This window comes from Pseudophryne corroboree, chromosome 4 (assembly GCF_028390025.1).
Source record: "Pseudophryne corroboree isolate aPseCor3 chromosome 4, aPseCor3.hap2, whole genome shotgun sequence".
In the NCBI taxonomy this organism is placed as follows: domain Eukaryota; kingdom Metazoa; phylum Chordata; class Amphibia; order Anura; family Myobatrachidae; genus Pseudophryne; species Pseudophryne corroboree.
The window spans coordinates 294,332,065-294,620,422 of NC_086447.1; the positions used below are offsets into that span (position 1 = coordinate 294,332,065).

The following is a 288,358-nucleotide window of genomic DNA, read 5'->3' on the forward strand; positions in this document are numbered from 1 at the left end:
GAAATTATTGTGGAAATTGTAAATAAAGTTCATTTTCAAACATGCAATACATGCACTTTACAGTTCATATGCTACTTGTTCCTAAGGGTGTGATATGTGTGACTGACGGTTAGAATGCTGATAGGGCTAGAGACACAGAAGGTGGAGGCTATGGCTGTTCTCACAGGCCTCTTCTCTTGCACCTCAATTACAGCTCTCTCCTACTCAGTGACTGTCTATACCTGCATTTCCTCTTGCTCGTGACTGTTCATCTCTTCCAACGGTTGCCCACTCCCAGTAGTACGCCGATTACGTCTTTGCTTCCTGACATCTCAGCTGTATGGTGTACTGAGAACTGTGGTGCTAATTGTTACCTGTGCTCTGTTTTAGTTTTCTGTGATGTTAAGTTCTGTAAACCCTGTATTGTTCTAATAAGTGTTGTATGTACGGCGCTGCGAAACACTTGTGGCGCCTTATAAATAAATTGTAATAATAAAAAAGAAGGCACATATAGAATTACATTTTAGCGATGGGATGCAAATCTTGTTTGTATGTGCAAAATGACTTCAAGTTTACAAGCCTATACTTTCAATAGGATGAATTTTGCACGCAGTTGCCCTTTATTTGGGAATGTGCAATTTTAGGTGTCATATAAAGAAAAAAATGACCAGATATTCAAACGGAAAAAAAGAACTTGCCCAATATATACAGCATGAGCAAATGTTTCCGTCGAAGGCTCTGAGAATCCTGCTAAAGGCTAGTACATTAATTTACATACTTGCAAATAATTTCAAATCATCCACTATAGTAAAAGTGTTAAAATATTTTATTACAGAACTCTGCAGTTAAACAAATATTCAGGGTTATGTGAAATGTATGATACAATACGTGCTCACTTTAATAATCATTTGTTATTGTGAGACTGGAATTGCAGACAGGGTCATCTGCAAAACCTTTACTTGGAGTCCAGTAATAATGTTTCTTCAGTCCATGAAAAAGTTCTGCAAGATAAATATGTCCATCTACGGTATATGGCCGAACATCTGTCAAGGAGGCACTGAGACGACCAATAGAAAGAAGGTTTGAAAATGCCTGAAGTAGTACATAGAAACCAAGTTAGTGCTTTCTCTGTTTATGCCACACTGCACAAAATAAAATATAAAACATCCAGGTATCCATAATTAGGGTAAAGTCGGAAAAGAAGCCCAGGCATCTACAAATAGGGGCAATTTTACTAAAAAGTGTGAGATTTTAAAAGTGGAGATATTGCCCATAGCAACCAATCAGATTCTATCTATTATCTTCAAAATAGTGCTAGATGAACTATAAGTAGAATCTGATTGGTTGCTATGGGCAACATTTCCACTTCTAAAAAAAACCTCACACTTTAGTAAATTTACCCCTTAGGGTAAAACAGAAATGGAATATATTAATAGTGTAAATGGAATATATTAATAGTGTAAATAGGTAGAAAACATTATGGCATTTATAATTAGGGTAAAATTAGCAGAAAAAGTCCAGGCATCTACAATTAGTAAAATAGATAGAAACTTACAACCAGCTAGAATTAGGGTAGGGTTGACCTGACCAGCTACCAGCTCTGTCTCCCTTCTCTAACACGGACCAATTCAATGGTGCAAGGTGGTACATGTGGGCCTTGTATGTGTGTGCTTCCTTTCTTTCGATTGGTTTAAATAAATATTTTTTTATGTCTATGGATAAAGTTTATAGCTCCTCTTACTTGAAACCAGCAGCAAAGAAACATAGAATTTGACGGCAGATAAGAACCACTTGGCCCATCTAGTCTGCCCTGAAATTGATTCCTCTCCGTGCCCTGGTCAGTGACATGAATTGGAAAATTATAGAGGCGAGGCATTGACATCTAGTGTGCCTGTTTCACAGATTCAGAGTAGAAGACAGGGCCAATTGTAATAATCCGCAATTTGCAGGAACCGGCGGGATACTCCCCAGATTTAAAGAGGCGATTAGTTCACAGGCTGTTACATTTGGTCCTTAAAGAGGATTATAGCGTGGAACGACTGAGTACCACAGCAACTGCCACATTGGGGTACATTTACTAAGGTGGGAGTTTTTTAGAACTAGTGATGTTCCTCACAGCAACCAATCAGATTCTACTTAACATTTATCTAGCTGCTTCTAAAAAAAATAATATATACAATCTGGTTGCTATGGGCAACATCACCAGATTCTAAAAAAACTCCCACCTTAGTAAATTTACCTCATCCGATGTTATTATGCTTTATTTTTCTATATTAACTCCTTCAACTATACCCAAAACATATATTTGGAATGAGGTTTTTTTTTTATAATTTATTATAATTGCACATTTTTAAAATTTACAATATAGTATTTAGCAATAGTATACATACCATGCAAGCGTCTTCATCAAGTACATTTCCCCAAATGTAGATGTACAGTAGGCTATTATTTGCTTTAATTGCATCTGCCAGGACCTTGAGACCTTGTCCAGTGATATTATTGCTCACAATTGCTAATCTAATGAAGGGACAAAAGGAGGGATACTGTTGAATAAAAAAAATAATAATACGGGTTGAGTATCCCTTATCCAAAATGCTTGGGACCAGATGTACTGTATTTTGGATATCGGATTTTTCCGTATTTTGGAATAATTGCATACCAAAATGAGATATCATGTTGATGGGACCCAAGTCTAAGCACAGAATGCATTTATGTTTCATATACACCTTATACACACAGCCTGAAGGTTATTTTAGATAATATTTCTCATACGTCCTAGAGGATGCTGGGGACTCCAAAAGGACCATGGGGTATAGACGGATCCGCAGGAACTTGGGCACACTATAAAGACTTAAACTGGGTGTGAACTGGCTCCTCTATGCCCCTCCTCCAGACCTCAGTTAGACTTTGTGCCCAGGAGTGATGGGTCACACACTAGGGGAGCTCTACTGAGTTTCTCTAAAAGACTTTATGTTAGGTTTATTATTTTCAGGAAGACCTGCTGGCTACAGGCTCCCTGCAGCGTGGGAGTGAGGGGAGAGAAGCAGACCTACTTCTGTGAGTTTCAAGGCTCTGCTTCTCGGCTACTGGACACCATTAGCTCCAGAGGGTTCGATCACTTGGTGCGCCTAGCTGCTTGTTCCCGGAGCCACGCCGTCACCCCCCTCACAGAAGCCAGAAGAAAGAAGCCGGGTGAGTATGTGAACAGAAGACTTCAGTGACGGCAGAAGACTTCAGTAACGGAGGTACAGCGGTCGCGCTGCGCTCCATGCTCCCACACACCAACGCACTCACAGGGTGCAGGGCGCTGGGGGGGAGCGCCCTCGGCAGCAGGTTGCTGATTTCTTTTTGTGGCTGGCAGAAAAGCATTTGGGTGCCTGAGCACCGTGTCCCATACCCCCGCCAGCATATACTGCTCGCTGCGCGCCATTACTCCCCCGCTGCCGGCTTCCACGGGTGCAGGGCGCTGGGGAGGGAGCGCCCTGGGCAGACATTTAACAGTTTTCTGTGTGACACTCTGGCGGTGCCGGGGCTCCGTGTCCCGGACACCCGCCAGTATGTGTAGCGCACAAGGCGCCATCTCTCCACCGGCTCCATGGGTGCAGGGCGCTGGGGGGAGCGTCCTGGGCAGCATGTCTTGATTCTTCCCGGGCGGGGGAACATACCCGGACTCCGGGTGTCTTCACCCCGCCAGGGCACTGCGCTCCATCGCTCCCACACACCAACGGTTTCCGTGGGTGCAGGACGCGGGGGGGCGCCCTGGGCTGCGTTTTGGATATATAGGGGTATATACAGGGGATTAATCCCTGTATATAGGTCCCCAGCTCAATTTAAGATATATGTTTGGGCGGGCTTAAGCGCGCGGGGGGGGGGGGGGGGCGGAGCTTAGCCCTTACACAGGAGTCGGCGCCATTTTTCCTCAGGTACCCGCCAAGATTTACTGTATGGTAAGAAGGAGGGGGGACACAGTGTTTTTTAATGCTATATGGGTGTAATATAGCATTATGTTAAATAATGGACGCATAATCCTTGTTGTGTTACATAAATTCACTGTTTCCCTGTTTATTTACCCACTATTGGTAAGTCGACATGTGTCGACAGGTGTGAGGGCTTTGTCAAAAGCTCCTGTGGGGATAACTGTCGGTTTCGCCGACGCTTGGCGGTACTTGATTCAAACAACTAAGTATTAGCAGGTTGCTTTTGTGTGCTTAAAAACAAGTAAACACGCTAGGGGAGACACGGTGGTCTGTCTATGCCCTGTCGGTATCAACGGTATTTCCTGGGTAAAAGAATTAACAGGCTGTTATTGCCTTGTACCTGTATTTGTATATATATTTATATATATATATATATGTGGGGGGAGTGTTATTACAATTGTATATGTATGCTTCCCTCAGACCCCTTGGGGTTCCAAGATTATTATTATTTTTGCCCGCTTACTATTCCGTGCTGTCGACATTTACTCAGTTTCTGTCGGCCGTAACGTTCCTGGTAGATCCACATCGGGGGCACGTCAGTACATGGTCATACACATTCACAACACATTACTGTCTATAGGGACCTGATAGGTCTGGACAATCCACTTGCGTATACGTTATATCTATATGTATATATATATGTAGATATAACTTTATATATGCATGGTTAGGATATGGGTGTTTTATTGTGTATTACATTATGTATATCCATGAATGCTGAAATAATGGTATTCTTCTCATGTGCTGGTCGCTCTGTTGATTAAGCTCTAGATTGGCCGGGACGAGTTGGTTTCGATCCTCTCAGGGAGTACGAATATTATTTTCTTCACAACGCGGAGAGAAAATTATGACAGTCAACTCCTGGTCGACGCAGAGCCCGGTCGTAAAGGATCATACACAGGCAGCTAAGTGAAATTTTATTTCTATACTTTGACCTTATGTGCACTGTATGCACTTGAGGGAGTGTTGTGGTCGGGTAGGCATCCGATAGAATTATCCTACCCAGAGTGGGTAGGCTTGCCTATGTTTATTCTTCCTTATAACATTACAGCAGGCTGCCACGTGACAGCAGATGGTGTGACCGGTAAAATGCGGAGGAGGTCTCCGGGAGTTTGCTGGTGGGAGGTATACAGCTGTTTGGTGTGGCCTCTGTTCAGTCAATCTCGGCGGTTTCCACTGGTAAGTCTGAATTCGCGAGTTAGCCTCTTTCACAACGGTTGGTGACGCATTCTTTTGTGGGATGCAGTCGTTTTTACCAGTTCAATACCGTTCTTTTTTCCTTTTCTGTGTAGACAGTGGAAGGTGAAAAGGTAAGTGTTCTGCAGCCTGGTTAGGTTCGCAGAAGTGGACGTAGTTTTCTGTTTCCACTACATACACCACTTGTCGCTGAGTCTATATGGCTGGTCCCCACTCCGGTGACCACTTATCTACTAATTTTCAGTTAGTCCAGGAATAGACTAGGACCTGTGAGTTATTTATAGAAGCCAAAGGGGAACATTCTGAGTTACGGTTGTTTCCCCTTACTGTTTTTTCTAATAGATCTTGCCTTTCCCCTATGGAAGGGGAGGTAGTACGCGACGCCATACAGAGGTGCGTCACGTTCAGGACATTGTCTGGTTGTCCCTGTATGAAGGTGCATATCGTTGTTTATCTCTGACTGTTCTTCGGCGCAGGGATTGGCTGTTGTTCCCAACGACGCAGATGTCAGAAGTGGGTTTCAGAGTAGATACTGACCGGTTAAGGTTCGGTGTTTTTCCTGTGGAAAGAGGTCTGAGGATCCAGAGTTGGATCGGCTTTGAGGTGACACCTCATCAATAGGTTCCGTTAATAAGACAGATGGGTGCGGCCTAAGAGGCCTTTTTCGGTGAGCAGGTCTAATACCAGAGTGGTTTTCATGGGACCAGTTGGAAATGGGGTCCGGGTCTGACCTGCGCATGCACCGGAATATAATCAAAACGGCCAGGACATCGCTCCTGTGGTGTCTGCTCGGTTCTTTCCTTCTAGAGGAATGAAGGTTAGGGATCCGGGTTTAGATCCTGGTGTCCGTGCATACAGATCTCCGAAGCTGGGGAGCAGTCCTTTGCAAGGGACGTATTTCCAGTGGATGAGGTCAAGTTGGGAAAGTTGTCTGCTGTAAGCTTTCTTGAATTAAGAGCTATTTTAGACGAACGTATTCTTCGTGTTCTGCCCGTGTTAATTCTGCCAGACGACTTGTCAGCAATGGCGTAAGTAAACCACTAGGGTGGAACAAGGAGCAAAGCGACAATGGCAGAAGATGCACAGTTTGCAGTTGAGTGGGAAGTCTGGTAAACGCTATATTAGCAGTCTTCGTTCCGGAGGTAAACGACGGAGGAATAGATTTCCTCTGCGGACACGATATCCAGCCGGGAAAAATTCTGTCATCATCGAGAAGCTTTCCCAGACGTGACAAGTCTTTGAGGAGTGTCGCAATTGGACATGTTGGCGTCTCGCCTCAACGAGAGGCCTCGAGGAGATTGTTCCAGGTCAAGGGACACTCAAGATATAGCAGTGGACATCCTCGTGACACCGTGGGTGTTTTGAGTCGGTCTAGGTGGCCTCTCCGCTTTCACTTTTCTGACAGTGGTAAGCGTAAGATGATCGAAGGTTCCGATGATCCTCTTAAATCCAGTCTAGCCAGCGAGGGTTGGCTATCCAGTTTTTCATGGTTTACTCATAGAAAATTACTGCCCTCTTCCTTTACGTGAGGTAGTTACAACAAGATCAGGGCGTGTATCAGGACTTACCGCGGCTGCGTCTGACGGCGGAGCGGTTGAATGTCATATCCTAAGCCGAACGGGAGTTCCCAGTGAAGTCGTTTCTTCAATTCTTCAGGCTAGGAAAGAACTAACGGCACTGCGTTACCACCGTTGTTGGAGTAATTATGAGTCTCGTGTGTATCCAGGAAGGCTCCTATGGAGGACTTTCAGCTAGGTCGTGCTTATCCATACTTTACAAGCCGATGTGGAGGCAAGCCTAATAAGTTTCTTTACGAAATTTCTCTCTTGGAAAGTGGTTAGGCTATTGACTTTGACGTCCGCAAGGCGGGTGTCGGAAGTGGTGGTTTTGTCTCACAAGAGCCTTGTTTGTGCTTTCAGGTGGATAGAGAGGAATTGAGTACTCGGTTGGTAGTTCTACCAAGAGTGGTTTCTGGGTTTCGCAGAAATCGGCCTATTTTGATGCCGGGGTTACTTAGGCATTAGCTGGTTCAAATTCCCTTGATCTAGCCAGGGATTTGAGTATGTAGGTCATCAATTTGGCTCAGTTTGGAGAAACAGAGGCCCTGTTTGTCTGGTATGTTCCCAGCTTGGTTTGGGAGACTGCGTTATGCAGTCTGTTACATGCTGAATCTGTGATGCGGTTTGGCATGTTCGTTCTACGGCTGATTTGCCGTCACCGAAGTCGGTGGAGGTTCCTTCTTTTGGGAAGATGGGCTTTTCTTGGGCGGATGCCCGAGGAGTCTCGGCGGTTCAACTTTGCCGAGCGGATTCTTGGTCGGGATCAAACGCTTTTGCTATGCTCTACAACAGGGCTGGCCAAACCAGTCCTCGAGATCTACCAACAGTACACATTTTCCAGACCACCTAGCTGGTGCACAGGTGTAGTCATTACTAATTAAGATGTGCTGCATTCATTCCTAACTGACAATTCTACAGATCTCCAGGAGGCCTGGAAAACATGAACTGTTGGTAGATCTCGAGGACCGGTTTGGCCAGCCCTGCTCTACAAGTTTGATACCCTGATTTTTGGGGACCTTATGTTTGCTCATTCGGTGCTGCAGAGTCGTCCGAACTCTCCCGCCCATTTTGGAGCTTTGGTATAAACCCCATAGTCCTTTTGGAGACCCCAGCATCCTCTAGGACGTATGAGAAAATAGGATTTTAGTACCTACCGGTCAATCCTTTTCTCTTAGTCCGTAGAGGATGCTGGGCGCCCGTCCCAGTGCGTACAGTATCTGCAGTTATTGCTTTTGGTTACACCCTGGTGGTGTGTCTTCTCTGTCTGGCGGTTGCTACCATTGTTCATGACATGGCATGCGGGGTCTTAATTTTGCTTCTGTGGACACACGGGTTGTGTTACATATTTTCTCAGCATGTGGCTGTGTTTTGTTCATGCCGTTGGCTGGTATTCTACTGAATGCCACGTTCTACGGTGTGTTTGAGGTGTGAGCTGGTATGACACTCACCGTGTTTATAACAATAAATTCTTTCCTCAAAATTGTCCATCTCTCCTGGGTACAGTTTTCTAACTGAGGTCTGGAGGAGGGGCATAGAGGGAGGAGCCAGTTCACACCCAGTTTAAGTCTTTATAGTGTGCCCAAGCTCCTGCGGATCCATCTATACCCCATGGTCCTTTTGGAGTCCCCAGCATCCTCTACGGACTAAGAGAAAAGGATTTACCGGTAGGTACTAAAATCCTATTTTTTAATAACTTTGTGCATTAAACAAAGTGTGTGTACATTCATACAATTCATTTATGTTTCATATACACCTTATACACACAGCCTGAAGGTCATTTAATACAATATTTTTAATAACTTGTGTATTAAACAAAGTTTGTGTACATTGAGCCACCAGAAAACAAATGTTTCACTATCTCAGTCTCACTCAAAATATTCCGTAGTTCTGAATATTCCGTATTTCGGAATATTTGGATATGGGATACTCAACCTGTAATAATAATAATTCAAAGACATCGGGAATTTATTTTTTTGAATTTTTTTCCATTGTTATACCATTGGGACTCGGGCATGTAATACTAACGCTTTGAGGCTGCTGTTGGACGAATGAATGGCTTCAGCAAGGTAGATTGCACCTCCATCCTCCATCCTGTTTGATGTCAGGTCTAAGACCTCTAGTGTTGTATTTGTCTTCAGAAGTTTGGCCAAACACTTAACACCATCACACGTTATCTTATTGCTGAAAGAGTAATACAGAAGCATATTTATAGGTGTAATGTAGCAAAAAATAAATAAAAATACCATTTTAAAGTTGTCAGATATCTGTGTATTAAGAGTAAAAGATTAAAATCCTTGTCAGTTTACACTACTATACATCCCCCAGAACCTCACCACGTCCTCTCCTGATGTGGCTGCTTCATTTTGTTGACACTCCTAAATTTCAAAGCCTCTGTGTTCAAGTGGTGAAGGTCTAAGGGTGGGTACACAGTAGATCGATCTCCGCACGATATGTTGTCTCCGGCCAAATCGGGACAACATATCAGCCGGATCAATCATTGCGTATTGTGGGTTGCATGCAACATCTTCTGGTTGGCCATGCTGCATAGCCAACCAGAAGATATCTTGTACAATACCATGCTGCCAATTGCAACATGGCACTGTACTTCGTGCAATCATCCCCAAGTGTGTATACATGTGCAATGCAGAGACCATGACACCCGTCAGATCGGCCAGGAACACATCGCTCTGATGTGTGCCCGGCATGACTGACTGCATGGGATATGCAAATGTAAACTGAAGAAGATTTAGAACAGCATTGGAATACAAGATACAAATCAATATAAAGTGTATCTAACAAAGTAATCAAGATTCACGAGGGACCAGTCAACTTAGCTATACAGTATGTACTGAACTTAAATACAGTGGAGTGGAAGCAGTGAACATTAATGATGTTGCTTTCTTAGCAATTTGTTCTGTTTATGCACTTATAGGTGCATATGTACTAATTATCAGGTTTTAGACCCGATTTTTGTTTGTTTTTTTAAACATATTTTATTGGAATGAACTGACAAGTATATAAAAATAAATTGCAGTGTAAATTAGTTTTGCGAAAAATTTCAGAAATTGCTAGTCTTAATGAAGAACAAAACCAACAACATCTCAGTACAAATATTACTACTAAAATAATTAGAATTTCATATTGGCGTTAATCACGGTAATATGAAATTAACATTCGCCCAAATGTAATAAAAATCACATGAACGCACAGGGGCTCCCAAAAGAGACCATTCCTGCAATGTATAAAAAAGGAGCCAGTCCCTGCGATGAGTAAAGAAAGGAACCAGTCCCTGCGATGAGTAAAGAAAGGAACCAGTCCCTGCAATGTGTAAATAAAGGAGACGGTGGGGGGCGTGGCCTGACCTTGCTGAGGGAGAGACGTGTCCCTTTGTAGCTCATGCATAAGGCAATTATAACAGCTTTTCCCCGCACTCCCAAGAAGCTGTTACTGCCCAGGGAACACCCTGCTCTCACCCCTCGGGCAGCGCTGAGGAGTCAGGGACCATGCTAGGTGATCCCACAGGTTGCAGCCTGCCCATCCACCTGAAGCCGGGACCTAGATTTCTGCCTGCACCTGCCACGAACTTCCGGACCGGAGGAAGCCGCGGTACAGAGACTCCCACCGCCCGCCGAGACTGATGCCCCTGGGGCCACCAGGCACACGCTCTCTGCAGAGGCTGCGGCTCTATTACACCCACCCGGTGCCTCTGACCTCCCGTAGCTGCCGTGGCTGGCGGCCCTGGTTCCCGGTGCAGCGGCGACCATCTTGCGGATCCCACCCACCTGCATCCCGGGACAGCTGGCACCCTCAGGGGCTCTCCATCCGCACTAGCAGTCCCCCCCCCCTGTGGGCCCCAGGCTATTCTCACCTCTGGGGCTGAGTGTCAGTGTGAGATACCTACAAATCACAGCATCTGCTGCTGCCACATTTATATCTCTCCTCCCCCCCTCCGCAAGAGTCTGTGAGTAATCCTTGATGGGTCCCCCATAGTGGTGCCCGGGTCACTGGCTGGTCCATGCCTGACAACCCGCTCTGGTGCACACCACCCGCTTGCTCCAGTGGAAAAGCGACAGCAACAAGGTGTGTTGCTGGTATTCCTGCCAGGTGTCCCCTGTTTGTTTGTGCAGGGACCTTATCCCTGCAATCGATTACAGCCTCCATACACACCCGAGCTCTGCAACAGCCTCAACCTCACGCCAGTCTTCTACGTGTCCTACCCTGATTTGGATGAAGTATGGCGCTCTCTGAAAGGAGCTCAACTGTAATTATGGGCTAACTCCCTTTCCATAAGCTCCGGGTGGTTCTTACCATAGAAAAAATACCTTTCCCCCCTCCCCTCTATATCTGGTAACTCCTTGGGTATACACGACCATTGTTATTTCAGTATCTGTGGTCTTTGTTTCTACTTTAGGTTACTACCCTACGGGAGTCCTTACTCCCCTACATCTCTCTCTGCCCTTCCTAGCCCCCGGCTCCAATATGCCTAAATATAAGAAATCTGGCCCCCAGAATATTGTCTCCTACTTTAAAGCAAACCAAGTGTCTGACCCCACCCTCTACACCCTCTCTGGGCGGTACATCACACGTGGACTCTGACATGGAAGATTCATCACCTCCCTCTACTAAAGCCAACATTGCTGCTATTCTGGCGGATATAAAAGGGTTCCGCCAGGCCATCCAAGATGAGGTTCGCACAACGGTCTCTGGCCTGCAGTCAGAGATAGCCGATGTTGCAACCAGGGTCGACGCCCTCGAAAAGAAACAAGAGGAGATCATCAGCTTCCAACAGATGTTCAAACAAGATAATTTTCAACTTAACCGTGACTTTGTGTTGCTCGCCGACAAGCAAGAAGATCTGGACAACAGGGGGTGCCGAAACAATCTTAGGGTCCGTAACATCCCAGAAACGGTTGAATCCGCCCATCTTGAGGACTACCTGCTCCGCCTCTTTCGCACCCTCGCCGCTTCTATACCTGATGATATGCTACTTTTGGACAGTGCGCATCGAGCCCTCAAGCCCCGCTCCCAGGATCATGCCAGCCTGCGAGATGTGATCCTCTGCTTCCACTATTTCAAGGCAAAAGACCAAGTCTACTCTCAAGCATAACGTTCCCCTGAAATTGCCTTTGAAGGATCAAAATTGCCAATTTTCCAGGATCTCTCTCCTCTTACCTTGGCTAAAAGATGTGAGCTGAAAGATATCACTAAAATACGGAACCATAATATTCTGTATCGCTGGGGCTTCCCTTTTAGCCTGCAAGTGAGCGCCGATGGCAAAACCATCTCGGTGCATTCTCCTGACGAGACCCTACATTTGCTTACCCAACTAAAACTGCTGGCCCCCCGATCTGCCACGACAAGTATATCCAAAGATGCCGGTTCAACACCCTTGCCTCAAAGAGCACCGAGAAAAGAATGGCAAATAGTCAGCCCACGCTCTACTTCTTCAGCGGTGACCTGAGTTTTTGTCTTGTCTCCCTGTCTGGGACTCGGGTCTTCTTAGAAGCCCTGTACACTTCCCAAATGGTGCAATCTTTTTTGGGTAGAGTCCCTAACCGTACCACTATGATATGTTCTCATGCTTCTAATGTGCTCCATGTTATTCTTATTATTCTTGATTCATTTTTTATTCGTATATGTTTTAGGTAGCTCTAGTTATTTGTTGTAGCCTTTCCCTTCGTTTACCGTCATATGTACATGACATATATGATCAATTGTCTCCATGTTATGCCTTATGTTCGTCTCTAGTCCCCCCTCCCCCCCTGGTAACTTCTTCTTAATATGTTGTCTTTTTCTAGCTTTGCTTCATCTTTGTTGCAGCTCCTTTTACACCCGGGGCTTAACCCATATACTATATCCTTACTTTGGTTAGTTCTCCCTTGCTTGGCTCTCTGACCTCGCACCCCACACGGTCGGCATGACCAGCTTCGGACACCCTGGGCTACTTAGCCAAATTTTTCCATGGGTCCGATGATGTGGGCGGGAATTCTCCCAGTCCACACCTTTCCCCTTCCCCTTCTCTCCCTTTCTTCTCTCTTCCTCTTCTATGCACTTCTTTCTCTCCTTCCGCTCCCTTTTTTCTTTTTACGAGGCCGTTGTCCGGGTTCTCTCACATTTTCAGTACATGCTTAATGATCCAAGTACCACTTTATGGCTATTAAATTTTTGACTTTCAACATAAGAGGCTTGAATTCACCTCAGAGGCGTTCCACTCTCTATAGCACCCTCCGTCGCCTTCAAGGTGATGTTATATTCCTCCAGGAAACTCATTTTGCTGGTTCCGGTCATCCTGAACGCAAATCCAAACACTTTCCCCTCACATTCCATGCGTGTGACCCATCCCGTAAAAAGAAAGGGGTGGCTATCCTATTCTCCAAACATCTCACTTTTGTTCCCTCCAGTATATTGGAGGATCCAGAGGGGCATTACCTCATTGTTGTAGGTGAACTTAATGGCACCTTATTCACGTTTCTCTACGTTTACGCTCCTAATTCAGCACAACCTAGCTTTTTACGGGCCCTAAGCTCAACTCTATCTCAACATAGGAAAGGTAGAGTAGTCGTGGCGGGAGACTTTAACACTACGTTGGACTCCCACCTAGATAGGTCTAAACCTGCCCCACGCTCATCATCTAGCTTGATACGCAATAACTCCCTTGCTTACAATCTTTTCTCTCACAACATCTTCTCTTTGACGCCTGACGGGTGAAGGAACCTTCTGCCAAGGACTATACCATCTACTCTCCGGTTCATGACTTCTATACGAGATTGGACATGGTTTTCCTGAGTGCCGAACCTGCGCAATTAATTTTAGATGTTACCATTCATCCTAGTATGTGGTCCGATCACTGTCCATTCACAGTAGACATCAAATCTCCCTATCCTTCCACTCGCTCCTATACCTGGCATTTAGAAGACAAACTACTCTTGAACCCTTCCCTCCGTACTCGAATCGACTCTGATATTAAAACTTATTTTGTCCTTAATGCTGACCCAAGTATTTCACCTCAAATACTTTGGGATGCCCATAAGGCAGTGATCCGTGGATTCCTGATTAAGTCTGCAGCATTCGCCAGGAAAACCAGGTCCAAACGACTTCATGTCCTCATGGATACTGTGGCCCAACTAGAAATGCTCCAAAAAATCTTGGGTTGCGCCGGTGACTATCGCAAGCTCTCGGCAGCCAGAAGGAAACGTAACCTTTTACTAACAGCTAACGCAGAAACCTCCCTTGGATGGCTTAACCAAAAAATTTACGAAAAAAGCGACAAAGCCGATTATTAGCATCCAGACTCCATGCTAAACGGTCACAGAACAACGTCTTATTGATCAATTCGCGATTGGGTAAACCTGTTCACTATCCCACCAGTATTGCGGAGGAGTTCAGGAAGTTCTATGCTCACTTATACAACCTCTCATCTTCTAGTGCTGCTCCCCCCATACTGGTGACGCTTTTTATCTTGTTGCAACCTCCCCAAGCTGTCACCCACCGACCTTGACTCTCTCTATGTTCTAAGATCCTGGTTCAAGAGATTACCACTGTGATTAAGAACTTAAAGCCCCCAGCCCGGTTGGCTTTACTACCAATTATTACAAGACATTTAACTCCATAATCTCCCCTTATCTGCTGAAGGTGTTCAACAATGTAATGTCAGGGTGTTCCTTCTCTAAAGAAGCATTAGAGGCCAGGATTATTGTTATCCCCAAAGATGGCAAGGACCCCTCCGACTGTGCGCATTACAGGCCCATATCGCTCTTAAACACCTACATTAAGATATACGCGAAGATCCTCGCGAACCGCTTGAATAGTGTCTTACCCGATCTGATCCACAAAGATCAGGTAGGCTTCATACCTGGTCGCCAAGCCAGGGACAACACTAGGCGAATAATTAGTCTTATACATTCTCTTAATAGTTCCCGCACGCCTGCTACAGTGTTGTCCCTGGACCCAGAGAAAACCTTCTACCGGATCAGTTGGTCCTTTATGAATTATACTCTGCAGGCCTTCGGTCTAACGGGTAGCTTTCTCTGTGGCGTCCAGGCCTTGTATTCCTCCTCCTCAGCTAGGATCTCTGTGAATGGGATTCTTTCTTCTCCACTCTCCATAACCAACGGCACAATGGGGGTGATTCCGAGTTGTTCGCTCGCTAGCTGCTTTTAGCAGCATTGCACACGCTAAGCCGCCGCCCTCTGGGAGTGTATCTTAGCTTAGCAGAATTGCGAACGAAAGATTAGCAGAATTGCGAATAGAAATTTCTTAGCAGTTTCTGAGTAGCTCGAGACTTACTCACAGATTGCGATCAGCTCAGGCCGTTTCATTCCTGGTTTGACGTCACACACACACCCAGCGTTCACCCAGCCACTCCCCCGTTTCTCCAGACACTCCCGCGTTTTTCCCTGACACACATGCGTTTTTCCGCACACTCACAGAAAACGGCCAGTTTCCGCCCAGAAACACCCAATTCCTGTCAATCACACTCCGATCACTTCAACGATAAAAAATCTTCGTTCGGACGTGAGTAAATCTACTAAGTTTTGAGCTAAAATACTAACCGCATGCGCACTGCGAACCATGCGCATGCGCATTTTTGCCTTAATTGCTCCGTTGCGAAAATCGTCAACGAGCGAACAACTCGGAATGACCCCCAATGCCCTGGTTATCGAGCCTCTAGCTACACATATTCACCTTGCCACAAATATTAACAGAGTTTTTATCGGCAAGGAAGAATATAAAATATCTCTATTTGCGGACAATGTCCTTCTTACTTTAACATCCCCAAATACATCTATCCCTAACCTCTTTAGGTCTCTGGAAGCGTATGATGCTCTGTCTGGATATAAAATAAATCTCTCCAAATCGGAGGCGATGGCCCTCAATTTGTCCCCTCTAACTTGAAAACTGTTACGCCACAAGTATACCATGGCATGGCGAGCTTCCAAAATTAAATACCTGGGAATTTATATAACTAATCACTAATCCGTGTACACTGCCAACTTTGTTCCTCTATTTAAGACTATATAATTAGATTTATTTCGATGGAAAGTCCTCATTATCTCATGGTTAGGCAGGATTGTAACAGTTAAAATGAACATTTTACAGAGGTTACTTTACCTCTTTCAGACTCTCCCTGTCCGGGTGCCTAAAGCATCCTTACTGCAATTGCACAGATGGTTAATTAAATTTGTGTGGCGACTCAAACCACCCCCCGTATCAGCTTTACAAACCTCCGCCTACTTCCAACGGTGGAACGGGGTTCCCTGATATACATTTAGACTACTATGCATCTCACCTCAGCCAAGCAATAGCTTGGTTCACCTTTTCACAGGCTCCACGATGGGTCACACTAGCGGCTAACTCCTGCAAAGTTTTTTCAATGTCCTCTATCATTGGGTTAGCGCCAGGGCCGGTTCTTGCCCTTTCGGCGCCCCGGGTAAAATTTAGGGGTGTGGCTTAACATGGGGCGTGGTCAGTCACGCCCCCCATTTGTAGCGCTGCTGGGAAAAAAAAATAAAAAAAAATTATACTTACTGTACCCCGCTCCTGTTTCCAGACCCTGCAGACCGGCGCCGCTCTTCTCCTCGGATCTATGGGAGAGACGTCAGTCATGACGTCTCTCCCATAGCACAGCATAAGCGCTAGAGGTCAATTATGACCCCTAGCGTCTATGCCACAATGCTGTGCGGTGCGCGATGACGTCATCGCGCACCGCACACCAAAGGTCCTCTCCATGAAGGGAAACTAGACGCTTAGCGTCTGATTCCCTTCAGAGCGGGGGAGGACCAGCGCCACGAAGGGAAACCAGACGCATAGCGTCTGGTTCCCTTCTCACAGCGGGAGGGGGGGCACAGCGGGGGGACACTGCTGGGGCGCACACTGACAGTGGAGGATCTGCCATGGTGCGGCGCCCTCCGGATGGCGCCGGCGCCCTCCGGAAGGCGCCGCCCCGGGCAAAAGTCCTGCTTGCCCGTGGCAAGATCCGCCACTGGTTAGCGCCCTCAGACAGACCTGCTCTAGCTCGTATGCACCCCGTTATAGCTTTTACATGTTCAATATGGGACTTCTTCAAGACTCATTTTGCAACTACTTCCTACTCTGTCACCATCACTCCCCTTTGTCACAACCCGGCATTTCCTCCAGGCTTCAACCACAGACGTTTTCATCCATGGTATGAAGGGGGAATTAGAGTCATTCAAGATCTGTTAGACTCGAACGGCTGCGCCTCTCTGGATCTCTTACAGAATAGGCATACTTTACCTGCCATTAACTGCTTCACATACATCCAAATCCGCCACTTCTTTAATTCACTCCCAATTACCTCGATAAATAGATCTCTGATGGACATTGAGTCCCTGTGTCTAAACTGCCCCCTTCGCAGGGGTATTATCTCAATGCTCTACAACTATTTACTGCAAGTTAACACCCCTGCTACCCTGAACCATGAGATTCAATGGGAAAAAGATCTGGGTCCCCCACCTGATGAAGACACATGGACTACTGTCCGTGAAAGGGTTTCTAAAGCATCCATCTCTTCTCTAATCAAAGAAAACGCCTATAAGGTTTATTACAGATGGTACCTGGTACCTACCCGGTTGCGTAAGATGTATAGCTCTGCTTCGGACCGATGTTGGAGAGTGTGCGGGGAGGAGGGGACATTCTTACACATCTGGTGGACATGCCCCAAGATTGCTAAGTTTTGGGACGAGGTTTCCCACATCTTGTACGGGGTCCTTCAGACCACCCCTATAGTTAAAAATGGGCGTTTCTACTAGGTTGCCCGATAGAGGGCCTTGATAGTCCCGCGGACAAACTCTCTACTCATATTTTAAATGTAGCCTGTTGTCTTGTAGCCAAACAGTGGAAATGTCTTGACCCCCCCTCGTGACAGCAACTTATAAATAAAGTTTGGTTCGTCGCAGTTATGGAGAAAATTTCGGCCTACCTTCACAATTCCTCCCCTAGATTCCTCACACTCTGGAACGACTGGTTATATAACAACATTACTCCACATGGCGCTTTCCCTTCCGGCTTTTCGGGCTTCTTGCTCTGAAATTTCTATCATAATCTTTCACTCTCTGTCTGAGATAGCTACACACACCCCTTTGATTACAGCTCCCTTTTACATTTCGGACCCAGACTAGACCTCTCTTGTTTATTTGTTTGTTTGTTTGTTTGATTGTTTTTTGCTCCTTATTTTCTACTTTTTACTTCCTGTACTCAGCTTTCTTCATCTGCCCTACCTTCCTGTTTTTTCTTTCTGTTATTTTTCCTTCTTACTATTTCCCTTTCCCTCCCTCTTCCGCTTCAACTTCCTGTCTACAAATGTCTATCTTATACGTTCGCACCCCTGCTTTAGGGTTAATTGATGATTTTTACCTGTTTTTGGCTACGTGCTATGAGGGCCAACGCCCTCTCTTTTTCAAGACATGCATACTTGCTTGAAACGATGTGCCAAGATTAACCCATGACCGTACTTATTTTAGTGTTTTGCACTGTTCGGCTTGTTTGAAGGTTATTACCAATCACTACCAGTGTATATTAGTCTCTGCATATGTAATGTATGTTAAAATTACAAATAAACAATAAAATAAAAATAAAGGAGCCGGTCCCTGTGATGTGTAAAGAAAGGAGCCGGTCCCTGCAATGTGTAAAGAAAGGAGCCATTCCCTGTGATGTGTAAAGAAAGGAGATGGTCCCTGCGATGTGTAAAAAAAAAGGAGACGGTCCCTGCGAAGGGTAAAGAAGTGAGCCGGTCCCTGCGATGTGTAAAGAAAGGAGCCGGTCCCTGCAATGTGTAAAGAAAGGAGCCGGTCCCTGTGATGTGTAAAGAAAGGAGATGGTCCCTGCAATGTGCATAGAGGTGAAATGCTGAAAAGCACTCATTTCACTTCTTTATCGGGAACTGGGGCCATTCCGTGCTTCTGCAGTCTTCTGACCATGCATGTGTGGCAGCCATTGCTGGGATGAGTTGCGGAGAAACTCTCTCCCAGTAATTTTTGTGAAATAATAGCCCATAACATACTACAGGACAGCAAAAAATAAATAAACAATAGGGACATCCAAGAACTCTATTAGTAATTTAGTATTGAAGGTCTTCTGTACCCCCAACGACTATGTGTATAAATTCCTATTTTCTTTCTCAAAAATCAAGAGGAAATGGAATATATGGTAAATTCACTAGTAAAGGTAGGGCCATCAGGATTTCCTCCTATGTCCACAGTCTCCTAATAATGGTGAGTAATAAGCAGCAAAAGGTTTTTTTACGTCATCCTTATACCAGTGTTAAGGGCTGATCAGTTTCATGACAATATTTCACACTTGCTTTTTTCAAAGAATAACACCCAAATGTTTGTTTTATTCAGCCATGAAAACGAACACCAGCTAGCAGCCATGATGAATATATCCATAGTAGTCCCCAATATAAGTCCAAAACATGAAAAGTAGAATCAAATTTCAAGGAAGCACTGTACTACAGGATTGTGCCATCTGGAGAAAGCGTTATCCTAACGGGGCCAAACTCTGAAATGCTTCATATTCCGGAGCTTGGTTAAACTGATTGCTTTGCAGCCCCTATAGAAACCTACTGGAGCTGCGGCTGCTGCCGGAAATTGAGGATCCGCAGCAGATATCTCCTCGGGGATTCCTTAATATGGGATGTAGTTACACTGCAGGCAGTTGGGGGCGTCGGTATGCTGACTACCGGGATCCCGACCGCCAGCATCCCATACTCAACGCCTTAATATTTGCAAGTATCCCTGAACATTGGTGTTTTTTTGGGAATATCCTGCAAATAATATTTAATAAATAGGACCATAGAGTTGATGTGTGTTTGGAGTCCATTATTTTTTGTGAATTATTACATGTTTTTTATTGCATGGAAACTGATCATTTTGGTTCACTACATTCAATACTTGTACCTGGGGAATTATTAAGTACGTAGGATAAGGAGGACAGTTTAGGCCACATCATTCAGATCAATACAATGGTTCAATGGTTCAGATGCATACTTCCCCAACACTGTAAGGAAATGAGTAGTAGTCTATGTCACTTCTTAGTTGAGTTGCTAACAGGGGCATAGTAAGAGAGGAGAGTTTCTGTCCGGGCCCACTCCTCTGTAGCTGGCAGCACAGTAGACTCATCACTAGGGTTACTAGGAGACCCTAGCACTGAGCCAAAGTCTAGTGAGCATGCACAGGTCTCCGGAAAAATGGCACTGTGGCCATTTTCCCGGTGGTTTTCTTACTGTGCATGCGTGAAATTTCGGGAAAATGGCAGTAGTGCCATTTTCCCTGTGATTGTGCAGCCCTGCTGCTGCGAGACTCGGGAGGGGTAATTATTCAATGAACAAGTTCAGGGTGTTCAGAGGGGGCTCGTGTACACTGCATACTTTGCACCCATTATAGATACACCACTGTTGCTAAACAAAATACTATATTTAATAATGAGGTTCTGAATTCATCCTTTATATCACTGATATTAGAGATAGCATCTTTCCTAACAATGTCGTGTCAATTACCCTAACATCGCAAAACTCATAGCTGGTGGCCTAGGTTGTGCTTAGAAGAGAATGAGCACTAGAACCTCATGTACATAATTTGGTTTTATCATTTGCATAATATTGAATGGAACGTTACCAGCTTAGGTCAAGATATTTCAGAGTGCCGTTCTCATATAAGCCTTCACACAGACGCTCCACTCCAGAATCTGTCATCTCATGCTTAGAGAGATGGAGCTCCTTCAGAGTATCATTCACTTTCAGCATCAGAGATATATGAATGATTGTGTCTTCCTTAAAGAAAAAGCACAATATTACCCGTGTTAAATATATATATTTTTCTGCAGCAGGGTACATTATGTTCCACAGGGAAACATCAGGGGTGTAGAGTGGATCTTGATCCAGAGGCACCAACAGGCTAAAGCTTTAGGCTGTCCCAGGATGCATTGGGGCCTACTCTATAAACCCCGCCTCCAGGCACTGGAGCTTAGTTTCGAGTTGGTGCCTGCAGCAGCAGGTCACTTAACAGGGGGGCTGCACTGGGCAGCCCTGAAAAGCTTTCTAAGAAGACTTCAGTGTCAGTGCGACATTCTGTGCTGCAGATCCATCACCTCCCAAGCGGCGTCGCCTACTCCCGTGGCCTGTTCCTGGGTACTTGCGGCAGAGACGCTCCGGCTTTAGGCACACGGAGACGCTCTCCTGGGTCATGTGACTGCTACGGGGAGAAGGTAAGAGTGTCCCCAAGGTGGGACCCGCCATTAAATCGCGTTCCTGTCACGGTCTAGGGAGACGGACCGCGACGCTGGCGTGCACACTGTCACTGAGCAGGGACCCCACTAGACCGCCAGAGCATAGGAGTACAGGTCGGGTGTACTAACACCCATTTTAATAAGACTCCGTAGTACTGGCGGTGAGGACCATCATAGGGGAGCTGACGCTTGACCTGAAGCCTCTCCCCAGCCCAGGGCGACATCTACTGCAGATTTTCCCACCCTGGAGCTGCATCACACTCTCCCTCACTCCGTGACTGAGACGCTGGGCGCCATCTTCTAAGCATAGCTGTGGCTGGTCTCCGGGACTGCAGGGCAAGGTCTCCCTTGTAAAGCCGCCTGTATATAGCGCTGTGACTTTACAAACACTTGAGTATTCTACAGGTCTTTATACAGACAGCGTTAGTTAAGAAAGAGTGTACCTATTACAGGATATATTGTACGAGTATTCTGATATATACATCCGGTCTAGGACCGCACTGTGATATATATATCTATATCTGTACATACAGTATACTAGACCAGTGCATTTTTGTTGTCATAATAATTATCTGCATTGCCTGTGACTGTGTGTGCCTGTATCTGCTGTTTGATTTCACTTTCAGTGTTTCCCAGATATATCTATCACTATTTTCTGTACCCTAAGTGACTAGGTGTGTCTGGGTCATATATATAGTGCGTCACAGTATTTACCCATTACATGTATTCTACTGTGTACTCAGTCACATAATACTGGATTTATTTGCAGGTGTTGTGTACTGTGTATTCAGTCACATACTAACGGATTTATTTGCAGGTATTGTACTCTGTCTGGCTTTATCATACTAAACCGCTCTGTTGTTGCATTTGTGTACAATGTCTAACAAGAAGGGCAGTAGATCTGTGGATGCTACTGCATCATGCAGAGCATGCACCAAGGATTTACTAGAGGGGGAAGTTTTGTATGATGTCTGTGTACTGTGTGTCATACATCTCCCAGTGAGTCCGCAGCTCCTGTAAGCAATCAGGAGACATTCTGGGCTGCGTTCACAAACCTACTAGGTACTCTGGTGGATCACCTTACGCCCCCTATGGGACCACCTGTGCCACTACAGCCACAAATTGTTCCTATGGTTAATCCGCCTTGGGCGGAAAATGTGTCCAACTAGTTGCAGCAATTAAATCAATCCTTGGTCAGACAAAAACCTACTCCAGGTAACTCCCATATAGCTGGGTCATCTAAGCAGGCTGCTGCCTCCTCACAAACAAAATAACAGGTGGCGCTTGACAATCAAAAGAATTTAAAAAAACATTTATTTATATACAATGATTAAAGTTACAGCACACTCCCGGGAGGAATGAAATAATATAACAATGTTTCACAATATATAAAACTTCACAATAGTAAAAAACTGTGCACTGTATAGAAACTTCTTATTCAATTCCTCAGGGAACTAATTATAATCTATGAACTTCAATGCACATGTTTATAAAAAATATGTATGTGACTGTGCCTGAAGGATTAACACTATGTTTGATACACTGTATTGCAAAAAACACAATTGAGGTGTATAATTTGTATCTGTAAATAATGAGTAAATGAATATAATGTCATATCATAAGTCACTCACGTCTTGGTGTATCATAAGGTGCTGAATGCGTTTACAGATCCCAAAAGAATGCGGTAATTTCTTTTTTAAAAAGGTGGATAGGTAAATTTCCTCCGCTGGGCAGGAGCCTGTGATTTCCTTGCTCCCTGGTGTCGTCTCGCTAAGCTAACAGAGACACACACCAGAGCCACAGCGTTGAAGGTGATGCTGCACCGTGTAGTATACCTGAGTGGGCCGTGCAGGTAGATCTGTAAACCTCCGGTATCTCCGTCCTTGCAGACAGGAGGCTGTGATGTTGGTTTTCCGGGGTGCACCCGACTACGCTGGGCAGGAGCCTATGTTGACTTTGCTCCGTGTTGTCGTCTTGCTGTTAAATATGTGACGCGCACCAGAGCCTCAGCGGGTGTAACGATGCTGCACCGTGATGTATGCCTAAATGGCCGTGCAGGTGGATTGTATCGCCTCCGGTACCTCCGTGCTTGCAGATGGGAGGCTGTGTAAGCTGGTTTTCCGGAGGTCGCCGGTCTGCGCCGGACTGCAGGGGAACAACACCCGTCAATACCTCTTCCCCAGATGACGTGGTCAGCCGTGGCAACGGGGATATGAGAGGGGGTGCAGATGCAAATGCTCCCGATGATATCACTGTAAAAGTGATCTTATCTGCACAAGTGTTGCGTGGGTGCAGCAGCTGATGAAGGTGTAAGTTCTTGTAAGAACAGCCTGTATCCTCACAATCCACAAATCTCTCAGATGTTTCATCTGAAGAAGAGGGGGAGCATACTGTCCTGTCAGACACTGAATCCAGTGTTTCTGACGAGGATTCTCCATTGCAAATTGATGTCCCTGCCCTAGTGGTTGCTATTAAGCAGATCCTACAAATCACTGATGATGAGGATTCCACTACTGTGGCTAAGAAAACTGATATGTTTAAACAGCAGAAGGTGGTTAAAAATCTATTACCCCATTCTGACTATTTGGTGGACATCAGGCAGGAACCCTGGTCTAAGCCAGGGAAGAAATTCCCTCTGTCGAAACGGGCCTTGGCTCGCTATCCTCTACCTGCAGAGTTATGTAACAAGTGGGAAAAATCCACAGCCGGTGGAGTCTCATGTCACTCGCCTAGTGGTGTCATCAACTCTGCCTGTCACCACTGTCACTTCACTGAAGGAACCGACAGATAAGCGTGTGGAGGAATGCCTGAAATCTATTTACTCCCTTACAGGTGCTGTACATAGACCCACTATTGCAGCCTCTTGGGCTGCAAAAGATATTGAAGCACGGGTTCAGGCATTAGAGGAAGAGCTGCCCGAGCATATATCTGACAATGCCAGACAATTCCTGTCTCACATTACTACCGCCGCCTATTACATTCAGGAGGCGTCCTCTGAGGCGGGTGTGTTGGCAGCCAAGGCATCAACACAGGTCTGGATAAAGACCACTTCAGATGCATGGGTGCGGGAAATTGTCTCTCACGGGTACGCAGTCTCATTCAAGAGACGTCCCCCTTGACAGTTTTGCACCACGGTTATCCCTTTGGATTCCGTAAAGGCGCAAGCTCTGCAAAAGGTTGTGAGTTTCTTCCTGAATACAGTGGTAGTGCTGGTACCTCTGTCCCACATTGCGCTCAATTGTACTGGCTATGGAACCCGGAGACTATATGGTATCCCTGGATATACAGGATGCGTACCTGCATATACCTATTGCCATGTCGCATCAGCAGTATCTGCGGTTTGCTATTGGCGACCTCCATTATCAGTTCCAGGCTCTGCCATTTGGACTGGCTACGGCTTCTTGGTTCTTCAGCAAAGTCACAGCCATAATGATGAAACATCTCCGTCATCAGAGAGCCGTATCTGGATGACTTGCTGATTCTGGCTAACTCCCACGATGTCCTCCTCAGTCATCTGCAACTGACGGTAAGCTTCCTACAAGCCCACGGGTGGCTCATCAACTGGAAGAAATCCTTGCTGGTCCCAGCTCAGAGCATAGTGCACCTCGGGGCACTCCTGGACACACACAGTCAGCGACTGTTTCTGTCTCCATAAAAAGTCCTGAAGCTTCAGGACAGGATAAGATGCCTCCTTTGTCGTCCCAGAGTGGCCGATGCAAGTACTTGACCTGATGGTGTCGGTATTCGACATGGTAGAGTACACTCAATTTCATTCACGCCCTCTACAGAGGCGAATTCTTTCCAAGTGGGACGGCCTACCTCATCGGATCAGATCTCACGTGATCACTTTGACTCTGGAGGTTCCTCTGTCGCTGACCTGGTGGCTACAGGACCAGCAATTGAGCAAGGGCCGTCCCTTCTGGATCCCCGACTCGGTCCTGCTGACAACACTCCTTTCAGGGTCAGTGGACCAAGGAGGAATCACTCCTCCCAATAAACATTCTGGAGTTGTGGGCGGTATTCAATGCATTGACTCGCGCCCTGCCTCTGGTACAGAACAGGCTGGTTCAAGTACGGTCAGACAATGCCACCATGGCGGCATACATAAACCATCAATGCAGCACTCGAAGCCGCATGGCAATGATGGAAGTGTCAAAAATCCTTAGTTAGGCGGAACGCCATCTGCCAGCAATATCGGCAGTGCTTATTCCGGGCATCCTAAACTGGGAAGTGGACTTCCTCAGTCACCAGGACGTGCTCGCCGGAGAGTGGAGTCTTCATCCGGTAGTCTTTCAGTTCATAGTGGACAAGTGGGGCCTACCAGATGTAGACCTGATGACGTCTCGACTCAATCACAAAGTTCTGGTCTTCGGATCAAGGACCAGGGATCCTCAAGCAGCGTTCGTGGATACACTAGCAATTCCATGGAACTTTTGGCTGCCCTACGTGTTCCCTCCAGTGTCACTCCTGCCTAGGGTCCTGCAGAAGTTCAAACAAGAAGGAGGAATACTACTTCTAGTCACTCCAGCGTGGCCCAGACGGAACTGGTTCTCAGATCTGCAGGGTCTATCACAGATCGTCCCCTTCTACTTCCTCAGCGCCCAGACCTCCTTGTACAGGGCCCTTGTCTTTATCCGGACCTGGCCAGACTGGCTTTGACAGCATGGCTCTTGAAGCATCACTCCTGAGGGCCAACGGATTCTCTGAGGTGGTAATCCAAACTATGTTGAAAGCCCGCAAACCGGCATCTGCCCAGATTTATTACAGAGTCTGGAATTCTTACTTCACCTGGTGTGCTGATAAGAATTATGATGCATACAGATTCAGAACTTCCAGAATTCTGGCTTTTCTGCAACACGGCCTGGATTTAGGCCTTCGTCTGGCTGCCTTGTCGGTTTGGTTTCAGAGAAAAATTGGGTCTATACCTGACGTTCATACATTCACTCAGGGTGTCTTACAGATTCAGCCTCCCTATGGTGGTCATTCCGAGTTGCAACAATAAAAAGTGAGTGAATTGGAGAATGGCGCCCTTCTATCTCTATATAAAATGTGATCTTTATAGGTAATAAAGAGTGAGTGAACAATATACGTTCCTTTATGTGGCTTGTATCATCAGCGTATAGTATATCAGGCTCTTCTTCTATCCACACAGCATTCTTTCTTTTGTTCAATTTTCTCTCCAAATACCCAAGGAATAGAGGGAAATGGACAGACAATAGTATAATACTGTTTTATTTATTTAAAAAGACATCAAAATTCCAATTTAAGTAAAATGACACACAGGTGACAAGGAAAATCCCAATTCCTTGTCACCTGTGTGTCATTTTACTTAAATTGGAATTTTGATGTCTTTTTAAATAAATAAAACAGTATTATACTATTGTCTGTCCATTTCCCTCTATTCCTTGGGTATTTGGAGAGAAAATTGAACAAAAGAAAGAATGCTGTGTGGATAGAAGAAGAGCCTGATATACTATACGCTGATGATACAAGCCACATAAAGGAACGTATATTGTTCACTCACTCTTTATTACCTATAAAGATCACATTTTATATAGAGATAGAAGGGCGCCATTCTCCAATTCACTCACTTTTTATTGTTGCACCTATTGTTGGGGGTGGAGGGAATACCCCTGCTGTGTTTTGGATATAGGCTGCTCCTTATGGTATTTTGCGCACTTACCTGGAAGCCAGATCTTCTGTACTAGGGTCATTCCGAGTTGTTCGCTCGTTGCCGTTTTTTGCAACGGAGCGATTAGGGGGAAAATGCGCGTGCGCATGGTACGCAGCACGCATGCGTTCAGTAATTTAACACAAAACTTTGGAGATTTGCACAAGCTCGAGCGACGTTTTTTCATCGCTCGAGTGATCGTAGTGTGATTGACAGGAAGTGGGTGTTTCTGGGCGGAAACTGGCCGTTTTCAGGGAGTGTGCTAAAATACGCAGGCGTGCCAGGTAAAAACGCAGGAGTGGCTGGAGAAACGGGGGAGTGGCTAGCCGAACGCAGGGCGTGTTTGTGACGTCAAAGCAGAAACTAAACGGACTGAGGTGATCGCAATGTAGGAGTAGGTCTGGAGCTACTCAGAAACTGCAATAAATTATTTAGTAGCAATTCTGCTAATCTTTCGTTCGCACTTCTGCTAAGCTAAGATACACTCCCAGAGGGCGGCGGCCTAGCGTTTGCAATGCTGTTAAAAGCAGCTAGCGAGCAAACAACTCGGAATGAGAGCCTATGTCCCTACTGTGGCTCCATGGGATCTGTCTGTTGTCCTGAATGCCCTGCAAGAGTCTCCATTTGAACCTCTTGAGTCAGTGGACCTTAAATGGCTCACAGCTAAGATCTTGTTTTTACTGGCTATTGCCTCTGCTAGAAGGTTGTCGGACTTAGGCGATTTGTCCTGTCGTCCACCCTTTTGTGATATTTCATCGTGACCGAGCAGTTCTTAGAACTCACTCAGGTTATTTACCTAAGGTGGTGTCATCTTTTCACCTTAACCAAGAGATTGTGGTTCCAGCCTTTATCTCTTCTGATTTGTCCTCCAAAGAGCGGTCTTTGGATGTAGTAAGGGCTCTCTGTATATACAGTATGCAGAGAAGACTGCCTCTATCAGGAGGCCAGATTCCCTTTTTGTCTTGTTTGGTTTTCACAAACGTGGCTGGCCAGCGAATAAGCAAACCTTGGCCAGATGGATTAGAATGTGATTGCACAAGCTTAGGCGCAGGCTGGACTCCCAACTCCTGCTGCTATTAAAGCCCATTCTACTTGGTCTCTTTGACCTTCTTGGGCTACCTGCCGTGGCGCGTCCACATAACAATTGTGCAAGGCGGCTACGTAGTCCTCAGTGAACACGTTCATTAGGTTCTATGCCTTTGATACTTCCGCCTCCCAGAATGCTTCCTTTGGAAGCCGGGTTCTCATTACCTACTAAGGCACGTCCCCTCCCTTTAGGAACTGCTTTAGGACATCCATGATGTTTCCCTGTGGAACACAATGTACCCTGCTGCAGAAAAGGAGAGTTATGGTAGACTTACCATGGTTTACTCTCTTTCTGCGATGTACATTGGGTTTCACAGGGCGCCCACCCTGACGCACCTAGCTTCTATGGGTTTGTATGGCATTAGCCGCTGGTCCCTTCTCCTGTCGTGAGAATGTGGTTCTATATGACTAAAATCTGCCTTCTCTCTTGCCTGCTCCTGCATTTGACTGGTTGACGAAACTGAGCTCCAGTGCCTGGAGGTGGGGTTTATACAGGAGGCACCAATGCATCCTGGGACAGCCTAAAGCTTTTAGCCTGTTGGTGCCTCTGGATCAAGATCCACTCTATAGCCCTCGATGTTTCCCTGTGGATCCCAATGTACCTCGCAGAAAGAGAATTAACCATGGTAAGTCTACCATAACTCTCCTTTTAATAGGGTAACAATTTAAATATACCTACAGTACATACCTGCAGCACATAGAATAAAGGGCGGTTTAGATTTATAGACGTTATCGATTTGTTGTATTGTAGAACTGTGGCAAATGCTATTAAACTTTGTATACCCTGTAAGGACACATACATCAAATGAATTAAAAACATGATGATTATTAAAATGTATTAAAAAAAATAAACAGCCAAACTTTAAAACATTTATACAAGCATAAATATGCATTTTTTTTTAAATAAAATGCTATATATAGAAATCTATGTCTAAATAAAAATATAAATGATTTGCATGATTTATCCCAGTATCCTTGTAATGTAGAAGTGTGGTGAAACCAGAGTCCATAAAGGAACATTTTGGAAAAGAGCGATTAGTGCATATGATTATCACAGCCATAACTAGACATTTTGGTGCACAGTGCCAGAAAGAGAATTGGTGCTACCGAACTAAAAGGACAGTGCGCCAAAGGTGCGTGGCAAAAATATATAAGATGCAGCACGGCCCGGCTACCTATGTGAGAAGTAGCCGGGCGCTGCAGCTACCTAGTGATGCTTGGAGAAAGGAGAACACTGCATTCCAGCATAAAAACCTCATATCATCTGAAACGGGTGTAGTATGTCTGACCAGCAGTCAGGAGACCGCCGGTCAGCATACCGACGCCGGGATCCCGGCGGGGAGGGGCGTGTGCAGCAAGCCCCTTGCGGGCTCGCTGCGCTCACCACGCTGCGGGCTCGGTGGCGACCTGAGGTTGCCACGGGTTCTATTCCCACTCTATGGGTGTCGTGGACAGCCACGAGTGGAAATAGTCCCTGTTGGTCGGCATGCCAACCATCTGGATAGTGAGGGGGCGGGATGTCGGTGGAGGTCATGTGACCGTCGGTCTCATGTCGGTGGAGGTCATGTGAGCGTCGGTCTCCCGACCGCCGGTCACATGAATACCACCCTTTGAAACATGGTAGTGGTCGGCAGAGGCGTAACTAGGGTTTTTGGAGCCCAGGGCAAGATGTAAAATGGCGCCCCCCCCCAAAAAAAAAATAAAAAAATAAAAATAAAACATAGCAAAAGAAGCATGTGCGCCGCTTGTTCTATGTGAGGGGAGGAGAGCGCCTCTCCTTCCCCTCACCGCTCCAGGACAGGTCTCCGGCGGCTGTGTGGCGCCGGTTCGCTAGCCAATCAGAGCTCGCGGACCGGCAGCCAATCAGGAGCCGGTCCGCAAGCTCTGATTGGCTAACGCCGCCGGAGGCCGGACACAGCAGCGCTGCTGGCAGCGCTGCTAGGGCTGTCAGCGGCGGTGAGGGGAGGGAGAGACGGTGCGCTCTCCTCCCCTCACATTTCGGCGTGACGGGGGCGAGTGGGGCATGATGCCCTGGCCGCCGGCGGCGCCCCCCTCTCATGGGCCTGCCAAGGCGCCCAGGGCACGTGCCCCACTCGCCCTACCCTAGATACGCCTCTGGTGGTGGGGGTGGTGTCATGGTTTGGGCATGTTTTGCTGCATCTGGCTCAGGACAACTTGCCATCATTGGGGTAAATTTACTAAGATGGGAGTTCTATTTAAGATGGGATGTTGCCCATAGTAACCAATCAAATTCCAGGTATTATCTTCTAGAAGGTGCTAGATAAATGAGGAGAATGTGATTGGTTGCTATGGGCAACATCCCATCTAAAATAGAACTCCCATTTTAGTAAATTTACCCCATTGATTCGACAATTAATTCTGAATTATACCAAAATATTCTAAAGGAAAATGTCAGGACATCTGTTCATGAGCTACAACTCAATAGAACGTAGGTCATGCAGCATGACAACGACTCAAAGCACACAAGTCATTCCTCCAAAGAATGGTTAAGGAAGAATAAATGCAAAGCAAAGGTTCACATACTTTTGCCACTCACAGATATGTGATATTGGATAGTTTTCCTCAATAAAGTTTTAGGCCAAATTTCAGCAGAAATATAGAAAATTCTAAAGGGTTCACAAACTTTCAAGCACATATATAACTATATATACAGTATATATATATATATATATATATATATAGTAGTTAAAATACTGGCTGTCGGGATCTCGACATTCAGGAATCCTGACCTATGCAGGATATTCCCAATACCCCCACTCAATGCCTCGCTGCCCAGATTCCGACACACGAGATGTCGCTGTCGGTATACTGACATCCTGTCTGTCGGTAAAATATACTGATTCCATATTTATTATAATATATATATATATATATATACAGTATATATACAAAGACCAATTGCGCTCAGTAAAGCCTTGTTGTATACTTGAATTCAGTACTTCCTGATTTTCATATATGTTCAATGAACATTCCTCCAAAGTGTGGGTTTCTACACACAGAATCACCTGTAAATATACCCTCACACCAAAGATACGCCCCAAAAAATGGCCAAAGGCCTAATTAGATATGATACCAATTACTTTTCTTAAAAAGTACATAAAATTTCACATGTTCACATGAACATCATAAAACAATACATTGAGATACAGCCAGAATATTCCTTGTCATTTCCAACAGATGGAAGATGGAAATCAACACCCTCACCTTTTCAGGTGTGAGCTCAGGGGGTGTGATGACATTGAAAAACTGCAAAACCTTACCAAATCTCTCACTTTCCGAAACTCTCACTATATTACATTTGGCCCTTATTGCTTAAATGTATAAATGTAGTATCATAAATAAATAAATATATATATATATATATATATATATATATACACATACAATCCAAGGTTAAGGTCAATGTACAGAAGGGGTACTTGTTCTTTCCCCAGGACCATACATTACAGGTAACCATGTTTACCTGCAATATGTGGTCCCGAGGAAAGGGCAATTAATGACGGCATTAGGTCTGATGTTACAAGGTCTGCAGGCATGGCACTAGCTGCCGTGAGTGGTGCAGTTATCAGACAGATGACCAGGTGAATACAGGTTATTATAAGCAGTGAGTGGGATATTCAAAATGCAGAGGATTCCAGCCAGGCAATCTATGATATGTGAGTTGTTGTTAATTCAAAGAATATTCATTTCTATTGTTCATTAAATTTAATGTAATCGTACTTCACTACTGTGTGTCCCCTTGTTTATATTCTTATATGCAGAGACTGTTGTTACATTGAGGGCTGGAGAATGGAGGGGTGCTGCGTGAAAGATGATTCTACTAACACGCATATTGAATTACCTTTGCACATGGTAATATAACTGTTTTGTGCTAGTATATAATATAAGGGGGACGTACACACATATATATCCCATATAATGTTATAATGTTGGCAGCTGTTACGACAGAGGCCACAGAGATAGCCAATGGAGGAGTAGGGATGGCAGCAGCTATGGCAGATGAACTCAATGGGTCCAGCAGCAGAACTGAGATAATTTCAGTAGATGCCCAAAATCACCCCGTTCTTAGTGTAATGACTCCTCAGCACTAACATGTCATTTTCCACTGATTTCCCACATGTATCACTGTGTAATATTAGTGGGAAGATGCTGTTGATGTGAAGCACGGCCATCACCAACTGCCATTACCAACTGCCGCCCGTATGCTACATTTGAATGCTCCATGGCATAAACCCCCAGTGCACAGCAATATCACTGGCATTTCTTGAGTTGAAGCTGCTGCTGACGCATGAGAAAAAGCCTCCCAAGAGAGATCACGTTTGCTCATTAATATCTGCAGCCAGCGATTCACCAGTAACTGGATCTCAGCGCACAATCATATCTGTGTTTTTTCTTACTCTCACTTTTTTTTTTTTACATTCTCCAGCTACGGTCACCAGCTACAATGAGCCGGAGGGAGTTAGCCCAGTTGCTTGTCCTTGGAAATGGAGGAACAAACTATAACATCAGTGAGACATAGCTGAAGTCAGGACGCCGTAGACCAACTAATGGTGGGCCATCATCTGGAGGAGGAACAGCTGGACCATCATCTGGAAGAACGGCACCATCATCAGGAAGAGAAAGTGCTGGACTATCATTGGGAAGAGAAAGAGCTGGACCATCATCAAAAAGAGGAAGAAATTAGCCCAGTGCCAGTGAAAATCGCGCAACTACACTGAAGGCAACACTCCTGAGGCTGAAGAATATCCTGAGGCCCATTTTGCCCAGTATTCCCACCTACAGCAGAAGGAGGAGGACGTAGAGTACTGTACCATATGCATGTCTGACACTGAAGTTGGAATGGAAATGGCTATAAAATCCTGCCACCATACCTTCCATGTCCCTTGCCTGACACAATGGCTACAGATGAACAGCTACGACCTGGACATTTTTCCCATCTTATCTGAAGGGAGGGCACCAATCAGAAGCAGGAGCAGAGAACCCAATGTAAACATCAGAAGTATATAGTGGTGAGCTTGTTCCCTTTCTTTCTTTGCTTCAAGATCAATTATATATATAGACGTATATATAAACAATCCAAACACCGGCACTCATTGACTCAAAAGAATATACTTAGCCAGGTGCCTTCCCATAGTTGAACCAATTCATAATTCCACTCCATTGTGCTTTTTTTTTAACTGGCGCAAAAAAGCACAATAAATAGTGCTTAAACATTGGCTAAAGAAGCTATGGTCTAAAGTTGTTTATTTGAATCCAGAGTGCCGCTGTTTGGAAATACTATACATTTTATATATATATATATATACAATTTGTACAGTGTCCGGCTCTCACTTAATGCTGCCCATCTGCGCCGGGTGCCCGCATGCAGGGAAAAGTAGATACACAAATAGTAATATGCAGCACTCCTGGCGTCTTGAGAAATCAATCATATAATGCACATTCGTTTGGCAACGTTTCAGTGACGTTTATTGTGGCACTTTCGTCAGATTTAACAACAAACAAGGACAAACACTTACCTATATACCCCTGTGCACCAGTGTGAAAGCGCTGCTCCGTTGGCGGGACCAGTTCCCGGGCGGGTGGCGCGTAACGTGTGACGTCATCAGCCGATGCGTCATCACTGTGCTCCCCATCACCATAGCTACCAGGATACAACAACAACAGATCATAGCGTATATTGGAGAATGCCAGTTTACATGACGCAGTCACTATACAGTAAATGGTCACCATTTGCATTAAGTTGATATATACAGCACAATAGCAATCAAACTACCTGATGTTAGTGAACAATCTTAGAGTAGCATGTTATTTTAATATTTTAAAAAAGATAGTCACAATGGGGGGGTTTAACTACTAACACACAGCATAATACGTAGTCTAATGCTTGCCCCAAGGTACTGGGTAGTTTAATCAAATGCCCTACTATGCACACTGATAATTTACAAAAAACAATTTAATCCCAAGTGCTCGTTAAGCCCCTTGGAATGCAATGTACCCAACTGATGGATCCAACGTGTCTCCAGTCGTAATAATCTAAGACCTCGATTCCCTCCCCTCATGGACTGGGGGACATGATCTATCATGCGGTACCTCAAAGATACCAAAGAGTGTCTAGCTGTTAGGAAATGTCTAGCAACCGGTTGGTCACTATGGCCAGTGGTAATAGCAGCCTTGATGGCCGATCTGTGGGCTGCCATACGTTCCTTGAACATTCGTTCGGTCTTCCCCACGTATGACAGCCCACAGGGGCCCACCAGCTGGTAAACCACATATCTGGATGAGCATGTGAGACGGTACTTGATGGAGATGGATCTACCAGTAAGGGGGTGTTGAAATTGGTCACCAGGGATAAGGAATTGACATGTAGTGCAGGTACACCTAATGCATCCCTTTCTACTGCTGAGGAAGGTAGTGGTATCACGAGTATTGGTTATATCAGCCTTCACCAGTATATCTCGTAGATTACGATTTCTAGAGTAACAACACATAATTCTAGTATCCTGTAAGGGGAGATCAGTATCAGACTGCACTACTGGCCACAGTTTTTTTACTTTCTGCTGAATGGCTCGGCTTTGATAGCTATATCGATTGACCCATGGTAAGAACTTATCTGATCTAGTTTTATTACTAGATATCAGTAGTTGCTGGCGGTCCTTGCTAAGGGCCTTAGCTTTCGCTGCATATAGGTCTTGCCTCGGGTATCCCCTTGCTACAAATTTATCTAGCATGATATTCATTTGGGATTCCGCTAATGTGATATCAGATGTAATACGTCTGATGCGGATAAATTGTGAGTACGGGAGCCCCCGTTTTAGCGGTCCAGGGTGACAGCTCTCAAAGTGCAACAGATTGTTTCTATCGGTAGGTTTTGTATACAGGGAGGTGGTAATCTGGCCCTCATTAATTATAATTTCTACGTCTAAGAAATTAATTGATTTGTTACTAATGTTGTATGTAAATTTAACCGCATGGTTCTTACAATTATGTTGCTCAATCATTGCTATGAATGCCTCCTCTGTGCCTCGCCAAAAGATTAATAAATCATCAATAAAGCGATAATATAATACAATATTACCACTGATCACTGGGTCACTAAAAAATATGTCCTCCTCAATCTCGAACATATACATGTTACTGTACGACGGGGCCACACTGGACCCCATCGCACAACCCCTCAGTTGCAGATAAAATTTTCCATCATATAGGAAAAAGTTTTTTGTAAGAACCATTTCCAACAACCCCATACAGAACTCCAATTGAGGACCATTATACAAACTGCTATTCATCAAGAAATTTTTAGCCGCCGCAATACCCTCGCTATGCGGTATAATAGTGTAGAGACTCTGTACATCTACACTACAAAGCAGTATTGGTTCTGTAAAGACTGATAATTGGTCAATCTTTCTGAGTAGCGTACTGGTATCTAATAGATATCTAGGATGATTCTGTATGCTTGGTTGGAATAATGCATCAAGATACACAGAGATAGGTTGGAACAGGGACTGTCTCGCAGAAATGATTGGGCGGCCTGGTGGCCTTACCAATGATTTATGGATTTTGGGGGTTGTATATAATAATGGAACCATTGAATGGCTAGGTGTTAAAGCTTTACTCAACTCATCACTGATAATGCCCTGCTCAACTGCAGCATTAAGGAAAACATTAAGCTCATGCGTATAGTTAGGTGTAGGGTCTCTTGGCAGTGGAAGATACGTCTCACTATCACAAAGCTGCGTATCAATCTCTGCTTTGTAGTCATCGATATTTTGTATGACCAGAGCACCACCTTTGTCCGCTGGCCTGAAGATCAAATCCTTGTTATTTGCAAGGTCATTTAATGGTGACCATTTACTGTATAGTGACTGCGTCATGTAAACTGGCATTCTCCAATATACGCTATGATCTGTTGTTGTTGTATCCTGGTAGCTATGGTGATGGGGAGCACAGTGATGACGCATCGGCTGATGACGTCACACGTTACGCGCCACCCGCCCGGGAACTGGTCCCGCCAACGGAGCAGCGCTTTCACACTGGTGCACAGGGGTATATAGGTAAGTGTTTGTCCTTGTTTGTTGTTAAACCTGAGGAAAGTGCCACAATAAACGGCACTGAAACGTTGCCAAACGAATGTGCATTATATGATTGATTTCTCAAGACGCCAGGAGTGCTGCATATTACTATTTGTGTATATATATATATATATATATATATATAGAGAGAGAGAGAGAGAGAGAGAGAATCATATAGCCCGGCACTCCCCTGGTGAAATCCGTGCCCCGGTGCCCTCAGTAAAACAGCTGACAATAGAGAGGACAAAATGCTGCAGCACTCAGGGTCTTATGAAGATGCAGTGTATTGTTCAGAAATCACATCAGTTTACACCAACGTTTTGGGGAGTTCAACCCCTATGTCAAGGTGTGAGTGTGCATATATACACAGTATATATATAAGGTTCAAACATAGTTTGTTTTCTGAACAATAAATAAGAACATAATTTATATTTTTTTCTTTTCTTTAAATCTGTAAATTTACACTTACAGAACATATACAGGTTGAGTATCCCTTATCCAAAATGCTTGGGACCAGAGGTATTTTGGATATGGGATTTTTCCGTATTTTGGAATAATTGCATACCATAATGAGATATCAAGGTGATGGGACCTAAGTCTAAGCACAGAATGCATTTATGTTACATATACACCTTATACACACAGCCTGAAGGTCATTTTAGCCAATTTTAGCCAATATTTTTTATAACTTTGTGCATTAAACAAAGTGTGTTTACATTCACACAGTTCATTTATGTTTCATATACACCTTATACACACAGCCTGAAGGTCATTTAATACAATATTTTTAATAACTTTGTGTATTAAACAAAATTTGTGTACATTGAGCCATCAGAAAACAAAGGTTTCACTCTCTCACTCTCACTCAAAAAAGTCCGTATTTCGGAATATTCCGTATTTCGGAATATTTGGATATGGGATACTCAACCTGTAGTACAATGGCCCTCATTCCGAGTTGTTCGCTCGCAAGCTGCTTTTAGCAGCTTTGCACACGCTAAGCCGCCGCCTACTGGGAGTGAATCTTAGCTTATCAAAATTGCGAACGAAAGATTAGCAAAATTGCGAATAGACACTTCTTAGCAGTTTCTGAGTAGCTCCACACTTACTCGGCAACTGCGATCAGTTCAGTCAGTTTCGTTCCTGGTTTGACGTCACAAACACTCCCAGCGTTCGGCCAGACACTCCTCCGTTTCTCCAGCCACTCCCGCGTTTTTCCCAGAAACGGTAGCGTTTTTTCGCACACACCCATAAAACGGCCAGTTACCGCCCAGAAACACCCACTTCCTGTCAATCACATTACGATCACCAGAACGAAGAAAAAACCACGTAATGCCGTGAGTAAAATACCTAACGGCATAGCAAATTTACTTGGCGCAGTCGCACTGCGGACATTGCGCATGCGCATTAGCGACTAATCGCTCCGTTGCGAGAAAAATATATCGAATGAACAACTCGGAATGACCCCCAATATTGGGGGAGATGTACTAAGCTTTGAAAAGTGATAAATTTCACGGTGATAAAGTGCCAGCCAATCAGCTCCTAACTGCCATGTCAGTTTGAAAAATGACAGGAGCTGGTTGGTTGGTACTTTATCACCATGCAATTTATCACTTTTCAAGGCTCAGTACATCTGGCCCAACATTACAGTTACTGCTTTCTATCCTTCTCTGAGGTGACACGCATCAGAACTGGCAAGATTACAGTCAGCACTTTTGGTGCAGGCCCTTTATGGGAGTACACAAAGGGCCTGATTCATGTTTGTAAGTAAAGCAATTAAGCAAACAACTGGGCTAAACCATGTTGCTTTGCAAGTGGAGCAGATGTAACATGTTCAGACAGATTTAGATTTGGGTAGGGTGTGTTCAAACTGAAATCTAAATTGCAGTGTAAAAATAAAGCTAACATTTGTGGGTTACAGCAAAAGCAGCTTGTATTTACCCTGCACAGAAAAATACTGTATAATCCAATATAACTAAACAGAAAGGAAAGCTGGGGATTAGGGCTACTGGCGACACCCTATTAAAAAAAAATGACATTAGGGAGCCACCTCGTGGGTGTGTTGGAAGAGCTGCTAGGCTGCTAATTACTTTTTCAAATGTTGACAGTTACATTCAACTCATTGATAACTTAAGTATTGCAGTGTAAAAATAAAGCAGCCTGTATTTACCCTGCACAGAAACAAAATAACCCACCCAAATCTAACTCTCTCTGCACATGTTACATCTGCCACACCTGCAGTGCACATGGTTTTGCCCATTAGCTAACAAATTTGCTGCTGCGATCAGATCTGAATTAGGCCCTGACTACTAAAACACCCAGCCTCAAACTCATCTTTCGAAGCTTCATAGGGAATTAATGGCATTCCTGGCTCTGATATGTCTTTGTTTTCAGTTATTAGACTCACAAATATGGCAACAAACATTGCATAACTAATGAGTTTAAAAAAATAAAATAAAAAAAAGGCTCAGCCATCTACAGTATCAGATTAACTACAGGGCACCCGGGACAGTCACTGGGGGTCCCCACACATAGGGGTCCCCTAGATAAAGCAGCATCACCAATATGGTGAGCACTATGGTATATGTGGACTGAGGGTTTGTGTGCATAATGTGAACTGGGGACACTACAGTGGTGCTTGGAGTATTTACTCATTAAAACATCGCCAGCATATCATATTGACAGTTTTATTGGTAGGGGACCCACAATTTATTTGCTGTGGGGCTAACACAAGCCTTAATCTTGCCCAATACCACAAATGTAATAGGCTTTTATTATGGATGGACTACACAAACAGTTTGTTCAAAATCAATAGTCTCTTCAATGGGTTGTGTGTTTTGTTGTTTTTTTATTTAACCCTAATAGGAACTGAAATATCAGTGACTGGAAAAGAGAACCCTAAAAGAGGAGAAGACATGTATTATACTAAAATGTCAAGTTGCTGATTTTCTTTATTTATATTTCTGTTTGCTCTTACCTTTGCCTTTACTTTTTCCCTTTTCCTTCACCGTTTTTCTAAAGTCTTCTTTGATTTACCTGTCTTATCTTAATTTTGCAGCTTTATATAACCTTTCCTCTCTCTCTCTCTCTCTCTCTCTCTCTCTCTGTGGCTGTCTTTTGGAGTCAATATTAGGGCCAGAGCATGCTGCATTTGCTGCAGCTGTGGCAAAGCCTGAATGGACCTTGGGTGAAGAAGCGTCACAACCTTTGGTGACACCCAGTGCGACAGTATCATAGTGTGTGCATGTGTGGAGGCGCACATGCTCGTGAGACTGGGTATGGCCTCACTTTGCAAAGCCATGCCTAATTGAGTGATGATTTGATCCCAATCTGGGCAGCCCCCAGCCTCTCTCCTGGCACTCTTGTCATGATGGACAGACCCTAGCCTCTCTCCCACCAGTCTTGTTATGATAAGCAGCCCCTAGCCTCCCTCCAAGTTCCGGCACAAGAAAACAGTGTGGGTGCTGTTCGTTGACACCATCCGAGGAGGTGACATTAACTTAGCCGAGCAGCTCTGCTATTTTGGTGTCACACCATGTGGACCGCACCTCCGGGTGTCTAATCGGCATAATAATTAAACTGATAATGGCGTTATTTAATACAACCCATGGGTTATTTTTGTATTTACATCTATTTTACCACCTACCTCCCCATCTATCGGGGGTATCCAAATAGAGTTGAAGAAACATAAGGCGTGAAAAACTGGCGTTTTCACGATTTTTCTCAATGTTTCACCCTTATGTGCACACAGAGGGAGACCCGCGGAAATGATGTTACGGGGAAACTTGCAACCACAGCGCACACAGAGGGAGACCCGCGGTGTGATGCTGTCAGTCACCTCAGGCACCCGGAAGTGAGGTAGCGGGTAGAGCGCTGTCCTCACCGTGACAGTGTTTGGCTTCCACGTTGCCCAGGACAACCGGGGGGGGGGGGGGGGGGGGGCGGTGCACTGGGAGTTCTTCAGCTGTGCATTGTGATTGCGGTTCGCCCGGATTGGACAAGGGGAGTTTAAATAATTACCTGTGTGTTTGAGATTATTCTGCTTTATTCTACCTTGAGAAAGACCCAAGGCAAAAGGGTCGAAATGCGTTGGAAGTTGAGAGAGAGGGTGACCACAACACCTGCTGGATTAGACTGAAATACTGAATGATGGCCAGGAGGAAATCCCAGATTATCTGCCCGGGAATCCTGGTGATTATAATTGAAAGAGCTTTATTGAGAACTGATTACCACTAGTTCTCTACTCTTCTGGTGATTGTTCTGTATTATTCACAGCAGCAGGATTAAGGGGTCTCCTAAACCTATGCATTTTAAATGTGCTTTTTGCTTTTTAAAATATTTGTGTTGTGCTGTGTGTATTAAATTAACTTTACTACACATGTTGCTATTTTTATCTCCTTTCCTCACATGTTGAACTGTGTGAAATCGATGTTACATTGGATGAGGATGTAGTCGCCATACTGAGACACCTGTGTAAGGGATGTATATGTTTGTTATTTTATGATATTATCTGAAGTTGTGCACTGTTATTGTGGGGCCTGGTGGAGCACTTATCCTATATGTCAAATTCTAGTATGTTTGGAGGGGTGTTAGGTCTAGAACAAGAGTGGATGTTGCCTGGAAATAGTAAATACAGTAGCAGTGTAATTTCTTTTTGTCAACAATGGTATTGTAGTGGAACGTGATTTAATTCATAAGGATGCCAAAACATATTGGTCTGATGTTTCATCTGAGTTTTAATGGTATTTAGGTGTATTGGAGAATTAGTTTCAGAGCCGTACCTAGACTTTCTGGTGCCCATCCTTCTTTTCCAGTAGTGACACAAGGCACATGTCGCCATGGGGAAGGGGCATGACAAAATTGATCCCAAAGAAAGCCCATGCTATGATGCCCCTTCCTATATATATATATATATATATATATATATATATATATATATACACTGCTTAAAAAAATAAAGGGAACACTGAAATAACACATCCTAGATCTGAATGAATGAAATATTCTTATTAAATACTTTGTTCTTTACCTAGTTGAATGTGCTGACAACAAAATCACACAAAAATTATCAATGGAAATCACATTTATTAACCCATGGAGGTCTGGATTTGGAGTCACACTCAAAATTAAAAAGTGGAAAAACACACTACAGGCTGATCCAACTTTGATGTAATGTCCTTAAAACAAGTCAAAATGAGGTTCAGTAGTGTGTGTGGCCTCCACGTGCCTGTATGACCTCCCTACAATGCCTGGACATGCTCCTGATGAGGTGGCGGATGGTCTCCTGAGGGATCTCCTCCCAGACCTGGACTAAAGCATCCGCCAACTCCTGGACAGTCTGTGGTGCAACGTGGCGTTGGTGGATGGAGCGAGACATGATGTCCCAGATGTGCTCAGTTGGATTCAGGTCTGGGGAACGGGCGGGCCAGTCCATAGCATCAATGCCTTCGTCTTGCAGGAACTGCTGACACACTCCAGCCACATGAGGTCTAGCATTGTCTTGCATTAGGAGGAACCCAGGGCCAACCTCACCAGCATATGGTCTCACAAGGGGTCTGAGGATCTCATCTCGGTACCTAATGGCAGTCAGGCTACCTCTGGCGAGCACATGGAGGGCTGTGCGGCCCCCCAAAGAAATGTCACCCCACACCATTACAGACCCACTGCCAAACCGGTCATGCTGGAGGATGTTGCAGGAAGCAGAACGTTCTCCTTGGCGTCTCCAGACTATGTCACGTCTGTCACATGTGCTCAGTGAGAACCTGCTTTCATCTGTGAAGAGCACAGGGCCCCAGTGGCGAATTTGCCAATCTTGGTGTTCTCTGGCAAATGCCAAACGTCCTGCACGGTGTTGGGCTGTAAGCACAACCCCCACCTGTGGACGTCGGGCCCTCATACCACCCTCATGGAGTCTGTTTCTGATTGTTTGAGTAGACACATGCACATTTGTGGCTTGCTGGAGGTCATTTTGCAGGGCTCTGGCAGTGCTCCTCCTGTTCTTACTTGCACAAAGGCGGAGGTAGCGGTCCTGCTGCTGGATTGTTGCCCTCCTATGGCCTCCTCCACATCTCCTGATGTACTGGCCTGTCTCCTGGTAGCGCCTCCATGCTCTGGACACTACGCTGACAGACACAGCAAACCTTCCTGCCACAGCTCGCATTGATGTGCCATCCTGGATGAGCTGCACTACGTGAGCCACTTGTGTGGGTTGTAGACTCCGTCTCATGCTACCACTAGAGTGAAAGCACCGCCAGCTTTCAAAAGTGACCAAAACATCAGCCAGAAAGCATAGGAGCTGAGAAGTGGTCTGTGGTCACCACCTGCAGAACAACTCCTTTATTGGGGGTGTCTTGCTAATTGCCTATAATTTCCACCTGTTGTCTATTCCATTTGCACAACAGCATGTGAAATTGATTGTCAATCAGTGTTGCTTCCTAAGTGGACAGTTTGATTTCACAGAAGTGTGATTGACTTGGAGTTACATTGTGTTGTTTAAGTGTTCCCTTTATTTTTTTGAGCAGTGTATATATATATATATATATATGTGTGTGTGTTATACAAACACATTTATAGAACACTGCAAGACAATGGATTTGGACACAAATCCTCTTTATACCACAGTCATGCAATTAACTTAAGAGCTCGCTGTCATTCAGATAAAATACCCTTTATTAAACTACACATTTCAATATACTGCCAACCAAGGAATGAAACCTATAACATGTTGCATTCCAGTCAAACACACTACTCATTGAGATATTTGATCTTTCATAAGAACTATGAGGTTTCTAACTACAGTATATGAAGCTACTTGCACTTTGTATAAAAATCATCAGCATTGCTATTGAGCGTAACCACACATCCAATCCCTTGCAGCCACACATTACACAGATATGCGCAGCTGCAATGCTGATCATTTTTTCATAAAGTACATGGTACGTTTAAAATAGTTAGAATTCTCTAGCTTTCTAGGTAAGCTCAGATAGCTCAGTGAACAGAGTGTGTGACTGCATGGCCACATCCAGGGCTGCCATCAGAAATTGTAGGACTAACAAAATAGGTCGGGACTCCCCCTGGCCGGTATGAGGGCAGGGCAAGAGGAAATGTGTTTGTGAAGGGCACAAGGGACAGGTGGGTGGTGAGGATACAGGAGATGCAGGCAGAGGAAGGAAGTAAAAGAAAGGCCAGACACACACAGAAAACAATAAAAAATAAATATAACACAGGTGACGGATGGGGCAGGTGGGGGGGGGGGGAGGCATGGAGACATACACTGTTGGAGGAAGCACATGGAGACATTATATACTGGGGAGGATAATAGCCTGAGGGGGACATGGAGACAGTGTGTGTGTGTGTGTGTGTGTGTGTGTGTGTGTGTGTGTGTGTGTGTGTGTGTGTGTGTGTGTGTGTGTGTTAGAGCCTGTGTTGGACACTGAGACAGGGTGATTGAGCTGAGTTGCAGCTCACCTGCTTCAAGCAGATCTTGCAGCCCGCTGTGTCTCTGCTCCGAGTGCTGTAGCTGCTCCTGTTGTCCTGGAAAGAGGTGGTTGCCTGACACTGCCTTCTTCTCATCCTCATCCTCCTCCTCCCCGGGGGCCCCTGGAACGCGTGGAAGTAGTATAATTTGGTGCAGGCAGCCATGCAGAGATAGCAGTGCAGCGCAGATCGGTAGCCAATTAGCATGTGGCCGCTCCTGATTGGCTGCCGGTCGGCGAGCTCTGAATGGCTTGCAGCCAGCTCCTAATGTGAAATGTGACTGGCGCTGCATCACTATCTCTGCATGGCTGCCTTCACCAATTTATACTGCTGCAACCCGGGCCCCCTCTCTGTCAGAGCCCAGGACGCCAGACCTTGCAGTACCCCCCTGATGGCGGCCCTGGCCACATGCATTGGGTATGAATCTTGGGTATGCCAGTTTCTTGAAATGTAATAAAGAACAGTGTGACTGAATAACAAAGAGCTCTCAATTTAGGTTCATGAATGTTGTATACAGAAGGGGTAGAGGAAGGAGACATGGGCGGTCGGGAGATGATGGATTTCAAAAAGGGGGTAAGCTACAAGTGAAAGTAATTTAAACAGATAATGGACAAGTGCTGCCAACAGCGCCCCCTATCCTGCAGCGCTATATACAGTGGCACACTCTACACACACCTAGTTACGGCCCTGATGATTATAAATGCTGGTTTATTAATAATACGGTGGGGTTGCAAACAGATTAGTGTAAAGGGGCCCATACACTACAACTATAATACCCGATTTCATCCGATTTCGACCTTTCGGGTCGATAAATCGTATGGAAAGTACCAAATCGGATGTGTTTTACATCCAATCCGATGCGCGCTCCTGTGAGCATCGGATCAGAGCCCCTAGGTCGTTAGTGCTGCACTTGTGATTTCACGGATCCCACCGGCATGGCTGGGATCGCATAAGGTACATCATAAGCAAAAGGACCACATACGATATATCCTTTGCGATCCTGCCATCCGGGAGGCTGCCGGGCGATTCAAGGGAAATCTTATGCGACATGAGGGTCCGACATGTCGCTGTAGTGTATGGGGCCCTTTAGTTCAGTTATACTTAGAAAAATAAATAAGAGTACAGTGGCTGCTGATACTGAAAACTTAAATACACATCATCATCATCATCATCTGTATTAAAAGTGTTAAAAAGCAATCAGATGTATAAACATTTTTTCAATGGTTTTTGGATAATTTATGATATGATACTAGTTGAAAGTCCATGGGACACAGAAAGCCCCACACCTTCCAGTGGCAGCAAAAAGTGCCCCTTCACACCCCACTGGCTAGGAAGGAGTGCAGCTTACTACTACTTTTTCCAATCTTTGTAATGAAACAATAATAGAAGTGTTACTCTATACATAACATTGTTATAGCGTTGATAAAGGAGAAGTAAAGAATTGAATACATATGTCACCATCCCAGAACAGCATAATGATATGGTCAGGTTTTGTTTCACTCGCACACTTGTTTATGATGAGTGCCACAACGTAAAGGCTGAAAGACTTTTAAATTGAATGCAAGCTGTATTTTTAGTGAATATAGATGATCTATCAGTCTGGCCCATAACTCTGTTATGTGTGAATGACCTAAGGATTGGCATATTTGGGGTGTCTTCTTGAGGAGCATATTATAGTAGACATGGAGCTGCCATTCGTGGGAGGTGTTCTATGAATAAATAATACTACTAAACAATAAATAATATTGATTATAAGTGATCCTAAGTGAGCTGAGGGTATCTACTAGAGATATGCGGGTTCAGATTTACTCTGTTCTTAACGACAGAATTAACGCAAGTTCTGATTTACCCGGATTTTTCTTATTGGCTATCCAAAACACGTGACATCCGAAAGCCAATAAGATGCCGTTTTGAGATCCGGGTAAATCTGAGTAAATCCAAACCCGCGCATCTCTAGTACCAACTGATGATCCTAACTGAGGGATGTAAGAATACCAGGTTCTTGGACATACCAAGTCACAGTCTCCAAGGTCCAGCTGCTCAAGAGTGGAATTAATTTGCAGCATGGATGCAAAGAACATCCCGCCCTTGTTTCCAATTTTGTTGCCTGTCATTCTTAAGCTTCAAAGTGTGTCATTCCTCTGAAAGAAAACAAATGTCACAAACATGAAACAAAGCAATATCTATTTTACTAAGCTTTATTATAGCATTTTTAGACTTTAATATGCACTTTTATTTTTGTGAAGGACTCCTGCATTTATAATAATTTTTGCTGTATACCAGTAGGAAGGCAATTGAAGGTTATCTGGCTTACTTACAGCACTGCTAGATAAGGATTAATGTAAAGTTTGCTGTATGTTTTACAGGTGGAATTGTTGTGTGGAACATAACCCTCTGAGGTGGTATATGTTTCTGTTTGGCATTCAGGGCTGCCCAGACATCCAGAGGGCCCTAGGACTAGTGGTCTATAGCCACATGCCTGGGTGTGCTTGCTCACAGCCCATCAGACCCTCTGCAACAGCAAAACGGCACTGTGAGGGTCATTCAGGTGCGGTTGCTCTTCCTATTCTTGTTGCAATGATTTGCTGTATGCAATAATATGCTAATATGGGCAGAAGCTAACCCGTGCAAAAGGACGCACATTGCAATTGCATCTTTTGCATACGGCACTGCATGACTGCAGAAATATCAGTAACATTGTCACACATCGGGTCGTCATGCAGAGCTTGAGTCCCTCTGTACATGCGCAGGCTGATCTGCTCTTCCACAATGCACAGACCTCTCCATTAGCAAGTGTGATCGCAGCTGCTAATATATGCATGCCCACAAAATGCCATCTGAATGGTCATGACACGCCTGCATTCGCATGACCACTCCCCGTTACCATCCCCAAACGCTGACGTCCCATCACTCACTTTCCGACTAAAATCTTTCTGTGTCCTTACTCGCAAATCACTCGCTGCGTGTGCACACTGCGGCTCATATGCATGTGCAGTGTGAAAACACTGATATACTTACAACCGCCGCTTTGCGTCCACACCTGAATGACCCCCTGTGTGTTGAGGGGGGCGTGGCTATGCCTTCTTGGGGGAGCTACACCTCTTCCACTCCCGTGCTCCCAAAAGATCCTGAGACCCTGTTGTACTTTGCACCCACACCCCAACTCTTGGCATCCCCTTAGTAACATAGCAGGGCCGGCTCTAGGGGGGGGGGGGCGAAGGGGGCGACCGCCCCCCCCTAACACAGTCATAGCCACGCCCACTTTTGAGCAGAAGAGAGCTCTCCTGGGAGAGCCTGAGGCAGAACGATGTGCTGCAGCGTATACCACAGCAGCTCAGAGGAGCCAGGAGAGCAAGGGTTACAAAGCATTTGCCCCTCACTTGCTGGTGTGTGGGTACTAGGGCTAATAAATACAATTACCCCATAGCACAGTCACATGTACATAGAACAATCACAAGGCTCTATCTCAGTCTCACTCAAAAAGTTCAGTCAGAATTGAGAGAGGAGGAGTTAGGAGTGCAGATGGGAGGAGTTGGGACTGTAGAGGGAGGAGTCAAGATTAAACCGTAAACCGCCCCCCTAAAGAAAAGTCTAGATCCGTCCCTGTAACATAGTGAATCTTTGTCCTATATGGCTGATAAAGCTAAATATTTATCGTATATAAAACACTTTAAGAGGTCTAAGAACACTGTACGCTATCTACGTAAGAAGTACCGTAAGGGTACGCAAGTTGCGTAACGATCGCTCAACCGTAGTCGAGACGCTCAAGCGTCACGTTCGCTTACGGCCCAGAGATCACAGGCAGGCACGCTATTGGCTGCCGACTAACGTAATGATTCGCTATAGCGTAGCGGACGCTCGGGACCACGAGGAGATCACCAGCGGTGCAGACGCTTATAACGTTAAACCTTTATATCTATACCTTTAACAACGAAATATACAGTAAACCTTAGTGTGGTGACAGAGTGTAAGTGCAACCTGGTGTAACCTGATTAACTACAAGGCTGCTTGAGCGTCACCGACGCTCAGGGAATACTTAACACTATAAGAAATACACAGATACCTGGGCTTAGGGTCCAAAACCTATTATATGTATTATGACTATTATACTTGCAAAAGAATCACAGTACAAAGCATACACTACAATATAACATAGACTAACTAACCAGATAACTACACAGGAAATACAATACAATACAATTAAGGGAAAAATACGGGAGAAATAGAAGAGAGAGAGAGAGAGAGAAATGGCTCACAATAACATCAAGACAATATGATTGCGGAGAAACACTTACGCACAAGGGGAAACGATCGCATGCGCCTCGATATCCAGCTCCCGATTATCAGCAATGAGAACCGTTGAAGAGAGAGAGCACTGGATATGGTCGGCCTGCCTATTTATGCCCCACACACAATGCAATTCAATGGTCCCTACAATCTTATTGTTCATTGGACACAGGAATTCGGCTTCGCATTATAACAAAAGGTCATAGGTTGATTCATACAGGTGGGCTGTGACTATTTCCAACAGCTCAGGTGGGAGGGAAACTGGGTTTCCCGCCGCATGGGTAATAAAGTGCAAATAAAGTAAATGTTCATAAACTTCTTATGTCCATAACTATTCGCACGAGCGATTGATCTGCTTCAAACCAACACCGGAATATTTCTAATTAAATATTCTTCCGATGGATACTAAACACCACTGTATTACTCCTGTCTGACCCTTCGTATCAAACAAAGAGGGATTTCTCTGTTCATGAACATTCTATATTAAATCTATCAAAGGGACCATGATCTACAAAATACATTATATAGTGAAAATATGTAATGATTGAGTCGCACGCTACGATCGCATAAACTCTACCGTAAATACGCATACCATGCGCCTGCGGGTGCCCGCGACTGTGAGTATGCGCACGTACGGGAGAGCGTACGCATGCGCAGCACGGACCTGTGTGAGGTGCAAATATGGTAGTGTGCATAGAGATATTTTTCTGACTTTGACAGTGCCCACACTATAGTAAGCAGATGGGTATACATTTTTTTAACTTTGTGTTAAGTTTGTGGTGTTATCACTGTTTCATTGTACACCTATTACAGTTAATGGATAAATCTACATTGCTATTGGGACATGGGTGGTCATTCCGAGTTGTTCGCTCGGTAATTTTCTTCGCATCGCAGCGATTTTCCACTATTTGCGCATGCGCAATGTTCGCACTGCGACTGCGCCAAGTAAATTTGCTATGAAGACTGGTATTTTACTCACGGCATTACAAGGTTTTTTCTTCGTTCTGGAGATCGGAGTGTGATTGACAGGAAGTGGGTGTTTCTGGGCGGAAACTAGCCGTTTTATGGGAGTGTTTGAAAAAACGCTACCGTTTCTGGGAAAAACGCGGGAGTGGCTGGAGAAACGGAGGAGTGTCTGGGCGAACGCTGGGTGTGCTTGTGACGTCAAACCAGGAACGACAAGCACTGAACTGATCGCACTGGAAGAGTAAGTCTCGAGCTACTCAGAAACTGCACAGAGAAGTCTTTTCGCAATATTGCGAATCTTTCGTTCGCAATTTTGATAAGCTAAGATTTACTCCCAGTAGGCGGCGGCTTAGCATGTGCAAAGCTGCTAAAAGCAGCTTGCGAGCGAACAACTCGGAATGAGGGCCATTGTTATTTCCTAATCACCAATGTCATAACACTTTCCTCTGAGGAGGAAGTGACATGGACAGTATTTTAGATTTCAACCAGAATGGTATGACGTTAAGGCAAATAAAAGTGTATAAACTTTCATTTTATGATAAAACTGAAGACATTGTAGGATACAGAAAAGATGTTAGGAGAAACATCACAACTGTTATTTACTTACGTGTAAGGCTTTAGCAATTTGTTCAGCACCTTCTGTTTCAATGTCATTTCCCATAAGATTTAAATGATAGAGAGAAGAATCATCCTAACAAAAAAGAAATATGTTCTTCTTTTCTTGCAATAACATTGCAATGGCAATAACGTATTCCAATAATAGCACATTTATATTTTAATGCACTTTTTACAACATACCTGAAGAAATTTTGCAATGTGTACAGCACCACTATCCGTCAATTTGTTGAACCTCAAATCAAGATCTAAAAAAAAAAAAACAATTTTATTTAATGGTGCTTAAGATTGTAAGATCACAATATAATACATAGATATGCTATACTATACCATACCTCCCAACTTCTTGTTCCCAAAATCAGGGGGCATGGCCTCACAGGGTATGGCCTTGTGGCTATGGGGTGTGGCCTCATGGCAAGTGCCCGACCGCAAGCCATGTCCCGTTTTTGTCACTTTGGGGGCATGAACAGCGCTCAGTGAGCTGCTGGCCATGCCCCCTGTCCCTCTCTGCCAGGGAATAGATGCTGTGTGCACAGCATCTATTCACAGCTGCTCTGCTCAGAGCTGAGAGTGACAGTCGGGGGATCTCCCAACTGCCCCCTCCCCACACCACCACCATCGCTAGACACTGTGACACACGGGCGGGACAGACTGTGAAAAACGGGACTGTCCCGCCAAAGTTCTGAACAGTTGGGAGCAGTGCCGTAACTAGGCATTTTAGCGCTGTGTGCAAGAAACGATAGTGGCGCCCCCCCCAATGTAAGATAGGGGCAGTGCGCGCCGTAGGTGCGCAAAAAAAATTATATAGGGGCGTGGCTTAACGGGGAAGGGGCGTGGCCACAAAATAATAGCAATTCATACTACGGTGCACAGTAGTCTACATTATTCAAATTACGCTGCACAGTAGCGCCCCTTTTATACATTACAATAGACAGCGTCCCCCTTTTTACACATTGCGGCATCCAGGCCCCCTTTTTACACATTACGGCAGCCAGTCCCCCTTTTTACACATTGCGGCAGCTAGTCCCCCTTTTTACACATTGCGGCAGCCAGGCCCCCTTTTTACACATTGCGGCATCCAGGCCCCCTTTTTACACATAACGGCAGCCAGTCCACCTTTTTACACATTGCGGCATCCAGGCCCCCTTTTTACACATTACGGCAGCCAGTCCCCCTTTTTACACATTGCGGCAGCCAGTCCCCCTTTTTACACATTGCGGCAGACGGGACCCCATTTTACACATTGCGGCATCCAGGCCCCCTTTTTACACATTACGGCAGCCAGTCCCCATTTTTACACATTGCGGCAGCCAGTCCCCCTCTTTACACATTGCGGCATCCAGTCCCCCTTTTTACACATTGCGGCAGCCAGTCCCCATTTTTACACATTGCGGCATCCAGGACCCCTTTTTACACATTGCGGCAGACGGGACCCCATTTTACACATTGCGGCAGCCGGGACCCCATTTTACACATTGCGGCAGCCGGGACCCCTTTTTACACATTGCGGCAGCCGGGACCCCATTTTACACATTGCGGCAGACGAGACCCCATTTTACACATTGCGGCAGCCGGGACCCCATTTTACACATTGCGGCAGACGAGACCCCATTTTACACATTGCGGCAGACGAGACCCCATTTTACACATTGCGGCAGACGGTGTCCGAGAGAGAGAGAGAGAGAGAGAGAGAGAGGGGGGGGATATGCTTACCTCCTCCCCGCTGACAGGCTCCTCGTGCAGCTTCCTCTCGGTGCAGGCTGTGTGAGGTGAGAAGGAGGAGGAGGGAGGGGGAGCAGCAGCAGCGCTATTTGATTGGTAGTAAGCGCCGCTGCAGCATCCCCCTCTCCTCTTGTATTGGTTGCCTGGCGCTGCTGTGGATGCTGGGGAACCGCATCCCAGCATCCTTAGCAGCGCCGGGCAGCCAATACAGGAGGAGAGGGGGATGCTGCAGCGGCGCTTACTACCAATCAAATAGCGCTGCTGCGGCTCCCTGCTCCCCCTCCCTCCGACTCCTTCTCTCCGCTGCCCGGCGCTGGTCCTCTTCTCCCTACACAGCGGGGCGCACGGCGCAGACTTCGGCGGCATGTAATGAGTCAATTTGACTCATTACATGCCGCTGGCCGTTGCGCCCTCAGGGCAACTGCGCTGTGTGCCAAGCCCCCTTGGCACACACGTAGTTACGGCCCTGGTTGGGAGGTATGCTATACTACATTATACTAAGGTGTGAGTTTTTTTTAGAACTGGTGATGTTTCTCATAGCAACCAATCAGAATCTACTTAACATTTATCTAGCTGCTTGTAGAAGATAATAGATAGAATCTGATTGGTTGCTACTGTATGTACAACATCACCAGTTCTAAAAAAAACTCCCACCTTAGTAAATTTACCCTATTATCTCCTAGAGAAAATCTCTTTTGACATCACTAGTGCATGGTGTCCTCTTGTTTGGATGTCTACCAAACTTAAAGGTATGCCACCTAGTGGCAGCTTTTCATTTCTACAAAAATAAAAAGGTCAAAGTAAAATGGCTGAGAAACGTTCACTAGCCCCAAGCACTTCTGGGATTTCTGTAAGACATTTTTACTCAAAGATAGCAGAGCAGGTCAAAAAAATTTATAAATTCAAGAAAAGTAACATTTAGGGCATAGTATGGTAGATGTTTTGATCAAACACTCAATTTATTTTTTTCACAGTTGATGTAATACCATATACTCATACACTTCGCGGTTGCATCTCACTTGCGGCTGAATGGGTGTATGCAAGTGGCAATGGCACACATGAACAAAAGCTTTACTGGAGCCATGTTGTCAGACCTGAGAGCTACACCACACTGTGCGTACGCAGAGATCTGCCTGACTCTAAACGGATTACTTGCAGCAGCCATAATGGCCACATAATGCATGTAACTATGCATATGGGCAAATATATGCTTTTATTTCCATGCACTGCAATGTGAATGCAAGAGTGTCACCTTTAATAAATACATTGTATTGTCTGTGATTTATTTTACATAGATCATAAAAGACGTACTTGTTATATAACAGCTTTGTTTCAATATGTGAGAAATGACAAGGAAATCTTCATCTGTAATTCGCTTGCCCGACAGCATTTGATTATTTCCACAGATATTTAGGGAAGAAATATGTTGTCTAGAAAAAGGGCAAACTACAATTCAATATCCAGCAGAAGTACCTTTATATTAAAAAATGTGAAACAATAATAGACAAATATATCTATATCATATGGAAAGACACAATTTTTGCATGCACTTTTTTTTTTAATCTGACCCCCGCGTCCCGATAAGAGCCTCACCTATTCATCCTCGGTTCCTTAGGGCTGTGATGCAGTGTATAAATGGGCAACCAGTGCAGGACTACAAGGAGACCAGCATACCAACTTTCCTTTCTGCCACCATCCTCCCACACATGGCGCCCGGAAGCAGGTGCCTCCTTTCACACCACTATCCATGATACCTATAACTCTTGATTACTACTATACTTTTCTACGTTTGGCTAATGTAATATCGTTATGTTCTGCTCCATGATCTTGCAATAACTGACCTTGCCCCCTCTTCCATAAGGCTAAGCTCTTAACCTGAGTGGTAAGTGGTAAACACCTAAATATGTGCAGGGTAAGTGAGCATATTTAGCTGTAAGGGGAAAGGGGCTGCTATAGATGAAATTCACCAGTAGTGTGCTTTTTGCTGTTTACAGAACGGATTCAGGGGAAACCTGACTTTACAAGAACACATATTGATGCAGAAGTACCCTGGTAATATCAATTTCTATGACTTAATCATAAGATACCTACCCAGGTTGCTCTGCTTGTAGAAGCATTTCCGCAATAACAGGATTAACAGCTTGGTTTAGTTCAGTACATGCCTTGTGATACTGCTGGCTCAGACCTGTTGACATGGCTAAACAACATATTAATGAGAATATTTTTGTTAGACATGTTTTATATCATTCAATGGGGATAATCCAATTCTCTGCAAAGGGTGTGAATTGCCGTTGCAGTGACTGTAAACGCCAGCAACAGCACCCAAACTTGCACCCCCTGCGGCCCCTTCAGGCGCCGGACTTGCACATGTTTCGCTTGTAGCCCTATGGGCCTGCACACGTCCACAAATCGGTGGTACCATAAGTGCAGCATTCAGCGAAAACGATGTGGGTGCGGGCCAGGTCATAATGTTGTAAAACAAGAAACTAAACTGATATAATCTATGTAAAGGCCTCATTTACAGTTTCTGATTCATTTTGTGCCTGAAACGTATGTGTAAAACTGATGATGCATAAAAAAGCATACTCACCTTTCTATGTTAAGTCACACTTATGTCAAGATATGTTCAACTTCTAAACAGTAGGCTTTCTGCAGCAGGTGTACAAATGTGTATACTTGCGTCCCACGACACTGTAGAGGCGTTGCTTTACAACCTTAATAGAAGTACATGCAAAAATGGCATTATTCTAGTCATACACAATATGATGTGATAAGTGTCATACACATGAGAAAATAGTATCTTTATAGAGTCATTGATACATGTAAAAGCTGTTTTATGTATGGTTTTGTGGATTGCACTGCGCTTCCTCAGGAAGATCTACCAAATGCATCACTTTTGAATGCACTACAGTGAGATTATTATTCATTTGTTCTTATATTTGTTTTATTTTTGTTTTTATTTCTTATTGTTTTAAGTCTATAAGTTATTTGATCATTCAATTACTATTTTTAATATGATTACACCAGGTACGTGCAGTCAGGGGAGGTCTCATTAATGATTAAAATAATACAAAGAAGTTACTTATGACACATATTCTGTGTCATAAGTATGTCCTTTATATTAATCTAATCATTATTACTGTGTTAATGTGTTTGGGAGGCACCGATCGTGGTGCCTCCCGTAGTGAATCAGAAAGGTGTTGGAGCGAAGGGCAGTCGCGAGTGGGGCCATGCCATGGGCAGTAAAAGCCCATTGAAAATACATAGGAAAGCGGCACCATTAGAAGTGCCGCTTTCATACAGAGACGTGCTTTCAACACATGAAAGCACGCCCCTGTCAGTGAGGCCACAGTGATTGGTAATCGGATCCATCATCCGTCATCACTGTGTGGGCGCAACGGAGGTGCGGTCGTCGGTGGCGGCGGGATGCGGCGGAGGTGCGGGCGGCGGAGGTGCGGGCAGCGGTGGCGGCGGAGGTGAGAGTATTGGTGGCAGGCAGGGATCTGAGATCCCTGCTTGCCATTCTGTAGAGTTTGGCAGCGGAGTGGTACCAATTTCAAAAATTGCGCCTCAGCGTCATTTTTGAAATTCAAGATGGCCACCGTGAGCCAATTACGGCTTGCTGCGTTATCGCCCCGCCCCCTCTGGCTGACTTATATAATTCAGCGCGAGGCAGCGATGCGAGGCAGCGATGCAAGGCAGCGGCGTCAGTCCAACGGCGGAGGAGGAGCAGTGAAGAGCTCCTGAAGAAAGAAGACGCTGTGGCAATCCTGGAGGGGTAGCGGCTATGCAAAAGAGCTTAACAGCCGCCGCCCACAAGGTGAAGACGCCGGAAGCCCTGGGGAGGCGGCGGCCATGCAAAAGAGCTTAAAGGCCGCCGCCTCCCAGGTGAAGACGCCGGAGGAAGGCGCCACCGGAAGCCCTGGGAAGGCGGCGTCCTCCCAAGTGAAGACGCCGGAAGCCCTGGGAAGGCGGCAGCCATGCAAAATACCTTAAGGGCCACCGCCTCCAAGGTGAAGACCTTGACTAATAAAACTTTTTTTCTTTAAGACTGTGTGGTGTTTTATTTTAATATTTTCCAGCGAGCCCTTTGTGTCCTGGCATGCTGGCAATTGTGGTTCTCCAAGTGCCAGCATGATGGAGTAGGCTTGCTGGGACCTGTAGGCCACCTGTAAAGAACAATATTAACAGACATCGAACTTAGCACCCACCGCCACCAGGGGCGCGGGGCATAGCACTGGGCTATCATGCCGGTGCTGGTTATTTTTCGGGAGGGCGGACCCCATTTTTGTTTTTTGGGGTCCCCAATTTCCATGGAATTCCAGCTCTGAGCTGACTGGCTTGGGGGGCAGATTAATGTTATGGCAAGGGGACCCCACACTGAGTGTCTTCCCTGCTATGGCATTATCCCCCCTGGCTGGTTCTGCCTGGTGCTGGTTTTAGTGATGTGTGGGGGACTACACTTATTTTTTTCCACTCTATGGGGGGGTTGGGGGTAGTTAGCTGCCACTGCCTCCCCAGCCACTGACCTCACCGCACGTCACTGGATTACACTATGAAGATTTTAGTGTATGTTATTTATTTATTAGCAGTTTCTTATATAGCGCAGCATATTCCGTTGCGGTTTACAATTAGAACAGTTATAGAACAAAACTGGGCGAAAACAGACAGACATAGAGATAGGACGGCCCTGCTCGCAAACTTACAATCTATAGGGAAATAGGCGTAGATACACAAGAATAGATGCTACCTATTGCATAATGGTCCACCAGATTGCTAGGTTCTTAATGGGTTCTTTCTGCGTGAGGCTATCAAAGGATAACAGATGATCTGAAAAATCAATGGGAAGGCCTCATCCCATAATTATTGAATCCAAAGAGACTGGATTAGTTTGTTTTGTTTATTTCCCTATTCTTTTTAAATTTTATTTGAAACTGTATTTACGTGTGTGACTATTTGACTTTTCAACTATTACATTCTTGTAACTTTCTTTTTTCTGTAACAGCGCTGTATTCAAAATACATTTACTCATCTTAAGGATTCATCTACACTGCTTAGACATCTGGCCGATCTACAAACGGTCCCCACTAGTGTCACCATGGCAACCCTTGATGTCTCCAGCCTCTACACGTGCATTCCGCACCAAGCGCGAGTGGAGGCTGTGAGACATCTTTTGGTTAACAATCCATTATACAAACATAGATTTTTTTCTGACATAATTTATGTTTACACTTAAGCATAATTATTTTTTGTTTGACGGTTTGTTTTACCGTCAGAACACAGGGTGTGCCATGGGATCGGTGGTGGCTCCGTCATTTGCAAATGCCTACATGTGGGAGGTGGAACGTGTTTTATTTTTTTTAAATGTCAGTATTTCTGATAGTATATTTTTATACTATCGTTATATTGATGATCTGCTAACTTTTTTGGGATGGTGATATCTTGGCCCTTAAGCCAGTGGTAGATGAACATAATGGGGGAGATTCAAATGTTTGAAAAGTCCTGTCTATTAGATAGGAAAAAACAGACACCCAACTGACTTTTCAAACATTTGAATCTCCCCCAATGACTCAATAAGTCCTATTAAATGAATGTATAATTTTAGAACTGATGCCATGAATTATTTGGATATCAACATTTTAATTAAAAATCAACAAATTCAGACCGCTTTATATACCAAACCTACGGACAGGAACAATTTGTTGAGATATACCGTATATACTCGAGTATAAGTCGACCCGAATATAAGCCGAGGCACCTAATTTTACCACAAAAACCTGGGAAAACTCATTGACTCGAGTATAAGCCTAGGGTGGGAAATGCAGCTCTAGCTGTACACAGCCCTCAGTGCCAGATATGCCCTCATACTGCCAGATATGCCCCACAGTGCCAGATATGCCCTCATGCTGCCAGATATGCTCCACAGTGCCAGATATGCCCTCATGCTGCCAGATATGCCCCACAGTGCCAGATATGCCCTCATGCTGCCAGATATGCCCCACAGTGCCAGATATGCCCTCATGCTGCCAGATATGCCCCACAGTGCCAGATATGCCCCACAGTGCCAGATATGCCCTCATGCTGCCAGATATGCCCCACAGTGCCAGATGTGCCAGATATGCCCTCATGCTGCCAGATATGCCAGATGTGCCCTCATGCTGCCAGATATGCCCCACAGTGCCAGATATGCCCTCATGCTGCCAGATATGCCCCACAGTGCCAGATATGCCCTCATGCTGCCAGATATGCCCCAGTGCCAGATGTGCCCTCATGCTGCCAGATATGCCCCACAGTGCCAGATGTGCCCTCATGCTGCCAGATATGCCCCAGTGCCAGATGTGCCCTCATGCTGCCATATATGCCCCACAGTGCCAGATGTGCCCTTATGCTGCCAGATATGCCAGATATGCCCCAGTGCCAGATGTGCCCTCATGCTGCCAGATATGCCCCACAGTGCCAGGAAGGGTACTTACCCTCCATCGCTCCTGCGTTGTCTTCTGAAGGAGAGACACGGAGGGCACAGCGCGCGGCTCTCCTGTGTCCCTCCTGCGTCTCCGTCTCCGGCGGCATGTGTGTATTAAATGAAGTGCCGGTACGTGAGCCAATCAGAGCTCACAAACGGGCAGTTCATTTAACACACACAAGCCGCCGGAGACGGAGACGCAGGAGGGACACAGGAGAGCCGCGCGCTGTGCCCTCAGTGTCCCTCCTTCCACTGACTCGAGTATAAGCCGAGGGGGGCTTTTTCAGCACAAAAAAACGTGCTGAAAAAGTCGGCTTATACTCGAGTATATACGGTAATAGTTTTCACCCTCGGTCCACTGTTAAAAGTTTACCGTATTCTCAATTTGTGCGGGTGTGTCGGATCACTAGTGATCCGTGGGATACCGTTAAACAACTCGACATTATGTTCAATAGGTTTTTGGAAAAAGGGTACCCTTGCAATGTATTAAGACAAGCGAGAGCCAAAGCACTTGGGCATGCACGACATACCCTGTTGGTAGAAAAATAGAAAAAGGCAGCATTGGATACTATTCCATGGATCACTGAGTATAACACCCATAGTGGGGCCATTAAAAAACAGGTCAAGGGTTGGTGGCCATTGGTGGCCTCGGACACGGATTTAACTACTTGACAGGGTACCAGATTAATGGCAGGATATACTAGAAGCAGGAACATCTGTGATGTTGTTGTTAAGACAGACATCACTGGGTTTGGGAAGGCGAGTAAACAACATTTCTTTAGTCGAAAGAACGGGCGTTACCGATGTCTGGGGTGCACAACATGTGGGGACACGATTGTACATGCCCATTCAGGCAAAAGGTTTAGGATCAAATGGCCACTTACTTGTTCATCTAGGTTCATTGTGTATGTTTTAATCTGTCCTTGAGGGCTTCAATATGTGGGTAAAACCACTTGCCAGTTTTAGGAGAGAATGGCGCAACATAGAACAGCCATTAGATCTGCACTCTCCACTGGGTATAGTAAACAGCCGGTGGCACGCCATTTTGTAGCGATGGGACATGGTGTTGCCACTATTCGCTATAAAATTATTGATCATGTGCTGCTCACGTTAAGAAGAGGGAATACACATAGAAGGCTTTTACAGCTAGAGGCCAATTGGATTTTTCGTTTAGACACTCTTACCCCAAAGGGGTTGAATGAGTCCTTGGGGCTCACCTGCTTTCTATGAGGCATTTTTTGTTAAGTCCTTAGTGAGGCATTCATGCTCAGAGGTTTATTATGTAGTCATAATGAATGTTATTTGAACTGCACGGTAGGGAGGTCTCTAGATGGTCTCGTAGCCCTGGTGTAGGCATACTGTGGCAAATTTGCTAATGTATTATTCAATCACTGTTACTGTATGTCAATAGTGCTGGTAATTATCTCCTGTATATCTTTATTTTTATTTTTATGCATTTAAACTACACATTGTGCAGCATTTATGAAATTTCCCCAATAATGTCAATGTTGTTATGAATGCACAGTTATTATTATTTTTATTATTTTTTTGTAGTGTAATATAAATGTTTTTATTATTTTATGATGGTGTGGTTGGATAGATTGGAGAAATGATACCGCTCAAGATGCGTCTTATGTCAATTTGATAAATGTAGTTCTGGTTGTTTAACTGTGCTGCATGCACTTAAACGTTACACTCTGTTTACAATGAGTAACCACGGTTACCCAGGACGCGCTGTGCTTTGAGCGCTGACAGGTCTCCATGGCAACTCTATGACGCTGGTCGGGTTGCCCGCATCACTTCCGCTTCCGGTAATTGCCGTAGTGGGAGTGTGGCGGCCGGGTCCCGGGCATGCGGGCGGGAGAAGCCACTGATCGGATTGGTGATGGTAAGGTATAATTGTTGTTTATGTGTTTTGTTTGTTGTCCTGATGAAGGGGGTGACCCCGAAACGTTGAACAATAAAGGCTTGACTGCTGTTTTGCACTGATTGGAGACTCCGAGTGCCGATTCATTCTTTGTTGCTATATGTACACATATATATATATATATATATAGAAGATAATAACAGGCGGCACTCACAGCTTGATAGACACTGGTAAATAAACGGCCAGACTCCGTGAAGATAGATCAACGTTTCAATTTATAAAATTGTCGTCAGGATACATGTAAATACAAAAAATCTCACCTTATATCCCCACCGATGTGAACATTTCTCCCACCCGCCGGAGCGCCAGCGCAGGACGCCGAGGCGGGACGCTATCTGATGACGTAGCGGCTGACAGCCGTTACGTCCACACCAAACCCATCACCATGGTGACCATCTAAACAAAGTAAAACGCTGCAATCAATTGCGGTACTTAGCAATGAAGCCTCCGTGTAATAATAATGAGATCTAATCAGAACACATATAAGCTTGTTCGAATATTTTAACAAGGATTATCCTTTCTTAGAAACATGTAAGATATAACCTCTATATAAAAGACATCACATTAAAGGAATCTCATAAAAGAAAACCACCAGTATTAATGACATTATTTCCAAAAGAGGATCATTATGATCATATGATATACCGAATCAAAACAGATATAATCGATCATATAATAAACAAAAAATATTAAGCATAAACCAACATTTGCAATAATGAATATGCATGAACAAAAAAGAAAGGAGACCAACTCCTAGAAACAGGACAAGGGAAGAGTTTCATTGAGGCCCCGTGGGACCAAGACATCCAATTTAGAAATCCACCTGGCCTCACATCTCAGAAGGGCAGCCCCTCTGTCACCTCCCCGTAAAGATAACGGAATATGATCAATCATGCGGTACTTGATGCTGGCAACACTATGTTTGAATTCGGCAAAGTGTCTGGCCACTGGCTGATCACTCATGCCTGTGGACAACGCCTGTCTAATAGCTGATCTATGTGCCGTCATCCTCTCTTTGAACTTTCTAATAGTTTTACCTATATAGGAGAGTCCGCATGGACATATAATCTGATATACGACGTAGGTACTCTCACATGTTGAGCGATGGTGGATTTTAAGCTTGGTACCTAAATGGGGGTGACAAAAAGTGTCCCCACTAATCAAATACTTACAAGTAGTGCAAGGACATTTGTAACATCCCATTTTGCCTGAAGATAAGAAATTCTTTGGAGATGGTTTCCCTTTACCTGTGATGTCAGTTTTGACCAAAATGTCCCGCAAATTGCTAGACCTAGAGAAACACGGCATTAAATCAACTCCACCCAATTTCAGTTGGTCATCTGACTTTATAAGATGCCAATGTTTTTTGGCAATTTTACATACCGTCTCAGAGCGTGAGTGGTACTGATTCACCCAAGGGAGTTTAGAGTCCTGTGTTGTCCTGATCTTTTTGACTAATAAATCCTTTCTATCCATGGCCAGTACTTTTTCTTTATCAAGAAGTAATTTACGGAGTTGATAACCCCTAGCTACAAATTTAGATATAAGATCATCAATTTGAGTCGATGCTATAGATGCATCATCGTTAATCCTTTTGATTCTGATCATCTGTGAATATGGTAAGCCATATTTCAGGCTTCTGGGGTGACAACTATTCCAATGCAGGAATGTATTCCGGTCGGTGGGTTTAGTAAAGACCGTGGTTGATATCCTACCTTCAAGAAGGGAAATTCTAACGTCAAGGAAATCTATCACCTGTCTATCCATCTTAAAGGTCAATTTAACTGGACTGGCAGAGTTGTTATGGGTTTCCATGATCAATTTAAATTTTTCTTCCGTGCCCCTCCAAATCAACAAAAGATCATCTATAAATCTTGTATAGAAAACAATATCTGTTGCTACATCTGGATCTCTAAAGAATAAGTCATTCTCTACTGCAAACATAAAAATGTTAGCGTACGTCGGAGCGACTGCGGAACCCATCGCACACCCTTTGGTCTGTAGATAAAAATCACCATCAAAAAGAAAATAATTCTTGGTGAGGATGAGTTCCAACAGTCGCCCCGCAATTTCAACATGTATTGCATTCAAGGAGCTAAACTCCAGTAAGAATTTCTGCACTGCTTCTAAGCCCTCAGCGTGGGGAATAACTGTATATAAACTGCACACGTCTGCAGTAATAAGCCACACATCACTGGGAACAGTCCCCAAATCAATCAATTTATTGAGGAGTGCTGTAGTGTCCAACAAATAATTGGGTTGTATCTGCACCAAAGGTTGCAGAATGGTATCAAGAAAAGTAGATGTGGGCTGAAATAGGGAGCCCCGTGCCGCAATAATGGGCCTCCCCGGTGGAGGGTTGAGGCCCTTATGAATCTTGGGCAGACTATAAAGTAGCGGTACAATAGGGAACTCTGGAATAAGGACCTCAAAGCACTCCTCAGAAATAAGAGAAGAATCTAATGCAATTAATAAGGTTTCTCTAAGACATTTAGAAAAGCCAGTAGTAGGGTCTCCCCGGAGTTTTGAATAAACACCAGGTTCCGCTAGCTGACGTTGTAATTCAGATCTATAATCTTGAAGATCCTGAAGCACCACCGCACCCCCCTTGTCTGCGGGGCGGATGACCAGATTCTCGTTGCTTGATAAAGACTTCAAGGCTTTAAGTTCTTGTGGGTTCAAGTTAGATCTTGAAGGAGCTGGATCTTTCATGGTATTCACCACCTGCTGATCAATAACACGCATGAAAGTTTTGATACTGGGATTGTTGGACAGAGGGTCAAAGGAAGACGGTTTCTTAAATTGAAGTAAACTGGGAGGAATAGGACCTTTATCACTCCTGATAGAATCAGGTTGTTTCTGTGAAAAAAATTCTTTTAATTTGAGCTTGCGTTGTAATTGGTGCTTCTCGATATTCCATCTCAGATGGTCAAAATCTTTGGAAGGCACAAAGGAAAAACCCTTTGAGAGGACACTTTTCTCACTATCTGTGAGTTCCACACTAGACAAGTTGAAAATTATTTGCTCTTGTTGGCTACGGGTGGCTTTTTTCCACGTTTGGCTGCGTCTGCATTGTCCGCCTCGTCGAGTAGGGCGTCTTTGCGGGCACCGGTACGTGTTGTCACTCCTAAAGGGATATTAGGACCTCTGCGACGATTGCGATTACGATTCCGGCGGGGTTCAGAATCGCTAGCCGTGCTGTTATTTTCGGTGGAAGTTTCGGTATAAGTGCTGTTCTCGGGTAGCGTTGTCTGCGAAAGAAAGGGCGTTTGATCTCGCCTTCCTTGTTACCTGACAACCACCTATACACCTGATGATTCTCATAGTCTTTCTCGACTTTCAGGAATTTTTCACGCTTGTATTTAATCAAGTCGCGTTTGTAGGTGGCAAGCTGGCTGGCCAATTTATCCAACCACTCATTGTCTTTGTCAGCCTCCAGTAGTGGTATATGTGTCCCTTCCAGCACTGAGATTTTTGTTTTAACCGATTCCACTTCCTTATTAGAATGCTCGATGGCCAGTAGCATTAAGTCAGCTGAGCATTTATTCAAGATGGAGACCCATTTACGACAAAAAGCAGGGTCCCATCTTCCTATCGTAGGACAATTGCGTACTCTGAACCCCCTGGGTATTTTCTTTGAACGATAATAATCGCTGAGTGTAATCGCATGATAGGTGAAGTCAATCTCCTTTTTCTTTAAGCGTAATAGGTCACGAAAAATCACTTCCGTGGAAAGTGCCTCAATTTGGTCAAAGAGTTGTTCTTTGTGCAAAATAATGTCAGTCTCTGATTCAGAGTAACTAAAATGTTCTTGCAATGGAATTAACAAGGGGTTAAAGATTTCCTTTTCTCCCATGTTGGACTCAGCCATATTGCAAAGGATATGCAAAACTCAATAATGTACTAATCAATGGTTTATCTTATTTGCAAACAACAAGCTCAATTAAAAATCAGCAGCTAAAACAAAGTGAAATGAAAAAATCACCCTGTGTAAAGAAAAAAGAAAAAATGTCCAACAAATCCTGAGAGACAGACGAGAATCAGAATTTCCAAAGAATATCTAATCAATGGTTGCCGTGACCTGGATAACACCAGTCGCCTGGTAAATCATGAATATATACACGATGTCCGGCACTCCAATACTAACTTGAAACACGCCCGGTGCCCTCACAGCCAAATAAGGATGAATAGAAGATAATAACAGGCGGCACTCACAGCTTGATAGACACTGGTAAATAAACGGCCAGACTCCGTGAAGATAGATCAACGTTTCAATTTATAAAATTGTCGTCAGGATACATGTAAATACAAAAATCTCACCTTATATCCCCACCGATGTGAACATTTCTCCCGCCCGCCGGAGCGCCAGCGCAGGACGCCGAGGCGGGACGCTATCTGATGACGTAGCGGCTGACAGCCGTTACGTCCACACCAAACCCATCACCATGGTGACCATCTAAACAAAGTAAAACGCTGCAATCAATTGCGGTACTTAGCAATGAAGCCTCCGTGTAATAATAATGAGATCTAATCAGAACACATATATGTGTTCTGATTATTACACGGAGGCTTATTACACGGAGGCTTATTACACGGAGGCTTCATTGCTAAGATTTGTTGGACATTTTTTCTTTTTTCTTTTTTCTTTACACAGGGTGATTTTTTCATTTCACTTTGTTTTAGCTGCTGATTTTTTATTGAGCTTGTTGTTTGCAAATAAGATAAACCATTGATTAGTACATTATTGAGTTTTGCATATCCTTTGCAATATGGCTGAGTCCAACATGGGAGAAAAGGAAATCTTTAACCCCTTGTTAATTCCATTGCAAGAACATTTTAGTTACTCTGAATCAGAGACTGACATTATTTTGCACAAAGAACAACTCTTTGACCAAATTGAGGCACTTTCCACGGAAGTGATTTTTCGTGACCTATTACGCTTAAAGAAAAAGGAGATTGACTTCACCTATCATGCGATTACACTCAGCGATTATTATCGTTCAAAGAAAATACCCAGGGGGTTCAGAGTACGCAATTGTCCTACGATAGGAAGATGGGACCCTGCTTTTTGTCGTAAATGGGTCTCCATCTTGAATAAATGCTCAGCTGACTTAATGCTACTGGTCATCGAGCATTCTAATAAGGAAGTGGAATCGGTTAAAACAAAAATCTCAGTGCTGGAAGGGACACATATACCACTACTAGAGGCTGACAAAGACAATGAGTGGTTGGATAAATTGGCCAGCCAGCTTGCCACCTACAAACGCGACTTGATTAAATACAAGCGTGAAAAATTCCTGAAAGTCGAGAAAGACTATGAGAATCATCAGGTGTATAGGTGGTTGTCAGGTAACAAGGAAGGCGAGATCAAACGCCCTTTCTTTCGCAGACAACGCTACCCGAGAACAGCACTTGATACCGAAACTTCCACCGAAAATAACAGCACGGCTAGCGATTCTGAACCCTGCCGGAATCGTAATCGCAATCGTCACAGAGGTCCTAATATCCCTTTAGGAGTGACAACACGTACCGGTGCCCGCAAAGACGCCCTACTCGACGAGGCGGACAATACAGACGCAGCCAAACGTGGAAAAAAGCCACCCGTAGCCAACAAGAGCAAATAATTTTCAACTTGTCTAGTGTGGAACTCACAGATAGTGAGAAAAGTGTCCTCTCAAAGGGTTTTTCCTTTGTGCCTTCCAAAGATTTTGACCATCTGAGATGGAATATCGAGAAGCACCAATTACAACGCAAGCTCAAATTAAAAGAATTTTTTTCACAGAAACAACCTGATTCTATCAGGAGTGATAAAGGTCCTATTCCTCCCAGTTTACTTCAATTTAAGAAACTGTCTTCCTTTGACCCTCTGTCCAACAATCCCAGTATCAAAACTTTCATGCGTGTTATTGATCAGCAGGTGGTGAATACCATGAAAGATCCAGCTCCTTCAAGATCTAACTTGAACCCACAAGAACTTAAAGCCTTGAAGTCTTTATCAAGCAACGAGAATCTGGTCATCCGCCCCGCAGACAAGGGGGGTGCGGTGGTGCTTCAGGATCTTCAAGATTATAGATCTGAATTACAACGTCAGCTAGCGGAACCTGGTGTTTATTCAAAACTCCGGGGAGACCCTACTACTGGCTTTTCTAAATGTCTTAGAGAAACCTTATTAATTGCATTAGATTCTTCTCTTATTTCTGAGGAGTGCTTTGAGGTCCTTATTCCAGAGTTCCCTATTGTACCGCTACTTTATAGTCTGCCCAAGATTCATAAGGGCCTCAACCCTCCACCGGGGAGGCCCATTATTGCGGCACGGGGCTCTCTATTTCAGCCCACATCTACTTTTCTTGATACCATTCTGCAACCTTTGGTGCAGATACAACCCAATTATTTGTTGGACACTACAGCACTCCTCAATAAATTGATTGATTTGGGGACTGTTCCCAGTGATGTGTGGCTTATTACTGCAGACGTGTGCAGTTTATATACAGTTATTCCCCACGCTGAGGGCTTAGAAGCAGTGCAGAAATTCTTACTGGAGTTTAGCTCCTTGAATGCAATACATGTTGAAATTGCGGGGCGACTGTTGGAACTCATCCTCACCAAGAATTATTTTCTTTTTGATGGTGATTTTTATCTACAGACCAAAGGGTGTGCGATGGGTTCCGCAGTCGCTCCGACGTACGCTAACATTTTTATGTTTGCAGTAGAGAATGACTTATTCTTTAGAGATCCAGATGTAGCAACAGATATTGTTTTCTATACAAGATTTATAGATGATCATTTGTTGATTTGGAGGGGCACGGAAGAAAAATTTAAATTGATCATGGAAACCCATAACAACTCTGCCAGTCCAGTTAAATTGACCTTTAAGATGGATAGACAGGTGATAGATTTCCTTGACGTTAGAATTTCCCTTCTTGAAGGTAGGATATCAACCACGGTCTTTACTAAACCCACCGACCGGAATACATTCCTGCATTGGAATAGTTGTCACCCCAGAAGCCTGAAATATGGCTTACCATATTCACAGATGATCAGAATCAGAAGGATTAACGATGATGCATCTATAGCATCGACTCAAATTGATGATCTTATATCTAAATTTGTAGCTAGGGGTTATCAACTCCGTAAATTACTTCTTGATAAAGAAAAAGTACTGGCCATGGATAGAAAGGATTTATTAGTCAAAAAGATCAGGACAACACAGGACTCTAAACTCCCTTGGGTGAATCAGTACCACTCACGCTCTGAGACGGTATGTAAAATTGCCAAAAAACATTGGCATCTTATAAAGTCAGATGACCAACTGAAATTGGGTGGAGTTGATTTAATGCCGTGTTTCTCTAGGTCTAGCAATTTGCGGGACATTTTGGTCAAAACTGACATCACAGGTAAAGGGAAACCATCTCCAAAGAATTTCTTATCTTCAGGCAAAATGGGATGTTACAAATGTCCTTGCACTACTTGTAAGTATTTGATTAGTGGGGACACTTTTTGTCACCCCCATTTAGGTACCAAGCTTAAAATCCACCATCGCTTAACATGTGAGAGTACCTACGTCGTATATCAGATTATATGTCCATGCGGACTCTCCTATATAGGTAAAACTATTAGAAAGTTCAAAGAGAGGATGACGGCACATAGATCAGCTATTAGACTGGCGTTGTCCACAGGCATGAGTGATCAGCCAGTGGCCAGACACTTTGCCGAATTCAAACATAGTGTTGCCAGCATCAAGTACCGCATGATTGATCATATTCCGTTATCTTTACGGGGAGGTGACAGAGGGGCTGCCCTTCTGAGATGTGAGGCCAGGTGGATTTCTAAATTGGATGTCTTGGTCCCACGGGGCCTCAATGAAACTCTTCCCTTGTCCTGTTTTTAGGAGTTGGTCTCCTTTCTTTTTTGTTCATGCATATTCATTATTGCAAATGTTGGTTTATGCTTAATATTTTTTGTTTATTATATGATCGATTATATCTGTTTTGATTCGGTATATCATATGATCATAATGATCCTCTTTTGGAAATAATGTCATTAATACTGGTGGTTTTCTTTTATGAGATTCCTTTAATGTGATGTCTTTTATATAGAGGTTATATCTTACATGTTTCTAAGAAAGGATAATCCTTGTTAAAATATTCGAACAAGCTTATATGTGTTCTGATTAGATCTCATTATTATTACACGGAGGCTTCATTGCTAAGTACCGCAATTGATTGCAGCGTTTTACTTTGTTTAGATGGTCACCATGGTGATGGGTTTGGTGTGGACGTAACGGCTGTCAGCCGCTACGTCATCAGATAGCGTCCCGCCTCGGCGTCCTGCGCTGGCGCTCTGGCGGGCGGGAGAAATGTTCACATCGGTGGGGATATAAGGTGAGATTTTTGTATTTACATGTATCCTGACGACAATTTTATAAATTGAAACGTTGATCTATCTTCACGGAGTCTGGCCGTTTATTTACCAGTGTCTATCAAGTTGTGAGTGCCGCCTGTTATTATCTTCTATTCATCCTTATTTGGCTGTGAGGGCACCGGGCGTGTTTCAAGTTAGTATTGGAGTGCCGGACATCGTGTATATATATATATATATATATATATATATATATATATAAGACACAAACTCCTTTAAATAATTAAAATTTATTCTACAGAACCACACATTAGCTCAGATTAACAGCAGATTTTACATTGATGTATTGATTGATCCAACATGAACAGGCTTTTGCCAGATATTCATTCACATGGTGGTAAATGAAAAACAAAAAGTGATCCAATCACATCCATACTTATTTTTTAATATATTGCTGTTTGTATATATTAAGCGCCAATTGGGTTTACATTGTTTTTTTCTTTGTTAACCCTTGAGAGGCTGGCATACCTCTTCCGCAGTTTGCTGCTGATATACATTTTGGTAATTTAAGCATCATTTAGTATAGCGCCTAAAAGCTATTTGTCCTCCTTGCTAGTACATGGCACTGAAATGTCTAGTTGCGGCACTGCTACCTGGTGTAATGTGTGACAGAAGCTCTACCTGGCGTAATGTGTAAAAAGGGCCCTACCTGGTGCAATGTGCTTGTAAATTATGCTACTGTGTGGGGTAATTTGAATAATGGAGATTACTGTGCAGCGTAATATGAATTGGTATTATTTAGTGACTACACCCCTTCCCCATGAAGTCACGCCCCTATATTTTTACCCCTGGCACTGGCCCTATTTTACATATGCACGCAGCGCTAAAATGTCTAGTTACAGCACTGGTTTATACTGCTGCACCTGTATATAAATCCCACATGAACCATTTGGCTCATATATTGTGTGTAAATCTGGCTCTGGTACTAACCAGTGCCTCCTGAGAAATTTACCTCACCACACGTCTCTGTATTTAACAAGGCTAATAGCGCTGCTAACTAGCAGCGCTATTGGCCCTTAATATTCCCCATACTGCGGCACTCTAAACTGTATTTAAGAACGAGCGATATTTCTGAAAGAGCGCTCGCTTACCTGTAATGGCCTCATCTGCTCCGGGCAGACGTTAGGACACCGCTGCAGCGGAGTCCATCCTGCGCTCCGGCTCCCCCCTCCCGCAGCAATCCCGGCATGCATCACGCCTGCCGGGTTACTATAGAGACAGGAAGCCTGAGGAGTCCCAAATGGCGGTCGAGTCCGGAAATCACTACTGCGCATGTGCCGGAAATTACCATATTCCGGCACATGTGCAGACTCTCCATACACAGATCATTCGTCAGCGCTGATGTAAGGTAAACATCAGCACTGACGCGGCAAATACCGCATTCGCTCGCCATGGCATAGGCTCTTCTTAAATAGAAGAGCTCGATGCCACTAAACCATGGCGGGGGGAAACAATATTTTGCAATTCAAAATTTTCAGCATGATAAATGAGGGTCAAGAAGAGATAAAAAAAAACCACAAGGGCAATAAAGGGCGGTCCCGTTACCAGCAAAGTACCCAAAGTGTGCGTCAGGACGCATGGTATATACTATTCGGCGTGATCTGAGTATAGATGTACAGTATGTGGATGGACTGTAATGGTGCCCATACACTTGTGAGATAATTGGTGCTAACCTTCGATTTCGATCGCATCTGTGAGAGAAATCGGGGGATTGTATGCACATTTTAGGTACCTTTCGACGCGATGCGCGGGCACGCCGGTCGAATCTCACATCTCAAGATAGTATGTGCTGCCCTTAATATTTATCGCATCGCAGTGCGATCGCATGTGTTTTTAAAACCGCATGCTATATATCGCGATGTGCGATGGGCACCCGCCGGGAGCGGCCAGAAGCCACTCCCACTCGGTGGTGACGTGCCCATCATGTGATTACTATGCGATCATGCGATAGATCGCATGGTAATCACTTTGGCAGTTCAGGTGCGAGCCCCGCAATGTCGCGCTGCGGGGCATCGCACAAGTGAATGGGCACCATAACTGTTAAGGGCCCCATACACTACCGCGACATGTTCGTCTGACATGTCGTGGGCGATCACCCCGGCAGCCTCCTAGGGGGCAGGATCGCACAAGATACATCGTATGCTGTCCTTTAGCATACGATGTATCTTGGGCAATCCCAGCCATGCCTGTGGGGTCGGACCAGACTGAATGTGCAGCACAGGCCCGGCGCTAGCCGCTCAGCAAGGGATGCAGTGCAGGTAGGCGCCGGGCAGGAGAGGCGCCTTCACTGCTCTGCGTCCCAGCTGAAGCGCCGTCCTGTCCCCCCTGCTGCTGCTGCGCCTGCCCTGTCACACTGACAGGCAGCCGCAGCAGCGCCGGCAGCATGACTCCTTCTCCTCTGTCCCCTGTGACAGGGAGAGGAGTGTTTTCTGTCTGACGAAAGGGGGTGGAGCTACACGGACCAAGAGGCGGGGCTACACGGACAAAGGGGGCGGAGCTACACGGACCAGGCTAGCAGACTGTGGAAGATCTGGCCAGCAAGATTGTGGTAAGGGTATGTAAAGAGTGTGAGAGAGAAAGTGTGTGTGTGTGTGTGTGTGTGTGTGTGTGTGTGTGTGTGTGTGTGTGTGTATTTAAAAAGTGGACGCTGTCTGCCGTAATGTGTAAAAAGGGGGGCGCTGTCCGCCGTAATGTGTATAAAGGGGAGCGCTGTCCGCCGTAATGTGTAAAAAGGGGACTCTGTCCGCCGTAATGTGTAAAAAGTGAGGCGCTGTCCGCCGTAATGTGCAAAAAGTGGACGCTGTCCGCCGTAATGTGTAAAAAGGGGTGCGCTGTCCGCCGTAATGTGTAAAAAGGGGGACGCTGTCCGCCGTAATGTGTAAAAAGGGGACTCTGTCCGCCGTAATGTGTAAAAAGGGGAGCGCTGTCCGCCGTAATGTGTAAAAAGGGGAGCGCTGTCCGCCGTAATGTGTAAAAAGGGGGACGCTGGCTGCCGTAATGTGTAAAAAGGGAGGCGCTGTCCGCCGTAATGTGCAAAAAGTGGACGCTGTCCGCCGTAATGTGTAAAAAGGGCTGCGCTGTCCGCCGTAATGTGTAAAAAGGGGACGCTGTCTGCCGTAATGTGTAAAAGGGGGACGCTGTCTGCCGTAATGTGTAAAAAGGGGGACGCTGTCTGCCGTAATGTGTAAAAAGCGGAATCTGTCGGCCGTAATGTGTAAAAGGGGCTCTACCTGGTGTAGTGGCGCTACTGTGCGGCATAGTTTGAATAATGGAGACTACTATAATATGTAATGTGAATTGGTATTATTTTGTGGCCACACCCCTTCCCCGCAAAGCCACGCCCCTATATTTTTTGTGCGCGCCTGCGGCGCGCACTGCCCCTATTTTACGTGCAGGTGTGTGTGTGTGGGGGGGGGGGGGCATTCCCTCTCTTGCACACAGCGGTAAAATGTCTAGTTACGGCACTGTCTGTGTGCAGGGCCGTAACTAGCGCTGCACAGAGTGAGTGTGGGCAGAGAGTTCACATCCATAGGCTTACACGGATCTCCTGCAGCTCAGGGGCCCAAGAGGCCATGGTAACCCCCCCGGCCCTACATGTAAAGTATGGGAGGGCGCAAATTTATATTTTGCAGGAGGGCGCCGAACACCCTAGCACCGGCCCTGGTGCAGCACATTCAATCTGGAGGATCCGAGGCTCACGGGAACGCGGATCGCAAACGCCTCCAAAATGCCCGATTTCATCCAATATATCGGGCCGAGTGCCCGAAATATCGGATGAAATCGGGCATTATCGTCCTAGTGTATGGGGCCCGGCCCGCCCTTAAGGTTATAGCACACAGGGCATACATGAGTACAACTGCCACACATACAGAAAGCTGCAGCGTGCACGGATAGTACATAGCCGGGAATTACTGCACAGATTACTACAGGTATAGCACAGGTAACAGACATACAGGTATTACCTGGCTGTGTAGTCACGGGGAATGCTGTGTCTCTCTGCCTGAGCCCGGTCACCGGCGGGGAGTGTTTGTCTCCCGGTTGTCATAACCACGGCGCAGCCGCCGCTCAGCTGTCACCCTCTGCTGCCCAGACGGGATAAGTTACCGGGGCCGCCGCAGCCTCTGGCAGACATTGCTCCGTGCGGCGCTGGGGAACGGGGAGGCCGCTGTGCAGGTAGGAGGACGGTCAGGAACCGATTGTGCAGGTAACATCACAGACCCGCTCCCACCGTGTGTGGGACTACACTCACCGCCCTGGCAGTCCTGGTAATTCTGTGCCAGCATATTGTATGGGCCAGGTCCCAGTATTACACTACAGGTTGCCATGCTGCTACAGTGACACAGGGGATGCAGGGCACATTTAGCAACTTCTTCTTTCTTGGAAAGTTTGGTACATCTCTCCCTTAGCAACCAAGGGCGTTATATGGAGTTTTGTTTTGTTAAACCAAATTTCCCTCACAAATTTAATGGAGCATTTGATGAGATGTGTAATGAGAACACATGGGGTACTTATACGTCACTATTAATATGTGTAATTCACTAACAATGTAGGAAAACCTTTTATATATTAGTACCGCACGTCACTGTAAAACTAAACATAAACTGATGGGGCACACATGGTGAGTGCGTTTTACTTTAATAAAGATTAGGGGCCTATACATCAAGCTTTTTTTTCCATAAAATGATGTATAAACTTAAGTATTGTCCCCCGTAGCTACCACAATCTTCTAATTGCGGAAGCCTTTTGTAACGGGATGTAGGTTATGTGACCGGCACCTCCGTCCTGCACCCTGAAAATGCCGACAGTCGGCATGCCAACTAACATGGACTAATCCCACTCATTGAACTCGCCCCCACCCCCCTAAACACACACACACACACACACACACACACACCCCGTGGCCGGGATCCCGGCATCGGGATGCTGACCGCGGGGATTCCAGTCACCGGCAAAAGAGCCCCAACCCATTGTAACCTATAGGCAACAGGTTGCGGTATGTAGTTCCGGCAGTGTTCCTCAGAAACCCTCTGCTGAATTGGCCCCTGTGCATGACGGTGAGCACAGAGGCCCAGACACAGCACTCAGCGCATTGCAGGGACGGGCTTCTTTTGAAGTCTCTTTCCCTGCCTGTGCCGGGTGATAAATCCACCCAATAGGATCACTAGGTGGTAAGATGCCGTCCAGATCACATTGAATATGCAATCCTTGATAATTGCCCCCCTAAGGGGGGCATTTATCAATCATTGCATTTGTAATGCATTCTTGGTGCGGGTTTAGTGCCCAAGATCGCATTGAAGGATGCGCATACATCGGACAGATTTATGAAGTGGCGCATGCAGGTACAGGGGCTCCGAAAGGAATCCGTCCCTGTTACGTGCTCGCATCAATGCCAGCACTCTGCTGACCACACATGTGCAGAGCCCATTGCCGGGGAGGGTCCGGGGAACCCTCTCCTGGTGATTTTTGAGATCTGTAGCCCATAGGCTACAACAGGTTAATGTCATCCGTTGCCAGTTGTATCCAGTCTCCTGAATGCTTTGCATTCTGGATCTTGGTAAATCTCACAGCATCGCATCCCCCATAGAAACCTATGGGGGCTGTAGCTGCTGTGATACATTTAGGTACTACTAAATATTAACGTCTTCCTCCCAGAAATTGGTGTTTTCGGGGAATAAGCTGCAAATATTTATTGATAAATGGGCCACCAAACTCCAAAAAGCATTGACCTTTGGAGTTATGCCCCGATGGTTTACGTGATTCTCAGATGGTATAAACCGCTTTATGCCTATGCAGGTATTCTCACAGGACAGGGATCTTACAATCTCTCTCCTGCAGCCTCTGCCCGCCTGTGGAATCTGCTAAGGACGAGTCTTTCAAAAATGTGAATGACTCCTCTGATATCCCGAAGATGAAACTCGCAGGGACAGCAGTTCTTGCAACCATTGTCCCTGCGAGTTAGATTTAGTACATATCAGGGATATTTGTGTGAAAAATGAAAATGTCTGTTGCTAATCGTGACACTGCTATGATTATTAATACATATATACCCCTAAAAGTACGTAAATCCATTATAGGATTCTTATTAATTAAAACTCATCCCTTTAGAATCTGCTTACTATGTAGAACTTGCATCTACTGCGTCTTCTGATTGCTTTATCTTTTTATACAGACTAAAATCAGATGGATCTGTCATATGCAAAACTTAGTGTAACCCACAATTCTATGTATACACCCTTGACACTCCCTTACTAAACTAGATCTTAGTCGTGGTTACGCCATCAAATGCATAGCCAGTTACTCCATCAAAGCTTAAGTAGACTTATGATTTACTGTAGATGCGTACAGCTCCGAACAGTCCATAGATGGGTACACTCGTCTATAGAACATGCATAGTACTAATATTGCAAGATCCATCTGCAAAATATACTTGCATGCAATTCCGGATCATGTATAGTCCTATGGCATTGTTAGGGAAATGTAGGTATTTGGTTAAAACCCAATGGTTAAGGGGTGTCAAAATTATTTTCTCTAACGTCCTAAGTGGATGCTGGGGACTCCGTAAGGACCATGGAATAGCGGCTCCGCAGGAGACTGGGCACATCTAAAGAAAGCTTTAGGACTATCTGGTGTGCACTGGCTCCTCCCCCTATGACCCTCCTCCAAGCCTCAGTTGGATCTCTGTGCCCGAACGAGAAGGGTGCACACTAGGGGCTCTCCTGAGCTTCTTAGTGAAAGTTTTAGTTTAGGTTTTTTATTTTCAGTGAGACCTGCTGGCAACAGGCTCACTGCATCGAGGGACTAAGGGGAGAAGAAGCGAACTCACCTGCGTGCAGAGTGGATTGGGCTTCTTAGGCTACTGGACATTAGCTCCAGACGGACGAACACAGGCCCAGCTTGGATGGGTCCCAGAGCCGCGCCGCCGGCCCCCTTACAGAGCCAGAAGGCAGAAGACGTCCTGTCTTCAACAAGGTAGCGCACAGCACTGCAGCTGTGCGCCATTGCTCTCAGCACACTTCGGTCACTGAGGGTGCAGGGCGCTGGGGGGGAGCGCCCTGAGACGCAATAAAAACACCTTATATGGCAAAAAAAAAAAAATGCATCACATATAGCTCCTGGGCTATATGGAGGCATTTAACCCCTGCCAGAATACATAGAAAAACAGGAGATAAGGCCGCCGATAAGAAGCTCCCTGGCTCTCCCCTGCAGTCACTACACTACAGAAAGGGTTAAAAAAGAGAGGGGGGCACTAATTAGGCGCAGTATTAACTATACAGCAGCTATAAGGGGAAAAACACTTATATAAGGTTATCCCTGTATATATATAGCGCTCTGGTGTGTGCTGGCAAACTCTCCCTCTGTCTCCCCAAAGGGCTAGTGGGGTCCTGTCCTCTATCAGAGCATTCCCTGTGTGTGTGCTGTATGTCGGTACTTTTGTGTCGACATGTATGAGGAGAAAAATAATGTGGAGACGGAGCAGATTGCCTGTAATAGTGATGTCACCCCCTAGGGGGTCGACTCCTGAGTGGAAGAAATTACGTGACAGTGTCAGCTCTGTATAAAAGACAGTGGTTGACATGAGACAGCCGGCTACTCAGCTTGTGCCTGTCCAGACGTCTCATAGGCCGTCAGGGGCTCTAAAGCGCCCGTTACCTCAGATGGCAGATATAGATGCCGACACGGATACTGACTCCAGTGTCGACGGTGAAGAGACAAATGTGACTTCCAGTAGGGCCACAAGTTACATGATTGAGGCAATGAAAAATGTTTTACACATTTCTGATAATACGAGTACCACCAAAAAGGGGTATTATGTTCGGTGAGGAAAAACTACCTGTAGTTTTCCTGAATCTGAGAAATCAAATGAGGTGTGTGATGATGCGTGGGTTTCCCCCGATAACAACTGATAATTTCTAAAATGTTATTGGCATTATATCCTTTCCCGCCAGAGGTTAGGGTGCGTTGGGAAACACCCCCTAGGGTGGATAAAGCGCTCACACGCTTGTAAGGGCTCTACCCTCGCCTGAGATGGCCGCCCTTAAGGATCCTGCTGATAGAAAGCAGGAGGGTATCCTAAAAGGTATTTACACACATACTGGTGTTATACTGCGACCAGCAATCGCCTCAGCCTGGATGTGCAGTGCTGGGTTGGCGTGGTCGGATTCCCTGACTGAAAATATTGATACCCTAGATAGGAACAGTATATTTTTGCCTATAGAGCATTTAAAAGATGCATTTCTATATATGCGTGATGCACAGCGGAATATTTGCCGACTGGCATCAAGTCTAAGTGCGTTGTCCATTTCTACCAGTAGAGGGTTATGGACACATCAGTGGTCAGGTGATGCGTATTCCAAACGGTATTTGGAAGTATTGCTTTATTAAGGGGAGGAGTTATTTGGGGTCGGTCTTTCAGACCTGGTGGCCACGGCAACAGCTTGGAAATCCACGTTTGTACCCCAGGTCGCCTCTCAACATGAGAAGACGCCGTATTATCAGGCGCAGTCTTTTCGTGGACAAGCGGGCAAAAGGTTCCTCATTTCTGCCCCGTGACAGAGGGAGAGGAAAAAGGCTGCAGAAATCAGTCAGTTCCCAGGAACAGAAACCCTCTCCCGCCTCTGCCAAGCCCTCAGTATACGCGGGGGCTTTACAAGCAGAATCAGGCACGGTGGGGGGCCCGTCTCAATGAATTTTAGCGCGCAGTGGGCTCACTCGCAAGTAGACCCCTGGATCCTTCAGGTGATATCTCAGGGGTACAAATTAGAATTTGAGGCGTCTCCCCCTCGCCGTTTCCTAAAGTCGGCTTTACCGATGTCTCCTTCTGACAGGGAGACAGTTTTGGAAGCCATTCACAAGCTGTATTCCCAGCAGGTGATAATCAAGATACCCCTCCTGCAACAGGGAACGGGGTATTATTCCACACTGTTGTGGTACCGAAGCCGGACGGCTCGGTGAGACCGATTCTAAATCTAAAATCTTTGAACACTTACATACAGAGGTTCAAATTCAAGATTGAGTCACTCAGAGCAGTGATTGCGAACCTGGAAGAAGGGGACTACATGATGTCTCGGGACATCAAGGATGCTTACCTTCATGTCAAAATTTACCCTTCTCACCAAGGGTACCTCAGGTTTATGGTACAGAACTGTCACTATCAGTTCAGACGCTGCCGTATGGATGGTCCACGGCACCCCGGGTCTTTACCAAGGTAATGGCCGAAATGATGATATTCCTTCGAAGGAAGGGAATTTTAGTTATCCCTTACTTGGACAATTCCCTGATAAGGGTTAGATCCAGGGAACAGTTGGAGGTCGGTGTAGCACTATCTCAGGTAGTGTTGCGGAAGCACGATTGGATTTTCAATTTCTCTAACGTCCTAAGTGGATGCTGGGACTCCGTAAGGACCATGGGGAATAGCGGCTCCGCAGGAGACAGGGCACAAAATAAAAGCTTGAGATATCAGGTGGTGTGCACTGGCTCCTCCCCCTATGACCCTCCTCCAAGCCAGTTAGATTTTTGTGCCCGGCCGAGAAGGGTGCAAACTAGGTAGCTCTCTAGAGCTGCTTAGAATAAAAGTTTAGTTAGGTTTTTTTATTTTCAGTGAGTCCTGCTGGCAACAGGCTCACTGCATCGTGGGACTAAGGGGAGAAGAAGCGAACTCACCTGAGTGCAGAGTGGATTGGGCTTCTTAGGCTACTGGACGTTAGCTCCAGAGGGACGATCACAGGTTCAGCCTGGATGGGTCACCGGAGCCGCGCCGCCGTCCCCCTTACAGAGCCAGAAGAGACGAAGGTCCGGTGAAAGCGGCGGCAGAAGACATCCTGTCTTCAAGACTAAGGTAGCGCACAGCACCGCAGCTGTGCGCCATTGCTCTCAGCACACTTCACACTCCGGTCACTGAGGGTGCAGGGCGCTGGGGGGGAGCGCCCTGAGACGCAATATAACACACATATACCTTAGCTGGCAAAAGGAATACATCACATATAGCCCCAGGGCTATATGGATGTATTTTTTCCCCTGCCATTTTACACAAAAAAGCGGGAGTTAAGGACGTCGTGAAGGGGCGGGGCCTATCTCCTCAGCACACTGGCGCCATTATTCCCTCACAGCTCCGCTGGAAGGACGGCTCCCTGATTCTCCCCTGCAGTACTGCATCTGATTCAGGGTAAAAAAGAGAAGGGGGGCATTTTGGCAGCAAATAACTAGATTAACAGCAGCTATAAGGGATTAACACTTATATAAGGTTATCCCTGTATATATATAGCGCTGGGTGTGTGCTGGCAGACTCTCCCTCTGTCTCTCCAAAGGGCTAAGTAGGGTCCTGTCCTCTATCAGAGCATTCCCGGTGTGTGTGCTGTGTGTCGGTACGCGTGTGTCGACATGTATGAGGAGGAAAATGAGGTGGAGGCGGAGCAGTTGCCTGTGTTAGTGATGTCACCCCCTAGGGAGTCTACACCTGACTGGATGATTGTGTTTAAGCAATTAAGTGATAATGTCAGCAATTTACAAAAAACTGTTGACGACATGAGAAAGCCGGCAAATCAATTAGTGCCTGTTCAGGCGTCTCAGACACCCTCAGGGGCCCTAAAACGGCCGCTACCTCAGTGGGTCGACACGGATCCAGATACAGATACTGAATCTAGTGTCGACGGTGACGAGACAAACGTAATGTCCAGTAGGGCCACACGTTACATGATCACGGCAATGAAAGAGGCATTGAACCTTTCTGACACTACAAATACCTCAAAGGCGGGTATTATGTGGGGTGTGAAAAAACTGCCAATAGTTTTTCCTGAGTCTGAGGAAATAAATGAGGTGTGTGATAAAGCGTGGGTTTCCCCCGATAAAAAACAGCTAATTTCTAATAAGTTATTAGCACTATACCCTTTCCCGCCAGAGGTTAGGGCACGGTGGGAAACACCCCCTAGGGTAGATAAGGCGCTCACACGTTTATCTAAACAAGTAGCGTTACCGTCCCCTGATACGGCCACCCTCAAAGAACCAGCTGATAGGAGGCTGGAAAATATCCTGAAAAGTATATACACACATACTGGTGTTATACTGCGACCAGCAATCGCATCAGCCTGGATGTGCAGTGCTGGAGTCGCATGGGCGGATTCCCTGACTGAGAATATTGATACCCTGGATAGGGACAATATTCTGTTAACTATAGAACATTTAAAGGATGCATTGCTATATATGCGTGATGCGCAGAGGGATATTTGTACCCTGGCATCAAGAGTAAGCGCAATGTCCATCTCTGCCAGAAGAGCATTATGGACCAGACAGTGGTCAGGGGACGCAGATTCCAAACGGCACATGGAAGTATTGCCGTATAAGGGGGAGGAGTTATTTGGGGCTGGTCTAACAGACCTGGTGGCCACGGCAACGGCTGGAAAATCCACCTTTTTACCCCAGGTTACTTCACATCAACAGAAAAAGACACAGTCTTTTCAAACTCAGTCCTTTCGTTCCCATAAGTACAAGCGAGCAAAAGGTCACTCTTTTCTGCCCAAGGGCAGAGGAAGAGGAAAAAGGCAGCACCATGCAGCCGCTTCCCAGGAGCAGAAGCCCTCCCCTGCTTCTGCCAAGTCTTCAGCATGACGCTGGGGCTTTACAAGCAGACTCAGACAAAACCAAAGTCTCCCTCCGACAGGGAGGCAGTTCTGGAAGCCATTCACAAGCTGTACTCCCAGCAGGTGATAATCAAGGTACCCCTCTTACAACAGGGGAAGGGGTATTATTCCACACTATTTGTGGTACCGAAGCCGGACGGCTCGGTGAGACCAATATTAAATCTAAAATCTTTGAACACTTACATAAAAAGGTTCAAATTCAAGATGGAGTCACTCAGAGCGGTGATAGCGAACCTGGAAGAGGGGGACTATATGGTGTCGCTGGACATCAAGGATGCGTATCTCCACGTCCCAATATATCCTTCTCACCAAGGGTACCTCAGGTTTGTAGTACAAAACTGTCATTATCAGTTTCAGACGCTGCCGTTTGGATTGTCCACGGCGCCTCGGGTCTTTACCAAGGTAATGGCCGAAATGATGATTCTTCTACGAAGAAAAGGCATCTTAATTATCCCTTACTTGGACGATCTCCTGATAAGGGCAAGAACCAAGGAACAGTTAGAAGTCGGAGTGGCACTATCTCAGGTAGTGCTAAGTCAGCACGGATGGATTCTAAATATTCCGAAATCGCAGCTGATTCCAACGACACGTCTACTGTTCTTAGGAATGATTCTGGACACTGTCCAGAAGAAGGTGTTTCTCCCGGAGGAGAAGGCCAGGGAGTTATCCGAGCTAGTCAGGAACCTCCTAAAACCAGGACAGGTCTCAGTGCATCAGTGCACAAGGGTCCTGGGAAAAATGGTGGCTTCTTACGAAGCGATTCCATTCGGAAGATTCCATGCAAGAACTTTTCAGTGGGATCTACTGGGAAAATGGTCCGGATCGCATCTTCAGATGCATCAACGGATAACCCTGTCGCCAAGGACAAGGGTGTCTCTCCTGTGGTGGCTTCAGAGGGCTCATCTACTAGAGGGCCGCAGATTTGGCATTCAGGATTGGATCCTGGTAACCACGGATGCCAGCCTGAGAGGCTGGGGAGCAGTCACACAGGGAAGGAATTTCCAGGGCTTGTGGTCAAGCATGGAAACATCTCTTCATATAAACATTCTAGAACTAAGGGCCATTTACGATGCCTTAATTCAAGCAAAACCTCTGCTTCAGGGTCAGGCGGTGTTGATCCAGTCGGACAACATCACGTCAGTCGCCCACATAAACAGACAGGGCGGCACGAGAAGCAGGAGGGCAATGGCAGAAACTGCAAGGATTCTTCGCTGGGCGGAAAATCATGTGATAGCACTGTCAGCAGTGTTCATTCCGGGAGTGGACAACTGGGAAGCAGACTTCCTCAGCAGACACGACCTTCACCCGGGAGAGTGGGGACTTCACCCAGAAGTCTTCCACCAAATTGTAAACCGTTGGGAAAGACCAAAGGTGGACATGATGGCGTCACGTCTAAACAAAAAACTGGACAGATATTGCGCCAGGTCAAGGGACCCTCAGGCAATAGCAGTGGACGCTCTGGTAACGCCGTGGGTGTACCAGTCAGTGTATGTATTCCCTCCTCTGCCCCTCATACCGAAAGTATTGAGAATCATAAGAAGGAGAGGAGTAAGAACTATACTCGTGGTTCCGGATTGGCCAAGAAGGTCTTGGTACCCGGAACTTCAAGAGATGCTCACGGACGAACCGTGGCCTCTACCTCTAAGACAGGACCTGCTACTGCAGGGGCCTTGTCTGTTCCAAGACTTACCGCGGCTGCGTTTGACGGCATGGCGGTTGAACGCCGGATCCTGAAGGACAAGGGCATTCCAGAAGAAGTCATCCCTACTCTGGTAAAAGCCAGAAAGGAAGTAACCGCAAAACATTATCACCGCATTTGGCGTAAATATGTTGCGTGGTGTGAGGCCAAGAAGGCCCCTACACAGGAATTTCAACTGGGTCGTTTCTTGCATTTCCTGCAAACAGGACTGTCTATGGGCCTAAAATTAGGGTCCATTAAGGTTCAAATTTCGGCCCTGTCGATATTCTTCCAGAAAGAACTGGCTTCAGTACCTGAAGTTCAGACATTGTGAAAGGGGTGCTGCACATACAGCCTCCTTTTGTGCCTCCAGTGGCACCTTGGGATCTCAATGTTGTGTTGAGATTTCTAAAATCACACTGGTTTGAACCATTGTCTACGGTAGATTTAAAATATCTCACGTGGAAGGTGTCGATGCTGTTGGCCTTGGCTTCAGCTAGGCGTGTGTCAGAATTGGCGGCTTTATCATGTAAAAGCCCTTACCTAAATTTTCATTCTGACAGGGCGGAATTGAGGACTCGTCCTCAATTTCTACCTAAGGTGGTTTCTGCATTTCACATGAACCAACCTATTGTGGTACCTGCGGCTACTAGGGACTTAGAGGACTCTAAGTTGCTGGACGTTGTCAGGGCCTTGAAAATATATGTTTCCAGGACGGCTGGAGTCAGGAAAACTGACTCGCTGTTTATCCTGTATGCACCCAACAAGCTGGGTGCTCCTGCTTCAAAGCAGACGATTGCTCGTTGGATTTGTAGTACAATTCAGCTTGCACATTCCGTGGCAGGATTGCCACAGCCAAAATCAGTAAAAGCCCATTCCACAAGGAAAGTGGGCTCATCTTGGGCGGCTGCCCGAGGGGTCTCGGCTTTACAACTTTGCCGAGCAGCTACTTGGTCAGGGGCAAACACGTTTGCTAAATTCTACAAATTTGATACCCTGGCTGAGGAGGACCTGGAGTTCTCTCATTCGGTGCTGCAGAGTCATCCGCACTCTCCCGCCCGTTTGGGAGCTTTGGTATAATCCCCATGGTCCTTACGGAGTCCCAGCATCCACTTAGGACGTTAGAGAAAATAAGATTTTACTTACCGATAAATCTATTTCTCGTAGTCCGTAGTGGATGCTGGGCGCCCATCCCAAGTGCGGATTGTCTGCAATACTTGTATATAGTTATTGTTACAAAAAATTCGGGTTATTATTGTTGAGCCATCTTTTCAGAGGCTCCTTTAAAATTATCATACTGTTAACTGGGTTCAGATCACGAGTTGTACGGTGTGATTGGTGTGGCTGGTATGAGTCTTACCCGGGATTCAATATCCTTCCTTATTATGTACGCTCGTCCGGGCACAGTATCCTAACTGGCTTGGAGGAGGGTCATAGGGGGAGGAGCCAGTGCACACCACCTGATATCTCAAGCTTTTATTTTGTGCCCTGTCTCCTGCGGAGCCGCTATTCCCCATGGTCCTTACGGAGTCCCAGCATCCACTACGGACTACGAGAAATAGATTTATCGGTAAGTAAAATCTTATTATTCCAAAATCGCAGCTGGTTCCGACGACGTGTCTTCTGTTCCTAGGGATGATCCTGGACACAGTCCAGAAAAAGGTGTTTCTCCCGGAGGAGAAAGCCAGGGAGTTATCCGAGCTAGTCAGGAACCTCCTAAAACCGAGCCAAGTCTCAGTGCATCAGTGCACAAGGGTTCTGGGTAAAAGGGTGGCTTCCTACGAAGCAATCCCATTCGACAGATTCCACGCAAGAACTTTCCAGTGGGACCTGCTGGACAAATGGTCCGGGTCGCATCTTCAGATGCATCAGCGGATAACCCTGTCACCAAGGACAAGGGTGTCCCTCCTGTGGTGGTTGCAGAGTGCTCATCTTCCAGAGGGCCGCAGATTAGGCATTCAGGACTGGGTCCTGGTGACCACGGATGCCAGCCTGCGAGGCTGGAGAGCAGTCACACAGGGAAGGAATATCCAGGGCTTATGGTCAAGCCTGGAGACATCACTTCACATAAATATCCTGAAGCTAAGGGACATTTACAATGCTCTAAGCTTAGCAAGACCTCTGCTTCAAGGTCAGCCGGTGTTGATCCAGTAGGACAACATCACGGCAGTCACCCACGTAAACAGACAGGGTGACACAAGAAGCAAGAGGGCAATGGCAGAAGCTGCAAGGATTCTTCGCTGGGCGGAAAATCATGTGATAGCACTGTCAGCAGTATTCATTCCGGGAGTGGACAACTGGGAAGCAGACTTCCTCAGCACGACCTCCACCCGGGAGAGTGGGGACTTCACCCAGAAGTCTTCCACATGATTATAAACCGTTGGGAAAAACTCGACAGGTATTGCGCCAGGTCAAGGGACCCTCAGGCAATAGCTGTAGACGCTCTGGTAACACCGTGGGTGTACCAGTCAGTGTATGTGTTCCCTCCTCTGCCTCTCATACCCAAGGTACTGAGATTGATAAGATGGAGAGGAGTAAGCACTATATTCGTGGCTCCGGATTGGCCAAGAAGGACTTGGTAACCGGAACTTCAAGAGATGCTCACGGAGGATCCGTGGCCTCTACCTCTAAGAAGGGACCTGCTCCAGCAAGGACCCTGTCTGTTCCAAGACTTACCGCGGCTGCGTTTGACGGCATGGCGGTTTTGAACGCCGGATCCTGAAGGAAAAAAGGCATTCCGGATGAAGTCATCCCTATCCTGATCAAAGCCAGGAAGGATGTAACCGCAAAACATTATCACCGCATTTGGCGAAAATATGTTGCGTGGTGCGAGGCCAGTAAGGCCCGACGGAGGAAATTGAACTGGGTCGATTCCTACATTTCCTGCAAACAGGAGTGTCTATGGGCCTGAAATTGGGGTCCATTAAGGTTCAAATTTCGGCCCTGTCAATTTTCTTCCAAAAAGAACTAGCTTCAGTCCCTGAAGTTCAGACGTTTGTAAAAGGGGTACTGCATATACAGCCTCCTTTTGTGCCTCCAGTGGCACTTTGGGATCTCAATGTAGTTTTTGGGGTTCCAAAAGTCACATTGGTTTGAACCACTTAAATCTGTGGAGTTAAAATATCTCACATGGAAAGTGGTCATGCTGTTGGCCCTGGCCTGGGCCAGGCGTGTGTCAGAATTGGCGGCTTTATCCTGTAAAAGCCCTTATCTGATTTTCCATTCGGACAGGGCGGAATTGAGGACTCGTCCTCAGTTTCTCCCTAAGGTGTTTTCAGCGTTTTCACCTGAACCAACCTATTGTGGTGCCTGCGGCTACTAGGGACTTGGAGGACTCCAAGTTGCTAGACGTTGTCAGGGCCCTGAAAATATATGTTTCCAGGACGGCTGGAGTCAGAAAAACTGACTCGCTGTTTATCCTGTATGCACCCAACAAGCTGGGTGCTCCTGCTTCTAAGCAGACTATTGCTCGTTGGATTTGTAGTACAATTCAGCTTGCACATTCTGTGGCAGGCCTGCCACAGCCAAAAATCTGTAAATGCCCACTCCACAAGGAAGGGGGCTCATCTTGGGCGGCTGCCCGAGGGGTCTCGGCTTTACAACTTTGCCGAGCAGCTACTTGGTCAGGAGCAAATACGTTTGTAAAATTCTACAAAATTGATACCCTGGCTGAGGAGGACCTGGAGTTCTCTCATTTGGTGCTGCAGAGTCATCCGCACTCTCCCGCCCGTTTGGGAGCTTTGGTATAATCCCCATGGTCCTTACGGAGTCCCCAGCATCCACTTAGGACGTTAGAGAAAATAAGAATTTACTTACCGATAATTCTATTTCTCGTAGTCCGTAGTGGATGCTGGGCGCCCATCCCAAGTGCGGATTGTCTGCAATACTGGTACATAGTTATTGTTACCAAAAAATCGGGTTATTGCTGTAGTGAGCCATCTTTTCTAGAGGCTCCTCTGTTATCATGCTGTTAACTGGGTTCAGATCACAAGTTGTACGGTGTGATTGGTGTGGCTGGTATGAGTCTTACCCGGGATTCAAAATCCTTCCTTATTGTGTACGCTCGTCCGGGCACAGTATCCTAACTGAGGCTTGGAGGAGGGTCATAGGGGGAGGAGCCAGTGCACACCAGATAGTCCTAAAGCTTTCTTTAGATGTGCCCAGTCTCCTGCGGAGCCGCTATTCCATGGTCCTTACGGAGTCCCCAGCATCCACTACGGACTACGAGAAATAGAATTATCGGTAAGTAAATTCTTATTTTAATGCCCCCCTCAGTGACCCCAGATAGAGCTCTGGCCACTGTCCTGAAAAAGAAGCAGCCAGCAGCTTTTTACATGTGAAACTGCTGGCTGAAGTGTGTGATGCTGAGATGAGGAATCGGGGATGCCACACCTATTTCCCACCTGGACAGGTAAAATGCAGTAGGGTTTATGTAAGTGACCAGCCCACTCTGCCAACACACTATCCAGTCCTATCTTACATGCACATTAATTCTATTTCTATTTTTTCTATTTGTAGATTATAACATAAGTAAAATAAGACTAAAGAAATGCCTGAATTTAGTCAAGACACACTTGGTAATGTGGCCAATGTTCGCTTTTCAAAAACTGTGACTTCTGTTCTCTTGGACACTAAAGAGCAAACATGGGAGATGGTTCAAGTGAAACAGGAGTCTGAGTTACCCAGTCCTCAGAAATATCGTGTCCTCTTCATGGATTCAGCTGAGCAAAAGTATACTGAAATCCCCCCTCGTGTTCTACATCTGGAAGACCTTGAAGAACTGCACTTAGAGAAGAACCAGATTAAAACCCTTCCAAAAGAAATCTGCCATCTTCATAACATTAAAGTTCTGTACTTAAATGACAATAATATTACTCACATTTGTGACGAGCTCGGAGAGTTGAAGAATCTCTGCAGTTTGGACCTCAGTAGCAATCCGCTCACATGCAACTCTCTGGATGCCATAAGCAAAGTACATCAGCTTCGCAAGCTTAGACTTTATAATGTAAACATGGAAGTATTCCCAGTTCAGATATGCAAAACCCTCCATCATTTGCATCTATTGGGTCTGTCCCACAACAACCTAAAGTCGCTCCCTTCAGAAATAGTTAATTTAATACACCTGAAAGAAATTTATCTGCAGGATAATAAATTTGAGTTATTCCCAACACAGATATGTGCACTGCAGTCTCTAGAAGTTGTTGATTTTGAAAAAAATAAGTTGACCTCTCTACCTGTTGAAATTGGATCTTTAGCCAGTCTTGTTAAATTGTTTGTAAATTACAATAAGTTGTCATTCATTCCAAATAAAAACTTTCAGTGCACAAAGTTAGCTGTTCTGGATGTCTCTGGTAATCGCCTCCACAAGCTTCCTCATGCTCTTAATGAGTTGAAAGAACTTAGTGAACTTGGACTGTCAAATAATGAGTTGAGAACATTCCCATCTAGAGTGTGCGCGTTGCAATCTCTCAGTGTTCTCTATCTGAAAAACACTGGCCTGTCCATCTTACCTGCGGCCTTTGCTAAACTGGAACTTATCAAGATATTAGATCTTAGCCAAAATTATTTCACTGCATTTCCTGATGTGATTTGTGAACTCAAGCAACTGCAAGTACTGTCATTGGATGATAATTTAATTAACACGGTAAGAACACCAAACATCTAGTGTCTTAAAGTAAACTAATTTAGAAAAAAAAGTGATTTTACTGTATCTTACGTAAGGAATCCGATTTAGGGGTATATTCAATTGAAGTCGAAAGCTGCCGTCTGTCGAAAAGACGGCAGTTTTTGACTTTTTTAGGTCGGAAGGGGTTCCGACCTATTCAATATATTCGACAGTTGGGAGAGCCAGTGCGCACGACATCTACCTGTGCAGGGAGTGGAGCCAGGGGGCTGCTCAGGGAGCGCTGGGCACGCCCCCAAAATGACAAAAGCAGGGTCGCCGCACTAGGCCCCGCCCCTCCACTAGAGGCCCCACTCCCTTTCCATCCGCAACCATGCCTCTGGCATGGCTTGTCCCAAACCCCCAACAATCAAAAGTTGGGAGGTATGCATTCAGGATACCAACACTGGAATCCTGACAGTTGGCAGCATCGGCAGCCGGAATACTGGCGGAAAAAGGGCTATTTCCAATGCACATTTGACATGTGTTCTTTTTACTTGCGTTTTATGGTGACTGTAGGCAGTCACAAAGCTTTTACCCATAATTACCATGTGTTGTATAACCAGAGTGCTAGTAAATACTAGAACAGCTGTATTGGGTATGGAAGTATCACTGGATAATGATTTCTGGTGTTGTAACCATTTACATTCATTTATCTAGCATTAAACTGTATTAAAACACAAGTATTTAATGCCAGAATGTATCAGTCTAATGCCCCCTACAGACTCGGCGATCCGCCGCCGAGCTGCCCGACGGTGGATACAGCCGACGGACGACCCAGCGGCGGGGGGGAGGTGATTGGGGAAGTGAAGATTCTTCACTCCCCCCGTCAGCCAGCTCCATAGCATTGCATGCTAATATGGACAAGATTGTCCATATTGGCTTGCATGCATAAGTGACGAGGCACCAACGATGAACGAGCGCGGGGCCACACATCGTTCATCGTTGGTGCCTACACACTGAACGATATGAACGAGTTCTCGTTCATTAATGAGCGAGAACGTTAATTTCTCTAACGTCCTAGAGGATGCTGGGGACTCCGTAAGGACCATGGGGATAGACGGGCTCCGCAGGAGACATGGGCACTTTAAGAAAGACTTTGACTCTGGGTGTGCACTGGCTCCTCCCTCTATGCCCCTCCTCCAGACCTCAGTTTGATACTGTGCCCAGTGGAGACTGGGTGCATTTCAGGAGCTCTCCTGAGTGTCCTGTAAAGAAAGCATTTTAGTTAGGTTTTTTATGTTCAGGGAGCCTGCTGGCAACAGACTCCCTGCATCGAGGGACTGAGGAGAGAGAAACAGACCCACTTCTCTGAGTTTCAGGGCTCTGTTTCTTAGGCTACTGGACACCATTAGCTCCAGAGGGATCGGTACGCAGGTCTCACCCTAGCCGTCCGTCCCAGAGCCGCGCCGCCGTCCTCCTCGCAGAGCCGGAAGATAGAAGCCGGGTGAGTATTGAGGAAAAGACATCAGAGGCGGCAGAAGACACCTTGATCTTCATAGAGGTAACGCACAGCACTGCAGCTGTGCGCCATTGCTCCCATTCACCTCACACACCTCGGTCACTGTAAGGGTGCAGGGCGCAGGGGGGGGCGCCCTGGGCAGCAATATAAACCTCTCCTGTGGCATATGTATATATATACATGTACAGCTGGGCACTGTACATGTATATAAAGAGCCCCCGCCATGTTATTGAGAAATTTGAGCGGGACAGAAGCCCGCCGCAGAGGGGGCGGGGCTTCTCCCTCAGCACTCACCAGCGCCATTTTTCTCCACAGCACCGCTGAGAGGAATCTCCCCGGACTCTCCCCTGCTTAACACACGGTGAAAGAAGGGTTTTAAAGTAGAGGGGGGGCACATAATTGGCGCATATACATAACAAAAGCGTTACTGGGTAAACATACTGTGTTTTTCCCTGGGTCATATAGCGCTGGGGTGTGTGCTGGCATACTCTCTCTCTCTGTCTCTCCAAAGGGCCTGGTGGGGAACCTGTCTTCAGAAAAGACCTTCCCTGTGTGTGTGTGGTGTGTCGGTACACGTGTGTCAACATGTCTGAGATTGAAGGCTCACCTAAGGAGGAGGGGGAGTGTATGAATGTTAGGTCTCCGTCGGCAGTGCCGACAGCTGACTGGATGGATATGTGGAATGTTTTAAGTGCTAATGTTAATTTATTGCACAAAAGATTAGACAAAGCTGAAGCTGGGGTACAGTCAGGGAGTCAACCCATGCCTGTCCCAATGTCGCCTGGACCTTCGGGGTCTCAGAAGCGCCCACTATCCCAAATAGTTGACACAGATACCGACACGGATTCAGACTCCAGTGTCGACTACGATGATGCAAAATTACAGCCAAAGGTGGCTAAATGTATTCGATATATCATTATCGCAATAAAAGATGTTTTGCATATCACTGAGGAACCCCCTGTCCCTGACACGAGGGTACACATGTATAAGGGGAAGAAACCTGAGATCACCTTTCCCTCCTCACATGAGCTGAATGAATTATGCGAAAAAGCGTGGGAAACTCCAGACAAAAAACTGCGGATTCCCAAAAGGATTCTAATAGCGTATCCTTTCCCGTCGCAGGACAGAATACGGTGGGAATCCTCCCCTAGGGTAGACAAAGCTTTGACGCGCTTATCAAAAAAGATAGCGCTGCCATCCCAAGATACGGCTACCCTCAAGGATCCTGCTGACCGCAAGCAGGAAGTTACCTTGAAGTCCATTTACACACATTCTGGTACGTTACTCAGACCGGCTATTGCGTCGGCCTGGGTTTGTAGTGCTGTAGCAGCATGCACAGATTCCTTATCAGCGGATATTGAGACCCTTGATAAGGATACCATTTTAATGACCCTGGGGCATATAAAAGATGCTGTCTTATATATGAGGGATGCTCAAAGAGACATTAGTTTACTGGGTTCCAGGATAAGCGCTATGTCTATTTCTGCTAGGCGTGTCTTATGGACCCGACAGTGGACAGGTGATGCCGACTCCAAGAGGCATATGGAGTTGTTGCCTTACAAGGGTGAGGAATTGTTTGGAGAGGGCCTCTCGGACCTCGTCTCCACGGCTACGGCAGGTAAATCGAATTTTTTGCCATATATTCCCTCACAATCTAAGAAAGCGCCTCATTATCAAATGCAGTCCTTTCGTTCCAATAAAAGCAAGATATTACGTGGATCGTCCTTTCTTGCCAGAGGTAAGGGCAGAGGGAAAAAGCTGCACAACACAGCTAGTTGCCAGGAACAGAAGTCCTCCCCGGCCTCTGCAAAATCCACCGCATGACGCTGGGGCTCCCCTGAGGGAGTCCGCTCCAGTGGGGGTACGTCTTCGACTGTTCAGCCACATCTGGGTTCACTCACAGGTGGATCCCTGGGCAATAGAAATTGTTTCCCAGGGTTACAAGCTGGAATTCGAAGAGGTGCCTCCTCGCCGGTTTTTCAAATCGGCCCTACCGACTTTCCCCCTTGAAAGGGAGATAGTGTTACATGCGATTCGCAAATTGTGTCTTCAACAAGTGGTGGTAGAGGTTCCCCTGCTTCAAAGAGGGAAGGGGTACTACTCAACTCTGTGGTCCTGAAACCGGACGGTTCGGTCAGACCCATTTTGAATTTAACCTGAACCTTTACTTAAAACGGTTCAAGTTCAAGATGGAATCGCTCAGAGCGGTCATCGCCAGCCTGGAAGGGGGAGATTTTATGGTATCTCTGGACATAAAGGATGCATACCTGCATGTTCCCATATATCCTCCTCATCAGGCGTACCTGAGATTTGCGGTACAGGATTGTCATTACCAATTTCAGACGTTGCCGTTTGGGCTTTCCACGGCCCCGAGAATTTTCACCAAGGTAATGTCAGAAATGATGGTGCTCCTGCGCAAGCAGGGTGTCACAATTATCCCGTACTTGGACGATCTCCTCATAAAAGCGAGATCACGGGAGAAGTTGCTGAACAGCGTATCACTTTCACTGAATGTGTTACAGCGACACGGCTGGATTATCAATATTCCAAAGTTGCAGCTGAATCCTACAACTCGTCTGCCCTTCTTGGGCATGATTCTGGACACAGACCAGAAGAGGGTTTTTCTTCCGACAGAAAAAGCGCAGGAACTCATGACTCTAGTCATGAACCTGTTGAAGCCAAAACAAGTGTAAATACGTCATTGCACTCAAGTCCTGGGAAAAATGGTGGCGACATACGAAGCCATTCCCTACGGCAGATTCCATGCAAGGACCTTCCAATGGGACCTATTGGAAAAATGGTCCGGGTCACATCTGCAAATGCATCAGCGGATCACCCTGTCCCCCAGGGCCAGAGTATCTCTCCTGTGGTGGCTGAAAAGTGCTCACCTTCTAGAGGGCCGCAGGTTCGGCATTCAGGACTGGATCCTGGTGACCACGGACGCGAGCCTCCGAGGTTGGGGAGCAGTCACACAGGGAAGAAATTTCCAAGGCCTTTGGTCAAGTCAAGAGACTTGTCTTCACATCAACATCCTGGAACTAAGGGTCATATACAACGCCCTATGTCAAGCGGAGATCTTACTTCGCGATCGACCAGTTCTGATCCAGTCAGACAATGTCACCCCAGCAGCTCATGTAAACCGCCAAGGCGGCACAAGGAGCAGAGTGGCAATGGCGGAAGCCACCAGAATTCTTCGCTGGGCGGAAAATCATGTAAGCGCTCTGGCAGCAGTGTTCATTCCGGGAGTGGACAACTGGGAAGCAGACTTCCTCAGCAGACACGACCTGCATCCGGGAGAGTGGGGACTTCATCAGGAAGTCTTCGCGCAGATTGCAAGTCGGTGGGGACTGCCCCAAATAGACATGATGGCGTCCCGTCTCAACAAAAAGCTACAAAGGTATTGCGCCAGGTCAAGAGACCCTCAGGCGGTAGCTGTGGACGCCCTAGTGACACCGTGGGTGTTCCAGTCGGTCTATGTGTTTCCTCCTCTTCCTCTCATACCCAAGGTGTTGAGGATAATAAGAAAAAGAGGAGTGAGAACAATACTCATTGTTCCGGATTGGCTACGAAGGACCTGGTATCCGGATCTGCAGGAAATGCTCACAGAAGATCCGTGGCCTCTTCCTCTAAGGCAGGACCTGTTACAAGAAGGTCCCTGTCTGTTCCAAGACTTACCGCGGCTGCGTTTGACGGCATGGCGGTTGAACGCCGGATCCTAGCGGAAAAATGTATTCCGGATGAGGTTATTCCTACGCTAATAAAGGCTAGGAAGGATGTGACAGCTAAACATTATCACCGTATATGGCGAAAATATGTTTCTTGGTGTGAGGCCAGGAATGCTCCTACGGAAGAATTCCATCTAGGCCGTTTTCCTCACTTCTTACAAACGAGTGGATTTGGGCCTAAAATTAGGCTCCATTAAAGTTCAGATTTCGGCCTTATCCATTTTCTTTCAAAAGGAATTGGCCTCTTTACCTGAAGTACAGACTTTTGTGAAAGGAGTACTACATATTCAGCCTCCTTTTGTACCTCCGGTGGCGCCTTGGGACCTTAACGTGGTGTTAAGTTTCCTTAAGTCACATTGGTTTGAACCACTTAAAACAGTGGAGTTGAAATATCTCACTTGGAAGGTGGTCATGTTGTTAGCCTTGGCTTCGGCTAGGCGAGTTTCGGAATTGGCAGCTTTATCACATAAAAGCCCCTATCTGGTTTTCCATATGGATAGAGCGGAATTGCGGACCCGTCCTCAATTCCTACCTAAGGTGGTCTCATCCTTTCATATGAACCAACCTATTGTCGTGCCTGTGGCTACACGTGAATTGGAGGATTCCGAGTCCCTTGATGTGGTCAGGGCTTTGAAAATTTACGTGGCCAGAACGTCTAGGATCAGAAAAACAGAAGCACTGTTTGTCCTGTATGCAGCCAACAAGGTTGGCGGCCCTGCTTCAAAGCAGACTGTTGCTCGCTGGATCTGTAACACGATTCAGCAGGCGCACTCTACGGCAGGATTGCCGTTACCAACATCGGTTAAGGCCCATTCCACTAGGAAGGTGGGCTCGTCTTGGGCGGCTGCCCAAGGGGTTTCGGCACTACAGCTGTGCCGAGCTGCTACTTGGTCGGGGTCAAACACCTTTGCAAAGTTCTATAAGTTTGATACCCTGGCTGAGGAGGACCTCCTGTTTGCTCAATCGGTGCTGCAGAGTCATCCGCACTCTCCCGCCCGTTTGGGAGCTTTGGTATTATCCCCATGGTCCTTACGGAGTTCCCAGCATCCTCTAGGACGTTAGAGAAAATAAGATTTTAAACCTACCGGTAAATCTTTTTCTCGTAGTCCGTAGAGGATGCTGGGCGCCCGTCCCAAGTGCGGACTACTTCTGCAAGACTTGTATATAGTTTTGCTTACATAAGGGTTATGTTATAGTTTTCATCGGTCTCCGACTGATGCTATGTTGTTTTTTCATACTGTTAACTGGTTAGTTTATCACAAGTTATATGGTGTGATTGGTGTGGCTGGTATGAATCTTGCCCTTGGATTAACAAAAATCCTTTCCTCGTACTGTCCGTCTCCTCTGGGCACAGTTTCTCTAACTGAGGTCTGGAGGAGGGGCATAGAGGGAGGAGCCAGTGCACACCCAGAGTCAAAGTCTTTCTTAAAGTGCCCATGTCTCCTGCGGAGCCCGTCTATCCCCATGGTCCTTACGGAGTCCCCAGCATCTTCTACGGACTACGAGAAAAAGATTTACCGGTAGGTTTAAAATCTTATTATCGTTCAGTGTTATCTGCCAGTGTGTAGGGCCCTTAAGATATGCACTGATCTTATATAAAGATAAACCGCAAATTATGTTTCTTTTAATTTATTTTCAAATTAACAATACTCAAATCACCGACATAACGCTGATTTCAGAATGTAATGGAATTTGCGCTAACAGTATAATGGGTATTGGATGTCTAAATATGCAGTAATGTCTAACTAATACCCCTTTTACATCGCAATGCTGTGTCGCACCCGGGAATTGGAAACGGGTCCTTCCCTGGTGCAACCCGGCATTGGACCCTTACACACTGGCTTCCTGACCTGGCAATATGCCGGGTCGGATTCCCATCAGAGGCAGGGACCGCAGCCGCATTGGAGGCAGGTGCGGAGGTGGCGCTGGGAGATGGGATCATCTCCACGCCGCCTCTGCCTATACAGTGAACAGGTCCCGGGTTGCATCGACCCGGTAACCCGTTCACACTGCACCTGACCTGGTAATATTCCCGGGTTGAATTACTGGGTCAGTGACCCCTTTCACACCGCACAGCGACCTGCGTTGACACGGCAATATACCAGGTCGATACTGGGATATTTGTGTGGTGTGAAAGGGGTATAATAATGCTGTAGATTCAGAATATTACTGCACAGCATATGGTATAGCCCATACTGGGCAGAGCTGCAAGGAGACAGTTGGCCCATTGTCTCTTTCTCTATTCTTGTTTTCACAGATTGGCAACAGTAGTGACAGATTAATGCCATTACAGCATAGCATGGCATGGTATCATATAGCAATATGGAATATATTTATTCATAATTATTATGTCATCACTAATGTTAACACTCCATATAGCAGCATATGGCAGAGATTTGGAATCCTTTTAGTCAATTCTATAACAATCCAGGACTCCTATTGTAGTTTAATGCTGCCTGCAGTGCAGTGAGACATGACCCGGAAGTGACCTTGCAAAGCATATCCAGCTTTATAGTTATCCCCTAGACGAATATTGGGAAATGCCAGTTATAGATGACAGGTGGTCCCTAGAAGGGTATAGGGTAACGCCAGTTCAAGATAGTAGGTCCCCCCTAGAAGGGTATAGGGTAACACTAATTTAAGATGGCATTAGTGAATCTTTCTCTTACGCCCTAGAGGATGCTGGGGACTCCGTAAGGACCATGGGGTATAGACGGGCTCCGCAGGAGACATGGGCACCTATAAAGAACTTTTAGTATGGGTGTGCACTGGCTCCTCCCTCTATGCCCCTCCTCCAGACCTCAGTTAGATCTTGTGCCCAGAGGAGATAGGGTGCATTACAGGGAGCTATCCTGAGTTTCTCTGTTTAAAGAATTTTGTTATGTTTTTTATTTTCAGGGAGCACTGCTGGCAACAGGCTCCCTGCATCGTGGGACTGAGGAGAGAGAAGCAGACCCACTTAACTGATAGGCTCTGCTTCTTAGGCTACTGAACACCATTAGCTTCAGAGGGAGTCGGAACGCAGGTCTCACCCTGCCGTTCGTCCCAGAGCCGCGCCGCCGTCCTCCTCGCAGAGCCGGAAGATAGAAGCCGGGTGAGTATGAGAAGAAAGAAAACTTCAAAGGCGGCAGAAGACTTAAGATCTACACAGAGGTAAGCGCGCTGCGGTAACGCTGCGCGCCATTGCTCCCAGGACACACACACACAGCAGGCACATATGGGTGCAAGGCGCAGAGGGGGCATTTTTTGTAATTTCTAGCGGGACCGAAGCCCGCCGCTGAAGGGGGCGGAGCTTGTTCCTCAGCACTAACCAGCGCCATTTTCTCCACAGAATTCAGGACAGAGAGCTTAAAAAGAGGAGGAGGGCACAATTCTTGGCGCAGTGAGTTATATTATATCGAAAAGCGCTGTCTGGTATTTCTCCAGTGTCAGTGAGCCCTGGGTGTGTACTGGCATACTCTCTCTCTGTCTCTTCAAAGGGCCTTATTAGGGAATTGTCCCCTTATAGCTATATCCCTGTGTGTGTGTGGGGTGTCGGTACGTGCGTGTCGGCATGTTTGAAGCGGAAGGCTCTTCCAAGGAGGAGGTGGAGCAGATGAGTGGTGAGTCCCCGTCGGTGGTGCCGACTCAAGAGTGGATGGATATGTGGCATATGTTAAATGCAAGTGTGGCATCACTACATAAGAGACTGGACAAAGCAGAGTCCAGGGAGACAACAGGGGGTCAATCCACGGATTGGACCGACTCACATGGCCCTTCGGGGTCTCAGAAACGTCCCTTGTCACAAATAGTAGACACGGATACCGACAAGGACTCTGACTCCAGTGTCGACTACGATGAAGCTAGATTGCACCCTAGGGTGACAAAAAGTATTCAGTGTATGATTATCGCAATAGAAGATGTTTTACATATCACTGATGAACCCTCTGTTCCCGATACGAGGGTACACATGTTTAAGGGGGAAAAAGCAAGTAGTAACCTTTCCCCCATCTCATGAACTTAACGAGTTATTTGAAAAAGCTTGGGAAACTCCAGATAAGAAACTGCGGATTCCCTAAAGGATTCTTATGGCGTACCCTTTCCCTACGCAGGACAGGGTACGTTGGGAATCCTCTCCCACAGTGGACAAGGCTTTAACACGCCTGTCCAAAAAGGTGGCGCTGCCTTCTCCAGACACGGAAGCCCTCAAAGATCCTGCGGACCGCAGGCAGGAGACTGCTTTAAAGTCTATGTATACACATACTGGTGCTTTGCTCAGGCCGGCAATTGCGTCGGCATGGGTATGTAGCGCAGTTGCAGCTTGGACAGATACCTTGTCAGCTGACCTTGATACCCTAGACAGGGATACCATTTTATTAACTTTAGCCCATATTAAGGACGCAGTCTTATATATGAGAGATGCTCAGAGAGACATTGGACTGCTGGGTTCCAGAGCCAATGCCATGGCTATTTCTGCGAGACGAGCCTTATGGACCCGTCAATGGACAGGTGATGCGGACTCGAAAAAGCATATGGAGGTTTTACCGTACAAGGGTGACGTGTTGTTTGGGAAGGGGCTCGCGGATCTGGTTTCCACAGCTACCGCGGGTAAATCTACCTTTTTACCTTTTGTTCCCCAACAGCAAAAGAAAACACAGTATCAGATGCAGTCCTTTCGGTCGCATAAGCCCAGAAGAGGTTGGGGTTCCTCCTTCCTTGCCAGAGGTAAGCGCAGAGGAAAAAGAACACCTGCTTCGGCTAGTTCCCAGGAGCAGAAGTCCTCCCCGGCTTCTGCAAATTCCACCGCATGATGCTGGAGCTCCCCTAAGGGAGTCCGCACCGGTGGGGGCGCGCCTTCGATTATTCAGCCAGGTCTGGGTTCGGTCAGACGTGGATCCTTGGGCGATGGAAATTGTTTCCCAAGGCTACAAGCTGGATTTCGAAGAGGTGCCCCCTCGCCGATTTTTCAAGTCGGCCTTACCAGCTTCTCCCCAAGGGAGGGAAGTAGTGTTAGCTGCAATTCAAACGCTCTACCAACAGCAAGTGATTGTCAAGGTCCCCCTGGCCCAACAGGGAAAAGGGTATTATTCGACCCTGTTTGTGGTTCCAAAGCCGGATGGTTCGGTCAGACCCATTTTAAATCTAAAATTCCTGAACCTGTACATGAAAAAATTCAAATTTAAGATGGAATCGCTCCGAGCTGTAATATCCAGCCTAGAAGGGGGGGATTTTATGGTGTCGCTGGACATAAAGGATGCTTACCTTCATGTTCCCATACATCCCTCTCATCAGGAGTACCTGAGATTCGCTGTACAGGACTGTCATTACCAGTTTCAGACGTTGCCGTTTAAGCTTTCCACGGCCCCGAGGATTTTCACCAAGGTGATGGCGGAAATGATGGTGCTCCTGCGCAAACAAGGAGTCACAATTATCCCATACTTGGACGATCTCCTGATAAAGGCGAGATCAAGAGATCAGTTGCTGAAGAACGTGGCGCTCTCCCTGAGAGTGCTCCAACAGCACGGTTGGATTCTAAATCTGCCAAAGTCTCAATTGGTTCCAACGACTCGACTGTTGTTCCTAGGCATGATTCTGGACACGGAACGAAAGAAGGTTTTTCTCCCGTCGGAAAAAGCCCAGGATCTCCAGACCATGGTCAGACACCTGCTAAAGCTAAAAAGATTGTCAGTTCATCAATGCACTCGAGTACTGGGAAAAATGGTGGCAGCCTACGAGGCCATCCCCTTCGGCAGGTTTCATGCAAGGACTTTTCAGTGGGACCTTCTGGACAAGTGGTCCGGGTCCCATCTACAAATACATCAGACGATAACACTGTCCCCCAGGGCCAGAGTATCTCTCCTGTGGTGGCTGCACAGTGCTCACCTTCTAGAGGGTCGCAGGTTCGGCATTCAGGACTGGGTTCTGGTGACCACGGACGCGAGCCTCCGAGGGTGGGGAGCAGTCACACAAGGAAGACACTTTCAGGGACTGTGGTCAAGCCAGGAGGCTTGTCTGCACATCAACGTCCTGGAATTAAGAGCCATATACAACGGCCTACGACAAGCGGAGGCTCTTCTTCACAACCTACCAGTTCTGATTCAATCAGACAATGTCACAGCAGTGGCTCATGTGAACCGCCAAGGCGGGACAAGGAGCAGAGTCGCGATGGCGGAGGCCACCAGGATTCTTCGCTGGGCGGAAAATCACGTAAGCGCTCTGTCAGCTGTCTTTATTCCGGGAGTGGACAACTGGGAAGCAGACTTCCTCAGCAGACATGATCTCCATCCAGGAGAGTGGGGACTTCATCAAGAAGTCTTTGCAGAGATAACAGGTCTCTGGGGAATTCGTCAAATAGACATGATGGCGTCACGCCTCAACAAAAAGCTTCGGAGGTACTGTGCCAGGTCCAGGGACCCTCAGGCAGTAGCGGTAGACGCCCTGGTGACACCGTGGGTGTTTCAGTCGGTCTATGTGTTTCCTCCTCTTCCTCTCATCGCAAAAGTTTTGAGGATCATAAGACAAAAAAGAGTACAGACCATACTCATTGTTCCAGACTGGCCTCGAAGGGCCTGGTACTCAGATCTTCAGGAAATGATCACAGAAGATCCTTGGCCCCTTCCTCTCAGGAAGGACCTGTTGCAGCAGGGGCCCTGCGTGTTCCAAGACTTACCGCAGTTACGTTTTACGGCATGGCGGTTGAACGCCGAATCCTAGCTGGGAAAGGTATTCCAGAGGAGGTCATACCTACTCTGATAAAGGCTAGGTAGGAGGTGACGGCGAAACATTATCACCGTATCTGGCGGAAGTATGTCTCTTGGTGTGAAACCAAGAATGCTCCTACGGAAGATTTCCATCTGGGCCGTTTACTCCACTTCCTACAGACAGGAGTGGATATGGGCCTGAAGTTAGGCTCTATTAATGTACAGATTTCGGCCCTATCTATGGGGGTCATTCCGAGTTGTTCGCTCGTTATTTTTTTTTCGCAACGGAGCGATTAGTCGCGAATGCGCAATGTCCGCAGTGCGACTGCGCCAAGTAAATTTGCTATGCAGTTAGGAATTTTACTCACGGTTTTTTCTTCGTTCTGGTGATCGTAATGTGATTGACAGGAAGTGGGTGTTTCTGGGCGGAAACTGGCCGTTTTATGGGTGTGTGTGAAAAAACGCTACCGTTTCTGGGAAAAACGCGGGAGTGGCTGAAGAAACGGAGGAGTGTCTGGGCGAACGCTGGGTGTGTTTGTGACGTCAAACCAGGAACGACAAGCACTGAACTGATCGCAGATGCCGAGTAAGTTTGAAGCTACTCAGAAACTGCTAAGAGGTGTGTAATCGCAATTTTGAGAATCTTTGGTTCGCAATTTTACTATGCTAATATTCACTCCCAGTAGGCGGCGGCTTAGCGTGTGCAAAGCTGCTAAAAGCAGCTTGCGAGCGAACAACTCGGAATGAGGGCCTATATTCTTTCAGAAGGAATTGGCTTCTCTACCAGAAGTCCAGACTTTTGTGAAGGGAGTGCTGCACATCCAGTCTCCTTTTGTGCCCCCAGTGGCACCCTGGGACCTTAATGTGGTGTTACAGTTCCTTAAATCTCACTGGTTTGAGCCCCTTCAAACGGTTGAATTGAAATTTCTCACCTGGAAGGTGGTCATGTTATTGGCCTTGGCATCTGCAAGGCGAGTGTCAGAATTGGCGGCCTCGTCTCACAAGAGCCCCTACTTGATTTTTCATGTGGATAGAGCGGAATTGAGGACTCGTCCTCAATTTCTGCCGAAGGTGGTGTCTTAATTTCATATGAACCAACCTATTGTGGTGCCTGTGGCTACGAGTGACTTGGAGGACTCCAAGTCCTTGGATGTAGTCAGGGCCTTAAAAATGTATGTAGCCAGGACGGCTAGGGTTAGGAAAACAGAGGCTCTGTTTGTCCTGTATGCGGCCAACAAGGTTGGCGCACCTGCTTCTAAGCAGACTATTGCTCGCTGGATCTGTAACACGATTCAGCAGGCTCATTCTACGGCTGGATTACCGTTACCAAATTCGGTAAAGGCCCATTCCACTAGGAAGGTGGGCTCTTCTTGGGCGGCTGCCCGAGGCGTCTCGGCATTACAGCTTTGCCGAGCAGCTACTTGGTCGGGTTCAAACACTTTTACTAAATTCTACAAGTTTGATACCCTGGCTGACGAGGACCTTGCATTTGCTCATTCGGCGCTGCAGAGTCATCCGCACTCTCCCGCCCGGTCTGGAGCTTTGGTATAAACCCCATGGTCCTTACGGAGTTCCCAGCATCCTCTACGGACTAGGAGAAAAAGATTTACCGGTAGGTTTAAAATCTTATTTTCTGCCACTTACTAAATAGAACTGATACTGCAATCCCCAGGCTATGGGGACCCGACAAGCACAAAAAAGGGTCCCCGTCTTCTCAAATAGGAGGAAACAGAAATAAACCCTTTCTCCTGCATTAGGTTGAAGAAACGGGTTATCACTGCTTTGTAACTAGCCGTTATGTGGCTGGTAATGGGATGTCATTGACTTACATAAACAATCTACAAGGCTAACTATCCTGTAGGTGAGGACAGACTGCTGTACTATCACGTTTCGCTACCATTGCTCTCCTGTAGCCTATTATTACAAATATATTATTGGTGTTGAAATTACCATTGGAAATTAATTCTCTTTGACCCTTGGGTCAAAAGTTCTTGATGCAGCCATACCCTCAATGGTTCAGTCCAGGTTTTGTGTTATGAGAAGATATATTTAAATGAGCCTCAAAGGGCAGAGTCTGAGAATTTGGGTGGGCAGATATCTTTTACTCTTATCAAATTATGTGGTTTTTAGAGATCCTTGGAGATGCCAGAGATCAGATGTTGGCAGGTACTTTCTATGGAATGCACTTTGCACCATACAAGTACACTATACATGGGAAAATACTCCGTGTACTAGGGGGGTAATTCAGACCTGATCGTAGAAGCAAATTTGTTAGCAGTTGGGCAAAACCATGTGGGGCAGATGTAACATGTGCAGAGTGAGATATATTTGGATGGGTCATATTGTTTCTGTGCAGGGTAAATACTGGCCGCTTTATTTCTACACTGCAATTTAGATTTCAGTTTGAACACACCCCACCCAAATCCAACTCTCTCTGCACGTGTTATATCTGCCAACCCTGCAGTGCACATGGGGGTCATTCCGAGTTGATCGCTCGCTAGCAGTTTTTAGCAGTCGTGCAAACGCTAAGCCGCCGCCCTCTGGGAGTGTATTTTAGCTTAGCAGAAGTGCGAACGAAAGGATCGCAGAGCGGCTGCAATTTTTTTTTTGCAGTTTTAGAGTAGCTCCAGACCTACTCAGCGCTTGCGATCACTTCAGACCATTCAGTTACGGATTTGACATCACAAACACGCCCTGCGTTCGGCCAGCCACACCTGCGTTTTGCTGGCACACCTGCGTTTTTTCGAACACCTTCTGAAAACGGTCAGTTGACACCTAGAAACGCCCCTTTCCTGTCAATCACTCTGCGGCTGCCATTGCGACTGAAAAGCGTCGCTAGACCTTGTGTAAAAATACATCGGCCGTTGTGAAAGTACATCGCGCGTGCGCGTGCGCACTGCGCCACATACGCATGCGCAGAAGTGCCGCTTTTTCACTTAATCGCTGCGCTGCAAACATTTTTCACTAGCGATCAACTCGGAATGACCCCCATGGTATTGACCAACTGCTAACAAATATGCTGCCACGATCAGGTCTGAATTACCCCCTAGAACCCTTAAACTGCACAAATGTTACAAAGAAAATGAAGATAATACCCTCACGAGTTAAGCCTACTTAAAATAAAAAGAGACTCCAGTGATCAGTAAAAGAGAAATGTTTGCAAATAATAATGAGGTGATCCAAGTGTTAGTGGAAAGTGATGCTTTTACCTAGGCTTCTATTTAGGACTGCAAATGGCTGTACAAAGTATTGGTACGGTAGCATTACCCAGTCCATGCTCTTTTACTCGTATGTGCATGGCTATCAAAGGTGTGTTCAGCCACATTTTTCTCTCTCATGAATGCTTACTCATTTTGAGAAAGCAACCAAGAGGCGTAAAGCAGCTATTCAGCTGTTAGTTGGGGTAATACATAAAAAACGTATGTGCATATTAAATGAAGAAATCTCTGTTTATCTGGATTGGTGGGGTGGTCTTCAGGTTGCCGGCGGCCGGGCTCCCGGCGACCAAGATACCGGCGCCGGCATTACCGACATCTTTTCTCCCTCTTGGAGGTCCACGACCCCCCTGGAGGGAGAATAGATAGTGTGGCCCGCAAGGGGCTCATTTGCCCAGCTGTATGTATGTCGGCGGTCGGGATTCCGGCGCCGGTATGCTGGCCGCCGGGAGCCCGACCGCCGGCGTACCATACTATACCCGGATTGGTGAGAGTGTCCAGCTTTGTTTTTATTATATTGCTATAGTCTAAAATAAGTGGACAGGTCACTAAAACTCATTTGAATAGGACATATGTACAGATTACACTTATAGTAAACGTTACCACTATTATTAGATTTTCGATAGTTGTTCTTTGATTTATAAATATATCGTTGTCATTTAATAAAGAGGAACCTTTTGTTTATTTAGATTACGCCAGAGGTGAAGTCGTTAAACAAACTTACTTACTTGGGGATTACTGGGAACAGATTTGCTGCTTTCCCAAAAGAAGTTTTCCTGTTGGAGTCCTTGGAAAAGCTGTATATTGGGCAGGATCAGGGGATGCGACTCGCAACATTACCAGATGACATTTGCATCCTCAAGGTAAAGTTACGCCACATTTCATTTTATTTAATTAACATTGAGTACATTTCCTTATTCCATCATCTGGAGCAGTGCCGTAACTAGGCATTCTAGCGCTGTGTGCAAGAAATTACATTGGCGCCCCCCCCCCCCCCCCCCATATGCAAGATAGGGGCAGTGCGCGCCGTAAAAAATATATAGGGGCGTGGCTTCATGGGGAAGGGGCGTGGCCACAAAATAATAGCAATTCATACTACGGTGCACAGTAGTCTCCATTATTCAAATTACGCTGCACAGTAGCGCCACTACACCAGGCAGAGCCCCTTTTATACATTACAGCAGACAGCGTCCCCCTTTTTACACATTACAGCAGACAGTCCCCCTTTTTACACATTGCGGCAGCCAGTCCACCTGTTTTACACATTGCGGCAGCCAGGCCCCCTTTTTACACATTGCAGCAGCCAGACCCCCTTTTTACACATTGCAGCAGCCAGGACCCCTTTTTACACATTGCGGCAGCCAGCCCCCTTTTTACACATTGCAGCAGACAGTCCCCCTTTTTACACATTGCGGCAGCCAGTCCCCTTTTTACACATTGCAGCAGCCAGGACCCCTTTTTACACATTGCGGCAGCCAGGCCCCCTTTTTACACATTGCAGCAGCCAGGACCCCTTTTTACACATTGCGGCAGCCAGTCCACCTGTTTTACACATTGCGGCAGCCAGGCCCCCTTTTTACACATTGCAGCAGCCAGGCCCCCTTTTTACACATTGCAGCAGCCAGGCCCCCTTTTTACACATTGCGGCAGCCAGGCCCCCTTTTTACACATTGCGGCAGCCAGGCCCCCTTTTTACACATTGCGGCAGCCAGGCCCCCTTTTTACACATTGCAGCAGCCAGGCCCCCTTTTTACACATTGCGGCAGCCAGGCCCCCTTTTTACACATTATGGCAGACGGTGTCCCCGAGAGAGAGAGAGAGAGAGAGAGAGAGAGAGAGAGAGATACTTACCTTCTCCCCGCTGACAGGCTCCTCGTGCTGGCATCTCCCTCTGTGCAGGCAGGTGAGAAGGAGGAGGAGGGAGGGGGACTGGAGCCGCAGCAGCGCTATTTCATTGGTAGTAAGCGCCGCTGCAGCATCCCCCTCTCCTTCCGTATAGGCTGCCTGGCGCTGCTGTGGATGCTGGGATGGAGGAACCGCATCCCAGCATCCACAGCAGCGCCGGGCAGCCTATACGGAAGGAGAGGGGGATGCTGCAGCGGCGCTTACTACCAATGACATAGCGCTGCTGCGGCTCCAGTCCCCCTCCCTCCTCCTCCTTCTCACCTGCCCGGCGCTGTAGTCCTCCTCCCTGCACAACGCGGCTGCGGCGCACGGCGCAGACTTAGAGGCGGCATGTAATGAGTCAATTTGACTAATTACATGCCGCTGGCCGTGCGCCCTCAGGGCAACTGCGCTGTGTGCCAAGCCCACTTGGCACACACGTAGTTACGGCCCTGATCTGGAGGGTAGGTCTACAACATCTGCAAAATACCCTACTGACAGCAGAGGTCATGCAGGATACACATTCAGGAATAGTACTAGATTATAACAGGAAGATGGCTATTACAGTGTAGTTTATGGCACTCGGTATGTGCTCCCTTCCTTATCCATTGATGCTGCTATATGCTGCTCTTCCATGACAGTGATTGGCTGGGAGTTTGCTGCTGTGCAGTGATGTGACAGCACAGCTCCATGCTTCCAATTGCTGGCACAGAGGAGCAGCAGCAGCTAGCAGTGTCACACGGGCTGGCAGTGCCGTAACTAGGCATTTTAGCGCTGTGTGCAAGAAACGACAGTGGCGCCCCCCCCCCCATGTAAGACTGGGGCAGTGCGTGCCGCAGGCGCGCTAAAAAATTCTAGGGGCGTGGCTTCACGGGGAAGGGGCGTGGCCACAAAATAATAGCAATTCATACTACGGTGCACAGTAGTCTCCATTATTCAAATTACGCTGCACAGTAGCGCCACTACACCAGGTAGAGCCCCTTTTATACATTACAGCAGACAGCGTCCCCCTTTTTACACATTACAGCAGACAGTCCCCCTTTTTACACATTGCGGCAGCCAGTCCACCTGTTTTACACATTGCGGCAGCCAGGCCCCCTTTTTACACATTGCGGCAGCCAGGCCCCCTTTTTACACATTGCGGCAGCCAGGCCCCCTTTTTACACATTGCAGCAGCCAGGCCCCCTTTTTACACATTGCGGCAGCCAGCCCCCTTTTTACACATTGCAGCAGACAGTCCCCCTTTTTACACATTGCGGCAGCCAGTCCCCTTTTTACACATTGCAGCAGCCAGGACCCCTTTTTACACATTGCGGCAGCCAGGCCCCCTTTTTACACATTGCAGCAGCCAGGCCCCCTTTTTACACATTGCGGCAGCCAGGCCCCCTTTTTACACATTGCGGCAGCCAGGCCCCCTTTTTACACATTGCGGCAGCCAGGCCCCCTTTTTACACATTGCGGCAGCCAGGCCCCCTTTTTACACATTGCGGCAGCCAGGCCCCCTTTTTACACATTGCAGCAGCCAGGCCTCCTTTTTACACATTGCGGCAGCCAGGCCCCCTTTTTACACATTATGGCAGACGGTGTCCCAGAGAGAGAGAGAGAGAGAGAGAGAGAGAGACTTACCTTCTCCCCGCTGACAGGCTCCTCGTGCTGGAATCTCCCTCTGTGCAGGCAGGTGAGAAGGAGGAGGAGGGAGGGGGACTGGAGCCGCAGCAGCGCTATTTCATTGGTAGTAAGCGCCGCTGCAGCATCCCCCTCTCCTTCCGTATAGGCTGCCTGGCGCTGCTGTGGATGCTGGGATGGAGGAACCGCATCCCAGCATCCACAGCAGCGCCGGGCAGCCTATACGGAAGGAGAGGGGGATGCTGCAGCGGCGCTTACTACCAATGACATAGCGCTGCTGCGGCTCCAGTCCCCCTCCCTCCTCCTCCTTCTCACCTGCCCGGCGCTGTAGCTCTCCTCCCTGCACAGCGCGGCTGCGGCGCACGGCGCAGACTTAGAGGCGGCATGTAATGAGTCAATTTGACTAATTACATGCCGCTGGCCGTGCGCCCTCAGGGCAACTGCGCTGTGTGCCAAGCCCACTTGGCACACACGTAGTTACGGCCCTGATCTGGAGGGTAGGTCTACAACATCTGCAAAATACCCTACTGACAGCAGAGGTCATGCAGGATACACATTCAGGAATAGTACTAGATTATAACAGGAAGATGGCTATTACAGTGTAGTTTATGGCACTCGGTATGTGCTCCCTTCCTTATCCATTGATGCTGCTATATGCTGCTCTTCCATGACAGTGATTGGCTGGGAGTTTGCTGCTGTGCAGTGATGTGACAGCACAGCTCCATGCTTCCAATTGCTGGCACAGAGGAGCAGCAGCAGCTAGCAGTGTCACACGGGCTGGCAGTGCCGTAACTAGGCATTTTAGCGCTGTGTGCAAGAAACGACAGTGGCGCCCCCCCCCCCCCCATGTAAGACTGGGGCAGTGCGTGCCGCAGGCGCGCTAAAAAATTCTAGGGGCGTGGCTTCACGGGGAAGGGGCGTGGCCACAAAATAATAGCAATTCATACTACGGTGCACAGTAGTCCACATTATTCAAATTACGCTGCACAGTAGCGCCACTACACCAGGTAGAGCCCCTTTTATACATTACAGCAGACAGTGTCCCCCTTTTTACACATTGCGGCAGCCAGTCCCCCTTTTTACACATTGCGGCAGCCAGTCTCCCTTTTTACACATTGCGGCAGCCAGGACCCCTTCTTACACATTGCGGCAGCCAGACCCCCTTTTTACACATTGCGGCAGCCAGGCCCCCTTTTTACACATTGTGGCAGATAGACCCTTTTTACACATTGCGGCAGCCAGTCCCCCTTTTTACACATTGCGGCAGATAGACCCTTTTTACACATTGCGGCAGCCAGTCCCCTTTTTACACATTACAGCAGCCAGTCTCCCTTTTAACACATTGCGGCAGCCGGTCCTCCTTTTTACACATTGCGGCAGCCAGGACCCCTTTTTGCACATTGCGGCAGCCAGGCCCCCTTTTTACACATTGCGGCAGCCAGTCCCCCTTTTTACACATTGCAGCAGCCAGTCCCATTTCTTACACATTGCAGCAGCCAGTCCCCCTTTTTACACATTGCAGCAGCCAGTCCCCCTTTTTACACATTGCAGCAGCCAGTCCCATTTTTTACACATTGCGGCAGCCAGTCCCATTTTACACATTGCGGCAGCCAGTCCCATTTTTTACACATTGCGGCAACCAGTCCCATTTTACACATTGCGGCAGCCAGTCCCATTTTACACATTGCGGCAGCCAGTCCCATTTTTTACACATTGCGGCAGCCAGTCCCATTTTACACATTGCGGCAGCCAGTCCCATTTTACACATTGCGGCAGCCAGTCCCATTTTTTACACATTGCGGCAACCAGTCCCATTTTACACATTGCGGCAGCCAGTCCCATTTTACACATTGCGGCAGCCAGTCCCATTTTTTACACATTGCGGCAGCCAGTCCCATTTTACACATTGCGGCAGCCAGTCCCATTTTTTACACATTGCGGCAGCCAGTCCCATTTTTTACACATTGCGGCAGCCAGTCCCATTTTTTACACATTGCGGCAGCTAGTCCCATTTTACACATTGCGGCAGCCAGTCCCATTTTTTACACATTGCGGCAGCCAGTCCCATTTTACACATTGCGGCAGCCAGTCCCATTTTTTACACATTGCGGCAGGCGGTGTCCGAGAGAGAGAGAGAGAGAGGGGGGGGGGGGATATACTTACCTTCTCCCCGCTGACAGGCTCCTCGTGCAGCTCCCTCGGTGCAGGCAGTGAGGTGAGAAGAAGGAGGAGGGAGGTGGAGCAGGGAGCCGCAGCAACGCTATGTTATTGGTAGTAAGCGCCGCTGCAGCATCCCCCTCTCCTTCCGTATTGGCTGCCCGGCAGCCAATACGGAAGGAGAGGGGGATGCTGCAGCGGCGCTTACTACCAATAACATAGCGCTGCTGCGGCTCCCTGCTCCCCCTCCCTCCTCCTTCTCCGCTGCCCGGCGATGATGTCTTCTAGCTTCACAGCGCGGCGCACGGCGCAGAGACTTAGAGGCGGCATGTAATGAGTCAATTTGACTCATTACATGCCGCTGGCCGTGCGACCTCAGGGCAACTGCGCTGTGTGCCAAGCCCACCTGGCACACACGTAGTTACGGCCCTGCGGGCTGGCACTCCCTCCTCTGCGTGCTGCCCATCCACTCCACATAAAGAAGGAAATGGGTCTGGAGGCATGGTATCTAATGGGAATCACCTGGGGGATGGGCAACTAGGGCACCCAGGGGCAGATTTATTAAGCTCGGTGAAGTGATAAAGTGGAAGGTGATAGAGCACCAGCCAGTCAGCTCCTAACTGTCATTTTTCAAACTCAGCCTGTGACATGGTAGTTAGGATCTGATTGGCTGGTCCTTTATCACCTTCCACTTTATCACTTCACCGAACTTAATAAATATGTCCCCCAGTACCCTTTCACTGACACTTGGCTTCATGCTGTGTCTTTAAATTGTATTAATGACAAGCAGCCTGGTGTAAATAGGAAAATATCTCACTCATGACCACAAAGCACTCTAGTTAAAATATGTTGGGTTTTGAAAACCTCCTGAATATTTTACTTTTATTTATAATGCTTTGTGCATGCATTTTCTCAGTAACTCTTCAAAGTATACAGGGAATGGTAAAACTCTTCAAATAAAAGAGTCTTTATGTTGTTTAATGGTCCTTTAATATAGTTTTATGTGAAGGGCACAGCCCCATTTTGAGTAAGTGCTGTATTTAGGTATTATAAAGGACATGCTTTGACTGAACTATGGATCAAGCGCAGTCTTTGTCACTGCATTAGATATATACAGTCACTGCATTAGATATATACAGTATGTATGTATTTATGGATGAACACTGAGATTAAAACTGTTCTTGTTCCATATAGAATCTGAAAGAGTTGTACATTGAAAACAATAATCTTGAATGTCTTCCAACCACATTGAGCCTGATGCAAAATCTTGTAGTCCTGGATTTGCACAATAACCTGCTAAAGAACCTGCCAGATTCCATCTGCCAAATCCAAGGTATTATTCCTTACTGGTACTGATTTGTGCCATCATCTATGAAGCACATATGATGAGTACAGTAAAATGTTTTGGTTCGGTAGCGCCGCACCTGCATTGTCCTCCTAGCCATGGCTGTCAACAGAAATCTTTGGGCCCGGTACAGTGATATATATATATGTAACAAAATTTGCTCTCACACCCCACCAGAAAAGGCAAGTGCAGGGCACAGGAATCCTGGCCAGCGGAGATGCTGCCATGTCCCGTAACTGCCTGCAACAGAGCTGGACCCGGAAGAGCGGGCACACACTTATGCTGCACAGTCACTGTGTGTGAGATGCTTCTGTCACTCTGAGGCTGCGCCCAAACCAAATACAGCTCGCTGACCTATTTGTACAAGACTGCTAACATCCCTGCTGGGCGCTAAGTGGCACACTCTCAAGGGCCTCTCTGATCCTTGGGGCCTTCCACAGGTGTCCCCTTTGCCCCCCCCCCCCCCCATCACTGGCCCTGTTCATAGCACACACTTATTGTCCACTCCCAGCAGAAGTCTCAGTGACATTAATGTGAGCCTTGGAGAGGAAAACAATCCAGTCTCTTACCTCTTTAGTACCACTACAATGAAATAAACATTGTCATTTCCCCCATTCAATACTACTAAACGTATAATTGAGTTCAATGTATGGCTGTTATTGGAGCATATCTTGCATGCTTTCACATTGCGCATGCTCTAGGTTAGGTACAGGTGATTTATAGTCGTGTACATTTCACTTTCATCTGATTATGATGACTAGCAGCAAAGCAGGTGTACACATAGGTGGCCGATGCATGCATACATATTCACATTTCTTTCCATGCATGCAGTCTGGAAGCAATACATGGCCAATTTACTATTGATACAGTTTCTAATACATTTGTTACTTTTGTGTGTATAATACCAAATTAAAATGAGGCATAACCGCACTGTATAGTACAATGTGTATGACTATTGAGTGAAAGAAAAACTGGCATCATAAAATCAACTATTTAATAAGGTAGAAAATAAAAAATTATAAATAAAATACAACATGTTCAAATATTTTAAGGACATAAGCACAATGTACAGTATACTATATAATAATTGAGAATGGCATGTTCTGAAAATGACGTGCATTTGGAGCATGCAGCACACCCCTCTGCTAACAGCTCTTTCCAGTGGGGAAAGAGATAAGGGAGTCACTGATCGATGGGGTATGTAGGGACAGAGGAGAGAGGTGAGACCCTTTGAACCAGCATTCAACGGATCCAACTAGTGTAATATAACCAAAATGTAGTGAAGACACTCAACCGTGTGTCTACTGGGTGAATATGTTTCCCATGTGTAAATAATCATACAAATCCAAACACTAAAGGTCCGTACACATTAGACAATGTCGCTCTGTGAGCGACATCGTCTAATGTTTCCCCTCCCGGGCTGGCCGGTCGGTGGCCGACTGCACACACTGAGTGATATGACCGCTCATATCCCTCTGTGACGTCACGCCTCCGCCAGCCCTGCATGAAGGTCGTGGACGACAGTCCAGATCCTGCATGCATGCAGTGACGACAGCGATGATCATTGCCGACCTGCGGGGCCGCGCATCAGTCGTCGCTGGCGGCATACACACTTGCCGATAAAATGAGCGACGTCTCTCATTTTATCGGCAAGTGTGTTTGGGCCTTAAGGACATCAAAATTGTAATTTGAGTTGAAAATACAGTACAGATATTCTTCACATCTAACAAAACAGCAGTTACAGATAAAACAAATCACAAAAAGAATGATTTATTTTCATATGGAAACATGATCGGCTAATAAACATGGGGTTACAGTTCTCATTTTATTTTTGATAACATTATATATTCAGAATATAAGCTTCCTTATTGGTGTATGTACTGATAATATTTGTACATGTTGTATTTTATTATATTTGATTTCTGATACTTGTCTGCTTTAATAAATTGTTTGATTTTATAATGACAGCCTCACTTTGACTCACCATTCATACACATACTATAGTTTGTATTTGGTATCAAAACACAAAAGTAACAAATGTAATAAAAAATATTAAGTTGCCTGTATGTTGCGCCAAGCTGTATGCACAGAAACAATGTGTACAATAAATACGCCCGTATGCATACGTCTGCCCCATATGTATACTAGGCCTACATCTGCTTTGCTTCTAGTCAGATCAGGTTTATGTGCATATGCTTATGCGTCCAGGTCTACTTCACTCGCAGTTATGTGAACATGCCTTTATTGTACTTGGCCTATGCTTGCTGCTTCTTCTCGCCTTTATTTGTTGTATCCAGGCACAAGGAATCCTACGTACAGTATAGCCAGCCTTCAAGCACATGTATGTATGCACAATTTTGTGTGCATGCACAGTACTAAAATGCATATGTTCTGGAAAAAAAATAAGTATGTCTAATTCTACATGAGCTCTTATATTTCTAATTCCACTAATGTTCCTTATCTATATATATGATGAGCTAAAGTATAGAGTTATTGGATTAGATTTTGTTTTGGTATGTTGAACCCACCCATGCAATACAGTACAATGTTGGTTATTCAGACCATGCATTAAGCTTTAGTTAGGAGGCATACAATTTCCTTAGAGAGAATACTAGAACAGCAACAGCCAAATAAGATGGACCTTAACTTCTGCTCAAAATGTGGCACAGGCAAATTTTCATGTTTTATTAATCGATGTGCCAAAGGCATAATTCGGCAGATTGTTATTTCCCTGCTTTGTGTTCAGGTCTGCAACAATTGCTTCTTCAGAACAATCAGTTGTCCAATCTACCAGGCAATCTGGACATGTTACACAAGCTGGACCTGCTCTTACTAGAAGGGAATCCAATGCAAGATCCGGGGTCAGAGGTGTGCAGCCTAGGGAAATCTGTTGTTTGGGAATACTTAAAAGAAAAAAGACACAGAAATCTGATGGCTACAAAGGTAACAATAATAAGTCCTCTATAAACTATGTCAATAACTTGAATTTGAGGTAATGTGCAATGGCAGATTGGCCATAGGCCTCACTGGGATTTTCCCCGTTATCCTTATATGGGCCACCAGATGCCTTTTCTTTATTTTTTTTTATAAGTATTACATTTTTATTGGGGAAAACAGGACTGGAGGGTGACAGTCTGAGGCAACAAGGATGAAGTTCTTTGTCACTCCCCTTGTAGGGCCAGGTAGCCTATTGCTGCAGTGCATAGACCCTACATATTCTCCAAATCCCCCTCACACTCTGCGGTGGGAGCAGGATTTTGCCTCTGCCATACACACCATGGTGTTGCTGTGTGCTTTATGCAGCAGAATAGGCATGACTCACACAGGAGAGTGCTTTGTTGAGTGACTGTGGATAAATGGAGATCAAGTGAAGGGAACTGGGATACTGGTGCCTAGTTTATGAAGCAGTCCTGTATGAGTTAATTGAAGGAAAGTATATATCAGCTGAGCACCAAAGTTTATTTATTTAAATACGTATTGCAACATAGTACTGTTAGTTTCTCTGACGTCCTAGTGGATGCTGGGGACTCCGTAAGGACCATGGGGAATAGACGGCTCCGCAGGAGACTGGGCACATCTAAAGAAAGATTTAGGTCTATCTGGTGTGCACTGGCTCCTCCCCCTATGACCCTCCTCCAAGCCTCAGTTAGATTTCTGTGCCTGGCCGAGCTGGATGCACACTAGGGGCTCTCCTGAGCTCCTAGAAAGAAAGTATAGTTTAGGTTTTTTATTTTACAGTGAGACCTGCTGGCAACAGGCTCACTGCAGCGAGGGACTAAGGGGAGAAGAAGCGAACCTACCTAAGTGGTGGTAGCTTGGGCTTCTTAGGCTACTGGACACCATTAGCTCCAGAGGGATCGCACACAGGACCCGACCTCGTCGTCCGTTCCCGGAGCCGCGCCGCCGTCCCCCTTACAGAGCCAGAAGCAAGAAGGTCCGGAAAATCGGCGGCTGAAGACTTCTGTCTTCTCCAAGGTAGCGCACAGCACTGCAGCTGTGCGCCATTGCTCCTCATGCACACCACACACTTCGGTCACTGATGGGTGCAGGGCGCTGGGGGGGGGCGCCCTGAGCAGCAATATTAACACCTTGGCTGGCAAAACTGACACCATATATAGCCCCAGAGGCTATATAGGTGTAAATTACCCCTGCCAGAATAACACAAAAAGCGGGAGAAAGCCCGCCGAAAAAGGGGCGGAGCCATCTCCCTCAGCACACTGGCGCCATTTTCCCTCACAGCTCCGCTGGAAGGATCGCTCCCTGGCTCTCCCCTGCAGTCCTGCACTACAGAAAGGGTAAAAAAGAGAGGGGGGGCACAAATTTAGGCGCAGTATAATATATATATGCAGCTATAAGGGAAAACACTCTTTATAGGTGATATCCCTGTGGTATATAGCGCTCTGGTGTGTGCTGGCATACTCTCCCTCTGTCTCCCCAAAGGGCTTTGTGGGGTCCTGTCCTCTGTCAGAGCATTCCCTGTGTGTGTGCTGTGTGTCGGTACCGCTGTGTCGACATGTATGATGAGGAAAATGATGTGGAGGCAGAGCAAATGCCTGTAAATGTGTTGTCACCCCCTGTGGGGTCGACACCTGTGTGGATGGACTTATGGAAGGAATTACGTGACAGTGTCAGCTCCTTACATAAAAGGCTTGACGACATAGGGCAGCCGGCTACTCAGCATGTGACTGTTCCAGCGTCTCAAATGTCATCAGGGGCTTTAAAACGCCCGCTACCTCAGATGGCAGACACAGATGTCGACACGGATACCGACTCCAGTGTCGACGACGATGAGACTAGTGTACCCTCCAATAGGTCCACCCGTTACATGATTGAGGCAATAAAAAATGTATTACACATTTCTGATAGTACCCCAGGTACCACAAAAAAATAAAGGGTATTATGTTCGGTGAGAAAAAACTACCAGTAGTTTTTCCTGCATCTGAGGAATTAAATGAGGTGTGTGAGGAAGCCTGGACTTCCCCCGATAAGAAATTGATAATTTCTAAACGGTTATTGGCAGCGTACCCTTTCCCGCCAGAGGATAGGTCACGTTGGGAAACGTCCCCTAGGGTAGATAAAGCGCTTACACGTTTATCAAAACAGGTGGCACTACCGTCTCCGGATACGGCCGCCCTAAAGGATCCTGCTGATAGAAAGCAGGAGGCTACCCTAAAAGCTATATATACACACACGGGCATTATATTGCGACCAGCGATTGCATCAGCATGGATGTGCAGTGCTGCTGCTGCGTGGTCAGATTCCCTGTCGGATAATATTGATACCCTGGATAGGGACACTATTTTGCTGACAGTGGAGCATATAAAGGACGCTGTCTTATACATGCGTGATGCACAGAGGGATATTTGCCGGCTGGCATCAAAAATAAGCGCAATGTCCATTGCCGCCAGAAGGGGGTTATGGACTCGGCAGTGGTCAGGTGATGCCGATTCAAAAAGGCACATGGAAGTTTTGCCTTATAAGGGGGTGGAACTGTTTGGGGATGGTCTTTCAGACCTCGTTTCCACAGCTACGGCTGGGAAATCGACATTTTTGCCACAGGCTACCCCACAGCAAAAGAAGGCACTGTATTATCAAGTACAGTCCTTTCGGCCCCATAAACACAAGAGGGCGCGAGGCGCATCCTTTCTGCCGAGAGGCAAAGGTAGAGGGAAATTTAGAAAGAATTTATTTAGAAAGAATAATATAAAAGATTTGCAGAAGCCTAATTTCCACACAATAGTAAGTCTATATGAATAAGAGACTGGTTACAGGTGGCAATACATCCTTCAGCCATAACATTAAAACCAGCTACCTAATATTGTGTAGGTCTCGCTCATACAACCAAAACAGCTCTGACCCATTGAGACATGGATTATTATTATTATTATTATTATTATTATTATCCTTTATTTATATGGCACCACAAGGGTGCTGCATCGCCCAATTATAGAGTACATAAACAAATAATCAAAACAGGAAAACATCAACTTACAGTTGAAGACAATATAGGACAAGTAATAATAATAATAATAATAATTTTATTTATATAGCGCTCTTTCTCCAATAGGACTCAAGGCGCTTAACAGATACACAGCATAATATAGTACAGAAAAATAATGAAGTACATTTTTCATAAAATACAGAAGCATGAAGATACTAAAAGAGACACTATGGAAATGCTTGAGTAAACAGGAAAGTCTTGAGTCTACTTTTGAAGGATTCTATAGTTGGGGCCTCTCGCACTGTGCTGGGAAGTGAGTTCCATAGAGTCGGAGCCGCATGACTAAAAGCTCGACCCCCAGATGAATTACGGTAGATTCTAGGTACTGCTAAAAGTCCTTCATCTACAGATCGCAGTAATCGAGTGGGGCAGTATGGGATCAGAAGCTGTTTCAGGTACCTTGGGCCTTGGTCATGTAATGCTTTGAAACTCAGTAAGCCAATCTTGAAGAGGATTCGCCATCTTACAGGCAGCCAGTGAAGGGAGTAGAGGATGGGTGTTATGTGGCTGGAACGGGGCTGGTTGGTTAACAGCCTGGCAGCTGTGTTTTGCACCAGCTGTAAGCGTTGCAATTCTTTTGCTGGTAGACCAAGGTAGAGGGCATTACAGTAGTCTAATCGAGATGATACAAATGCATGTATGACTTTTGGCATATCATCTGAGGGAATTAAGTGCTTGATTCTGGCTATGTTCCTCAGGTGAAAGAATGAGGATTTGATTGTGGCTGATATCTGATGTTTAAGTGTCAAGCCATCATCCAGGACAACGCCAAGATTCCGCACATGATCACTGGTCTGTAATTCTGAATCCCCGAGTGTAAGTCCAGTTGGTTGGCTATGCTGCAGTCTTGTCCTTTGATGTTGCGGTCGTATTATAAGGACCTCTGTTTTATCCAGGTTCAGTCGCAGCCAACTGGCGCTCATCCACTCCTGTAGTTCAGCTAGACAGCCATTCAGGGTTGCTACTGGGTTATCAGTGCCCGGAGCAAAGGACAAGTACAGTTGTGTATCATCTGCATAGCAGTGGTAGACCAGGCCATGGCGCCTGATTATTTCGCCCAATGGGAGCATGTATACTGCAAAAAGCATGGGGGATAGTATAGAACCTTGTGGGACACCACATGGCAATGGCACTGGTGGTGATGAGTATAATCCAGATGATACTCTCTGTGACCTGCCTGTGAGAAATGATTTGAACCAGTTTAGGACTGTGCCATCCAGACTACAGAAGTGTATCAGTCGCTCAATCAGAAGCCCGTGGTCCACGGTATCAAATGCTGCCGAGAGATCCAGAAGGATTAATATTGAACAGTCACCTCTGTCTTTTGCCATCAGAAGATCATTTAACACACACACCAGGGCTGTTTCAGTGCTATGTCTTCTCCTGAATCCTGATTGAAATGGATCATAAATATCATGGGTTGTCAGGCGAGTTTCCAGTTGATTTGCAACCACTTTCTCAATAACCTTTCCTAGGAAAGGAAGGTTTGATACCGGTCTGTAGTTGGACATGCAGTCGGGATCTAAATTAGGTTTTTTAAGAAGTGGTCTAACAATTGCTTCCTTTAGGGGTCCAGGAAAAATGCCTGTCTGCAAAGAGCATTGAACAATTTTTGCAAAGACAGGACCGATTATATCCGTACAACCTATTAGAAGCTTGGTTGAGGCTGGGTCCAGGCCACAGGTGGTGGGACGCAAAATCCGAGCAATTTCAGCAGTGTCATTTACATCCACTGGGTCAAAGCTGGTCCATGAAGGCAGGTAGCTTATATTGGCAGGCTTTGTAGTTTGGCTCTCCTTTGATGGCACTGTGGATATTCCAGCCCGGATGGTGGATATTTTATCTGCAAAGAAGTTTGCAAACTCGTTGCATCTTGCTTGGGAAAGGGTCTCATCAGTCTGCAGGCATGCTGGCTTGCAAAGCATCTCCACTGTGCGGAAAAGTTGAGCTGGCCTATTGTTTGCTGCTGTGATCTCATTTGACAGGAACTGTGATTTCTTGCGAGTGATTGTCGATTGATATTCTTCGTTATGCTTTATTAGTTTTATTTTGTCATCCACTAGGTTAGTCTTCCTCCATCGTCTTTCCAGTCTACGCCCCCTTTTCTTGAGCTCACTAACACTGTTGTCGTACCATGGAGCTTGACGATGTGGTTTACGAGGTCTTATACGCACAGGGGCGATAATATCAATTGCAGCCTTAACATCCCTATTATAATAACGGACTAGGGAACAGGGATCTTCACAGGCACCCAGTATAGCAGAGAGATCCATATTTGCTGCAAGAGCCTGGGGAGTCATACCCCTCCTTGGAGGTCAACTCCACGGGCAGAGATCTTATTTGAGGGGTTGCAACTGAGAACCAGAGGGAGTAGTGGTCTGACCAGATGACTGGGTTTATTTTTAGGTCAGTGACTTCTAATCCAATCTGAAAGACAAGATCAAGAGTGTGACCACTTTTATGTGTGGCAGAGGGAATTATCTGTGTGAAGCCCAGACCATTCATTGTGCACAGGAGGTCTTGGCCAAGGCGTGAGAGCTCATCATCCACCCATGCATTGAAATCCCCGAGGATGAGCCATCTTTGATGTTCCAGAACCAGGCCAGCAACAGTGTCTGCAATTTCTTGTAGAAATATCTTTCCATCTCCAGGTGGCCGGTAGATGAGAAGTACTCTGAAACCTAATCCTGTCGAACTCTGGGCAGCAATGCACTCAAATGAGCGAGTAATTTCAATAGGGTGGACCCTAAGTTTAAGTTCTTTTTTGAAGCAGATAGCCACCCCGCCACCCCTGCGGTCCAGTCTTGGGTTGTGGATGACAGAGTAGTTTGTTGGTACCGCAGCCTCCAATATAGGTGCTGCATTTTCGTCTAGCCAGGTCTCTGTAATACAGGCTAGATCTGCAGATTCAATAAGGTCAGCAATTGTTGCAGTCTTGTTTCTTATAGATCTGGCATTACAAAGGACTGACCTGATTGGGCATACCAGAGGGCCTTCAGTTTTCTTTATGTTAAGTGCAGGAGCTCTGGGTATGGGGGTCACAAAGCGAGAGTTGACAGTTCTGTCCTTCCAAACATAGGGCCGTCTTTTGGGTATTACTTCTATTTGATTGTTCTTTGTGTATGGGGGTGAGCAGGTGGGCAAAGGACGTAGATGGTTACCGGGGGAAATAAGTTTCCTGCCTGCTCGCTTCCCACGAATGCGCCTGTGTTTTCTTTTTAAAATGCCAAGGGATTGGAGAATAGAAGCCTGTGATGGTGTGATAGGAACTGCAGAACGTGGTGGGCGGAGTGAAAGAATGAAGCTGGAGCAATATGTATACATTTGGTCATCAATGACAGATTACTATGAGTTTGAGCTGCATATGATGATGAGAGAGGGAGAGAAAGCAGTGTTTTTTTGTTTTTGTTTTTTTTTTCTTCCTTTTTGTGTTTTGTTTTCCCCCAATCGGTATTTGATCCAAAATTCTAATGGGTTTATGAGCAAAGTTATTGCTATAACCTATTGGGTATATTTGAAGCAAGTGATAAATAAAATAGCTGCTGATTTAATCAATTATCCTAGCATAGGCAGACTTTTGGGAAGGTGTTAGAAGCCAATTCCTACTGTGTAGGTGTGAAAAGTCTCAGTGTGAGAGGCCTTTGAAGTAGGTTTCTTGTGTGTGGGGGGAAGTGATAACATGTCCTGGGAAATGGATCCTGAGTTGAAACAGTGAGCCTTCAGCAATTCAGAGCCTGAATATACTGATATTAGTAGATTAATGCAATAAGTCAGTTATTAGTTGCTCAGAGAACAGAGGTGGATGATGTCTAAGTGAGGGGCTAGATGTAGCCAAAGATAGGTTGTAATCCACAGTACCTTATCTGGGCAATGTCCAATGCAGAGTGCAGCAGCTGCTAAACTGAAGGATTTCTCAGTGGAGGTTTGCAGAGGATTCAGTCCAGGATTCAATCCAGTGTGTATCTCAGCGCAGGAATGCAATCCGTTGGTTTTGATGAGATGCCCGCGTAGAGTAGTACAAGTTAAAGGTAAGTCCTTGGATATTTATGATGATTCATAGGTCAGTTGTGGTGAATTTAAGTACAGGGTAAATAAACATAGCTACATCAGCAGATGACACTGGAATAAGTATCAGGTGTCAGAAGACTGCTGGATTTGGTGCATTTGAAGATTATTAAAGTATGAAAAAGGATAAGCACATGAGGGAAGAGGGCCCTACTCGTGAGAGCTTACATTCTAAAGGGGAGGGGTAGACAGACAAGGGTGACACAGACGGGGTACATAGAGAGCGTGGTTCTATAAGACCTTTAAAGGTGTCATGTGGTAACTTTAGCAGCAGATCCTTTAAGTAGTGTAAATTGCAGGGTGAGGCCTCCAAGGCTCTGACTTGTTTTTCTAGCACATGCCACAGATGCTAGATTGGATTGAGATCTGGGGAATTTGGAGGCCAAGTGAACATCTTGAACCAATACAAGTTGTATTTTAACATTTCAACTATACAGAAGTGCCCCACAAAGGAGTCTTCTTTCTACTGTTGTTTTACATGATTACCGTGAACTCTTTGTCATGTTCCTCAAACATTCCTGAACAATTTTTGCAGTGTGGCAGGGTGCATTATCCTGCTGAAATAAGCCACTGCCATCAGGGAATACAGTTTCCATGTAGGTATTACTTGGTCGTCAACAATGTTTAGGTAGGTGGTACATGTCAAAGCAACATCCACACAAATGTCGGCCCAAGGATTCCCAGTAGAACATTGCCCAGAGCATTACACAGCCTCTGCCGGTTTGTCCTCTTCCCACAGTACTCCATAGTGCCATCTTTTGCCCAGGTAAACGATGCACATTCACCTGGCCAAACGCCATCCACATGATGTTAAAGAAAACATGTTTATCAGACCAGGTAACCTTCTTCAATTGCTTCATGGTCCAGTTCTGACACTCAGGTGCCCATTGAAGGGGACAAGGGTCAGTATGGGCATTCTGACTGGTTTGTTGCTACGCAGCAACACTGTGTGTTCTGACACCTTTCTATCATAACCAGTGTTAACTTTTTCAGCAATTGGTGCTACTGTATCTCTTCTGTGGGATCAAACCAGACGGGCTAGAGTTCACTGCATGCGTGTATCAGTAGGCCCTGGGCGCCCATGGCATTTTCACTAATTGTCCTTCCTTGGACAGCTTTTTGTTTGGTACTAGCCACTGCATACTGGGAACTCCTCACAAGACCTGCCGTTTTGGAGATGCCCTGACCCAGTCGTCTGACCATCATAATTTGGTCCTTGTCAAACTCGCTCAGATCCTTACACTTCCCCATTTTTGCAGCTTCTGAGACATCAACTTCAAGAACTTGCTGCCTATATATCCCACTGGATCCCTGTCAGGTTTCTGATTTTGTCTGTCCCCGGAGGGGGCACTAGTGGGTCAGTGTTGGTACAATATATAAAACGTGGAGGCAAAATAAAAGTCCTGCGCATGTGCGCTGATGTTTAATGCACACAGAGGTCACAGAGTAGAGATGTAACAACAGATGGTACTTTGCATTAGTGATGGCAGAAAAGAAATAGTAACAGTAACTGAATCCAAGGTATAAAGTCTCTGGCAACAGAATATATATGAAAAACACTTGATGACTGAATGCAGAAGATTTGAGCAAATAAAAGTCTCTGATAACAAAGCGTGGAATAACGTGGTGGCTGAAATAGTTGGAAAACAGAACTCCGGAAATATTGATAAAACACACAGTCTCTGTATAGCTTAGTTCTTATTCATACTTGCCTACCTGACCCTCTCCATGAGGGAGAAAATGCTCTGTTCCTGGACTTTCCTGGTAATGTATGATTGCCATCACCTGTGGTGAGCTAGTTAATTGATAAGAAAGGTGTTTCACCACAGGTGATGGTAATCATACATTACCAGGAAAGTCCAGGAACAGAGCATTTTCTCCCTCATGGAGAGGGTCAGGTAGGCAAGTATGTTCTTATTACTGCACAGGTCCCAGGCAGGAGACATTACAACAAGCTTGCATGAGTTGTATGATCTTAACGAGGTGCACAGGTAAAGCAGTGAACAAACACCTGAGGAAAGTCTCTTACAGCTGATGAGCTGCGACTGGCTGTGGCTGAAGTCTGTAGCTGAATGAAGGAAATGCAGTGTGATGAAAAGAAGCTATGAGAAAAATCACAGGGAACCACTGGAGACAGGAACACGGGAACCAGGAGAACATGAGGCACCAATGTGACTCGTTGTCCGAGGCGATGTGTCTGAGCCACGGACCAAACTTTATACCCCTTGCTCTGCGGTGATTGGTTCCTGAATTCTGAGGGTAAGCACAGGACTGGATTGGATGCCTGGATCACTTGAGAACAGGTGTCATGGCGGCATCCACACGGCCGGACACCGGCACACAGCAAGGCATACTTGAGACTTGAATGAGGGGCACTCAGCGACAGGAAAACGACGCTCGCGGTCAGCACCTCCATGCAGCCGCGACTGGAGGTCTGCACACCAGCGCGCTGGTAGGTGAGACATTGCTGAACGCCGATTCCTGACAGTCCCATTGTAATCAATGTTATTCACTTGTTAGTGGTTTTAATGTTATGGCTGATCGGTGTATCTTCTGTACTAAACAAGGCAAATTTTGTTTTGAAAATAACTGCCAGTAAATACAGTGTCCAAAACTGCTGAAGACACAGTTGAAAAGCACTGCATAGTAAATTAGCCCATCTACTTTATAGTTTAACCATCCAACTCTTATTTATTGCATTCCCTGATTATATTTGACTATACCATGATGACATTAGATTTTGTCATCCTAGATTGTTTTGCCTGATTCCTGGTTAAGTTTAACTTTTCTTTGGAGTTTCTCTGTAAACATGAAACCACCAGTTGAATAACACTAGCCTGGAGTACCATTTGTACCAAGATAACCTCTTGCAAATCAGTCCTGTCCACACATCACCCCATGCTTCGACCTTGGTACACTATCTGTATTTTATGGCCATCACTGGGATGCTGTCTGTATTGTATTTTGGTCATGTGGATGCTCTCTGTAGTATATGGCAGTCACTGTCATGCTCTCTATACCATGTGGCCATCACTGGGATATTACCTGTACTGTATGGCAGCCACGTGGATAATCTGTTGTATGGCAGTCACATAAATTCTTGGTGCTGTATTGTGGCTAAGGCTAACGGTTTGCTAATCCCAGCTATGTTTGTATTGGGCTTCGCCCACAGTTTATATGGTTCCGCTTACATCAGGCCATGTTAAGATATTTTCCAGGGCTACTTAAGTTTCTAATCCACCTCTAGTAATTATTCTCTTCTGGTGCTTGCCTTATTTTATGACCTACTGGGCCTTATTCAGAGTCAGACCTAAATGGGATTTTCATGTTTTTGACATTCGTCTATAGCAAACACGTCTTTCCGCAATGCACATCTTTTCTCTTACGTCCTAGAGGATGCTGGGGACTCCGTAAGGACCATGGGGAATAGACGGGCTCCACAGGAGACAATGGCACTAAAAAGAACTTTAGGTATGGGTGTGCACTGGCTCCTCCCTCTATGCCCCTCCTCCAGACCTCAGTTTAATACTGTGCCCAGAGGAGACTGGGTGCACTACAGGGAGCTCTCCTGAGCTTCCTGAAAAGAAAGTATTTTGTTAGGTTTTTTATTTTTAGGGAGACCTGCTGGCAACAGACTCCCTGCATCGTGGGACTGAGGAGAAAGAAGCAGACCTACTTAAATGCTAGGCTCTGCTTCTTAGGCTACTGGACACCATTAGCTCCAGAGGGAGTCAGAACGCAGGTCTCCCCTAGCGGTTCATCCCGGAGCCGCGCCGCCGTCCTCCTCGCAGAGCCGGAAGATAGAAGCCGGGTGAGTATAGGAAGGCAGAAGGCTTCAGAGGCGGCAGAAGACTTAAGATCTTCACTGAGGTATGGCCATTGCTCCCACAGAACACACACAGCGCACACTGTTGGGTGCAGGGCGCAGGGGGGGGGGGGGGGGGCCTGGGCAGCAATGTATTCCTCTAGGACTGACTGTAAGTAAATATACACTTATTTGTGTGTTTTGGTATCCCCGCCAGTTTGTTCAAAGAGCGGGACCGAAGCCCGCCACTGAGGGGCGGGGCTTCTCCCTCAGCACTCACCAGCGCCATTTTCTCCACAAGCACACGCTGAGAAGCTGGCTCCCCGGACTCTCCCCTGCTGATCACCGGTGACAGAGGGTTTTAAAGAAGGGGGGGGACGACATAATTTGGCGCAGTGAATATACAAATAGCGCTGTATCTGGGTAAAAAAAAATTTTCCAGGGTTATTGGCGCTGGGTGTGTGCTGGCATACTCTCTCTCTGTCTCTCCAAAGGGCCTTGTGGGGAAACTGTCTCCAGATAGAGTCTTCCCTGAGTGTGTGGTGTGTCAGTACGTGCGTGTCGGCATGTCTGAAGCGGAAGGCTCTCCTAGGGATGAGGTGGAGCGTATGAGTGTGGTGTCTCCGTCGGCAACGCCGACACATGACTGGATGGAAATGTGGAATATTTTAAATGCAAATGTGAATTTATTGCACAAACGTTTGGACAAAGCAGAGTCCAGGGACAGTACAGAGGGTCATACCCTGCCTTTCCCTATGTCACAGGGGCCGTCAGGGTCTCAAAAACGCCCACTTTCTCCGGTAGTTGACACTGATATCGACACAGATTCTGAATCCAGTATCGATTATGATGATGCGAGGTTGCAGCCAAAATTGGCAAAGAATATTCATTATATGATTATGGCTATAAAGGATGTGCTGCATATTATAGATGACCCCGCGGTGCCTAATCCAAAAATCCACATGTTTAAAGAAAAGAAGCCTGAGGTTACTTTTCCACCCTCTTTTGAATTAAATGAGTTATTTGAAAGTGCTTGGGAAACTCCAGACAAGAAACTGCAGATTCCCAAAAGGATTCTTATGGCGTATCCTTTCCCGATCAAGGACAGGATACGGTGGGACGTTGACGCGCCTTTCCAAAAAGGTGGCGCTGCCGTCTCAGGATACCGCTGCCCTCAGGGATCCTGCGGATCGCAAGCAGGAAACTACCTTGAAGTCAATTTACACTCATACCGGTACCTTACTCAGACCGGCAATAGCGTCGGCCTGGGTTTGTAGCGCTGTTATAGCGTGGACCGATACCTTATCTACTGATATGGATACAATGGATAAGGAAACTATTTTATTGACCCTGGGCCATATTAAGGATGCGGTCCTTTATATGAGAGAGGCTCAGAGGGATGTAGGCATACTGGGGTCCAGAGCGAACGCTATGGCGATTTCTGCCAGGCGAGCACTGTGGACCCGACAGTGGACGGGTGATGCCGATTCAAAACGGCATATGGAGGTTTTACCTTACAAGGGTAAGGAATTGTTTGGGGAAGGTCTCGCAGACCTGGTTTCCACGGCAACTGCAGGTAAATCAACTTTTTTACCTTATGTTTCCTCACAGCCTAAGAAAGCGCCACATTATCAGATGCAGTCCTTTCGGTCGCATAAATCCAAGAGAGCTCAGGGATCTTCCTTTCTTGCCAGAGGTAAGGGCAAGGGGAAAAAGCTGCCAACTACAGCCAGTTCCCAGGAACAAAGGTCCTCCCCGGCTTCTACTAAATCCACCGCATGGCGCTGGGGCTCCGCGGGAGGAGTCCGCTCCTGTGGGGGCACGTCTTCGTCTGTTCAGCCAGGTCTGGGTTCACTCTCAGGTGGATCCCTGGGCAATAGACATTGTTTCCCAGGGGTACAAGCTGGAATTCGAAGAGGTGCCTCCTCGCCGGTTTTTCAAATCGGCACTGCCGACTTCTTCCCCAGAGAGGGAGGTAGTTCTGGCAGCAATTCAAAAGTTGTGCCTTCAACAAGTGGTGGTCAAAGTTCCCACGCTACAGCAGGGGATGGGCTATTACTCAACCCTGTTTGTGGTCCCGAAACCGGACAGTTCGGTCAGACCCATTTTGAATTTAAAATCCTTAAACCTATACTTGAAGAGGTTCAAGTTCAAGATGGAATCGCTCAGAGCGGTCATCGCAAGTCTGGAGGGGGGAGATTATATGGTGTCCCTAGACATAAAGGATGCATACCTTCACGTCCCCATTTATCAACCTCATCAGGCGTTCCTGAGATCTGTGGTGCAGGATTGTCATTACCAATTTCAGACGTTGCCGTTTGGGCTTTCCACGGCCCGAGGATTTTTACCAAATTAATGGCAGAGATGATTGTGCTCCTGCGCAAGCAGGGTGTCACAATTATCCCATACTTGGACGATCTCCTGATAAAAGCGAGATCGAGAGAACGATTGATGGACAGCGTATCACTCTCCCTGAGGGTGTTGCAACAACACGGTTGGATCCTAAACCTACCAAAGTCACAGTTAGTTCCAACGACCTGATTGCCTTTCTTAGGCATGATTCTGGACACGGAACAAAAGAGGGGTTTTCTTCCAAAAGAAAAGGCCCAGGAACTTCAGAGCTTGGTCATGGACCTGTTGAAGCCAGACAGGGTGTCGGTACATCACTGCACTCGAGTGCTGGGGAAAATGGTGGCGTCTTGCGAGGCCATTCCATTCGGCAGGTTCCATGCCAGGACTTTTCAGTGACTTTTCTGGACAAGTGGTCTGGGTCACATCTACAGATTCATCAGATGATCCACCTGTCCCCCAGGGCCAGGGTGTCTCTCCTGTGGTGGCTGCAGAGTACTCACCTTCTAGAGGGTCGCAGGTTCGGCATCCAGGACTGGGCTCTGGTGACCACGGACGCGAGCCTCCGAGGATGGGGAGCAGTCACACAGGGAAGAAACTTCCAAGGTCTGTGGTCAAGCCAGGAGGCTTGTCTACACATCAACATTCTGGAATTAAGGGCCATATACAACGGCCTTCGTCAGGCGCAGACCTTACTTCAAGGTCTACCGGTTCTGATTCAGTCAGACAACATCACAGCAGTGGCTCATGTAAACTGCCAAGGCGGCACAAGGAGCAGAGTGGCAATGGCAGAAGCCTCAAAGATTGTTCGATGGGCGGAGAGTCATGTAAGCGCTCTGACAGCAGTCTTCATTCCGGGAGTGGACAACTGGGAAGCAGACTTCCTCAGCAGACACGATCTGCATCCAGGAGAGTGGGGACTTCATCAGGAAGTCTTCGCAGAGATTGCAAGTCAGTGGGGACTGCCTCAAATAGACATGATGGCTTCACGTCTCAACAAGAAACTTCCGAGATATTGCGCCAGGTCAAGGGACCCTCAGGCGGTTGCAGTGGATGCACTGGTGACACCGTGGGTGTTTCAGTCGGTCTATGTGTTCCATCCTCTTCCTCTCATCTCAAAAATACTGAGAATCATAAGACGAAGAGGGGTTCAGGCAATTCTCATTGTTCCAGATTGGCCTCGAAGGGCCTGGTTTCCGGATCTGCAGGAAATGCTCTCAGAAGATCCGTGGCCTCTTCCTCTCAGGGAAGAGCTGTTACAACAAGGGCCCTGTCTGTTCCAGGACTTACCGTGACTACGTTTGACGGCATGGCGGTTGAACGCAGGATCCTAGCGGAGAAGGGCATTCCGGAGGAGGTCATTCCTACTCTGATTAAGGCTAGGAAGGAGGTGACATCGAAACATTATCACCGTATCTGGAGGAAGTATGTGTCTTGGTGTGAAGCCAAGACTGCTCCTCCGGAAGAATTTCATCTGGGTCGTTTTCTCCACTTCCTGCAAACTGGAGTGAATTTGGGCCTAAAGTTAGGCTCCATTAAGGTTCAGATTTCGGCCCTATCCATTTTCTTTCAAAAGGAATTGGCTTCTCTTCCGGAAGACCAGACTTTTCGTGAAGGGGGTGCTGCATATCCAGCCTCCTTTTGTGCCTCCGGTGGCACCATGGGACCTTAACGTGGTGTTACGGTTTCTTAAGTCTCACTGGTTTGAACCGCTTCAAACAGTTGAGTTGAAGTATCTCACTTGGAAAGTGGTCATGTTATTGGCCTTGGCTTCGGCGCGGCGAGTGTCGGAGTTGGCGGCTTTGTCTCACAAAAGCCCTAATCTGATTGTCCATGTGGATAGAGCTGAGTTGCGGACTCGTCCTCAATTTTTGCCTAAGGTGGTTTCTTCTTTTCATATGAACCAACCTATTGTGGTGCCTGTGGCTACAAGGGACGTGGAGGATTCCGAGTCCCTGGATGTGGTCAGGGCATTGAAAATGTATGTGGCCAGAACGACTCGGGTTAGGAAAACAGAGGCTCTGTTTATCCTGTATGCAGCCAACAAGGTTGGCGCTCCTGCGTCTAAGCAGACTATTGCTTGCTGGATCTGTAACACGATTCAGCAGGCTCATTCTACGGCTGGATTGCTGTTACCGAATTCGGTTAAGGCCCATTCCACTAGGAAGGTGGGCTCTTCTTGGGCGGCTGCCCGGGGCGTCTTGGCATTACAACTTTGCCGAGCAGCAACTTGGTCGGGTTCAAACACTTTTGCAAAATTCTACAAGTTTGATACCCTGGCTGATGAGGACCTAATGTTTGTTCATTCGGTGCTGCAGAGTCATCCGCACTCTCCCGCCCGTTTGGGAGCTTTGGTATAATCCCCATGGTCCTTACGGAGTCCCCAGCATCCTCTAGGACGTAAGAGAAAATAAGATTTTAAACCTACCGGTAAATCTTTTTCTCGTAGTCCGTAGAGGATGCTGGGCGCCCGTCCCAGTGCGGACAACATCCTGCAAGACTTGTATATAGTTGTTGCTTACATAAGGGTTATATTTTTCAGTTGGATCAGTTTTGGACTGATACTGGTTTTGTTTCATACTGTTGACTGGTTCGTATCTCCCATGTTATACGGTGTGAATGGTGTGGCTGGTATGAATCTTGCTCTTGGATTTACAAAATCCTTTCCTGGTACTGTCCGTCTCCTCTGGGCACAGTTTCTCTAACTGAGGTCTGGAGGAGGGGCATAGAGGGAGGAGCCAGTGCACACCCATACCTAAAGTTCTTTTTAGTGCCCATGTCTCCTGTGGAGCCCATCTATTCCCCATGGTCCTTACGGAGTCCCCAGTATCCTGTACGGACTACGAGAAAAAGATTTACCGGTAGGTTTAAAATCTTATTTTTTAAGTCATGCTGGGGATGGGGAAGCATGCAGACATATTTGTAAGTATTACCATAAAGAAAAACCTATTTGAATCTGCTTCGCTTAGCATTTCAGATGCTTCAGTCCACATGGGTATTTCTGTCTGCACAATATGGACATTAGCTGTACAGTGTTTTCATAGTGTGCTGCGATTTTTAGAATTTTCAGTTCTCACTGTGAAACGAAGCCCTCCATTCACACTGTAGCCGCATTAGGGCCAGGTAGAGGGGAGAGAGTCCCAGCTACAAACTTGTGAATGTGACAAGTCCAGGATAGGTCACAAAAAACAATTTTATTTTCAGACACAGGAGATCGGGGGGCGATAACATTTGAATTTCGTGACTCCTAGAGGAATTCTCCCCAGGATATTGCATTCTCACCCCTGGCGCCATATCCCTGCATTTCAGATCACGCAATCCTCAGAGGTCTCTGCCCACCAAGAGAGTTTAAAGAATTTATGGAACATTACATTCTGGATAATTATGCCCCCTCCCCACATAATACTATAAAATGTACCTCTATGGTGCCTCTATAGCAATATATCGATAAAGGAAAGATACTGTTTGGTACAGTGATTCTTTTCATCCATAACCTCAGACGTTGCTCACATCTTTCTGTGTCCTTTATTGCAGATCCAGGCATTGTGGCGTGGGCTGATGGTACGGAAAGGGCTCGGGCCCTTTGCTTCTCTACTTCAGATTGGGAAAAAAGGAAGTAAAACAAAAAAAGATAAGAAAGCAAAGAATAAAGGCAAGAAGTGTGGTGTAAAAGGAAAGAAGAAATAGTGGAAAACTCATCTGATTAAAAATAAGAGATCATTGCACAAGTTCAATGAATGAAATGAGGAAATCCTCCATGATTACCACTGTCTCCAGAAGGAGCAGCTCAGTGTATACATTATCACAAATAAACACATTTCACTCAGTTGCAATTTGAAATTTAGATTTAAACAGGTTTGTCTGGTCAGTAAACATCCTTACGCTACAATAGCGCCTCTGCTCAACAATAACCACAGCCACTTACACTATTTTAAAACTCAAAATTGCAACATAGAAATATACAGTACAATACAATATAGTTGCGAACTCAATCTGTCGTGGGTACTATATGTGTTGGCGCGCATACACTGCTCCTCATATACTATAGGGTGTATTTAATCCTTGTCGGAAACTGCCGTCTTGTCGGAAAGACGGCAGTTTCCAACTTTTTTAGGTCAGAAGGGGTTCCAACCTATTCAATGCCCCCTCAGACTTTTTGGAAAATACGTGGATCGGCGGAATAGCCGTGGATACACGTGTTTTGTCGGAAGCGGCGGCCAAATCCGACAGGTTTTGGCCTCGTTCAGACAGTGTCAATCCGACTTTAATAAAAGTCGGATTGGCATTGTTGTGAGCGGCCAAATCCGCTCATTGAATACTCAGATGTCGGATCCTTTCCGTCGGAAAGGATCCGACATCAATTGAATATACCCCTATGAATGCAACCTGGATACTTTGAATGCACTGTACACTTACTGTATGTGTATTTTAAAATGCTTGGCTTCTATAAACCACTCCTTCAATACTGTCCTCAACTACTAGATATAGCTCTCAGTAGAGATATGTAAATACAATAAAGCCACTTGGTTTGTAAGTAACTTAAAACAGCAACAGTCACGTATGTGTAGATTTTAGATTCCCTCTGTGACATTCATCCAGGACCAGAGTCTTCATCTCAGTCCCGGGACCAGCTTGTAAACACCCAGTTCTGCAAATACTGGCCTGGCTCTTCCAAGGGGGCAGTGTCAACTCCACTCTACTCTCTGCACAGTAGAAATGTGTGCTGTTCCTCACCACAGCCCACTTCCCAGCTAATACAGGGTTTATCTCCCTATTGTCCAGCCTCCCAGCATCTGCTCTTTGACAGCCACACGTCTAGGCAGTTCCGACCTTGTCTGAGCTAGCAGTCGCCTGGCTCCGCTTTCTGTTTGCTACTGCAGGAACTTCCAATTCAGCTCCCATTATCCCGTCTGGGCGCTGTTTCCCACCAAGCTCTCACTGCCCCTCATCAGGCGGCACTGTGGATGAGCCTGTTCACATACAGCTTCTGCATTCCCCTGGACATTACATGCCAGTGGAAACCGGAGACTATATACAGATTTACAAAACTGAGGACAAGAGCTACAACTGTCTTTTTTATGTATATGTATGTATATATATATATATATATATATATACAGTATATATATATATATATATATATATATATCTCTAAATAAAAATAAATATATATATATATATATATATATATATAACAAGGTTGTCTGCACTCACAATTCAATGTAATTTTGCTGGGGTGTCACTCAATATTTCATAGGGTCAAAGACACATTACTTTCTCCATGAATACATATATAGATCCTGTATAGAGTGCACTCACCAGACGAATTCTGTAGCCAACAGGGGTTTAATAAGACATCATGTACAACATCACACCGACGTTTCGGTCCTAATAGGACCGAAACGTTGGTGTGATGTTGTACATGATGTCTTATTAAAACCCTGTTGGCTACAGAATTCGTCTGGTGAGTGCACTCTATACAGGATCTATATATATATATATATATATATATATATATATATTTCTCTGACGTCCTAGTGGATGCTGGGAACTCCGAAAGGACCATGGGGAATAGCGGCTCCGCAGGAGACTGGGCACAAAAGTAAAAGCTTTAAGACTAGCTGGTGTGCACTGGCTCCTCCCCCTATGACCCTCCTCCAAGCCTCAGTTAGATTTTTGTGCCCGAACGAGAAGGGTGCAATCTAGGTGGCTCTCCTGAGCTGCTTAGAGTAAAAGTTTAAATTAGGTTTTTTATTTTCAGTGAGTCCTGCTGGCAACAGGCACACTGCATCGAGGGACTAAGGGGAGAAGAAGCGAACTCACCTGCGTGCAGAGTGGATTGGGCTTCTTAGGCTACTGGACATTAGCTCCAGAGGGACGATCACAGGCCCAGCCATGGATGGGTCCCAGAGCCGCGCCGCCGTCCCCCTTACAGAGCCAGAAGAGCAGAAGAGGTCCGGAAAATCGGCGGCAGAAGACGTCCTGTCTTCAATAAGGTAGCGCACAGCACCGCAGCTGTGCGCCATTGCTCTCAGCACACTTCACACTCCGGTCACTGAGGGTGCAGGGCGCTGGGGGGGGGCGCCCTGAGACGCAATAAAAATACCTTATATGGCAAAAAAAATACATCACATATAGCTCCTGGGCTATATGGATGCATTTAACCCCTGCCAGGATACATAGAAAAACAGGAGATAAGGCCGCCGATAAGGGGGCGGAGCCTATCTCCTCAGAACACTGGCGCCATTTTCCCTCACAGCTCCGTTGGAGGGAAGCTCCCTGGCTCTCCCCTGCAGTCACTACACTACAGAAAGGGTTAAAAAAAGAGAGGGGGGCACTAATTAGGCGCAGTATAAACAATACAGCAGCTATAAGGGGAAAAACACTTATATAAGGTTATCCCTGTATATATATAGCGCTCTGGTGTGTGCTGGCAAACTCTCCCTCTGTCTCCCCAAAGGGCTAGTGGGGTCCTGTCCTCTATCAGAGAATTCCCTGTGTGTGTGCTGTATGTCGGTACGTTTGTGTCGACATGTATGAGGAGAAAAATGATGTGGAGACGGAGCAGATTGCCTGTAATAGTGATGTCACCACCTAGGGGGTCGACACCTGAGTGGATGAACTGTTGGAAGGAATTACGTGACAGTGTCAGCTCTGTATAAAAGACAGTGGTTGACATGAGACAGCCGGCTACTCAGCTTGTGCCTGTCCAGACGTCTCATAGGCCGTCAGGGGCTCTAAAGCGCCCGTTACCTCAGATGGCAGATATAGACGCCGACACGGATACTGACTCCAGTGTCGACGGTGAAGAGACAAATGTGACTTCCAGTAGGGCCACACGTTACATGATGGAGGCAATGAAAAATGTTTTACACATTTCTGATAATACAAGTACCACCAAAAAGGGGTATTATGTTCGGTGAGGAAAAACTACCTGTAGTTTTCCTGAATCTGAGAAATTAAATGAGGTGTGTGATGATGCGTGGGTTTCCCCCGATAACAACTGATAATTTCTAAAATGTTATTGGCATTATATCCTTTCCCGCCAGAGGTTAGGGTGCGTTGGGAAACACCCCCTAGGGTGGATAAAGCGCTCACACGCTTGTAAGGGCTCTACCCTCTCCTGAGATGGCCGCCCTTAAGTATCCTGCTGATAGAAAGCAGGAGGGTATCCTAAAATGTATTTACACACATACTGGTGTTATACTGCGACCAGCAATCGCCTCAGCCTGGATGTGCAGTGCTGGGTTGGCGTGGTCGGATTCCCTGACTGAAAATATTGATACCCTAGATAGGGACAGTATATTATTGCCTATAGAGCATTTAAAAGATGCATTTCTATATATGCGTGATGCACAGCGGAATATTTGCCGACTGGCATCAAGTCTAAGTGCGTTGTCCATTTCTACCAGTAGAGGGTTATGGACACGACAGTGGTCAGGTGATGCGGATTTCAAACGGCATTTGGAAGTATTGCCTTATTAAGGAGAGGAGTTATTTGGGGTCGGTCTTTCAGACCTGGTGGCCACGGCAACAGCTGGGAAATCCACGTTTGTACCCCAGGTCGCCTCTCAACATGAGAAGACGCCGTATTATCAGGCGCAGTCTTTTCGTGGACAAGCGGGCAAAAGGTTCCTCATTTCTGCCCCGTGACAGAGGAAGAGGAAAAAGGCTGCAGAAATCAGCCAGTTCCCAGGAACAGAAACCCTCTCCCGCCTCTGCCAAGCCCTCAGTATGACGCTGGGGCTTTACAAGCAGAATCAGGCACGGTGGGGGGACCCGTCTCAATGAATTTCAGCGCGCAGTGGGCTCACTCGCAAGTAGACCCCTGGATCCTTCAGGTGATATCTCAGGGGTACAAATTGGAATTCGAGACGTCTCCCCCTCGCCGTTTCCTAAAGTCGGCTTTACCGATGTCTCCTTCTGACAGAGAGACAGTTTTGGAAGCCATTCACAAGCTGTATTCCCAGCAGGTGATAATCAAGGTACCCCTCCTGCAACAGGGAACGGGGTATTATTCCACACTGTTGTGGTACCGAAGCCGGACGGCTCGGTGAGACCGATTCTAAATCTAAAATCTTTGAACACTTACATACAGAGGTTCAAATTCAAGATTGAGTCATTTAGAGCAGTGATTGCGAACCTGGAAGAAGGGGACTACATGATGTCTCGGGACATCAAGGATGCTTACCTTCATGTCCAAATTTACCCTTCTCACCAAGGGTACCTCAGGTTTATGGTACAGAACTGTCACTATCAGTTCAGACGCTGCCGTATGGATGGTCCACGGCACCCCGGGTCTTTACCAAGGTAATGGCCGAAATGATGATATTCCTTCGAAGGAAGGGAATTTTAGTTATCCCTTACTTGGACGATTCCCTGATAAGGGTAAGACCCAGGGAACAGTTGGAGGTCGGTGTAGCACTATCTCAGGTAGTGTTGCGGCAGCACGATTGGATTCTCAATATTCCAAAAATCGCAGCTGGTTCCGACGACTCGTCTTCTGTTCCTAGGGATGATCCTGGACACAGTCCAGAAAAAGGTGTTTCTCCCGGAGGAGAAAGCCAGGGAGTTATCCGAGCTAGTCAGGAACCTCCTAAAACCGAGCCAAGTTTCAGTGCATCAATGCACAAGGGTTCTGGGTAAAATGGTGGCTTCCTACGAAGCAATCCCATTCGGCAGATTCCACGCAAGAACTTTCCAGTGGGACCTGCTGGACAAATGGTCCGGGTCGCATCTTCAGATGCATCAGCGGATAACCCTGTCACCAAGAACAAGGGTGTCCCTCCTGTGGTGGTTGCAGAGTGCTCATCTTCTAGAGGGCCGCAGATTCGGCATTCAGGACTAGGTCCTGGTGACCACGGATGCCAGCCTGCGAGGCTGGGGAGCAGTCACACAGGGAAGGAATTTCCAGGGCTTATGGTCAAGCCTGGAGACATCACTTCACATAAATATCCTGAAGCTAAGGGCCATTTACAATGCTCTAAGCTTAGCAAGACCTCTGCTTCAAGGTCAGCCGGTGTTGATCCAGTCGGACAACATCACGGCAGTCACCCACGTAAACAGACAGGGTGGCACAAGAAGCAGGAGGGCAATGGCAGAAGCTGCAAGGATTCTTCGCTGGGCGGAAAATCATGTGATAGCACTGTCAGCAATTCCGGGAGTGGACAACTGGGAAGCAGACTTCCTCAGCAGACACGACCTCCACCCGGGAGAGTGGGGACTTCACCCAGAAATCTTCCACATGATTATAAACCGTTGGGAAAAACTCGACAGGTATTGCGCCAGGTCAAGGGACCCTCAGGCAATAGCTGTAGACGCTCTGGTAACACCGTGGGTGTACCAGTCAGTGTATGTGTTCCCTCATCTGCCTCTCATACCCAAGGTACTGAGATTGATAAGATGGAGAGGAGTAAGCACTATATTCGTGGCTCCGGATTGGCCAAGAAGGACTTGGTAACCGGAACTTCAAAAGATGCTCACGGAGGATCCGTGGCCTCTACCTCTAAGAAGGGACCTGCTTCAGCAAGGACCCTGTCTGTTCCAAGACTTACCGCGACTGCATTTGACGGCATGGCGGTTGAACGCCGGATCCTGAAGGAAAAAAGGCATTCCGGATGAGGTCATCCCTATCCTGATCAAAGCCAGGAAGGATGTAACCGCAAAACATTATCACCGCATTTGGCAAAAATATGTTGCGTGGTGCGAGGCCAGTAAGGCCCGACGGAGGAAATTCAACTGGGTCGATTCCTACATTTCCTGCAAACAGGAGTGTCTATGGGCCTGAAATTGGGGTCCATTAAGGTTCAAATTTCGGCCCTGTCAATTTTCTTCCAAAAAGAACTAGCTTCAGTCCCTGAAGTTCAGACGTTGTAAAAGGGGTACTGCATATACAGCCTCCTTTTGTGCCTCCAGTGGCACCTTGGGATCTCAATGTAGTTTTTGGGTTCCAAAAAGTCACATTGGTTTGAACCACTTAAATCTGTGGAGTTAAAATATCTCACATGGAAAGTGGTCATGCTGTTGGCCCTGGCCTGGGCCAGGCGCGTGTCAGAATTGGCGGCTTTATCCTGTAAAAGCCCTTATCTGATTTTCCATTCGGACAGGGCGGAATTGAGGACTCGTCCTCAGTTTCTCCCTAAGGTGGTTTCAGCGTTTCACCTGAACCAACCTATTGTGGTGCCTGCGGCTACTAGGGACTTGGAGGACTCCAAGTTGCTAGATGTTGTCAGGGCCCTGAAAAAATATGTTTCCAGGACGGCTGGAGTCAGAAAATCTGACTCGCTGTTTATCCTGTATGCACCCAACAAGCTGGGTGCTCCTGCTTCTAAGCAGACTATTGCTCGTTGGAATTGTAGTACAATTCAGCTTGCACATTCTGTGGCAGGCCTGCCACAGCCAAAAATCTGTAAATGCCCACTCCACAAGGAAGATGGGCTCATCTTGGGCGGCTGCCCGAGGGGTCTCGGCTTTACAACTTTGCCGAGCAGCTACTTGGTCAGAAGCAAATACGTTTGTAAAATTCTACAAAATTGATACCCTGGCTGAGGAGGACCTGGAGTTCTCTCATTTGGTGCTGCAGAGTCATCCGCACTCTCCCGCCCGTTTGGGAGCTTTGGTATAATCCCCATGGTCCTTTCGGAGTTCCCAGCATTCACTAGGACGTCAGAGAAAATAAGAATTTACTTACCGATAATTCTATTTCTCATAGTCCGTAGTGGATGCTGGGCGCCCATCCCAAGTGCGGATTGTCTGCAATACTTGTACATAGTTACAAAAATCGGGTTATTATTGTTGTGAGCCATCTTTTCAGAGGCTCCTCTGTTATCATGCTGTTAACTGGGTTCAGATCACAGGTTGTACGGTGTGATTGGTGTGGCTGGTATGAGTCTTACCCGGGATTCAAAATCCTTCCTTATTGTGTACGCTCGTCCGGGCACAGTATCCTAACTGAGGCTTGGAGGAGGGTCATAGGGGGAGGAGCCAGTGCACACCAGCTAGTCTTAAAGCTTTTACTTTTGTGCCCAGTCTCCTGCGGAGCCGCTATTCCCCATGGTCCTTTCGGAGTTCCCAGCATCCACTACGGACTATGAGAAATAGAATTATCGGTAAGTAAATTCTTATTATATATATATATGGTCAGGCTGCTGGTGCTACTAAACCTAGAGGGAGGTAGGTTCAGAGGCAATTTAAGGAAAACTTACTTCACAGAAAGGGTAGTGGATAAGTGGTATAGCTTCCCGTCAGAAATGGTTGAGGCTAAGGCAGTAGAGCAATTTAAACACGCTTGGGATATTATTATTATTATTACTACCAGTTATGTATATAGCGCACACGTATTTGGCCATTCACATCAGTCCCTGCCCCAGTGGAGTTTACAATCTATATACCCTGTCACATTTACATGCATACTAGAGTTAATTTAGTCACAAGCCAGTTAACCTAACAGTATTTCTGCTGCGGGGTACACTGGGCTCCACAAGGATGGACAATGGGGGTGTAGAGTAGGATCTTGATCCGAGGCACCGACAGGCTGAAAGCTTTGACTGTTCCCAGAATGCACAGCGCCGCCTCCTCTATAACCCTGCCTCCCTGCACAGGAGCTCAGTTTTGTAGTTGGTGCTGCAGTAAGCAGGCACATAACAGAGGGGCTACTCCAGGCAGCTTTTTTATGAAGAAAAGTGAAGACTTCAAGGGCTGCAGCAGTGTGTAGATGTCAGGAGACATTAACTGCTGCAGCTCCATCTTTCCCCAGCGGCGCTGTACACTCCCGAGCCCTGGTTGCCGGGTACCTACAACAGGAGGCTCCGGTTTTCTTCACGTCAGGCACACACGACGGGGGCTCTCCGAGATCGCGTGGCCGCGCTTCGGGAGGTGGTGAGTGGGTCCCGCTTGCGGGACCCGGTCTTTATCGCGATCTGGCGCGGTCAGTGGGAGGCGGGCCGCGCACGCTGGCGGTGGACACTGTGGCAGTACAGGCGATCCCACTAGATCACCAGGGCATGGGTGCAGGTCAGGTTTTCTCTATAAACCATTTTCAGTAGCACACAGTACCTGGTGGTTTTGCCAGCAGGGGGATAAGGCTTAGACCTGAAGCCCCTCCCCCAGCCTCAGGGCACCATTTCCCGCAAATGTTCCCGCCCTGGAGCTGCATTCCTCACTCCCTGTCAGTGTCTGGGCGCCATTATCCCTCAGCTTCACTGTTCCTGGGACTGCTTGGGCAAATCCTCCTGTGTAAAGCCGCCTGGTTGTCAGCGCTGTGCCTTTACATGACACTTAAGTATTCTACCTGCCTTTTTAGACAGTTCTAGTTTAGAAAGAGTGCATTTAGTCAGGGTTTTCTAGTACAATTACCCTGTGATATACATCCAGTTCTTACTGTGCAGTGTTATATCTATTGACTATATAGCTATATATATAAGCTAGTCCAGTGCAGTATTATTGTTAGTAATAACCTCTGCATTGTACAGACTGTGACTATTTGTGTGTGCATTTGATAGCTGAGTGGTGACCATTTCGTGTCTTTCACTCAACCTGCTATCCCTATATTCTATAACCTGAGGGGGCTTGGTGCATCAGGTTTGATATTGATATAGGATTTTCACAAATATATACTTTAATACGTATTTTTCTCTGTGATTTAGTCACCATATCTCTCCTTTATCTCTGCTAGTGCTGACTACACTGCGCAGGGGTTTGGGTAAGAGGTATTTCTCTTACGTCCTAGAGGATGCTGGGGACTCCGTAAGGACCATGGGGATAGACGGGCTCCGCAGAAGACATGGGCACTAAAAAAGAACTTTAGGAATGGGTGTGCACTGGCTCCTCCCTCTATGCCCCTCCTCCAGACCTCAGTTTAATACGGTTCCCAGAGGAGACTGGGTGCATTACAGGGAGCTCTCCTGAGTTTCCTGAAAAGAAAGTATTTTGTTAGGTTTTTTATTTTCAGGGAGCCTGCTGGCAACAGACTCCCTGCATCGAGGGACTGAGGGGAGAGAAACAGACCTACTTTAACGTTAGGCTCTGTTTCTTAGGCTACTGGACACCATTAGCTTCAGAGGGAACGGAACGCAGGTCTCACCCTTGCCGTTCGTCCCGCAGCCGTGCCGCCGTCCTCCTCGCAGAGCCGGAAGATAGAAGCCGGGTGAGTATTTGAAGAAAGAAGACTTCAGAGGCGGCAGAAGACTTCAGATCTTCATTGAGGTAACGCGCAGCGGTAACGCTGTGCGCCATAGCTCCCACACAACACACACGGCAGGCACTGTAAGGGTGCAAGGCGCAGGGGGGGCGCCCTGGGCAGCAATAAGAACCTCCATATCTGGCTTAAAATGATATATACAGGCTGGGCACTGTATATAAGAGATACTCCGCCAGTTTTTGAAAATTTTCAGTGGGACCGAAGCCCGCCACTGAGGGGCGGAGATTGTTCCTCAGCACTCATCGGCACCATTTTCTCCACAGCACACCGCTGAGAGGAAGCTCCCCGGACTCTCCCCTGCTTACACGGTGAAAGAGGGTTTTAAAGAAGGGGGGGGGCACATAATTTGGCGCAGATAAGGATAAACAGCGCTATCTGGGTAAACATATTGTGTTTTTTTTTCCTGGGTCATTAGCGCTGGGTGTGTGCTGGCATACTCTCTCTCTCTGTCTCTCCAAAGGGCCTTAGGGGGGAACTGTCTTCAGATAAGAGGATTCCCTGAGTGTGTGGTGTGTCGGTACGCGTGTGTCGGCATGTCTGAGGTAGAAGGCTCTCCTATGTGGAATGTTTTAAGTGCTAATGTGAATTTATTGCACAAAAGGTTGGACAAAGCTGAGTCCAGGGAATGTACAGGGTGTCAAGCCCTGCCTGCCCCTATGTCACAGGGACCTTCGGGGTCTCAAAAGCGCCCACTATCCCAGATAGTAGACACTGATACCGACACGGATTCTGACTCCAGTGTCGACTACAATGATGCAAAGTTACAGCCAAAATTGGCTAAAAGTATTCAATATATGATTATTGCAATAAAAGATGTTTTGCATATCACAGAAGACCCCCCTGTCCCTGACACGAGGGTACACATGTATAAGGAAAAGAAATCTGAGGTAACCTTTCCCCCGTCTCATGAGCTGAACGAGTTATTTGAAAAGGCTTGGGAATCTCAAGACAAAAAGCTGCGGATTCCCAAAAGGATTCTTATGACGCATCCTTTCCCAAATAAGGACAGGATACGGTGGGAATCCTCACCAAGGGTGGACAAAGCGTTGACACGCTTATCCAAAAAGGTAGCGCTGCCATCCCAAGATACGGCTACCCTCAGGGATCCTGCTGATCGCAAGCAGGAGGCTACCTAGAAGTCCATTTACACACATTCTGGTACCTTACTCAGACCGGCGATAGCGTCGGCTTGGGTTTGTAGCGCTGTGATAGCGTGGACAGATACCTTGTCGGTGGAACTTGATACCCTGGATAAGGATACCATTTTATTGACCCTGGGTCATATTAAAGATGCTGTCTTATATATGAGAGATGCTCAAAGGGACATTGGCCTACTGGGTTCTAGAGTCAACGCTATGGCGATTTCTGCTAGACGAGTCCTATGGACCCGGCAATGGACAGGTGATGCCGACTCAAAGAGGCATATGGAGGTTTTACCTTACAGGGGTGAGGAATTGTTTGGGGAAGGTCTCTCGGACCTGGTGTCAGGAATCGACTCACCACAGCCACGTCTGTCCGTCGGTGCGGACTCCGTCCGGGGTCCCTACGTTCTGCTGTCGTCCGCTCCTCTGCCGCCAGACGTCATCCTGGGCCTAGGAGCGCTCCTGTGACAGCGGGCGTGTGAGCACGCCGCGTTCCCGCCGGGCCGCGGCATGGGCGCCGCAATGACAGTCTCCATCGGTCAGAGTACGGCGGCCAATCCGGAGCTTGGCCGCACCTCCTTTTCCCACTCCAACCAATGTCTGCATACCAGGGGGTATATCAGGAGCTGCAGGGTGAGCCTGTGGTTGTCCTGAACTTTGTGTCACTCCTGCAACCCATGTGCCTGGATTCCTCCGTGTTCCTGGTTACCTTCCTGGATCCTCCGTGTTCCTGGTTACCTACCCGTTCCTCTGTGTTCCTGGTTACCTTTCTACATCTCCGTGGAACTACAAGCATCAGCAACCCCTGCATTGGTATTTGGCTCCACACCTAACTACAACCGCAGTGTGCTTCAGCCTCTGCAGTAGAGACTCTCTCCAGGTGCATTCCATCACCTCACCTGTGAAGCAGCTTGCTAGCTGCCTGAGTTTAACGAACTGCTCTGTGAACTTCCACCTGAGTCTCCTGCATCTGCTACCAGGTTTGCTACACATTTAATACCATCTCTGCTGGCTCCACGTTTTAAACCATTCTGGTTCTCACACCAGTGAACTTATCCATCATTACCATTTCCTCCATAGACTCTCAGCTTCCAAGCTGCACCATTTCCATTGCATACTTTTATTTGTTTATTCCTGCACGTTATTCTGCTGCCATATTGTGTGAACTTTTATGTTAATAAAACACTATTGCGCTGATGCGCAGAAACCCAATCCAGCCTCCTCACTTCTTCCATCCTACCTCCACTGACCCACTAGCGCCCCCTCCGGGGACACAAGCAAAACCGAACCTGACAGTAAGTTCAGGACCGATGGACTCGGACGGTGGTCAGAGTGTGGGGTCAGGGGCCTTACAAAATCTGGTCTCCCGCTTGGATGGTCAAGAGGCTGTGCAGCAGCAGATGTTCCAGTTTCTGCAAGGGATGTCCTCCCGGATTGATACACTACAGCAAACCCTGCCTAGTGTACTTGCTACTCCAGTTCCAGTTACCCCAGCACCTGCAAGTGCTGTGAGTTCTTCTACGCCGGCTGCATCAGCTCCAGTGTCACGCTTGCACCTGCCTGTGCCTAGCAAATATGATGGCAGTCCGAAGCTATGTCGCGGGTTCCTTAACCAATGTGAAATCCAGTTTGAATTATTATCACACAATTTCCCCACGTCAAGATCCAAGGTTGCCTACATTATCTCACTGCTCTCTGGTTCTGCCTTGAGTTGGGTGTCTCCTCTGTGGGAACGTGCTGACCCTCTGATGAACAACTACGCTGAATTCGTGTCAACCTTCAGACGTATCTTTGACGAGCCAGGTCGTGCAACATCAGCCTCTGCAGACCTTATTCAGCTTCGTCAAGGTACCCGGAGTATGGGACAATATGTCATCCAGTTCCAGACGTTAGCCGCAGAGATTCAGTGGAATAATCAAGCCCTGGTAGCAGCCTTCTGGCATGGACTTTCAGATCGGATCAAGGATGAACTGGCAACCCGCGATGTCCCTGAGCAATTGCCTGAACTGATTTCTCTATGTATCAAGTTGGACTCTCGCATCCGCGAACGCAACAGTGAGCGTGCTCGTAGTGAGCCGCGCAAGTCAAGAATGGTACCTTCAGTACAATTTCAGCCTCCACCTTTTGATGAGCCTATGCAAATTAATAGGTCCCGCTTAACTCCTGAGGAGCGGTCAAGAAGACTCCGTGAGAGACTGTGTCTTTATTGTGCGGCTGCAGGTCACCAGATCAATTCTTGTACAGTGCGTTCGGGAAACGCCAGATCCTGACTTGTAAAGGAGGAGTCAAGTTGGGATCTTCTAGACAAGCTCCTTCAAACCAAGACCTCATTCTTCCTGTGACTTTAGAGACTACAGATGGTCTTCAGTCTGCATCTGCGTTAGTGGACTGTGGAGCCGCAGGAAACTTCATCACTCAAGCTGCGGTGGATAAGTTTAGTTTGCCTATCTGCGAACTCTCATATCCAGTCTACATCACTGCAATAGATGGGAGCCGAATCTCCAAGGGGAATATATCTCACCAAACCAGACCAGTGGTTCTGGGAGTCGGGTTCCTGCATTCTGAATTAATAAAGTTTTTAGTTATTCCTCAGGCAACCCAGGAGATCGTGTTGGGAATGCCCTGGCTCCAACTACATAATCCGCAGATTGATTGGTCTACGTTACAACTCACTTCCTGGGGTTCACATTGTCGCCAGTCCTGCTTAGCCCAAGTTTGTCCTATCAAGTCTTCTGAAGTCAAAACCCAGTCAGATCTTCCTGCGGCTTACCAAGATTTCTCTGACGTCTTCAGTGAAAAGGCCGCTGATGTTCTGCCGCCCCATAGAGAGTGGGATTGCCCCATTGACCTCATTCCCGGCAAGAAACCACCAAGGGGGCGTACCTATCCGTTATCCGTTCCCGAAACTGAGGCGATGAGCGACTACATCAGGGAGAACTTACAGAAAGGATTTATTCGTCCCTCATCTTCACCCGCTGGTGCGGGCTTCTTCTTTGTTAAAAAAAAGGATGGAGGATTACGTCCATGCATTGACTACCGGGGTCTCAATGACATTACCATCAAAAACAGTTATCCATTACCACTCATCACTGAATTGTTTGATAGAGTTAAGGGAGCCCGCATCTTCACCAAGTTAGATCTCCACGGTGCCTACAACCTCATCAGAATCCGTAGTGGTGACGAATGGAAGACAGCTTTTAATACTCGAGATGGTCATTACGAGTACCTGGTAATGCCATTCGGGTTGAGCAATGCCCCAGCAGTGTTCCAGCACTTTGTTAACGAAATCTTCCGTGACGTTCTGTACAAATACCTCGTAGTTTACCTGGATGATATCCTCATCTTCTCCCAAGATCTCTCTTCTCATCGTCTGCAAGTCCGTGAGGTCCTCCGACGTCTTCGTGAGAACCGTCTCTACGGCAAATTATCCAAGTGTACCTTCGAAGTCCCCTCCATACCCTTCCTGGGGTATATAATTTCCGGATCGGATCTCCAGATGGACCCGACAAAGTTGGAAGCCATTGCCAATTGGTCCATTCCAAGTAGTCTCAAGTCTATTCAGCGATTCCTGGGATTCACCAATTATTATAGGAAGTTTATCCGAGGATTTTCAACTCTCATCGCTCCTATTACCAACTTAACTCGGAAAGGGGCAGATCATTCCAACTGGTCAGAAGAAGCTTTAGCGGCATTTCAAAAGATCAAGCTGACCTTTATGTCTGCTCCAGTTCTGTCTCAACCGGATGTAAACAAGCCATTCGAGTTGGAGGTGGATGCCTCCACAGTAGGAGTTGGAGCTGTTCTCTCCCAGAAGGGAACTGATGGGAAGATTCACCCTTGTGGATTTTATTCTCGTAAATTCCTCCCTGCAGAAGCTAACTATTCCATTGGAGATCAAGAACTACTAGCGATCAAGCTGGCCCTTGAGGAATGGAGGTATCTCCTGGAAGGGGCCAAATTTCCGTTCAACATCTATACGGATCATAAAAATCTGCTTTATTTGAAGGCAGCCCAGTGCCTCAATCCTCGCCAGTCTCGGTGGGCTATGTTCTTCTCTCGTTTTAACTTTAAGCTTCATTTCCGCCCAGGTTCTCAGAATATCAAGGCAGACGCTTTATCCCGATCTATGGAGTCCGAAGAGGAGACGTCTGACTCGGTTCCGCCTTCCATCCTGAGTCCAGTGGTATTTGCTTCGTCTCAAGTTTCTCCTGCTCCACCTCCTGGTAAGACTTTTGTTTCCCCAGAACTCCGTTCCCAATTGCTGTCTTGGGCTCATCAGTCCAAATTCACTGGGCATCCTGGTGTCCTGAAAACTTTCAAGTTCCTCTCTGAGACATACTGGTGGCCGAAGATGAAAGTTGACATCAAAGATTTCGTGGCATCCTGCCCGAAGTGTGCGCAGCACAAGACTCCTCGACAATCTCCAGCAGGTCAGTTACAACCATTATCTGTTCCCAGCCGTCCCTGGTCACACTTGTCCATGGATTTCATCTCTGACCTTCCCTCTTCTCAAGGATTCAATACCATCTGGGTTGTGGTTGACAGGTTTACCAAAATGGCCCATTTTGTACCACTCCAGGGTCATCCTTCCGCACCAAAGCTTGCCCAAATCTTCCTACGGGAGATTTTCCGCTTACATGGACTACCCACTGAAATTATATCTGACCGTGGAGTTCAGTTTGTGGCAAGATTTTGGAGAGCCCTTTGTTCTGCCATGCAAGTCAACCTTAAGTTTTCGTCAGCCTACCACCCTCAGACGAATGGGCAGACGGAGAGGGTAAACCAAGAGTTAGAAACCATTTTAAGACTTTATGTTTCGTTTTCTCAAGATGACTGGTTGGACCTGCTCCCATGGGCTGAATTTGCCCACAATTTCCGCTACCATACTGCTACAGAAACAACTCCGTTCTTTGCTGTATATGGACAACATCCCCGTGTTCCAGATTTTCAAGAACTTCCTCACATTGATGTTCCTGCTGCCACTGCTGTCTTGAGTCAGTTCTCTTCAACCTGGAGGAAGATTCATGCTTCTCTCAAGAAGGCTTCTAGCCGGTATAAGTTCTTTGCTGACCGCAAAAGACGTGCAGTTCCTAGCCTGAAACCTGGTGACAAGGTTTGGCTTTCCACCCGAAACCTTCGTCTTAGAGTCCCCTCGATGAAATTTGCACCACGTTTCATCGGTCCCTTTTCCATCGAAAGAGTCATCAGTCCTGTGGCCTACAAGCTCAAGTTACCACCTTCTCTACGAATACCTAATGCCTTTCATGTCTCTCTCCTCAGACCGTTAGTCCTGAATCGCTTCCAAAGAGCTCTTCCAGTCGGCCCCAAAGTACGAACTCAGCGGGGCGTAGAGTTCGAGATAGAGAAGATTCTGGATTCCCGTTGCCGGTACGGTCGTCTACAATACCTTATCGACTGGTCCGGTTATGGTCCTGAGGAGAGAAGTTGGGTAAATTCGTCAGATGTCCATGCTCCAAGGTTGGTCCGTGTCTTCCACAGAACTCATCCTTCCAAGCCACGTGGGTGTTCAGTGCCCACCCATAAAGGAGGGGGTACTGTCAGGAATCGACTCACCACAGCCACGTCTGTCCATCGGTGCGGACTCCGTCCGGGGTCCCTACGTTCTGCTGTCGTCCGCTCCTCTGCCGCCAGACGTCATCCTGGGCCTAGGAGCGCTCCTGTGACAGCGGGCATGTGAGCACGCCGCGTTCCCGCCGGGCCGCGGCATGGGCGCCGCCATGACAGTCTCCATCGGTCAGAGTACGGCGGCCAATCCGGAGCATGGCCGCACCTCCTTTTCCCACTCCAACCAATGTCTGCATACCAGGGGGTATATCAGGAGCTGCAGGGTGAGCCTGTGGTTGTCCTGAACTTTGTGTCACTCCTGCGACCCATGTGCCTGGATTCCTCCGTGTTCCTGGTTACCTTCCTGGATCCTCCGTGTTCCTGGTTACCTACCCGTTCCTCTGTGTTCCTGGTTACCTTTCTACATCTCCGTGGAACTACAAGCATCAGCAACCCCTGCATTGGTATTTGGCTCCACACCTAACTACAACCGCAGTGTGCTTCAGCCTCTGCAGTAGAGACTCTCTCCAGGTGCATTCCATCACCTCACCTGTGAAGCAGCTTGCTAGCTGCCTGAGTTTAACGAACTGCTCTGTGAACTTCCACCTGAGTCTCCTGCATCTGCTACCAGGTTTGCTACACATTTAATACCATCTCTGCTGGCTCCACGTTTTAAACCATTCCGGTTCTCACACCAGTGAACTTATCCATCATTACCATTTCCTCCATAGACTCTCAGCTTCCAAGCTGCACCATTTCCATTGCATACTTGTATTTGTTTATTCCTGCACGTTATTCTGCTGCCATATTGTGTGAACTTTTATGTTAATAAAACACCATTGCGCTGATGCGCAGAAACCCAATCCAGCCTCCTCACTTCTTCCATCCTACCTCCACTGACCCACTAGCGCCCCCTCCGGGGACACAAGCAAAACCGAACCTGACACCTGGGGGTAAATTTACTAAGGTCCCGATTTTGACCGAGATGCCGTTTTTTCATCAAAGTGTCATCTCGGTAATTTACTAAACGCAAATCACGGCAGTGATGAGGGCATTCGTAATATTTGGAAGTCCTAGGAAAAAAATCACGAATGAATACACCATCGGTCAAAACGCGGCTGTTTAAGTATGAATCTCGGTCATTTACTAAGAAGTGCAAAGCAAAAAAAAACAAAACACTGCCGTGAAAAATTACAACTCGTAAAAAAGTGCTTAAAAAAATCAGACCTGCTTTTTTTATTCGTGATTGGATAGGCATGCACGGATCCATGAGATCCGTGCATGTATATCAGTGGGAAGGGGTGGGAAAGTGATGATTTTTTCAAAAAAAATTGCGTGGGGTCCCCCCTCCTAAGCATAACCAGCCTCGGGCTCTTTGAGCCGATCCTGGTTGCAGAAATATGGGAAAAAAATTGACAGGGGTTCACCCATATTTAAGCAACCAGCATCGGGCTCTGCGCCTGGTCCTGGTTCCAAAAATACGGGGGACAAAAAGAGTAGGGGTCCCCCGTATTTTTAAAACCAGCACCGGGCTCCACTAGCTGGACAGATAATGCCACAGCCGGGGGTCACTTTTATATAGTGCCCTGCGGCCGTGGCATCAAAAATCCAACTAGTCACCCCTGGCCGGGGTACCCTGGGGGAGTGGGGACCCCTTCAATCAAGGGGTCCCCCCCCCCAGCCACCCAAGGGCCAGGGGTGAAGCCCGAGGCTGTCCCCCCCCCATCCAATGGGCTGCGGATGGGGCGGCTGATAGCCTTTGTTGTAAATGAAAAGATATTGTTTTTAGTAGCAGTACTACAAGTCCCAGCAAGCCTCCTCCGCATGCTGGTACTTGGAGAACCACAAGTACCAGCATGCGGCGGAAAAATTGGCCCGCTGGTACCTGTAGTACTATTACTAAAAAAATACCCAAATAAACACAAGACACACACACCTTGAAAGTAAAGATTTATTACATACATGCACACAAACATACATACATACTTACCTTATGTTCACACGCAGGTCGGTCCTCTTCTCCAGTAGAATCCATGGGGTACCTGTAGAAAAAATTATACTCACAAAATCCAGTGTAGATCGGTCCTCTTCAAATCCATTTGTAATCCAGGTACTTGATTAAAATAAAAAAACGGAAAGCCGAGCCACGAACTGAAAGGGGCCCCATGTTTTCACATGGGACTCCTTTCCCCGAATGCCAGAAACCCACTCTGACTTCTGTCTAAGTGGGTTTCCTCAGCCAATCAGGGAGCGCCACGTTGTAGCACTCTCCTGATCGGCTGTGTGCTCCTGTACTGAGTGACAGGCGGCACACGGCAGTGTTACAATGTAGTGCCTATGCGCTCCATTGTAACCAATGGTGGGAACTTTCTGCCCTGCGGTTGACCTAAAGTGACGTCACCGCTGAGCAGAAATTTCCCACCATTGGTTACAATGGAGCGCATAGGCGCTACATTGTAACACTGCCGTGTGCCGCCTGTCACTCAGTACAGGAGCACACAGCCGATCAGGAGGGTGCTACAACGTAGCGCTCCCTGATTGGCTGAAGAAACCCACTTAGACATCAGTCAGAGTGGGTTTCTGGCATTCGGGGAAAGGAGTCCCATGTGAAAACATGGGGCCCCTTTCAGTTCGTGGCTCGGGTGTCCGTTTTGTTATTTTATTCAAGTACCTGGATTACAAATGGTTGCCCAGAGGACCCTGGGACCCGGGATCTGGTGAGTAGAATTTATTCAACAGGTACCCCTTGGATTCTACTGGAGAAGAGGACAGACCCTCGTGTGAACATAAGGTAAGTATGTATGTATGTTTGTGTGCATGTATGTAATAAATCTTTACTTTCACGGTGTGTGTGTCTTGTCTTTTTTTTGGTATTTTTTTAGTAGTAGTACTACAGGTACCAGCGGGCCCGTTTTTCCGCTGCATGCTGGTACTTGTGGTTCTCCAAGTACCTGCATGCGGGGGAGGCTTGCTGGGCCTTGTAGTACTGCTACTAAAAACAATATCTTTTCATTATCACAAAAGGCTATCAGCCTCCCCATCCGCAGCCCATTGGATGGGGGGGACAGCCTCGGGCTTCACCCCTGGCCCTTGGGTGGCTGGGGGGGGGGACCCCTTGATTGAAGGGGTCCCCACTCCCCCAGGGTACCCCGGCCAGGGGTGACTAGTTGGATTTTTGATGCCACGGCCGCAGGGCACTATATCAAAGTGACCCCCGGCTGTGGCATTATCTGTCCAGCTAGTGGAGCCCGGTGCTGGTTTTAGAAATACGGGGGACCCCTACTCTTTTTGTCCCCCGTATTTTTGGAACCAGGACCAGGCGCAGAGCCCGATGCTGGTTGCTTAAATATGGGGGAACCCCTGTCATTTTTTCCCCCATATTTTTGCAACCAGGATCGGCTCAAAGAGCCCGAGGCTGGTTATGCTTAGGAGGGGGGACCCCACGCAATTTTTTTTTTGGATTTTACAGTGTTTAATTTAAAAAAAAAAAAAAAATGAACCCCAGCACGGATCACACAGATCCGGCCGAGATTCATTGTAAAAAAGTCGGCAGTGTTTTGCTAATCACTGCCGTAAAAATAAAAAAAAAAACACGAATGACATCGACATCGGAACAAAAGAAAAACCCGAATACAACAGCTTAGTAAATCCGTCGTAACCAATTCAAAAAGTTGCAGTTTTACACTTTCGATGTCATTCGTGATTGAACTTTGACCTGAAACGGGAAAATACGAATCTTAGTAAATTTACCCCCTGGTTTCCACAGCTACGGCAGGTAAATCAAATTTTTTGCCTTATATTCCCTCATAGCCTAAGAAAGCGCCACATTATCAGATGCAGTCCTTTCGGTCAAATAAAAACAAGAGAGTACGAGGATCGTCCTTTCTTGCCAGAGGTAAGGGCAGAGGGAAAAAGCTGCCTACCACAGCTGGTTCCCAGGAGCAAAAGTCCTCCCCGGCCTCTACAAAATCCACCCCATGACGCTGGGGCTCCGCTGAGGGAGTCCGCCCCAGTGGGGGCACGTCTTCGACTTTTCAGCCACGTCTGGGTTCACTCACAGGTGGATCCCTGGGCAATAGAAATTGTTTCCCAGGGGTAAAAGCTGGAATTCGAAGAGGTGCCTCCTCGCCGGTTTTTCAAATCGGCCCTGCCAGCTTCTCCCCCAGAAAGGGAGATAGTTTTAAATGCGATTCACAAATTGTGTCTTCAACAGGTGGTGGTCAAAGTTCCCCTGCTTCAGCAAGGGAAGGGGTATTACTCAACCCTGTTTGTAGTCCCGAAACCGGACGGTTCGGTCAGACCCATTTTAAATTTAAAATCCTTGAACCTATACTTGAAAAGGTTCAAGTTCAAGATGGAATCGCTCAGAGCGATCATCGCCAGCCTAGAAGGGGGGGATTTTATGGTATCCCTGGACATAAAGGATGCATACCTTCATGTTCCCATTTATCCACCTCATCAGGCGTACCTGAGATTTGCGGTACAGGAGTGTCATTACCAATTTCAGACGTTGCCGTTTGGGCTTTCCACGGCCCCGAGAATTTTCACCAAGGTAATGGCGGAGATGATGGTGCTCCTGCGCAAGCAGGGTGTCACAATTATCCCGTACTTGGACGATCTCCTCATAAAAGCGAGATCACGAGAGCAGTTGTTGAACAGCGTGTCACTTTCACTGAAGGTGTTGCAGCAACACGGCTGGATTCTCAATATCCCAAAGTCACAGTTGGTTCCTATGACTCGTTTGACCTTCTTAGGCATGATTCTGGATACGGACCAGAAAAGGGTTTATCTGCCGATTGAAAAGGCCCAGGAACTCATGTCTCTGGTCAGGGACCTATTGAAGCCAAAACAGGTGTCAGTGCATCACTGCACTTGAGTCCTGGGAAAGATTGTGGCGTCTTACGAGGCCATTCCCTTCGGCAGGTTCCATGCGAGGACTTTCCAATGGGACCTACTGGACAAGTGGTCCGGGTCACATCTATAGATTCATCAGTTGATCACCCTGTCCCCCAGGGCCAGGGTATACTCCTGTGGTGGCTGAAGAGTGCTCACCTTCTAGAGGGTCGCAGGTTCGGCATTCAGGATTGGATTCTGGTAACCACGGACGCGAGCCTCCGAGGTTGGGGAGCAGTCACACAGGGAAGAAACTTCCAAGGTCTTTGGTCAAGCCAGGAGACTTGTCTTCACATCAACGTCCTGGAGCTGAGGGCCATATACAACACCCTTCGTCAAGCGGAGAATTTGCTTCGCGAACGACCGGTTCTGATTCAGTCAGACAACATCACCGCAGTGGCTCATGTAAACCGCCAAGGCGGCACAAGGAGCAGAGTGGCAATGACGGAAGCCACCAGGATTCTTCGCTGGGCGGAAAATCATGTAAGCGCACTGTCAGCAGTGTTCATTCCGGGGGTGGACAACTGAGAAGCAGACTTCCTCAGCAGACACGATCTACATCCAGGAGAGTGGGGACTTCATCAGGAAGTCTTCGCACAGATTGCAAGTCAGTGGGGACTGCCCCAAATAGACATGATGGCATCCCACCTCAACAAAAAACTACAGAGGTATTGCGCCAGGTCAAGAGACCCTCAGGCGGTGGCAGTGGATGCCCTGGTGACACCGTGGGTGTTCCAGTCGGTCTATGTGTTTCCTCCTCTTCCTCTCATCCCCAAGGTGTTGAGAATCATAAGAAAAAGAGGAGTACAGACAATTCTCATTGTTCCAGATTGGCCGCGAAGGGCCTGGTATCCGGATCTGCAGGAAATGCTCACAGAAGATCCGTGGCCTCTTCCTCTAAGACAGGACCTGTTGCAACAGGAGCCCTGTCTGTTCCAAGACTTACCGCGGCTGCGTTTGACGGCATGGCGGTTGAACGCCGCATCCTAGCGGAAAAGGGCATTCCAGGTGAGGTCATTCCTACTCTGATAAAGGCTAGGAAGGACGTGACAGCTAAACATTGTCACCGTATATGTCGGAAGTATGTTTCTTGGTGTGAGGCCAGGAATGCTCCTACGGAAGAATTCCATCTGGGCCGTTTCCTTCACTTCCTACAAACTGGAGTGAATTTGGGCATAAAATTAGGCTCCATTAAGGTTCAGATTTCGGCCCTATCCATTTTCTTTCAGAAGGAATTAGCTTCTCTCCCGGAAGTACAGACTTTTGTGAAGGGAGTGCTGCATATTCAGCCTCCTTTTGTACCTCCGGTGGCGCCTTGGGACCTTAACGTGGTGTTGAGTTTCCTTAAGTCCCATTGGTTTGAACTACTTAAAACGGTGGAATTAAAATATCTCACTTGGAAAGTGGTTATGTTGTTAGCCTTGGCTTCGGCTAGGCGAGTGTCGGAGTTGGCGGCTTTGTCTCACAAAAGCCCATATCTGGTTTTCCATGTGGATAGAGCAGAATTGCGGACTCGTCCTCAATTCTTGCCCAAGGTGGTTTCATCTTTTCATATGAACCAACCTATTGTGGTGCCTGTGGCTACCCGAGACTTGGAGGATTCCGAGTCCCTTGATGTAGTCAGGGCTTTGAAAATTTACGTGGCCAGAACGGCTCGGGTCAGGAAAACAGAGGCACTGTTTGTCCTGTATGCAGCCAACAAGATTGGCGCTCCTGCTTCTAAGCAGACTATTGCTCACTGGATCTGTAACACAATTCAGCAGGCTCATTCTACGGCTGGATTGCCGTTATCAAGATCGGTTAAGTCCCATTCCACTAGGAAGGTGGGCTCTTCTTGGGCGGCTGCCCGAGGGGTCTCGGCATTACAGCTGTGCCGAGCTGCTACTTGGTCGGGTTCAAACACCTTTGCAAAGTTTTACAAGTTTGATACCCTGGCTGAGGAGGACCTCCTGTTTGCTCAATCGGTGCTGCAGAGTCATCCGCACTCTACCGCCCGGTCTGGAGCTTTGGTATAGACCCCATGGTCCTTTTGGAGTCCTCAGCATCCTTTAGGACGTAAGAGAAAATAAGATTTTAAACCTACCGGTAAATCTTTTTCTCGTAGTCCGTAGAGGATGCTTGGCGCCCGTCCCAGTGCAGACTACTTCTGCAAGACTTGTATATAGTTATTGCTTACATAAGGGTTATGTTACAGTTTTGTTCAGTCTCTGACTGATGTTGTGTTGTTTCATGCTGTTAACTGGTTCGTATAACCCAAGTTATACGGTGTGAATGGTGTGGGCTGGTATGAATCTTGCCCTTGGATTAACAAAAATCCTTTCCTCGTACTGTCCGTCTCCTCTGGGCACAGTTTCTCTAACTGAGGTCTGGAGGAGGGGCATAGAGGGAGGAGCCAGTGCACACCCATTCCTAAAGTTCTTTTTTAGTGCCCATGTCTCCTACGGAGCCCGTCTATCCCCACGGTCCTTACGGAGTCCCCAGCATCCTCTACGGACTAGGAGAAAAAGATTTACCGGTAGGTTTAAAATCTTATTTTTGCTGCTGCCAATTGTACTGTGTTACCTGATACTGCAAGTTATATCATGTCTGCTTCTGAGGGTAACGGTTCTGGGGCTGAACACACTGTCGGTGTTGCTGACGCCACAGATCCCTATGAGGGGAATATAGCAGCTGTGGGCTCTGGTTCTGGGGGCTCCTTGCCCCCCAGTGGGACTGTGGCAACGGAGGCACATAATGACCCACCGTGGGCCACTTTTTCCACGCTTCTGCATACGCTAGTTCATAAACTAACACCCCCTATGGGACCCCCAATGCCGGTACAACCGTATGTGGTCCCTGCAGCTAACCCGCCGTGGGCGGACGATTTATCTGCTCAGTTGAAGTTGAACCAGTCCCTGACTACTAAAAAGTCTGACCGTCGCTCGCCTAAGTCCAAGGGGTCCTCTAAGCGAGCGCTTGTCTCCTCACAATCCACTGCTGTCACCGACACCTCGTCTGATGAAGACGGCACTTACACTGACCCCACAGGTTCTGACTCAGATACGGCTGATGGGGAGGGTAGTTCACATGTGGATGTTCCTGATCTTTTGGAGGCTATTAAGTTAATTCTACAGATTACGGATGATCCCGAGCCATCCGTCCCTCCTAAGAAACCTGATAGGTTCAAGCGTCAGAAGGTGGTTAAACAAGTTTTACCTCACTCTGATCACCTAGTGGATATACGTCAGGAACCCTGGGAAAACCCGGGTACGAAGTTTGTGCCTCAAAAGAAGATGCTGGCTCGCTATCCCCTCGCGCCAGAGCTGTCCAAGAATTGGGAAACGCCTCCTCCAGTAGACACACAGGTGGCTAGGATGGTGGTTTCCTCAGCTCTGCCTGTCACTACCGTCACGTCTCTAAAAGAGCCTACAGATAAACGTGTGGAGGGTTGTCTGAAAGCGATTTACACCCTCACGTGTGCTGCACAAAGGCCCACTATTGCAGCAACATGGGCTGCAGAGGCTATTGAAGCATGGGCCTTGGAGTTAGATGCTGAAATCTCCTCTGACTATGCTAGACAATGCTTGTCATATATTGTCACAGCTTCTCGTTATATTAAAGAGGCAGCTTCTGATGCCGGTTTCCTAGCAGCCAAGGCCTCTACTACGTCAGTCCTGGCTCGCCGGATATTGTGGCTGAGATCCTGGTCTGTGGATCTGGACTCTAGAAAAACCCTGGAAGTACTCCCTTTCAAGGGAGATATTCTGTTTGTGGAGGACTTAAATAAGATAGTGGCTGACTTGGCTACTGCCAAAACTGCCTGTCTGCCAAGTACCGCTCCTTCTGTGTCGAAGGCTAAAGGTACTTCCTTTCGCCCCTTTCGTACTTCAGGTAAAGCAAAAGGTTAGGCGCACAACAAGCAGGCCCGCACTTCCAAACCTGGTAAGCCGAAGCCAAAAAGAGCCTGGGCGGCCCGTCAGCCAGCTTCCAAGAACGATAAGCCTGCCGCATGACGGGGCTGGCCTCCCCCTGGGGTATCCCAGGGTGGGGGGCCAGCTTCTAGGGTATACCAAGGAATGGTTGAACACTACTTCAGATGCCTGGGTACGGGAAGTCGTCACTCGAGGTTACGCCATTGCCTTCAAATACAGACCCCCTCATCGATTTTGCCAGACAGACGTCCCGTCGGACCAGACAAAGGCAACCACTCTGCATTCGGTGGTACAGACCCTCCTGGATACAGGAGTCATAGTACAGGTGCCTCTTGCGCAGAGGGGCCGGGGGTACTATTCTCCGCTGTTTCTTGTCCCGAAACCGAATGGGTCCTCCCGGACCATTCTCAACCTCAAGGCATTGAACAGGTTTGTGAAGGTTTCCAAGTTCCGTATGGAAACCCTTCGCTCTATAGTTCTGGCCTTGGAACCTGGGGACTACATGGTCTCCCTGGACATACAGGATGCTTACCTGCATTTTCCTATAGCAGTGTCACATCAGCAGTACCTGAGGTTTGCTATTGGCAACCTCCATTACCAGTTTCGGGCGTTACCTTTTGGTTTAACAACGGCTCCGCGAGTCTTCACTAAAGTAATGGCGGTGATGACGGTGGTACTCCGCCATCAAGGGGTCAGGATACTGCCGTATCTGGACGACTTGTTAACCCTGGCAAATTCCCCAGAACTTCTCCTACGTCATCTGGATATGACAGTCCGGTTTCTACAAGCCCACGGGTGGCTCATCAACTAGAAGAAATCCTCCCTGATCCCTGCTCAGAGCATGGTGCATCTGGGAGCGCTATTGGACACTCACAACCAGAGGTTGTTCTTGTGTCAGGAGAAAGTCCTGAAGCTTCAGGACAGGATTCGTTGCTTCCTTTCTCGTCCGCAAGTGTCGATACATTTGGCAATGCAGGTGCTGGGCCTCATGGTATCAGCATTCAACATGGTGGAGTATGCTCAATTCCATTCTCGCCCCCTCCAGAGGCTGATTCTAGCCAAGTGGGATGGCCTGCCTCACCGGATCAGGTCTCAAATGATCTCTTTGACTCCGGAGGTCCGTCTGTCGCTGCTCTGGTGGCTCCAGGACCGACAATTGTGCAGAGGCCGTCCCTTCTGGATATCCAACTGGGTCCTGTTGGCGACAGATGCCAGTCTAAGAGGTTGGGGTGCGGTGCTGGAGCAACACTCCCTTCAGGGTCGGTGGACCAAAGAGGAGTCCCTCCTCTCAATCAACATTCTGGAATTGCGGGCGGTCTTCAATGCATTGAACCTAGCCCAGCATTTAATTCAGAACCGTCCTGTTCAAGTACAGTCGGACAACGCCACCAAAGTGGCTTACATAAATCATCAGGGCGGCACTCAAAGCCGTCTGGCAATGAAGGAAGTCTCACGGATTCTACATTGGGCAGAATGCCATCTACCGGCCACATCGGCAATCTTCATTCCGGGAGTCCTAAATTGGGAAGCAGACTTTCTCAGTCGTCAGGACGTGCATGCCGGCGAGTGGGGCCTCCATCCAGAAGTGTTTCAACTCCTAGTGGAAAAGTGGGGCCTTCCAGATGTAGATCTGATGGCGTCTCGACACAATCACAAGGTTCCGGTCTTCGGAGCATGGACAAGGGATCCTCAAGCAGCATTCGTGGATGCGCTGGCGGTGCTGTGGAGGTTTCGGATGCCGTACGTGTTCCCTCCGGTGTCACTCCTGCCCAGGGTAATTCGGAAGTTCAAGCAAGAAAAAGGAAATCTGCTTCTCATAGCTCCAGCGTGGCCCGGACGGCACTGTTTCTTAGACCTGCAAGGCCTATCGTCAGAGCGTCCAATTCTACTTCCACAACGCCCAGACCTCCTCGTTCAGGGCCCCTGTGTCTACCAGGACCTAGCCCGGCTGTCTTTGACGGCGTGGCTCTTGAAGCTTCCGTCTAGAGGGCTAAGGGTTTTTCTGAGGAGGTCATTAAAACTATGTTGCGGGCCCGGAAACTGGCTTCTGCCTGGATTTACCATAGGGTCTGGCATTCCTACTTTGGTGCGCATCTAACAATTATGACGCTTCCAAGTTTAGTACAGCCAAACTTTTGGCTTTTCTGCAGCAGGGCCTGGATTTAGGCCTGCGTCTTGCCTCCCTCAAGGTTCATATTTCTGCCTTGTCGGTGTGGTTTCGGAGAAAAATTGCGACTTTACCTGATGTTCATACTTTCACTCAGGGTGTGTTGCATATCCAACCTCCCTATGTCCCGCCTGTGGCTCCTTGGGATTTGTCGGTGGTTTTGGAGGCATTGCAGGAGCCTCTGTTTGAACCCCTTGGTTCAGCTGATCTTAAGTGGCTTTCCCTTAAGGTGGTGTTCTTGCTGGCTATTGCCTCTGCTAGAAGAGTGTCGGATTTGGGTGCCCTTTCCTGTAGTTCCCCATATCTGATTTTTCCCCATGACCGGGTGGTACTTCGGACTCGTCACGGTTATTTACCAAAGGTGGTTTCCTCGTTCCACCTTAATCAGGAGATTGTGGTTCTGGCCTTTGTCTCTCCTGATCTGTCTCCCAAAGAGCGGTCTTTGGATGTGGTACGGGCTCTCCGTATCTATGTGAAGAGAACTGCTTCTATTCGAAAGTCTGATTCTCTCTTTGTTTTGTTTGGATTTCACAAACGTGGCTGGCCTGCTCACAAGCAGACCCTGGCCTGGTGGATTAGAATGGTGATTGCACATGCTTATGTGAAGGCTGGTCTGTCAGCTCCTGCTCACATTACGGCCCATTCTACCCGGCCTGTTGGACCTGCTTGGGCGGCCCAACGTGGTGCGACCCTTGACCAATTGTGCAAGGCGGCTACGTGGTCCTCCGTGAACACGTTCATAAGGTTTTATGCCTTCGATACTGCCGCTTCCCAGGATGCTTCCTTTGTACGCCGGGTTCTTGTGCCCGCTACAGTGCGTCCCCTCCCTAGGACATCCCCATTGTCCATCCTTGTGGAGCCCAGTGTACCCCGTGTTACGATCCCTGGCGCTCAGAACACGGAAGATGTTATGAAGTGAGTTCAGAGCACCAGGACGCAATGCTGGATTTGGTGAAATAGAACGGGAATAGCCCCTGGTACCCTACCTCCGTTGTTTTACCCGTGTTGTCAATTCACTCTTGCAGGACTATGGTTTCTTGGGCCCATGGCAGCCGCGTTTGAAGGGCGGATTAGGTCTGCCCAACTCCGATGCCCCCTCAGGTCTTAAAGAGAGACAAAGCGTGAACTGAGACAGGGTAATAACAAGGGGCCCTCTAACTGAAACAACCAAAGCCAGGGGCTACTGACTAGCCTAAAACTAAATGTATGTGCGGCTTGCCGCCAAAGGAAAAGAACAACCAAAAAGATACCACTGTCCACTCCCCTACATGGCACCGCCGAGTTCCGGGGCGAACAGTGGAAGCGGAAACCTCCGCAAATGCACCAGTACAAAATAATGCAATACTAAAGCGGGCTAGGCCGCAACACGCGGCAAAGCCGCCACTCACGAAACCGGGCGAGAACCCCAAACGACAGTCACAGGTTCACGAGGACCAGAAGGATTCCCGGCACCGGCTAAAGAATTCCTGGATACAAGGACACAGGGAGCAGGACGGACCGGATACAGCAGACCAGGAACAGACGTTCACCAGACATAAACAGAAAACAGGTAGCTATCACCGGCGTTTGTGTGAGGCACTGAGGAGGCATATAACAGGAAACCCTCCAATAGGAATACAGAGCCTAATTAACAAATGTCGTGCAACTGCCTTGCTGCACGAGCAGGGGAAACACAGGTGTGAATGCTTCCTTAATGCAACGGGGAACGCGGTCCGCCTGTGGCGTCCCCGTTGCTATGGACCCGACGGCCCTGAACGCACGGCATCCTAGCGTTGCCAGGGAGCCGGCGGCTATCGCGCGCCCGGCGTCCCGGCGTTGCTAGGCGCCGTGCGGAGACAGACAGGGAGAGAGGCGCGGCGGCCGTGACCGCTGCTCTGTCAGAGAGCGGGCGAGCACCGCCACGCCTAACAGTACCCCCCCCTTGAGGAGGGGTTACAGAACCCCTAGAGCCGGCTTTCTGAGGAAACTCCTGAAAAAATATCCTCTTAAGTCTAGGAGCATGTAAATCCTTATCCAACACCCAAGACCTTTCTTCAGGGCCATAGCCTTTCCAGTGGACCAAAAAATAAAGTCGGCCCCGAGAAAGCTTAGAATCTAAAACCTTCTCCACCAAGTACTCTTGTTGCCCCTGCACATCCACCGGAAGTCTACCCCGGGAAGTCCTCCGAAGAAATCTCCTGGAAGAAAAATACTGTTTCAGAAGGGAACAGTGAAAAGTATTGCCAATTTTGAGTGATCTCGGCAAACGTAGTCGAAAAGCAACTGGGTTGACCTTTTTAATGATAAGGAACGGTCCAATAAATTTGGGTCCTAATCTAGCCGAAGGCTGTCGGAGCCTGATGTTGCGGGTTGACAACCACACCTTATCTCCCACTTTAAAAGTGCATGGGCGCCGGAACCTGTCAGAAAAAATCTTTTCTCGGAAGGCAGCCTTCTTAAGGGCAAGGTGAACTTTTCTCCAAATCATTCTAAGACGGGAAGTTAAGGTCAACGAGGAGACTGGAACATGAGGGTAAAAAGAATTCGCTCTAGGATGGAAGCCCAACACTGAAAAGAATGGGGACTCCTTGGTGGAAGAATGACAAGAGTTATTATAAGCAAACTCGGCCAAAGGAAGAAATTCAGACCAATCATTCTGAAGTTTGGCCGAATATAACCGTAAGTACTGTTTTAATGACTGATTTACACGTTCAGTTTGTCCGTTAGATCGAGGATGATACCCAGATGTTAAAGAAAGTTTCATATTTAATGAGGCACAAAAACGTTTCCAGAATCGTGCAATGAATTGCGGACCCCGATCAGAGACAATATCCGTGGGCAAACCATGGAGCCTGAACATATGGCGGAGGAACAAAACTGCTAACCCTTGAGCAGAGGGTAACCGGGGGAGAGCAATGAAATGAGCCATTTTACTAAAACGGTCTACTACCACCCAAATGACTCGAAAGCCTGCTGAAAGAGGAAGGTCCACCACGAAATCCATGGATATATGTGACCATGGCCTGAGAGGAATGGCTAGAGGTATGAGTTGCCCTACTGGCAACGCTCGAGCTACCTTGTACTGAGCACAAACCTGACAGGAACGGACAAATTCCTTAACGTCTTTAGAGAGACTAGGCCACCACACCGAACGAGATACTAGTTCCAAGGTCTTAGTGATACCTGGATGACCAGACACTTTGTTGTCATGAAACTCAGCTAGAACAGAGCCTCTCAGAAATTCAGGGACGAAAAGACGGTCAGCAGGAGTAACTTTGGGAGCCTGCTGTTGAAACTGGACAAGCTGTGTAAATAAATCCTGTGTGTGGCCTGCCCGGATGATAGATGATGGAACTATGGGGGTAGTAGCAGGATGGTTATTGTGAACCGGAAGAAAACAACGTGACAGGGCGTCAGCTTTCGTATTCTTGGAACCGGGCCTGAAAGTGATAATAAACCTGAAACGAGTAAAAAACAATGCCCAACGTGCCTGCCGAGCATTAAGCCGTTTAGCTGACTCAATATACTGCAGGTTCTTATGGTCAGTAAATACTGTAATGGTATGCCTAGCTCCCTCCAGCCAATGCCTCCACTCCTCGAAAGCCCATTTAACTGCCAGCAATTCTCGATTACCAACATCATAGTTGGATTCTGCGGAAGAGAATTTCCTGGACATGAAGGCACAAGGGTGTAACTCCTGAGACTCCGGATCTTCCTGAGAAAGGATAGCCCTCACTCCAACCTCTGAGGCATCTACCTCGACTATAAAGGGGAGCTCCGAGTTAGGGTTCCTGAGAACAGGAGCCGAGACAAAGGCCTGCTTCAAGGTCAGAAAGGCAGACTCAGCTTCAGGCGACCAATTGGAAGGGTCCGCTCCTTTTGCTCCTTTTTTTGTCAATGCTACAATAGGAGCGACCAAATCAGAAAAGGTATGAATGAAACGCCTATAATAATTTGCAAACCCTAAAAAGCGCTGAATTGCTTTTAAATTTGTGGGTTGCGCCCAATTAAGGTTGGCCTGGAGTTTTTTTTCGGTTCCATGAAAAACCCCTGGGGAGAAATAATATACCCCACGAAAGACACTTCTGTGATGTGGAAATCACATTTCTCAAGTTTAGCATATAAATGATTCTCCCGTAGTTTTTGAAGAACCAGACGCACATGGGAAACATGTTGTTCCAAAGACTCAGAGTAAATCAAAATGTCATCTAAATAAACGACTACGAACTTCCCAAGAAAGTCACGAAGCACATCATTTATGAGGTCTTGAAATACCGCAGGCGCATTTGACAGCCCAAACGGCATCACCAGGTATTCATAATGACCGACTGTGTGCTGAAAGCCATCTTCCACTCATCCCCAGATCTTATTCGGATGAGATTGTAAGCTCCTCTTAAGGCCAGTACTCACGGCCCGATGCTGGAGAGATGTGTGCTGAGCGAACCGCTCAGCACACATCTCTCCCGGCGCTCAGCACAGCGCGATCTGTGCTGAGCGTGCGGGGGGAGACGGGGGGGCCGCTCACTTCACCCAGCGGGTGAAGTGAGCGACCCGCTAGATTGGCCTGCATGCAGGCCAATCTAGCAGCAGCGATAGCGATGCGCGGGGCTGCGCATCGCTATCGCTGTTAGGGCTACACACGGAGCGATCTTGCTGAAAATCTAAGCAATCTAGTCAGATTGCTTAGATTATCGCTCCGTGTGTACCCCACTTAAGATCGATCTTAGTGAAGATAACGGCAGAGCGTAACTGATCAAAGAGTACTGAAATCAATGGCAAGGGGTAGGTGTTTTTAACAGAAATTTTATTCAAAGCCCGAAAGTCAATACATGGTCTGAGCGACCCATCTTTTTTCTCAACAAAAAAGAACCCCGCACTCAATGGAGATTTCTCTGACGTCCTAAGTGGATGCTGGGGACTCCGTCAGGACCATGGGGAATAGCGGCTCCGCAGGAGACAGGGCACAAAATTTAAAAGTTTGACCACTAGGTGGTGTGCACTGGCTCCTCCCCCTATGACCCTCCTCCAAGCCTCAGTTAGGTTTTTGTGCCCGTCCGAGCAGGGTGCAATCTATGTGGCTCTCCTAAAGAGCTGCTTAGAAAAAGTTTTGTTAGGTTTTTTATTTTCAGTGAGTCCTGCTGGCAACAGGCTCACTGCAACGAGGGACCTAGGGGAGAAGAAGTGAACTCACCTGCGTGCAGGATGGATTGGCTTCTTAGGCTACTGGACACTAGCTCCAGAGGGACGATCACAGGTACAGCCTGTATGGGTCACCGGAGCCGCGCCGCCGACCCCCTTGCAGATGCCGAAAAGAGAAGAGGTCCAGAAACCGGCGGCTGAAGACTTCTCAGTCTTCATGAGGTAGCGCACAGCACTGCAGCTGTGCGCCATTGCTCTCGGCACACTTCACACCAACGGTCACTGAGGGTGCAGGGCGCTGGGGGGGGCGCCCTGGGCAGCAATGAAAAGTACCTATTCTGGCTAAAATACATCACATATAGCCCCTGGGGCTATATGGATGTATTTAACCCCTGCCAGGTTTTCAGAAAAACCGGGAGAAGAAGCCCGCCGAAAAGGGGGCGGGGCCTATTCTCCTCAGCACACAGCGCCATTTTCCTACACAGCTCCGCTGCTAGGAAGGCTCCCAGGCTCTCCCCTGCACTGCACTACAGAAACAGGGTAAAAACAGAGAGGGGGGGCACTTATTTGGCGATATTAATAATATTTAAGCTGCTATAAGGGGAACACACTTATTTAAGGTTGTCCCTATATATTTATAGCGCTTGGGTGTGTGCTGGCAAACTCTCCCTCTGTCTCCCCAAAGGGCTAGTGGGGTCCTGTCTTCTATCAGAGCATTCCCTGTGTGTCTGCTGTGTGTCGGTACGCGTGTGTCGACATGTATGAGGACGATGTTGGCGTGGAGGCGGAGCAATTGCCTGTAATGGTGATGTCACCCCCTAGGGAGTCGACACCGGAATGGATGGCTTTGTTTATGGAATTACGTGATAGTGTCAGCACGCTGCAAAAGTCGGTTGACGACATGAGACGGCCGGCAAACCAGTTAGTACCTGTCCAGGCGTCTCAAACACCGTCAGGGGCTGTAAAACGCCCTTTACCTCAGTCGGTCGACACAGACACGGACACCGAATCCAGTGTCGACGGTGAAGAAACAAACGTATTTTCCAGTAGGGCCACACGTTATATGATCACGGCAATGAAGGAAGCTTTGCATATCTCTGATACTGCAAGTACCACAAAAAGGGGTATTATGTGGGGTGTGAAAAAACTACCTGTAGTTTTTCCTGAATCAGAGGAGTTGAATGAAGTGTGTGATGAAGCGTGGGTTACCCCCGATAGAAAACTGCTAATTTCAAAGAAGTTATTGGCATTATACCCTTTCCCGCCAGAGGTTAGGGCGCGCTGGGAAACACCCCCTAGGGTAGATAAGGCGCTCACACGCTTATCAAAACAAGTGGCGTTACCGTCTCCAGAGACGGCCGCCCTCAAGGATCCAGCTGATAGGAGGCTGGAGAATACACTAAAAAGTATATACACACATACGGGTGTTATACTGCGACCAGCAATCGCCTCAGCCTGGATGTGCAGTGCTGGGGTGGCTTGGTCGGAGTCACTGACTGAAAATATTGATACCCTGGATAGGGACAGTATTTTATTGACTATAGAGCATTTAAAGGATGCATTTCTTTATATGCGAGATGCACAGAGAGATATTTGCACTCTGGCATCAAGAGTAAGTGCGATGTCCATATCTGCCAGAAGAAGTTTATGGACGCGACAGTGGTCAGGTGATGCGGATTCCAAACGGCATATGGAAGTATTGCCGTATAAGGGGGAGGAATTATTTGGGGTCGGTCTATCGGATTTGGTGGCCACGGCAACAGCCGGGAAATCCACCTTTTTACCTCAGGTCACCTCCCAGCAGAAAAAGACACAGTCTTTTCAGCCGCAGTCCTTTCGTTCCTATAAGAACAAGCGGGCAAAAGGACATTCATATTTGCCCCGAGGCAAAGGAAAGGGTAAGAGACTGCAGCAAGCAGCTCCTTCCCAGGACCAGAAGCCCTCCCCGGCTTCTGCAAAGGCCTCAGCATAACGCTGGGACCTTACAAGCGGACTCAGGGGCGGTGGGGGGTCGCCTCAAGAATTTCAGCGCACAGTGGGCTCACTCGAAGGTGGACCCCTGGATCCTGCAGGTAGTATCTCAGGGTTACAGGTTGGAATTCGAGAAGTCTCCCCCTCGCCGGTTCCTAAAGTCTGCTTTGCCAACGTCTCCCTCCGACAGGGCGACGGTATTGGAAGCCATTCACAAGCTGTATTCTCAGCAGGTGATAGTCAAGGTACCCCTTTTACAACAGGGAAAGGGGTATTACTCCACGCTATTTGTGGTACCGAAGCCGGACGGCTCGGTAAGACCTATTCTAAATCTGAAATCTCTGAACCTGTACATACAAAAATTCAAGTTCAAGATGGAGTCACTCAGAGCAGTGATAGCGAATCTGGAAGAAGGGGATTTTATGGTGTCCTTGGACATCAAGGATGCTTACCTTCATGTCCCAATTTGCCCTTCACACCAAGGGTACCTCAGGTTCGTGGTACAAAACTGTCATTATCAGTTTCAGACGCTGCCGTTTGGATTGTCCACGGCACCCCGGGTCTTTACCAAGGTAATGGCCGAAATGATGATCCTTCTTCGAAGAAAAGGCGTATTAATTATCCCTTACTTGGACGATCTCCTGATAAGGGCAAGGTCCAGAGAACAGCTGGAGGTCGGAGTAGCACTAACCCAAGTAGTGCTCCAACAGCACGGGTGGATTCTGAATTTTCCAAAATCCCAACTGATCCCGACGACACGTCTGCTGTTCCTAGGGATGATTCTGGACACTGTTCAGAAAAAGGTATTTCTTCCGGAGGAGAAAGCCAGGGAGTTATCCGAACTCGTCAGGAACCTCCTAAAACCAGGGAAAGTGTCTGTGCATCAATGCACAAGAGTCCTGGGAAAAATGGTGGCTTCTTACGAAGCGATTCCATTCGGCAGATTCCATGCACGAATTTTTCAGTGGGATCTACTGGACAAATGGTCCGGATCGCATCTGCAGATGCATCAGCGGATAAATTTGTCGACAAGGACAAGGGTGTCTCTGCTATGGTGGTTGCAGAGTGCTCATCTGTTAGAGGGCCGCAGATTCGGCATACAGAACTGGGTCCTAGTGACCACGGATGCCAGCCTGAGAGGCTGGGGAGCGGTCACACAGGGAAGAAACTTCCAGGGCTTGTGGTCAAGCCTGGAAACGTCTCTTCACATAAATATACTGGAACTAAGAGCAATTTACAATGCTCTAAGCCTGGCAAAACCTCTGCTTCAGGGTCAGCCGGTGTTGATCCAGTCGGACAACATCACGGCAGTCGCCCACGTAAACAGACAGGGCGGCACAAGAAGCAGGAGGGCAATGGCAGAAGCTGCAAGGATTCTTCGCTGGGCAGAAAATCATGTGATAGCACTGTCAGCAGTGTTCATCCCGGGAGTGGACAACTGGGAAGCAGACTTCCTCAGCAGACATGATCTTCACCCGGGAGAGTGGGGACTTCATCCAGAAGTCTTCCACATGATTGTGGTCCATTGGGAAAGACCAATGGTGGACATGATGGCGTCCCTCCTCAACAAAAAACTGGACAGGTATTGCGCCAGGTCAAGAGACCCTCAGGCAATAGCTGTGGACGCTCTGGTAACACCATGGGTGTACCAGTCAGTGTATGTGTTCCCTCCTCTGCCTCTCATACCCAAGGTACTGAGAATTATACGGCAAAGGGGAGTAAGAACGATACTCGTGGCTCCGGACTGGCCAAGAAGGACTTGGTACCCGGAAATTCAGGAGATGCTCACGGAAGATCCGTGGCCTCTACCTCTAAGAAGGGACCTGCTTCAGCAGGGACCGTGTCTATTCCAAGACTTACCGCGGCTGCGTTTGACGGCATGGCGGTTGAACGCCGGATCCTAAGGGAAAAAGGCATTCCGGAAGAGGTCATCCCTACCCTGGTCAAAGCCAGGAAGGAGGTGACTGCACAACATTATCACCGCATTTGGAGAAAATATGTTGCGTGGTGTGAGGCCAGGAGGGCCCCGACGGAGGAATTTCAACTGGGTCGATTCCTACATTTCCTGCAAACAGGATTGTCTATGGGCCTCAAATTGGGGTCCATTAAGGTTCAAATTTCGGCCCTGTCGATTTTCTTCCAGAAAGAATTGGCTTCAGTTCCTGAAGTCCAGACTTTTGTAAAAGGAGTACTACATATACAGCCCCCGATTGTGCCTCCAGTGGCACCGTGGGATCTCAATGTAGTTTTGAATTTTCTCAAATCCCATTGGTTTGAGCCACTCAAATCGGTGGATTTGAAATATCTTACATGGAAAGTAACCATGCTACTGGCCCTGGCTTCGGCCAGGAGAGTGTCAGAATTGGCGGCTTTATCGTACAAAAGCCCATATCTGATTTTCCATTCGGACAGGGCAGAACTGCGGACGCGTCCTCAGTTTCTCCCTAAGGTGGTATCAGCGTTTCACCTGAACCAGCCTATTGTGGTGCCTGCGGCTACTAGCGATTTGGAGGACTCCAAGTTGCTGGACGTTGTCAGAGCATTAAAAATATATATTTCAAGGACGGCTGGAGTCAGGAAGTCTGACTCGCTGTTTATACTGTATGCACCCAACAAGCTGGGTGCTCCTGCGTCTAAGCAGACGATTGCTCGTTGGATTTGTAGCACAATTCAACTTGCACATTCTGTGGCAGGCCTGCCACAGCCTAAATCTGTCAATGCCCACTCCACAAGGAAGGTGGGCTCATCTTGGGCGGCTGCCCGAGGGGTCTCGGCATTACAACTCTGCCGAGCAGCTACGTGGTCAGGGGAGAACACGTTTGTAAAATTCTACAAATTTGATACCCTGGCTAAGGAGGACCTGGAGTTCTCTCATTCGGTGCTGCAGAGTCATCCGCACTCTCCCGCCCGTTTGGGAGCTTTGGTATAATCCCCATGGTCCTGACGGAGTCCCCAGCATCCACTTAGGACGTCAGAGAAAATAAGAATTTACTCACCGGTAATTCTATTTCTCGTAGTCCGTAGTGGATGCTGGGCGCCCATCCCAAGTGCGGATTGTCTGCAATACTTGTACATAGTTATTGTTACAAAAATCGGGTTATTATTGTTGGGAGCCTTCGTTTAAGAGGCTCTTTTCGGTTATCATACTGTTAACTGGGTTCAGATCACAAGTTGTACAGTGTGATTGGTGTGGCTGGTATGAGTCTTACCCGGGATTCAATATCCTTCCTTATTGTGTACGCTCGTCCGGGCACAGTATCCTAACTGAGGCTTGGAGGAGGGTCATAGGGGGAGGAGCCAGTGCACACCACCTAGTGGTCAAACTTTTAAATTTTGTGCCCTGTCTCCTGCGGAGCCGCTATTCCCCATGGTCCTGACGGAGTCCCCAGCATCCACTACGGACTACGAGAAATAGAATTACCGGTGAGTAAATTCTTATTTTCGAGGGCCTAATGAAGCCTTTTTTCAGGCTCTACTGAATGTAATTATCCATAGCCGTGGTTTCCGGCCCAGACAGGGCATATAATCTCCCCTTAGGTAAAGTGGCACCTGGAATTAAATCAATAGTACAATCATAGGACCGATGGGGAGGCAGAACGTCCGCGTTACCCTTGGAGAAAACATCGGCAAAATCCTGATATTCCAAAGGAATACATTCTGGGGTTACAGCCGCAACCCGGACTGGATGGGAAATACACTCCTTAACACAAAAGGAACCCCATTGGGAAATCTCCCCAGACCACCAATCTATGGTGGGATTATGAAGGGCAAGCCAGGGGTGACCCAAAACTACTGGAACTGCCGGACAATGAGTGAGGTGAAATTCTATTTTTTCTGAATGTAGGGCCCCCACTGTCAGTAGTACTGGAGGTGTGCGGTGAGTAATAACCCCATTGGAAAGCGGACCACCATCCAAGCCGTGCATGGTGATACGTTTATCCAAAGGTACCTGTGGAACGCCTAAAGTCTTAGCCCAACCTAAATCCATGAAATTTCCTGCAGCTCCACTGTCGACGAAGGCCGACACCGACGAACTGAGGCTACCAAAGGAAATCTTTACAGGAACTAATAAAGAATCATTTGAGGAGATTAACTGCAGACCCAAGTGAACCCCCTCACAATTCACTTGGTCAGAGCGTTTTCCGACTTATTCGGGCAACTACGTGCGATATGTCCCTTGCCCCACAATACAAACAAAGACCAGATTTTAACCTTCTGGTTCTTTCCTCTGGGGACAGCCGGGAGAAACCCATCTGCATGGGCTCTTCGACGTCCTCAGGAAAAGTATATACACATGGACTAGGCCTAAAAGTTGTTCCTCTTTCAGCCCTCCGCTCTCGGAGACGACGATCAATTTTAATAGCGAGCTCCATGAGTTTGTCTAGAGTCTCAGGAGCGGGGTACTAAAGATGACTGTCTTTAATAACTTCAGACAAACCGAGGCGAAACTGACTGCGCAGGGCCGGGTCATTCCAGCCACAGTCGTTCGACCAACGGCGAAACTCGGTACAATATGCTTCTGCTGGATCTTTCCCTTGCTTTAGTGCCCGCAGATGGCTCTCAGCTGATGCTTCTCTATCAGGGTCATCATACAAAAGGCCTAAGGACTTAAAAAAGGCATCTACTGATAGCAAGGCAGCATCATCTGATCTTAGCCCAAAAGCCCAGGTCTGTGGATCACCTTGGAGTAAGGATATCACAATCCCGACCCGTTGAGACTCCGTACCGGAAGAATGGGGCTTTAAACGAAAATAAAGCTTACAAGCTTCCTTAAAATTAAAAAAATCCTTTCGGCTACCCGAAAAACGGTCAGGTAAATGCATCTTTGGTTCAGGAACCATACTCGGGGAGGCTCGCAAAAGATCTACCTGCGATCTCACCCGAAGAGAAAGGTCCTGAACCATCTGAGTTAATTCCTGAATCTGGTTGGCCAAAAGCTGACTGGGATTTGGACCTAAACCTGCCGGATTCATGAGGGCGAATTTCTAGGCCCACCAATACAAAGGAAAAAAAATATACCCTTCTTTTTTTTTATTTTGTTTTGGGCCGGTGATAATGTTACGATCCCTGGCACTCAGAACACGGAAGATGTTATGAAGTGAGTTCAGAGCACCAGGACGCAATGCTGGATTTGGTGAAATAGAACGGGAATAGCCCCTGGCACCCTACCTCCGTTGTTTTACCCGTGTTGTCAGTTCACTCTTGCAGGACTATGGTTTCTTGGGCCCATGGCAGCCGCGTTTGAAGGGCGGATTAGGTCTGCCCAACTCCGATGCCCCCTCAGGTCTTAAAGAGAGACAAAGCGTGAACTGAGACAGGGTAATAACAAGGGGCCCTCTAACTGAAACAACCAAAGCCAGGGGCTACTGACTAGCCTAAAACTAAATGTATGTGCGGCTTGCCGCCAAAGGAAAAGAACAACCAAAAAGATACCACTGTCCACTCCCCTACACGGCACCGCCGAGTTCCGGGGGGAACAGTGGAAGCGGAAACCTCCGCAAATGCACCAGTACAAAATAATGCAATACTAAAGCGGGCTAGGCCGCAACTTGCGGCAAAGCCGCCGCTCACGAAACCGGGCGAGAACCCCAAACGACAGTCACAGGTTCACGAGGACCAGAAGGATTCCCGGGACCGGCTAAAGAATTCCTGGATACAAGGACACAGGGAGCAGGACGGACCGGATACAGCAGACCAGGAACAGACGTTCACCAGACATAAACAGCAAACAGGAAGCTATCACCGGCGTTTGTGTGAGGCACTGAGGAGGCATATAACAGGGAACCCTCCAATAGGAATACAGAGCCTAATTAACAAATGTCGTGCAGCTGCCTTGCTGCACGAGCAGGGGAAACACATGTGTGAATGCTTCATTAATGCAACGGGGAACGCGGTCCGCCTGTGGCGTCCCCGTTGCTATGGACCCGACCGCCCTGAACGCACGGCGTCCTAGCGTTGCCAGGGAGCCGGCGGCTATCGCGCGCCCTGCGTCCCGGCGTTGCTAGGCGCCGTGCGGAGACAGACAGGGAGAGAGGCGCGGTGGCCGTGACAGCTGCTCTGTCAGAGAGCGGGCGAGCACCGCCGCACCTAACACCCCGCAGCAGAAAACGAGTTTTATGGTAAGAACTTACCGTTGTTAAAACTCGTTCTGCGAGGTACACTGGGCTCCACAAGGCGCCCACCCTGACGCACTTAGCTTCTTCGGGTTGATATGGCATTAGCCGCTGACACTTCTCCTGTTGTGAGCGTGTGGTGTATGTGGCTACTAACCGTTGTCGTCTCTTTTCCTGCTACTGCATTGGGCTGGTTAACTAAAAACTGAGCTCCTGTGCAGGGAGGCGGGGTTCTAGAGGAGGCGGCGCTGTGCCTTCTGGGAACAGTCAAAGCTTTGAGCCTGTTGGTGCCTCGGATCAAGATCCTACTCTACATCCCCATTGTCCATCCTTGTGGAGCCCAGTGTACCTCTCAGAAAGAGTTTTAACAACGGTAAGTTCTTACCATAAATCTCGTTACTTTTTGGACTGTGGGAGGAAAGCCAGGCAAGTATGGGTAGAATATACAAACTCCACACAGTGCCATGGTGGGAATCGAACCCATGACTTCAGTGCTGTGAGGCAGTGATGCTAACCATTACACCATCCGTGCTACCCACAGACATAAGAATATACTTACGAGGACCTAGGAAATAGTGTTGAAGTTGCCAAATTAAAGTGAATGAGAGTGAAAAGGGCAGACTAGATGGTCCAAGAGGTTCTTATCTACCATCAAATTCTATGTAATATGGTATACTTTGTTTCAAAGTAGTAGCCTATATACTGTAAGGACTTCTGCTTCTGTTTGTAGCTTACAAGCTAGTATTCCTGCATAGACTCGACCATTGAGGTACAATTGATTTTAAATGCAACTCATTGTAATGTTAAGCAATATGTGAGAACAGCAGAAGTGGTAGGTATTGGAGAACCTGTTATTATGTGGACTGCAACCTTTCACTTTGCTAGATATACAGAGGACAATAACTGACAACAGCTGTCTTTATACCATACTTTAAGGTCTTCTCTCCATGAGAATCCCGGTGATTTTGCTGGCCACTTTGGGGGCTATCATGTCATTAGGCCCCGCCCCCGTCATCACAAAATGCTGTGAGTTTTGCATCCCGTAGCTCCGCCCCCTCCATATGGAGCCATAATTCCCGGGTATAATCAGCTCATCCTGCCCGCTTCACTAAATTGTAAAGCGCAACGGAATTTGCTGCGCTATATAAGAAACTGTTAATAAATAAATAATAAATAAATAAATGTGGAAGTTCTGGCCTCTCTTCCGAGGGTGCGGGGGACTACCTGAAAAATCGTGAGTCTCTTCAGGCTTCAATATCTCTAACGGCACGCGTCAGGGTTGCCTGTTGTCACCTATTATTTTTGCTTTGGCGATAGAACTCTTGGCTGCATATATTAGGACTCAGGAGTCGATTAGAGGTCCTGTTATTGGTGGTATATCCCACTAAATTAGCCTGTTCGCAGACAATATTTTATTGTGTTTAGCAGATCTTGAGATTTCTCTACCAGAACTTCATAAAGCTCTTCAACAATATTCGGATGTTTCTTTCTATAAATTAAACACTACTAAAACAGAGGGCCTTCCATTCAATATACCTTCGGACGTGGTCTCTAGGCTGAAAGAATCGTAGAAATACGCCTGGCGGAGCCTCTCTTTGAGATACTTAAGGATTAATCTGTCCAGCGAAGATAAATTAATTGAGTGTAACTATGTCCCTTTATTAAAAGCCTTTGTGGAGCTGACTGGGGAGTGGATGATGCAGGAGGTATCTTGGCTAGGTAGGATCACTGCAGCTAAAATGGTTCTCTTGCCGAAACTAATGTACCTATTTCGCGCCATACCAAAACCCCTTCCACACTTTTATATAATAAATTTAATCAACTCCTGACTAGATACGTTTGGAGAGGCTCTAAGCCGAAAATTGTTAAAAAGATTTTAATTCTATCCAAACAAGCTGGAGGTGTTGCTTTCCCAGATATAGAAAAATATCACGCTGCTTGTATCTTGAGTCAGTCTAAGGACTGGTTCGATGATACGAGCCTGAAGCCGTGGGTCATTCTGGAAGATTATTATTTGAACTCAGTCACTCTCCTTGATTTATTCTGGATGCCATTTTCTGTTGCGCGTAATTGGACCGGGTCCTGCAAGTCAATTAGGACTACCCTAGAACTATGGCATAAACTAGTGTCATCTTCGGATGTGATAAACTTACCGTCCCCCTTTTTACCGTTAAAATCTCTTATTCATGGAGATCACGGCCTGGCTGCTGTGGAGAATAGCTGTGCATCTCCTCAGCTCCTGCAAGCACAGCTAATATAAGCACATTTACACCCTCCTAGCCGGTTCCTGTCGGCCCCAGGCGCCCCTCGGTGGCCACATCTACCCTGCTGCTGTTGTTTGGGGGGACCCGCGGAGTCGGGGAGTACTTTTAAGTGCTCCTGCGGATTGCGCCCTTTCCCCCAGAGTGAAGCCGGGGCCTGGAGTTGAGAGACGGCCCAGACTGACCGCTGGAAGGAGGAGTCTTGCCGCTGACTGTTCCTCCTCGGCACACTGCCATCCTGCTTGGACCCATCGTGCCCCCCCCGGTGGACGGAGAGTCGTTCCCCGCCAAGTGGGTGAGTCCTCTCCGTGATCGGAGCTTCCCTGCTAGCCGCCGCACTCGCTGTCCCCCGGAGCTACGGAGGCCGCCGGGCCGCTAGACGCGCCCTCCCACCCCTACCTCTTCCATCCTCCTGGTAGCCTGGGACGTGGGGAGCCGTGCGGCCGGCCGCCTGGGCCCCACGAGTGGACGCGCTGAGGCCCGCTATCCTCCTGCTCCCCTGTGCTGTGGGGACGGGAGGCCTACTGCCGGCAGACGGACGAGAGGCTGGATTTAACCCCCGGGCCGACGCACAGTTCCGGGGCCGCGGGGAGGAAGCACACACCTCTCCCCTGCCCTCTGGAGCTCTATCCAACAGAGGTCCAGCTACAGGGGCTTCTCCTGCCGATGCTCACTACTGCGGGTACCTGGGTTGGCTGGGGCCGCCGGAGATTGGTGGGGCTTTGTGGGGCCCGGTGGCCATCTTGGAGGGGGCCCTCTACCGACACTGGGACTCTGGGGCGCACGGAGGGGACTGTGGGTCCGCAGCGGAACAACGGGGACCCACAGCACCATCGAGGGATAAGTGAGCGGCTGCTGCTATAAGTCCTCAGTGGCACCCCCTCACCATATTATAATACGGTCCAGCCTCTGCTTCCCCCCCGTGCCGGGACATCACTGCTGGTCCCTACCTCTGCGCGCACCGACTCCATAAACCGGTTTGATTGCTCCCAGGGGACTGCGGAGTCACCAGTGGCCCCTGGCACGCCGGGCGCTGGAAGCCTCGTCCTGCTCCGCCCTGACCCCGGTGACACCGGCTCCTGTTCCCGGCGGGACTCCACTGGCACCTGACCTGCATTGAAGAACCCACTGCCTGGCCTGCTTCAATACTCAGGACTCACACCCCCCGGTCCGCAACGGCGGAGGGGTCCTTGACCAGGGGACTCCCTACTACCTTGGAAGTGGAATCCTCATTGCCGACATTCCCGTCATGCCAGTCCCCGGCGCTATGACCGGTTAAAAGTGAGGAGCGCGGTCCCTCCCTGGGTGTCTCCCCCCCCCCCCCCTTTTTTTTTTTTTTGCGTCTGACTCCCTACCTTCCCTGACGGATCATATTTCATAGTATAATACCCTACACTGGTGCGATCCACATGCAGAAATCTTCGTCCAAAACTCCTAAACAAGGGGGTGCCGATATCTCTCAACACTTTACCAGGGGCACCAAGAATACCCAACCTAGGGGTCTCCCCTCCCCTCTTCACGATTCTATGGATAATTCCGCCACTCCGCCTTCCGCTCCGTCCACTAAAGACGATATCTTAGCTCTCCGCTCCCTTATTTCGGACTTTAAGGACTCCTTGGAGTCCAAACTGGACAAGGCGGTGGCCTCCATCAAAACGGACATCTCTTCCCTTGCTTCCAGAGCCTCGGAAATGGAATCCCGTCAGGACCATTTCCAGAAAGCTCTAAATGATACGGGGCGCGATCTGGACCACATTGTCTCAGAACTATCAGAGCTTCGCACTAAAAACGAGGATCTCGAGAACCGCGAACGCAGATCCAATCTGCGCATTCGCAACATCCCGGAATCCGTCAGTATGGATAACCTCGAACCTTATCTCCAGGACCTCTTCTCATTCCTGATCCCGGACCTGGGGGCTGTACAGATTCCTCTAGAGAGGGCTCACCGTGCCCTCCGTCCTAAGCCGAGGGATGGCGAACCTCCTCGCGATGTGGTCCTCCGCTTCCTCAAGTTTAAGGATAAGGAAAGGGTCCTCAACTCCACCCGTGGAAAGCCTTATGTACTCTACAAATCTTCTAAACTACAGCTCTTCCAAGATCTGGCCCCTCTAACCTTAGCTAAACGGAGAGAACTCCGTGATCTCACGAAGGCACTACGGGACCGGAACATCCGATACCGATGGGGCTTCCCCTTCAAGCTAATCATTGACCTCCAGGGAAAGACGGTCATCATCAGAGATCCCCGTGAGGGCAGGGACCTGCTCTCGCATATAGAGGAGGCTGGTCCCCCTGCTGGAGCAGACCACTCACCTTAAAATTGGATGATGCGTTAGGTTGGATGTTCTCCGACGAGACCTTTTTCCTATCCGTCGATAACTACTTCAGCCCTTGAATAATCTACACTATTATGCATGCTTCCCCCCTCAGACATCTGTATAACTTTTCATTGACTGTTTGTTGTCGGGGGGTCACACCCCTTGTTATACTGTTATACTGTTATACTGTTATACGATGATACGACTGCAAGGATTTCAATGTTATGTTCACGTAATGCATGTGTTCACTCCTCCCCCCATATACCCCTCCCCCCCTTTTTTTTTTCTTTTTTCCCTCCTCCCTTCTCATCCCTCCCCCCCCCCCCCACCCACCCACCCCTACCCCATAATGCCTTTTGTTCTTTTTCTGGAATTATCTCGAGGCCACTCTTTGTAGCAGTTCAAACTCACAAGACTCCATATGTTTATAGTAGCCTGGGTGGCCAATCTCTGGTTTCTGGCAATCGCCCCTAGCCCTTCATGCTACTTCCAATTGAGGTTAGATTCTATCGCTCCCCTACGCCCCATTTTGCCTCCCATTGTTAGTTTGTTCTCAGCTCAGGGACTTAATGTCTCTCTTAGATGATCACAGTTATAATGACAGCACCATGCATTATTAGGTCTCTCTTCTCCTGCAGTCCCAACGTTTTCAAGTTTTATCTGTTATGGTTTGTGGTGCGATCCACGGGCACAGGGGTCTCACATATTTAACCAGCTTCACCTCTGGCTCCCTCCTAGACTTCACAAGCTGCACTGTGGGCCCCCTGTGCTGGTCGATCCCGCAGGTTTTGACAAGTGTGTATCTATGTATGCCGTAAAATTTCTGGTATCTCCAGACAATAAGTACTCAATGTATTTTCAGATGCTGATTGTTTCTCTCCTCCTCCCATACACCCTCCGTTTTTTTTTTTTTCTCCCTCTCTCTCCCCCTCCCCCCTCGTCTCTCTCCCTCTACCCCCCCTCACCCAGGGGACACCGTCCCACCTCGTGTCTCCTACACTCTAGTGCACATTTTGTTTGTCGCTTTACCCCCTCTCTTCTCGGGTTGTGCGTATAGTCACTGTTCTCCTCCATACATGTGATATTTCTCTGCTCATTTAGATCTTCACCACCCCCCAATTTTATTTACTTTTTCTTACTCCCTTTTGGCGACACGGAACTTTGGTTCCCTCGCCTCTCTGGACCACTAAGTCCTAATTACAGGAGTACCAATCCCCTCTGTATTGAGTAACCTGTTCTTTCTCTTATTCCTACCCATCCCTAATTTTTTCTTTGGGTCGTTTGTTTTTTTTTTTGTTTTTTTTTTCCTCTCCTCCCTCCTCTTTTTCTCCCTCTCTCCTCTTTTTCTTTCTCTCCCTTTTTTTTTTCTAAACTCCCCCTCCCGAGCGAGTCGGCCTCCTTCTACTGATCTCCCTTTTCATTACCTCACCCAAACTCTCCCTGCCCCCAGCACCATGCCCTTCACCATTGCTTCTATGAATGTCCGGGGCCTTAACACGCCCCATAAACGCTCTCATCTGTTCCGTACAATCCGCACCCTACGCGCAGACATAGTTCTACTTCAAGAAACACATTTTAAGCGTAATGGCCACCCCAATTTATCTTCCAGACGATTTTCCACTGTGTTGTACTCCTCAAGTGAATCTAAGCACAACGGAGTCGCTATCCTGATAAGCAACAAACTCCCCTTCACCCAAAGCTCGGTTCATGTTGACACAGAGGGTAGGTATATCATTCTGGTTGGCAGGCTGGGACACCTGGACGTAACTATAGCCAACCTATACGCACCCAACACGGGCCAACAACGGTTCTTGAGATCCTTTTTCAAAGCCCTCCAGAAACACAGAGCGGGCTATGTATTCCTGGGAGGGGACTTCAACGCAGTTCTAGACCCTCTGCTACATAAATCCGCTCCCCAGAAACACCCCCGCACCTGTCATATATCCGACACCTTCTCCAAACTTATTAAAGAGGCATCTCTCTTCGACACTTGGCGTGCTCTTAACCCATCCTCCAAGGACTATACTTTTTTTTCCTGCCCCCGTCAATCTTATTCCAGACTAGATTATCTCTTCTGCAGCCCCCCGGCCTCTAACCACATTCTGTCCTCTTCGATTATCCCCAATGTCTGGTCGGATCACTCCTCCATCGCGTCCGCATTTGATCTGTTGGATACCCCAACTTCCCGCCCATCTTGGCGCCTGAACGAGACACTTCTTAAAATCCCCTCCTTCAAATCCAAGATAGCTGGGCTGCTTAAGGAATATTTTTCTTTTAACAATCCTGAATCAGGATGTTCCCCATTAGTCTGGGAAGCCCACAAAGCTGTCCTCAGAGGCCATGTAATCAGCTATGCATCTCATCGCAATAGGGAACACAAGGCATTACTCAAGGATCTCACTGATCAGGTCCAAAACCTAGACTCTCTTCATAAGCGCAGTCCCACGGACTCGAACTACAAACAGCTTATGGCAGCCAGGGCAGCCCTCAATGCACTAATCACAGAAAAGATAGATAAATCCCTTCGTTGGCTGAACCAGCGATTTTATGAGAAAAGCAACAAGGCCGACGCCCTCTTGGCAAATAGGTTAAAAGCACGAAAAGCCCTCTCTTCCATAGTCTCACTTAAGGACTCTAATGGCAACACCAACTATAAACCCTCAGATATTAACTCTATCTTTAAAGATTATTACGCACGTTTATATAACTCCCCAGACAGTTCGTCATCCCTACCTGACTCAAATATGCGAATTTCCGATTTCCTGACCTCGTGCTCTCTCCCACAGTTGGATGCTCCCTCAGCCACTGCACTATGTAAGCCTATATCCGACGAGGAAGTATCGGCTGCTCTTAAACTTCAGAAACCCTCTAAGGCCCCGGGACCGGACGGCCTACCCTTCGCGTACTATAAAACATTCTAATGTGATCTAGTCCCCCACTTGACGTCTACTTTTAATAAAATCCTTAACGGGGAACTCTTCCACAGCGAAACTACTAGAGCACTAATCACTGTTATTCCCAAACCTGGTAAGGATCACCAGCAGGTCTCTAATTATCGCCCTATATCCCTTCTCAACACCGACCTGAAACTTTTTGCAAAAATCCTTGCCTTACGCCTGAACCCTCTTCTCCCGTCCCTTATACACCCCGACCAAGTCGGATTTGTCCCTACACGCCAAGCTCTAGATAATACCAGACGCACCATCAACTTGATCCATCATGCTAATTCAGTCAAGCTCCCCTCTCTTCTATTGGCATTAGATGCGGAAAAGGCCTTCGATAGGGTTTCGTGGGCCTTCCTCGATCAAACACTCCGCAGCTTTGGTGTCCACGGGAATTTTCTCCAAGCAATATCGGCACTCTATCACAACCCCTCCACTTCTGTGTTAACAAATGGAATTCTTTCGGACACCTTTGCCATCACCAATGGTACGCGACAGGGATGCCCACTGTCGCCTCTCATCTTCGCTCTGATAATTGAACCTCTCGCCTGCCGCATCCGTCTTAATCCGGATATTACGGGCTTTTCTATCAAAGACTCACACTACAAACTCTCCCTTTTTGCGGATGACGTCCTCCTCACCCTCACTAACCCACTAATTTCCCTTCCCAATCTTTTCAAGGAATTAACTCTCTACGGGGACCTCTCTGGATATAGGGTGAACAACAACAAATCAGAGGCTCTCCCGCTACACATCCCTCTCAATACCCTAAACCTTCTGAAATCCAACTTCCCTTATGCATGGCGTCATACCTCCATTAAATATTTGGGGGTACAAATCACCAAATCTTACCACTCTCTCTATGACGCCAACTTTCCACCCTTATTTAAGGAAATATCTCAAAACATCTTAGGATGGAAAAAACATTTCATTTCTTGGATCGGCAGGATTAATGCCATTAAGATGAATGTCATCCCCAAGATATTATACCTCTTCCAGACTCTCCCTGTCCCGGTCCCTCCTCGGATTCTATCTTCCCTCCAGACCCAATATGGTAAATTCATATGGAATGACAAGAAGCCACGATTGCGTAGGGAGACCCTCCAGCAGAGCTCTTCGTGTAGTGGTCTAGGCCTTCCCTCGCTGTCAAGATACTACCACGCCATGGCTCTCAGTCAACTAGTCGCCTGGCACTCTCCACGGCACACAAGGAGATGGGTGGACTTGGAGAGTGATTTGGCTCAGGTCGACTCGGTTTCTCACCTTCCATGGCTCCCCCGTCCGCACAGACCTAAAACCATTCAGCCAGTGCCAACAATATCCCTAACTTTATCGGTGTGGGACTCGCTAAAATCTAAACTTTCACTTCACACAACTCCCTCTTCCCTAACCCCCATTTGGAACAACCCCTCCATCTCACCGGGCCGATCCCACCAACTTGCTTCCAACTGGACCAGAGCAGGAGTCTCCCGCTATCATCATCTACTTCACAACAATACACCGTACTCATTCGCAGACCTTCAAACAAAGCACTCTCTCCCGACGTCATATTTCTATCAATACCTTCAAATTCGAAATTTCGTTATGTCCTCAACTAGGACAACGCCTATCCCTAATATCCCGACTCCGATGGAGCGCCTTTGCATGTATCGCCCCACGGACCGAGGCACTATATCTAATCTGTATCACTCCATTTTGTCTCTAGTTGCGTCACCCCGCACGGCACATGAACTTGCTTGGGATACCGACTTGGGGACACCCTTGGAAGATGACACGTGGGAATCTATCCGACTGAATATCTCTAAATGTTCTATTAGCGTCTCCATTAAGGAGAACTCCTACAAAGTTTACACGCGATGGTATCTGGTCCCCGAGCGCTTACACCAAATATATCCGAACACTTCTAACCTCTGTTGGCGCCAATGTGGTCAAGTAGGCTCGTATTTTCACATTTGGTGGAGCTGCCCGAGGATAGCCTCCTTTTGGTTTATGGTCCGTACCCTTATCCAGTCGCTTATTCCGGACTGCCCCCTTTTGCCCCCTGAGACGTTGCTCCTGTGTGCCCCAGCCTGCCAGCTATTCAAGCCGGAAAACAAACTAGCTATGTATATAGCCTGTGCAGCTAAACTCCAGGTTGCTAAATCATGGAAACTCCCCATTCCTCCAACCCGTCCGGAACTCATGAACCGCGTTTGGTTTGTGGCTAAGATGGAATATCTTTCCTCCTTGATGAACAACACAGTGGATAAATTCCACGGCTTCTGGACACCTTGGTACACTAAATTTCAAGTAGCTCTCCCAGGTCTCTCCTAGTTCGCCCTGCCCTTTTTCCCCACACGACTCTTATCCCGACTCGCTCTCCCCCCGTTCGTGACTTGTTTCTGCTTTTTATACTCCTTTTTTTTTTTTTTTTCTCTTCTCCCTCTCACTCTCTTTTCTCCTTAATTTTTCATTCCACTCTTCCTTCTTTTTTCATATAACTCTCTCGGTAATCTCCTACAAATCCTTTCAAGGATCCTAATGTTTATCCCTTTGGAATATTCTATTTTGTTTCCTAATTTTGTTCCTAACTCTCGATTGTTTTTGGATATGTCTAAAATAAAAAATAAAAGAAATAAAATAAAATAAAAAAGTAAATATAATAGAACAGATAACATGAGGACACACTCTTGCACTTAATCTTCTATATATACCAGTTTTGTTATGCTTCGAGAGTGTCCATTGCTTTCATATGTCATTGTATTCCTCTTGTCAATAAACTTTTGTGATTTAAAAAAAAAAAAAAATCTCTTATTCATTGATTCCTAATATTGCTTTAGACGATCGGATTTGGAAAGGGCTCTCCACTTTGGGCGATTTCTTTTTCGAAGATAGCTTGATGTCCTTTTCTCAATTACAAGAGTTATTTGGAGTTCGGACTCAAGATTTTTTTAAGTACTTGCAAGTGAGAAGATGGCTACAATCATTTACAGCGCCACATCGCAACAAACTCTCCCTCCCAGCTTATATTAAAATCCGTCTAGAATCATCTTCACATAAATGTGGGATTTCGTGGTGGTACCAATTCCAGCTATCAAACAGCAGAGTAAATTAAAGGCCCAGACTCTATGGGAAAGGGACTTGAATAGATCTTTTCTGGATGAAGAATGGGACGGCATATTTCGGTCTTGTTTCAAAATCTCCAGATGTGTTAACCACTCTGAAATGTTCTTTAAACTTATACAGAGAGACTAGTTCACCCCAGAAAAGCAACATAGAATCTGGCCTTCACAATCTTAACTATGTTGGAGAAAGTGTGGTTATACGGGAGATATCTTTCATATTTTCTGGGCATGCCCACTTATTCAACCACTTTGGAGAGAAGTTTTCCAAATGATAAGCATGGTTTTTGGGTCGGAGATCCCCCTGGACCCAGCTTTAGCACTATTTCATTTATACTTAGACTGAATCACTGTAGGCGATAACTATGTATTGGGGCATATTTTGATAGCCACTAAAGCCGCTATTGCCCAATTGTGGAAATCTGAGAACCTTCCTTCTTTAGCATCCATTCAAAATAAGATTCATAAACATTTCATGTTCGAAACAGCTGAAGCTAAATATTCTTCCTCTCCACACTATATTCACATGAAATAGTTTGGATGGACCAACTATAGAGAAAGAACAGGCCATCTAATCATATACAGTACTCCAACTGATTTATCTATACTTCATTCCACATAATTTATTTTTTCTATTCTATTCTATGATGTAGTATCTGTACATTTTGGAATTGGACTTGTAATTAACATTTTGTTACTAAGCTACTGTATTTTGCTAACTTTGTCTTGTCTCTTTTTCTGTATCTCTGATTCCTTTACATGAATATTGTAACCTACTGTTTATTCGACCAACTGTTCAATATTTTCGATTCGATTCTGGTACCCATTCCGGACTTCCCCAATGTCTTCCCTATTTCTTTTTTCTGCTCTCCCTTATGTGTGAAAATCTTTCTATTAAAAATTAATGTTTAAAAAAATAAAAAGTCTGCAAGTATGCTTTATACTGTGTGTAAATATAATCACAATGTACAGTAAATAAGAATTTACTCACCGGTAATTCTATTTCTCGTAGTCCGTAGTGGATGCTGGGGACTCCGTAAGGACCATGGGGAATAGACGGCTCCGCAGGAGACTGGGCACATCTAAAGAAAGATTTAGGACTATCTGGTGTGCACTGGCTCCTCCCCCCATGACCCTCCTCCAAGCCTCAGTTAGGAACTGTGCCCGGAAGAGCTGACACAATAAGGAAGGATTTTTGAATCCCGGGTAAGACTCATACCAGCCACACCAATCACACCATATAACACGTGATAGGAACCCCGGTTAACAGTATGATAACAAATTGAGCCTCTGAAGAGATGGCTCACAACAAAACCCGATTTTTGTAACAATAACTATGTACAGGTATTGCAGACAATCCGCACTTGGGATGGGCGCCCAGCATCCACTACGGACTACGAGAAATAGAATTACCGGTGAGTAAATTCTTATTTTCTCTGACGTCCTAGTGGATGCTGGGGACTCCGTAAGGACCATGGGGATTATACCAAAGCTCCCAAACGGGCGGGAGAGTGCGGATGACTCTGCAGCACCGAATGAGAGAATTCCAGGTCCTCCTCAGCCAGGGTATCAAATTTGTAGAATTTTGCAAACGTGTTTGCCCCCGACCAAGTAGCTGCTCAGCAAAGTTGTAAAGCCGAGACCCCTCGGGCAGCCGCCCAAGATGAGCCCACCTTCCGTGTGGAATGGGCTTTTACAGATTTAGGCTGCGGTAAGCCTACCGCAGAATGCGCCAGCTGAATAGTGCTACTAATCCAGCGCGCAATAGACTGCTTAGAAGCAGGAGCACCCAGCTTGGTGGGTGCATACAGGATAAACAGCGAGTCAGTCTTTCTGACTCCAGCCGTCCTGGAAATATATATTTTTAGGGCCCTGACTACGTCCAGCAACTTGGAATCCTCCAAGTCCCTAGTAGCCGCAGGCACCACAATAGGTTGGTTCAAGTGAAAAGCTGAGACCACCTTTGGGAGAAACTGAGGACGAGTCCTCAATTCTGCCCTATCCATATGGAAAATCAGATAAGGGCTTTTACAAGACAAAGCCGCCAATTCTGAAACCCGCCTGGCCGACGCCAAGGCCAACAGCATGACCACTTTCCACGTGAGATATTTTAAATCCACAGTCTTAAGTGGTTCGAACCAATGTGATTTCAGGAATGCCAAAACCACATTGAGATCCCAAGGTGCCACTGGAGGCACAAAAGGAGGCTGAATATGCAGTACTCCTTTGACAAAAGTCTGAACTTCGGGCAGTGAAGCCAGTTCTTTTTGAAAGAAAAATCGACAGAGCCGAAATCTGGACCTTTATGGACCCCAATTTGAGGCCCAACGTCACCCCTGCTTGCAGGAAGTGCAGGAATCGACCCAGTTGAAATTCCTCCGTCGGGGCCTTCATGGCCTCACACCAAGCAACATATTTTCGCCAAATGCGGTGATAATGTCTTGCGGTGACATCCTTCCTGGCTTTGATCAGGGTAGGGATGACTTCCTCCGGAATACCCTTTTCCTTCAGGATCCGGTGTTCAACCGCCATGCCGTCAAACGCAGCCGCAGTAAGTCTTGGAACAGACAGGGTCCCTGCTGCAGCAGGTCTTGTCTTAGCGGCAGAGGCCAAGGGTCCTCTGTAAGCATCTCCTGAAGTTCCGGGTACCAAGCTCTTCTTGGCCAATCCGGAACCACGAGTATGGTTTTCACTCCTCGCCTTCTTATTATTCTCAGTACCTTGGGTATGAGAGGTAGAGGAGGAAACACATAAACCGACTGGTACACCCATGGTGTCACTAGAGCGTCCACCGCTATCGCCTGAGGGTCTCTTGACCGGGCGCAATATCTTTTCAACTTCTTGTTGAGGCGGGACGCCAGCATGTCTACCTGTGGTTTTTCCCACCGGTTGACCAGCATTTGGAAGACTTCTGGATGAAGTCCCCATTCTCCCGGTTGGAGGTCGTGCCTGCTGAGGAAGTCTGCTTCCCAGTTGTCCACTCCCGGAATGAACACTGCCGTCAGTGCTAACACATGATTCTCTGCCCATCTGAGAATCCTTGTGGCTTCTGCCATCGCCATCCTGCTTCTCGTGCCACCCTGTCTGTTTACATGGGCGACCGCCGTGATGTTGTCTGACTGGATCAGTACCGGCTGGTTTTGAAGCAGGGGTCTTGCCTGGCTTAGGGCATTGTAAATGGCCCTTAGCTCCAGGATATTTATGTGAAGAGAAATCTCCTGATTTGACCACAGTCCTTGGAAATTTCTTCCCTTTGTGACTGCCCCCCAGCCCCGAAGGCTGGCATCCGTGGTCACCAGGACCCAGTCCTGTATTCCGAATCTGCGGCCCTCTAGTAGATGAGCCCTCTGCAGCCACCACAGCAGCGACACCCTGGTTCTGGCCGATAGGGTTATCCGCTGTTGCATCTGGAGATGGGACCCGGACCATTTGTCCAACAGGTCCCACCGGAACGTCCTTGCGTGGAACCTTCCGAATGGAATTGCTTCGTGCGAAGCTACCATTTTTCCCAGGACTCGTGTGCATTGATGTACCGACACTTTTCCTGGTTTTAGGATGTTTCTGACCAGAGATGACAATTCCTCTGCTTTTTCCAGTGGAAGAAACACTCTTTTCTGGTCTGTGTCCAGAATCATTCCCAGGAACAGAAGACGTGTCGTCGGGACCAGCTGTGACTTTGGAATGTTTAGAATCCAGCCGTGCTGTTGTAGCACTTCCTGAGAATGTGCCACCCCCACTATCAACTGTTCTTTGGACCTCGCCTTTATCAGGAGATCGTCCAAGTACGGGATAATTAAAACTCCCTTCTTGCGAAGGAGTATCATCATTTCGGCCATTACCTTGGTAAAGACCCTCGGTGCCGTGGATAACCCAAACGGCAGCGTCTGGAACTGATAGTGACAGTCCTGTACCACAAATCTGAGGTACTCTTGGTGCGGAGGGTAAATGGGGACATGCAGGTACGCATCCTTGATGTCCAGGGATACCATGTAATCCCCCTCCTCCAGGCTCGCAATAACCGCCCTGAGCGATTCCATCTTGAACTTGAACCTTTTGATATAAGTGTTCAAGACTTTTAAATTTAAGATGGGTCTCACCGAACCGTCCGGTTTCGGTACCACAAACATTGTGGAGTAGTAACCCTTTCCTTGCTGAAGGAGGGGTACCTTGACGATCACTTTCTGTGAATACAGTTTTTGAATAGCCACCAACACTGCCTCCCTGGCAGAGGGAGTTGCCGGCAAGGCAGATTTTAGGAAACGGCGGGGGGGAGACGTCTCGAATTCCAGCCTGTACCCCTGAGATACTACTTGAAGGACCCAGGGATCCACTTGTGAGAGAGCCCACTGTGTGCTGAAAAACCTGAGACGTGCACCCACCGTTCCCGATTCCGCCTGAGCAGCCCCAGCGTCATGCTGTGGACTTACCGGACGCAGGGGAGGACTTCTGCTCCTGGGAACTAGCTGTGTGCTGCAGCTTTTTCCCCCTTCCTCTGCCCCTCGGCAGAAAGGATGAGCCTCTAGCCCGCTTATTTTTCTGGGGCCGAAAGGACTGTACCTGATAATACGGTGCTTTCTTTTGCTGTGGGGTAGCCTGTGGCAAAAAGGTCGATTTCCCAGCAGTAGCTGTGGAAACGAGGTCTGAAAGACCTTCCCCAAAAAGTTCCACCCCTTTATAGGGTAAAACTTCCATGTGCCGCTTGGAGTCGGCATCACCTGACCATTGCCTAGTCCATAACCCCCGTCTGGCGGCAATGGACATAGCGCTTATTTTTGATGCCAGCCGGCAAATATCCCTCTGTGCATCACGCATGTATAAGACCGCGTCTTTTATATGGTCAATCGTTAGCAAAATATTGTCCCTATCCATGGTATCAATGTTTTCCGACAGGGAGTCTGACCACGCAGCAGCAGCACTGCACATCCAAGCTGATGCAATAGCAGGTCTCAATATAATGCCAGTGTGTGTGTATATAGCTTTTAGGGTACTTTCCAGCTTTCTATCAGCAGCTTCTTTTAGGGCGGCCGTATCCGGAGACGGTAGTGCCACCTTCTTTGATAAGCGTGTCAGTGCTTTATCTACCCTAGGGGGTGTTTCCCAGCGTGACCTATCCTCTGGCGGGAAAGGGTACGCAGCCATTAACCGTTTAGAAATGATCAATTTCTTATCTGGGGAAGTCCACGCTTCCTCACACACCTCATTTAATTCGTCAGATGCAGGAAAAACTACTGGTAGTTTTTTCTCACCAAACATAATACCCTTTTTTGTGGTACCTGGGGTATCATCAGAAATGTGTAATACATTTTTCATAGCCTCAATCATATAACGGGTGGATCTATTGGAGGGTACACTCGTCTCATCATCGTCGACACTGGAGTCGGTATCCGTGTCGACATCTGTATCTGTCATCTGAGGTAGCGGGCGTTTTATAGCCCCTGATGACATTTGAGACGCTTGGACAGGCACAAGCTGAGTAGCCGGCTGTCCTATGTCGTCAAACCTTTTATGTAAGGAGCTGACACTGTCACGTAATTCCTTCCATAAGTCCATCCACACTGGTGTCGACCCCGCAGGGGGTGACATCACATTCACAGGCATTTGCTCCGCCTCCACATCATTATCCTCATCATACATGTCGACACAGCAGTACCGACACACAGCAGACACACAGGGAATGCTCTTACAGAGGACAGGACCCCACAAAGCCCTTTGGGGAGACAGAGGGAGAGTATGCCAGCACACACCAGGGCGCTATATAACACAGGGATATCACTATACAGAGTGTTTTCCCCTATAGCTGCCTATAATATATATATACTGCGCCTAAATTGTGCCCCCCCCCTCTCTTTTTTACCCTTTCTGTAGTGCAGGACTGCAGGGGAGAGCCAGGGAGCTTCCTTCCAGCGAAGCTGTGAGGGAATAATGGCGCCAGTGTGCTGAGGGAGTTGGCTCCGCCCCTTTTTCGGCGGGCTTTCTCCCGCTATTTTATTGTTTCTGGCAGGGGTTAATATACACCTATATAGCCTCTGGGGCTATATATGGTGTTAGTTTTGCCAGCCAAGGTGTTATTATTGCTGCTCAGGGCGCCCCCCCCCCAGCGCCCTGCACCCATCAGTGACCGCAGTGTGTGGTGTGCATGAGGAGCAATGGCGCACAGCTGCAGTGCTGTGCGCTACCTTGGAGAAGACAGAAGTCTTCAGCCGCCGATTTTCCGGACCACCTTCTTGTTTCTGGCTCTGTAAGGGGGACGGCGGCGCGGCTCCGGGAACGGACGACGAGGTCGGGTCCTGTGTGCGATCCCTCTGGAGCTAATGGTGTCCAGTAGCCTAAGAAGCCCAAGCTACCACCACTTAGGTAGGTTCGCTTCTTCTCCCCTTAGTCCCTCGTTGCAGTGAGCCTGTTGCCAGCAGGTCTCACTGAAAATAAAAAACCTAAACTATACTTTCTTCTAGGAGCTCAGGAGAGCCCCTAGTGTGCATCCAGCTCAGCCGGGCACAGAAATCTAACTGAGGCTTGGAGGAGGGTCATGGGGGGAGGAGCCAGTGCACACCAGATAGTCCTAAATCTTTCTTTAGATGTGCCCAGTCTCCTGCGGAGCCGTCTATTCCCCATGGTCCTTACGGAGTCCCCAGCATCCACTAGGACGTCAGAGAAATTAACATGTACTGCACATGTAATGCACGCAATATGTAATAGATATACCACTCTTGGGTGTGCATTCATGCTCTGATATATACGCAGGCCATAGGCCTTGTATATTCAAACACCCAAGGATGTGCATATATCAGAACAGGACCGCAGACCCAAGAGTGATATATTTATCTTATAAAATGTCCCTTGTTGTGACAAAATCATTGCTATATCTAGAGGCTCGGATGCCCCTGGAAAACTCTCCAGGTGGGCCTCCTATTTGATTTCTTAGATCTACACGTGCAGCTGCAGCTTTGTAGGTACAAATGGAACCAAACAGTGAATCAGACAACGAGGAGGGAGCTGTACAGAATGCTGGTCAGAGGCTCTCCCAGGTAACAGACACACCAACGGGCAGCTGCAGAGGTACTTGTGGGGACACCAACCTCCATAAGTGGAAACCAATGACAGGGGAGCCTCTTCAGGTAAGTGGAAGACAACGGGGGGATGGGTGGGGGGTCACACAGGCCCAGCAGGTAGCTGTGTCTTCATAGTAGTGACAGAAAATAATACATGAATCCGCAAATGAGATCGCGGCATCAGGCCTATCCGGACACCAGAGCTTGGATGGGTGGGCCCCTGGACATTTGCCGATCTAGCTACCCTGTAGTTACTATGACTAAAGAGAAGATTACGCCACTGCTGAGATGCAGTATCTGTTCCAGGGTAGCCCAGCATTAACTACTGATATTACAGAAAGACCTATTGCTGGGCAACCAGCACTAACCAGTAACTTCACAAAGGCGCTATTGCTGGGCTACCCAGCAGTAACAGCTGACAACACATAAGACCAACTACTGGGCTAAAACAGCCTAGACTGCACACCCTATTACTAATGCTATCAAGAGGTGCTATGATGCTGAGGCTACTAATACTATGCTGGAGGAAGAGAGATGCAGGTGAGGGTGTTTCTTGGCCGCACCAATGTGATAGTATTAGGAATGTTAGGGACCCATGTGGTGAAGTCACCTGGCCGCGGTACATGGACCCGAATATTTGCACAAATGTGTGCTAAGAACTTCAATTATACTCCTTGTTAATTGTGAGGGTTTAATTAAATTATTTTTACTATCAGTGTTCTTAGTGCTAGGAGTGTGCACCTGCATCTCTCTCTTCCTCTCACTACTGGACTACCCAGCAGCAGTAGTAGCAACAGGGTCAGTGACACCTGGTGCGGCCAAGAAACACCCTCACGTGCTGGAGGTGTGTTCGCGCCCGAAAAAGATAGATGGCTATGCAGGCCCTCGATGACATCACTTGCCAGGGAAAGCCCCCCCCCGATTACCTCACTCTGGGGGTGTGCAGACTGCCCCCTTTAGAGACTCTTACAGTACTGCGACTCCTCAGTGATGGGAGTGAGTGCTGCAGGATAATGTCACACTGCAGCACCTGGTTTCTGTCACTGCAGAGGAGTCTGCATTTTGGTGTCACCCCTTGAAAGTGTGACATCCAGTTGTGCGCTGCACCCACCTTGTGATGCCACTGCCTAGCAGTAACTGCTGAGATCTAAAAATTCTTATTCATGGGCTACCCAGCAGAAACTGCTGACATCACAAATTCTCTACTGTTAAGCTACTTCTTTTTTTCTTTTTTTTTTTATATACTAACAATGTCAGACAAAAATTAAAGACATCCATCAATATAGTATAATTATGCAGAGTACAAGACAATCGCAATACAAATGGAGTATACAATGAGAGGTTTTGACAAACGTCTGCATGAAAACAGAGGAACAACATAGTCCACATAACATACACAATGGATATAGGTGGTCATTCCGAGTTGTTCGCTAGCTGCATTCATTCGCTGTGCAACGATGAGGCAAAAAAGTCACTTCTGCGCATGCGTATGTGGTGCAATGCGCACGCGCGGCGTACTATTACAACGAACGATGTAGTTTCACACAGAGTGATTGACAGGAAGAGGGCGTTTCTGGGTGTCAACTGACCGTTTTCAGGGAGTGTTTCGAAAAACGCAGGCGTGCCAGGAAAAACGCAGGCGTGGCTGGACGAACGCAGGGCATGTTTGTGACGTCAAAACAGGAACTGAACGGTCTGAAGTGATCGCAAGCGCTGAGTGGTTTGGAGCTACTCTGAAACTGCACAAAAAAAACGTTGTAGCCGCTCTGCGATCCTTTCATTCGCACTTCTGCTAAGATAAAATACACTCACAGTGGGCGGCGGCATAGCATTTGCACGGCTAGCGAGCGAACAACTCGGAATGACCACCATAGTGAGAGCAAAGATTGCTAATAAACATTAGGGACATTCACATTTCCAAATAAAAGGGGGAAAAAAACATTAAAGAAACATAATAGGCTTAAAAGTCCAAACACTCAGACATGTGGTGCATACAGAATTTCATGTCACTGGCATTAAGATAGTTAACAACACAAATACCAACTAGTGGTTTCAAAGATCTTTAAGATGAGTGAGCTTGTTCCTGTGGGCCTAAGAATTCTACATAAAATCCCCAGCTTTGATAGAACTAGAGAACTCCCTCGGGCTACTTACTTCTAACTGGTGACCTCACAAAGACCCTATTGCTTGGCTAGCCAGCAGTAACTGCTGACATCACAATGGCCCTATTGCTGGGCTACCCAGCAGTAACTGCTGACATCACAATGGCCCAATTGCTGGGCTACCCAGCAGCAACTGCTGACATCACAATGGCCTAATTGCTGGGTTACCCAGCAGCAACTGCTGACATCACAATGGCCCTATTGCTGGGCTACACAGCAGTAACTGCTGACATCACAATGGCCCTATTGCTGGGCTACACAGCAGTAACTGCTGACATCACAAAGGCCCGATGGCTGGGCTACCCAGCAGTACCAGTGCTGACATCACAAAGTTACTATTACTGGGCTACCCAGCAGTAACAGCTGACAACACAAAAGACCAACTACTGGGCTACCCAGCAGCAGTGGTAGCAACAGGGTCAGTGACACCTGTTGCAGCAAAGAAACCCCCTCACACGCCGAAGGCATGTTTGCATCCGAAATGGGTACGTGGCTACGCAGGCTCTCAATGACATCACTAAGGGGGCATGGCTTGCCAGGGAAACCCCCCAATAACCTCACTCTGGAGGCGTGCAGACTGCCCCCTTTTGGAGACTCTTACAGTACTGCCACTCCTTCTCAGTGATGGGAGTGAGTGCTACAGTATAACGTCACACTGCAACACCCGGTTCCTGTCACTGCAGAGAAGTCGGCATTTTGGTGTCACCCCTTGGAATGGTGACACCCACGTGTGGCCTGCACCCACCTTGTGATGCCACTGCCTAGGAGTAACTGCTGAGATCTAAAAGTCTTATTCCTTGGCTACCTGGCAGAAACTGCTGACATCACAAATTCTCTACTGTTAAGCTACTTCTGTTTGGTTTTTTTAATATATGTTAACAATGTCAGATAAAAATTAAAGACATCCATCAATATAGCATAAATATGCAGAGTATAAAACAATTGCAATCCAAATAGAGTATACAATAAGAGAGGTTTGACAACTGTCTGCATGAAAACAGAGGGACAGCATAGTCCACATAACATACACAATGGACATAGGGGGTAATTCCAAGTTGATCGCAGCAGGAAATTTTTTAGCAGTTGGGCAAAACCATGTGCACTGCAGGTGTGGCAGATATAACATTTGCAGAGAGAGTTAGATTTGGGTGGGTTATTTTGTTTCTGTGCAGGGTAAATACTGGCTGCTTTATTTTTACACTGCAAATTAGATTGCAGATTGAACACACCCCACCCAAATCTAACTCTCTCTGCACATGTTATATCTGCCCCCCCCCCTGCGGTGCACATGGTTTTGCCCAGTTGCTAACAGAATTCCTGCTGCGATCAACTTGGAATTACCCCCATAGTAAGCGCAAAGATTACTAATAAACATTGGGGACCTTCAAATTTACAAAAAAAAAGGGGGAAAAAAAAGAAACATAATAAGCTTAAAAGTCCAAACACCCAGACATGTGGTGCATACAGAATCTCATGTCACATTAAGATAGTTGACAACCTAAATACCAACTAGTGGTTTCAAAGAGCTTTAAGATGAGTGAGCTTGTTCCTGTGGGCCTAAGAATTCTACATAAAATCCCCAGCTTTTATAGAACTATAGAACTCCCTCGGGCTACTTACTTCTAACTGGTGACATCACAAAGGCCTTATTACTTGGCTAGCCAGCAGTAACTGCTGACATCACAATGGCTCTATTGCTGGGCTACCCAGCAGTAACTGCTGACATCACGAAGGCCCTATTGCTTGACTACCCAGCAGTAATTGCTGACATCACAATGGCCCTATTACTTGGCTACCCAGTAGTAACAGCTGTCATCACAATGGCCCTATTGCTGGGCCACCCAGCAGTGACTGTTGACATCACAATGGCCCCAGTGTCGGACTGGAGCATGAAGGGCCCACCGGGGATATGCAGTGGTAGGGGCCCATGATTAGAGGTGTGGCCAGCCTCCAAAGGGGGTGTGGCCAGCCACCACAGAGGTTTGGCTCACCATTATAGAGTACCTGGTCTGGACTCCTTGATAATTTATATAGTAATTAATGCTAGTGCATGCATGATAATGTGCCAGATTAATGACAGCAATGTACTGTAGTGAATACATCATAATCCTGTGCAGTATAAGGTAACATATGTATAATATATAATTCAAGTGAAGTCTAGAAACTGATCCCTAGAGGAGGAGGGCCCCCCAGGCAGTGGGGCCTACCGGTGGTTTCCCCTGTACCCCTGTGGGCCAGTCCGAGCCTGAATGGCCCTATTGCTGGGCTACCCTGCAGTAACTGTTGACATCACAATGACCCTATTGCTTGGTTACCCAGCAATAACTGCTGACATCACAAAGGCCCTATTGCTGGGCTATTGCTCTTTCCTATTGGAAGGTCCAGAGTGCGAAGAGGAATCAGTTCTGCCTGTCATTGCTCATATTAAATAGGCCCCTGAGGGCCAGCCCTGACCAAGATTCATGCTGGTGTCACCACCCTCCCCCCTTCTCTAATGTAGGACCCTTTGCACTGAAGGAGGAAGGGGGCCACTGAAGAATCTTTCCCCACCTTGTGTCTCCAGCCATCAAATCTCTCCACCTTGTTTGTCTCCAGTAATCTAATCCTCAACCTATCTATTTAACAAGCTCTCATAATTTACTTACCTATGCTGCCTTGCTCAGCTTCACTCCTCCGCGGTGCTCTCTCTGCTGTGAATGGTGCTGACATGACCTTAGGTCACACCAGCGTCACACTGATGGAAGCTGCAGGAGCTGTCTGATTGGCGGCTGGCTGTACAGGCTTTCTGCTGCTTGTTAGTGTCATATAATATGATAGGCAATGGCACAGTGGTGCTGAAGAGTCTGTACAGAAGTCATTGGAGGACAGCCACTGTCAGATGGAACTTATGAAATCTGGAGCACATACAGCGGAGCTTAGATGTCCAGCCTTGCCAGATGCTCCTAGGCATTTACCTATCCTACCTATGTCTAGGGCCAGCTCTGATGCCCCTAATAAGAGTGTAGGCATTAGCAGGTCCTGGTGGTAGCAAGCAAGGCTTCACTTAATTGAACTCATTACGACACCTCACAGCTACATATGTTCTATTTAAGGTTAAATGCTGGTGTATGTTCAGTACTGTATGTTGTATTTTATTTATACAGCACCAACATAGGGGCCTGATTCAGAGATTTATACAAACATGATTTTTTTTGCAGTTGAGCAATTATCGTTGGTCTGCACTAAGTCGCACTGCACATGTGCCGCCATGGTCTTGTACTCCAGTGCCTATTCCTGTGTGAGCTCCTAGTTTGAGTCCCAGTGTTTTGATCCAGTACGTCTGATGATTCTTCTTGCCTGCTTTCTTTGCTACTGTTTCTAGTGATTTCCTGTACTTGACTTCTGGCTATTCCTACGACCTTATAATGTGAGTCCCCTGTTACCATAACACCTGATTGTTACTGACTTATCTCTACCTCCATTTCCACCAGAGTCCACCAGCCCAAAACACAGGAACCCAGTCAGAGGGCTGTGACCTGCGTATTTGTGAAGACCACTGGTACATCAGACTCCATGCCTCTGTTCTGGGACCATGCCAATCCTAATTGTACAGTCAGCATCCACACCATCCTTTCGAGAGATGTGACAGTGCACTCTTCCCCTAATATGGATGCCGCTGGCACCAAAGGAACTCCTGGAATATCTGCATAACAGAGTGGAAATATTAGAACAATCCGGCCCAGATCATGCAGGATCTAAAGTTTGATGGGGTTCCCAAATGTTGTGAAGTTTCTGACCCAGTATTCTATACAATTTGATATACAGGCCTCCAACTTCGCAACAGAAAGGATAAAGCTTTCTTACATTACATTATCTCTTTGCTGTCCGGGCAGGCTGTGGCCTAGGCTTCTCCCTTATGGGAAAGAAACAATCCCCTGGTACACAGTAGTGTGAAATTCTTAGATGCTTTCAAGAAAGTCTTTGAAGAGTATGGACAAGTGACGCCTACAGCATCAACCATTTTGTGTCTTAAACAGGGAACTCAGTCTGTGGGTCAGTATGCTGTACACTTAGGGACTGTAGCTTCTGACCTAAATTGTAATAATGAGGCCCTTGTCGCTACATTCTCTCAGGGGCTGTTGGAATAAATGAAGGATTATTTGGCATTAAGGGAGCTGCTGCCGTAAATCTACACCATAGGAAGAAAGCTTAAAAAAGGACACAATCCGTGGACTTCCTGTTTGGTGCTGCATGGAGTAGCAGCTCCCTGAACCAGCTCCGGTGCCAGCCGCATATCTACCCTGCTCCACGCCGTTTCCAGGCTTCTAAACACCCCCTTACAGCACTCCATACCTGCCTCAGGTTGCCCCCACTGTGTATGGATCGCTTCCTGGCAGGAATGCCAGGGAAATCAGACCGTTCACAGCCCGATCCTGATCGCTGGTCCGCATCCAAAATGGCGGCTTCCACTCAGCCCTATGCCGGAGACCCTGCCTCTGGACCACAGGCTGCCGGACCTGCTTCAAAAAGGTCAGGTAAACAGCCTCCCAACGCTGAGCAGCCCCCTGTCCTCCCTCTGTCCTACCAAGATATAGTTAAAGCAGTGAGAGAGACAGTGCAGCCCCTGCTCCAGGAACAAGCACAAACACATGCTGCAGCTTTGCAACAAGCAGTTACTGATATAAAGAGTCAGTGTAAACAACTTGCTAAACGTATCTCTCATGTTGAACACAGCTGGGGAAAATTTCCAAGCTATAGCTGACATGAGGGAGGGAATGATCACAAGCTACATGATTCTGATGCATTGGTGAGGGCGAAGTTGATCGATCTCGAGAACAGATCGAGGCTAAACAACCTCTGTCTGATTGGCCTTCCGGAAGCCATCAAAGGCCCCGCGTTGTATGACTTTCTGCGTAACACCCTGCCTGATTTATTGGGGATACCTGACATTTGTTCTGATTTAGTTGTGGAAAGGGCCCACAGGACGGGTCCTGCGCATATGTCTTCCTCTGCCTCTGCTAGACCCAGACCGGTCCTGTTTCAATGCCTAAACTTCTTACACAAAGAAGCCCTGTGGTCTGCATCATGCAAGAATAAGGATCTTATTTGGGAAGAATCTCGGCTCTTAGTGTTCCAAGACTATTCCCCTGAGCTTACCAGGCTGCGTAAAGCTTTTCCCCTACCTGTTCTAAATTGGCCCAAGCAGGGCGTAAGTTCGCCTTGCTACACACGGTGAGATTGCGGGTATTTGAAGGTGCCTCATTTAAAGATTTCATAGTTCCTGAGGATGCAGAGGCATATATCTCCGAAGCAAATCGTTCAGAGAATGAGGCTGATTGACTATGTTGACCCAGGAATTTCATGGATAAGGTGTAATTTTCCAATTTACACGTGATGACTGATCGTTTCTGCAGCACCCTTGTCATTTTATTTTTCCCTAATGTTTTGGATGTGGTCTTGCAGTCATGTACACCTTGTCTGACTCTGGACATGTCTTCGGACAGGGGCAGTCTCCGTACTGTTCTCTCCTTTCCTGTGGTCCTTATGTTTGGGTAACCAGTACTCCCTTTTTTGATTATGATAGGTGGTGCTGGCTAGGAGTGAGTACCTCCATGCTGCATAGTGCAAGGCCTTCCTTGCCTGCCGTGAAGTCTCTTGAAGAGAGAATTCAGAGTTTTCCAAGCAAGGAATTCTCTGAAACTGTGTTTCTTGCTTTACTGTTAATATGTTTATGTGTTGTTCTGGTGTGGCTGGGTATGTCTGGTTGTCTCCCCCCCCCCCCCCCCCCCCCACCCCCTCAGGTTCCCCCCAGTATTTCCTTACTTTTCTGTTCACGAATTGATATTTTTATCACACTGTTTTCTAGATTGTCTGTCTGTCTTTCTCAATATGAGTTGGATGTATGGCTACTCTTAAAGTAGCGACGTGGAACGTCGGTGGTATACACTCACCGATCAAAATAAAAAAGTGTCTTATGTACCTGAATAAATTGGAGCTAGATTTTGTACTCTTGCTGGAAACACATCTCCTCTCCCCCAAAGCCCAAAAATTGGGTACTTTAGGCTGGCGTGTTCTTGCTGATGCCCCCTATTTCACAAAAGCTAGAGGTGTTATGATTCTAGCCAGATCCCGACTCCCGATCCAGATAATAACATCTGTCCCAGACCCAGAAGGCCGGTTTATAGTACTGGAAATTGATGTTTATAATATGAGATATGTTTTCTGTGCCGTTTATGCCCCCAAGAAGTACTCTAAACAATTTATCCGCCTACTCATTTCAAAACTTCTCCCGTATTCATAGATGCCGTTAATTATAGGTGGGGATTTCAATATGATATCCTCAAAAATACTGGATACTAATTCTTCCACACACTCGAGACCCCCCCCCCCCCCTCACCCCTCCCAAGCTTGGTATTCCATATATAATGCAACAATTGAAGACTACTGATGTGTGGAGATTCTTTCACCCTACGTAGAAGGAATTTACATGCCTCTCTGCCGCTTATCATACATTGTCACGTATAGACTTCCTCCTATTGTCTGATTCTTTGATCCCCAGCTTGGTGCAGACTAGTATAGAACCTCAGAGAAAAGCAACTAAGAAAGCGCTGACACACTGCACAATAGTAAAATACACTCACTTTTTATTAAAATATGTAAAATACATAAGGACTGTTCCTAGACTACCTTTAAAGTTAAACACTATATTACTATAGTATTCCTGATCAATCCCTAACAGTAATTTAGACAAATGAGTTCCCTATAATCACAACACTATAAATTTGGCCAAAAGTAGATGCAATAGATTTATACAGCAGAATTAGTGCACTTGATACAGCCAGATGTTTATATGGCAGCAGAATATATAAGTAACTTTGTAGTAGTAACTGTTGCGGTATTTGTTTCATATAGCACAAATGGTTACAAGTCCATGCAGTTATTTCCAAGTATTATAATAAGAGTTCCAGTTGTCAAATGATAGTTTGCCAAGCAGATTTGGAACTTTTATGCATGCAGAGTTGAAATGAATTACAGAGTTATAATTTGTTAAACTCTATTTAGGCATGGCCATGCTTTAAATATCTAATTGTTTTTACCGCGACCGTCCTCTGGTAAAAGGGTTCCTGTCCACTCCCGGCTCTGGTGCTCCACGACCTTTTATCAAGCCCTATCCGGAGTAAGACAGTCCCAGAAGCAATAGAGGGTAACGATCCAGCAGTACAAGAGGGAACCTCGGTGCGAGTCTCAGGTCACAGTCCGCATGAGACGCGTTTCCGCACCTTAAAGCAATTCAGCATCGGCGGCTTCATCAGTCATGCCTCTCTGCCGCTCATCATACATTGTCACGTATAGACTTCCTCCTATTGTCTGATTCTTTGATCCCCAGCTTGGTGCAGACTAGTATAGAACCTATGGCCATCTCTGATTATTCTTTGGTTTGGGTGGAATTTTCTACTTCTCTGGATGTGGGTGCTTTTAGGAGGTGGTGATTTCCTACTGATTTTGCCTCCTCTGTTTCCTTTAGGGAACAATTGATAGTGTTTTGGGAGGACTTTCAAAAGGAAAATGCTGACATGGCTCAAACAGACCCTCAACTTTTTGGGCAGACCGCAAAAGCTGTTCTTCGAGGTCGTATAATAGAATTTGTATCTCGCCGCAAATAGCAGTTTGCTACCACTTTTAAATTAGCCCAACAAACATTGACTGAGACTTATACTACTTTTAAGACAAAACCCACATTATCCTCCAGACGTCTCTACCTTGCAGCTAAAACCCACTTTGAGGCCACTTTAAAAACCTTAGGGGATAGACATACCTTCCATAAAAATCATAGGTTTCACCATTTTGGAAATAAAACAGGACAACTGTTATCAAATTTATTAAAGGGAGTTTCCCCAGACTCGCTTATAGAGGCGCTTTAACGCCCTGATGCCTCCCTTGCTACATAATCTAGAGATATAGCGGCTGTGCTTTCCAGTTTTTACTCGGATATATATGCAACCCCCCAGATTGATTTGTATTCTAAATCTTCTTTTTGGCAGTCTATGCAGTTACCGGTTCTTGATTCTTCTCTGGCTAATGGCATCTGTGCTCCAATTACTCTTCCAGAAGTTGAGAGAGCAATAAGGTCTCTGAAGCCAGTCAAAACTCCAGGTCCCAATGGTTTTTCAGGGGATTTTTATAAAATCCTACATTCTCGCTTAGTGACAACCCTGACGGACATGTTCAACGTTATTTTGTGTTCCCATAAAATCCCACGATACTTTAATGACGCCATGATTCGTCTTCTCCCTAAACCGGGGAAAGACCTTAATCTCCCGTGCAGCTATAGGCCCATCTCACTACTTAATGTAGATTACAAATTATTTACAAAAATTTTAGCAGACAGATTAAAACCCCTTTTACCCTCTTTATTCATATAGACCAGACTGGATTTATCACTGGGTGGCACTCCTCTAACAATATTCAAAAAGTGCTGGCTGCGGCACACTGGGTGGGGTTCAGTGGGGACCAGAACCCACACTTTATATTGTCTATAGATGCTGAGAAAGCTTTTGATTTAGTCAGTTGGGATCATCTGTTTACTACGTTATCACACTTTGGGTTTCCGCTGGGCCTCTCCAGTGTGCTGCAGACCCTGTTTGCCTCCTCGAGCTCACGTATACTCTGCAATGGCTATCTCTCTGAACCAGTGCAATTGCATAGAGGTACCGGATAAGGCTGCCCCCTATCCCCCTTACTATTCACCCTAGCTATAGAGCCTCTGGCTGTAGCTTTGAGAGAACTCCCGCAGTTTTCTGGCATTTCTATCGGTCATCAAGAATTGAAATTAAGCCTTTTTGCTGATGACATGTTATTGTTTATTACAGACCCTCACAAAATGATACCAGCCATAATGTCCTTGCTATTCAAGTTCGGCTCCTTTGCTGGATATATAATTAACATGTCTAAATCCGAACGTTTACCACTTAACCCCCCCCCCCCGCATTACACATGGCCTCCTCTCCTGTCCTGTCGCAATTTACATTTAACACTTCTACACTTAAATACTTGGGCATCCTTATCCCTATAGAGCTCTCAAATCTTTATTCAGTTAATTTTTCTCCTATCCTGACTAAGGTGTCGCAATCTTTATTTTCTTGGTCTACACTCCCTATCTCCTTACTAGGTAGAGTAGCCATACTAAAAAGCATCATATTCCCTAAGATTTCTTATGCTCTTCAATTATTACCTCTTCAATTTAACAAGGCTGATCTTCTTGCTTATGACAGACTATTCACAAAATTTTTATGGAGGGGAAAACGATCCCGCATAGCCCTATCCAAACTCAAGCTTAAGAAACCTAATAGGGGTCTAGCGGTTCCGGATTTAGCAGCATTCTCCAGGGCAGTTTCTTTTGGATACCTTTCAGATTGGCTATTAGAGTCTTCCACCTATGCTAACTATGATATTGAACAAGCCCTTGTGGCATCGTATGATCTGCGTGCACTGATACATACCCCCAAAAATCTGTTACCCTTAAGTGTCAAGAACAATATACTATTTTGGGATACTTACCAAGCTTGGGGGACCATAAATTTTGCCTTAGATAGACATCCTGGGCAATCTAGATTTATTCCATTTTTGGGCAACCCTTGTTTTACACCGGCTTTGGAAAACATCATGTTTCAAAATTGGAAACAGAAGGGTATAGCGGTGGTGAGAGATGTTTTTGATCCAGGAGGTTTTCTGTACTCCTTACAGGACCTAGTGGAGAAGTTTGGACTTCATTGGTCAGACTTTTTTATGTATCTCCAACTTTGCCACTATGTCCAGTCCTTACCGCCTGTGTGGAGGTCCGAGGAAGGGCCTGATGCCCTGGTAGCTTTACTCACTAGGACAAACATACAAGGTTTTAAGACCCAATGGATTTACTGGGACCTACTACCTACGGGTAATAAGTTAAATATGATGTGGTTACTTTGGTCACAGACTTGGAGTGTTGATTTTCCCTGGTATGTAGCTTGGGCAGATACCTTTAAATTTGTACCAAATGTATTTAAAGTGTTACACTCTTCCCAACTGCAGGAAACTCATTACAAGTTTTTACACAGAGCCTATATAACGCCGGGAAGGCGGAAACATATGGTTCCTGCTGAATCAGGCAGGTGCCCCAAGTGTAAGGCACTAGATGCCTCCTTTATGCATAATTTCTGGCATTGCCCCAAGATAATGAAGTTTTGGCACAAGGTACAATGGTACATAAGCCACACTTTTGGTATTAACATCCCCTTGACTCCCGATTCCTTTCTGGGCATGTTTGTTTCGACCTGGTACTTACCTCGCTCTCACTCAAATTTTATTCCCCTATTATGGGTGATTCTTACAGTTGGGAAGAAACTGATTTTAACTCAATGGATCTGTGTGTCTCCCCGAAGGTTGGAAGTTTTGAAATCCTCTTTGATAACACTATTATACTTCGAGAGGCAATCCATCTTGCCAGATTTAGGCACGGACGAAACTAGTGGGGGGCTAAGGGGTCCCGTGCCCCAGGCGCTGAATTTGAGTGGGCACCGAGATCTCTGGCAGGCTCCCTCAATCAGCTGCTCCTCCATCCCTGCCCACCGCGATCACCTCCCGCAGCCGTCATGGTAAGTGCACCCTCCGTCCTGCCACTGCAGCAAGTCTCCCTCTGCCTTCCCGCCCACAATGCCTCCTGCAAATCCTCCCTCCCTCCTGCCCGGCTGCCTGCCTGCCTGCAGCAGCTGGCTCCCTCAGCCAGCTGCTCCTCCATCCCTGCTTGCCGCGATCACCTCCCGCAGCCGCCGTCATGGTAGGTGCACGGTCCGTCCTGCCACTGCAGCAAATCTCCCTCTGCCCTCCCATGCAGCAGCACCTCCTGCAAACTTTCCCACCCGGCTGCCTACCTGCAGCAGCTGGCTCCCTCGGCCAGCTGCTCCTCCATCCCTGCCCGCCGCAATCACCTCCTGCAGCCGCCGTCATTATTTCATGGGACCCCTTGAACTCTCGACTACTTGGAACTGGAAGTATAACTTAGTAGGTGTGTGACTACTTCAGGCCAATTAGATGACATTGCTTCAAGCTGTCACTTTCCCAGTCTGTAGTACGTACAGCTTAAATTGGATTGTGGATGAGTGGGCAGAGCCAAAGACCCATTCTCACACATTATATTTTTAAAATGTAAGCCACATTTATTTCAACATACACAATTTGCTGAATAAAAAACATGAAGTAAGAAAAGATAAAAAAAAGTGGACAAATGAGGATAAAAAATAGCTTAGCTTTTTTGTCATAAGTCAGGAGGAGATGTAGTGCAGTGCCCTCAGCAAATTGTGTATGTTGAAATAAATGTGGCTTACATTTTAAAAAATACACAGCAAGTAGTGGATTGTTTCACTTTCCTGCCCAGATCTTATTTATATTTGGTGGATGCCCATGAAAGGACGAGGTCCATAATGGTGATATGCCTGAATAATTAGCTGATCTGGTACGCAGAAAATCTATATAAGTGTTGTTTGTGTGCTTGTCCTATTGGGAAATTACTGCACCACGAGGAGCCTATGTCATTTGTATTGATTGTAGATGGTTCGGGTAACTTCAAGACTGCAAAATTGTGATATGCTTGATTAACCCTACTATCTGGTACGCAGAATACATATATGAGTGTTGTATGTGTCATCAAAAAACGATTAGAAGTTACCACACTACGCAGGCGCTTGTTTCATCTTTATTGATTCTAGATTTTTGTTGCCTCTAACCTAGCGGCGTTCCGAGAAACTGAGCAGCCATCCATAAAAAGACCTGTAGAGTGAAGTGTGATCACGACAGATTCAAACTATCCTTATCTATAGAACTACCCATTGAGAAAGTTTGTGGAAGGAAGGAGAAGTTGCGCATTGACTTAATACTGTTCACTATATATTGTCAGGAATCTACATTCGCCATCGCATCACTTCCAGTGAACAGGCGTCTCCTGGCTTCAGTACTCTGTCCTCAGAGTATCCCCTGTGAATTGGACCTGTGGAACTACAGGTCCCAGCAGTTACAGTTCTGTTCCAGTCTTCAGTCTCCTGCAGCCTACAGCTCACTGTGCTCCACCTAACCAGTTCTATCTTTTGGTAACCCTGGTTTCAGCCAGCAGCCTGGAGTACACAGTGCTTCTGGTTAAACAGCATTAACTCCCGGTGCACTACTGATCCCAGCCAGCGGCCAGCAGTGCATTGCATTAACTGTCTACAGAATTATTCTCCTGGTTAATCACCAGCTCCAGTTAACTCTCAGCTGATCTGGGCACCCAATCCAGGAGGGTGTGTTCTCACAGAGATTCATCCAATCATCACAGAGCAAGGGGTATAAACTCCAGTTCCTGGCTCATTCTCATTGCCTCGGACAATGAGTCACATATGGTGTGTCTAGTGCCCCGTGTTCCTGCCTCCAGTGGTTCCCCGTGTTCCTGCCTCCAGTGGTTCCCCGTGTTCCAGTCTCCAGTGGTTCCCCGTGTTCCAGTGTTTCCCCGTGTTCCAGTCTCCAGTGGTTCCCCGTGTTCCAGTCTCCAGTGGTTCCCCGTGTTCCAGTCTCCAGTGGTTCCTCTCATCATTTCATTCCATACATCATTCTGCATTTCTCCTGCTTGCTCCAGACTCCAGCCACAGTTCAACAGCAGTAAGAGACTCTCCTCAGGTGTTATTCATTGCCTAATCTATGCACCTTATTACCAGCATTCCATTCTGTGTATTGCATCCAGCACTTAACAAACATGCTGAGTTAGGACTGTCTCCTGCCTGGGCCTTGCTTGGCTAAAAGAACTTTTATGTTACAGAGACTGTGTGCTTCTTACAAATACCGAAGTTCTGTTTGCATCAATCACAGTTACCAGTGACCTTATATGTTTCAAACCCGTTTGCATTCAGTTATCAGGTTATCTTCATTCCTCATTTGTGTTATCAGAGACTTTGTTTTGCTTGAAACCATTTGCATTCAGTCATCAAGTTATCTTCTATATTTGTGTTGCCAGAGACTTTTGATTATTACCTTGGATTCAGTTACTGCTTATTATTTCATCTGTTACTGCCGGTTCTAAGTTATCATCCACTGCTATATCATTTCTCTGTGACTTTTATGTTTAATAAACATCAGCGCATGTGCGCAGGACTCTTTATGCAACCTCCACGTCTCATACGTCATTCCAACACTGACCCACTAGTGCCCCCTCCGGCGACAGACAAAATCAGAAACCTGACATATCTATATCTATATCTTCCAGATGATGTGGTGATGTTAGGGTGCTCTCCCATATGCAATAGATAGCTGCTTGGTTCTTACAAAGAAGAAAGAGGGCGGCACTCCAAAGTTTGAGGTAGAAAAGTGAATTCTTTAGTAGTTATTCATATCAGTCGTCAACGTTTCAAGGCCCACAGACCTTTTCATCTGCACATTTACAGATGTGCAAAACGTGTATACAAAGCAATAGAAACAGTTGTCACTGTCAAACCTTTATAAGATGTGTGCGTCTCCAGGTGCTGGCATCCACCGCTCCCTCCCGCTCGGCAAGGGTGCCGAACATCTGGAATGACGTCAGCCTGGCGCCCGTCTGGCCGGTAACTAAGCATCCATAGCAACCGCCGCGGCTCTCCTAATGCCTCCTGGGGGTCTGCGTGTGCCCCCTGTAGCCATCACAATGGTGTGCATATCAATAGACATTTCTAGTGAAATCAAAACATAATATATATTAAAAACAGACATAATATATATTAAAACCGTGCATATACAAACGTGTAAAAAAACTTTTTAAAAATGAGTGAAAAAAACTGTGATGCACAAACGCACATTAATAAACTAAAAACCAAAAAAGACATACCAGAGTTATAATAATTATGGATATGTACTTATAGATGTATGCCTACTACTAGCGCATTTCCAAATGGTCTATTATATACTTATTAATATGTTCAATGTACAAACCGGACCTACATCTTGCCCAGGTCAGAAATCCATATTGTGTTTTGGCTCTACCCATTTCACATATGGAAAGGTGAACTTTTACCAGTTTATCTTTAAACCCAAACATATATCATGGCAATGTCTAGAAAATAATACCCCTTTTCCACTAGCTGTTTTTACCCGTGTTTTTGCACGGGGGCGCGCATCGACACAGATTTTTAGTAGGTGGAAACGGGTCAACACGGGTTGAGTGACCCGGGAATCCAACCCGGCTATTTACCTGGGTAGAACACGGTAATGACACGGATAGCGGTGCAGTGGAAACGGTCATTACACGTGTTTTCAGACCCGAGTAACGCTCTGAGACGCTGATTGGCTGCTTCTGGGGCACTGGAAGATGATGTCATCCCTGGGAGACACGCTGGGCACATGCAGGCACCGCAGCAGCAAACAACACTACGCTGGGCACATGCAGGCATTGAGGCAGGGTATATGATGTCTGTTCGGGGGATAAGTGAACATGCTGGGTGTAGCCCTTCATTAGCCAGCGCTGTAATGGGTATGCTGCATCACCAATGAGATGGACCGGGATGTCCACACCATGTACGATCACCGATTTCTGTTAATAAAACATTAATATTATTACAGGGGTAAAACTTGACTATTGGTTTATGGGCAAACATTTCAGTTTAAGTAGTAAATAATCTTACCTCTCGAGGGAAAAGCCATCCACCAAGCTTGTCCTCAGCAATACTGTAAAGATCGGAGTTGGCGAGAACCCTTGCATCATGTGACCGTCCGGGCCACCCTATGAAGACATCTGTGAAACTAAAAATAAAGGCTTATGCATTATCATAAAACAGGCCAAGCCTATTTCAAACACATTAGTGAAACAGTGCTTACCAGTATTTGTGGTCCACTACCGCTTGCAGAACAATGGAATGCCAACCCTTACGATTATAATAGTCTGCTGGGTTGTCACGGGGGGCGATGATGGGGATGTGGGTCCCATCTATGGCACCAGCACACTGTGGGTAGCCACGCTTCTTAAACCCTTTTATAGTCTCATCTAGCCGCTGTCCTTGTGGCAAGGAAATAAAGTGATGGTACATGGTATCCAGCAATGCCCGCGTGACCTGGTAGACAATCTTGCAGACCGTGCCAATCCCTACTCCAAATAAACTGGAAACTGTGCGATACTCTCCAGGGGTAGCATACCACCAGAGAGCAATCGCTAATCTCCTGGCTGGCTCAATGGGCTTACGGAACCTGGTGGTCTGCATGGTTATTGCGGGGGACAGTAGTTCCAAAACATACTCGAATGTAGCGCGAGACATCCTGAAGTTTGCCATCCACTGCTCCTCCTGATATGCTAGAATAGTCTGCATGAATGCTTCCCCATGTCTGCGATCTCTCATCCACATTCTTCGGCTTGGTGTAGAGTTCATTGTTATGAGAGAAATAACAACAGTGGATGATATACGCGCTCTCCTCCTTTTCAAATATTTGCTTCGATAGGTAGCCCTCTCTGCAAAGAATTAAGCTCTCCTTCTCCAGCTCTGCAGTAGGTAGCACAAGGTGAAAAGCTGCATCAAGCTGTCTGTAGCAGAAAGCAGCAGTAAACTGCAAACAGTCTGCGACTCCATGCTAGACACAGCTACTGCACCGGCGTCCATTGCTGCAATGCTGTGAGCAGGCCCCACCCCTCTGTTTTGGTCCTTTTGATGACATCATCTTGATGAGACAGTAAAAAGTCCATTTGTAATGACAGCAATAGGCTTTTACAGAGCTTACCCGGGTTAGGTGGAAACAGATCAGACACGGGAATAACCCGTGTCGAAGTGTAGTGGAAACGGGGGAGCCGACACGGGTTGTAGCCGTGTTAAACATCCCGGATCGGACACGGTACGTAGGTGGAAAAGGGGTATAAGTGTCACATCCAAAGTGTAAAAGGGTTGAACAGCAGTGGTGAGACAATTTAGTATATGAGACTAAGCATACCCCTAGGATCATAAATGAAAAGTCAATCTATACAAAGATACTCCATGAAATCTTTTAATTGAGTCCCCTTGGTGATATTGTATCCAAAATGTGAATCCACTTGGACTCACACTGGCTCGAGCATCAAGGGGGACATGATCGATTATCTTGTATTTCAAAGTGGTCAGTGGGTGGTGAGCTTTTTTGAAATGGCGTGCCACCGGTTGGTCACAGTCCTTATCTTCCAGTGCAGATTTTATGGCCGACCGGTGCAGGGCCATTCTTTCCCTAAATGTACGTGTAGTTTGTCCTACATAATACAGCCAGCATGGGCAAATAATAATGTACATTACATATTGGGATGTACAAGTTAACACATGATTTATTTTAAATTTATGTCCAGTGTGGGGATGTTTAAAAAATGATCCTGGTTCTAGATAATTGCACGTAGTGCAAGAAATGCACCTGTAACACCCCATTTTCTTTTTTTGAACCAGAAAGGATGTGTTATGTGGGTTAGGGGTATATTCTATATTAGATTTAACCAATAGGTCCCTGAGGTTTCTTCCTCTTTTATAGCATGGCATGAGTTGTTTACTCTTAAAAATTGGTAATTCACTGTCCCCGGTGACTATTGGCCACAGGGCTTTCGTTGCCCATGGTAAAATCTGACTGGCCAACGTATATTCAGATATCAGTGGAATCTTATCCAATTTCTACCTAGGGGTTTCAGACCTCAAAAGCTCCTTTCTAGGGGTGTTCAAAACCTGTTGTTTAGATTCTTCTAGAAGCGGGATAGGATATCCCCTATGGGCAAATTTCTCTTGAACATGATCTAAAACTGGTTTCAATGTGTTGGTGTCACTCGTAATTCTAGCTGCCCTAAGTATTTGTGTTTTCGGAAGAGCTCTCTTCAGAGGGGGTGGATGGCAACTGCTATAGTGCAATAAAGTATCCGTATTCTTGTGGTAAATCTCATGTCAGCAGTTACTGCTGGGTAGACCAGCAACAGGGCCATTGTGATGTCAGCAGGTACTGCTGGGTAGACCAGCAACAGTGCCAATGTGATGTCAGCAGTTTTCGCACAGCAGCCGATCAGGTCCGAACTGCGCATGCGCCGGCGCCACAGTGCACCAGCGCATGCTAGACAGCTGACGACTGTCTCGGCCCTGCGATCGCCTCTGCCTGATTGACAGGCAGAGGCGGTCGCTGGGCAGGAGGGGGTGGGCTGGCAGCGTTTGTCTGCCATTTAAGGGGCTCGGTCCGGGCAACGCAGGCTTGCCCGGACCGTTGAGGGTGCGGGCTTCGGCGTCCACGTGATGCCACATGCAGCCGCTGCGTCCCTCACAGCGAAGGGTAGCTCCCTGCCAGCGCGCAGGACCTGCGCTGGTGGGGAGCTACTTTTCAAGTACAAAAGCATTGCCGCTGTGCGATGCTTTTATACTTGTGCGACGACGCGGGGACTAACATGCAGGGTGGACTATCCCTGTACTGGGCGTTCCCTCGAATGTCAGTGTAACTGATTGTAGATGTGCTAAATTTAGCACATCTATGATCAGGTTTGAATTAGGCCCAATGTCCATTGTGTATGTTATGTGGACTATGTTGTCCCTCTGTTTTCATGCAGACGGTTGTCAAACCTCTTTTATTGTATACTCCTTTCGGATTGCGATTGTCTTATACTCTGCATAATTATGCTATATTGATGGATGTCTTTAATTTTTGTCTGAAATTGTTAATATATATAAAAAAAAAAGAAGTAGCTTAACAGTAGAGAATTTGTGATGTCAGCAGTTACTGCCGGGTAGCCCAGGAATAAGACTTTTTAGATCTCAGCAGTTACTCCTAAGCAGTGGCATCACAAGGTGGGTGCAGGCCACACGTGGGTGTCACCATTCCAAGGGGTGACACCAAAATGCCGACTTCTCTGCAGTGACAGGAACCGGGTGCTGCAGCGTGACATTATCCTATAGCACTCACTCCCATCACTGAGAAGGAGTGGCAGTACTGTAAGAGTCTCCAAAGGGGCAGTCTGCACAGTCTTCCTCCAAGCCATGCCCCCTTAGTGATGTCATCGAGGGCCTTCGTAGCCACGTACCCTTTTCAGACGCAAATATGCCTTCGGCGTGTGAGGGGGTTTCTTTGATGCACCAGGTGTCACTGACCCTGTTGCTACCACTGCTGCTGGGTAGCCCAGTAGTTGGTCTTTTGTGTTGTCAGCTGCTACTGCTGGGTAGCCCAGTAATAGTAACTTTGTGATGTCAGCAGTTATTGCTGGGTAGCCCAGCAATAGGGCCATTGTGATGTCAGCAGTTACTGCTGGGTAGCCCAGAAATAGGGCCATTGTGATGTCAGCAGTTACTGCTGGGTAGGCAAGCAATAGGGCCTTTGTGATGTCAGCTGTTACTGCTGTGTAGCCCCGCAATAGGACCATTGTGATGTCAGCAGTTACTTCTGGGTAGCCAAGCAATAGGGCCTTTGTGATGTTAGCTGTTACTGCTGGGTAGCCCAGCAATAGGGCCATTGTGATGTCAGCAGTTACTGCAGGTTAACCCAGCGATAGAGCCATTGTGATGTCAGCAGTTACTGCTGGGTAGCCCAGAAATAGGACCATTGTGATATCAGCAGTTACTGCTGCGTGGCCAAACAATAGGGCCATTGTGATGTCAGCAGCTACTTCTGGGTAGCCCAGCAATAGGGCCATTGTGATGTCAGCAGTTACTGCTGGGTAGCCAAGCAATAGGGCCTTTGTGATGTTAGCTGTTACTGCTGGGTAGCCCAGCAATAGGGCCATTGTGATGTCAGCAGTTACTGCAGGTTAACCCAGCGATAGAGCCATTGTGATGTCAGCAGTTACTGCAGGTTAACCCAGCGATAGAGCCATTGTGATGTCAGCAGTTACTGCTGGGTAGCCCAGAAATAGGACCATTGTGATATCAGCAGTTACTGCTGCGTGGCCAAACAATAGGGCCATTGTGATGTCAGCAGCTACTTCTGGGTAGCCCAGCAATAGGGTCTTTGTGATGTCAACTGTTACTGCTGGGTAGCCCAGCAATAGGGTCTTTGTGATGTCAGCTATTACTGCTGGGTAGCCAAGCTATAGGGCCCGGACCATGAGGGGGGCGGCCCGTGGCGGCCGCGTGACATAACAAGCAGCCGCTGCGACCCTCACATCGATGGGTAGCTCCCTGCCAGCGTGCAGGAGCTGCTCTGGTGGGGAGCTACTTTTCAAGTACAAAAGCATTGCCGCTGTGCGATGCTTTTTTACTTGTGCAACGAGGCGGCGACGGACAGGCCTGGTGGACTAGCCCTGTGCTGGGCTTCCCCCCAAATGTCAGTGTGACTGATCATAGATGTGCTTAAATTAGCACATCTACGATCAGGTCTGAATTAGGCCCAATGTCCATTGGGTATGCTATGTGGACTATATTGTCCCTCTGTTTTCATGCAGGCGGTTGTTAAAACCTCTCTTAATTGTATACTCATTTTGGATTGCGATTGTCTTATACTCTGCATAATTATACTATATTGATGGATGTCTTTAATTTTTGTCTGACATTGTTAATAAGTATATATATATATATATATATATATATATAAAGAAGTAGCTTAACAGTAGAGAATTTCTGCTGGGTAGGTAGCCCAGGAATAAAACTTTTTAGATCTCAGCAGTTACTCCTAGGCAGTGGCATCACAAGTTGGGTACAGGCCACACCTGGGTGTCACCATTCCAAGGGGTGACACCTAAATGCCAACTCCTCTGCAGTGACAGGTACCGGGTGCTGCATTGTGACATTATCCTGTAGTGCTCACTCCCATCAATGAGAAGGAATGGCAGTACTGTAAGAGTCTCCAAAGGGGGCAGTTTGCACGCCTCCAGAGTGAGGTTATTGGGGGGGGGGGGGCTTTCCCTGGCAAGCCATGCCCCCTTAGTGATGTCATTGAGGGCCTGCATAGTCACGTACCCTTTTTAGACGCCAACATACCTTCAGCGTGTGAGGGGGTTTCTTTGCTGCACCAGGTGTCACTGACCCTGTTGCTACCACTGCTGCTGGGTAACCCAGTAGTTGGTCTTTTGTGTTGTCAGCTGTTACTGCTGGGTAGCCCAGTAATAGGAACTTTGTGATGTCAGCAGTTATTGCTGGGTAGCCAAGCAATATGGTCTTTGTGATGTCAATAGTTACTGCTGTGTAGCCCAGCAATAGGGCCATTGTGATGTCAGCTGTTACTGCTGACATACTACGGGTATCATTAGACACGGAACGGGGAGGATATGAGTTTGATTACTCCGCCCTGTTCGGTCACTTGATGAGCAGCTATTTTCTGACGAATGGCCGTGCTTAGATCCAGACTCGCTCTGATTGGTTGGCACAATATTGAACGGACATACACCCCTATATAAACATGGCGGACTCGTCCTTCGGGTCGGCTCCATGATTAAGCTACGGGCGAAATGCGCATTGGAGTGAGGCGCTGGCAGCCCTGTAGATGCTCCTGCTAATACTGTGAAACTATTACTTATGTCATGTGTAATTCATATTAAATATAGTGGTATAAACGTAGTGGGCAAGTGTTAATAAAATACAACACTGCCCTTATTACGAGGTGTGTATTCAATCCCTAGCTCTCCACACAGTGAGATGGCTTAAGGCACATGTAGCGTTGTGGAAACTGCTACTCACAAATATCCCAGCATTTAGTGCTGCTGACAGCGAACCCAGTACACTGGCCCTCATTCCGAGTTGTTCGCTCGGTAAAAATCTTCGCATCGCAGCGATTTTCCGCTTAATGCGCATGCGCAATGTCCACACTGCGACTGCGCCAAGTAAATTTGCTATGCACTTAGTAATTTTACTCACGGCTTTTTCATCGGTCTGGCGATCGTAATGTGATTGACAGGAAATGGGTGTTACTGGGCGGAAACAGGCCGTTTTATGGGCGTGTGGGAAAAAACGCTACCGTTTCCGGAAAAAACGCAGGAGTGGCCGGAGAAACGGAGGAGTGTCTGGGCGAACGCTGGGTGTGTTTGTGACGTCAAACCAGGGACGACAAGCACTGAACTGTTCACAGATGCCGAGTAAGTCTGAAGCTACTCAGAAACTGCTACGAGGTGTGTAATCGCAATATTGCGATTACTTCGTTTGCAATTTTAAGATGCTAAGATTCACTCCCAGTAGGCGGCGGCTTAGCGTGAGCAACTCTGCTAAAATCGCCTTGCGAGCGAACAACTCGGAATGACCTCCACTGTCTAAAGTTACACGGATACGGACACATTTGTGTGTATGCATCCTAAGTAGTGATGTGCACCGGACATTTTTCGGGTTTTGTGTTTTGGTTTTGGATTCGGTTCCGCGGCCGTGTTTTGGATTCGGACGCGTTTTGACAAAACCTCCCTGAAAATTTTTTGTCGGATTCGGGTGTGTTTTGGATTCGGGTGTTTTTTTACAAAAAACCCTCAAAAACAGCTTAAATCATAGAATTTGGGGGTCATTTTGATTCCATAGTATTATTAACCTCAATAACCATCATTTCCACTCATTTTCAGTTTATTCTGAACACCTCACACCTCACAATATTATTTTTAGTCCTAAAATTTGCACCGAGGTCGCTGGATGGCTAAGCTAAGCGACACAAGTGGCCGACACAAACACCTGGCCCATCTAGGAGTGGCACTGCAGTGTCAGGCAGGATAGCACTTCAAAAAAATTGTCCCCAAACAGCACATGATGCAAAGAAAAAAAGAGGCGCACCAAGGTCGCTGTGTGACTAAGCTAAGCGACACAAGTGGCCGACACAAACACCTGGCCCATCTAGGAGTGGCACTGCAGTGTCAGGCAGGATGGCACTTCAAAAAAATTGTCCCCAAACAGCACATGATGCAAAGAAAAAAGAGGCGCACCAAGGTCGCTGTGTGACTAAGCTAAGCGACACAAGTGGCCGACACAAACACCTGGCCCATCTAGGAGTGGCACTGCAGTGTCAGGCAGGATGGCACTTCAAAAAAATTGTCCCCAAACAGCACATGATGCAAAGAAAAATGAAAGAAAAAAGAGGTGCAAGATGGAATTGTCCTTGGGCCCTCCCACCCACCCTTATGTTGTATAAACAGGACATGCACACTTTAACGAACCCATCATTTCAGCGACAGGGTCTGCCACACGACTGTGACTGAAATGACTGGTTGGTTTGGGCCCCCACCAAAAAAGAAGCAATCAATCTCTCCTTGCACAAACTGGCTCTACAGAGGCAAGATGTCCACCTCATCATCATCCTCCAAATCCTCACCCCTTTCACTGTGTACATCCCCCTCCTCACAGATTATTAATTCGTCCCCACTGGAATCCACCATCTCAGGTCCCTGTGTACTTTCTGGAGGCAATTGCTGGTGAATGTCTCCACGGAGGAATTGATTATAATTCATTTTGATGAACATCATCTTCTCCACATTTTCTGGAAGTAACCTCGTACGCCGATTGCTGACAAGGTGAGCAGCTGCACTAAACACTCTTTCGGAGTACACACTGGAGGGAGGGCAACTTAGGTAGAATAAAGCCAGTTTGTGCAAGGGCCTCCAAATTGTCTCTTTTTCCTGCCAGTATACGTACGGACTGTCTGACGTGCCTACTTGGATGCGGTCACTCATATAATCCTCCACCATTCTTTCAATGGTGACAGAATCATATGCAGTGACAGTAGACGACATGTCAGCAATCGTTGGCAGGTCCTTCAGTCTGGACCAGATGTCAGCACTCGCTCCAGACTGCCCTGCATCACCGCCAGCGGGTGGGCTCGGAATTCTTAGCCTTTTCCTCGCATCCCCAGTTGCGGGAGAATGTGAAGGAGCAGCTGTTGACGGGTCACGTTCCGCTTGACTTGACAATTTTCTCACCAGCAGGTCTTTGAACCTCTGCAGACTTGTGTCTGCCGGAAAGAGAGATACAACGTAGGTTTTAAATCTAGGATCGAGCACGGTGGCCAAAATGTAGTGCTCTGATTTCAACAGATTGACCACCCGTGAATCCTGGTTAAGCGAATTAAGGGCTCCATCCACAAGTCCCACAAGCCTAGCGGAATCGCTCCGTTTTAGCTCCTCCTTCAATGTCTCCAGCTTCTTCTGCAAAAGCCTGATGAGGGGAATGACCTGACTCAGGCTGGCAGTGTCTGAACTGACTTCACGTGTGGCAAGTTCAAAGGGTTGCAGAACCTTGCACAACGTTGAAATCATTCTCCACTGCGCTTGAGTCAGGTGCATTCCCCCTCCTTTGCCTATATCGTGGGCAGATTTATAGGCTTGAATGGCCTTTTGCTGCTCCTCCATCCTCTGAAGCATATAGAGGGTTGAATTCCACCTCGTTACCACCTCTTGCTTCAGATGATGGCAGGGCAGGTTCAGGAATGTTTGGTGGTGCTCCTGTCTTCGGTACGCGGTGGCTGAATGCCGAAAGTGGCCCGCAATTCTTCGTGCCACTGACAGCATCTCTTGCACGCCCCTGTCGTTTTTTAAATAATTCTGCACCACCAAATTCAATGTATGTGCAAAACATGGGACGTGCTGGAATTTGCCCAGATGTAATGCACGCACAATATTGCTGGCCTTGTCTGATGTCACAAATCCCCAGGAGAGTCCAATTGGGGTAAGCCATTCTGCGATGATGTTCCTCAGTTTCCGTAAGAGGTTGTCAGCTGTGTGCCTCTTCTGGAAAGCGGTGATACAAAGCGTAGCCTGCCTAGGAACGAGTTGGCGTTTGCGAGATGCTGCTACTGGTGCCGCCGCTGCTGTTCTTGCTGCGGGAGGCAATACATCTACCCAGTGGGCTGTCACAGTCATATAGTCCTGAGTCTGCCCTGCTCCACTTGTCCACATGTCCGTGGTTAAGTGGACATTGGGTACAACTGCATTTTTTAGGACACTGGTGACTCTTTTTCTGAGGTCTGTGTACATTTTCGGTATCGCCTGCCTAGAGAAATGGAACCTAGATAGTATTTGGTACCGGGGACACAGTACCTCAATCAAGTCTCTAGTTGCCTCTGAATTAACGGTGGATACCGGAACCACGTTTCTCACCGCCCAGGCTGCCAAGGCCTGAGTTATCCGCTTTGCAGCAGGATGACTGCTGTGATATTTCATCTTCCTCGCAAAGGACTGTTGGACAGTCAATTGCTTACGGGAAGTAGTACAAGTGGTATTCCGACTTCCCCTCTGGGATGACGATCGACTCCCAGCAGCAACAACAGCAGCGCCAGCAGCAGTAGGCGTTACACTCAAGGAAGCATCGGAGGAATCCCAGGCAGGAGAGGACTCGTCATACTTGCCAGTGACATGGCCTGCAGGACTATTGGCTTTCCTGTGTAAGGTGGAAATTGACACTGAGGGAGTTGGTGGTGTGGTTTGCAGGAGCTTGGTTACAAGAGGAAGGGATTTAGTGGTCAGTGGACTGCTTCGGCTGTCATCCAAAGTTTTTGAACTTGTCACTGACTTCTGATGAATGCGGTCCAGGTGACGTATAAGGGAGGATGTTCCTAGGTGGTTAACGTCCTTACCCCTACTTATTACAGCTTGACAAAGGCAACACACGGCTTGACACCTGTTGTCCGCATTTGTGTTGAAATAATTCCACACCGAAGAGCTGATTTTTTTTGTATTTTGACCAGGCATGTCAATGGCCATATTCGTCCCATGGACAACAGGTGTCTCCCCGGGTGCCTGACTTAAACAAACCACCTCACCATCAGAATCCTCCTTGTCAATTTCCTCCCCAGCGCCAGCAACACCCATATCCTCATCCTGGTGTACTTCAACAGTGACATCTTCAATTTGACTATCAGGAACTGGACTGCGGGTGCTCCTTCCAGCACTTGCAGGGGGCGTGCAAATGGTGGAAGGCGCAAGCTCTTCCCGTCCAGTGTTGGGAAGGTCAGGCATCGCAACCGACACAATTGGACTCTCCTTGGGGATTTGTGATTTAGAAGAACGCACAGTTCTTTGCTGTGCTTTTGCCAGCTTAAGTCTTTTCATTTTTCTAGCGAGAGGATGAGTGCTTCCATCCTCATGTGAATCTGAACCACTAGCCATGAACATAGGCCAGAGACTCAGCCGTTCCTTGCCACTCTGTGTCGTAAATGGCATATTGGCAAGTTTACGCTTCTCATCAGACGCTTTCAATTTTGATTTTTGGATCATTTTACTGAACTTTTGTTTTTTGGATTTTACATACTCTCTACTATGATATTGGGCATCGGCCTTGGCAGACGACGTTGATGGCATTTCATCATCTCGGCCATGACATTAAAAATAAGAATTTACTCACCGGTAATTCTATTTCTCGTAGTCCGTAGTGGATGCTGGGTACTCCGTAAGGACCATGGGGAATATACGGGCTCCGCAGGAGACTGGGCACTCTTAAAAGAAAGATTAGGCACTATATCTGGTGTGCACTGGCTCCTCCCTCTATGCCCCTCCTCCAGACCTCAGTTAAGGAAACTGTGCCCGGAAGAGCTGACATAACTAGGAAAGGATTTGGAATCCAGGGTAAGACTCATACCAGCCACACCAATCACACTGTACAACTTGTGATAACTATACCCAGTCAACAGTATGAATAACAACTGAGCCTCAGTCAACAGATGGCTCAAAACAATAACCCTTTAGTTAAGCAATAACTATATACATGTATTGCAGAGAGTCCGCACTTTGGGACGGGCTCCCAGCATCCACTACGGACTACGAGAAATAGAATTACCGGTGAGTAAATTCTTATTTTCTCTGACGTCCTAGTGGATGCTGGGTACTCCGTAAGGACCATGGGGATTATACCAAAGCACCCAAACGGGCGGGAGAGTGCGGACGACTCTGCAGCACCGAATGAGCAAAGGCAAGGTCCTCCTCAGCCAGGGTATCAAACTTGTAGAATTTAGCAAATGTGTTTGAACCCGACCAAGTAGCAGCTCGGCAAAGTTGTAAAGCCGAGACCCCTCGGGCAGCCGCCCAAGAAGAGCCCACCTTCCTCGTGGAATGGGCTTTTACTGATTTAGGATGCGGCAATCCTGCCGCAGAATGAGCTTGCTGAATCGTGTTACAGATCCAGCGCGCAATAGTTTGCTTTGAAGCAGGAGCACCCAGCTTGTTGGGCGCATGCAGGATAAACAGCGAGTCAGTCTTCCTGACTCCAGCCGTCCTGGCTACATAGATTTTCAAAGCCCTGACTACATCTAGTAACTTGGAGTCCTCCAAGTCCCGAGTAGCCGCAGGAACCACAATAGGTTGGTTCAAATGAAACGCTGATACCACCTTAGGGAGAAATTGGGGACGAGTCCTCAATTCTGCCCTGTCCATATGGAAGATCAGATAAGGGCTTTTACACGACAAAGCCACCAATTCTGACACACGCCTAGCCGAAGCCAATAGCATGACCACTTTCCACGTGAGATATTTTAGTTCCATGGTCTTAAGTGGCTCAAACCAGTGGGATTTCAGGAAATCCAACACAACGTTAAGATCCCAAGGTGCCACTGGAGGCACAAAAGGGGGCTGAATATGCAGCACTCCCTTAACAAACGTCTGAATTTCAGGCAGTGAAGCCAGTTCTTTTTGAAAGAAAATAGATAGGGCCGAAATCTGGACCTTTATGGATCCTAATTTTAGGCCCATAGTCACTCCCGACTGTAGGAAGTGCAGGAATCGACCCAGCTGGAATTCCTCCGTAGGGGCCTTCCTGGCCTCACACCAAGCAACATATTTTCGCCATATACGGTGATAATGTTGTGCTGTCACATCTTTCCTAGCCTTTATCAGCGTAGGAATCACTTCATCTGGAATGCCCTTTTCCGTTAGGATTCGGCGTTCAACCGCCATACCATCAAACGCAGCCGCGGTAAGTCTTGGAACAGACAGGGCCCCTGCTGTAACAGGTCCTGTCTGAGAGGCAGAGGCCATGGTTCCTCTGAGATCATTTCTTGTAGTTCTGGGTACCAAGTTCTACTTGGCCCATCCGGAACAATGAGTATAGTTCTTACTCCTCTCTTTCTTACTATCCTCAGTACCTTGGGTATGAGAGGAAGAGGAGGGAACACATAAACCGACTGGTACACCCACGGTGTCACTAGTGCGTCCACAGCTATTGCCTGAGGGTCTCTTGACCTAGCGCAATATTTTTTTTTTAGCTTTTTGTTGAGGCGGGACGCCATCATGTCCACCTGTGGCCGTTCCCAACGTTTTACAATCTGCGTGAAGACTTCTGGATGAAGTCCCCACTCTCCCGGGTGGAGGTCGTGCCTGCTGAGGAAGTCTGCTTCCCAGTTGTCCACTCCCGGAATGAACACTGCTGACAGTGCTAGCACGTGATTTTCCGCCCATCGGAGAATCCTTGTGGCTTCTGCCATCGCCATCCTGCTTCTTGTGCCGCCCTGGCGGTTTACATGGGCGACCGCCGGGATGTTGTCTGATTGAATCAGCACTGGTTGGTTTTGAAGCAGGGGCTCTGCTTGACTCAGGGCGTTGTAAATGGCCCTTAGTTCCAGGATATTTATGTGTAGGGAAGTCTCCTGACTTGACCACTGTCCTTGGAAGTACCTTCCCTGAGTGACTGCCCCCCATCCTCGGAGGCTTGCGTCCGTGGTCACCAGGACCCAGTCCTGTATGCCGAATCTGCGGCCCTCGAGAAGATGAGCACTCTGCAGCCACCACAGCAGAGACACCCTGGCCCTTGGGGACAGGGTGATCAACCGATGCATCTGAAGATGCGATCCGGACCATTTGTCTAACAGATCCCACTGAAAGATCCTTGCATGGAACCTGCCGAAGGGAATTGCTTCGTAAGAAGCCACCATCTTTCCCAGGACTCGCGTGCAGTGATGCACCGACACCTGTTTTGGTTTCAGGAGGTCCCTGACCAGAGATGACAATTCCTGGGCCTTCTCCACCGGGAGAAACACCTTCTTCTGTTCTGTGTCCAGAATCATGCCCAGGAAGAGCAGATGCGTCGCAGGAATCAGCTGCAACTTTGGGATATTCAGAATCCAGCCGTGCTGTTGCAACACTTCCCGAGAAAGTGCTACGCTGACTAACAACTGCTCTCTGGACCTCGCCTTTATAAGGAGATCGTCCAAGTACGGGATATTTATAACTCCCTTCTTCCGAAGGAGTTTCATCATTTCGGCCATTACCTTGGTAAATACCCTCGGTGCCGTGGACAGACCAAACGGCAACGTCTGGAATTGGTAATGACAGTCCTGTACCACAAACCTGAGGTACTCCTGGTGAGGTGGGTAAATGGGGACATGCAGATAAGCGTCCTTGATGTCCAGCGACACCATAAAAACCCCCTCTTCCAGGCTTGCAATAACCACCCTGAGCGATTCCATTTTGAACTTGAACTTCCTTACATAAGTGTTCAAGGATTTTAAATTTAGAATGGGTCTCACCGAACCGTCTGGTTTCGGTACCACAAACATTGTGGAATAGTAACCCCGTCCCTGTTGAAGGAGGGGAACCTTGATTATCACCTGCTGAAGGTACAGCTTGTGAATAGCCGCCAGCACTACCTCCCTTTCCCTGGGAGCCGCTGGCAATGCTGATTTGAGGTAACGGCGAGGGGGAGTCGCCTCGAACTCCAGCTTGTATCCCTGAGATACCACTTGTAGAACCCAGAGATCCACCTGTGAGCGAACCCACTGGTCGCTGAAGTTCCGGAGACGCGCCCCCACCACACCTGGCTCCACCTGTGGAGCCCCAGCGTCATGCGGTGGACTTAGTGGAAGCAGGGGAGGATTTTTGTTCCTGGGAACTGGCTGTCTGGTGCAGCTTTTTTCCTCTACCCCTGCCTCTGGGCAGAAAGGATGCGCCTCTGACTCGCTTGCCTTTCTGAGGCCGAAAGGACTGTACTTGATAATACGGTGCTTTCTTAGGCTGTGAGGGAACCTGAGGTAAAAAAGTCGACTTCCCAGCTGTTGCTGTGGATACGAGGTCCGAGACACCGTCCCCAAACAATTCCTCACCCTTATAAGGCAAAACCTCCATGTGTCTTTTAGAATCAGCATCACCTGTCCACTGCCGAGTCCATAATACTCTCCTGGCAGAAATGGACATTGCATTAATTCTAGATGCCAGCCGGCAAATGTCCCTCTGTGCATCCCTCATATACAAGACAACGTCCTTTATATGCTCTATGGTTAGCAAAATAGCATCCCTGTCGAGGGTATCAATGTTGTCTGACAGGGTATCAGACCATGCTGCTGCAGCACTACACATCCATGCTGAAGCAATAGCAGGTCTCAGTATAGTACCTGAGTGTGTATATACAGACTTCAGGATAGCCTCCTGCTTTCTATCCGCAGGCTCCTTTAGGGCGGCCGTATCCTGAGACGGCAGTGTCACCCTTTTTGATAATCGTGTGAGCGCCTTGTCCACCCTAGGAAATGTCTCCCAGCGCAACCTATCCGTTGGCGGGAAAGGGTACGCCATCAGTAACCTCTTAGAAACCACTAGTTTCTTATCAGGGGAACACCACGCTTCCTCACACAATTCATTTAATTCATCAGATGGGGTAAAAGTCACTGGCTGCTTTTTCTCCCCAAACATAATACCCTTTTTAGTGGTAACTGGGTCAGAAATGTGCAACAGATTTTTCATTGCCGTAATCATGCATCGGATGGCCCTTGTGGACTGTACATTTGTCTCAACCTCGTCTACACTGGAGTCAGACTCCGTGTCGACATCTGTGTCTGCCATCTGAGCTAGCGGGCGTTTTTGAGCCCCTGATGGCTTCTGAGACGCCTGGGCAGGCGCGGGCTGAGATGCGGGCTGTCCCAAGGCTGTTACGTCATCGAACCTTTTATGTAAAGAGTTGACACTGTCGGTTAATACCTTCCACATATCCATCCACTCCGGTGTCGGTCCCGTAGGGGGCGACATCACACTTATCGGCTCCTGCTCCGCCTCCACGTAGCTCTCCTCATCAAACATGTCGACACAGCTGTACCGACACACCGCACACACACAGGGAATGCTCTGACTGAGGACAGGACCCCACAAAGTCCTCTATATAACACAGGGATCACCACTATACTAAGTGATTTTTCCCAATAGCTGCTAATACACAAATTGCGCCTAAATTTATGTGCCCCCCCTCTCTTTTTTACCCTTGTCGTACTGGATACTGCAGAGGAGAGCCTGGGGAGCGTCCTTCCAGCGGAGCAGTGAAGAGAAAATGACGCTGGCTGTGCTGAGGAAGATAGCCCCGCCCCATCAGCGGAAGGCTTCTCCCGCTTTTTATAATGTTAATGGCGGGGTTTTTTGCACATATACAGTGTTATACACTGTATTATGTGCTATTTATGCCAAAAGGTAAACTAATTGCTGCCCAGGGCGTCCCCCCTCCCAGCGCCCTGCACCCAACAGTGACCGGAGAATGTGGTGTGCTATGAGAGCAATGGTGCACAGCTGCGGTGCTGTGCGCTACCTTAATGAAGACAGGAGTCTTCAGCCGCCGATTTTCATCTTTATCTTCCGTCTTCTGGCTCTGCAAGGGGGACGGCGGCGCGGCTCCGGGAACGGACGATCGAGGTCGGGCCCTGTGTTCGATCCCTCTGGAGCTAATGGTGTCCAGTAGCCTTAGAAGCACAAGCTAGCTGCATGCAGGTAGGTTTGCTTCTCTCCCCTCAGTCCCTCGTAGCAGTGAGTCTGTTGCCAGCAGATCTCACTGAAAATAAAAAACCTAACAAATATTTTCTTTTCTAGTGAACTCAGGAGAGCCCACTAAGTGCATCCAGCTCTGGCCGGGCACAGATTCTAACTAAGGTCTGGAGGAGGGGCATAGAGGGAGGAGCCAGTGCACACCAGATATAGTACCTAATCTTTCTTTTAAGAGTGCCCAGTCTCCTGCGGAGCCCGTCTATTCCCCATGGTCCTTACGGAGTACCCAGCATCCACTAGGACATCAGAGAAATTGTGAAAAACTATATCACACTATTAGCTCCCTTTTCTTTCTGTTTTTTTCCTTGACGGAAAAAAACTTTTTTTAAAGGTACTATATATTGCTAAGGAGTACCCTAAGGGAGAAGCATTCTTAAAAGGAGTGAGTTATTTACCTTCCTTTTTTTTAAATTCATCACATGGGTGTGATTCTGATTATTATATTAGAAATCACAATTTCAATATAGTGGTTTTTTGAGACACTATAGGCACAAAGCACTTTATATAAAAATTATTTTTGCAACATATGCACGAATAAGTCACTGGTCACTTTAGAACATTAAGAGCATTTTTGCTGACACTTATCTTCCCTCTCTGCCTACGTGACTATACCTAAAACCCCTCGCTGAGGGTGTCTGTACAAGGAGTAAAAGGACAAGGGAAGACGACCATTTAAAGATACCACTACGGGCTTATTTTGAGCATATTTCTGGTACGCATATATAATATTAACTGCACATTTAAGGAATATTCCACACCAGAGCACTGAAGGCGCAGAGACTTTATCCCTATTGAACATATATATATACACACAGAGTATATATTTACCGTGTAAACATACAAGCCCCTGCCAGTTCCTCCAGGGCTGACAACAGAAATCTTGGGGAGTTGAATAAACTGCTGTAGAGGTGGTGGATCTTAGAAATAAACTGAAAAAATAAATGAAAGATCCATAACGGATTAACACCATGTGGATACTCACACTTTTGTTGAATGGAAATTATAAGTGAATAGTTGGGGCTTTCATAGTGCAAATAAATGTTAAAGATACTTTTTTTATTACTACTGTCACCAGCTGAAACTCAAATGTTAGGCCCCTGAAAAAATGTACATTGTATGCCACACAATGCCCCCAATTCGCGTTATATGCTGAACCGTGCCCCAAATTCACATTATATGCTACACAGTGGCCCCACTGCATATTATATGCTACACAGTGCTCCCACTGCACATTATATGCCATGCAGTGCCCCCAATGCACATTATATCTCACACAGTGCCCCGAATGCACATTATATGCCACACAGTGCCCCCAAAGCACATTATATGGTAGACAGTGCCCCCAATGCACATGCATGTAAATGGCCTGTGTCTGCTGAATTGTGCAGAGACTTGCCCTTTTTTCCTATCAATACCAGTGGCGGTGTCAGTGCCAGTAGAGGAAGATGCATTGCTGGGCCGCGTCAGATATTTGGCAGGAGGGGGGGAAGAGGGACAGATCAGTCATTAACTGATCCCACATAGGCTGAGCTGAACAAACTGTAAGGTGGCTGATCCCAGGAGAGGAGCCCACCACCATGAAAAATACCACTGCTGTGAATCTATTTCAGGGCAAGCCATTAATACACAGAAGCTGGCCCCGATAGTGATAAGCTTGGCTGCATATTATACAATAAAAAGCAGCCCCTTGTACTTCTATAACTGCAGCACTGATGCTCCTTGTTGGGGCCGGATAGAGGCTAGTGGTGGCCCCAGGACAACTAAGGTGTGGGGCCCCCACCAATAAAATTAACTCTGCCCCCACTGCTGTCACTGCTAGGTTAGCAAGAGAGAGAGGGTAGTGGGAGAAAGACATACAAGGTGTCACAGAGAGAGAGAGAGAGAGAGAGAGAGAGAGAGAGAGAGAGAGAGAGTATCAAGGAGTAAGAGAGGAGTGAGAGAAAGATAGACGGTGTCAGAGAGAGAAAGAGAAAGGGTGTCAGGGATATAGAGAGAAAGAGTAGCAAGAGAGAGAGGAGCAAGAGAGTGGGTGTTAGCGAGAGAGAGAGAGAGAGAGAGAGAGAGAGAGAGAGAGAGAGAGAGAGATCCAGAGGCAGATCTTCTTACCAACCCCAGAAGAAGCCAGGTCCTACAGCAGAGTTCACCAATCGCATCAGTGAGCTAGGCAGAATGGAAGCAGCTGAGGGGAATTGCCAGTTTCAATAAGTAGGTTGCTGTCTTGCCGGTGTCACACGCTATTAGAGGAAAGAGGAGGAAGCCACTGTGTCCGGCACTGCACCACATTACAATAAAGAAAACTCTGTGTAAACTACAGCTCCCAGCAGCGCTTGCTTCTGTGAGCTCCGGCAGCAAGGGCTGCTGGGAGCTGAAGTTTATGCAGTGTTTTCTTTATTGTAATGCGGTGCCGTGCCGGACCCCGGCACCAATTACCTTGGCTGCCGATGCTACCTGCCATAGTTGTTCTTGGGCAGGTGAGGAAATGCCAGGGGAAGTGGGACATAGGTGCTGCCTCTACAAAGTGTATCTACCCGCTGCCCGCAGGTGGCACTTTGGGTGGCACCCCTCCTCGGCTGGTGCCCCTGGCGAGTGCCATCCTGGCCAATGTGTAGATACGCCTCAGCCTGGGCAGCGTAAACATATGGTTTCCTCAGAAACCGGACAGTGCCCCAAGTGCAAAGCGCCAATGCTCTCCTGATGCATCATTTTTGCCAAAGTGAAGCGGTTTTGCCATAAAGTATTGTGGTATCTTAAGTCTACTTTTTGGATTCTTCTTCCTATGGACCCAGCAGCAATCCTTGGCCTAAACATTACCGCCTGGCGCCTGCCCCCTTCCCAGGTCCATTATACTCTCTTTTTGTATGTATTATTGACCCTGGGGAAAAAAATTATCTTAAATCATTGGATATTCCGAACTTCCCCTTCCCTTGAGAACCTCAAATCCCTACTCACTACTATACTATACCTTGAACGCCAGCCCACTCTCTCTGACTTGGACCGCAATGCTCTGTGTTTCTACAGGAAATGGTAGCTGGGAATCCTACCATAGACTCTGTATTCCCAGTTAGCCCATAGTTTCCCTTTAGGCTCCATGTGTTTCTTGCTTCTTTCCTTATAATATGCCAATACAGGTTGAGTATCCCTTATCCAAAATGCTTGGGACCAGCCGTATTTTGGATTTCGGATTTTTCCGTATTTTGGAATAATTGCATACCATAATGAGATATCATGGTGATGGAACCCAAGTCTAAGCACAGAATGTATTTATGTTTCATATACACCTTATACACACAGCCTGAAGGTCATTTTAGCCAATAATTTTAATAACTTTGTGCATTAAATAAAGTTTGTGTATATTCACGCAATTCATTTATGTTTCATATACACCTTATGCACACATCCTGAAGCTCATTTAATACAATATTTTGAATAACTTTGTGTATTAAACAAAGTTTGTGTACATTGAGCCATCAGAAAACAAAGATTTCACTATCTCACTCTCACTCAAAAAATTCCGTATTTCGGAATATTTGGATATGGGATACTCAACCTGTATTGTTCTTCCATTCCCATTGTATATTTTCTGTGCCTGTTTATCTTTTAGTGAATTTCTCAGTGACAACCACAGACCCCCCCCCCCCCCTCCCCTTCTAACTCTTCTCCTTGTTTTTGTCATTCTTTCTTAATATTGTAATGTGTTTTATTGAGTGATTATGTGTATATTTATTTTGTGTTTACTCCGGGCCTGGTGGTTACAATATTCTATAGCTCTCTCTTGGGTTGTTTATGGATTCCATCTTTCAGGATTGTTATTGCCTATCTTATTGTTGGAATTGTTTTGTTGTTCTGCCTGACCCGTATTAGTATATTTTGTACTTTGTATACAGTCACTCTGTACTCTTTCTATTGTTCTGCTCTTTATTATGGAAAAAATCCAATAGAGATATTTAAAAAAAAAAAAAGTGGTATTTATATGCAGTACAGAACTCTTTTGTCCTCTCTGGAAGACAAGAAGTTAGCAATTCAATCTAAATGGGAGACGGACCTCCACATTTCCCTTACAGATGAAGATTGGGTTGGGCTGTTTACGAATGTTTTTAAGATGTCCAAATGTATATATCATTCTGAAATGCTGTTTAAGCTCATACATCATTTGTACCACACTCCAGCTAAATTGCATAAAATCTGGCCAGAATCCTCTAAATGGGTGGAAAATAGAAGCGCTCAACACTTACTGACACTGCGATTATATATTTTTTCATATATATATACATTCTTTTTCTATTTATATATATTTTTTAACTCCGCCATTGTCTCACACTGTCTTATGCAGTGCCTTGTAATAGGTATCTATAAACAGGAATTATGGAGAGAGAGAGTCTCCACCTAACCGTTGTTATAATTAGTGTTATAATTAGTGTATAAACAACCATAGGTGTCTTGAAGGGATTGCCTTGTAAAAGGTAAATTACTGATTGTGCTGATTGAATTGAATAAACATGCGGGTGGTTTATTATGAACACCTTAAATAGAGTGCACACAGCTATGGGAGTCATCTTTGAAAAAGTCATGGGTCACGTGACGAAACGCGTCAGGACTCCTCCCCCTTATTCCTCACTGACTGATTGCATCTTCTGGGACTCTCCGCACGGCTCCGGTATACCATCTACGGGAGCAAACAGTGCGGGCTCCAGGATAGGACACAGCCGTACTCCCAGCTCCGTACAGCGTCAGTGGATAACCAGCAGCCTCTCTCCCCTACATTTCCAACGGACGGTGCCAGTCCAGGGAGATCGAGGCGTCCCACTAAGTATTTGATTCCTGCAGCGGGCTTTCCATTATAGCAGCCGCACACCTGTCTCTCCCTACAGACTGCAATGGGCGGTGCACGCCCAGGGATAACAGGCTAAATAGCGGGACCCCGGCCAGCACGGCTAACACTTTCAACTCTGCAATTCAATCTGGGCTTTCTGGGCTCACCCGAGGACGCTCGGGACCACTCAGCTCTATCGGAGAGGTAATCTAACCATTCACTATCACCTATATCGGCTCCTGGAACTTTGAGACGTTTCAGAATACAGCTCTTGAATATAGAGCCTATGATTGTATTCAATATTCATATTTAATCTTCACATCTAGTAATTGTGTTTGACTGAACATTCAATAGTGTCTAACAAACAGCCTTGGTAACTTTACTGCAACAATTGTTACAATTTATTTGCTGCTAGTCATCTAGTTGACATTTTTTGTTGACACACACTTGCAACTGATGTGAGTGTAGAAAATTCTTGATACAGAAATTCAGTGAGGATAAGGGTTTTTATGTTAGACATATATCTGGTGTATTGTGCAATTTTTATTGTATTTTAATAAATATTTTTTATAATATATCAAAAATTCCCTTGGACCCTTTGGTTGTGAATTAACCCTGGATCGCAGTGTCAGTAAGTGTTGAGCGCTTCTATTTTCCACCCATTTTTTCTCCAGCTCATCAGTATAGGAGTAACACACTACTCCTTATAGAGGCGCGCACACTTCTGACACTTGTGATCTTATCTCTAAGACATTAGCTTTGTTTAAATTTATTTAAGATAATTGAGACACATTGGCGCAGCAAAAAAATCTCCCTTCCTTGTTCTTGCTTTTGTGTTGGTTTGCAGCTGCCGGTGTCAACCTATCAATTATCCCTTATTTTGCAATTGTGTTTTTTATTTATTTTTTGTTAACATTCAATGGCGGAGTTAACTTGTTTTTCTGAGCGTCTAAAAAGGAGACAACAGTATGTGGAAGAACTTAATGATAATGGTGTAACCATAGCTTCCTCACCAACCTCGATTGATAGAGATAAGGAATTTAATACTCTCTTCTATACACTAGAGGATCTATTAAAGGCTGAGACACGCCATTGGTGGGATATGGTTACTCTACAAAAGTATGTAAAAAGCCATAAAATCCCTAGGGGTTTAAGGATTTTTAAAACATTATCTTTTATTGATGATCCCATTCTAAAGGACAAATGGGACGCCCTTTTAGATGGGTGCTCATTTGCCTTGATGGGACTATTGATTAACTATCGCAATGATAAGATCTCCACCATCTCTAAGGAAATTGAGGAAACTAAGAAATTACTATTAACTTATTCTGAACACCCACAGTATAAACATAATGACCAAAAATTAAATCATAGACTGGAGATGTTTGAGAGGGACATTATTGATGGTAAAAATCGGAAATTTGAACGGGATACCGTTGATTATGCAAATAACCAGGTCCGCACATATAATAAAAAACAGAACCTTAGAGGGAGACCCCGCAGTAGATCTAACTGGCGTCAGCAATACACTAATCGGTCCAATTCACGGACCTTTCAGAGGTATGCACCTCAGAATAACCAGAGGGATAGGCCACCTCAAAATGATTATGATGGGCAACAAGCTGAGGTCATGGCGGTTAGACCGAAGCAAAAGTTTCACCCTAACAATAATGCTGTCAATTCAACACAACAGAAACAAAACCATAGTCCCGTTTTTTTAGAGAAGCAGAGAAAACAGCAACGAGCTCTGTCTCCATATTACCACCAGAACAGATACAGCTCAATACGATTAAACACCCCCAAGAGAGGAAGAGACCCAAGCGTAGAGGCCAACGAGGAGGAATCAGAATGCAGAGGAAAAAAGAGAGACACGAGATACTAAAAAATACCACTATTTATAATTTATCCTCAACGGAGCTTAGTCCGGATGATCTCAAACTTTTGAGCCGAGGTCTTAAATTTGCCCCTACTAAACCCCCGGACCATTTTAATTTATTCGTTGATCTTAATAGATACATCCGCACATTGACAAGAAAAAGATATTTTGCATCCAAAAAACTAGATAAAATGAAAATAATGGGTTCACCCATTGTATTAGACGATCAAGATGCAGGTGCCGTTGAATTACTTGAGTCACTACAATTAGAGAGTGATGCCTTGTCATGTCCGTTACCATTGTACAGTGTGGCAAGATCCAATCAACGAATTAATAGATTTAAAAATAGGTCTCAGTTTTTTCCTTTGCAATATAGAAGTCCACAAATTGACATATTCTATAGGAAAACCCTCGATGACTTCAATGATATTTGTATCAGGGAAGCTAAGATAGCCAAGTACAAACAGAATTTGCATATTCGAGAAAAAAACTCACTACAGAAATTGATGAGAAATCCCTCCCTTGTCATTAAGCCGGCTGACAAGGGAGGGAGTATTGTCATTCAGAACACAGCAGACTATCTTTTAGAGGCCGATAGACAATTAGGTGACAGTAATCTTTATGTTAAATTAATAGGCAATCCTACCAAAGTCTATTTATCGGCACTAACCTCAATGATACAAGATGCATTTAACGATGGAGCTTTATCGAAAGAAGAAACCAGTTATTTAATTCCCTCACACCCCATCACACCCACTTACTATCACTTACCCAAAATACACAAATCACTGATCACTCCCCCGGGTAGACCTATCATTTCTGGTGTTGGGTCCCTCACTGCTAATTTATCACATTTTGTAGACTTTTTTTTACAACCACATGCTGTTTCATTACGTTCACATATCAGAGATACCACTGCTTTTTTAAACTCTATGGCTAAGATCAAGTGGAAGAACTCATATTTTTTTGTCACATGTGATGTAAGTTCATTATATTCTAATATTCCCCACAATAAAGGGATAGCAGTAATAGAACATCAATTGAATAGTACTGACATTATGTCAGATAGATTACGTAAATTTATCGTAGACTCAATTTCCTTTATCTTGTCTCATAATTATTTTATTTTTAACAAAATTTATTATCTACAGATACTTGGGACGGCCATGGGGACGAGGTTCGCGCCGAGTTTCGCCAACCTATATATGGGCGCGTTTGAAGACGCGCACATATGGGGGCGGGACTTGGGCGCGGACCTCGTCTTCTATGGCCGTTACATAGATGACCTGTTTTTTATTTTTGATGGGGATTACTCACAATTCACACACTTCACTACCCAGCTTAATGATAATGAATTTAATTTACAGTTCACATGCACAGTTAATAATAAGCACATTTCTTTTCTTGATATTGCTCTTTCTATCGTGGATGATATCTTAGTCACCAAGACTTATAGGAAGGAAGTGGACAATTATAACTTTCTTCACTTTGAAAGTATGCATTTTAAACCTTGGATGGAGAATATTCCATTGGGACAATTGCGCCGACTACGGCGCAATTGTAGCAATCAGGAGGACTTTAATATACAAGCACTTGAGCTCACAAGTGCACTCAAAACCAGAGGTTATCCCGTGGATCTAATTAACTCTGCACTGGAAAAGGCGAATAATCTGGATCGGACACAACTTCTCCATTACAGGGTTGAGAATGCATCTTTCAAAGCAGATTCTCCACATTTCATTTCAAAATTTAACAGTGCCTCCGGTAAGATCAAAAAGGTTTTGAATGACAATTTCTCTATATTACTCATGGATAAAATTCTTAAACCAGAAATTGGCAAGTCCCCCTCTGTAATTTTTAAAAAATCAGAGAACCTCACACAACATCTCGCCCCTAGTCTGTTCATAGACAGGAGACGGGGGGATGGTGAGAGTTGTAATTCTTCATCCGCCTGGTTAACAACTAAACCTAATGGCTGCTTTAGATGTGGCCTAGGTAGTTGTATAACATGCTCATATATTCAGAACAATACACATGTGTTTACATCTGCCACGGGAGAGGAACATGTGATTAAATCATTTATCAATTGTAACAGTGAGTATGTCATTTATATGTTGGTTTGCCCCTGTGGCCTCCAATATATAGGGAGGACCACACGTAAGCTTAGAGTCCGCTTTTTGGAACACAGGCGTAACATTCTAAAGGGCTTTCTTAAACATGGGATCTCAAAGCATTTTTTCCAATCCCATAATCAGGACCCTAAAGGTCTAGTAATTAATTATGGGTATTGAAATCATCAGCTCCACAGTTAGAGGGGGAGACAGGTTTGGCAGACTATGTCGCAGGGAGAACTTCTGGATACATCGGCTGCGGACCCTCAATCCTGAGGGCCTCAACGAATATATTGAAATTGATCCATAACATAGTGCATAGAACATCGGCACCTCCCTGTTCCCTCTTCTCTCTGTTCCCTCCATTTCAGTCATTCCCACATTTATTGCTTCGCCATTGGTCCTCTTTGACCTCCCTTAAGATATAAGGAAACCTTGGGTCTCTTCTTATTTCTGTTGTCCTTTATGCAGATCACATATTATAGGATCGCCAGAGCATTATTAATGACTATTGATCCCTCCACCCATGACAAAGGTGCGGAAGTTTGAACAACTATTTATAGTCCCCTCCCCAAAAATGGGTTTACCCATGATTATTGAATTTATCATAATTATGGGAACTTTAAAAAGGGCCATCACCATAAAACACTTGGGCTCAGTGTTTATTGTCTCCTCAGTCTATACGCTCATTTACTTTAGTCTTAATTGGTGATTCTTTTCATTCTTGATTTTTATTTTTATCTTTATCTATATATTTTTTTTATATTTTCATTTTTTATGTCAATGTATTTTTATTTAATATATTTCATATTGAATCTATGCAGTGGATTTCCGTTGACAGCTGCTATATTAAAAATAAAAAATAAATAATAATAAAAAATCGAATTATTTTAATTATTACTATGTAACCATTCTTATTTTTATTGTGTTAGCACATTATTATATTTTTTCATATATATATACATTCTTTTTCTATTTATATATATTTTTTAACTCCGCCATTGTCTCACACTGTCTTATGCAGTGCCTTGTAATAGGTATCTATAAACAGGAATTATGAAGAGAGAGAGTCTCCACCTAACCGTTGTTATAATTAGTGTTATAATTAGTGTATAAACAACCATAGGTGTCTTGAAGGGATTGCCTTGTAAAAGGTAAATTACTGATTGTGCTGATTGAATTGAATAAACATGCGGGTGGTTTATTATGAACACCTTAAATAGAGTGCACACAGCTATGGGAGTCATCTTTGAAAAAGTCACGGGTCACGTGACGAAACGCGTCAGGACTCCTCCCCCTTATTCCTCACTGACTGATTGCATCTTCTGGGACTCTCCGCACGGCTCCGGTATACCATCTACGGGAGCAAACAGTGCGGGCTCCAGGATAGGACACAGCCGTACTCCCAGCTCCGTACAGCGTCAGTGGATAACCAGCAGCCTCTCTCCCCTACATTTCCAACGGACGGTGCCAGTCCAGGGAGATCGAGGCGTCCCACTAAGTATTTGATTCCTGCAGCGGGCTTTCCATTATAGCAGCCGCACACCTGTCTCTCCCTACAGACTGCAACGGGCGGTGCACGCCCAGGGATAACAGGCTAAATAGCGGGACCCCGGCCAGCACGGCTAACACTTTCAACTCTGCAATTCAATCTGGGCTTTCTGGGCTCACCCGAGGACGCTCGGGACCACTCAGCTCTATCGGAGAGGTAATCTAACCATTCACTATCACCTATATCGGCTCCTGGAACTTTGAGACGTTTCAGAATACAGCTCTTGAATATAGAGCCTATGATTGTATTCAATATTCATATTTAATCTTCACATCTAGTAATTGTGTTTGACTGAACATTCAATAGTGTCTAACAAACAGCCTTGGTAACTTTACTGCAACAATTGTTACAATTTATTTGCTGCTAGTCATCTAGTTGACATTTTTTGTTGACACACACTTGCAACTGATGTGAGTGTAGAAAATTCTTGATACAGAAATTCAGTGAGGATAAGGGTTTTTATGTTAGACATATATCTGGTGTATTGTGCAATTTTTATTGTATTTTAATAAATATTTTTTATAATATATCAAAAATTCCCTTGGACCCTTTGGTTGTGAATTAACCCTGGATCGCAGTGTCAGTAAGTGCTGAGCGCTTCTATTTTCCACCCATTTTTTCTCCAGCTCATCAGTATAGGAGTAACACACTACTCCTTATAGAGGCGCGCACACTTCTGACACTTGTGATCTTATCTCTAAGACATTAGCTTTGTTTAAATTTATTTAAGATAATTGAGACACATTGGCGCAGCAAAAAAATCTCCCTTCCTTGTTCCAGAATCCTCTAAATTCTGCTGGATGAATTGTGGGATGGAGGACACTCAGATTCATATATTTTGGGCATGTACCGTGATTCAACCCTTGTGGGCTAAGGTTTTTGCTCTGATCCAGCAAGTCACTTCAAACTCGCTCCCTCACCTCCCTGCAATTGCACTTCTACACTATTTTCCTCTGTCAGTTCAAAGACATAACAAATGTGATTGGTCATATACTTATTGCTACGAGAGCAGCTCTAGCCCAATACTGGAAAAGATCTGACCCCCCTTTCTCTATCAAAAATGATCTCTTTGGTTCAGCGAAGCCATGAAATGGAAACAGTGGGGTATATTTACTAAGCTCCCGATTTTGACCGAGATGCCGTTTTTTCTTCAAAGTGTCATGTCGGGAATTTACTAAGCAAAAATCTCGGCAGTGATGAGGGCATTCGTAATATTTTGGAAGTCCTAGGAAAAAATCACGAATCAATACACCATCGGTCAAATACGCCTGCAATTTGGTAGAAATTGGTAATTTACTAAAAAGTGCAAATCACAAACACTGCCGACAATAGCCAAACACTGCCGTGCAGAAATACAATTCGTGAAAAAGTGCTAAAAAAAACCAGACCTGCTTTTTTATCCCGTGTTTGGATAGGCATGCACGGATCCATGAGATCCGTGCATGTTTATCAGTGGGAAGGGGATGGGAAAGTATTATTTTTATGAAAAAAAAAATGTGTGGGGTCTACCCTCCTAAGCAAAACCAGCCTCGGGCTCTTTGAGCCGGTCCTGGTTGCGAAAATATGGGGGGGTAAATGATAGGGGTTCCCCCATATTTAAACAACCAGCACCGGGCTCTGCGCCTGGTCCTGGTTCCAAAAATACGGGGGACAAAAAGCGTAGGGGTCCCCCGTATTTCTGAAACCAGCACCGGGCTCCACTAGCCAGATACATAATGCCACAGCCGGGGGACACTTTTATATAGGTCCCGGCGGCCCTGGCATTACATAACCAACTAGTCACCCCTGGCCGGGGTACCCTGGAGGAGTGGGGACCCCTTCAATCAAGGGGTCCCCCCCCTCCAGCCACCCAAGGACCAGGGGTGAAGCCCGAGGCTGTCCCCCCCATCCAAGGGCTGCGGATGGGAGGCTGATAGCCGTTTTGTAAAAAAATGAATATTGTTTTTAGTAGCAGTACTACAAGTCCCAGCAAGCCTCCCCCGCAAGCTGGTACTTGGAGAACCACAAGTACCAGCATGCGGTGGAAAACCGGGCCCGCTGGTACCTGTAGTACTACTACTAAAAAAATACCCCAATAAAAACATAAGACACACACCTTGATAGTAAAACTTTAATGTATACATCCACACCTCCATATACACATACTTACCTATGTTCACACGAGGGTCGGTCCTCTTCTCCATGTAGAATGGTGTACCTGTTGAATAAATTATACTCACAAAATCCAGTGTAGAAGGCTCCTCTTGTAATCCATTTCTAATCCAGGTACTTGGCAAAATAAAAAAACGGACACCCGACCTCGCACTGAAAGGGGCCCCATGTTTTCACATGGGACCCCTTTCCCCGAATGCCAGAAACCCCCTCTGACTTATGTCTAAGAGGGTTCCATCAGCCAATCAGGGAGCGCCACATTGTGGCACCCTCCTGATTGGCTGTGTGCTCCTGTACTGTATGACAGGCAGCACACGGCAGTGTTACAATGTAGCGCCTATGCGCTCCATTGTAACCAATGGTGGGAACTTTGTGGTCAGCGGTGAGGTTACTTTCGGTCAACCGCTGCCCACAAAGTTCCCACCATTGGTTACAATGGAGCGCATAGGCGCTACATTGTAACACTGCCGTGTGCTGCCTGTCATACAGTACAGGAGCACACAGCCAATCAGGAGGGTGCCACAATGTGGCGCTCCCTGATTGGCTGATGGAACCCTCTTAGACATAAGTCAGAGGGGGTTTCTGGCATTCGGGGAAAGGGGTCCCATGTGAAAACATGGGGCCCCTTTCAGTGCGAGGTCGGGTGTCCGTTTTTTTATTTTGCCAAGTACCTGGATTACAAATGGATTACAAGAGGAGCCTTCTACACTGGATTTTGTGAGTATAATTTTTTCAACAGGTACACCATGGATTCTACATGGAGAAGAGGACCGACCCTCGTGTGAACATAGGTAAGTATGTGTATATGGAGGTGTGGATGTATGCATTAAAGTTTTACTATCAAGGTGTGTGTCTTATGTTTTTATTGGGGTATTTTTTTAGTAGTAGTACTACAGGTACCAGAGGGCCCGGTTTTCCACCGCATGCTGGTACTTGTGGTTCTCCAAGTACCAGCTTGCTGGGGAGGCTTGCTGGGACTTGTAGTACTGCTACTAAAAACAATATACATTTTTTTACAAAACGGCTATCAGCCTCCCATCCGCAGCCCTTGGATGGGGGGGACAGCCTCGGGCTTCACCCCTGGTCCTTGGGTGGCTGGAGGGGGGGGACCCCTTGATTGAAGGGGTCCCCACTCCTCCAGGGTACCCCGGCCAGGGGTGACTAGTTGGTTATGTAATGCCAGGGCCGCCGGGACCTATATAAAAGTGTACCCCGGCTGTGGCATTATGTATCTGGCTAGTGGAGCCCAGTGCTGGTTTCAGAAATACGGGGGACCCCTATGCTTTTTGTCTCCCGTATTTTTGAAACCAGGACCAGGCGCAGAGCCCGGCGCTGGTTGTTTAAATATGAGGGAACCCCTATCATTTTTTTCCCCATATTTTTGCAACCAGGACCGGCTCAAAGAGCCCGAGGCTGGTTTTGCTTAGGAGGGGGGACCCCACGCATTTTTTTTCCATAAAAAATAAGATTTTACTCACCGGTAAATCTATTTCTCGTAGTCCGTAGTGGATGCTGGGAACTCCGTAAGGACCATGGGGAATAGACGGGCTCCGCAGGAGACTGGGCACTCTAAAAGAAAGATTAGGTACTATCTGGTGTGCACTGGCTCCTCCCTCTATGCCCCTCCTCCAGACCTCAGTTAGGATACTGTGCCCGGAAGAGCTGACACAATAAGGAAGGATTTTGAATCCCGGGTAAGACTCATACCAGCCACACCAATCACACCGTATAACTCGTGATACTATACCCAGTTAACAGTATGAAATATAACTGAGCCTCTCAACAGATGGCTCAACAATAACCCTTTAGTTAGGCAATAACTATATACAAGTATTGCAGACAATCCGCACTTGGGATGGGCGCCCAGCATCCACTACGGACTACGAGAAATAGATTTACCGGTGAGTAAAATCTTATTTTCTCTGACGTCCTAGTGGATGCTGGGAACTCCGTAAGGACCATGGGGATTATACCAAAGCTCCCAAACGGGCGGGAGAGTGCGGATGACTCTGCAGCACCGAATGAGAGAACGCAAGGTCCTCCTCAGCCAGGGTATCAAATTTGTAGAATTTTGCAAACGTGTTTGCCCCTGACCAAGTTGCAGCTCGGCAAAGTTGTAAAGCCGAGACCCCTCGGGCAGCCGCCCAAGATGAGCCCACCTTCCTTGTGGAATGGGCTTTTACTGATTTAGGATGCGGCAATCCAGCCGCAGAATGCGCCAGCTGAATTGTGCTACAAATCCAGCGAGCAATAGTCTGCTTAGAAGCAGGGGCACCTATTTTGTTGGGTGCATACAGGATAAAAAACGAGTCAGTTTTCCTGACTCCAGCCGTCCTGGAAATATACATTTTTAAGGCCCTGACTACGTCCAGAAACTTGGAATCTTCCAAGTCCCTAGTAGCCGCAGGCACTACAATAGGTTGGTTCAAGTGAAAAGCTGATACCACCTTAGGGAGAAACTGGGGACGAGTCCTCAATTCTGCCCTATCCATATGGAAAATCAGATAAGGGCTTTTACATGACAAAGCCGCCAATTCTGACACACGCCTGGCCGAAGCCAAGGCCAATAACATGACCACTTTCCACGTGAGATATTTCAGATCCACAGTTTTAAGTGGCTCAAACCAATGTGATTTCAGGAAACTCAACACCACGTTGAGATCCCACGGTGCCACAGGAGGCACAAAAGGGGGCTGAATATGTAGCACTCCCTTTACAAAAGTCTGAACTTCAGGCAGTGAAGCCAGTTCTTTCTGGAAGAAAATCGACAGAGCCGAAATCTGGACCTTAATGGAACCCAATTTTAGGCCCATAGTCACTCCCGACTGTAGGAAGTGCAGAAAACGACCCAGCTGAAATTCCTCTGTTGGGGCCTTCCTGGCCTCACACCACGCAACATATTTTCGCCAAATACGGTGATAATGGTTTGCGGTTACTTCTTTCCTGGCTTTTATCAGCGTAGGAATGACTTCCTCCGGAATGCCCTTTTGCTTTAGGATCCGGAATTCAACCGCCATGCCGTCCAACGCAGCCGCAGTAAGTCTTGGAACAGACAGGGCCCCTGCTGTAGCAGATCCTGTCTGAGCGGTAGAGGCCATGGGTCCTCTGATATTATTTCTGTAAGTTCTGGATACCAAGCTCTTCTTGGCCCATCCGGAACCACGAGTATCGTTCTTACTCCTCGTTTTCTTATTATTCTCAGTACCTTTGGTATGAGAGGCAGAGGAGGGAATACATAAACCGATTGGTACACCCACGGTGTCACTAGAGCGTCCACAGCTATTGCCTGAGGGTCCCTTGACCTGGCGCAATATCTAGTTTTTTGTTTAGGCGGGCCGCCATCATGTTCACCTGTGGCCTTTCCCAACGGTTTACCAACAGTTGGAAGACTTCTGGATGAAGTCCCCACTCTCCCGGGTGTCGGTCGTGTCTGCTGAGGAAGTCTGCTTCCCAGTTGTCCACTCCCGGAATGAACACTGTTGACAGTGCTAAGACGTGATTTTCCGCCTATCGGAGAATCCTTGTGGCTTCTGCCATCGCCATCCTGCTTCTTGTGCCGCCCTTTCGGTTTACATGGGCGACTGCCGTGATGTTGTCTGATTGGATCAGTACCGGCTGGTTTTGAAGCAGAGGCCTTGCCAGACTTAGGGCATTGTAAATGGCCCTCAGTTCCAGAATATTTATGTGTAGGGACGACTCCTGACTTGACCAAAGTCCTTGGAAATTTCTTCCCTGTGTGACTGCCCCCCAGCCTCGAAGGCTGGCATCCGTGGTTACCAGGACCCAGTCCTGTATGCCGAATCTGCGGCCCTCTTGAAGATGAGCACTCTGCAGCCACCACAGTAGAGATACCCTGGTCCTTGGAGACAGGGTTATCAGCCGATGCATCTGAAGATGCGATCCCGACACTTGTCCAAGAGGTCCCACTAAAAGGTTCTTGTATGGAACCTGGCGAATGGAATTTTGCTTCGTAAGAAGCTACCATTTTTCCCAGGACTCGTGTGCAGTGATGCACCGATACCTGTTTTGGTTTCAGGAGGTCTCTGACTAGAGATGACAGCTCCTTGGCTTTCTCCTGCGGGAGAAACACTTTTTTCTGTTCTGTGTCCAGAACCATCCCCAGGAACAGTAGGCGTGTGGTAGAAACCAGCTGTGACTTTGGAATGTATAGAATCCATCCGTGCTGTTGTAGCACTTCCCGAGATAGTGCTACTCCGACCAACAACTGCTCCTTAGACCTCGCCTTTATAAGGAGATCGTCCAAGTACGGGATAATTAAAACTCCCTTTTTTCGAAGGAGTATCATCATTTCTGCCATTACCTTGGTAAAGACCCTCGGTGCCGTGGACAGTCCAAACGGCAGTGTTTGGAATTGGTAATGGCAATCCTGTACCACAAATCTGAGGTACTCCTGGTGAGGATGGTAAATGGGGACATGTAGGTAAGCATCCTTGATGTCCAGGGATACCATGTAATCCCCCTCCTCCAGGCTTGCAATAACCGCCCTGAGCGATTCCATCTTGAACTTGAATTTTTTTATGTATGTGTTCAAGGATTTCAAATTTAAAATGGGTCTCACCGAACCGTCCGGTTTCGGTACCACAAACAGTGTGGAATAGTAACCCCGTCCTTGTTGAAGTAGGGGCACCTTGACTATCACCTGCTGGAAATACAGCTTGTGAATTGCCTCTAGCACAGCCTCCCTGCCTGAGGGAGTTGTCGGCAAGGCAGATTTGAGGAAAACGGCGGGGGGGAGACGCCTCGAATTCCAGCTTGTACCCCTGAGATACTACTTGAAGGATCCAGGGATCCACCTGTGAGCGAGCCCACTGATCGCTGAAATTTTTGAGGCGGCCCCCCACTGTACCTGGCTACGCCTGTGGAGCCCCCGCGTCTTGCGGTGGACTCAGAGGAAGCGGGGGAAGAATTTTGATTCTGGGAACTGGCTGACTGGTGCAGCTTTTTCCTTCTTCCCTCGTCTCTGTGCAGAAAGGAAGCGCCTTTGACCCGCTTGCTTTTCTGAAGCCGAAAGGACTGTACCTGATAATACAGTGCTTTTCTTAGGCTGTGAGGAAACCTGAGGTAAAAATTTTTCTTCCCAGCTGTTGCTGTGGATACGAGGTCCCAGAGACCATCCCCAAACAATTCCTCACCCTTATAAGGCTCTATGTGCCTTTTAAAGTCAGCATCACCTGTCCAGTGTCGGGTCTCTAATACCCTCCTGACAGAATGGACATTGCATTAATTCTGGATGCCAGCCGGCAAAATATCCCTCTGTGCATCCCTCATATATAAGACGACGTCTTATGTTCGCAAAATAGTATCCCTGTTTGACAGGGTTACAGACCACGCTGCAGCAGCACTATCTGCAGGTCTCAGTCTAGTACCTGAGTGTGTAAATACAGACTTCAGGCTAGCCTCCTGCTATTTATCAGCAGGTACCTTCAAAGTGGCCGTATCCTAAGACGGCAGTGCCACCTTTTTTGACAAACGTGTGAGCGCCTTATCCACCCTAGGGAATATCTCCCAGCGTAACTTATCCTCTGGCGGGAAAGGGTACGCCATCAGTAACTTTATAGAAATTACCAGTTTCTTATCGGGGGAACCCACGCTTTTTCACACTTCATTCACTCATTTGATGGGGGAACAAAACACTGCCTGCTTTTTCTCCCCACACATAAAACCCTTTTTTAGTGGTACTTGGGTTAATGTCAGAAATGTGTAACACATTTTTTATTGCCGGGATCATGTAACGGATGTTCCTAGTGGATTGTGTATATGTCTCAACCTCGTCGACACTGGAGTCAGACTCCGTGTCGACATCTGTGTCTGCCATCTGAGGGAGCGGGCGTTTTTGAGCCCCTGATGGCCTTTGAGACGCCTGGGCAGGTGCGGGCTGAGAAGCCGGCTGTCCCATAGCTGTTACGTCATCCAGCCTTTTATGTAAGGAGTTGACACTGTCGGTTAATACCTTCCACCTATCCATCCACTCTGGTGTCGGCCCTCAGGGGCCGACATCCCATTTATCGGCATCTGCTCCGCCTCCACATAAGCCTCCTCATCAAACATGTCGACACAGCCGTACCGACATACCGCACACACACAGGGAATGCTCTGACTGAGGACAGGACCCCACACAGCCCTTTGGGGAGACAGAGAGAGAGTATGCCAGCACACACCAGAGCGCTATATAATGTAGGGATAAACACTATCACTGAGTGAATTTTCCCCAATAGCTGCTTGTATAAACAATATTGCGCCTAAATTTAGTGCCCCCCCTCTCTTTTTAACCCTTTGAGCCTGAAAACTACAGGGGAGAGCCTGGGGAGCTGTCTTCCAGCTGCACTGTGAAGAGAAAATGGCGCCAGTGTGCCGAGGGAGATAGCCCCGCCCCTTTTTCACGGACTTTTCTCCCGCTTTTTTATGGATTCTGGCAGGGGTAATTACCACATATATAGCCTCTGGGGCTATATATTGTGATTATTTTGCCAGCCAAGGTGTTTTTATTGCTGCTCAGGGCGCCCCCCCCCCCCCCCCCAGCGCCCTGCACCCTCAGTGACCGGAGTGTGAAGTGTGTATGAGGAGCAATGGCGCACAGCTGCAGTGCTCTGCGCTACCTTGGTGAAGACTGAAGTCTTCTGCCGCCGATTTTCCGGACCATCTTCATGCTTCTGGCTCTGTAAGGGGGACGGCGGCGCGGCTCCGGGAACGAACACCAAGGACGGGTCCTGCGGTCGATCCCTCTGGAGCTAATGGTGTCCAGTAGCCTAAGAAGCCCAAGCTAGCTGCAAGCAGGTAGGTTCGCTTCTTCTCCCCTTAGTCCCTCGTTGCAGTGAGCCTGTTGCCAGCAGGTCTCACTGTAAAATAAAAAACCTAACATATACTTTCTTTCTAGGAGCTCAGGAGAGCCCCTAGTGTGCATCCAGCTCGGCCGGGCACAGAAATCTAACTGAGGTCTGGAGGAGGGGCATAGAGGGAGGAGCCAGTGCACACCAGATAGTACCTAATCTTTCTTTTAGAGTGCCCAGTCTCCTGCGGAGCCCGTCTATTCCCCATGGTCCTTACGGAGTTCCCAGCATCCACTAGGACGTCAGAGAAATAACACTTTCCCATCCCCTTCCCACTGATAAACATGCACGGATCTCATGGATCCGTGCATGCCTATCTAAACACGGGATAAAAAAGCAGGTCTGGTTTTTTTTTAGCACTTTTTCACGAATTGTATTTCTGCACGGCAGTGTTTGGCTATTGTCGGCAGTGTTTGTGATTTGCACTTTTTAGTAAATTACCGATTTCTACCAAATTGCAGGCGTATTTGACCGATGGTGTATTGATTCGTGATTTTTTCCTAGGACTTCCAAAATATTACGAATGCCCTCATCACTGCCGAGATTTTTGCTTAGTAAATTCCCGACATGACACTTTGAAGAAAAAACGGCATCTCGGTCAAAATCGGGAGCTTAGTAAATATACCCCTCAGTGTCTACCAAGTCTCCTACAGTCAAATGGTTCTCATGGCCTGAATTCTATGCTTCACATATGGCTCAGCCTGTTACTATCTCTAAACTGGTGCTCGTTTTTACATTTTTGAATAGGTGTGTAAGGCCCCAATTGCCGTTATATGATGCCTAGTAAGGTGTATGTGTTCTCTCTTTTTTACTGTTCTGATTGCAATCTTTTAATTTTCTTTTATTTCCTTCCTCTCCCTTTATCATTTCTTTTAAAATGGTACATTATGCTTCTTTATAACGTTGTTTAATCTGTCTTATCACATGAACTGTCACTTATTCAATAAAAATTTATTGAGTTAAAAAAAAGAAAATATTGTGTTTTATTCATTTTCTTACAGACAAAAACAGCTCTGTGTTAAGTAAACAATAAGATCTTATAAAATCTGAATAATCGCTGGTAAATGAGTACACTTTCATAATTTACAATAAGGTAGGTTCACGTATTTGGAAGATTCAAAGAGAATAGCCTATCTGTGATAATCATTGTTTGGTCTTTGGGAATGCATACTGTATGTAATACCTGTTCTTTCTTCATGTATAATTGTATTTGCCTATATACAAAGATCAATCATAGTTAATATTGATGTCATTTTCCCTATGGATACGATTTAGCTGCTGCTGCTCTGCTGCTGACAGTACCCAGCGCTGCATTCCCAGTTCCCTGAGCTTAGGCAGCTTTTGCAGACTGGAGAGTAAGTGAATGAACCATGGCCCACAGTCACGAGCAGAAGCAGGTCTCAAACTCATATCTAATTCAACAGCATTCTTCAGAGCAGGCGCACTTTCATAGAAGAGGGACCAGCCTTCATCAGGGATAGTGTCATTATAGGCAAGGTCCAGCTGCTGTAAATTGTCCAGATGACCGGCTTGTGCTGCTGATGCTGAAATACATACCAGACACCTAATTACTTACAGTATGTTGTAAGAAACATTATGTTTTTGGATTAATGTATATTTGATATTAAGGGTTCTAACTTTATTCATATAAAATAAGGATGCTAGAAAATCTAAGAATTACAGTAACGGGTCTCAGACAGTGGTGCAAGTATGAGGAATATGGCAGCGGGTACTCAGCACCACCTGCCACACTTTGCACCCGTGACCGCCATTATCACAATTATAATGCACCACAAAGTAACAAGACCATGGTGCTTGGCAGCATGACAGCGCCTCCCAGTTTGTATGGGTTACTGGGAGCGCAACGGTGATGTCATGACACCACATCACACTTCCTCCTCTGGCGGATGTGGCTGGCGTGAAGAGAGGAGCCTGATTGCACTTTCCTGCAGCGTCTCTTGCTGGGAGCATTCATTTCTAATATAATGTGGACACTACTATATATGTCTATTATTATGGGGTATTACTACATATTTCTATTGTAATGTGGAAACTAATATATATTTCTATTATACCAGGGGCACTACTACATTATATATTCCTGTTATAATGGAGGTATTATTAATATATTGTTGTTACATTGGGGGCATTACTATATCTATTTATCATACTGGGGGCATTACTATATATTTCTATTATACTGGGGGTATCACTATATATTTCTATTATACTGGAGGTAGTACTATATATTTCTATTATACTGGAGGTAGTACTATATATTGCTATTATACTGGGGTATCACTATATATTTCTATTATACTGGAGGTAGTACTATATATTTCTATTATACTGGAGGTAGTACTATATATTTCTATTATACTGGGGGCATTACTATATATTTATATTATACTGGGGTATCACTATATATTTCTATTATACTGGAGGTAGTACTATATATTTCTATTATACTGGAGGTAGTACTATATATTTCTATTATACTGGAGGTAGTACTATATATTGCTACTATACTGGAGGTAGTACTATATATTTCTATTATACTGGGGGTATCGCTATATATTTCTATTATACTGGAGGTAGTACTATATATTTCTATTATACTGGGGTATCACTATATATTTCTATTATACTGGAGGTAGTACTATATATTTCTATTATACTGGAGGTAGTACTATATATTTCTATTATACTGGAGGTAGTACTATATATTGCTACTATACTGGAGGTAGTACTATATATTTCTATTATACTGGGGGTATCACTATATATTTCTATTATACTGGAGGTAGTACTATATATTTCTATTATACTGGGGGTATCACTATATATTTCTATTATACTGGAGGTAGTACTATATATTGCTATTATACTGGAGGTAGTACTATATATTTCTATTATACTAGGGGTATCACTATATATTTCTATTATACTGGAGGTAGTACTATATATTTCTATTATACTGGAGGTAGTACTATATATTGCTATTATACTAGGGGTATCACTATATATTTCTATTATACTGGAGGTAGTACTATATATTTCTATTATACTGGAGGTAGTACTATATATTGCTACTATACTGGAGGTAGTACTATATATTTCTATTATACTGGGGGTATCACTATATATTTCTATTATACTGGAGGTAGTACTATATATTTCTATTATACTGGAGGTAGTACTATATATTGCTACTATACTGGAGGTAGTACTATATATTTCTATTATACTGGGGGTATCACTATATATTTCTATTATACTGGAGGTAGTACTATATATTTCTGTTATACTGGGGGTATCACTATATATTTCTATTATACTGGAGGTAGTACTATATATTGCTATTATACTGGAGGTAGTACTATATATTGCTATTATACTGGAGGTAGTACTATATATTTCTGTTATACTGGGGGTATCACTATATATTTCTATTATACTGGAGGTAGTACTATATATTGCTATTATACTGGAGGTAGTACTATATATTGCTATTATACTAGGGGTATCACTATATATTTCTATTATACTGGAGGTAGTACTATATATTTCTAGCCTTGCCTCCAGAGTGCAAAGAAAAGGGGCTTTGTAGTGTCGCGATGGCACTAGTGTCATGTAGCCACTCCCACTCGAGCATGTGGCCACACCCCTACACAACACATGACCACGCCCATTTTTGGCACTCAGTACCACTAAGAAAATATTTCTACTTGCACCACTGGTCTAAGACAGTAGGAGAAATACACAGTGCTCCTTTCCTACGATTACTTTATCCAATCAATACATTTTACCAAATGTGCATTAATATCAGATAGCGTACTTCCACCCCACCGTGTGCTATTCCTGTAATGTGTGCCTCCACTGACTGCACACCCTGCCTGCAGCAACCTATGCAGTGTACCCCAGATGGTTACCTCAGATGGTTCCTCCGCGAGCAGCATGTACTTCACATAGATTTTTCTGTACAGGGTATATCATACCACTACACAATTGTCAGTTTTCTCATATATGCATTGTGCTCTTGTATGGCTCACCTCCCACAATGTAACCTTCATAGTGCGTCCAACATGGCTGCCTCATCTGGTACATTTGTGGATGGTACGAAAGACCTGATGGTTTTGTTGGGACCCTACTCTGAGTGTTAAGTTGCTGGACTCGCCCCATTTTGTTTCATCTCTTCTAGAGGTAGCCTATTCCACCCAGGGTAATCCTACGCCGTGGGCCCAAACCGGCTGCCTCACCTGGTACATTGTGATGAAGAAGTACACAATCCGTGAAAGTTATTACCCAAAATGCTTACACCAATCCTGCATTATGCTTATGTGCGCTCTACTGTAGGTTTTCTTTTTATGTCTGTGCAGCTTGTCTATTGCTGCATTACTTAAATCTTCTGCATTATGGACCTAATTTAAGGTTGATTGCAAAAGCAAAATCTTCCTCTAATGGGCAAAACCATGTGCACTGCAGCGGTGGCAGATATAACATGTGCAGAGAGAGTTAGATCTGGGGGGGTTATATGGTTTCTGTGCAGGGTAAATACTGGCTGTAAACCACCATGAGTCCTCTTGGAGAAAGAGCGCTATATAAATAGAATTATATATATATATATATATATATATATATATAATATATTTCACATCACCCTTTATTATGCCATCCTCTATATATCCATTGTTTATACCTGTGATCAATCTGGCAATATAATCTGTCTGTTTAATAAACATGGGGACCCATAGAAAAATTTGCTATAGGGTTCAGAAATGTCTAATTACACCCTTGTGCACAGTATATTAATATGTTATCCCATCAATTTGTTGTAAGCAACATTATTATTGTGGATTAATGTATATTTGAAAGCAAAAAAAGCAAGTAACTTTGTGTCTGGAACAAACCATGATGCCATGCAAGGGGAGCAAATACATTGATATATTTTCTGTGTAGGGTAAATACTGGCTGCTTTTGCAAGTAGCCCATAAATGTCAGACAGCTTTATTTTTACAGTGCAATTTAGATTTCAGTTTGAATACGCCCCACCCAAATGTAAATCTCTCTGCACATGTTACATCTGCCCCACCTGCAGTGACGCAGAGAGGGAGGGAAGCAAGTACTAATTACCCAGGCATCTTATAGGGGCTTGGCGATGGCCAAGGTCCATGAGACACCCCCTTTCTCCTTCTTACCTATCACTGGCAGAAGCATCTTTCCCCAGCCCAACACATGCTGCGATGTGCTGGGCTGGAGCAGGTCCAGGGAAGCTGCTGCTGCAGAGCGCACCTGTCTCCTCTGCCTGCAGGAAGGAGGTGGGGAGCGATTGCACTGATCAAGCCCTCTCCCTGAATCTGACCTTTGCTGAAGGGCACATGACACCCCTTTGTGCAGGTCAGCGATGCTTCAAGACACATAAAAAATAGTTTCTAGATTTATTTTTTTAAAGGGTGTGTGGTCACATCTCTGTAATGAGACCACTCCCCGTTCATTACCAGTGCCCAGGAAAACTCTCTACGGTGCAACATGGTTTTGTCCAGTTGCTTGCTTTTTTGCTTTACTTACAAACATGAGTCAGGGCTATTGTTGTAACAGATACTTGTTAACATAGAATGTACCTAAAACTGCCAGATCTTGTGTTAGCAGATTGCAGCTGCTCAGGAGAAGGCTTTGGAGAACAGTAGCATTTTTCAGAGTTTCTGAAAACATTTTCAGGTTTCCTCCAACACACTTATTCCAGGAAAGGTCCAGCTTTTGCAGGTCTATTAGGTAACGCGATGCTTCAGCTGTGGAAACATTCATTATTTACAGTGTAAAAAGAAACTAGCTTTTACCTTCTGCTATAAGAATAATAATTAAGCACATAGGGCTGATTCAGATGTAGCTGGAGTAGCTATCGCTATGGAAGCAGCAACAATGGGGGTCATTCCGAGTTGTTCGCTCGCTAGCAGATTTTAGCAGCATTGCACACGCTAGGCCACCTCCCTCTCGGAGTGTATCTTAGCATAGCAGAATTGCGAATGAAAGATTAGCAGAATTGCGATTAAATAATTCTTAGCAGTTTCTGAGTAGCTCGAGACTTACTCCTACACTGCGATCAGCTCAGCCCGTTTCGTTCCTGGTTTGACGTCACATACACGCCCTGCATTCGGCCAGCCACTCCCCCGTTTCTCCAGACACTCCCGCGATTTATCCTGGCACGCCTGCGTTTTTCCGCACACTCCCAGAAAACGGTCAGTTTCCGCCCAGAAACACCCACTTCCTGTCAATCACACTCCGATCACTTCAACGATGGAAATTCTTCGTTCGGATGTGAGTAAATCTACTAAGTTTTGTGCTAAAATACTTAGCGCATGCGCACTGCGTACCATGCGCATTTTCGCCTTAATCGCTCCATTGCGAAAATCGGCAACGAGCGAACAACTCGGACTGACCCCAATAGCTCTAATATGTTACGACACCAGAAGCCGGATCAGTGACCCAAGGGGCCCTGCAAGCCGGCTGCCGCAAGATCTATCAAGAGGCCAGGAAATATCTGTCCACTGATGGGGATCCTGGCTTCGTCTACCCCCCCTACAATGTTGGCAACATGCCTCCATTTGGAGAAATGGAGGCAGTCGCCGTCCCCAAATGGCATCAGACTGTCAATCACTAACAGTCTGATGCCATTCTGATGCTACAGTGTGACTGACGTCACAGACCTGTATGGCACATGCCTAGTGTACTGAATATTGGTACTTTGTGGCATGCGCCACATTAACAACCGCACCTGAATCAGGCAGCACAGAGATGAAGTGGAGGTGACAGCAGATCCCCAGTATTGTGTAACAATAGTATTGTGTAACAATAGGCTCTGACTAAAATACTACTACTAGAAAGAGGAGAAAAAGCCACATAATTGTAAACTTTCCACATTGTCCTTAAAATGGAACTAAACTTTGTGCAAAGGTCTTTCATATTTTATTAAATGGATAGACATCACGGTTAATGGTCAATTCCACCTTTACAGTTTCAATTTAGAAAAATGCCAGTCTGATGTAGGAACCAGCTTGCAGAATACTTTACACACATTTCTCTCCATTGTGTGTTACCTATACATTCGTGGACCCCAAAAGCACAATGGATGGGTCCCCAGGGGAGATAATCTCAGAATTCAGGTATATGTCTAAATGTTTAAAATAAAGGTGGAGTTTAACAAATAGTATACTTCTTTTACTGATTGTGAGGTCTATTTATGAAGCAGTGAAAAGTGTGGAGAAGTGAGCCTGTGGAGAAGTTGCCCATGGCGACCAATCAGCATTGAAGTAACATTTACAATTTGCATAGTATACAATTGTACAGAGCAGCTGACTGGTTGCCATGGGCAACTTCTCCTCAGGCTCAATTCTCCACTCTTTTCACTGCTTCGTGAATAGACCCCTATACCATAACATAAATAAAACAAATATTGGTTGTAAATATTGAAGTTTGAAACGTGGATGTAACTAAAACTTATTTTATTTTAATATATACAAAACAAAATCAGTTTTTTGTCATATATAAGCTACTACCCTTCACATTGCAACAGCAGTCTCTGCCAGTGGCTCCAAGGGTACTAATTACCTGGGCCCAGCCTTCTTGGAGGGTCCCACGGGGCCCCGAGTCAGAGCCGTCTTAACAGCAGTGTGGGCCCCTGGGCACAGCAATGCATTGGGCCCCCTACCCATGCTCCAACGGTAGGGGTGGGAGGAGCTATCAGCAGCAGCTTTGATGTCCTGCGGGCAGTAGGGGGTGTTCTATCTTCTGCTCAGCATGTAGGACCAGAAGCAGTGATTTCTGCTAATTACTCCTTTACTGCACAGATGGGCTAAACTGTAGAAGGGGTCATTGTGCTGAATGAAGCAGCCTTGGTACATGACTTCTAGGGTGGTAGGGGGTGTTTAATACGTAGGGGAGGGGTGGCTAGTGGAGTTGGCTTAATATCATTTTACGGTGGGAGGGCAGCTTGCTTGACTGCAGATATCTCAAGTTCCTGAAAATATATTTCTTAGCTTTGGAATAAAATACTAGAGAGTTCCACCTTTCAGAAGGTTCTGGGGACTTGGGGATCAGAGTTCAGGAGCCAGAGCAATTTACCAACGAAAATCTAAAACTGCATATTAGGCATGTGGAGCTGGAGCAGGGACCAGCTGCTTGAAGGCTGATATCTCTGGTTCTGGGCATAGTAGAAACAAGCTGCCAGTGTCCACTAAAAGTGGAGAGTCCCAGCTTTTGGCTTATACCCTTAGAAATACTCAAAGTCAGACAGAACCCGAAATATCTGGCTGGGAAGAGCAATTAACAGGCTTGGATGGGGACCACTGCTTTCAAGTCAGATATCTCTGGTTCCCCAGGGCCGATTTTCAAAAATCTGGTACCCCTGGAAAGAGGGGACCCTCAGCTATCAGCCTAGGGCCCTTATTCTCTTGGGTCCCTTGGGCAAGAGCCCATTGAGCCCATACGAAAAGACGGCCCTGCCCCGAGTCCATGCACCCCCCACACCCCTCTTACTTGTCAGCAGCCCCTGTCCCCAGCACATGCTGCCGCTGAGCACAGTGGTCTCCACTGACTGCGGGGGGCTAAGGGGGGCCATGGCACTGGATCTGTCCCTTGCTGAGGGCTCAAGGCCTCCCCTTGTGCTGGTCATGGGGCCGCTTCATGGCGTTTAGGCAGTACACTTTTTCATGTCTCTTTTTAAAGTGGGTGTGGTCACACCTCCATGATTAGGCCACACCCCTACATGAGTCTGGCCAAGCTCTCTACGGCCCTGGTCTTTGTCTCATGGCAGGTGCAGCTATTTCTTTCTTCCGACTTTTACATACAAACAGCAAACAGGAGCTCACTAAAAACTTATACTCCCCAATTATAAACAAATGTAAAAGTGCATAACAATGCATGAAGATTTTAGTAAGGATGATACTTTTTTTTATTATACGGATATATTCAATTATCAATAATGATAGAATTCAGAAATATTCTACATTGGGTATTGAGCAGATAGAGAACAGGGGAGTGAACATTCTTTAATACAACTGTTAGAGAAGGAATCATCTTTATTATTTAACCACTTAACTGACGATTGTTTTCCCCAAAAACTGCTCCGAAATTGTCGGGGTTTTTTATGAGTGAATCAGGTGAAGAACATGAATTCAACCCTATCCAAAACGAGTTTAGTTAAAAAAAATGTAATTATGTTTTAATTTTTTAAAAATGTTTAAAAATGATGGCTTCATTTCCCCCCCAAACATCAATCGGGAACAGCACAACCATCGGAACATCGGAAACATTGCGGATTTCATTGTGAAAGACGGGATAGCCTCCAGGTACATAGTGGAGGGGCTTGGGGGGGGGGGGGGGGAATTTATACTCCCCAGCGGCTGCTATTGTCCGCTCGGAAGTGATCGGCAGCACGGCTATCAGTAGGGGGGAGTGCAGGGAGGCAGAGGGTCCTTCTGGTCCCTCTTAGAGCAGCAGCGGAGGGAAGTTTCCCTTCCCTGCCACTGCTAAAACTGTTTATCTGACTGGTTGCATCCTGTGCAGCCAGGTCAGATAAACCACTTGCAGGCATGGTCGCATCTGATGTGACCATGCCAGGCAAGTGGTTAAATGAAAAAGCAAGCAAATAGGAGGAATCAAGACCACATTGATCCAGCAGGGAATCTGTCCCTCAACCCTGGTGCCTGGCTGTCTTATTCCTTATTCATCCCTTCCCTCTATATATCTCCTCTCCCCTGCCTTTTGTTCCTCTATTTCACCTCTGGTCCTCTACTTAGGATTAGGTAAGTATGGTGATGGAGTAATAGTGTAATGTGATAGTGGGGGTATTAATGCAATGTATGTTTGGGTGAAATACAAGGACATAGCTACTATAGGTGCAGGGAGTGCAGCTGCTATGGAGTCCTGAGCTGAGAGGGGCCACCTTCCCTGTCACAGTTACATGTATACAAGGACATAGCTACCATAGGTGCAGGGAGTGCAGCTGCTATGGAGTCCAGAGCTGAGAGGGGCCACCTTCCCTGTCACAGTTACATGTGTTATATAGTATACAAGGACATAGCTACCATAGGTGCAGGGAGTGCAGCTGCTATGCGGCTCACAGCTGAGAGAGGTCACCTTCCCTGTCACAGTTACATGTATACAAGGACATAGCTACTATAGGTGCATGCAGTGCAGCTGCTATGGAGCCCAGAGCTGAGAGTGGCCCACCTTCCCTGTCACAATTACATGTGTTATATACAAGGACATAGCTACTATAGGTGCAGGGAATGCAGCTGCTATACGGCCCACAGCTGAGAGAGAGGCCACCTTCCCTGTCACAGTTACATGTGTTATATACAAGGACATAGCTACCATAGGTGCAAGGAATGCAGCTGCTATGGGGCCCACAGCTGAGAGTGGCCACCTTCCCTGTCACAGTTACATGTGTTATATACAAGGACATAGCTACCATAGGTGCAAGGAATGCAGCTGCTATGGGGCCCAGAGCTGAGAGAGGCCACCTTCCCTGTCACAGTTACATGTGTTATATACAAGGACATAGCTACCATAGGTGCAAGGAATGCAGCTGCTATGGGGCCCAGAGCTGGGAGTGGCCACCTTCCCTGTCACAGTCACATGTGTTATATACAAGGACATAGCTACTATAGGTGCATGCAGTGCAGCTGCTATGGAGCCCACAGCTGAGAGTGGCCCACCTTCCCTGTCACAATTACATGTGTTATATACAAGGACATAGCTACTATAGGTGCAGGGAATGCAGCTGCTATGCGGCCCACAGCTGAGAGAGGCCACCTTCCTTGTCACAGTTACATGTGTTATATACAAGGACATAGCTACCACGGGTGGTATTCATGTGACCGGTGGTCGGGAGACCGACAGTCACATGACCTCCTCCACCATCCCGACCGCTCACTATCCCGATGGTCGGCATGCCGACCAACAGGGACTATTCCCACTCGTGGGTGTCCACGACACCCATAGAGTGGGAATAGAACCAGTGGCAACCGCAGGTCGCCACCAAGCGTGCAGCGTGGCGAGCGCAGCGAGCCCGCAAGGGGCTTGCTGCAGTCGCCCCTCCCCGCCGGGATCCCGGCGCCGGTATGCTGCCGGGATCCCGGCATCGGTAAGCTGACCAGTGGTCCCCTGACCGCCGGTCAGCCATACTACACCCAGCTACCACAGGTGCAAGGAATGCAGCTGCTATGGGCAGGGTTGGACTGGCCCACATGGGTACAGGGGAAACCACCGGTGGGCCCCACTGCCTGCAACTGCAGGGGGCCCTCCTCCTCCTCTAGAGATCAGGTTCCAGACTGTGCATTGAATTATATATTATACATATGTTACCTTATACTGCACAGGACTATGGTGTTTTCTCTACAGTGCGTTGCTGCTATTAATCTGGTAGATTATCATGCCTGCACTAGCAGTATTTACTATATATATTTATCAAGGGGCCCAGACCATGCACTAATGGTTAGCCAAGCCTCTAACCATGGGGCCCTGTAATTGCATTTCCACGGTGGGCCATACACGCCTCAGTCCGACACTGGCTATGGGGCCCAGAGCTGAGAGTGGCCACCTTCCCTGTCACATGTGTTATATACAAGGACATAGCTACTATAGGTGCAGGGAGTGCAGCTGCTATGGGGCCCAGAGCTGAGAGGGGCCAACTTCCCTGTCACAGTTACATGTGTTATATACATTTTTCACCACTGGGTAGTACATAAGGACTCTTACAAACTTTTGCCTTGGTACGTACAATATATCTAGTTATGCCCCTTGACCTGCTCATTGTAATGTGGTATAAACTGAACAGGAGGGCATTATAATGTGGCTTAACATGAACTAGGGGCACCGTATGTCCTAATGTGAATTGGGGGTACTGTGTTGCATAATGTGTACTGGTGTCCTTACAATGTGTGGCATAATGTGAACTTGGGCACTCGTATTATTCATAAAATAAACTAAGGCACTACTATGGGGTGTAAGCCACTACTATGGTTCAGAAAATTAACTAGTCTCTCTAGAAACTGGGGCCCCTTCAAAATGTTGCTATGGAGCCCACAAGGTTCTGGCTACGCCCCTGGTACTAATGTATTGTAGTACAAGCTAACAGGTTTATGTAATGGGGGTATAACTGTAATGTGAAGGCTGGTAGGGACTATAAATATAACAATGGGATATTAATGCAATGTGGAAGATGGACACTAATAATATAATGTAGTGGAGGATAGATGTAATGTGGGCACTGTTGGGGGCTGTTTAATGGGGTATTAATGTAATGTACAGTAGTAGGGACTATTATTGTAATGTAATGGAGGCTATTATTGTAGTGTGAGGGCTGGAGGGGTTATTTATATAGTGATAATGTGAAATCATACTACTACGGAGTGAATTACCAGTTATTCTCTGTTTATTAACAAGTTATATACCGGATACATCTATTTGTGGTTTTTCCCTTTGAAAGGATGGAGATTATTCACCTACGTTTACTTATTTTTGTTATCGTGTACACATGATTTACAGTAGTAGCAACCATTTGAATATTTATCATCTGCGTCTTTCTCTACCCTTCATTTACAAAAAAATTTTTTATCCATTTTCTGGATACAACAATACTAGAGACAGTACATCTATTATCTGGTCTCTTGTATGAATTGTTCTGTCAGCCACACTCTGTTGCAAATTGGCGGACATAACTAAGTATCAAATTACATTTGCACAATTACTGCAGTCTTGATCAGTAGACTGGTGTAAGAGGTGGCTATATGTTACAATACATTTACCTTATCCTCTCAAGCATATTTTAGGATCAGGAATATCCCTTAAGACATATGCAAAAGGTTTTTTTTCTCCTTTCCCTTTATCTTTTGAAGCGATACAGAAACTGCCATCCCAGATACACGCTGAACGCTATTGATTTGCAGCGTTGGAAGCCTTATAGAGAGCAATTAATGTCAGAATAGTGTCAGAGACAATAAATGTACCAAGTCTCTTGAATAGAGTACATTAGTAGCCAAATAAGCACTAATAGCTTCAAGTAAAATATCACTTAGCTTAATTTATATATATATATATATATATATATATATATATATTTGTTTCTCTTTTCTTGCCCTTATTATATTGGAGGATTTAGACATTATTTTAACACTCTAATTCCCGGGCAATCATTTCATGATTTTGTATTCTCAGGCTATCAGATGAATCACCATGCCTGATTATAGAGATTTATTTTAAATTTTGAATAAAAGTTAAATTTTAATACTGTATAAACATTTCAAAAGAGTGCGCCACACAATAAGCCCTTCTTTTAGTGATAAGCCCACTAGTGGTTTACACTAATAACTTCTAGAAAAAACGTTATTTATATAGTGTAACAGCATGCGTCAACTGAATTTAATATTAAAGCTTTGTTAAATGTTTGTAATATGAGGTTGACGGACTATTAACTTCTTCAGTGTTAAAGCAAGACTCGTGACATAATGATAATCTTATCGTCATCTTATGAAGGTTTATAGGCTGGCGAGGAAACTGAAGGCACTCCCTAGTACAGTGTCTGACTGGGGAATGAAGGGCCCACCGGGCTGAGTCAGAGGTAAGGGCTCATATTTAAGGAGTGTTGCTAGCCACCACAGAGTATTGGTCAACCAAGAGGACATAATCTGCAGACAACATGGGTTGGGTATAAAATCCCGACAGTTGGCATCCCGATGGTAAGAATCTTGACGGATACCAGTAAGTATTTTAACCCTACCCTTAACCCACCCCTCTTGCAGCCTTACACTAATTGTCTCCTCCCGCAGCCTAACCCTAACCCTCCCCTTAGTGCCGAACTCTAACCCCCGCCCCAGTACTTACCATTGGGTTTCTGACCATCAGGATGCCCCTGTCATATTCTGACTGTTGGGATCTCGACAGCTGGGATCCTGGTCCCATCCCGACATCATGGATACCACAGTGCATAGTCTGTTCATTTATGTTCCTGCACTACCCCATAACTGACCCTGTATTAGAGTAATAATGTATAATTCAAGTGTACTGTCCGAAACCTAACATCAGAAAAGAAGTTGAGATCCTCAGACAGTGGGGCCCACCAGAGATTTCCTCTGAACTCCTGTGGGCCAATCTGACCCTGCCCTAGTGTCACCACAATGTTTATAAGATAAGTAACATAGTAACATAGTTTCTGAGGTTGAAAATAGACAATTTGTCCATCGAGTTCAACCTATGTGTGGTCTCCTACGCTGTATTATTTTTTAGGACTAATTTTGTATGTTGCTAATGTCGGCCGTTGTGTTTATTCCTTATTCCTCTTTTTTAATAACTATAGTGCATGACTACGCACCATAACCCTGTATATCCTTATCCATTAGGCATTTATCTAGCCCATTCTTAGAAGTGTTAACAGAGTCGGCCATTACTACTTGTTTTGCATTTTGGTTATGTATTTTATGTTAATACTTCTGTTTATGTTCCCCGTGGGTGTCATGGGGTGTTCGGAGCTCACCCTTAAGGAGAGGGTACTGTTATGAACCACAGGTAGTGGTTCATTCCTATTCTATGTTTATAGTTGTCTTGCAGGCCAGGATTTCCCGTTGCTCTGGTTTGAGAAGACTCTTGTTTGCTGCCGGTGGTGAGTCTGTGTGATTGCAGCTTGTTCCCATGTGTTCAGCCTCACCTGTCTGTTGATTGCACCTCTCAGTTGTGCAGCAGGGCAGCTGCACGACATAATTAATTAAGACTCTCTGTTATATTCTGGCTCAGTGCAATTCACAGACGCTGGTGATATTTCCAGAGTTCCAGAGTTCTTGAGTTCTGAGCTAGTCCCTGCCGGTTCCAGTGTCGGTTCCAGTGTCTGATCCCGTGTCCTGCCGTGAAGCGTTCCTGTCCAGAAGTCCTGTGGCTTTGTCTGTGCCTGGTCGAGTATCTGGCTTCTTGGTGTCCACCGGTCTGTCATTTGGGATTCTGTCTGTCCTCCAGTTCTGAGAGTCTGTGTCGGCTACATTGGGGGTTCCTGTCCGTTTGCCAGTATTGGTCCGTCGGCCTAGGCCGCAGTATTCTTTGGTTATATTTTGTTACTGGTGTTTTGCAGAGGGTTCTGCTTATGCTGTCACCGCCGGTTCACAACAGTATTGTGTCGGTGAGTGGACAGCATTTTCTTTGTTGTTCTCTTCCTTTGGCGGCGTGCCGCACATATATTTAGTTTTAGGGTTGTTAGTAGCCCCTAGCCTTCTGTTTGCTTTAGTTAGAGGTCCCCTTGTTATTATCCTGTCTCGGTTCACGCCTTGTCTCACTCTAAGACCTGGGGGCATCGGAGTTGGGCAGACCTAATCCGCCCTTCAAACGCGGCTGCCGTGGGCCCAAGAAACCATAGTCACTCAGGCGTGAACTGACCACACGGGTGAAACAATGGAGGTAGGGTGCTAGGGGCTATTTCCACACCACACCTTATTTCAGCATCACGTTCTGGTGCTCTGGACTCACTACGCAACATCTCCCTTGTTCTGAGCACCAGGAACCTAACATTATCACCAGCCATACAACAAAAAATAAATAAAGCTTTTTCTTTTTTGGCCCAGTCCAGTGTCTTGTCTAGAATCCAGTCCTGTCTAAAATTCAGTGTGCAGAATCCAGTCCGGTGTTTAAAAATCCAGTCCAGTCTTGTCTTGTCTAGTTTAAAAATCCAGTCCAGTCTTGTCTTGTCTAGAAAATTGTCTAAGAATCTTGTCTAGAATCTTGTCTTAGAATCGTGTCTAGAATCGTGTCTAAGAATCTTGTCTAGAATCTTGTCTTAGAATCGTGTCTAGAATCGTGTCTAAGAATCTTGTCTAGAATCTTGTCTTAGAATCGTGTCTAGAATCGTGTCTAGTCTTGTCTTGTCTAGTTTGAAATCCTCCTATGCCTACTATGCAAGCCCTGCAAGCATCTCTCTCAGCCCTGAACTCTGCTTTCAGTGCTTTGAAACCTGAGCGGCTGGAAGTTTTGCAGCAATCCTTAAAGCAACTGCAAAACCTTCTGACCAAAATTTGGCTTATTTTGCCAGAAGTAGTTGAGAGTTCATTCTCTAAAGAGACTCTTGTTCACAGTATGGTGACAAGTGAATCCTCAGGTTTAATTAGAGAGAAAAAGTTTGAAAGTTTTCTGCGGCCCAGGCTCTCAGAAGAGGAGAGTCTGCGTCGCAGAAAATTAGATATATGCGTATATTGTGGGGGTTTAGGCCACTATCTGCAGACCTGTGAGTTGCGCAAGCCAAAGTGTGGCGACAAGTCCTGCCCTCTGGCCAAGTTGAGTCAGGATACAAGACCTACTCCTGTCTCTACTGTGGCAGAGGTACTTGTCACACAACCCACACTAAAAAGCACTCTGTCCTATAATTGGGGTCCTTGGGCTAGGGAGCCCCATTATAGATTCAGGAACCAAAGGAGAATGTTTCTCTCCTCTCTTGATTTTCCTGTTGAAGCAGAGTTGCAAACCCCTGGAGCGGTGCCCGATGCCCGGGGTCCTGGAGCGGTGCCCGATGCCCAGGGTCCTGGAGCGGTGCCCGATGCCCAGAGTCCTGGAGCGGTGCCCGATGCCCAGAGTCCTGGAGCGGTACCTGATGCCCAGAGTCCTGGAGCGGTACCCGATGCCCAGAGTCCTGGAGCGGTACCCGATGCCCAGAGTCCTGGAGCGGTACCCGATGCCCAGAGTCCTGGAGCGGTACCCGATGCTCTAGGTTATAGAGTAGGGGTGGGCAACGTGCGGCCCGCGGGCCGGATGCGGCCCGCGAACCGATTCTACCTGGCCCCGCTGTCTCACACCAGTGTGCAATGACAAGCGGCCCGACTGGCTGAGCCGCTCGTCATTGCGCTACATAGCTCCCAGACGCGACGCCGCAGAGGAAATCCCGGTCACGTCACAGGGCCTGCTGACCGGGATTTCCACTGTGACGTCAGGCGCTGGGCGGCACGGGGGGCGGGGCCATGGCAGGACTGGGCAGCAGGCAGCAGCCGCAGCGTCTCGGTGCGGCACAGCGGGCAGCGGGAATCTGGCAGCGGATCATCTGGGCAGCGGACCTGCCACTGTGTAAAAAAGGTACAGGGATCTGTGGCTAACTTTAAAAGACTGCTTTATTGGTTCGGGGGGCGGGGGGGGGAGGAGAGAGAGGGAGATTAGGGACTGCTATACGGGTTTAGGGGAAGGGGGTGAAGAGGTGTTGGGACTGCTATATGGGTGGGGGGTAGAGAGAGACTGCTATATGGGTACGGGGGGGGGGGGAGGGGAAGCTAGTAACTGTGCCCAGGGAGAGACAGGAGCTGTGCATACCAGCAATACACAGGATGCTGTTTGTTTTCAGCACTGTTTTTTATTTATTTATTTATTATATGTGTTTTTTTTAGACATTTTGTATTTGCCTGTAAAAAAAACTACGTATGTAATGTATATTGTGGTGTATGTTTTATATATATATATATATATATATATATATATATATAGTTCCTTTCTATATATATATATATATATATATACACACTATGTTTTTATAGTTATATACATAACTATGGGCCTAATTCAGACCTGATCGCTAGCAGGCAATTTTTGCACTGCTGCGATCAGGTGGTCGCCGCCTACAGGGTGTGGGGGTAATCGCTGTGCAGGGGTGTGATCACATCTGCAGAGAGCTGCACAAACAGAAGTTTGTGCAGTTTCTGCACAGCTCAGGACTTACTCTTCCAGTGCGATGATCGAGACCGGAGCTGACGTCAGAAACCCTCCCTCCAAACGCCTGGTCCCTCCTTCATTTTTGCGGACACTCCTCTAAAACGGCCAATTGCCACCCACAAACGTCCTCTTCCTGTCAATCACTGTGCGATCGCTTTGTTCGTACCATCCCGTCGCTGCCCGGCGCTGCAGACCGACGCGCCTGCACATTGCGGTGCATGCGCAGTTCAGACCCGATTTTACAAGATATTTTGTGTGTGGCCCTCGACTATTCACTGGAAGTGTTATGCGGCCCCCCAGCTGAAATAATTGCCCACCCCTGTTATAGAGGGACATCGAATATTATAGCTCAGGTGTCAATACCAGAAGGGGTCTCAGAAGCTGTTACCCCAGGTAGAGATTTGAAAAGCGCAACTCCAGAGAAGGTGTCTAAAACCATAGTTCTAGAAGGGAACTCGAGAAGCAAAACCCCAGAAGGGATCTTTGAAGTAATATCCCCAAGTGGGGTCTCGAGAGACAAAGCCCCAAAGAAGGGTCTGGAAGTCGCTTCCCCAGGAAAGGACTCAAGAGGCATAGCGTTAGTGGAGGTTCTGAAGGTTATAGCTTCAGCAAAGGTCCCGGAAGTCATTGTCCCGGAAGAAGTTTCGATAATTATCGACTCGGAGAGGGAGGCTGACGGCCCGGTCCCAGAGAGGGAGGCTGACTGCCCGGTCCCAGTAAAAGAATCCGAGGTGCTGACCCCAGCGGGGTTCCCGAAGGCCACTGCCCCAGCGGGGTTCCCGAAGGCCAATGCCCCAGCGGGGTTCCCGAAGGCCACTGCCCCGGGTGGGGTTCAGAAAGTCACTGCCCCGGGTGGGGTTCAGAAAGTCACTGCCCTGGGTGGGGTTCAGAAAGTCACTGCCCCGGGTGGGGTTCAGAAAGTCACTACCCCGGGTGGGGTTCCGAGGGCCACTGCCCCAGGTGGGGTTCAGAAAGTCACTGCCTCGAGTAGGTCCTAGCAAAGCACTCTAGTCAGTCAGATGGGAAGGAAGCAGATCCTGACTCTGTTGATATCTCAACATCTATAATCTTTGATGGGGACTTAGTCCAATTTCTGGCGCTTTACAAACACTATTACACCATTTTGTTGTCTAGACCATTTCTGGGCATCACTTCAGAGAACCTTGTGCTCTATCTGATATATTCCTTTAGAGGAGAGCCTTTTGAGTGGGCGACCAGCCTAATGAAAGCTGAAGATCCCATTCTTCAGGATCCCCCAGCATTCAGTGATGCAGTTATTAAAAGATATGGTTCCAAAGAAATTGGTTCAGGTTCCTCTAGGCCACCCGTCTTATCTGCTGAAAGTTCACCGTATAGTGTAAACTCGGCACAAAAATCACAGCCTATTACCATTGCTACTGGATGTGCTTTCCTGTCTTCTCCCTACAGGAAATCTTCTAAAGTTTCGGTACCTAGGGGAATGGAGCCAATCTATGGTCTGTTCTCAGATTCCGAAACTGATGAGGTTTCTTATATGCTGGGGCACTCTGGTAGGAGACGGAAGAAGCATCGGATTGCACGACCTATATGTTTTGAAGAATTTTTTGAGCCAGAGATTTCTTCCTTTCCTGGTGTCGCCAAGCAAGCACAGGGTAAAAAGAAGAAAAAGAAAAAGAAATATTATTGACTCTTGCCTTGATATGATAAAAAAAAAATATTTTTTGCCCTTGTCTTGTGTCCAGTGGCCACCGTCAAGGGGGGGGGGGGGCACTGTTACAAGCTGTTGCCACAGCTTGTTTCTGTTACTTGTCTTTGTCTGTTTGTTCCAGTGTCAGGTTTATTAATGTATACCTTGTTTTGGAAAACCTGAATTTTGGGGTCCTTTGACCCCTCCTCAAGGGGGGGGGTACTGTTATGAGCCACGGCTGTGGCTCATTCCTGTTTTGCATTTTGGTTATGTATTTTATGTTAATACTTCTGTTTATGTTCCCCGTGGGTGTCATGGGGTGTTCGGAGCTCACCCTTAAGGAGAGGGTACTGTTATGAACCACAGGTAGTGGTTCATTCCTATTCTATGTTTATAGTTGTCTTGCAGGCCAGGATTTCCCGTTGCTCTGGTTTGAGAAGACTCTTGTTTGCTGCCGGTGGTGAGTCTGTGTGATTGCAGCTTGTTCCCATGTGTTCAGCCTCACCTGTCTGTTGATTGCACCTCTCAGTTGTGCAGCAGGGCAGTTGCACGACATAATTAATTAAGACTCTCTGTTATATTCTGGCTCAGTGCAATTCACAGACGCTGGTGATATTTCCAGAGTTCTTGAGTTCTGAGCTAGTCCCTGCCGGTTCCAGTGTCGGTTCCAGTGTCTGATCCCGTGTCCTGCCGTGAAGCGTTCCTGTCCAGAAGTCCTGTGGCTTTGTCTGTGCCTGGTCGAGTATCTGGCTTATTGGTGTCCACCGGTCTGTTGTTTGGGATTCTGCCTGTCCTCCGGTTCTGAGAGTCTGTGTCGGCTACATTGGGGGTTCCTGTCCATTTGCCAGTATTGGTACCGGTTCCGTGAGTAGCGGCTTTGCCGCGTCCGTCGGCCTAGGCCGCAGTATTCTTTGGTTATATTTTGTTACTGGCGTTTTGCAGAGGGTTCTGCTTATGCTGTCACCGCCGGTTCACAACAGTATTGTGTCGGCGAGTGGACAGCATTTCCTTTGTTGTTCTTTTCCTTTGGCGGCGTGCCGCACATATATTTAGTTTTAGGGTTGTTAGTAGCCCCTAGCCTTCTGTTTGCTTTAGTTACAGGTCCCCTTGTTATTTTCCTGTCTTGGTTCACGCCTTGTCTCACTCTAAGACCTGGGGGCATCGGAGTTGGGCAGACCTAATCCGCCCTTCAAACGCGGCTGCCGTGGGCCCAAGAAACCATAGTCACTCAGGCGTGAACTGACCACACGGGTGAAACAATGGAGGTAGGGTGCTAGGGGCTATTTCCACACCACACCTTATTTCAGCATCACGTTCTGGTGCTCTGGACTCACTACGCAACATCTCCCTTGTTCTGAGCACCAGGAACCTAACACTACTCTCCCCGGCAGGGAATTCCAAACACGTATTGTCCTTACTGTGAAAAAACTTTTTGCCTCTGTGTGCAAAATCTCCTCTCCACTAACCTAAGCAGGTGTCCATGCGTCCTCTGTGATGATCCTACCAAAAACAGATCCCCCGCAAGCTCTGTGTATTGTCCCCTAATATATTTGTAAATGTTGATCATGTCCCCTCTTAGTCTCCTCTTTTCCAGTGTGAACATGCCTAGCCTTGCAAGCCTTTCCTCGTATTCCAGCGTCTCCATCCCCTTAATTAGTTTGGTCGCCCGCCTCTGGACCTTTTCTAGTTCCAGGATATTCTTTTTGTAGTATGGTGCCCGAAATTGTGCACAGTATTCAAGATGTGGCCTCACTAGGGATTTATATAATGGGAGTATAACACTCTCATCCCTTGCCTCTATTCCCCACTTTATACATGCCAATACTTTGTTAACCTTCTTTGCTGCAATCCTACTTTGGGTACTGCTGCTTAGTTTGCTATCTATGTGAAATCTTGTTCCAGTACAGAATCCCCTAACTTAACCTCATTTAGTATGTAGGTGTTATTTTTGTTCTTGCCACCACAGTGTATTACCTTACACTTGTTTGTATTGGACCTCATTCTCCATTTCTCTGACGTCCTAGTGGATGCTGGGAACTCCGAAAGGACCATGGGGAATAGCGGCTCCGCAGGAGACTGGGCACAACTAAAGAAAGCTTTTAGGTCACCTGGTGTGCACTGGCTCCTCCCACTATGACCCTCCTCCAAGCCTCAGTTAGATTTTGTGCCCGGCCGAGGTTGGATGCACACTAGGGGCTCTCCTGAGCTTCTAAAAAGAAAGTATATAATTAGTTTTTTTATTTTACAGTGAGACCTGCTGGCAACAGGCTCACTGCAGCGAGGGACTAAGGGGAGAAGAAGCGAACCTACCTGCTTGCAGCTAGCTTGGGCTTCTAAGGCTACTGGACACCATTAGCTCCAGAGGGATCGACCGCATGGAACTGGCCTTGGTGTTCGGTCCCGGAGCCGCGCCGCCGTCCCCCTTACAGAGCCAGAAGCAAGAAGAGGTCCGGAAAATCGGCGGCAGAAGACATCAGTCTTCACCAAGGTAGCGCACAGCACTGCAGCTGTGCGCCATTGCTCCTCATACACACTTCACACTCCGGTCACTGAGGGTGCAGGGCGCTAGGGGGGGGCGCCCTGAGCAGCAATAAAAACACCTTGGCTGGCAAAAATACCACAATATATAGCCCCAGAGGCTATATATGTGATAATTACCCCTGCCAGAATCCATAAAAAAGCGGGAGAATAGTCCGCGAAAAAGGGGCGGAGCTATCTCCTTCAGCACACTGGCGCCATTTCTCCCTCACAGCTCCGCTGGAAGGAAGCTCCCTGGCTCTCCCCTGCAGTCTACACTACAGAAAAGGGTAAAAAAGAGAGGGGGGGCACTAAATTTAGGCGCAGTATATATAACAGCAGCTATAGGGGACATAATTCAGTTAGTCCCTGCATTATATAGCGCTCTGGTGTGTGCTGGCATACTCTCACTCTGTCTCCCCAAAGGGCTTTTGTGGGTCCTGTCCTCTGTCAGAGCATTCCCTGTGTGTGTGCGGTGTGTCGGTACGGCTGTGTCGACATGTTTGATGAGGATAATGATGTGGAGGCGGAGCAGATGCCTATAGAAGGGATGTCACCCCCTGCGGGGCAGACACCTGAGTGGATGGACTTATGGAAGGAATTGCGTGCACGTGTCGACTCCTTACACAAAAAATTTGACGACATGCCAAATGCGGGACAGCCGGCTTCTCAGCTCGTGCCTATCCAGGCGTCTCAAAGGCCATCGGGGGCTCTAAAACGCCCGCTACCTCAGATGGCAGACGCGGATGTCGACACGGATACTGACACCAGTGTCGACGACGATGAGTCTAGTCTAATGTCCACTAAGGCCATTCGTTGCATGATTGAAGCAATGAAAGAGGTGTTACAAATTTCTGATATAAACCCAGGTACCACTAAAAAAAAGGGTATTATGTTTGGGGAGAAAAAACTACCCGTAGTTTTTCCCCCATCAGAAGAATTAAATGAAGTGTGTGAAGAAGCGTGGGCTTTCCCTGATAAAAAATTGGTAATCTCTAAGAAGTTACTAATGGCGTTCCCTTTCCCGCCAGAGGATAGGTCACGTTGGGAGACACCCCCTAGGGTGGATAAAGCGCTCACACGTTTGTCTAAAAAGGTGGCACTACCGTCTCCGGATACGGCCGCCCTCAAGGAACCTGCTGATAGAAAGCAGGAGGCGATCCTGAAGTCTGTATATACACACTCAGGCATTATACTTAGACCAGCTATTGCGTCAGCATGGATGTGCAGTGCTGCCGCTGCGTGGTCAGATTCCCTGTCAGAAAATATTGACACCCTAGACAGGGACACTATTCTGCTAACCATTGTGGTACAGGATTGCCATTACCAATTCCAGACGCTGCCGTTTGGACTCTCCACGGCACCGAGGGTGTTTACCAAGGTAATGGCGGAAATGATGATACTCCTTCGAAAGGCTCCATTAAGGTACAGATCTCGGCTCTGTCGATTTTCTTCCAGAAAGAACTAGCTTCACTACCTGAAGTTCAGACGTTTGTGAAAGGAGTGCTGCATATTCAGCCCCCGTTTGTGCCTCCAGTGGCACCTTGGGATCTCAACGTGGTGTTGAGTTTCTTAAAATCACATTGGTTTGAGCCACTTAAAACCGTGGATCTAAAATATCTCACGTGGAAAGTGGTCATGTTATTGGCCTTGGCTTCAGCCAGGCGTGTGTCAGAATTGGCAGCTTTGTCATGTAAAAGCCCTTATCTGATTTTCCATATGGATAGGGCGGAATTGAGGACTCGTCCCCAGTTTCTCCCTAAGGTGGTATCAGCTTTTCACTTGAACCAACCTATTGTGGTGCCTGCGGCTACTAGAGACTTGGAGGATTCCAAGTTACTGGACGTAGTCAGGGCCTTGAAAATTTATGTTTCCAGGACGGCTAGAGTCAGGAAAACTGACTCGCTATTTATCCTGTATGCACCCAACAAACTGGGTGCTCCTGCTTCTAAGCAGACTATTGCTCGCTGGATTTGTAGCACAATTCAGCTGGCGCATTCTGCGGCTGGACTGCCACATCCTAAATCAGTAAAAGCCCATTCCACAAGGAAGGTGGGCTCATCTTGGGCGGCTGCCCGAGGGGTCTCGGCTTTACAACTTTGCCGAGCTGCTACTTGGTCAGGGGCAAACACGTTTGCAAAATTCTACAAATTTGATACCCTGGCTGAGGAGGACCTTGAGTTCTCTCATTCGGTGCTGCAGAGTCATCCGCACTCTCCCGCCCGTTTGGGAGCTTTGGTATAATCCCCATGGTCCTTTCGGAGTTCCCAGCATCCACTAGGACGTCAGAGAAAATAAGATTTTACTCACCGGTAAATCTATTTCTCGTAGTCCGTAGTGGATGCTGGGCGCCCGTCCCAAGTGCGGATTGTCTGCAATACTTGTACATAGTTACTGTTAACTAAAGGGTTATTGTTGAGCCATCTGTTGAGATGCTCAGTTGTTTTTCATACTGTTAAACTGGGTATTGTATCACGAGTTATACGGTGTGATTGGTGTGGCTGGTAGGAGTCTTACCCGGGATTCAAAATCCTTCCTTATTATGTCAGCTCGTCCGGGCACAGTGTCCTAACTGAGGCTTGGAGGAGGGTCATAGTGGGAGGAGCCAGTGCACACCAGGTGACCTAAAAGCTTTCTTTAGTTGTGCCCAGTCTCCTGCGGAGCCGCTATTCCCCATGGTCCTTTCGGAGTTCCCAGCATCCACTACGTACTACGAGAAATAGATTTACCGGTGAGTAAAATCTTATTTTTGCTGCCCATGCTTCCAGTTTAACTAAGTCGTTCTGGTGAGACTCAGCATCTCCCTCCGTATTTATAACCTTACACAATTTGGTATCGTCTGCAAAAATTTACACCATGCTCTCTAGATCTACTGCTAGATCGTTAATGAAAATGTTGAACAATAGTGGTCCAAGTACAGACCCTAATGGCACACCACTTAATACTTCAGTCCAATTTGAAAAAATAGGATTTTAATACCTACCGGTAAATCCCTTTCTCTTAGTCCGTAGAGGATGCTGGGGACTCCAAAATGACCATGGGGTATAGACGGGATCCGCAGGAGACATGGGCACTTTAAGACTTTAAATGGGCGTGAACTGTCTCCTTCCTCTATGCCCCTCCTCCAGACCTCAGTTATAGGAACTGTGCCCAGAGGAGACGGACATCTCGAGGAAAAGGATTTTGTTAAACTAAGGGTGAGATACTGTACCTACCAGCTCACACCACCACATACCGTACCACATGGCCTGTAACTACAACCAGTTAACAGCGTGAACCAAAGCGATCAGCAACAGGCTGACCTTAACCAAAATACAACCAATGTGTAACATAAGCAATAACAGTTAACGAATACTGCAGATAGAGTCCGCACTGGGACGGGCGCCCAGCATCCTCTACGGACTAAGAGAAAAGGATTTACCGGTAGGTATTAAAATCCTATTTTCTCCTTCGTCCTAGAGGATGCTGGGGACTCCAAAAGGACCATGGGGTTCATACCAAAGCTCCAGACCAGGCGGGAGAGTGCGGATGACTCTGCAGCACCGATTGAGCAAACATGAGGTCCTCATCAGCCAGGGTATCAAACTTGGAGAATTTTGCAAAAGTGTTTGAACCCGACCAAGTAGCTGCTCGGCAAAGTTGTAATGCCGAGACACCCCGGGCAGCCGCCCAAGACGAGCCCACCTTCCTAGTGGAATGGGCCTTCACCAAATTCGGTAATGGCAATCCAGCCGTAGAATGGGCATGCTGAATCGTATTACAGATCCAGCGTGCAATAGTCTGCTTAGAAGCAGGAGCCCCAACCTTGTTGGAAGCATACAGGACAAACAGCACCTCTGTTTTCCTAATACAAGCCGTTCTGGCTACATAAATTTTCAAAGCTCTGACCACATCGAGTGACTTAGAATCAGCCAAGGCTTCAGTAGCCACAGGTACCACAATAGGTTGGTTCATGTGAAACGAAGAAACCACCTTTGGGAGAAATTGTTGACGAGTCCTCAATTACGCTCTATCAACCAAGTAGGGGCTTTTGTGAGACAAAGCCGCCAACTCTGACACCCGCCTTGCGGACGCCAAGGCCAATAGCATGACCACTTTCCAAGTGAGAAATTTCAACTCAACCTTTTGTAAAGGTTCAAACCAATGTGACGTCAGGAACTGTAACACCACGTTAAGGTCCCATGGAGCCACCGGAGCACAAATGGAGGTTGGATGTGCAGTACCCCTTTCACGAAAGTCTGTACTTCTGGCAGCGAGGCCAATTCCTTTTGAAAGAAAATAGATAAGGCCGAAATCTGCACTTTAATGGAGCCTAACTTTATGCCCGCATCCACACCTGCTTGCAAAAAATGGAGAAAACGACCCAGCTGAAATTCTTCCATAGGCACCTTCCTGGATTCGCACCAAGACACATATTTTCTCCAAATATGGTGGTAATGCTTCGCCGTTACCTCCTTCCTCGCTTTCAGTAGAGTCGGGATGACCTCTCCGGAAATACCCTTTCGAGCTAGGATTTGGCGTTCAACCGCCATGCCATCAAACGCAACCGCGGTCTTGGAACATGCACGGCCCTTGCTGTAATAGATCCACTCTCAGAGGAAGAGGTCAGGGATCTCCTGTGAGTAATTCCTGAAGATCCGGATACCAGGCCCTCCGTGGCCAATCTGGAACAACGAGTATAGCCTGAACCCTTGTTCTTCTTATGATCCTTAACACCTTTGGGATGAGTGGAAGTAGAGGGAACACATAGACCGACTGAAACACCCACGGTGTCACCAGTGCGTCCACTGCTATTGCTTGAGGGTCCCTCGACTTGGAACAATATGTCTGAAGCTTCTTGTTGAGGCGAGACGCCATCATGTCTATTTGAGGCAGTCCCTAACGACTTGTCACTTCTGCAAAGACCTCTTGATGAAGACCCCACTCTCCTGGATGGAGATCGTGTCTGCTGAGGAAGTCTGCTTCCCAGTTGTCCACGCCTGGAATGAAGACCGCTGACAGAGCGCTTGCATGTTTTTCCACCCAGCGAAGAATCCTTGTGGCCTCCGCCATCGCCACTCTGCTCCTTGTTCCGCCCTGGTGGTTTATGTGCGCCACCGCTGTTATGTTGTCCCACTGAATCAGGACGGGTAGGCCGCGAAGGAGATGTTCTGCTTGTTGGAGGCCGTTGTAAATGGCCCTTAATTCCAGAATGTTTATGTGCAGACAAGCTTCTTGGCTTGACCATTTTCCCTGGAAATTTTCCCCCTGTGTGACTGCTCCCCAACCTCGGAGACTCGCATCCGTGGTTACCAGGACCCAATCCTGGATCCCGAACCTGCGACCCTCTAGAAGGTGAGAACTTTGGAGCCACCACAGGAGAGCAATCCTGGCCCTGGGGGAAAGACTTATCCTCCGGTGCATGTGTAGATGGGACCCGGACCACTTGTCCAACAGGTCCCACTGAAAAGTTCTGGCATGAAACCTGCCAAACGGAAAGGCCTCGTAGGCCGCCACCATTTTCCCCAGCACTCGAGTGCATTGATGAATCGACACTCTTGCCGGTTTCAGAAGTTCCTTGACCATGTTCTGGATTTCCAGAGCTTTTTCCAACGGGAGATCACTGCTCGGAGAGATTCCACCTTGAATTTGAAACTTTTCAAATACAGATTGAGGGATTTTAAGTTCAGAAACAGTCTGACCGAGCCATCCGGCTTCGGAACCACAAACAGGCTTGAATAAAACCCTTCTCCCCATTGTGACGGGGGTACCTCGACAATGACTCGCTGCTGACACAGCTTTTGTATTGCCGCACACACTACCTCTCTTTCCGGAAGAGAAGCTGGCAAGGCCGATTTGAAAAATCGGTGTGGAGGCACATCTTGAAACTCCAGTTTGTATCCTTGGGTCACAATTTCCAGCACCCAAGGATCCAGGCCCGAGAGAAACCAGACATGACTGAAGAGCTGAAGACGCACCCCCACCAGTGCGGACTCCCGCAGGGGAGCCCCAGCGTCATGCGGTGGACTTGGCAGAAGCCGGGGAGGACTTCTGCTCCTGGGAGCCTGCCACAGCCGGCGATCTTTTTCCTTTTCCCTTACCTCTTGCCGCAAGGAAGGATGACACACGTCCTTTCCGGAATTTCTGCGACCGAAAGGACTGCATCTGGTATTGAGGCGTTTTCTTTTGCTGTGGAGGAACAAAAGGCAGAAAAGAGGACTTACCCGCGGTAGCTGTAGAAAACAGGTCCGTGAGGCCTTCACCAAACAAAACTCCACCCTTATAGGGAAGAGCCTCCATAGCCTTCTTAGAATCAGCATCACCATTCCATTGATGAGTCCACAACGCCCTCCTAGCCGAGATTGCCATGGCATTGGCCCTTGATCCCAAGAGGCCAATATCTCTCGCAGTCTCCTTTAGATAGACTGCAGCGTCCCTGATATGACCTAGTGTCAAAAGCACGCTATCCCTATCCAGGGTGTCTATTTCAGATGACAAGGTATCTGCCCACTTTTCATTCGCATTACTCACCCAAGCCGATGCCACGGCCGGCCTGAGCAGCGTCCCCGTCGTGTCATAAATAAATTTCAAGGTAGCTTCCTGCCTACGATCAGCAGGATCCTTAAGGGCCGCCATTTCAGAGGACAGTAGCGCCACCTTCTTGGACAATCGCGCTAGAGCTTTGTCTACCGTGGGTGTTGACTCCCAACTAACCCTATACTAAGAAGGAAACGGATATGCCATAGCAATTCTCCTGGGAATCTGCCACCTTTGTCTGGAGTTTCCCAGGCCCTTTCAAAAAGAGCGTTCAGTTCATGAGAGGGAGGAAACGTTACCTCCGGTTTCTTCCCCTTAAACACACAGACCGTTGTCTCAGGGACAGCGGGGTCTTCCGTGATATGTAACACGTCTTTTATCGCCACAATCATGTATTGAATACTCTTAGCCACCTTAGGATGCAACTTTGCATCATTATAGTCGACACTGGAGTCGGAATCCGTGTCGGTATCAGTGTCTGCTATCTGGGTAAATGAACGTTTTTGGGACCCCGAGGGGGTCTGAGTGTGTGGCACCACCTCTCCCATGGATTGTCTCCATGCTTGGTTCTGAGACTCCGATTTGTCCAACCTCTTATGCAACAATGCCACACTTTTATTTAAAACACTCCACATCTCAACCCAATTAGCAGTCGGCGGTGCCGACGGAGTCACTTCCTCATTCTGTTCAGCCCCCACGCGAGCCTCCTCCTGGGAAGAGCATTCAGCTTCTGACATGCCGACACACGCGTACCGACACCCCCAAACACACTGGGCTAAAGGGGACAGACCCACAGTAAGGCCTTTCAGAGAGACAGAGAGGGAGTTTGCCAGCTCACACACAGCGCCCCACCGGTCTGAAGAATTAAACAATGCCCCAGACCTATAAGCACTGTTTCATAATAATAATAATACTGTAATGACCAACACCAAATTTTCATTCCCCCCCCCCCCCCCCCTGTTTTTAACACCCCGTTACTTGTGACAGCAGTGAAGGGCCTGGAGCAGCGTCTCTGCAGCAAGCTGTGGAGAGAAAATGGCGCTGGTCAGAGCTGGAGGACGAAGCCCCACCCTCAACATGGCGCGCTTATGTCCCGCATTTTTTTATACCGGCGGGGGTCTCCTAACAGTGCCTCCGCACTGTATATACATGCCAGTCCTTATTTTTGAGGTTTTTATTGCTGCCCAGGGCGCCCTCCCTGCGCCCTGCACCCATGTAGTGCCTGTGTGTGCGGGAGCAATGGCGCGCTGCGCGGTACCTGACTTAAGTCTTCTGCCGCCTTCACTGAAGTCTTCTTTGCTTCGGTTACTCACCTGTCTTCTTTCTTCAGGCTCTGTGAGGGGGGCGGCGGCACGGCTCCGGGAACGAGCAGCTAGGTGACCCAAGTGATCAGACCCTCTGGAGCTAATGGTGTCCAGTAGCCTAAGAAGCAGAGCCTTTCAACTCACAGAAGTAGGTCTGCTTCTCTCCCCTCAGTCCCACGATGCAGGGAGCCTGTTGCCAGCAGCACTCCCTGAAAATAAAAAACCTAACAAAAATAATTTTAGAGAAACTCAGTAGAGCTCCCCTAGTGTGTGACCAGTCTCCTCTGGGCACAGAATCTAACTGAGGTCTGGAGGAGGGGCATAGAGGGAGGAGCCAGTTCACGCCCATTTAATGTCTTAAAGTGCTCATGTCCCCTGCGGATCCCGTCTATACCCCATGGTCCTTTTGGAGTCCCCAGCATCCTCTAGGACGAAGAAGAAAGTTCCATTTACCACAACGCGCTGCTCCCTATTATCTAACCAATTTCTGACCCAAGTGCATATTGTGCTCCCTAGCCCTAGTTCTTGTAACTTATAGATAAGTCTCATGTGCAGTACTGTGTCAAAAGCTTTAGCAAAGTCTAAAAAGATAACATCCACCTCCTTACCCTGATCAAGGTTCGCACTGTTTCATAAAAGCCTTTTTAGTTTGTTTGACATGATCTATCCTTCACAAATTCATGTTGATTCCTATTAATAACCTTATTGGCTTCAAGGAACTTCTGTATACTATCCCTTAGAATACATTTCAGTACTTTCCCCACTATAGATGTAAGACTAACTGGTCTATAAATTAACTGGTTCAGTTTTACTTCCCTTTTTGAATGTCAGCACTACTTCCGCTATACGCCAATCTTTGGCAACTATTCCTGATGTAAGTGAGTCCTTGAAGATCAATACTAGGGGTCTTGCTAGTTCAGAGTGAAGCTCCATGAGAACCCTTGGGTGAATTCCATCGGGAACAGGTGATTTATTCATCTTAATTGTTTTTTAATCGGTCACAGACTACCTCCTCACTTAAATAAGCACTTAGCAGTGGGACATTATCCATGCTGAGATTGTGTGATAATCCCTGCATCTGGTCCTCTCTTGTGAAGACCGATGAGGAAAACTTGTTCAATTTGTCCACTGTTATTATCGTTTTTTATTAAGACTCCCAGATGGTCCTTTAGAGGGCCTATACTCTCCTTTTTTAATCTTTTGCTGTTGATATATTTAAAGAAAAAAAAATATATATTTTTTTTGGGGGGGGGGGGGGGGGAAGGGTTGTTTGACTTGCTTTCCTTTGCTACTTGCTTTTCGGTTTCTACTTTAGCCGCTCTTATTTCTTTTTTGCATATTTTGTTACAATCCTTTTAATGCTGAAATGGCTCCGTATTCCCGTCTGATTTGTATTTTTTGAATGCTAGCCTTTTTTTCCCATTAGTTCCTTAATCTTTTTGTTAAGCCACATTGGTTTGGAATTTTTGGTCCTATGTTTGCTGCCCATGGGAATAAATTTGTGAGTGTTATTAACAAGCAGTGGTTTTAATACCTCCCATTTCTCCGTAGTATTTTTTCCTTGAAACAAAATTTCCCATTCAATGTCCCTTAAAGCTTCCCTCATCATGTCAAAGTTGGCTTTGGTAAAGTTTAGAGTCCTAGTTGAGCCAATATAGGACTGCTTATGAAAACTGATATTGAATGTGACCATATTGTGGTCGCTGTTTCCCATGGGCTCCCCTACTATAATATTTGATATCAATTCCCCATTGTTAGTTAATGCCAGGTCAAAGATTGCATTCTACCTACTTGGTTCCTCGATTAGATGAAGTAAGTAGTTATCATTTAGTGTGTTTAAAAACATATTACCCCTAGCAGTATCACATGAGTCGTTTGTCCAATTTATCTCCGGATAGTTAAAATCTCCCATCACGATTACATCTCCTACTCCTGCTGCTTTTTCAATTTGCCACAGTAACATTTCCTCATCAGACACATTAATACCAGGTGGCTTGTAGCATAGACCCTTTAATATCTTTTTTATTCCCTTCCCCCCACATGCAATGTCTACCCATAACATCTCAAAAGTATTTACGGTCCCCTCATGAATATCTTCCCGTATATCAGTTTTTCAAAACGGCTTTACGTAAAGACATACACCTCCACTCCGTTTATTTAATCTGTCTCTCCTGAACAGCATATAACCCTCTAGATTGACTGTCCAATCATGAGATTCGTCCCACCAAGTTTCAGTAATGCCTATAATATCATACTGTTTGCTTGCTGCAAGGACTTCTAGCTCCCCCTTTTTACCTATAAGACTTCTAGCGTTCACATACATACATTTAAGATAAGTATTTCACCTAGTGCCAGGGACATCCTTTTCTATATGCAGTAATGATGACCCATAATTGTTGTTAGTTAGTGTTTTGGCAATACCTTTGGTAAAACCCTTGTTAGTACCCATGGTAATACCCTTGCCGGCTGCTCTTTCCCTCCCCCCTTCTCCACCCCCATTTCGTTCACTGCCTCCATCCCCACTATTCTCACTGCATGACCCGTAGTTTCTAGCTAAACCCTTCCCGCAGGCACCTAGTTTAAAAACTCCAGTCATCTAACCATCCTTCCCCCCAGCACCGCTGCCCCCTCCTCATTCAGGTGCAATCCATCACTACAAAAAAGATGGCGCCTGACTGAGAAGTCCGCCCAATGTTCCAGGAACACAAACCCCTCTTTCCTACACCAGTCTCTAAGCCACACATTACCTCCCTAATCTCCCTCTGCCTCCCTTGGCTAGCGCGTGGCACAGTTAATATTTTGGAGAATATTACCTTAGATGTCCTTGCCTTTAGTTTCTGGCTTAAGTCCCTATAGTCTTTCTTAAGGACATCCCACCTACCACTAACTTTGTTGTTGGTGCCAACATGCACCAAGATCGCCGGGTCTTTCCCAGCCCCTCCCAACAATCTTTCTACCCGGTTCGCGATGTGCCACACCCAAGCGCCAGGGAGACAACAAACTGTACGGCGATCACGGTCCCGGTAGCAGATTGCCCTATCTGTCTTCCTGATAATAGAATCCCCTACCACAACAATCTGACTAGGTACCTCACTTTATTTTGTCCCATCAGTGCCGGAGGGACCGCTCCTCCGGATGCTAGAGGGAACAGTCTCCTCCAGCGCCATCATTTCTTCACTACCATCCATGAAGCTTCGTCCAATGGGGCAAATTTGTTTGGGTTTGGTAGTTCAGAGATGTTGTGCCTACCCCTCTTTTTCTTCCTTATAACTGTGACCCAGCTGGCTACCTGTTCGTCCTCGTCTACCGGTGTCCCCCCCCTGCAACTCCTCCACCGTTCTATCTAAGCTTTGCTCGAGATTGTGAATATCCCTCAGTCGCGTAACAGTTTGCTCTAGATCAGTTACCTGGGCTTCCAGGGCAACCGTTCACACACACCTCGTGCAGATGTATTCACACTGGGACGGTTGCTTCAGGTGCGCATACATCTTGCACGATATGCACTGAGTGAGATTCTCAATCACAGCCCCACCCATTTTATTTGTAAAGCCTAACTCCCTGTTAACGTTAGAAAAACAATACAAACTATGTTTTACAATATGGTACTATAGCCTAGCTGGGGAGAAAAAATAAGAATTTACTCACCGGTAATTCTATTTCTCGTAGTCCGTAGTGGATGCTGGGACTCCGTAAGGACCATGGGGAATAGCGGCTCCGCAGGAGACTGGGCACAACTAAAAGAAAGCTTTTGGTCTAACTGGTGTGCACTGGCTCCTCCCTCTATGACCCTCCTCCAGACTTCAGTTAGGATACTGTGCCCGGAAGAGCTGACACAATAAGGAAGGATTTTGAATCCCGGGTAAGACTCATACCAGCCACACCAATCACACCGTATAACTCGTGATACAATACCCAGTTAACAGTATGACAACAACTGAGCCTCTCAACAGATGGCTCAACAATAACCCTTTAGTTAAACAATAACTATATACAAGTATTGCAGACAATCCGCACTTGGGATGGGCGCCCAGCATCCACTACGGACTACGAGAAATAGAATTACCGGTGAGTAAATTCTTATTTTCTCTGACGTCCTAAGTAGATGCTGGGACTCCGTAAGGACCATGGGGATTATACCAAAGCTCCCAAACGGGCGGGAGAGTGCGGATGACTCTGCAGCACCGAATGGGCAAACTCTAGGTCCTCCTCAGCCAGGGTGTCAAACTTGTAGAATTTAGCAAATGTGTTTGACCCCGACCAAGTAGCTGCTCGGCAAAGTTGAAGAGCCGAGACCCCTCGGGCAGCCGCCCAAGAAGAGCCCACCTTCCTCGTGGAATGGGCTTTCACCGATTTAGGATGCGGCAGTCCAGCCGCAGAATGTGCAAGCTGAATCGTACTACAGATCCAGCGAGCAATAGTCTGCTTTGAAGCAGGTGCACCCAACTTGTGGGGCGCATACAGGATGAATAGCGAGTAAGTCTTTCTGACTCCAGCTGTCCTGGAAACATAAATTTTCAGGGCCCTGACTACGTCCAACAACTTGGAAGCCTCCAAGTCTTTAGTAGCCGCAGGCACCACGATAGGTTGGTTCAAATGAAAGGCTGATACCACCTTAGGGAGAAATTGGGGACGAGTCCTCAATTCTGCCCTATCCATATGGAAAATCAGATAAGGGCTTTTACATGACAAAGCCGCCAATTCTGATACACGCCTGGCTGAAGCCAAGGCCAACAACATGACCACTTTCCACGTGAGATATTTCAATTCCACGGTTTTAAGTGGCTCAAACCAATGTGACTTTAGGAAATCCAACACCACGTTGAGATCCCAAGGTGCCACTGGAGGCACAAAAGGGGGCTGAATATGCAGCACTCCCTTAACAAAAGTCTGAACTTCAGGTAGTGAAGCCAGTTCTCTCTGGAAGAAAATCGATAGAGCCGAAATCTGGACCTTAATGGAACCCAATTTTAGGCCCATAGTCACCCCTGACTGTAGGAAGTGCAGAAAACGGCCCAGCTGAAATTCCTCCGTTGGGGCCTTCCTGGCCTCACACCATGCAACATATTTTCGCCATATGCGGTGATAATGGTTTGCGGTCACTTCTTTCCTAGCTTTAATCAGCGTAGGAATGACTTCCTCCGGAATGCCCTTTTCCTTCAGGATCCGGTGTTCAACTGCCATGCCGTCAAACGCAGCCGCGGTAAGTCTTGGAACAGACAGGGCCCCTGCTGCAGCAGGTCCTGTCTGAGCGGCAGAGGCCATGGGTCCTCTGAGATCATTTTTTGAAGTTCCGGGTACCAAGCTCTTCTTGGCCAATCCGGAACAATGAGTATAGTTCTTACTCCTCTTCTCCTTATTATCCTCAGTACCTTTGGTATGAGAGGAAGAGGAGGGAACACATAAACCGACCGGTACACCCACGGTGTCACTAGAGCGTCCACAGCTATCGCCTGCGGGTCTCTTGACCTGGCATAATATCTTTCTAGCTTTTTGTTTAGGCGGGACGCCATCATGTCCACCTGTGGCCTTTCCCAACGGTTTACAATCAGTTGGAAGACTTCTGGATGAAGTCCCCACTCTCCCGGGTGGAGGTCGTGCCTGCTGAGGAAGTCTGCTTCCCAGTTGTCCACTCCCGGAATAAACACTGCTGACAGTGCTAACACGTGATTTTCCGCCCATCGGAGAATCCTTGTGGCTTCTGCCATCGCCGTCCTGCTTCTCGTGCCGCCCTGTCGGTTTACATGGGCGACTGCCGTGATGTTGTCTGACTGGATCAGTACCGGCTGGTTTTGAAGCAGGGGTTTTGCCTGACTTAGGGCATTGAAAATGGCCCTCAGTTCCAGAATATTTATGTGTAGGGAAGTCTCCTGACTTGACCATAGTCCTTGGAAGTTTCTTCCCTGTGTGACTGCCCCCCAGCCTCGAAGGCTGGCATCCGTGGTCACCAGGACCCAGTCCTGTATGCCGAATCTGCGGCCTTCTTGAAAATGAGCACTTTGCAGCCACCACAGCAGAGACACCCTGGTCCTTGGAGACAGGGTTATCAGCCGATGCATCTGAAGATGCGATCCGGACCACTTGTCCAACAGGTCCCACTGAAAGGTTCTTGCATGGAACCTGCCGAATGGGATTGCTTCGTAGGAAGCTACCATCTTTCCCAGGATCCACGTGCAGTGATGCACCGACACCTGTTTTGGTTTTAGGAGGCCTCTGACTAGAGATGACAGCTCCTTGGCCTTCTCCTCCGGGAGAAACACTTTTTTCTGTTCTGTGTCCAGAACCATCCCCAGGAACAGTAGACGTGTCGTAGGGACCAGCTGTGACTTTGGAATATTTAGAATCCAGCCGTGCTGTTGTAGCACCTCCCGAGATAGTGCTACCCCGACTAACAACTGCTCCCTGGACCTCGCCTTTATCAGGAGATCGTCCAAGTACGGGATAATTAAAACTCCCTTCTTTCGAAGGAGTATCATTATTTCGGCCATTACCTTGGTAAAGACCCTCGGAGCCGTGGATAGACCAAACGGCAACGTCTGGAATTGGTAATGACAATCCTGTACCACAAATCTGAGGTACTCCTGGTAAGGATGGTAAATGGGGACATGCAGGTAAGCATCCTTGATGTCCAGTGATACCATGTAATCCCCCTCTTCCAGGCTTGCAATAACCGCCCTGAGCGATTCCATCTTGAACTTGAATTTTTTTATATATGTGTTCAAGGATTTCAAATTTAAAATGGGTCTCACCGAACCGTCCGGTTTCGGTACCACAAACATTGTGGAATAGTAACCCCATCCTTGTTGAAGTAGGGGCACCTTGACTATCACCTGCTGGGAATACAGCTTGTGAATTGCCTCTAGCACTGCCTCCCTGCCTGAGGGAGTTGTTGAAAAGGCAGATTTGAGGAAACGGCGAGGGGGAGACGTCTCGAATTCCAGCTTGTACCCCTGAGATACTACTTGAAAGATCCAGGGATCCACCCGTGAGCGAGCCCACTGATTGCTGAAATTTTTGAGACGGGCTCCCACCGTACCTGGCTCCGCCTGTGGAGCCCCAGCGTCATGCGGTGGACTTAGAGGAAGCGGGGGAGGACTTTTGCTCCTGGGAACTGGCTGTATGCTGCAGCTTTTTCCCTCTACCTCTGCCTCTGGGCAGAAAGGACGCGCCTTTAACCCGCTTGCCCTTATGGGGCCGAAAGGACTGTACCTGATAATACGGTGCTTTCTTTGGCTGTGAGGGAACATGGGGTAAAAATGCAGACTTCCCAGCTGTAGCTGTGGAAACGAGGTCCGAGAGACCATCCCCGAACAACTCCTCACCCTTATAAGGCAAAACTTCCATGTGCCTTTTAGAATCTGCATCACCTGTCCACTGCCGAGTCCATAACCCTCTCCTGGCAGAAATGGACATTGCACTTATTTTAGATGCCAGCCGGCAAATATCCCTCTGTGCATCTCTCATGTATAACACTGCGTCTTTAATATGCTCTACGGTTAGCAATATAGTGTCCCTGTCTAGGGTATCAATATTTTCCGACAGGGAATCTGACCACGCAGCTGCAGCACTGCACATCCATGCTGAAGCAATAGCTGGTCTCAGTATAATACCTGTGTGTGTATATACAGACTTCAGGATAGCCTCCTGCTTTCTATCAGCAGGTTCCTTTAGGGCGGCCGTATCCGGAGACGGTAGTGCCACCTTCTTTGACAAGCGTGTGAGCGCTTTATCCACCCTAGGGGATGTTTCCCAACGTGACCTATCCTCTGGCGGGAAAGGGTACGTCATTAGTAACCTTTTAGAAATTACTAGTTTCTTATCGGGGGAAGCCCACGCTTCTTCACACACTTCATTTAACTCCTCAGATGGAGGAAAAACTACTGGTAGTTTTTTCTCTCCAAACATAATACCCTTTTTTGTGGTACCTGGGGTAACATCAGAAATGTGCAACACATTTTTCATAGCCTCAATCATGTAACGTGTGGCCCTATTGGAAGTTACATTAGTCTCATCGTCGTCGACACTGGAGTCAGTATCCGTGTCGACATCTGTGTCTGCCATCTGAGGTAGCGGGCATTTTAGAGCCCCTGATGGCTTTTGAGACGCCTGGGCAGGCACAGGCTGTGAAGCCGGCTGTCCCATATTTGGTATGTCGTCAAACCTTTTATGTAAGGAGTCGACACTGTCACGTAATTCCTTCCACATAACCATCCACTCAGGTGTCGGCCCCGCAGGGGGTGACATCACATTTATCGTTATCTGCTCCGCCTCCACATAAGCCTTCTCATCAAACATGTCGACACAGCCGTACCGACACACCGCACACACACTGGGAATGCTCTGACAGAGGACAGGACCCCACAAAGCCCTTTGGGGAGACAGAGAGAGAGTATGCCAGCACACACCAGAGCGCTATATAACACAGGGATTACACTATAACTGAGTGTTTTCCCTTATAGCTGCTTATAAATATATATTGCTGCGCCAAAATTTAGTGCCCCCCCTCTCTTTTTTACCCTTCTGTTGCTTGAAACTGCAGGGGAGAGCCAGGGAGCGATCCTTCCAGCGGAGCTGTGAGGGAAAAATGGCGCCAGTGTGCTGAGGGAGATAGCCCCGCCCCTTTTTCGGCTGACTTTTCTCCCGCTTTTTTTATGGATTCTGGCAGGGGTATTTATCACATATATAGCCTCTGGGACTATATATTGTGATTTTTTGCCAGCCAAGGTATTCATATTGCTGCTCAGGGCGCCCCCCCCCAGCGCCCTGCACCCATCAGTGACCGGAGTGTGAGGTGTGCATGAGGAGCAATGGCGCACAGCTGCAGTGCTGTGCGCTACCTTGTTGAAGACCGAAGTCTTCTGCCGCCGATTTCCAGGACCATCTTCATGCTTCTGGCTCTGTAAGGGGGACGGCGGCGCGGCTCCGGGACCGAACGATCGAGGTCGGGTCCTGTGTTCGATCCCTCTGGAGCTAATGGTGTCCAGTAGCCTAAGAAGCCCAAACTATCTCCAGTCAGGTAGGTTCGCTTCTTCTCCCCTTAGTCCCTCGTAGCAGTGAGTCTGTTGCCAGCAGATCTCACTGTAAAATAAAAAACCTAACATATACTTTCTTTTCTAGGAGCTCAGGAGAGCCCCTAGTGTGCATCCAGCTCAGCCGGGCACAAGATTCTAACTGAAGTCTGGAGGAGGGTCATAGAGGGAGGAGCCAGTGCACACCAGTTAGACCAAAAGCTTTCTTTTAGTTGTGCCCAGTCTCCTGCGGAGCCGCTATTCCCCATGGTCCTTACGGAGTCCCAGCATCCACTTAGGACGTCAGAGAAACAATATTCAACAACAGTAGAGTAATTGAAAAAAAACGATAAAAAAAATGTGTGACAGAGGAGAGAGACAATATTCACAACAGAACAGTAATTGAAAATACAATCAGTACAATCAAAGGAATGTGTAACGGTGTGTAACAGTGGAATGTGTGGAAAGTTTGACAGTGATACTTGCGTATACAGAGAGTGTCTGGTCCTCCTGCAGCAGCTCCCGCTCACTAGTCACAGCTCCCAGCTCCTTTCTCCCATTCCTGGCACCGTTCCTGCACTTGATCACTCAGCTCCCGACTGCATCTCCTTCCTTCCTCTCTTCTGCGGGTCAGCCTTACAAGCTCCCACGCACTGCTGCTACAGCTCAGCTCAGGCACTCAGCACCTCCGTCCGTCCTGGCACTTGTGGCTCCCAGGTCACGGCCTGGCTCCCTGCTCCCTCCACGGCCCGGCTCCTCGGTACCCGGCTTCTCGATCACTGCCCCCCGTCCCCGGTTTCCGGCACCAGTCTCCCCGGTCGCGGCCTCCAGAGACCTTGCTTCCAGTCACCAGTCTCCCCGGTCACTGCCCCCAGAACCCGGCCCCAGTCTCTTTCCGTGCACACGCTCGTGAACCGTCAATTTCACTTCCAGTCCCAGTACTTCCGGATTCCGGTCCCGGCGGTCAGCGTCTCAGCGTACCAAAATCATGACCCTACATTCATAACAGAATTCACAACAAAGGCCCTTCTGGCTGGAAAGAGTGATAAAACACCAATGGAAAAATAATCTGTCTCTTCTAGAACTATTTAAAAAAATAATAACATTCCATACCCAATCCTGCAAGAGATTCTCTCTGTAGGGAGCAGTTGCTGATAATCACAGAATTCAGTTTTGGCAAAAAACGTAGTCTGCTAAAGAGATGTTCAGGGGAAAGTCCGACGTTTTTATTGGACGATATATCCAAGACTTGAAGATTGGATAGCAGAGGTATTACTTGAGCTACAAAACAAAAAGTATACATTTACTGAACACATCCTCAAAAAGTGTCATCTCTATTACTGTACAGAGCATACAGTATTTACCTAATTTTTCTCTATACAATGTTCTCCTAATGTACATTACTACAGTGGAAATAGAAAATTGTGAACTATTATATTAGTGCATCATATTTTCTTGTGATCTGATATCTGTGATATATTTCTGAAGGGTTCTCATTGTTCTACTGTGTTATCTTGTCAAAAATATATAGTTAGGACATCCTCACATTTGAAATGTTTCATTTACAGGTTTAGGGGGCTAATTCAGACCTGATTGCTGCGATCAGGTCTGAACTGTGCATGCACAGGCGCCGCAGTGCGTCTGCGCATGCCAGAGATGCGATTGGCATCTCAGCCCAGCGATCGCCTCTACCTGATTGACGGGACGCAGTTTTGGGGGCACGGTCCGGGCAGCGCAGGCGTGCCCGGACCGTGCGGGGGGTGGACTGCGGCGGCTGCGTGACGTCACACACAGACGCTGCGACCCAGAGAGCAACGGGTAGCTCCCTGCCAACGCGCAGGAGCTGCACTGGTAGGGAGCTATTGTTCAGGTACAAAAGCATCACCGCCGTGCGATGCTTTTGTACCTGTGCAGGGGGGCAGAGCCAGACATGCGTGGCGGACTAGCCTTGTGCTGGGCGACCCCCCGCATGTCTTTAAAAGTGATCGTAGATGTGCTTAATTTAGCACATCATCGATCAAGTCTGTATTACCTCCCAAATCCCAATGTCATCCCGCTCAGGAGAACTCAAGAGTTATAGCATAAAAAATACATTTGAAAAAAACAAAAAACTTAATATTATTATAAAAGCACTATAATTACTCAGTGCTGCCACATCATCTCCGGTAAGGCTGCACTGGTGAATATCCAGTAGCTCCAGCTGTTTGAATGCGGTTAGATGCGCTGCAGCCTCTCGGAATCCACCCCCTGCTGCCTTATTGCACGAGAGGTCCAGCCTGCGTAAGAATGGCCAGTACTGGAAAGCAGAACCTGGAGGAGATAAAAACAATGCATGTTCCAGTAACAGTTTAACAAGTATCATAAAGCAACATAATCACAGGTCTGTGATTATAATCTGTATATCATGTGATTTTAAATCAGAAAGTAATATGGCTGATATGAAGACATTAGGCGGTATCCAACTGCCAGCGTTAATTTACAGCACAGCAAAAATAGACTAAAATAGCTCAGTAGTATATCGGGCTATCCAATTATAGTCAGTTTTTATCGTGCGGTAAATGACCCATTTTCAGGAGATAACCCATGCAATCCAGGATAAGTTTCCAGACCCATGCGTTATCACGCAAAAACGGGTCTGTGAGGGCTGCTTATCGTGGATTCTGATCCGCATGCCTGAGGCACGTTAAGGCTAATCCCGGATAAGTGCTGCCGGTCAGGGGCTAATTGGATAGCCCCAGGGGAATCCATTAACCATGGTGATTTTACTGCGGTTAATTGGATATCCCCTTGTTTTAAGGGGGGTACACACGTAGAGATCCATGCTTAAAATCTAAGCAATCTGACTAGATTGCTTAGAAATTAAGCACGGATCTCTCGTGTGTATGCCCCCCAGCGATAGCGATGCGTGGCCCCGCGCATCACTATCGCCGGTGCTCAATCTAGCAGGTCGCTCAGTTTAGCGCTGTGTGAAGTGAGCGCCCCCCCTGTTCCCTATCCCCTCTCTCAGCACACATTGCGGTGAGTGCTGAGTGGCGGGAGAGATGTGTGCTGAGCGGTCTGTGATAGATCACTCAGCACACATCTCTAGGTGTGTACCACCCTTAAAGCCCTGCCCTGGGTAACTGCTAAATTAGGGATTTTCAGATACTGGTTAATCATGTTCTTCCAGGCTTGATTTACGTCTGCAAATGAAATCATTCAATGTAAAACATGATCCATTTATGTCATGTAGGCCCTGGGGACATCTTTCCTACTATGTAATTACGTGACAAACAGCTGGTAAACAAGAGCAAGTAGGTGCAAATACAACATTTGTATATAAACACATTTCACATTATTAATTCCATATTGCAATCAATTAAAACAAATGTGTATGCTTATAAATTGGAAGCACATGCAGCACAAAGGAATGCTCACATGACAACTGGCCGGTGTTATATCCTATAAATCCTAGTTATACACTGAAGGTCAAATGCTTGGAACAATATACAGTAGGTGTGTAGGTCTTTTCCAGTAATCATCTCTTTGATTTTTTCCACATGTAGAACAAGTCTGACAGGTTACAACTGTAGGGGGTTGTTTTAAACGGTTTGTCATAGAGATGCAAATTAGTTTGCCCTGATGGACCATTGCTTGAAGTGTAGTTATGAATTTCTTTGGGTATGTATGCACATAAATAACTATAAACTATACACATAAGTAATTATAACTATATACATAACAAGTAACTATAACTATGCACATAGGTAACTTTTAACAGATGCCAACTCTTATACAGAGGCTCATAGAGTGCTAATATTAGACTTATTAGTTCTGGAGGCTGACTAGGGCTGTCTCTACTTTCACAAACTTAACAAATGAAATACACAATTTGACCAATGAAGCATAACATTATATTGGCCTATCATTTATATAGATATTATACATTGTGTGGTTATGAAGCGTTGGATGCAAATGCTATTGATAACCATTTCCCCCTATAATTATCTCTTTTTATTACTACATATGTCCATGTCAAGAATTCTGACCCACCCACAGCCATGGCTATTGAGGAATATTTTATGCTAATGACCCCTTGTGCTGTTGTTGAAAGCATGTAAGCACACCCAAAACACAATTTGGGAATCCTACGATCACCATAAGAAATAGACACGCGATCATTTGGAGGTGGTTCATTTGCAGGCGCTCAATGTATGGCGCAAACACCCGGTTATTCGCGTTACCGCCTCTGTACTAATTGCTACAAATTGTCTAGCAACCCATCTACTCTTAACCAGTTATGGGATAATCAAATTTTCCCTCAGGCTTGTCCCTCTCCTGCACTACCCATTGTATCTCCAGAGGTGTCAGATTTGTGGTGGACGTGTTGGAGGGCGCTGACTGCATTTCTCTAGGGGACCTGCAGATAAAGTTCTACTTTCCTGAGGTTATTATGTTTAACTTTCTCCTTTGAGTCCCTCTGTTTAGGGGCGGATTTAGGGGTGAGGGCGCCCCTAGGCACAACAGTAACGGCTGCCCCTTGCCTGAGTAAATGTAATTATTTTTATTGATTGATGATAGACAATTTCATAGAGTAATAAAAAAAAAGCCACTATGACATTTTTTTTCTTTTTAATTACGTGTACATTTTTAATAAGGGGCAGTCTGTGCATGTCCTATCCACTTACATTCAGTACAGTAGAAATATTTTGCAGCTAGTGGTACTTTGTAGTCGGACAGGGCCAACGTGTCTCACGTGCCTAATGGGAAATTCGCTACTGCCTCTGTTACCAAAAACTCTTACAATTCCGCATGATCTCTCTACTATACAACTCCCCGCTCTTATCAGTACAACAGTCTACTCTTGCTGCAAATTCCAGTGAGAGGAAAATCTGGGTCTGGGTACTGGGAAGAGACACCTGGTCCACTATTCAGGAACAGATTGATAGATCTTCCGTATCTACACTGGTTAAAGGGAAATTCTATTAAATCTATTACCGCTGGTACATGGCTTTATTTATAGTTCTGCCTTTCCCCTTTGTTGGAGGCGCTGTGAAAAACTTGGTACCTTTAATCATATTTGGTGGACCTGTCCAAAAATAGTTCTATTCTGGTGTTTGATTGCGGACCTTCTGATTGCTGTATTAAATTCCCCCATAAATGTTAACCCATGGTCCTTTCTCTTAGGTCTCCCCTTTGAGTCCTTAGATATGAGGATAAATCTGGAAACTAAAGAATCCTGCTCCTCCCTCTCTTTACCCTGTTTTCGCTAGACCGTGGTACCTAGGTGCAATGAAGAAAATCACAGCTTACCTTAACTCCAAGTTGCCACAATTCCTTTGGGTTAAGGAACCTGGAATACCTATGCTAATCTATCAGACCTATTGTTTTGTTCCTATCGTTATATTTTCAGGCCACTCCCTCTCCCCCACCCACCTACTATATGTTCCATGCTGCACTACATAGGTAAACTGTATTCCCCAATTCCCCAATTACTGCTGCGATTTGAATTTAGTGATTGTGCATACCTCCATACTCTTCTGATTTTTGCGGGACAGTCCTGTATTTTGGACACTGTCCCGCTGTCCTACCGGCGGGCCACAGTGTCTCTCGGTGGGGAGGGGGCGGGGGGGAGTTGGGAGGCTACCTGTCACTCAATTGAATAGATGCTGTGCGCAGCGTTTATTCACAAGAGACAGAGGGACTGGGGACATGACTATTAGCTCACAAAGCGCTTGGCATGCCCCCACATTGACTAAAACTGGACACGTGGCTTGAGATCACAGCATTCCCATGAGCCACGCCCCTTTTGCAGAGGTCATGCCATTTTTTCAGGCGCACACGGCGCCCCACGTTGCTGCATATGAATGATGGGAGGTACAGTATGTGATTGTGTATTTACTGTTTTTACCACTGCAGCGCTTTGCTCCCTTACCATGTACTGTTTGTTTTCTTTTTTGTTATTGCTACTGCACATTTTTGAAACTATAAATAAAATATTTTTTTTAAAACAACATTTATTGTACAAAATGTGACCTGTTATGATAAGGATCAGCAGCAAATTCTGATCAACTTTACCTGTCTGATTTCCATCCATTTATGATAATAGTAATGTTAATGCTGTGACCTATTATCTTAGTGATATTAGCAATTGGTTTGATGCAATAAAGTATATATATGTCCATTTAAATTTTTAAAAGGGAACATTGTTTTTAACTTAATAAATACTTACATTTTTATTTTGCCTTTGCATCTTGGTCTAATTAAATTTTTACATTGTGAATGCACTGCAACTTCTTTAGTTAATACCCCTTTCACACTGAACAAATAACCCGGTACCGACGCGACATACTGCCGGTCGACACGGGTAGCTGTGCAGTGTGAAAGGGCCCATGGCAATTTCCCGGGTCGCCTGACCCGGTAATTCAACCCAGGAATAAAGCAGTGTTATTCCTGGGATGAATACCAGGTAAGTGGCAGTGTGAACATGTTGCCGGGTCGATGCAACCCAGGACCTGTTCACTACACAGGGAGAGGCGGCGCGGAGATGAGCTCATATCCAGCGCCGCCCCCTATTATGCCACAGTCCCAGCCCCTGTTTATCAACCCGATCCGGCAATATGCCGAGTTGGGAAGGCAGCGTGTAGAGTCAAATGCCCGGTCCCACCCGGTAAGGACCCGTTTCCAATCACCGGGTGGGACCCAGCATTTGCGATGTGAAAGGGGTATATCAGTCCAGATATATACTGTATTGTATATGAAGTGTGTACTGTATTTTTACCATTTACCTATACCATTGAGAAGCTCCACCTTCTGGTGTAAACCTGACACATATGTTACTGTTCTCTCTAGGAGTAAAGGAAGTGCATATGTTACTATGGCCAGGTACACACTACAACGACGAGCAATCGGGCCAATGGTCGGGATGATTTCCTTTTGTCCTGGACCATCCCTGCCTGTAGTGCACGCTAGCCATACTGTATGTAATGAACGACGAGGCAACATCTTGTTCTGTCCTTCATCACTCTGCATCGTGCTGCACACGATATCTTCTGGTTGGTTGTGCAGCACGGCCGACCAAAAGATGACGCATGCAACCCATGGGAGCGCGCAATCGGGTATACACTTTAGGCAATATATAAGATTTGTCATTCCGATACAGCAAATTGTGCATTTTGCATTTGTGGTTAAATTCTGTCTAACTCAATATGAGCCCATGTATGTATAAATACATGCTCTAACACTGAGGTGCTAAGACAAAGAAGATCTGGATATTACCAGGCTAAAATAATCTGTTTTGTATAGGAAACTCCGGTGATCATGGCATCATCCTACCTGTCATGTGAATAGATCTTCGTATGTACGTAAGTGTCGAGGATCGCTACTTACAAGTGTGCTGCGTGTGTCCTGGCTCAATGATGTTCTAGGAATAGAATACTATAGAAGTGTCGTCTGACTAAGAATGACAGCAGTGGCCTAATTAGTGTATTGTGAATTACTCCTTGTGTTTTGCAGAAAATATTGGTCATAAATTATGCTCCACATGTACCAGCTTTTACATTAAATTATGCTTTATATATTCATTTAAAAAAAACACCAAAACCAATTAGAAAAATAACAAAAAAGTATAACTACTAACTCAAACACTGGATGCTGTCCTGATGTAAGCCAGTGGAACGGAGTTTTAACACACACAAACAAGTGCAGTTTTTGAGTTTTTCCGTGATATTCTTGATTACACTTCCAAGCTCTTTGTTCTCTGATAAGTCCAAAACTTCCAATTTTGGCATTCTGCTAACAGCGTGTGCTAATAAAGATAAAAAAAATAAGTCTTATTTACTCAAAATAAAACAGTATTGATTACACATACATTTTCAACATATGCTGTGGGGGAAATGTAATAGCTTATGATATGCAGCATCGGAGAAGAGTCCTCCCATTTTTTTTAAAGTGCCAATAAATTAAAAGTTGGTTTTGCCTTTTAAATTATTGCAACTTTAAAAACACGGTCAGACTCACCGGAATCTCACCGATGCCTGCCTGCATCTCGCAGGCTATTATATTTCCCCCTGTATGTCTATCTGCTGGAGCAAAAGCCTTATTTCTTTTTTTTATATAGTCCTGGATTGCGCTCTGAAACATTATACAGGTAAATTGCTGATGGGTAGACTAACTTGGAGTAGGAGTTCTGTTTTTAGGGGGATGTAGTTGGATTCCAGGCGTTCAGGATCCTGGTAGTCAGAATAGCAACGCCGGAATCCCGACAGCTGTCAGAATGCCAACACCGGAATCCCGATACCGGGAGGGTTAGGGTTAGGCTGCAGGGGGTGGGGGAGGGGGGAGGTTTAGGCTGCAGGCACCCTGACTGCCGGGATTCCGTACCCAACCCGTTTTAGGCGTGTTTGACTGCTGTCAGAGCACATTTGTTAGGAACCTTCATTTTCTGCACATCTGTGAAGGGATATAACATCCTCTAGCCTATCATATAAATCAGAATACTTACAATCGCTCAGACATTTTATGTAATGACTGTACTGTTCTTGAGAAAAGCATTGTGAGGACAGGACTTCCTGTAAGACGGGCAGTGTTATTATGTCAGTATGGAACTGGAGTAATGCAATACACACGACTGGGGGTGCATTATTTATTAAAGATCGTTTTCCCAGAGCCAGTATTGATGGCTGGATTTAAAAGAGCAATAGAAACACCAAAAAGAGTTTTCGTCACTTTACGAAGAAAACGACAACCAAAAAAAGTCCAAAACCTCATGTCGACCTTTTCACCTGTCGACCTAGTACATGTCGACCTCATGCATGTCGACCTAATGCCCGTGTCAACCTTCAGTGGTCGACCTAATGACTGTCGACTTAAGTTGAGTCGACCCAACGACCCATACCCAGTAAAACACACGTCAATATGAGATTAAGTTCAGAGACACATGCTTAGTGAGAGACGTAGTTATATCTAGGAATTGGCTGCAACATTATTAAATGATTCCAAATTACCTTCATTTTAATTAATTGTTGTCTACAAATCAATCATAATTTTGGTAGAATAAATGTAAAAGCAAAAGAAAAATATAGTTAATAATTGATTTACTGCGCTGCATTAAGAAATAAATTGAGTTACCTAATGAGTCACCATCTTTTGTTCGAAGGTTGCAATCTGTTAAATTTAATATTTTTAATTCCCATTGGTCTGACAAGTGCTGAGTAAGAGTGGACAGGGCCCCTCCCAGATCACTGTTCCATGATAAATCCAGTACCTGTAGATCAGGAATGTAGTGCAGAGATTCCCCTGTAAGGAATAAACATAATAATATTGTAAATCATTAGGGATCTTAATACTCACATAATCAACAGCAGTTAATACTGTTCTGATCTCTGACTGCAATCAGAAATAAATGGTTTGAAATACCACTGTTCATCATTTCAGCAAACAGCAGTGGCTCTCAAACGCTGTCTATTGGAGCTTGGTACATTTTATTATTGAGCCGCCCCCATAGAAACAGACATAAGTATTCCCACCTAAATAAACCCTGGAGCAATCAATTGCTGTCGGAGGACATATAATTCATTGGAATCCACCTGCACTACAGAAAAACAAATAGAGTCGAGGGATGTGGGGTAAGATCTCCCCCAACCTGGCTTCTATAGATTCAGGGACACCGACATTTGGGAGGACTCATCAATCATATTATGAAGCCCCCTTGTAGATATTGTGAATACATACTTTTCCGTAGATAGGCAAGAGGAACTACAGCAGGCATGTCCAAACTGCGGCCCTCCAGCTGTTGAGAAACTACACATCCCAGCATGCCCTGACACAGCTTTAGCATTCTCTGACAGCAAAACTGTATCAGGGCATGCTGGGATATGTAGTTTCACAACAGCTGGAAGGCTGCAGTTTGGACATGCCTGAACTACAGTATGTGCCCAATCATGCTAATTGTACCTGTACACACGAGGTACCCACATATGAAAGAGATAAGTGCCATGCTTTAAATACTGCCCCTTAGTTGCTAATGTCTGGTGATTGCCATAAAATATTACCCTGTGCTACAGAAAACATTTTCCATATATGGGCAGGAGGGCACATAACTGTGCTTGTACATGAGGTGGCCAAGGGTGTAGCTACCATAGGTGCAGAGCGTGCAGCTGCTATGGGGCCCAGAGATAGGAGGGGCCCAACTTCCCTGTCGAAGATACATGTGTTATATACACTTTCCCCTTTGGGTTATATGTTTTATATACATTTTACCCACTGGGTGATACAAAGAGGCACTTAGCAGAATGAGGCTACGCTGTGTTTAAATGTAAACAACAACAGCTAATTCCAAATGAATAAATTTAAAATTCACAATTTCTGGCGCATGATCATTTATTAGATCATGTGATGATTAGTTACATGACCTATCTACAGTTTAGCCGGAAGAGATAAACATTTGTAATTATAGCACTTCTGATAGTTGAACCGGGTGTAGTACGGTATGCCGGCGCTCGGACTCCCGGCGACCAGCATACCGGCGCCGGGAGCCCGACCGCCGGCATACCGGCAGCGTGGCGAGCGCTAAGGTGCCCCTTCCGGGCTCGCTGCGCTCTCCACGCTGTGGGCACAGTGGCGCGCTAAGCGCGCCACACTATTTTATTCTCCCTTCAGGGGGGTCGTGGACCTCCACGAGGGAGAATAGCTGTCGGTATGCCGGGTGTCGGTATGCCGGGTCTCGGGATTCCGGCGCCGGTATAATGTGCGCCGGGATCCCGACATTCGGCATACTGAAGACCACCCGTTGAACCACATGTTTGTGTATAACAAGAAAGTGTTTGCATGGCCAGACATATCGG

At 46.8% G+C, this 288,358-nt stretch overlaps 3 protein-coding genes across 7 annotated transcripts in view; 1 reads left to right on the forward strand and 2 right to left on the reverse strand.

Annotated features, from left to right (window-relative positions):
• Positions 1-787: 787 nt before the first annotated feature.
• Positions 788-71,709, reverse strand: LRRC34 (leucine rich repeat containing 34). Its single transcript, XM_063916211.1, is given in 13 exon segments — positions 788-1,071; positions 2,370-2,496; positions 8,738-8,893; positions 20,344-20,498; positions 28,399-28,494; positions 45,286-45,414; positions 49,134-49,217; positions 49,325-49,389; positions 52,175-52,293; positions 52,955-53,060; positions 53,454-53,577; positions 57,801-57,857; positions 71,634-71,709. Coding segments are annotated over 10 exon segments (1,230 nt in total). The 5' UTR covers positions 53,059-53,060; positions 53,454-53,577; positions 57,801-57,857; positions 71,634-71,709; the 3' UTR covers positions 788-876.
• On the forward strand, positions 71,487-128,798 carry LRRIQ4 (leucine rich repeats and IQ motif containing 4). 5 transcript variants are annotated; one of them, XM_063916209.1, is made up of 6 exons: positions 71,487-71,611; positions 85,501-86,626; positions 102,416-102,589; positions 108,588-108,726; positions 111,485-111,681; positions 128,493-128,798. In XM_063916209.1, the coding sequence occupies exons 2-6, from the start codon at positions 85,532-85,534 to the stop codon at positions 128,643-128,645; spliced, it is 1,758 nt and encodes a 585-aa protein (XP_063772279.1). In that variant the 5' UTR covers positions 71,487-71,611; positions 85,501-85,531; the 3' UTR covers positions 128,646-128,798. The 5 variants fall into 5 exon arrangements, with proteins under 5 accessions (XP_063772279.1, XP_063772278.1, XP_063772277.1 ...); XM_063916208.1 differs by having other exon boundaries at positions 71,487-71,600; XM_063916207.1 differs by lacking the exon at positions 71,487-71,611 and adding an exon at positions 71,757-71,844.
• Positions 128,799-239,762: 110,964 nt separating this feature from the next.
• LRRC31 (leucine rich repeat containing 31) overlaps positions 239,763-288,358 on the reverse strand; it is an 85,418-nt gene continuing 36,822 nt past the window's right edge. The window contains exons 5-10 of the mRNA XM_063919599.1: positions 286,644-286,811; positions 285,154-285,321; positions 279,678-279,845; positions 278,649-278,816; positions 244,425-244,592; positions 239,763-240,347 (exon numbers count right to left, since the gene is read on the reverse strand). Coding sequence (XP_063775669.1) covers positions 240,031-240,347; positions 244,425-244,592; positions 278,649-278,816; positions 279,678-279,845; positions 285,154-285,321; positions 286,644-286,811 — 1,157 coding nt within the window. The 3' untranslated portion in view covers positions 239,763-240,030. The remainder of the gene's footprint in view (positions 240,348-244,424; positions 244,593-278,648; positions 278,817-279,677; positions 279,846-285,153; positions 285,322-286,643; positions 286,812-288,358) is intronic.

Excerpts from the sequence above, each read along its gene's own strand:
- LRRIQ4 (XM_063916209.1), top strand. The coding sequence starts at position 85,532 with ATGCCTGAATTTAGTCAAGACACACTTGGTAATGTGGCCAATGTTCGC. Across the intron at positions 86,627-102,415 it reads ATGATAATTTAATTAACACG|ATTACGCCAGAGGTGAAGTC; the intron begins GTAAGAACACCA and ends TTGTTTATTTAG. Across the intron at positions 108,727-111,484 it reads TTCCATCTGCCAAATCCAAG|GTCTGCAACAATTGCTTCTT; the intron begins GTATTATTCCTT and ends CTTTGTGTTCAG.